We start from the raw sequence: 249,832 nt of genomic DNA on the forward strand, positions 1-249,832 counted from the left end.
TTTTCAGCAGTCCAGGAAAAACTGTTCAACAGAAAATCTAACAAGGTCAAATGAGGACCACTTACTATGTTCCTACCGATTAAGAGAAGAACATGTGTCATGTCTTTAACAAACAAAACATGTAAGGAGCTAAAACTGAATACAGAACTGTAAGAGAAATTGTGCGGAGAAGTGTCTAAAATATTGATAATCAATCGGGTTTCTGAGAGATCCGACATGGAAAAGTGAGGCGATTGTGTTTGTGGTGTGAATTCCAGAAAATGGGTCAAATATGGCTGATGGAAAAGCCAAAAGAAATGGGTAAAGGATGTGTGAGATGCAGTAACAGCAAAAGTGAGACACAAGAGCCACAGATGATGAAATCTGGAACCAGGTGGGGGTGGAAGAGGTGGAGATAACGACAGTGGCTGGGAGGTGATTTGTGGAGACATCTTTAACTCCCAGCTGCAAGCCAGTTCAACTTCCCTCCCCATTCCTATATCAACTTGTCTGTCAAAGTGAGGCCAAACGCAAACTAAAGGAACTGCACTCATATTCCGCCTGGGTAGCGTACAACCCAATGGCATAAACATTGAATTCTCCAATTTCAGGTAATCTGCACCCTTCATGTTCATTTTTCTTTCTTCTCCTGATTCACTCAGGTCCTCTTGCACACCCCACTTCTTTCTAAACCCCTTCCCCCAGCCCTTTTTCCCAGTTTCTTTCCCCACCTCACCTGTTTCCATCACCTATCACCCACATACTCAACTCACTTGGTCCCCTATCCCCTCCCCTCACTGATCCCATCTGACTAGCATTCCCCACCCCTCCCCACCCCACCCCCGCCCCTTTTCTGGTTCCACTTATCTTCCTTATTACATTCCATAATTTGCAGCCCTTTGTTGTCTCCACTCATCTCCTTCCAGCCTCTGTCGCTATCTCTACCCCTCCCTCCCTCACCTGGCTCCATTGCCCCCAACCCCTCCTCACTTGGATCCACCCATTGTTTGCTGGCTCCTGCCCCACCCCTCCCCCTCACTTCTTTACATTGGCTTTCTCTCTTTTACACTTTCCATCCAGGTGCAGGGCCTTGACCTAAAACGTCATCTATCCCTTTGGCTCCACATATTGCCTCTTGACCTGCTGAGTTCTCCCAGCAGTTTGTTGTTTGCTCCAGTAATAGCAAGAGTTAGAGAAACAGAGAGTTTTGGTTGGGAGGTGGAGACTTTACACTGGAAGGAGGAGGTGAGACAATGAAGGAATGTAAACATGTTTGTCAGATTTTGACTAAAGTTATTGGAGAAACTGAGAGGCAAAGTGGATTGATGAGTGAATCGGATTTTCCAACAGCAAAACCATCACTCCTGACTTCTGCTTTACATATGCTCTGTCAATGCCTCAGTAAAAAAAATCATTGTAGTGTTTAAATCCTCCTATCTTTGAAATTGTAGTGGCTGCCAATTTCTTTGGTGTTACATGTACTTTCACTCAGTTAAGCCAGCTAACAAAAGAATATCCTTCTCGAAGGTAGACATTTTATAACCTTACAGCAGTCTTCGGTGCAACAATAGGTCAAGGTCATACTACACAGTACACTCAGCTCTTAAAAGTATACTCATATTCTACAGGAATTTATTACAATACTCGAAGACTTCTTGTTGCCCCAAATCTGTTGCTTTTGTTAAACTGGTCCCTTATACATTCCCCCTCCCTTTGTCCAGCCATTGGCAGCTCTATCTTCATCTTAATAGACTCTACATCCTGATATCCAGTTCCTAAATTTCCTTCCCTAACCTCCTTTAATGCCCACCTTCAATCTCACCATTTTATCAAATCTTTGTCACTTCACTTATGTTGCCAGTTTATTAACAAGGACTGAAGAGCAATTATCACCTGCTGGAAGGAGAACTTTGAAGAATCCCTCCCTGAAATTCTGTCTGTAACATGAATGTCCTCAATTTGATCCCATAGTACACTGTCCAGTCTTGTCTCAGTACTTGTCTAGTCCAACAAAAGGTTAAAGACCATCTCCCAGCTGAAAAGCAACAAGGCCTTTGGAGCAGACAGAATCTCCACTAAAGTTCAAAAAAGTGAAGAAATATTTTTGGTATAAATTTATATCCTTGTCTCTCCAATCTAGAAAGAGGGGAGTACCTCAGAGATGCTGTAATCATGACCATTTGCAAGAAAGAAGACAAGTCTGACTACAATAATTACAGAGGTTCTCTGTCACAGAGAAAGTCAGTGCAAGCATCCTCTTGAACCACCTCTTACCAGTGGCTGAAGAAGAGTTGAAAAAAGATTTTGTCCATCAAGGGAAAGAACAGACATGATTTTCATTGTGAGATAAATCCAAGAAAAGTACAGGGAGCAATACCGATCATCACACATGCCCTTTTAGACTTCACAAAAGTGTTCAACTTTATCCATCAAGTGGGTTTATGGAGAATCATTCTCAAAATTGCCATTCTACATCTGCTGCATGATGACATGCATGCTGTTATCCTCACCGCAAGCAAAGCCGTATTATTACATCAATGTCCTGGTCAATCTCCCTCAGTGCATCTCTGCACCTCACCTTCAGCGAGCTCCCCAAGAAATGGAGTTAATCTGATGGCTGAATGGGAAATATCAGCCTTCAACACCTCTGCTCCAGCTCCAGAACTACGTCACTACAAGTTCAAACAACAAGTTACAGTGCATTTGTGTCTGCACACTTGGGGGCCAACCTCCTAGAAATTGTTGACTCCTTCACTGAAGCATACAAGAGGATAGGCTTCACACTAAACACCTGGAAGAGAAATAACTTCAACCAATGTGCTCCTAATGCACCATACTAATCCATGACAATGACAATCTGTAATAAGACTCTGGAAAATGTGGATTACTTTACACTGCTCAGAGTCAATGACTAAACTCTGAAATAAGCAATCTACTCTCTTCATCAGAGCCAAAGATTTCCAGGAAGACAGAGCAAAAGTTTCAAAGATTTTCTCAGGGTCTTCTTAGAGAGAAAAAAATATTCTCATTGATCACAGGCCAGGGATTCCCATGCATCAATCAAAATCGAAAAGGAGCATCTGAGAAGGCACCAAGCACTTAAAATCCAGATGATGTGAGCATTGCAGAGGCCATCGGCAATATCCGTAATAACTACCCAACCACCACGTCAAGCACTGCCTGCCCACCTATGGATCCCCAATAGATCTCAGTGGCTACCTCAGAACACACAGAAATGGATTGGAAGCAAAACATGCCGGATCCATGCAGAAGAACGTACAATTGAATAAAGTCTAAAACATAAAAGTTGAACTGTCAAAAATCTGCTTGGAAGGAATGTTATTCTTTGCAGGGAAGGATTTTCTAACTTAAATGCGGCTACTGAATAAGATAATAAGTGAAAATGATATTTTGAAAGCATGCTGCAATGGTGCTCACATTTCAATCTTTGCAAAGATTATCAGTTACTGGTTTGTCACTCAGTAAGCCTAACTACATTTTTAATAAATGGGAATTTAGAATTTTTATTGCAGTTATGAGGATTACTTTTTCATCCTTATACAAGAAGGTGAAACTCCAGCAGTCATGATTACATTTGTAACTTCATTTGTTTGCAGTTATTATTAGCGAAGGCCAATGAACAGCAGTATATATATGATTTGAATATCAAATATAGAATCATACCTTTACCAACTATCAACAGATATTGGAAACATTGCACTCATCTGCATCACTATGAAAATAGAATTGAGAAGGCACTCCTTAAACCAAATTACAAGTGCTGCTGACATATTCAGTAGCTTTTCCTTTTACTCTCCTCATTGTTGCCATTTTCTTGATCCTTCCTTCTTTCTCGTTATTCTTTTCTCATTTGCTCATTTTTGCTTTACTGCTGATGGGCAGAATTTTTAATGCTGCCAGTTTGTGTTTTTAAAGTTTTCCAGGACACCTAAATATTTGACAGAGCTTTTTAAGTATGGAAATTAACAAATGTAACCTCGTAATTAGAAAGGGGGGGGGGGAATAGGTGGAAGAGAGATAGAAAGCAGGAAACTACAGGCCAGTTAGCTTAACATCTGTTAACATCTGTTCTAACAATGTTAGAAATTATTATCAAGCAAGTCATAGTAGGGCATTTGCAAAAATTCAAGCAACTCAGGCAAAGTCGATGTGGTTTTGTGAAAGGAAATAATGTTTGACCAAATTGTTGTAGGTCTTTGGAGAAATAATATATGCTGTGGATAAAGGAGAACTGTTGGATATACTGCGGTTTCCAGAAGGGGTTGAAAAAGATGCCTCATCTGTAGTTGCTTGAAAAATTAAATTTCATGGTGTAAGATAGCATAAGTGGACAGAAAATTAGCTGGCTAATAAGAAATCAAGAGTCTTATTTGGCTGTGCCAAAAGGTTCAGTGCTTATGCCTCAATTTTTTGACATTTTATCTAAATGACTTGTCCGATATTTGCTAAATTGGCTAATGATACAAAGATAGGTGGAAAAGTAAGTTGTGAAGAGAACATAAAGGGGCTACAAAGCGATATAGATTAAGTGAGTGAGCAAAGATTTGGCAAATGCAGTGTAATATGGGAAAATGAAATTATCCATTTTGGCATGAGAAATAAAAAAGAAGCATATTATCAAAATATTTAACTAATGCAAAACTCTGGGTTTCCCAGCGGATGATTCACAAAAGGGAGGTATTGGAAGTAATTAGGAAAGTTAACAGGATGTTATTTTTTCTTGCTTGGGGAATTAATAAAAAAGCAGGGAAGTTATGTTCAGCCATAAAGGGCATTTGTGTGATCATATCATTGTGCAAACAGTGTTGGTTTCCTTATTTAAAGAAAGTTGTAAGTGCAAAGGGAGTAGTTCAGAGATTTAGTAGACAGATTCCTGTTCTGAGTGGCTTGTCTTGTGAGGAAAGGTTGGACAAGCTAGGCTTGTGTCCACTGGGGTTTGGAAGATTGAAAGGGGGCTTGATTGAAACATGTAAGATCCAGTATTTCCAGCATTTTAAGATAGAAAAGAGGTAAGGTAGAAATTCATGACCCTCAGAGGGCTGTGAAATTTTAGAATTCCCTTCCTCAAAGAGTGGTGGAAAAAGAATCACTGAATTTTTTTTTAAGGCAGAAGTAGGTAGATTCTTGAAAAGCAAGGGGTGAAAGGTTACTGGGAGGTGGACAGGAATGTAAAATTCAGGTTACAATCAAATTAACCATGGTCTTTTGACTGGTAGAGCAGGCTTGCAAGGCCTACTCCTGTTCTCAGTAAGTATGTTTGTATGTTCACATCTGTATTGCAAGTGAAAAAAACTATTAAAGTCATAAAGTAAAAAGAACTCCTGGAAAGCTACATAGAAAGAATAGTAAAACTATCAGCTTTTAAATGAAGAAGATGGTGTGCAAATTTTTAAGGCTCAATTGAAAATTGGTAGGCATAGAAAGGAATACTTAGTTTTATGTCTGGAGAAGTAAAATATAAAAGGAAGGAGCAATAACCATCTCACTATAGACCAAAATAGAATGACTCCTTTATCATAGTTTCATTAATAATCTGCAAAGGAAGCTCACAGCAGAGTCTTGCACTATTGGCCCCATCAAATTGGGCTGTAAATTACCTGTTAGCATTGTTTATTAAAGCCTAGCTGTATGTTGATATTATAGAATTACACTGAACTGAATTATATTGTTGTAACAGTGACATGTTGTTAAATTTTAATGCCGTCTCTAAAAAAAACTGTCACTGTGCTGCTTTGCTTTGTCAAGAGTTCCAGGACTTTGACCCAGCAATTCTGAAGGAACAGTGTTGAATCAGCAAGTCAGAGTGATGTTCAGCTTGGATGAACTTGCAGGTGATGTTATTTCCATGCATTCACCCAGTGCCCTTATTGTTCTTGGCAGTAGAATTCATGGGTCTGGGAGTGGCTACTGAAAAAATCTTTCTGTCAACCATTGAATCATGGGGAAAGACTTTGGCTTTCAAACTCAAAAAGGTGGCTGAGTATTTCTTTTCATTAATTTACATGCTGACAAGACCAGAATTTAACTCCCATCCCTAAATGCCTTTCAGAAGGCAGGGAACCACTTACTTAAACTGCTCCAGTCCATCTAGTGAAGAGGCTCCCACTGTGCTATTGGATGAAGATTCTAGGATATATATCGATTGACAATGAAGGAACAGTGTTGTATTTCCAAATCAGAATGATGTGTGACTTGGAGGGGGGCTTGCATCTGATGGTGTTCCAACATGACTCCTCTCTTGTTCTTCTTGACTGCAGGTTTTGGGAAAGGTGGCTGAAGGAGCCTCAGCGCATTGTTACAGTGCACTTTTTTGAAGATATACATGCAGCCATAAAGTACCACTGGTGGAGAAGTGAATGAATGAATGGACTTCAGAGAGATGCAAAAATTAAGGTGTGAAAAGATAAACCCAGAATATTGTTTTAGATGGTAATGATCAAACGAATTGATAGAAGTTTCAAACATCATGAATTCAAACCCTATTAAAGACTTGAACAAAATAAAGTCTAGCCTGGACAGTCAGTGCATGATTGAAATGGTGATCTATTTGTCTTATGGATGAGAAGCAAATTCAGAATTATTTTTGTACACTTAATTTTTGTACTCCCCCCTCCACCTTTTCTCCCATCTACCATCATCTCTCTCCTCACCTGGTTCCACCTCCACCCTTCAGCCCTCGCCTCACCCCTATATGATGGTTATCTCTCCTCTATACTGTCAGTCCTGATGCAGGGTCTCGATCCGAAACGTCGACTATCACTCCGCATCCGCAGATGTTGCCTGACCTGCTGAGTTCCTCCAACAGTTCGGTTCTTTTTGCTCCAGATTTCATCATCTGCAGTCCCGCGTCTCCGACCTATCTGATTATATTTAAGCCCACGTTCTTTAATATTTTAAAATTCCAAGAAAGTGAAACTGTTATCTTTTATGAAATAATTATGCAGCTAAATGTAAGAAGCTTCGAGTTCCAACTGAACAAATCCCAACCGCCTGCTTGAACGGCAATTCTCAAAAGTTTCGCGTCAAGAGCTCGACCAAACGGAAATGTGTCAAGACGCACTAATTGACGTGTGTCTTCACCAATCATTCCACGCAAATCAGGATTTTGGACGCATCTCCGATATGAGCAGGGAATGAGGAAACGCAGAAAAACAGTTTAATGCAATAAAATTCCAACAAGAACTTTAATAAATCTGTTAGATGCAATGGTTTGTGTTTTATCCTCACTGAAAAATAAACCAGCGTCATTCATTCTTTAGGTGGTTGTATTGAGCTATATTTGCTTGCAGAAAGAAGTGGAGCAAAGGCCACAGTCATCACAGTGCGTTTCATTGATTAGTCTTTGCGACTTCCCATCCCCACGCCCTCAAATCAACGATTTACGACTACGCCGTTTTGCATATTGCCGTTACAATACTATCCCGAAAATGCTACAGAGCACCGGGTAAGCGGATTATTGAGCAAATGTGTACAACTTTGTTTAATGTATCGAAAGGCAAGATAAAAAAAGACGAGACACAATAACTCTGGTGATCGCTGTTTAATATCTTTACGACTTAAGCATGGTGTCAGGTTAATATTTTTCTTTTCCTGCTTCACTTCTGTTTGAAAATAGAAGAAATATGATCTCGTTGTTTACACTTCAAAATGCTCGTTATCCTGTAGTCACTTACAAGATTTATCGTTCAGTTTCGCTTTGAAGACAATATTTAAATAGAACACGTGATTTGTTAGTTTTTTTTAATGAAGTTAGTGGCCTGTTAGATGGGTATGATAAAGCCATCATTAACTTTCCTTGAGAAATACTGTTAGGTGAAGAATAAGTACGAATGTGTTTTATGCAGAATTGGAATGAATGCTGCCCATCTCAAGAACCAACAGGCAGCGACCATGATGGGAATGTGCACAACTCGGCTGCTTGTGATGATTTAATTAAGGCAATTAGTTCAACGGACTTTAAACATTTTGGCTTGGCTGGTGCTCATTTCTACACTTTGAAATAGACCATATTATTCTGCAAGAGGTACCTGGTCCTGAAAATGTATACGAGTCATTTGGTAGAACATTAACCAGACTCAAGATTAGATCAGAATAAACTTTGGCCTCGTTGTTTAGGAGTGTGATAAATATGTGGACTAGACATGTCAGATTTGCCAAAGTAAGCTCACCTTTTGATTGAGGTTGTGGCAAGTTAAAGGGAACAGGTAATCCATGCAACCTCAGAAGTCTTTCAGTTTTATTTTTAGGGCTGGTTGGTTATTTATTATGAAGCAGAGGAGGCCATTTGGCTCTTTGGACCCATGCCAGCTGCTAAAGTAATCCGCTCCCTTTCCCCCCTCTCATATTTCCCTGTAACCCTGCAATTTATTTTCTCACATATCTGTCAATTCTCTTTTTATCCTTTTGCCATTTACCATTACAAAAGGGTCATTTCCAGTAGCTAATTAACTAACCAGCACATCTTCAAGACATGGGATTAAACTAGAGCATGTTGGAAACCCACTTGGTCCAGGGAAAAACTGCAAACTCCACATACACTTGTAGTCAGGATCGAACCAGGTTGCCAGAGCTGTGAGACTGCAGTGCCAACTGCTGAGTTATCTTCCTTGAGTGTTTGATGACTTACTAGATCTCAGGTTGGTGATGGGATCACCTCAAGTCCTGAGTTATGAATTTACTGAGTTATTCCCTTCTGATCCATGCTGCAACTATGCAGCTGCTGAGTGAATATAAGATTGAGTTCGGTTGTGACCACAAGCTTTATTGAAAGGAAAAATTGAAAGGCAGAGTATTATTTAAATGGTGAGAGATTGAGAAATGTTGATATACGAAGCGACACAGGTATTGTTGTATACCAGTCACTGAATCAAACATGCAGTGCAGAAAGTAGTTAAGAGGACAAGTTATTGCAAGAGATTTTGCCCTCTATTGCATGAGATTTTGAACACTGAAGCAAGCATTGTCTTGTTGCAATTATGCAGGACTTTGGTGACACAGCACCTGGGGTATTGTGTGCCGTTTTGCTTCCCTTACCTAATAAAGGATATGCTTGCCCGAGAGGGAGTGCAGCAGAAATTCATCTGAATAATTCCTGTGATTGTGGCATTGTTGTATGTGTTAAGATTGTGTCAATTAGGCTTGTGTATAAGAGGGGGTCTCATTAAATGTACAAAATTCTGACAATAGATCGGATGCAGGGAGGATTTTTACCCTGGCTGGACTGTCTAGAACAAGGATACGATAGAGTCTTTTAAGAGACTGTTGGATGGCTACATGGAGCTGAGAAAAATAGAGGGCTATGGGTAAGCCTAGTAATTTCTTGGGTGGGGACATGTTCGGTACAGCTTTGTGGGCCGAAGGGCTTGAATTGTGCTGTAGTTTTTCTATGTTTCTATGAGTCACAGTTTCAGACGTGAAGTAGCGTGAGGAAGAATTCACTGAGTATTTCCGATTAGAAAAGGGATTGTAAAGAGAGAATAAAATGAGAGCTCTGATGTCAACCTTGGCTTAGTAATAGCACTCAAACCTCTGAATTAAAGACTATGTGTTCACAATGTACTCTGCAGGGAATCAAGCACAAAAATCCAGGTTAAGACCACAGTGCAGAACTGAGCTTCTTTGCTGGGGTGAAGTGTTGCAGAACAACTCTTCAATAAGAAAGTACAATGTGAAAAGTACTATGACTATCAAAGTTTCCCAAAACTTCAGACTTTGGATAGGGTGTTATATAAAGCAATTGGGCTCACAAATTATTCAATATTAGTAACTATTTTAACGCTGATGGAAAAACTTTACAGCAGTGCAAGAAATGGAGTGCTCGTCAACAACAATATCGTTGAATGGTTTGCAATTTAAGGAGTGCGCCAAACTCTCTGCTGACCCCAAGGCTTTTTAAACTCTGTTGAACAAATTCACATGGGTTGCTTAAAAGAATGTCATCACTTGGGAGGGGAAGATTGGCAATTTGCGCTGTGCTAATGACATCACTCTGATAACATAGATACCTGAAGAGCTGCAAACGTTTAGAAAATACTTGGGGAAAATGCAAAGTAGGTGTATGATGATGTAATGAAACAAAGTGCTCAGAAAAACGAAATAAACTTTCAAGATCACCAGTTGCAAAGTCGACGTGAAGATCAGTGATGAAAAACCAGAAAGGGGAACAGTTTTCAGTTTCTTTGAGCCACCATTACAGAACACTTATCAACTGAAAAAGAAGTCCAGACTGGAATAGCCACTTTTGCCAGCCATTTATCAAAACTAATGAAAATCAGGACAAGCTGCAACATTTCTCTAAAGTTCATCTGCTGCTTGCAGTGGCCATCTTGATGAGGTTCTAGGGTTATGATACATGAATGCTTTTTAAGTCAGGGAAGAAAATAGAGGCATTTTAAAATGTGTTGCTGTTGATAACTGATTTGCACCTCTTGCACTGTGTGACCAAAGAGTTCAAGTCAAAAGTCCATTCAAGAAATTGGAACTATAAAAGTTGAATTTAGAAGTGATTGGTGCCTAATAAAGAAAATTGCATGACACAAGAAAGGCAGACATTTTTGGACTGAGATTAACTAAAATGATTCTGGGTTGAGAGATTTAACGTGGATAGAATGGTGAAACTAGAGCTGTACTCCTTGGAACAGGAAGTTGCAAGGTGAGCTGATAGAGGTGAAAATGAAAAAACTGCAGATTATGGAAACCTTAAAGAAAAACTGAAAATACTGGAAACGATTGGCAGGTCAGGCAGAATATGTGTAAAGGGAAATCTTTAGTGTTTTAGGTCCGAATCCGTTCGTCAGAAGTAGAAAAGAAAGAAGACAAGTTAGTTTTCAGCAAAGGAGAATCTGGGGGAGGGATGGGGAGAACAAAGGGAATAACTGATAGAAAGAGGCCAAATGCTTCATTTAGCAATAGCAGAAGCAGCTACAATCAGGTTATGTGTTATTGTCTGCACAATGTGTTTTTAATTGAAGGCTGTGGAACATGCCCAGCAGGTCAGACTCTACTAACAGAAACAAAAACTGAGCCAAAATAATGACCGGCAGAAATGGCCAGTTCTGATACAGACTGAAAGAAAGAGCGAGTTAACTGAAGGTAGGGGATTCAATATTGAGTCCCAAAGGCTGCAGTGTTTCCAGATGAAAGATGAAGTGTTTTTCCTTAAGCTAGCATTAGGCTTTGTTGTAACAGTGCAGGAGGTCACAGACAGAAAGATCACAATGGGAGTGGGATGGTGAATTGAAGTGGCAGGCAACCAGAAGCTTGGAGTCACTCCTGTGGCCTGAATGTAGATGCTCTGCAATGTGATCACCCAATTTGTATTTGGTTTCTCCAATGTAGGGGAGATCATATTGTGAACGTTGAATGTAATAGAGATGAGATGGGATGTGATCAAGAATTCAGAACACTGTGATAGAGGGGGGAAGCTGTGGGTTCAGGAAGAAGGTAGAGTTATAAACAAAAGACAGAGAATTTTTTCCCATTGGAATTTTTTGGTTTGCAGATATTAAAAGTGTAAAATCCATTCTCTTGATAACTGAGTTTGGCCCCCAAACATGCATATGTCCATGAATTGTTGGTATAACGCAGCTTGATGACTGAAGTTCGGATGACAGTTTTGGAGTGGCGGAGATGTCAGTTGAACACTCACTTCTGTCAATTAGCTCCACCACAGAGGAAATGTATTGGAAGTGAGGTGACATTGCATTGACTGCTGGTCAATGATAGAGTCTCAAGTGATTCTGCATGTCTGCACTGAGATTAGATGCATTGTACTAACCATTAACTAACATCCAGTGTGCATGCCATCATTCAAGAGATTCTTGGATTCACTACCGGAAGGCATGGTTTATTGAGAATAATCAGTGGATTCAGGAGCAATTAGCTTTAAATGCAAAGCATTCCTGGATTGTAAGCTCCACCATGCCTCTAGGGAAAATAAACAGTTCTATGTCCACATTAAGGGCAAGGCGCAATGGTAAACCTGAGACGAATGAACATATAATGGGTTGAAAGAATGCAGGGGATGCAGCAACTTGCTGATAACAGTGATATGTCTGGATTCTTTAGTACTGTCAAAAGTCAACCATAGCCCAGGCATCCAGGATCCTACCTTATTTAGAGTTGAGAACAGAGGTGAACAAAATGTGTATAGAGGGGCAGTCAGCACCCACTGGAACACCTTTGACGACTTCCGCATTTGTGACTTTACCCTAGACCTGAGCCTTCCTTCCCTCCCTCCAGTAACAAACTATCAAGTCTGATCACACTTCCACTCCTAACTATTAAGTCGAAAAGGCAACTGGAAAACAACATCTTGGAAGGTGGTGGTATTTGGAACTTGAGTCACAAATGTGAAATGTCATCTCCCATGTCAGGGAAGAGTGGGACATGCCAGGGAACCACAGACAACATCAGTGTGACGAGCTGAGGGACACAGAATGGAGATTGCCTAAAGAACCAAAACAAATTTGAAACCCCTTTCATACAATAAGTGGTTGGGATCTGGAATGCACTGCCAAGGATAGTAGTAAAGGCAGATTGAATTGTAGCATTTCAAAGCAAATTGGATAAGTTATGAAAGAATTTGTACCTTGTGGAGAGAGGCCGGAGGACTGGGACTCGCTAGATAGATTGCACTTATATAGAACTGGTACAGAACGGTCTCCTTTGATAAGTTCTGGTGTGGACTGGTTCAGCAAAATGACCAGTTTCTGTTCTGAATATTCTCAGTAGTGCCATGTATCATATGCTTTAAAGCATTACTTAGTTTTGGAGAAATTCAGTGTTACACTTGTGCTTCTATGTAAATTGCAGTTTCATAAATATTGTGTACGTGCTGTACCATAAATAGATAGCCCCTTTAATATTGTTGCCCATTAACAAAATAGCCTGAATTTCTGATAAGCCGTGCTTTGATTTTAAACAAATTTTAAGCCCCTGAGGGGCTTCCCTAGCTCCCGGTTCTGTCATTACTTGGGTGTTTTCTTTGAGAAAATTGAAAAATGCAGAGCTTACAAATGCCAAGACCTTGGAAAATGGAATCACTAAGACCAAAACATAAATCTTACACTTTTCTGAGCCTTCCAGTTCTAAAATGTGTTGGAGAACATTATACTCCAAGGCAGCAATAACTATAAACTCCAGTCAGTGAGTATTCATACTTGTGTTCCTCGAAATGACTGAAGTATCCTGGAGCTGTTGCCTGACTGAACCTTTGAACTCAATGGGTTGAATCATCACTGTTCTGTTGTTGTTCTTGATGAAAGTTTCATGGAAGTCTAATTTCTGATGCATAAACTTTGGATGGAGTGATACAGGGTTTAATTTTGTGTGGCTGAGAGCCCTGCCCTTCACATAACATAAAATAAGATTAAACATGCAGCTTTGTGTTTTAATGCAAAGGATTATTTACAGACTGATAAAGGACATATTTTCAATCCTGACATAGAATTCACAGTTTTGCATGGTACCATTTTCGTAAAGCAATGGGGAAATGAAGAAAAGATTCGAATGAAAGTTTACATAACCTTTTTAGAATCAAGTGTTTGATCAATAAAACACAGGAGTTTCTTTAATTGCAGCAAAGATCACTGTGGACACAATCAGGCAGGTAATGGATCAACTTGTATTACTCTAGGTATTTCACAAGATTACCAATGTCTCTACAAGTATTTGTACCGTAAGAGTTTTGATTTGTATTCTTGTTTATATTTTCATGAAGATTTTTGGAACTCTTTTAGCCTGAACACTAAGTGCCATAGACCACCATTCAAAGAAGAGGAAGGAAGTCTTTCTGATTCTCAGGGTGACATGGACTCTAACACTTCTAAACAAATTGTCTTTTCCTGCATTATAGCTTCATAAGTACCTAACTGGCTGCAAAGTCATTTAGGTATACAGCAGGGAAATGGGCCCTTCGGCCTGACTTGTCTATGCCGACCCAAATAATTTCATTCTCACTGATTCTACAAAGGTGTATTTTCTGCAGTGGCCTCTTGCTTATGAAAACATTTCCTAATCCAGTATTTGCTAAGCAGCAGCCAATCCTCCACAATCTACAGTTTTAAATGTGCGAGCATTTCAAACTTAGCTAAAAAAGCTGCTTATTTTATATGCTTTGACATAGTCACATGCTCTTGTTACACTACATGGAGATTGGCAGAAGGAGAGCACACCCAAAGCTATTCTCACATTGTTATGTCCCAGAAAGAATGTATTTTATAGAGGACCTCTCACGCACTAAGGTTCTTTAGAATCAATTATATACTTTGCAATAATAAAATCTGAAAATGCTGGAAACACTCAGCAGATCAGGCAGCATCTGTGTAAAGAGAAACATAGTTATCATTTCAGGTCTAAGACCATTCGTTTAATGGATTTCCATGTACTTTCATGTACAATGTAGGAAAGATGGTAGCTATTTTTCACTTGGTAAAATCCCAGAAACAGCATTGTGATCATGATCGAGTGATCTCTTTGACAAGATTGGTTGTGAGTTGAATATTTGCCAGGATATTAGGAAAATTGTCTCTACCTTTTGAAATATTGTCATGTTTTATTTCCACTGGAGAGAACAGATGAGGGTCTGAGTTTATTGTCTTGTGCAAGTGAAAGCACACCTGCAGTAGCACGTTCGAGTATTGGCCTCAATTTTATGCCTGAATCATGGCTGAGAGGGATGAGTGCTTCCCATTGAGCCACACCTGACATTTTTTGTTTGCTGTGTCATAGGAAACATACCGCAGACTACAGATCTTAAAGCTCTGCATGGTTCCGCCACTTGCTGGATAAATTTGCTTAATCATTGGGTGTGCTATTCTCTTTAAATTTGAGATTAAGTCATGAGTTTACAGAAGTAAATTCGCATTTAAAATACATGACTTAGATTTCCCTTTAATTGTTTTGATCTGAATGTGAGTTCTCACTGAACTTTTTTTTCCAAATGGAACACTTGTTGAACAGAAATATAATGTTTAGTTAGTAATCATGGGAAGTCTTGGCATGAGATAATGTAGAATTTTATATTTCTTGCTTGCAATCTTCTATGGAATATTATTATTTTTGACAATAGATTGCATTTCATTAGTACCACTTGTTATGTAGTAACACGCTGCAAAGTACTTGGCAAACTATTTGCCTCTGAGCTCTAGCCATAAAGGAGATCATAGATTCGGAGACCACAAGCTGGTGCGAAGAAACACATTTTAAGGGGAGTCTTGAACCAAGAGAGAATTGTGACTCCTTTTCTTCGCCAAAGAGGGAGGGAGACAGAAAGTAGGAAACTACAGGCCAGGTAGCTTAACTTTTGTCATACGGAAAATGTTGAAAATTATTGTTTTAGTTGATGTTACAGGGCACTTGGAAAAATTCAAACTACTCTGGCAAAGTCAATATCATTTTGTGAAAGGGTAATTATGTTTGATCAATTTATTAGCGTTGTTTGAAGAAGTGATGTGCTGTGGATGAAGGGGAAATGATGCATGTACTACACTTGGATTTACAGAAACATTTGATAAGTCACCAAATTAAATATTGCAATAAAATCTCATGCCCTAGCAGATAATGTTTTAGCATGGATGAAAGATTGGTTGGTTAACAGGGAACAGACTAAGCATATGAAAATAAAAAAAAACTGTAGATGCTGAAAATCCGGAATAGAAGCAGAAAATGCGAGAATCACTGAGTAGATCAAGCAGCGCCTGTGGAGAGAGAAACAGAATTACTGTTTCAGGTCAAAGGCCCTTCATTGTTAATATCTTGATCGCGGTCTTCTATAGATGAAGGATCTCCAGCCCTGAAATGCTAATGTTGTTTCTCTATCACAGGTGCTGCTTGACTTGGGTGTTTCTATCATTTTCTGTTTTTAATCAAGAGTTGGCATAAATAGGTCTTTCTGGTCAGCAGGATGTAAGGAGTGGTATGCTACATGCATTGATTTGACCCCTCAATAATTCATATAAGGGATGAATGCACTGTAAGTATGGTTGCTGGTGGCACAAAGTTAAGTAGGAAAGTGATTGTGAAGAGAACATTAGGAAATACATAGGTTAAATGAATGAGCAAAGATTTGGCAAGTGGCATATAGTGTGGAAAAATATGAATGTATCCATTTTGGCAGGAAAAATAGAAGCATCTTATCTGAACTGTGGGAATGGAGAGCTATGAGATGCAAAGGAATCTGAGGTGTCTTAGTACATGATTTGCAGAAGGCAAGTATGCAAGTACTGCAAGTAATCAAAAGCTGACAATATTATTATTGATTGCTGAGGGAATTGAATACAAAAGCAGGGAGGTTATGTTTCAATTAAATATGGCTTTGTTGAGATCACATCTGGAGCACTGTGTACAGTGTTGGAGTGTGCTGGTAATGGAATGTGTTCACAAATCAAGGATCAGTCTTGAGTCAGTTGGTGGAACTCTGACCTCTGAGTTAGAATGTTATTGCCTAAAACACAACAGAGAAATTTCAGCCCCTAATCCAGGCTGATTTTTAATGTAAAATTTTTGGATGAAACTTAAACTGTCTGCAATTGCCAGATCTTGCTAATATATTTGAGTAGAAAAGCAGTTATCTCAGGTTTCTGACCAATATTATTCCTCAATGAACATTGTTTTTAAAAATAGTTATTTGTCATTTGCTTAGTGGAACTTTACTCCATAAATGATCTGAAATGTTTACCAAAATTATTTCATGACACAAGTTAAAGGAATCAACAGCTGTGAAACATTTGGAATTTTTTTTCCAGGTTGTGAAAGACCAGTTACAAATTCAAGATCTTTGTCTTCACAATTAGCTTGGATTCTTTGAATACTCTATTCTGACATAATGTAGGATAGTGATGGTTGGAAAATTTTAAGTTTGAACCTTCATTTTAAATTTTTCTTCACATCATGAACTCATTGCTATTTCATTGTGGCTTGCCAGAAACAGCCAGCAACTGAATGCAACAGTGTTGGGTCTAGAATTCCTTTTAGCAGTTTTTGAGCAGGAGCGCAATAAACCAAAATAGCAGACTTGCTCGTATTGTTACTTGCAGTGTATTGACACCAGAGTAAAAATTGTTTAAAAAAAATAATTTGTTAATACTCTGTAATATAAAGCATATGGTCCCCTCTTTCTCCTGCAGATGTTGCTATTCATCATTCCACTTGAAGCACAGAAAGTTTGTGGGTTGTGAAGTTCATCTTTCAGATGAGTGGAGCTGGTAAAATTGCCTCACTGGCTTTTAAACAAATTCAAAAATCAGTGGAGCAAAAATCACTGCGTTCATTAGTTTGTTACATGTTATAATCCTCCAAACAACAGTACTGCAATTCTAACTATTTCCTCACAAGGCAATATGATAGGTAATGTTTAACCTATTTCAACTAACACAAGAACTAATGCAAATAATGATTTGTCTCATACTGATTTTATAATTTCCTTCCCAGGTTGGTGGGGTTTGGCTGTCCAATGGCATTACAGTCATCACATAATATGGTGTACAGTGTTGTAATGTTGACAGATGAGCTTGGCGTGAAAAATGACTTGTGTTTCATCATTGAGGGTGGAGGGTCAAGGTTTATGGAGTGTTTAAGGTCTTACTGCAATTAATTGGCAGTTGGATGAAAAGATAATCATTCCATTATAATTTTAACTGTACCCCCTGACATTCTGAGGCACTCTTGAGTTTCATACATTGTTGTGGACTTTAGCCTAATTTTTAATTCCTGATTCTGAAGGGAGTGTTCATGAGCTTTGTGTCCTAATTAGCACAATGACTTAATCCTTTCTTATGTATTAAATGGAATTTTATTGAATTAACCTGTTTAGAACAGTTAGCTTTTACCCTGGATCAAAATTAAAAATTTTAAGCTCTCGGTATATTGCATTTGTCAACAAAATATGGCATCTTTGCTCTGTATCGATCGATAAAGCACCTTGTCTGCAATACGTGAAAAGGGAGAGACCTGCATTTGGTTTTAGTATAGCCATTATGTGCACAGCAATGTTAGAATCAGGTTTATTATCACTGACTTGTACGTAGTGAAATTTGTTGTTTTGCAGCAGCAATACAGTGCAAAGGCGTAAAATTACTATAAGTTACAAAATAAATAAAAAGAAGAATAACGAGGTAGTGTTCATGGACTGTTGGGAAATCTGATGGCGGAGGGGAAAAAGCTGTTCCTTAATCGCCGACTGTGGGTCTTCAGGTTCCTGTACCTCCTCCCTGATGGTAGTAACGAGAACAGGGTATGTCCCGGATGGTGAGGGTCCTCAGTGATGGATGCCGCCTTCTTGAGGCACCACTGCTTGAAGATGTCCTCGATGGTGGGGAGAGTTGTGCCCGTGATGGAACTGGCTGAGTCTACAACTCTCTGCAGCTTCTTGCGATCCTGCGCATTGGAGCCGCCATACCAGGCTGTGATGCAATCAGTCACTATGCTCTCCACCGTACATCTGTAGAAATTTGCAAGAGTCTTTGGTGACATACGAAATATCAAACTCCAAACTAAATAGAGCTGCTAGCATGCGTTCTTCATGATTGCATCAATGTATTGGGCCCACGATTGATCCTCCGAGATGTTGACGCCCAGGAACTTGAAGCTGCTCACACTTTCGACTGCTGACCTCTTCATGAGGACTGATGCGTGCTCTCCCGACTTCCCCTTCTTGTAGTTCACAATCAGTTTCTTGGTATTGCTGACGTTGAATGCAAGGTGGTGGTTGTGACACAAATCAACTAGCCAATCTATTGCACTCCTGTATGCCTCCTCATCGCCATCTGAGATTCTACCCACAACAGTGGTGTTATCAGCGAATTTATAGATGGCATTTGAGCTGTGCCTAGCCACACAGTCATGAGTGTAGAGAGAGTAGAGCAGTGGGCTAAGCATGTATCCTTGAGGTGTGCCTGTGTTGATTGTCAGCGAGGAGGAGATGCTATTACTGATCCACACTAACTGTGGTCTCCCAATATGGAAGTCAAGAATTCAGTTGCAGAGGGAGGTATAGAGGGCCAGTTTTTGAAGCTTGTTGATTAATATTGAGGGGATGATGGTGTTGAATGCCGAGCTGTAATCAATAAACAGCAGCCAGATGTATGTTTTGCTATTGTCTAGGTGCTCCAAAGAGTAGAAAGCCAGTGAGATTGCATCTGCTGTGGACCTGCCATGACAGTAGGCAAATTGCAGCAGGTCCAGGTCCTTGCTCAGGCAGGAGTTAATTCTAACCATTACCAACCTCTCAAAGCACTTCATCACATTAGATGCGAGTGTTACCAGGTGATAGTCATTGAAGCAGCTCACTGTGCTCTTTTTGGGCACTGGTATGATTGCTGCCCTTCTGTGGGAACCTCAGACTGCAGCAGTAAGAGGTTGAAAATATCCTTGAACACTTCAGCCTGTTGGTCAGCACAGGTTTTCAGTACCTGGCCAGGTACACCTTCAGGGCCTGATGCCTTGCAAGAGTTCACCCTCTTGAAGGATGTTCTGATATCGACCTCTGAGATAGAGATCACAAGATTGCCTGATGCTGTGGGGATTCACACAAGTGTAGTGTTATTCTCCTTTTCAAAGTGTGCATAAATGGCGTTGAGCTCATCAGGGAGTGAAGCATCACTGCCATTCATGCTGTTAGGTTTCGCCCTATAGGAAGTAATGGCATGCAAACCCTGCCACAGCTGTTGTGCACCCGATTGTGTCTGCAACTTCAAATGGAATTGCCTTTTCACTCTCACGATGGCCTTCCATAGGTCATACCTGGACTTCTTGTAGGATTCTTGAACGCCACAGACTCAGCCCTCACCAGACTGCGAATCTCCTGGTTCATCCAGGGCTTCTGGTTTGGGAAAACTCGGTATGTTCTTGAAGGCATACACTCATCCATGCAGGGCTTGATGAAGTCAGTGACGGTCTTGGCATATTCATTCAGATCTGCAGATAAATCCCTGAATGGTTACCAGATCCAGTTCCATATCCAGAAGTAACAATAGGATAACGTGATGATTGACAGTGAACTATCAATTTAACTCTGGAAGAGGTTACTGTACCAGTTGATACAGACCTATCATTTCATAAGTCATAGTCCTAGTGGTACTGTATGGTGAGTATAACAGTGGGATACAGTGCTAGTGGGTACAAGTGTATTGCACTTTTAAAGAGCTCGACTGCAGAACTGATACAGCCGCAATGCACCAGAATTCTTTTGGAATTTCCATCTGTCTTACAGACTCTGCCCTGATTTTACCCTTGTTGGAGACAATAACGTGTACATGAACCTAAGTTGCCAGATGTTGTGGTACAGTGATTATCGATGGACAGGAAGATAATATGTCCAGATTCTTGATGTGGAGGAGTGGAAATATTTTGCCCCCTATGAGGAAGGTGTGATTAGCTAGCTTTATAAAGAACATTTTGTGCGTTTTATTTTTCTGAGTAGTTTGGAGCTCACTTGATTTTTTTTTTTCTTACATTTAATGTATTTTATTGTAGTGTATTTCCTTACCACGTAGAAGGAGGCCGTTTGGCTGTTCAAGTCTATGACAGCCCCGAACAATCCCATAAATATTTTTCTCCCATCCCATTTCCCTAACTTGCGCAGTGAATGTAATTTTGCACGCTTTGAGGACTGCAGTGACTTAAAAAAAAGTCAGATTTCAGGAATAGATAACTAGCAGATATCTTATTGTTTTGCTTTTTCTTCCAAAGGTCATATCATACATTGTTCATAATTACAGGAGACTATTCTTGAGCCTGTGATGGTCCTTAGATCATCTATTATGAGTGGGGCATGTCATTGCCTGGCCACAATAAGGCTTGTTGATAACCTGTTGCATGTTACGACATTGGCATTGCTGCTTTGTATTTTTTAATAATGTTCAAAGTGCTACAAAATGCAAGCTGTTGGCAATGCAACATCACATGCAAACAGTTATTGTCATGAAGCAGACAAAATTAAGTATCAAGAAAAAGTCTGAATGTGGTTTCTGCAGTTTAGTATAGGTCAATGCAGTGATTGAATTAGCACATTGTTTCAGACAAATTGCAAAATGTTTTTCTTTATAATGCCCTTGTACTATTGAACATTTCCCCAACCCCTCCCTCAGTCTGGGCTATTTAATCTCCAGAAACCTTGCACTCTCTCATCAAACTGTTGGATTGTGGCTCCTAACTCCTGTTAACTATGTCTGGCATTGAACCCAATTAAATTGTAATGAGATCACTTCTATGACTGTGGGGCACTGTGCCAAATTCTGGGAATGCCACTGAGATATGACAAACTTCTACTGCAAATGTAAAGAGTGTATTGTTTTCATTGGGAGCTCTGCTTGTAATTCATTATCTTCTCTACTTTGTCCACTTAAGAAAAGTAAATTAATTCTGATCTGATTTGGGGAGGGGAGGGGTTGCTGTAATCACTCTTGCTAAGAAAGGAAACTCTATAAAGTAGTAAAGGTATATCAAGAAGTTTTGCTGACAGTTACCACCATAAGAATTGTATGTAGAGCAACATAAGAACAAATCAAGGGAGTCAGAATGGTTTGATTATTGTAGGAAATAGCGGGGTTGGATTAAAAGGGCAAGGTAAGACATAAATAATGCAATACTATATGAGTAAAAAGACATGGAAAGTTTTAGCAGGAAATGCCTTGTTTGTCTGTAATAACTCCGTGGAAACTGTTGACAGACGGTGTATGGATCGAACCTATGCAAACAGTCAAAATTCTTGCACAGGAACTCGTATCTGTGTGCTGCAAGTGGTAATCATTTATTTACCAGCAACTAAGTTGGCCTTGTGCATGGTCACTTTTTTCGTAAAAGTACAAAATTCAACAACCATATCTAAATTGTCAAGAAAGGTGAAGTAAATGGGACTTGCTCTATGAAGGAGGATAAAGATATTCAAGTTTTTTTTAAAATAAGGAAGGGAATTGTGTATTTAATTGAAACACTGCAGTTAGAAAGCTGAATAATTCCTGTATAAAAATTATGAGAGGTGCTGTTGTATGGTGTATGGATAATTTTTCAGTGCATGTTCATTTGCTTCTGAGACCTGTATTTGAAAGTGCCCCACAATGCTGTGATGAAAGTACCTTTGAGGCTAACCTTTGGAAAAACAAGCTGCACTTAAAGGCTTTGAAAGTTGTGCTTAAATTTGGGTAAATGGGGGTGAGGTAAGGCTCATGAGGAGCATAAACATTAGCGAAGACTTTTTGAACTGATTCATTTCTGTGCTGTACTTTCTGTGTAAATCCTTGGCAGATTCATTTTGTTAAGATTAACTAGGGATTTATTTAGGTCCCCCCATGTTAGGAATGCCCAACTTCTTTCAGCCTGTACATAGAAATGAGCATTTGGGAGACCGGCAAGATGGATTTGCCAGTGGCTGCATGCATCTTCTGCTGTTTGGGAACTGGATTTACAGCAATATCTGAATGGTTGGGTTAAAGGCCTTAGTTTAACTCCACACTGTCCTTGGTTGGCCTTTGTTTTTATTTAAATATATTACTGGGCGGCTGCATTCTGACTTGTTTGACAGTTTGTTTGTTTGTTTCGGTTATGAACAGTTCTCAGGAATAGAACCTTGTCATAACCTGGGGAGGACCTGTGCTGTAGAAAATTAAAATAATTTGCAAGTTTAGATACAATTTCATGCTCAGGATAACAGCAAGATAATTTGACCAGTCAGAGCGTCAAAGCAAATGACGTAAGTGTATTAAAAGGAATTTCAAATATGTTTCTGTAAACTAGGATGCCAAAGAAGATGGTGCTGACATTAATTGAAAAGACATAATTGGGGCAGTTTTATCCCAAGTTTGCAGCTCAATTCTGAGGTTGTGACAAGTTGACAAGTTCAAGTTCCTGAGCCGCTTCAAGTTCCCAGGCGTCAACATCTCAGAGGATCTATCTGGGGCCCAACACACTGATGCAGTCATGAAGATGGCACGCCAGTGGCTCTATTTCATTGGGAGTTTGAAGAGATTTGGTATGTCAACAAAGACTCTTGCAAATTTCTACAGATGTACGGTGGAGAGCATTGTGACTGGTTGCATCATGGCCTGGTATGGAGGCTCCAATGTGCAGGATCAAAAGAGGCTGCAAAGGGTTGTAGACTCAGCCAGCTCCATCATGGGCACAACCCTCCCCACCATTGAGGATGTCTTCAAGAGGTGGTGCCTCAAGAAGGCATTCCTCTCTTGCATTATTTATTTATTTTTGTAGTTTGTAATAATCTTTATGTCTTGCACTGTACTGCTGCTGAAAAACAACAAATTTCACGACATATGTCAGTGATAATAAATCTAATTCTAATTCCCTGTGAAATTACAAGTAAAATAGCATAACTGCCTTCATTCCTTGTGTTTGAGAGATGTACTTTTGACACTGAGAAAATGGAGGATGTGCTGTGCAGTTTGATTTTTACTGTAGCAAGGAGATACTTCTTGTTTCTGAATACCCAACAATCTTTACATAGCACAACTGACACAGGTATATTTTTAAAACCCTTTGTGGACAGATTTCTGAGCTCTTCTTCCTGCTTTAATTGTCCTGCAATATAGAAACAAACAATTATTATACTTCTGTGTTATTTCTGATTTTCTTCTACTGGGCATGTAAAATACTCCTGAGTCTTCCAAGCAAGGCATTCATTCTCTGCTGAAAGATGAACTGGGCTCCTTTCAGCTTAGCTACATTCTAAAACAGAGTAACACAGTGCTCAAATACAGGTCCATTCAAATTTATTTAATCTTTACATCAACTTTAACCAAAATTATATGCAATATAGTATTTCTAGTTCAAAATGCACAAGTGATCTCTCATGAGTTTCTTCTTTTTATTCCTTCCAGGAAACTTGCAGGTCGCACTCTTTTCATCACCGGAGCCAGTCGTGGCATTGGTAAAGCAATTGCTTTGAAGGTAGCTAAAGATGGTGCCAATATTGTAATTGCTGCTAAAACTGCAGAAGTTCACCCCAAATTACCAGGCACAATATATACAGCAGCAGAGGAAAGTAAGTATTTGTGTTGCTTAGGTTAATCTAGAAAAAAATTAGAATATAAAAGTAAACAAGTCGTGCTTGAACTGTATATCTCATCAGTGAGACCTTAGCTGGATTGCTGTGGTTAATTCTGGGCACCACAATTCAGGAAAAAGCGTGAAGGCCTTAAATGTGTAGCATGTTTTCTCAGATATTACTACAGATGAGAGATATCATAGGGAGAGGTTGGAAAATGTAGGATGACTCTCCTTGGAACAGAGGGAGCTGATGCTTGACCACCAGTATTTTAGGTTGGGAGTAGCTTGATACTAAGGTTAAATACATTTGATGTTCGAATGTATATACATTTAAGTGTAGAGAAGCTGAAAGGAGCATATTACATCGAGTTAAAGTAGGGAGAATAGCTCAGAAATCTATCCACTGAGGTTTTAAAAACAAACCTCTGTCAAATTTGCTTGCTAAATATTGTCAGATATTCTGTAATAATTAGAATTTTGCAGTGTCTTTAACACAGTATTATACTGCTTCGTGTGCTTAGTTGCATCATATTTGATACCTGGTCCCATAGTTAGGATTTTGGACTCATGTCAATTTAAGAAATGTTGGGGAGGATGATCACGGATGCCGTGATGGATCAGCTAAAATCAAGAGGCCAGAACTGGATGAGTATAGGGATATTAAGAGGAAGTACATATGGAGGATGTTGGAAAATTGGGAACAAAGTAGCAGTGCATTGGAAGAGATTGTAAATGAAATTGAGAGTTTTGAAATAAAGGTATTGTCTGAATTTGGTCTAAGGTTTGGAGATATTTCATTTATTTAAAATGAAGTATGTGCACAAATGACTGATTATGGATAGAAGTAGTTTACTTCATTTCTTTAATAAGAGTATAGAATGAAAATGTTGTTCAAGCTAAGAATCTGCCCCATCTGAATAAATATTTTATTTATTAATCTTTAATCTTGAACCAAAAATTACTTTCTGTACCACTGCTGTGAAAAGGATCACACATCATACTTGTATGACAAATTGCTACTTTACGAAATACTGCTTGTGTGTTTACTGCATGTCATCTGTCAGAGAACCAATTCACACTTTGCTTCCTGCTGTCCTGAGGCAATTGAAATAATCTTTCTATTGCACTTATATTGTCAGAATTGCCCAAGCAATTTAGCTGCAGCTCCCTTCTGTCCAAATCCCACCTAGCACGTTTTTTTTTTAGCAGCTCATTTTCTTGACCTAGTAGAATCAACATGCAACTCCTGATATCTCAAGAGAAGTAAATAGCACAGATATTTTGTATTAAAGTATTCCTATCTCAATGGAGTTCAGTTCCATGGGCACCGGATTTCTACTGGTACCTTGTTTGCTGGAGCCATTTTCCACATTGGTTTGTCATTACATGCAACCATTTGATCATGTGAATGCTCACACCTCAGCTTTAGTACTGGCTGTAGAACTGGTTTGAGCCAGATACTCCTAATCTGTATCTCCCTTCCTTGTCCTGGCTCAGACTCTTAACACAGTTGCATACAATTAAACATGGCCTCTTCTTGCTGTGAATGCCTTCAATGTTATCACCAGAAATTTGATATGGAACTGGGGAACAAACTATATTTATTGAAACTCTTCAGTTGGTTGATTTAAAAAAAATGAATATAAGCTCTGAAAGCATTTTCAGAGTATCTTCTAGTGCTTAAAGCAATATAGAAGTACTTCCAAGAAGAGTCTTGCATATATATAGCACATTTTAAGATGCCATTTTGTTGCTTGTGACTGATTATCAAATTTTTTTTTTTTACGGACAAGTTGCGCAAGTAGATAATAGGGAAGGTAGCAAAATGCTTGGTCAAAAGATTAAAGGAGGCTTTTAAAGGATATAGGGGAAGAATGGCTGAGAGGTTGAGGGAGAGAATTCCAGAGCTTAAGAGCTTTGGCAGCTAAAAGCATGGGCCCCAATGGTAGAATAATTAAATTTGGGAGTGTGCAGAAGGCCAAAGTTGTTGGAGTATGGGAACATTCAAGAGTTGGAGGATATTGCATAGGTAGGGAGGGGAGAAACCAGGAATGGATTTGAAAATGAGGATGAAAAGTTTGAAATCAAAATGATGCTATTAAAGGTAAATGAGCACAGAAGGAGATGGGTGAGCAGGACTTAGTTTAACTTTAGATACTTGCATTTGAGCTTTTTGGGGGGTGTTATGTTTGGGCCTCTTCAGAAAGCCTTTGGAATATTCAAGTGTGGAGGTAACACAGGTCTCAGTAAGCATTTTGGTGGTAGATGAGTTGAACTAAGGGCCTTAATGGAACTGTGATCTGCCTGCTGCATTTTGTGTTTCCAGATTATTATACCCATCAGATTACTGATTTGTAAAACATCTGTTAACTGCAGTTGCAAATGGCAGAACAACAGAAGAGATACATAGAGACCTCAGTTACTTTAGCACATGATTTGAACTGCATTGCTGTCTTTTCACAACGCTCATCGTTCATAGAGTCATATATCACAGAAGCAGATCCTTCTGCCCGCTATGTCCATGTCGACCATCAAGTATCAATCTATACTAATCCCATTTACCGGCACTTGGTATGCCTTGGGGATTCAAGTGCTCATCGAGATACAACTTAAATGAGAACATAAGAAAATTGGAGCGGCAGTAGGCCACTCAGTCCCTCAAGCCTGCCGATCAATATAATCATTGTTCATCTATCCTGGCTCCTCTTCTGTGCCAGTTGAATTGTTGTGAAGGTACCTGACCTCACCACCCACCTAGGCAGTCCTTTCCAGATTTTAATCAATCTCTCTATGGAAAAATTTCTTCCTTGGATGCCCTTTAAACCACTTCTCCGTAACCCTATGAACTCACAGGTACCCTGTTTATGCCCCTCATAATTTTGTAGACCGCAACCAGGTTCCCCCTCAGTCTCCTTCATCCTAAAGAAAACAAACCCAGCCTATCCAGACTTTCCTCATAACTGAAGCACTCTATCCTAGGCAACATCCTGGTGAATTTCCTTTACACCCTCTCTAGTGCAATCATATCCTTCCTAAGACAGAACATAGAACAGTACAGCACAGGAACAGGCACTTTGGCCCACAATCTTGTGCCAAACCAATTACATTAGTAATAAAATGCTCAACTAAACTAATCCCTTCTGCCTACACAATGTCCATATCCTTCCATTTCCCTCACATTCATGTGCCTATCTAAGAGCTTCTTGAATGCCCCCATCATATTTGCCTCCACCACCACCCCAGACAGTGCATTGGTGGTGTCCAGAGCTGTACAGTAGTACACCATCTGTAGCCTAACCTATGTTTTATAAAGTTGTACCATAACTTCCCTGCCTTTGTATTCTGTGCCTTGAGTAATGAAGGCAAATATTCCTTATGCCTTCTTCACCACCTTATCTGCTGTGCTGTCACCTTTAGGAATCTTTGGACTTCTACTCCATGGTCCTTCTGATCCCCAGTAGTCCTACCATTCATCGTGTAATGCATCATTTCTCAGTATTTTCATTCTGCAGTGTGATGGAAGGTGAAAGTTGGTTATGTTATATCAGGTAGTAACCCGAAGGAAAAAGCGGAGATAGGGAATTGATTGCTACCAAGCAGTTGCTTTTGTCAAGTGCCTTTCTCTTCATTTCCCCTTTGTATGAGTTGTTTGTTCATCACTAAGATCAGTGTTCAAACACGTTGGTTGAATGGGACATGACCAACAATAAATGGTACATCATAATTTATACACATTTATTCCAAGGTCTCTCAGAAATAAAATCCAGTTATCAATGTGCTTGAGTGATTTGATGATCAAATCCTACCTTCTGTCAAAGTCCAACACAATGAAATTCTATTGAAAACTGAATATTACAAATTTTTTCTGTATGTACTAAGAATCCAAATTTTTAGTGTCTTTGTAACTCCTTTGGTATGCGCCATAAAACCATAAAGTTGACATTAACCTTCTGCACATAATTCACCTACATCTCTACCTGTGGAAAAGCAACAGGTTCACTTTGACTTGCATTTCCTTTATGCATAATCCAGTACATTTAGATCTCAGAAGGATGAGGAATGAAAGAGTGTTTCAAAATTCCAGCACCAAGTTGCTACTGCCACAGATAGTATTTGAATATACAGGGGCTCCTGTGAAAGCAGAGTGGGGCATGCTAATGTGCTGGGACATTTTGAGATTAAGGAAGGTAGTGCTAGGTCTTCTGAAAAGCATTAAGGTGGATAAGTCCCCAGGGTCTGATGGCATATATCCCAGAATATTGAAAGAAGCAGGTGAGGAGATTGCCGGGGCTTTGACGAAGATCTTTGTGTCCTCAGTAGCAACAGGCGAGGTCCCAGAGAACTGGAGAGTAGCAAATATTGTGCCTTTGTTCAAGAAGGGAAATAGGGATAATCCAGGTAATTATAGGCCAGTGAGCCTCACATCAGTGGTAGGGAAGCCATTGGAGAGGATACTGAGGGATAGGATATGTGCATTTGGAAAGGCTTAGGGACAGTCAGTATGGCTTTGTGTGGGGCAGGTCATATCTTACAAACTTGATCAAATTTTTTTGAGGAGGTGACAAAGAAACTTGATGAGGGTAAGGCAGTGATGTTATCTACATAGACTTTAGTAAGGCATTTGATAATGTCCTTCATGGTAGGTTGATTCCAAAGATAAAGGTGCATGGGATCCAGTGTGAATTGCAAGTTTGGATTCAGAACTGGCTTGCCCGTAGAAGACAAAGAATAAGGGTGCAAAGCTGTTATTCTGACAGGAGGTCCATGATCAGTGGTGTTCCACAAGGATCAGTGCTGGGACCTCTGTTTGTGATATAAATCAATGTTTTGGATAAAAGTATAGATGGGTGGAATAGCAAGTTTGCGGATAACACCAAGATTGGTGGAGTTGTGGACAGTGTTAAAGACTATCAAAGAACACAGTGGGATATAGATCAGTTACAGGTATGGGCAGAGAAGTGGTATATGGAGTTTAATCCAGGCAAGTGTGAGATGTTGCACTTTGGGAAGTCAAATGAAAGGAGAAATTATACAGTTAATGGTAGACCCTTAATAGCATTGAGGTACAGAGGGATCTTGGGGTCCAGGACCATAGTTCACTGAAAGTGGATAAGGTGGTAAATAAGGTGTGTGGCATTCTTGCCTTCATTGGTAGGGGTGTTGAGTATAAGAGTAAGGAAGTCATGCTGCAGCTATCTAAAGCTTTAGTCAGACCGCATTTGGAGTGTTGTGTACAGTTCTGGTCGCCCCATTATGGGAAGGATGTGGAGACTGTGGAAAGGGTGCAGAAGAGGTTTACCACTATGCTGCCTGGATTAGAGGGTATGAGCTATAAAGAAAGGTTGGACAGATTTGGGTTGTTCTCCCGAGAGCGTCGGAGGCTGAGGAGAGACCTGATAGAGGTCTTTAAAATTATGAGAGGCATAGATAGCGTAGAGAGTCAGAATCTTCTCCCCAGGGTTGAAATGTCAAACACCAGAGGACGTGCTTTTAAAGTTAGAGGGGGGGAAGTTTAAAGGTGACCTGAGGGAAAATTTTTTTTACACAGAAAGTGGTAGGTGCCTGGAATAGTGGGTTGTCGTGGAAGCAGGCAGTTTGGTGGAGTTTAAGAGCCTTTTGGATAGACACATGAATGTGGAGGGATATGGATGATACACAGGAGGAGGACATTTAGTATAAATGAGCATCAAGATTGGCACAACATCATGGGCCGAATAGCCTGGTCAGTGCTGCAATATTCTATGTTCTGCCATACATTTTTAAAGCATTAGTAATAAGAATAATAAAAAGTTTTGTAGTATTTGTTAATGACTGGATACGGTATATATTCCATTAGTTTAATTATGGGTAATGTTGCGGTGATTATTCAGTGAAATGAAAGAATTATAGTTAGTGTATGTTGAGCAATATGATATGGAAAGCTATAGAAAATGGACATATCTGACTTAGGGACAAATCAGTTTATGGACAGTTCTCAGGGATGGAACCCTTGCATAACCCAGGGACTGCCTCTGTAAAAGGATGCTTGTGACACTTCATTGATATATTAATGGTGAAACTAGCCAAACACAGGAAGAAAAGTAAACAATGACAGCATGTGAGGAGGTTTATATAGAGCATAACGAGTTGTCATTTCACACAGTTATGTGCTTATTTAAAATAAAAATAATTCTTTGGGGTAGCAAGGCTACAATTATTGTCACCCTGCTCTCACCTTCATGGTACATCCGACTCTTCCTTTCCCTTTCTTGATCTCCCTGTCTCTGTCTTGGGGGTAGGTTAGCAATGAATTAAAGGCCCACATACTGCCAGAGCTATCTCAGCTCTATTTCCAACCACTCTACCTCATATAGGGACTCTGTTCCATTCTGTCCATTCTTGTCTCTGTTGATGAATATTTCCACAGAGATGCATCAGAAATATTTTCCTTTATCCTGAACCATAGCTTCCCTCTGCTGTTGTTGCCATTCTTGAAAAGTTCACATCTGTTTCCTGTACCTCTGCTCTTACTCCCTCCTTCCAGACAGCAGTGATGAGGTTCAAACATCCATCCCACCAGCTTCCACGTTTAACAAAGTACTCTTTGCAATTTCTGCCATTTTCATCAAGATTCCACCACCAGATATGTCTTCTTCTCCTCTCCCCTTTCAGCATTCTGAAGGGACCATTTCCTTTGCAACTCCCTGGTCCACTCTTCCAGCTCCATGAATCACTCCCTTTCTCCCAGCATTTTCCCATGCAATTACAGGAGAGGCAACATTTCTTTTACCTTTTCCCTTCCCACCATTCAGGGACCCAAGCCGTTCTGTCCAGTGTAGCAGTGATTTATTTGCACTTCATCCAATCTAGTTTATTGAGTTTATTGGTCTTCTCTGCATTGGAAAAACCAAATGCAGATTGGGTGACTGCTTTGCCCTTTCGTCCCTTTGTCTCCAGGGATAACCCTGAGCTTCCAGGTACCTGTCAATTTAACTATCCATTTCATTTCCACTCTGTGACATGCTGCACTGTTCCATAGGGGTTCAATGTAAGATTGAGGAACGGCACTACACCTTCCGCATGGCCACATTATAACGTTCCAGACACAATGCTGAATTCAAAAATTTCAGATAACATACTCTCTCCAATTTCCTTCAAAACTGGACAGTCCTGCTGCTGGATATCCATCTGTATATTAACTCAGTTTTTTTTCTCTATTCACTGGCACTGCCTAATCTGTTGGAATTTCCTACATCTCTGACATGCATTTTACAGTTTTTAGATATTTGTTTTCCCTCTCTCTAAAGGTGATCCTTAACCTATCAACCAGATGGCTTCATCGACAACTTATCACCATGGCAATCCTGGCCTCACCCCATGAGACAGATTCCCTTTGCACATTCCATCTCTCTTTGCAGCTTAAAACTAACATGTTTTCTTGCCTTCCCAGTTCTGATGGGGGGCCTTTGACCAGAAAAATTAATTCTGTTTTTCTTTCCAAATATGTTGCCTGACCTGCCGAGTATTTTATATTTTTATTTCAAATTTCCTGTATCTGCAGTTTTATCTGTGCATTTATTGTCTCATCTCTACCTGGCCTTGAGTGATGGTGAATCACCGCCTTCAGTTCTCAGGATGTGAAGTACTACCATGGTGCTGTTAGGTCAGGAGTTCCAGGCTATGACCCAGTGCCAAAGTCAAGATGATTGATGTAACTTAAGGCAACAAGGAGTTGATGGTTTCCCATGCATCCTCTTGTCATTCTCTGTGGCAGCGGAAATATCCTGTTCTGTAGTACTTATTTGTCTTGGAACTAACTTCTTAAATCTCCTCATGGTTGTAGAAGATCCAGGGAGAGTTCTCCCACATGCTGTATTTTCAAATGATCATCTGTCCCAGTACTGTTACTGATTCTTTCAGTTAAAGCAGTTATGTGATAAATGAACAGGATTGACCTTTCACCATGTGTTGCAATTCATAGTATTTGTCATGTTTTTACAAGCTAATAAATAAAGGCTGCTGACAGGATTGAATGGTTGAACACACAAATCCTGCTTGGTTTTCATTGTTTTTAATGTATTTGTTAACCAGTTTCAGCTAGGAATTAGTTCAGAGTCAGAGTCAATCTTGCATATGAGTCTGCAATCCATAGTGGCAGCACAAGAGGCTTGAGTGAAGGCAAGTTGCTTGGTCTTTTGTGATGCCATAACTTTAGAGGGAATCTATAAATGGTGATATTAAGTCTTTGGCTGACGCCAATGACTTGAGTGATCAGGTGTATTTCATGATTGGTTATTTAGCCAAACTTATGTTTGTGGCTGCTTCCTGCCACATTTTCTAATATAGTGATGAGGGCACTAAAATTGGCCTATAGAGATCTCTGATAAAGAAGGGAACAATTGCCAAGGGTTCTCCACTAAACACTATCTAATATTTCCTGCTTCAAGAGAGAGTGGAAGTCTGGATTGTAGCAGAGAGCAGAAGCAAGGCAGTTTCTTTTTCTGCCTCCTCCATCCTCAATTGAACATCATATCCGGTTCATAATCTAGGACTGTAAATGAAGGACTGATTTGAGAGAAGAACTGACGAAATGTTGATAGATGCAATATTTTATCGCAAACCTGGTTCCTTGTGAAAGGTAGTTGCAGAGATTAAGCAGAGGTTGGGTTTAACTTTTCATCAGCTTGTGTTTTGCAACTTAGTTTGGGGTAAAAGCCTCATTAATTTTGGTGTAGACTCTTGTAAAGTAATGCAGTTTATTGCATTGTTTCACACATGATTGCAAATTCCTTTTTCAAAGTGGTTCTGCTGAAATAGTTCACTGTGACCTTGGCATTCTGATCCTGTTACTGTCTATTTACATTGTATGAAGGAAGCTCTTAGCATTTGCACGATCTTTGGATGAAGGACTTTTTTTGTATTTGTTTGGAGGGGGAATGTTTGGAGGGCTCACTTTCTTGCATTCTTGGATTGGGGGTTATGGGGAGATGCATACTAATGAGGTTAGAATTCATGTGGCAAAGAATGTTTCACTGGATCTCATCGAGACTTTCAATGCAGCATTTGATTGGCTGGGATTTTGATCAGTCCGATCAGTAGATGTGAAACATTTTTATACATTAATATTTGAATTTAAGAATGAAAGTATTTAAAAATAGGGTTATATTCAGTAAAGTTTATTTTATGCTAATTACTTCTGCATATTATTATAGATAAAATGAGTTTCCAGAACTGATCACCTCATAAGCAAATAGGTTTCTTTTGCACTCTTGGCAAGTTACTTGCAACAAGAGAACACTGACTTCTGCACTGCCCATGCAGAAAGATTAAGCAATAGTGGGAGACTCCCATAACTTGGCTTTGTTAAGTTAAGCTACACTCAAATAAATCTGGGGCAAATGTCTTTACCTCGAGAGTGGTGAGAATGTGGAATGTGCTGCAGAGGTGAATTGCATATTTGCATTTTAGGGGAAATGTGTTAGATGTACAGGGGATAAAGAAACAGAAGGGAATACTGAAGGTAGAGGTGATGTAGGGATGGAAGGGCAGCATAAACATAGGCGTTGACCATGGATTGAATGGCATGTTTCGATGCTATTTTATGCAATTCAGATGTGTCATATTAACTTTCAAATATATCCCCGTAAACTATCTCTGTTTATTCATAGCCAGCATTTTTTTAAATTTAAATCTCATCTCATTCTTCTGAAGAGATGGTTGTGACCAGCTTCTTGAGCTGTCTTGTGGAGGTTTGGTACAGTTCAGTTATTTTTTATTTTGGGCATTTCAGGTTAAATCAACCAAACTCTGACTGCACTTGGAACTTTTACACAAACAAGTTTGTGTGTTTCAGACACCTGGCTGATGGGGGAGATGCAGAATTCTGTTTTATACTGACAGTGTAGTGCAAAATACAACCAACCCCTATTTGTTGACCAGCCTGGGACTTCAATCAACCTTTTATTCTTGCCCTCACCAGAGTCTCTCTTATAAACAACCACTATGTTTACCTGGAATGTGCTTCTTGGCTGTGAGTTTTAAGGCCATTTAGCGCAGTTGGCATTTATGAATTATTTTATCCTTTTGGGAGTACCTGATGAATTGTTGCTTTGTTCTAGACATTGTAAAATATGCATTAATTTACAAATGGTCATGATGTGAGTAGAATTTTTTTTTACATGCATTTTGTTTGTTTTTATTGTCTTGAAATCAAAGTGAAGAATGCCCTTCTTAGAGTATTTTGTTGCTGCTTGTTTCGACTGGCAGGATGAAGTGGTTCTGTATCCTGATGAGATTCTTTCTGATAAACTAGATTTTTCTATTTTTTCTATTAGTTGGTTATTTTATCTTGTTTATCATTTTTTTGTCTTGACATTACTGTTACATTTGAAGTCTTGTGTTTAAATCAGTATAAATCCCATATTCTGTAGTAATATTATTTATTAACCATTAGGGTTTAAAAGTTTCTTTGTCTCTTTAACCTTAATTATTGCTCCTGTTGTTCTCAAATTTTAAAACTAAATTACAGCAAACTACAGACCTTATGACTTTTTTAAAATGCATTGATTTAAACTTAATAACATGGAACAGATGGATGTCCAAGCAGCACAAAACTCTTGTATATTTAACATAGAAAAGAACTACAAAGAGCTTAAGACAGGTGAAATCAGGTCAGAAATGAATGCTGAGAGAAAGCACATGCTATTTGGAGGGGTGATAAAAGGCTTAATAAAAAAAAAGAATCTAGCAGGATTGAGAAGAAAGATTGGGGTGTTCAGGAGAAAATTCTGATATGTTTCCTAATCTGTTTTAAGGTGGGCCACAATTCTTTAGAGATCTAAGATACAACATAAGAAGGAAACCTAAATATTTTAAGTGTTATAGAAGAGCTGGTTGGATAATAAAGTGGACTTTCATGATTAAATCTTCCTTAAGTAGATGTTAACTTGCAGAAATATTTCGTTCAGAGTTGCATGATTTGTCCATTGTAAATTAATGCCTTTGAGTTTGTTTATGAAGGATAATGAACTTTACACTCTGGCAACATGAATTATTTATTGAAATACTTCATCTCTTACATCATTCTGCTCTTAAATCTTGACAGACTTTGACAAGTTAAAGAAATTACAGTGGCTTCTTGACGTATACAATCATCACATTTTCTTGGTGTGCGATGTTAACTGTAGTTCCATTTGATGAGTTCCTGTATTTTAGGGAACGTAGGTTCATAGAAGATGATGGCATTAGCTCAGTTTTCAAGTGAGTATTTTTCCCTTGCTCAATGCTATTAAAACTGATGGACTTGTTAGTCACCTCTTTGCTCTCAGTGGGGTCATGCCATACGAAACTGCTGCATCAGCCTTCATAATAGATCCATTTCATTTTGGCAGTGAATTATTGTATCTGAAGCATGAGAGGGCATAAATCCTAATGCCTCCTTTCATGTGTATAATTGGTGTGTTGAATTGAGAATTCATGGAATTTCAATAGCTATGCAGAATGCATGAAATGCTATCTCACATTCTGCTGCTTAAAACTGCTTGTTGTATGTAGAAGCACAAAACCAGGCTGGTACTGCTTATGTCATTGGATCTTGCATTGATTTTACATGTGCATTTATTTACTCTAGTACCTCTAATTTATCATTCTTACTTATGTATTTTGATGCTATTTAATCTGTTGTCAAGAAGTTGAGGCTTTAATGTGACCATTTTTATTGGAATTATATACCCACTTCAATCACTGGCAAGATTTGGCTTCACTCCATGTGAAAGTATTACCTAAGTCCATGACTTCCACCACCTTGACAGGTGAGGCAGCAGATGCATTGGAACACCACAACCTAGTTATCCACCATGTTGTACACAAACCCAACATTAGCACATGGGCACAGTTCCTTTATTGGCTTTGGACAGTGGTCAACAGAACTGTGTGAATACCATCACCAGTAATTTAAGAGAGTGACACACCATGACTTGTGCAAGTCCAGAAACAGATGGTCAATAAAGTTTGGCCTATGTCTTCAATGTGTGAATGTTCCCAATTTAAAAAAGCAAGAATGCCAGATTTGAACTCCATTTGAGTAAAAATAGTATGGAGAATCACCTCTTTTTAATTTTCCAGTTGTTTTAATCATTTGTGTCCTCAAGACAAACATTTTCACCACTGTGGATGTACGTTTTAGTAGATGCATCTGTCTGCATTCCACAGCAGTGGTAGTTAATTACAGTTCGTAATCAATTACTGTTTGACAGCTGATTTTCTGATGCTGCTGTCTCTACCTGTGATATAGTGCAGAATTGGGGGCAGCAGTTCGATTACTGGGCCAGTCGACCAAATTGCATCCTCTCCGCATTGTTACATCATCAGTTTTAAGTTTTATGATGAAGAAATTGCATTTACAGTGGCATGCAAAAGTTTGGGCACCCCTGGACAAAATTTCTGTTACTGTGAATAGCTAGGTGAGTAAAAGATGACCTGATTTCCAAAAGGCATAAAGTTAAAGATGACACACTTCTTTAATATCTTAGGCAAGCTTACTTTTTTATTTCCATCTTTTACAGTTTCAAAATAACAAAAAAACGAAAAGGGCCCAAAGCAAAAGTTTGGGCACCCTGCATGGTCAGTACTTAGTAACACCCCTTTTGGCAAGTATCACAGCTTGTAAATGCTTTCTGTAGCCAGCTAAGAGTCTTTCAGTTCTTGTTTGGGGGATTCTCACCCATTCTTCCTTGCAAAAGGCTTCTAGTTCTGTGAGATTCTTGGGCCATTTTGTATGCATTGCTCTTTTGAGGTCTATCCACAGATTTTTGATGATGTTTAGGTCGTGGGACTGTGAGGGCCATGGTAAAACCTTCGGCTTGTGCCTCTTGAGGTAGTCCATTGTGGATTTTGAAGTGTTCTTAGCATCGTTATCCTGTTGTAGAAGCCATCCTCTTTTCATCTTCAGCTTTTTTACAGATGGTGTGATGTTTGCTTCCAGAATTTGCTGGTATTTAATTGAATTCATTCTTCCCTCTACCAGTGAAATGTTCCCCGTGCCACTGGCTGCAACACGAGCCCAAAGCATGATCGATCCACCCCCATGCTTAACAGTTGGAGAGCTGTTCTTTTCATGAAATTCTGCACCCTTTTTTCTCCAAACATACCTTTGCTCATTGCGGCCAGGAAGTTCTATTTTAACTTCATCGGTCCACAGGACTTGTTTCCAAAATGCATCAGGCTTGTTTAGATGTTCCTTTGCAAACTTCTGATACTGAATTTTGTGGTGAGAGCGCAGGAAAGTTTGGAGAAAAAAGGGTGCAGAATTTCATGAAAAGAACACCTCTCCAACTGTTAAGCATGGGGATGGATTGGGCCCTTTTTTTTGTTATTTTGAAACTGTAAAAGATGGAAATAAAAAAGTAATCTTGCTTAAAATATTAAAGAAATGTGTCATCTTTAACTTTATGCCTTTTGGAAATCAGGTCACCTTTTACTCGCTTAGCTATTCACAGTAACAGAAATTTTGACCAGGGGTGCCCAAACTTTTGCATGCCACTGTATATTGGACATCATAGGATGTTGGAAATCTAGTCACTGTAGTAATGCAGGAAAGGTGGCAGTCAATTTGGACAAACAGCAGCATGATACTAACTAAAATGTTAGTTTTTGTAAGATTAGCAAAGAGATACATTTTGGCCAGGAAACAAACTCTGACAAAAGGCCAAGTGCTTGCTTTCCTATGCTTTGCACTGGTAAGGGGAGGAATTCATCCTTTGTTGCTAGCGCCTGTTATGTGTGTGAGCACCAGCCACAAGTTGTACTTGCCTGAGCATGATCTCTCCATTAATTCAATAGAACTGAATGTTCAGAGGTGAGTGCAACTGGCAGCAGTAATCTTGCAGTCACTGAGCATTTGTGATCAAAAGGTGAATGTCTCTCCCTTGAAATTATTCTGCCAAACCTGTTTTTCTGGTGATAATATTGATTTTTAGATCAGGGTGTGATTATTGAATTCTGCTTTTGATATTACTCAGGAAACTTTCTTCCCTGTAACAATCTAGTAACAAAATGTGAATCTTGCCTATGGTGCTTAGCGCTGATCAAGTGTGAGATCATATGCCAGGCTACTTGGAAATGCGCAGATTACACTCTATCTCTCAATGGATACTTCTTCAGCAGTTAGACGTATAATATACAAGTGCATGCCATTGTATTCCACCTCAACTAGGCCAATGAGAAATGCTTTGAAAAAAATATTGGCTCTAAAAACCAACATGACCTCTCCCTAGAAATATATAGGAATGTTATAATTTGTGTGTCCTTGGGTGTACCTTTTAGCTAGCTTGTCTTTCCTGTTTGCTCTTGACATCTGTTCTGTTTTGTTGTCTTTCTGTTCTCTTTGTTACAGTGCAATAAGAATTTGCTACATTTCTGTAAGGTTTAGGTACTTTTGTCTCCCTCCAAGAAGAGATGATCTGTGGTGGAAGGGGGGTAGGGTAAGATACCTTCAATAACAACAAAAGTTCAGATGAGGAAGTGGGACTTAGTGTGTTTGTGTATGGCTATGTGTGTGCGCATCTGCAAGAATGTTTTACGCTAACACCAGGAGGAGTAGGTTTGGCATTTCTCTTGGAAATGCATGCTAGCGATGGTAGTTTAAAATGTGAACTAAATGAGAAGAGCAGTCAGAAGACTGAATTATCCGGAATTCTATTTTGGTTATTGTTGGGAGCTTGAGAAAGTGAAATTCTGTTTTCAATCTTCTCTTGTTCTTTCCTTACCCAATCCTATAATCTCCTCCAGTTTTGCAACCTTCCACAAACCCTGAGCTCCTTAAGTTCTAGTCTTTCAATCTTCCCTGAATTTAATCGCTCCACCAATGGTGGCATGCCATTGGTGCTTTGGGAGATTTAACTTAAAGGGTAGAATGTAAAGGGAAGTTATTGTTAGGGAAGCTCCCGTGGAGCTGGAGACATTCAACTTCTAGATCAATGTTAATAGAGAACTTCCAACACTCTCTTCTATTGGATCAGATCCCCAAGCTTAATCAGTATGTAGACTGTCAACGTGATTTCCTTGGTTTAATTTGGCTGAATTACTGACTGTTTTGTGTTACTTTCAACTCACATGGGGATGTGTTGGTTGCTGAGAATCAATGAACTTGGCATGCTTATAGGTACGGGGGTGGGGGTGGTGGTGGTGGTGGTGGGAGAACAGCTTTCTCAAAAGAACATACTGAAATTTTTATAAAAGCATAGTGCTTTCCCCTCTGGAGCCACCAGTCCTCCATCCTGACCTAGTGGTATAAATAATTGGATGACAAAATTCTGAACCACTGCACTCTATAAGAGTGGGGTTATCACTTCATTCCCTTCACCAAGAAATGCGCCATCCAGGTGTCTTGGTGAGAGGCTTTATATAATGCATTTCGTGTCTCGCACTAACGAGCTCAATACTTGATTAGCATTTATGCTTTTGAAGCCTTGAGACCGAATAGGTTGGTGACTTAAAAGATGAGCAAGAACATGCAAACGATAAAAAAAGCATGGAAATGGGGAATAAAAATCTTTAGCCCTCATCTTCCATAATCTCATCATAACTAGCTGAAACATGCAGTTAAACATGCAGTTTTTCACATCTCCCTGAAGATTCTGTGCTTCCTCCCATTTCTATAGAAGGTGTGTAATTCTATTAAGATAAAGGCAACCCCTGCGCTATAGCCATTCAGGGTACGGAAATTTGTCCTCACAGAATTCACAAATCACTACCCAAAACTTGGAGGTAAGGAATAAAATTTGCTCTCACAGAATTTGTGGGGAACGAAAAGTAAATAAATCAACACAACATTTTTTTTCAACTCTCATTTCTTGACACATGCGCAGATGACATGGCTTCACATCATGGAAAATCACAATACAGCCCATAACGTGGGGGTTGTCTGGATTTATTATTTTCTTACATGGTTTTGATCATCTCGACTTTGAAGACATTAATTGACCCAGAATTAATTGATTTTTAGCAGTCCTGCTGGGACAAAAGACATCTTCTCTGACCTATTCTCAATTCTGTTCTAAAGTTCTGCAGTCATTGTTCTAGTTTACCTGGTGTGTAATCAATCATTATCCTAGGTGCCTATCTCTTTCCTCTTTTGCTCTTTTTTTTCCCCCGTTCAGTTTTGTAAATTACATGAACTAGTTGATTCAGGCCTGCAGTTATTCTGGCAGTTGTATGTTATTTACATCACAATGCCATTTGTTCTCAGTTATGCAGTACTTGGTTTTATCTTCCTTGTAGTTCAAAGCACAAGAAAGATAAAACCAATGCTGCCTGTGCAAATTTCTTAACACCCCGAGCATAGAGTGTATGATGACATCTACCCAGCTCCATAAGGCAGGCCACATCATCTGTATCGAGATATCAGATTCCTGAAATGAGCATTTTGTGAGCTCCATCATGGCAAGAAATTTTCCAGGGGGACAAAGAATTCTGTTAGTCTCCTTGGAAAAATCGCAACATCTTCACTGACTCATGAGAATCTAAGTCTTCCTAGAAGAGAAAGGTGCTGAGCCCCTTGAGTCTATATGACAAGAACATGGGGAAGCCACAAAAACAGCAGAAGTCCACAGCATCACAAACTACCCATCATGTCAAGACCCTCCCCATTTGTGGATCCCACATAGGATGGCTCAGCCACCTCAGTACCCACAGATTGGATTGAAAGAGACAGCTGATAAGGAAAAACAAACAAAAATCTGCAGATGCTGGAAATCTGAATAAAATCCACATGCAGGAAGTACTCAGGAGGTCAGGCAATATCTATGGAGAGAGAAACAGAATGATGACCTTTAATCAGTTCTAATGAAATATCATGGACCTGAAACATAGCCTCTTTTTCTTCCTCTACACAAAATGTGGCTCTTAACAAAATAACATCCAACCCTGAGGCATTATAGGTGAAGCAGTCTATTTCTTATTTAATAATGATATGTATATGGCCAATATTAACTCCTGGTCTGTTACCTGCATATAATTTAATTTGCCATGCCCTCAACAAGTGACCCATTTATTGCATGAGTGACTGACTATTCATAACAGCACCCACTATTACCAGTGCTGGTGTTTAGCTTGCAGCTGGAGCTTAGCTATCAATTTAATAGGTGGGAAGTCCACTTGATCCTTTTCAAACAAGCTTGACTGGGTGAGATAGTTTATGTTTGTTGCTTGGAGCATCAAGGCTAAGATTTTTTTCTAGTTATTAGGAAAGTGATGACTACACAATCATGTTAGCCCATTGGATAGATTTTTTTTTTAAAATTAAAAAGTCTCTCTTTCAATATTTGATTTGGGACCTTAAGACTGTTATACTGTTTCTGCTCCTATGATTTCAACCTAAATGAATTACTGATTTCAACACATCTCAAACATTCAGCTGTCATCAATCCATTTTTTGGCTCACATACTTATTATTTAAACACAGCCGCTTAGGGAATATAAATGATGCACAAAATCAACCACTTTTGACATCGTTGTTTATGCTGTCAATGCAGTTAAAGATTTTACTACCAACTACTTCGAGTTCCAAAGTTTTGAGTTTGACAACCCAACACAGATCCTTCTGGCCTTTTGTGTTTTAAGCAGGAGGTTTCAGAAAAGTTACCACCGGGATAATTGGCCTGTGGCAGCCAAGTGTTCATAGCAACGTTGCTTTTTGATATTTCAATGTCGGCTCTTCCTATCATTGTGAAGCAGAACTCACCAAACGTTGGATTATTCACCCACTAATAGAGAATGTGAGCTGGGTATAGACCGTTGTGAGACAGTTTAGTTTTACCCTACCTATGATATGTTTTTGCAATAGTAATCCTGCTCAGTACAAGAGGAACTGCAGGTTCGGACGTTTGGTGTATGTGCTTGGCTGAGGAGCCAATGGTGCAACACTACCATTTGTGAGATTATGACTGTACACCTCTAAACCAGAATCTCTGGGTGTGAAGGTGTTTCAGTTAGCCCCCATTACCCTGGGATTTGGAGGACAAGAGGGTGCCACCCCTTTTAACCCTGCCTCCACTCCCATCTTACTGTTCCTGATTGCTTTCCAGAGGGGAATACCAGAAAAGTGCCTGTGCAGATGTCTACAGGAGACAAATAGATTCTGCTTTATCAGTCTACACAGTCATCAGTATGCTGATGCAGTTTGTTGAGATTTACTTGTGACTAGTGACCATTGCAGGGAGGGACTGGAGAGTGATTGCGATACCTCAGCAAGAATTGACTGGCCTGTTTTGTTTTGATCAGTGGTGAACTTGCAGTTGACTAAAGGCCCTCTGTGTGTTTTATTGTGGGACTTGTGCTGGTTAGAAATCCATTATAGTTTGTATTCTACAGAGGATTTGGTACTTGGCTAAACTGGGTGCTATAGACTCCCTACTAAGACGTTCATTCTGAACTAGGATGGGCAATTAAGAATACTCAATGCAAAATGGTGCAGTTACACTGGGATTGAGCAACAGTAAAAGCAACAAAAGATTTTAAGTTGTCATGAAAACATAAGAAGGCTACAGGGTAATATAGATAGGTTAGGGAGTAATCAAAGTTTTGGCAAATACTGTATAATGTTAGAAAATGCGAATCTCTATTCGTTCTGGCTGGAAGAGTAAGAAGGCATCAACTAAATGTTGAGAGACTACAAAGCTCTGAGACACAGAGAGACCTAGTGCCATAGTGCATAATTTGCAAAATGCTAGTTTGCAAGTAGCAATTACTTAAGAATCTTAACAAAATGCTGCTGTTTATTTTAGGGAAATTCAGTGCTTCAGTTCTATAGGTTATTGGTGAGATCTCACCTGGAGTGCTGAGTATTCATTTCTGCCCTTTGCATCCAGCACATCATACCTCGTCATTTCTGCCCTCAACTTTAACCCTACTGGCTTCCACATCCTGCACAGCCTCCTTTGTCGTTTCTGCCAGCTGCCACCACCAGCCACATCTTCACCTTCCCACCCCATTCTGCCTTCCAGAGGGACCACTCCCACGGTGATTCCTGGTCTGCTCATTCCTCCGCACCCACCTCTCCGTGATCCTTGACACTTTCCCCTACAAATGAACGGAACACCTCCTCCTTCACCACCATCCAGGGAACTAAACAGTCCTTCCAGGTGAGACAAAGATTTGTGCGCACCCCCTCCAACTTCATCTACTGCATTCGGTGCTCCAGAACTGGCCTCCTCTATGTTGGTGAGATCAAGCACAGACTCGGTGACTGATTCACGGAACACCTGTGCTCTGTCTGCAGTGACCATCCTGAGCTCCCAATTGCATGCCATTTCAACTCCCTTTCCTATTCCCACACTGACATGTCCATTCTCATAGGCTCAATGCCACCTGATATTGCACCTGAGTAATCTACAACCCAGTGGTGTGAACACTGAACTTTCCAATTTCAGGTAAACCTTGCTTCCTGTGTTACCCTCTCTCTCTCCTTCTGATCCACCTCTGGTCCTCCTATTTTTGTTCCCTTTCCCATTCCAGCACCCCCCCCCCCCCCCAATCACCCATTTTTGTTGTCCTCCCCCTCCTGGTTCTATCCATTTACTACCCACACGTTCTGTCTGCCCTTTGTCTCTCCCCTAATGGCTCCTTACTTATCAGATCCCAGCACTGGTAGCCTTCGTGTTCCAGCTTATTACCCTCCAGCAGCTGTCTCTTAACCACCCTCCCCTCCCCCTACCTGGCTCCATCTAATTTGTTTTTCCTTGGCTGTTTCCATCTATCAACCACCTGCCTCTGTCTCCCAACTCCACCCCTCCCCTCTCTCTTCCCTCCCTTCATCCCTCTTTGGTTCACCTATCACCTCCTGACGCCTGTCTCCTTTCAATTGAGGGCTCTCGTGCACACTTGATTTTCAGTTCCACAGTCTCAGCCTTCAGATCCTCAGGCTCAATGCTCTGGAATTGCTGACCTAATCCTCCCATCTGCCTTCCTTTTTTTTAAAGATGTTCTTTAAAACCTATTTCTTCGGCTAAGCTTTTGGTCATATGCACTGATATTTCCTTATGTTCCTATGCTAAATACTGATTTGATTATGCAACGGTTCTATGTCTGGGGACTTTAAATTGCATTAAAGGAAGTACATAAATGCAACTTGTTGATTTTCAAAGTTTAGTACTACAGCAGCACGAACAAGCAACAATGTCAATAATTTCAGCTTCTAACAGGTAGATGATATGTGAGGCTCAGACTTTTGACAGCTCTGTGATAGGAGTATAACTTGAACTAGATATGGGAAAGATCAGAATGAGTGAGATGGTATAATTTTTAGTAATTGTGCAGCATTTTAGTGTTACAAAAGTGCATTTTTTCTTGATATTGGATATATGAAATTTGAAAGGAAGAGCCATCTGTAACCATTGAATCAACAGCTGATGAAAAAGCTGAGAGATGGAATTTTTTAACTCATTCTGCATAGCCTGGAAGTACTACTATTCATGGTGCAGCAGGAAAAAAATCCATTTGACAATTTTTTCAGCAGTCATGGAGTTTATTTCAATTTTGTTTTTATCTTGCCTATCGATGGAGTTTGATTCCCTGAGTTGTCTTTCCAGCTGGAAGATAATTGGATCACAAATTCCTTTAGACCGTGATATGCTGCTACTTGAATAAAAGTCCATTAATAACTTATAGACAAAGGAACTTGCATTTCAAGTTAGACATTTTGAATGACATTACACAACAAATATCACTCAATTAATTGGTTGTCGCAAGGCAGCAGTTCCAATTCAACTTAAAGCTTACTGACAGAGTGCCTTGCTTCTCTCACTGCTAGTATACCAGGTTTGTTGAATCCTTAGATCCAGTTATTTGCTTGTCATGGATTTCTCTTAAATGCAACACCAGTATGGTTAAAAATTGACTCTTGATTCAACATATGTCTGCTCCCTTGGCCTCTTTGTCCTAGCCTACATTCCCTTGCTCCTCTTTCAATGCATGGGTTCTGCTCCTCAGCTGTAAAGACAAATGTCTGGAACCCTGCAACAGGCTCCTGGTTGTCACTTCATATTCCCTTGGCCCTCCAGCAGAGTACAAGCTGATATTTTGTCCATTGTGGGTGCTTGGGTCCAGTCTTCTCTATCTCCAAACTTGGACCTTTGGTTTGTGCAGATGATCTGCATTGATTTGTTGTTATCTGCAGGCCAACTTCTTCCACCACTCGGCCTTCGACTTTAATCGGATCCTCGTGTTTCAGTTTCTGTTTGTAAGCGGGGAGAAGGAGCGCAGCCTGATGCTCTGATGGACATAAGTGACTTGGGGCGTTGTTAACCATATTTGCCTTTGCACCCTTTGTGGCCCCACACAGAACAAAAGCACTGGAAAAGATTGCAGTCTCATTCAGTTTTCACAGTTGAGCCATGCAGCCGTGTCAAGGAAAGCCTTTAAGTTCTGAACCTGGTGCTACGGTGAGATATTTGCTTCTTTGATGAGCCAGCCGTTGGAAGCTGGGTGACTCAGCAATCAACTGCTATTCCACTGATCTAACCATCCTCCAAATGGAGAGGAAGTCGAATCCTGGCATTTCCTACAGTTGGATGTTCCAGCCCACTCAGTAAAGTTTATGGCAGGAAAACAGCTGTTTGAATTGTAATGTTTCTTTTGTTGCTTTGTTGCACTCCATCAACATCACTTCCCTTCACTTCTTCTCTCTTCCCTTCACGTTTACTATCTCTGTTGTAAAGCAAAGAAACTACAGATGCTGGAAAGCCAGGGATAAAAGGAAATGCTGGTAATACTTGGCAGCTCGCATGGCATCTGTGAGAAAGAGAATTAATGTTTCAATCAATGGCCTTTCTTCAGAGCTGAGCAAATATACAAAATAACTATATTTCAACTGAGATAGAAGGGTAAGGCATTAGAGAGAATAAAGGGAATGTCTGTGATAGATTGGAGACCAAGAGAAAGTTGATGATATAGTTTGCTGTCAACTCTAACTTTGAATTCTGTCCTGTCACTTGCATGGAAGGAAGTGGGAGTGTGAAAAAATCTTTTAAAAAATGTTTCTGATAACAGAAAAAGGCCTGCATTTGCTTTCACTAACCTGTTTGCCCCAAAATTTATTTGTCATGTTGGGTGGTATTTTGGACAAAAGTGACTTGCATTATTAACCAAATTTGACTTTTCTCCCTTTGTAGTCCCACACAGCCAAAGATATTGGAAAAGACTGCGGTCTGCCTCAGTTTGAGGCCTCTCACTATCGTGTCAAAGAAGGTCTTTAAGTCCTGACCCCTGTTAATAGCAGCTGACCTGTCTGATGGAGGTGTAAATAGTGGAAGGAAAAAAACACTTACTGGAATTGAGATGAGGAACACAGTAGTTGCTGGAAATCTGGGAATGTTGGGAAAGCCCACAGCAGGTCAGGTAGCATATGTGGAGAGAAACAAGTTGTATTAGAACTGACCTGGCTTTGAAAAAGCAAAAAAAAAAAAAAAAAAAAAAAAATTGCTGATGCTGCAAATCTGAAACAAAAACAGGAAATGCTGGTAGCAGGTAACTGGAGTGTTGGGTGGAAATTTTTTTCAGGGTTGGCATTTCAGGTGATGACCCCCCTCACCATGATAAGTCTTGGACTTGAAGCATGGGCTCCTGTTATCTTTCTGTGGATGCTGTCTGTTTGCTGCTTATCATGAGCTTATGCTATTTCAGATTTCCAGCATCTACAGTTTTTTGATTTTCAATCCTTGGCCAGTTAATAACATAACAAACAAAAGTAGGAGTAGGCAAGTCAGCCTGTCAAGCCTGTTCTGCCATTCATGGCTGCTCTAATCTTGGCTTCAACATCACTTTCCTGCTCTTGCCCTGTACCCCTTGTCTCCCTTGCAGTTAAATATCCCAATCTCTGCTTTTAACTCTACCTCCAAGTTCTCAAGGATAGAAAATTTCAAAAATTCATGACTCTTTGAGAGTAGAAATTCCTCCTCTTCTTCATCTTAAATGGATGACTACCTATATTTGAGACTATGTTCCCCTAGTTCTAGATACCTCCACTGAGGGCAACATCCTCTCAACATCCACCCTGTCATTTCCACTCAGAACCTTATTTGTTTCAATCAATTGACTCTTGTTTTTCACCGCTCCAGTGAGTACAGGCTGAACATGCACAACCTGTCTTATTATGTCAACTCCTTCATCGAGGAATTAAATAAGAGAGCATTCTTTGCACTTTTCCAACGCACCTATAGCATCCCTTAAATGTGGAGACCAAAATGTCCAGTACCTGAGGTGCAATCTCGCTCGTGCCTTGTCAAGTTGCATCAAAAATTCCCTATTTCTATGCTCCATATCTTGTAGTATAGGTCAACATGCCATTAGTTTTAATTATTTGCTGAACTGCATGATCTCCAGATCCCTTTCTATTACAACGTTTTGTGGCTTCACTTGCTTTGAATAATAATTTGCTTTTTCAACATTTTTTCCAAAGCAGACATTTTTCCACATTATATCCATTTGTTAATTTCTTCCCCACTGACTTAAACTATTTATATCTCCTTTCAGGCTCTTTGTGTCTTCCTCAAAACTTGCTAACCCACCTATATTTGTATCATCAGCAAATTTGGCTACGGTACACTCAGACCTAGTTTGTTACCTCCTTAAAGAATTACAGCAAATTTGTCAAACATGCTTTCCCTTTCATAAAGCCATGTTGGCTCTGTTTGAATAGGTTCTGATTTTCTAAATGTTCTGCAATAACTTCAGTAACGGGCTCTAACATTTTCCCAGTGACAGATGTTGGGCCAAATAGCTTAGCATTCCCTCCTCTTTCCACTCCCCCTCCTCTTTCCACTCCCCCTCCTCTTTCCACTCCCCCTCCTTTCCTGAATTGTGACATTTACATTTGCAATTTTCTAATCCTCTGGAAGGTCTGGAATCCAAGGAAATTTGGAGATAATAGCCAATGCATCCATTATCTCTGCAGCCCCTTCCTTTAAGATCCCAGATAGCAGGCTATCAGTCCAGGGAACTTTTGGCCTTCAACCCCATCAGTTTGCCTAATTTCCCTCTTCTAGTGATTTATTTTAGGGTCCTCCCTTTCTGTAGGCCCTTGCTAATAGATGATAATTGATATGTATTTAGTTTTTTTCTCCTGTGAAGACAAGCCTGAATGCTGGGGTTCTCCCAGGTGACGTAGCCTCTATTTATCTCTCAAACAACATCAGAAAAAACATATTATTTGGTTTGTAATCATACTGGCATCTTGATGTGCATCAATGGAATGCCATATAGTATAACAGTAATTACACTTTGATAGATAATTGGTTGTGTAAGTATAGTTTTTATTTCTTTGCAGAGAATGGCCCTTGGTGCCAGGAACAATTGTGCACTGTCCCATTGCACTTAAAAGGATTTTGAAAGTTGCTGTCCTTTATTAGGACTTTGAGAGGTTAAAATGTACCTGCTGCAGCCTGTAAATATCAGAAGCGTGATACAGTTGCTGCTGTTCAATATTGAACTCTTCGTCATCTTTATTTAGTTTCATCACAGAAATGACTGAATGTTATGAATTGAACTATGAATATGTATTGCAGTGAGCTCAGCCAGGTTTATAAGCTACAAAGTGTGATTGCAAAATACTTTGAATTATATTCGCAACACCATACCCTCCTTGTTCCTTCCAGCAAAGGATGAACCATATGTAATTTGACCTGCAAAACATGACCTTTTCATGCTGTTATCATATAACTATTTGACAAGAAAAGCAAGGCTTGGTGATATTTTTGTGAATTATTCAAAACAGTTGACTGATGAATGAATGTTGACAGTCAATACTGGCTCAATCGCCACTAACACTGACCTACCTCAGCTTTAGAAATCATAAAGTATGTGCTGTGTTTTGCTTTGCATTTCTGTTTTATTTTTATGAAAAATAGCCTCGCCCAGTGCTGTGAATTGATCTGCTCGGGTAAAGAAAATAGATCGAATACTTCTTTGATTTGTCTAAAATCATTAATTTTTCTTTTCAGTTGAAGCTGTTGGAGGCAAGGCTTTACCATGCCTGGTAGATGTGCGAGATGAGCAGCAAATCAGTGAGGCAGTCCAGAATGCAGTGAAGACCTTTGGAGGTACATGTAGATCAATGATTTTGGATGTGGCAAGCTGGTGGACAGCTGATGGTTTTTCTATTCTGGGAGGTATCGGTTTATAAGCCATATGGTGACTTGAGGCCCCCTGTTAAACTCTGAGCAAGTTGATCAAAGAACAGACTCTGTTTTGAGCTGCAGTGTCACTGTGATGCAAGCACTATATTTCAGTTATGCATTCTCACTATTGTACAGTTTCAAAACATTCCTCCCATTGTTCCAAAATCAGCCTGGCATTCAGTATTTCCAGTGCAGCCATTTAACAGCAAAAATTAAAATGGGATTAATGTAGCAGTGTGGAAAGAGACCTGTTCACTTAGACTGAGATGTAACTGTGATGTTTTTGTATTCTTAAGTAATTGAAAGAATTGATGATAGATTGAGAAAGTGAAGTTAATGTCCAATTCAGCAGTCACCTTCATTAATTTGAGAGGTAGGCTAAAGGGGGTCTGGCTGACTCCACTATATTTTGCCCTCAGTTCCCACCTAGTAGAGGTAGGCTTGGTAGCTGCTAGTTTACTTAATGTGGACTCATCTCACCTAACTGAAGCACAGCAGGTAAAAAAATGAAAATTTTCCTGTTGTTATGTTGTCATGGGCGCAAGGTGTTATACAAGTAATCGGGATGGTATTCTTGAAAATAACTAAATTCTGGCATAAAGGGGAATCAAAGATGTTATCTGGTGCAATGGAAGATCTCCAGTCTGGAAACATCCAATCTTCATGAAGTATGCGACTCTTAAAGATTTTTTTCTTCATCAAATTTATTATCGTTAGTAATATTTCTTATGTAAAAAACCAAATTCATGGTATTATCTGTAAGACAATATAAAAATTACATTAAACAATTACTTCTGTAATCCAGATTTATCTGTAATTCAAATATTATTTGGTCGCAAGGAATTCAGACTGGAGATCTCTTTTTAACAAATCATGAAGCATGATCTTTGATTCCTGTTGTTCTTCCCTTGGCCAGTCAGTAGGTTAGTTATATTTTTAACTTCAATATGGACTCTCTGGTATTTGTGGAACCTGTTCATCCAGGATTAGGACTTTATCCCAGAGCTGCAAAGAAGTGGGTGTTGTTTGTGGGCATTTTTTTCCATGTGGAAAAAATAAGGGCAAACATAGACCAATTTGCTGTATAGCTTTTTCCGTGCAGTTGTATTCTTGACTGTGCACATTTTTAATTTGCATCCTTAAGCTTTGGACCTTGCTCACCTGTGTTAAGAGACCAAACATTATGAAAAAATGGAGACCTAGATGATTGGTGCTTCAATGTTGAGTTGACTTGGAGTTGATTGGAATGGGATGCAGGTCTCTGAATATGTTGTCTTTATTTTGTAGTTTAACATGTTAAAGTATAAGAATCATCGAAAATCTTCCACTGAAAATTGTACTTTTGCTAATTTTGAGCCATCAGTTTTTCAACACAAGTATGAAATATGTACCTGTTCTTATGTCCATCCTGTCTTCACCTTCTTTCATTTCTACTTTCAAAAAAACAGAGGGGTGTATTCAATCTTGGTTTTATGCAGCACCTTTAATGCAGCAAATTGTTCCAAGGTGTGATAAGGAAGTTGTAGGAAAGGATCCTAAAAAATGTATGATCTTTGAACTGTGCAATACACCACGTGAGTGAGGAGTAAATCAAATACAGGAACACTTAACAAGCAACATTAATCTTACCATGATTTACAGCTGAGAAGCCACTGTGTGTACATGGACCACATACAGTGTGCAGTAACGTTTCACAAAAAGGCATTGTGTAGAAGTTTCACATGTTGGAGTTAACAGAAGAGCACTAGAGACTTAAATTCATGCCTTAACCACAATGGGCTGGTTTGTGCTTGAACTGGCCTGCTGCCCATGCTTCCCATCCATGTGATCCCTGCAGCTGCACTAACCTTTCACGGTCTTGCAGGTTCAATTAAACTGGAGTCTTGCTGCTGCATCCATCCTGCAAAGTGGAGTGATCCACAAGTGACAGCTTGGCGTTGGTGGCAGATTCTGAAGCCCCAACCTTGAAGGCCCTGATAGCATTTTGACAGCTTGTGCTGTCAAAGTCTTTTTAACTGTTTCTAAATGTCTTTGGAACATTTAAGAACAATTCAAATAGATATAAATAATTTTCAAAATTATTTAAAATAATTATTTAGGTATTATTTATGAATATTAATTAAAAACAACTTCAGACACTTAGTGATTGAGGCAAGACAATATAAAGCTGAAGAGATAGATGTGAAGTAGGCCAAGCTCCTCAACTTGCATAAAACTGTATAGCACTGGACAGGCCATTTAGCCACAATGTTGTGCCGATCTTGATGCCATTTTATACTAAATGTCCTCTTCCTGTGTATGAAGGGAATGGATGGATATGGATGATACGTAAAAAAAAAAATAAATAAATTGCCCCTCGTGTCGCCTTTAAACTCCACCACCACCACCACCAACCTAAAAAGCAAGTTCTCTGGTCTTTGACATTTCTACCCTGGGGAAAAGATTCTGACTGTCTACCTTATCTATCCCTCTCATAATCTTAAAAACCTTTATCATGCCTCCCCTCAGCCTCTGACGCTCCAGGGAGAACAGCTCAAGTTTGTCCAACCTTTATAGCTCATACCCTCTAATCCAGGCAGCATCCTGGTAAACCTCTTCTGCACCCCTTCCATAGTCTCTACATCCTTCCCATAATGGGGTGACCAAAACTGCACACAATACTCCCAAGTGTGGTCTGACCAAAGTGGATTTGTAAGAGCCAATGTCACTGAGTTCTCCTGGTGTTTTGGCTAATAATTATTCCTCAACTAGTATATAAAAAAACATTTAACTTATTGCTCCCTAGGTTTTTAGGGAGCTTGCTGAGCGCCATATTCTGTCACTATCCTACATTACAAGTGATTGCACTTCAAAAATGAGTTGATTGGTTGTAAATCACTTAGGGATGTCCTGAGGTTATGAAAGGTGCTAAACCATCACCGGCCTTTCTTTATCCCCTTGTTTTTCTGTACATTGATGACAAGTAATTTGATTATGCTAGCATTATTTCTGAGGCCAATCTAGTTGATAAACGAGCAAACTTAAATTTGTTTTCTGTCTACCAAATCCTAAGGGATATCCCAAAGCACACCTTGCTGAATAAGTTGTATTTTGAGGTTCAATCTCAATATTGGAAAATAGAGTAGAGGCAACCCCCACGTTACGGCCATTTGGGTAACGGAAATTCGCCCTTACGGAATTCACAAATCACTATCCAAAAATTAGAGATACGGAGTAAAAATCCCTTGTGGAATTTATGTGGAAACAAATAAATAAATAAAATGCAAAAGAAACAACAAATTTTATCAATTTTTTCATTTTGGTCACTTAATAATGTGGGACAATAAGATTTGGATATGATGTCACCATGTCAAATGGCTGGTAGTCCCTCTTTTGCCACGCTCTCTGCAGTCCAAGGACCTGTGAACAGACAAATCAAAGTGCAGTGCTGCCACTCCCTTCATCTGTGAGGCATTTTCTCTGACATGTTGCATTCTGGCGAGGTGCAGTAGCCATGGCTAGCTCCTTAAAGCGATCCCTCAGCCTTTACTCCATGAGCACTAAGTCACACCACTTGAACCCATTATCTGCCTCAACTGTTTCTACACCACCTTCCTCCCATGAACCCCAATCCTTGAATCCCATTCCTTTCCCTGATATCCCCAGTTCCTAAATTCTCTCCTAATTTTCAAGCCTTGTCCATCCCGTGAGCCTAATGTTGGCCTCAGCTGTTAAATAACAGCGGCGAGTCACTTTATCATGGCTTAATATGAGAGAAAATCATCCAGTAGGAATGCATCTCCACACATAACATAGAATTTAATAGGAAAAGGGAGTTCACGTTATGGAAAATCATGGTACAGACTGTTTTCCAGGAATACAACCCCTCCATAATGTGTGTGTGTGAGGGGGTCACCTGTATTCAATAAGAATACAAATAATTAAATTGTTCTGGTCGTGTTGATGGAGATAAATGCTGATTAAAATACCAAGAGTCTACTGCTCTTTGAGAGTCCTCATGTGCTCTTTTATGTCCTCCTGAGCAATTCCCCAATCTAATTGAATTTTTCACATTCCTATCACTGAGCTAAGGATCTTCTCATGCTATACTGGGCCAAACTGACAGAGGAGATCGGTGCCATATGTAGAATAGTGATTTGAACAAGAACTTGTACCCCATCAAGTCTCTGCTTCCCCTGAAGTGGTGAGCAAAACATTTGGATTGAAAAAGCTGGAGCTGTTACATAATAGATTATTAACTGACCTTTATTTTCCCACAGGCATAGATATTTTGATAAATAATGCAAGTGCCATAAACCTGACTGGTACACTGGACACGCCAATGAAGAAAGTGGACCTTATGATGAGTGTCAACAGCAGGGGTACCTACCTAACGTATGTACTGCATGGATTACACCCTGATCATTAAATGCTTGCACTGGGTGCCAGGATATATTTTTCGTTAAGGAAAAGATCACATGTTATGATTTGAGGAAGTGTTAGTTATGGTTAAGTTTACAACGAGCTGCTTTTTAAATAGCACTTTTAACGTAGTGAAGTGTCCCAAGACACTTCATTTGAGCAACAATTGACAATAAAATGTTACGCTGATACGTATGTTTGGACAAATGCTCAAAAGCTCAAAAAACAGGTTGAAAAATATGAATCAGTTTGAAGGAGGGATTGATTGATTAGTTGGAGAAGGAATTCCGAGCTTTAGGTCTTGACATTTGGAGGCATGTTACCAATGATAAAGTGATGAAAATCAGGTTACACAAAAAGCCAATTTTAGAAGAATGCAGAGATCTTTGGAAGGTTGTAGGGCTGTACAAGGTTAGAGGGAGGGTTAAGACTTTGGACTGATGTAGAAATGGATGTTTTAAATCTCATGGTCAGTTTTGATTTTAAATTGATTTTTAATCTGAAACAACATTAAAATAAGTTCATACCAATTTATGCCTTTCTTTGTAAGGGAAAAGGATCATATTCTCTTCCCCATTCTTTTGATGACCTTGGGTAGGTAAACAGCTCCCAGTCTTCTGCCAATGCTCCTTTCATGCTGGTGCATAAGGCAGATTACTGATACTCGTATTTGCCTTTTTGATTTGCTTAAATTACTTCTAAACCCATAATCACATTCCAGATCAGTCTGAATGCAGTTACATTTCTTTAACACTGTGTTCCCTGTTGAACAGTATTTATTGTGGCTGAGTTAAACATATTCTATCTTTACTTACTCATGAGCAGGGCAGTGCAGTTCCTTTGGTATTAGGCTTCAAGCCATGTTTGCTCTGCTCATAAATAGTGTGACAAGACTATGTGCCTCAGCTGCAGTGTCTCTATTGTCAAGGTTGTTTATATTCTGTGGTGGCTGATCCATCAAATGTATGTGCATTCTAAACTACACACATTTTAACTGCTGCTGAATCAATAATTTACATAGATTTAGCATCACCTCTTTGCTTTTACACCCAGTCCCTGTTTAGAAAGTCCAGCATCTCATATGTCTTTCTTGAACAAGAAAGCTGATATTCCTTTTTGAAAATTATATAATTGAAACCTCTAATGTTTTACTTTCAAAGCTGTAATTTCTGAATCTCTTTCATTCTTCTCACAATTTACTGCGAACGAAGAATTTTTTTTTCCTCATTTTTCTCCTCATTAGCTGGTACTAACTAGAAGCACAGCCTTGTTTTCTTATCCTCAGAAAGAAACAAGCTCTTGCATTTTTGTAGCAACACACAAAGCAGCTGGAGGAATTCAGCGAATCAAGCAGCATCTATGGAGGGAAATAGCCGATGTTTTGGGTCGAGACCCTTCATCATGGCTGGAAAGAAAGAGGGAAGATAGCCTGTATAAAAAGGTGGGGGAAAGGGGTGGAGCAAGAGCTAGCAGCTGATAGGTGGATCCAGGTGAGGGGGGGGTTGATAGGCAAGTGAGGGAGGGAGGGGAGTGGGAATGATGTAAGAAGCTGGGAGGTGATACGTGGAAGTGACAAAGGGCTGAAGAAGAAGGAATCTGATAGGAGAGGACAATGGAACATGGAATAAATGGAAGGAGGTGAGGAGGGGAACTGGTGAGAGGAATATGTGGGTGATGGGCAGAATGAGAGAATGGGAGAGGGGAAAGAGATGGGGTGATGGGGGCCAGTGGGAAAAGGGTTATAAAAAAAAAAGGGCAGAGTGGAGTGGTTACAAGAAGTTAGAGAAATGGATGTTCCTGCCGTCAGGTTAGAGACAACCAAGGCGGTATGTGAGGTGCTGTTCCTCCAATGTGCGTCTAGCCTCAACTTGTCTGTCCACGGCCGCCTCTACTGCCATGTCGGTGTGGGAATGGGAAGTGGAATTAATTGCATTTTTGTTGCACTCTTCACATTTTCAGGTTATGAAGTGTTGCTGAAGTGACAGGAAACATGGCAGCCAATTTGTAAATTGGTTGTAAGGTTTTAATGATGTTGGTTGAGGACACCACGAAGAACATCCCCGCTTTTATTGTAAATGGTGGTGTGGGATCTTTGGTGTGCACCTGTTGAACTGGATTGTATCTTGGTTTATCGTTGCTTCCAAAAGGCAATCCTTCAACAGTGCAGCAATCCCTGAGCGAGAATGTCCCTCTAGATTTTTTTTTATCCCAAGTTTGCTGGTGTGGCACTTCTGACTTGGAGGAAGAATGCTTTAAGCCAAGTGAGCCACTGCTGGTACTGAGGTAGATGATGGAGTGTCCTAACTACTTTTTCTCTTCTTCACGTATTCCAGTAGAGTCGATTGTTTATGCATTACTAAAGAGAAGATGATCATTTGAGCGGCTGATTCCAGAAAGGTGGAATCCTGTGTTACACTCTTGCTGTAGTTTGCCACAAACTGCTTTAGTAAATGGAATCACTGATCCCTTGACTGCCATTCAATTAGAAATATCCTGTTGCTCCATATGCCTTTGAGGATTTTCTTTATCTCTTTACATGATATATATTTTGAAAGATATGGCAGAGTCTAGATGATCAGAGAGAAGAGTTTATTAGAATATTTTACCTTGTTAAAAATACTCTAAAATTCATGTTGTATTAATCTATTAATGCCATTGGTAAAACTAAACTTGGCTTATCATCTCTAACTCAGTGACCATGAAATATTTTAGTTTCTTCTGCATTTTGATAAACTTTAAGTTCCTGAAGACTTTGGAAAGAACACAGTGTATGTGTTGGTTACTTATTCCGGAACACACAAAGAAACTTTCACCATAAAGGTGATTACTTGAGTTGAAATTTCACTGTCTTTATGAGTTATGGCATTTGGTAAGGCTTCACCTCAAAGCTTCATAATAGATTCTCATCTCTTGTCTATTCACATCTAATTCTAAGGATATTTACTCGGATTGCTAACTTCGAAACAAAACCAGCAACCTATCCCTCAGATTGTAGGTGATGACATTCAAGGCAAGGCTAAATCTAGATTTTGCTTGCAATAAACAAAGCAAAGCAGCATAAATGCAAGAAAAACATTGGAGAAATGTATCCAGGATGTTTTTGCAAATCATTTTCCTGATTGTGATTCCTGTTCAGGAGATTTTCTTAGAGTTTATTTTGTCCATTTTTTTCCCAAATATATCCTTAAGACTGTCAAATTTTCCAAGATTCTGCTGTTTTCTTGTTGCTGAACACAAAATCACTAGCTGCTTTCAGTGTGGAAGGTTTTCTGTGGAAGGCATTTTAGCAATGTTTTTTCTTACCTGATTCACCTATGAGAGCAGAAAGAACACTTTTGGCTTCGGTGTGGAATTTGAACTATTGTTGAGACTTGTTCCAACAGGTGGTTCCTGTTGTAAAACAGCTGTTGCAGGATCTTGACAAAATGTTCCTGCATTTTGGTCTCCTGGCAGAATGGGAGCATTTGGAATAACTTCACAATCACACGCAGAAAATGAAGTTATAGGGAAACACTGCTTACTCTGCCACTGCAGTGTTTTTACTTAATGCTGCAAGACCTAAGTCAGCAGAGAGCAGAAGTTGTGAGATGACTCAAATCCCCTGTAAAGATTTAAAAGCTTAAGAAGTGCACTGCTCAGCACAGGTCTGTGCAATAATATGAGTAACCAGGTCTTTTGGTAGGGGTGGTTTTTGATGTGGGAGAGAGTCCAATTGGCCCTCACGTATTCTGCTCATGTCTCTGCAATTCTTCAATTATGTTTGGTGTATTGAGCTGAAGAGGAATGCTGAATGACAGTATGGGTCAGAATGTTACAGATGGTGATAAGGAAATGGATTTGCAAGGAAAAGCATCAGAACACTTTGCATATATTTCTCCCAAGATCTTTACTGTGTTAAGGCCATTTTGCTGCATTGCACATTTAGCCCTACTTGACTGTCATCCCTCTACCAGTTTTAAGGTTTAGGATGTTGGCTTTGTTCCAGTCAGACTTCCACACTTGACACCACCTTTCTTGCATTTCCCCATTCTTCTGATTCCCTTGGCATCCAAACATCTATTGGACTCTGTCTCAAATACAATCCACTAGCACAGCCCTCTGGGGAAGAGAATTCTGAAAATTTACAAACTCTCTTGAGTAAAGAAAACTTTCTTCATTTCAGTAATAAATGCTTGACTGTTATCTCTAGTTGTAGTTGGAGGAAACAAAACTGTCCTGTAAAGCCCCCAAAGAATTTTGTGCATTTCAATGTGATCACTTCTCATTCTTTTGGAGAATTTGACCATTCTATGCAATATCTCCGCATAACGTGTTCCCCTTCTCCCAGAACTCAGTCAAATGCATTGGTGTTCATAGTGGGGGCTGCAACATGCAGATAGGTCACTGAATGTTAAAAAATGGATCACTATCTCTGAAATAAACACTGGTATTGGGTAAAAGTAGTGAACCTTCTTTTAAAATAGATTGCCTGCAAAAAAAAGTTTGAAAACCACTGGCCTTGTGACTGCTTTGCATTCCTTTTAAGCCAGGCATATCATTTTGAGATAAGGGGATCACAGCTGCACATAGTACTTCTTATGTTGTCTCATCAGGGCCCAATGTAATTACAGTAAGATTACTTTTGTACTCTAACCCTTTTGTAGTAAAAGTCTAACACACCATTTACTTTCTCAATTGCTTGCTTACCCTGTGATTCATGTAAAAGAACATTCGGGTCCCCTCATGAAGACCAACATTACTCAGTCTCTGACCTTTCCAAAACAATTCTCTTTTTCTATTTTTCATATTTAAGGGAATAATTTCTTGTCAGAATCCACTAAACATTTCCTTATCCACAATTATCAGTATTCATTCCTTGGCAGTATCTTTATGTCCTCTTAAAGCTTACTTTCCCACCAAACTTTGTATTGTCAAATTATTTGGATAAATTGCACATGTTCCCTTATCTAAGTCATTGACTTAGATTGCAAATAACTGAGGGCCATGAACTGATGCTACTTGTACCTAATAGTCAAAATCTGTCAAACTGAAAATGATTCATTTATTCCAAATGTTTTCTGCCCATTAATCAGATCCTGATCTATGCTACTATGTTACCCAATTCCTTTAAAGAAAACCTGTGATATTTGCCATAACCGAAGGGTTCTCTAAAAATAGAGGTGGTGGGTGCTTGACAAGTCTTGCAAGAGGTGGTTTTGTGAAGTGGAGGAAACATTCCCTCCTCTTCCCTGAGGCAAGCAAACATTGGCTTGATTTCGCAAAAAGCACTTCTGTCAGGCAACTGAAGAAACCTTGCTTTAAATTTAAAATTTTCATTTGTTGAGGAAAGAAAGTACATGAATTAATGCAGTTCATTCCACAGCTTCAGGACATACAAAAGAAATGTGATTTTTTTTTATCACCCAAAATATAATGGCTATATTAAGATACGAATTGTGGCAACCAATTTGTCCAGAGCAAGGACATGTTGAGATGTGACAACAATCACATAATCTGAATAGTAATGTCAGTTGGGGGACTGGGAGATTCCTGGACATGAGGAGGAGCTCCCTTCCTCCTTTTTGAGTTGTGAGATGGGACTTTTGATATCCTCTGGAGATTGGGTTAGAATTTAACATCTCATTCATTACATATCCCCTTTGACAGCACAACAGTCCCTCTCACTCTGTGGTCCTGTTTGACAGGTGAGACATTAAACTGAGAGCCTTGAGGTGATCTCCTGGGAGAGTTTAATAGATCCCACGATGCTGTTTTCAAGAAGAGCAACACTGGTAACCTGGCTAATGTTTGCCCCTATGTCAGTATCACTGAAACAAATTATCTGGCTTTACAACATTTCTATTTGCTTAAACTTGCTGTGTGCACATTGGCCACTGCTTTTCTATTGTGACTTCACTGGTTTTAAAGTGCTTTCAGGCATCCTAAGGTGGTGAAAGCTAATTTAAAAATATAGTGTCTTCTTTCAAGCAAATCCAATGGGAAAGCAGGTTTACATTTGCTTTATCAACATCCCCTAGTGGCTAATCATGCCTCTGTTCTCTGAGATGGTAATTTACCATGCAGGAATCACATATTGTGTAGTATGTGGAAATTTTTAATGTCAAGAAATATACTTTATTCATGATATATATTGGAAATACAATCAGTATAGCCTTTCTCTACATTCATTATACCATCAGATCAATTATGTAACATTGCATCAATGTCACTCATGTTTCCACCTTAAAAGGTACACTCATAAAGTACTAGTGATCATGTTGCACAGGCCCCAGACCCTCAATATCCAGTGGCAGCAGAACCCTGGACTGTGGTCCTTCCCCACAGAGCCTTTGCAATGGCTGCACCCAGATTCAGTGCGTCCCTCAGCACATACTTCTGCTTTCTGGAATGTGCCAGTCAGCAACTTTTGCATAGGGATATCTTCTTACACTGGGAGACCAACAAGTTTTGGGCAGACTAAAATGTGTCTTTTACTGAGTCAATGATCTTCTAGCACCAGTTAATGGTCATCTCGGAATGTGTCCCTGGGAAAAGCCCGTGGATCAGCGGGTCTTTTGTTATACGGCTGCTGTGGGAGAAGCTGAACAAAGACCATTGTATCCTTTTCCAGACCTTCCTGGCAAATGCACAGTCCGCAAAGTGGTGGATAATTGTCTCACTTGCACCCCAGCCATCTTGAGAGCAGCATGTTTTGTGAGTGAGGCTCCGACAGTACAGGACCTACCTGACAGGAAGGGTCCCTCTTACCTCCAACCAAGTAAGATCCTGGTGTTTGTGAGTTCTGATGATGAGACATTCTGCCAAGTGACTTTGGTAGTCTCCTTGGGAAATCATCTCAAAAAGCATCCATTGTCTCCATCTAACGCAGGGCCTGCAGGACATTCTGTGCTAACTGCTACCTGAGGGACTTCTGCTCAAAGGTGTTTTTCTGCAGAAACTTTTCTGTGGAGGACAGGAAATGTGGCAAGGTCATGTTGCATGGAACATGGCATGCCAACAAGGCCAGACCCATTCTTTGCAGCACTGGGAACAGGTAAAATCTCAGCACATAGTGACACTTTGTGATTGCATTCTTCGATTCTATCATAGCTTGATGCAGACACATAAAAGTGGTCATCAGGATGAGGTCAATATTGGGTATGCTTATCCCCCTTTCTCTGGAGACTTGTATGTCATGAACTGGTGGATGCAGATGAAATGGAAGATCCCACACCTGCGTCACGTAGAGCAACATCGAGATCACTTCGCAACTGGTTACCGTGTTCTTGCTTGCCATCGAGCGGGAGTGCTGCTCCCACATTTTTTGTTTTACCTTGACTATTTGCTCCAGCCATATCCTGCCACATGCCCCCAGCTTTTCTGAACCATATCCTCAGCACTTTCAGGTGTTGCATTTGACAACGAAGAGAACAGACAAACAGTCAGGCCAGTTGCCTCACTCTTGCCGTGATTGACTCTGAGACCCCAAGGCCAGTTAAAACTGGTCACAGATGCTGATCAATCTGTGGACGGACTGTGGATCTGAGGAGAAGATAGTGACATCATTCATGTACAGGGAAGCAAAACTTTTTATTTCAAAAAAAAATTTATTCATAACAATATATATACAAAAAGAAAAACTGCAAAAATTCTTTACATTCTTAGTGTCATTTGGTCATTATATTCAGCAGTGTTAACACTTTTTTAACCACATCTCCATTGCCACTCATGTGACCCCCTGGACGATACACCCTTTCATTGTTTGAGGCAAAACTTGCATTTCTATTGCCAATGAACTTCTGCCAGGATTTGTAAGAGTGAAACTGGTAATTGAAGTCCAGGACTACTGAACCTATCATTAAATGACAGTGACTTTAGCAATGTAAGTTATGTTGACTTTAATTGTGCACTAATACATTTCCTCCCTCTTGTTTTGCACAATCCCATCATTTTGCATCCCTCTGGTAGATGAGAACAAACAGTTAAATCGTTATTTAAACGCTATGAAATTAACATATGTGCAGTTAGGATGTTGGGGTTGGGAGAGGGAGGGGTGAAAGGGTGTGATGAAACCTCAGCCAACAAAATTTGGCCACCCAAAGAGATGTGACAAAGAGGTTGAAGAAACACAGCTGAAAATGCTTGAAGCACATCGTAGGTCAAGCAGCATCTATGGAAGGAGACGTAACACCTCAGTTTGAAGACCCTTCATCAGAACTGGGAAAGAGATAAAACAGGTTAGTAGGAAGAGATAGATACAGAACTATAGAAAGTGCCTAGCAGCTTTGGAGAGGAAAACAGTTAATGTTGCAGATGGATAACCTACACTGAAGCTGGCTCGTTTTGATACAAATCAGAGAAGACGGTTATCTGAAATTGTTGAATTCAAAATTGAGTACTGAAGGCTGCAACATGCCCAGAAGGAAGATGACTTGTTCTTGCTCAAACTTATGTTGGGCTTTGCTGGAACAGTGCAGGGTAGCAGAGACAGAGGTTAGAGTAGGATGGAGAATTCAAGTGACAGACAACTGGAAGCTTAGGGTTGCCCTGCTGACTGAGTGCAGGTGCTCCATAAAGCATTCAGCCAATCTGTGTTTGATTTCTTTAACGTAGAGGTGATCTCATAGTGAATGCAATATACAAGATTGGAGGAACTACAAGTTATTTTTAAACCAGGAGAGAGAGGCAGAGATCTTTGGAGAAAACTCCAGAGTTCAGAGCCATCAATGTTTAACTATTTAAAATTGTTTAGGTCCAAGAGGCCAGTACAAGAAGAAGAAAAAAACAAGAAGGGCTGGAGGTGGGCTGAATACATGGATGGATTTTAAAATGAAAATGGAAGTTTTAAAACTGAGGCTACGCAGAGTATCCAGCTTGGATAATGAACGTGAGAGGGGTGATGGGTAAATGTGACAGTACAGTTTACCAAATGGGGACAAAAATTTTTTAGTAAGATTCAGTATATGGAGAGTAAAAGGTGGAAAGACCTGGCCAGGGAGTAGTAGAATGGTCAGGTGTAGAGATAGAAAGCCATGAATAAGTGTTTTAGCAGGAGTTGTACAAAGGATGGGGCAAAGTTTATTCATGGACTTGATAGTCCTGGTGATGGAGTAGTTGGAGTCATAGAGTCAAACAGCATGGAAATGGGCCCTATGGCCCAACTGGTCCATGCTGACCAAGATTCTCATCTAATCTAGTCCCATTTGCCCACGTTTGGCCCATATCCCTCTAAACCTTTCCTATCCATGTGCCTGTCCAAGTACTTTTTAAATGTTGTTAATGTACCTTCCTCAACCACTTCCTTTGGCAGCTCATTCCATATACTGACCACCATCTGCGTGTAAAAGTTGCCCCTCAGATTCCTATTAAATCTCTTCCCTCTCACCTTAAACCTAAGTCCTCTAGTTCTTGATTCCCCAACCCTGGGAAAAAAGACTATGCCTATTGACCTTATCTATGCCCCTCGTGATTTTATACACTACTATAAGATCACCCTTCATTCTCCTGTGGATCAATGAAATGAGTCCCAACCTGCCGAACCCCTCTCTATAAGTCAGTCCATCAAGTCCCTGCAACATCCTCATAAATCTCCTCTGTACTCTTTCCAGCTTAATGACATCTTTCCTATAGTAGTGTAACCAAAACTGAATACAGTATTCTAAATGCAGCCTCACCAATGTCTTGTACAACTGCAACATAACATCCCAACTTCTATATTCAATGCCCTGACTGATGAAGGCCAGCGGTCAAAAGCCTTCTTCAACACTCTGTCTTCCTGCAATGCCACTTTCAAGGAATCATGTACTTGTATTCCTGGGGACCAACTCTCCCAACCTTTGTATTGGCAGATGACTCCATATTCTAGCAATTCAGGCATTGATGAGAATTTTCAGTGTACCACTAGTGGCAAGAGGTCTCTGACTCAGTCTCAGGCTTGGTGCATAGGTGTTGGATGGGGAAGATAGTTTGGACTGTGGGTGAAAAGGCCAGCTCACCATAAAATGAGAGCCAGGTTATTAAGTTTCAGGGCCCTTATTGCTGAATTTGGCAGAAGAGTTCAAATGATTCTTCGTTTAGAAATGTGGGGAACAAAATTATACCAACTTGAAAGAGGATTCAGATGTTTGGTGTTTAACAAATTAGCAGAGATGCTGCTTCTCCAGAAACTGCAACTCTTAGCCTGGCTCAGCATTTGAAAACCACCTCACTCACTTTATATTGGGAGTTCTTTTTTCACAGAAGGAGGTGGGAGGAGACAGTGGGAGAATAGTTAGGGTACTATACCACGAGGCCTGGTGTAACTGTCATATCTTGTCAGTTTGTGTTTCTGCTTGTGGTTAGGATAAATAAAACTGGCCCACTCGTTGTTGATTAACTTCTGTGAAACATTTAATAAAATCTGAATAACTCAGATCAATTGTAGTTAAATATTTCTACAGATCAAATACCTTTATGAGATTATAGTGTTTCTGTTTATAGTAATTTTTCCAAATAATGTAAAACAAGGTCAAACATCTGAACTGCATTATTTGATCACTATAAACAACAGGTATAAACGAAGGGTGTCACAGTGGCCCTGCCGGTAGTGGAGCTGTGACCCATGTTTGATTCTGACCTCTGGTGCTGTCTGTATGCTGAGAATCAGAGACAAGTTAGTGGGCATGTGTGAGAGAATAAGTTGCAGGGAAAATAAGTGGTGGCTGGGTTTGTTCTGAGAGCTGGCAAACACTTAATGGGCCGAATGATCTCCTATGTCATTAGGAAAAATGAAATTATGAACTAAAGTTAAAAGAAATTCCACTGAAAGTGCACCTTGAAAGCATTTCAATTGTTTAAACTAACTTCACAGGGAAGCATGTGTTGTTCACCTCTAAGTAATTATGGTGGACAAGAGGTTGAAATTTTTGTTGACAGCAAGAAGATCCCAATTAGGATATCATATTCAAGCTGGAATATCGTCAGTTCCATTTCTGAGCAATAGATGTTGGTTGACATAATATTTTCTGCAGTGTTATCCTCTATTCTATAAACTGACCATTATGTTTTGACTGGGACTTTTAATTATATTCATGCTGTTATCAGTTATTTCAAAACAATTACATTTTTGCCCTATCCTTCAAGCTATTTATAGAACTCTCCAAGTACTATGCAGCATTTCTGGATGTCATCATAATTTGGTAAGATTTTATCAGCTCAGGTATTAGCAGTAACAGAAATGACCCAAAGTAATGATTCAATTTGCGTTTATTTTCCCCAATCTGTTCAGAGAAGTTTGCCTCCACATTGCGCTGTATCTCACCAAGTTTAACTTTAACAAGGGAGTTTCTATTTGGGAATCACGGGCATAAACATGAGCAAAAATTTCTCTGCTGAATGATTGAAAAGCAATGAAGCAGTTAATTTAGCATGATCTGGTTTATCCTACTGGCACAGAAACACATAGGAATTTAAGATGAGTGCATTGCCTGATTAATTTTAAAGTACTAATACCAGAAGGTCATCCAACGCTCCATTGACAGCAATTTCACTTTCATTCTATAGCACTTCCTAGTAATGCCAAAATCCCTGTAAACGTGTGAGAAGTTTATGCAATAATTAGATGCATCTGAGGAGCATAAACAAAAATGAAGCAAAATATGGATTAAAGGCTCATTTTGTACAAACACATCAATGTCATAGATTTCCTTTTCACTCTGAGGCTGCATGTTTTTATTTGTAAGCTCTTTTCGCTTATTTTGCATAGTTCTATTCTTCACTGTCTAAGAACCCAGTCAATTAAATTAAATTTTATTTTCTTCACCCTTTTTTATTCCCACATAATTTTGTGAAGGAAATTTAGGAGTCAGGCCCAGCCTATGAAGTCTCATCACATCACCAACCCAATGGGTTGATGATGGCCAAGTGGCCTGGAATTCTCCAGGCAGTCAGCCTTCTGAACCCTTGACTGAGTTCTGCAGACTTGATGATCATTGCCATTGGGACAGCAATCTGTCAGCAAGTGATGGGCAGGCAGAACTTCACGATATTCAGCAGAATATTGTGGAGAGAATCCATTGTCGGTGATTCTCAGGTTAAAATGCTCAATCAGAATGGAATCAGACCGGGGATATACTCACCTGAGGAGGGAATGGTCCATTGTGTCCAAAACTGAAAGCCAGTCTGAGAAGCAGAAGTGCCAGTTTACCATGGTCACACCTCCACATCATTCAGAAATTCAGATGTTTCTCCTGAATTCACTTCTAGATTTATTAGTGATTAACTTGTATTTTTTATATCCCCTATTTTTGGTCTCCTCCATAAATTTGCTCCTTCTACCTTACCAAACCACTTCAAAATTTTAAAGATCTCCTTTCAGTCAAGAAAAATGAAAATACAGAATACAGGAAAAACTCAGCAGGTTAGGCAGCATCTGTGGAGACAGGTTCATGACCTTTTTTTCTCTTTTCACTTTTTTTCTTTTCACATTCCTCCTTCCACACAATATTTTCATACAAAGACATTCCTCTTTTCACAAGAAAAGTGCCCCATCTAACACAGAGCACAAGTAGAATAGGGCAAACCATGCAGCACAGGAGGAGGTTATCTGGCTGATCATGCCTGTCCTGGTTACCAATTCACAAAGAACATTGTGGTCCCAGAAAGGACATGATTATTTCTTACCTCTGCTTCTGCGAAAATATACTTTTATATTTCTGCTGGATTATGTTTTAGGTTAAAAGAAACACAACAGTGTGATCACTATTGCTGTCCCTGTGCAGCTGGCAGTCCTTTCAAGGTCATCAAGCCAATGCAATTGAATGTTATTACTGTATAAAAATCGCTGTCTATGCTGGGTGGGGTGAGGGTGGGTGGTGGGGTGGGGAGCGAATTGTGGATCCAAAGTAACACTTGAATTGAGGTTGCCCCCTGAGCTGGATTGAGATGGAGATGTAGAACCAATCTCCTATTCAATTCCCTCAGCAATTTCATGTAATGCAAACTGGAACCACCTATGGACAATTATTTTTCTGTGTCCCTGGGCCTTGGAAGTGAAGGATACTCCCCTTTAATTTGGGGGTGTCCTGGAAACTTTCCACATTACCGTCAGGTAAGCAGTTGGTACAATCCTGAACTCTTGTACATCCCCAATTTTAATTGTTCTACTGTTGGTGGGTATGCCTTTAGCAACTCAGGCCTTGAGCTTTAGAATTTCCTCCCTAAATCTCGATTTCCCACCCTCATTGGCATTCCTTAAAATATTAGTAACAACAAATTTTATAGCCGTCCAGGCAAAGCTACTGATGGGAGCCTGCTGCTTGCAAATTAGCACATTACAATAATGCTAGACTTTGGAAAGTACTTCATTAGATGTAGAGATCTATGGAATGCCTTGAGGCTGTGCCAGTTCCCTTATTTCAATCGATTAGACCACTGTAGTGGGTTGGTGTCAAAATTTGTAATTGGTCCTGTTAAATGTTTCATGATGTTCAAAGTACTTAAGAGAAGCAAGTTGCTGTTGCAACAGCAACTTGCGTCCATTTAACCAAAATATTTTTTGGGCAAGCTAGGCAACTTGAACAACTTTAAAAACAAAATAAAAGTTTAAAATGACTTTTAAAATCATAAAAAATCATAGTTTTCTTGTATTGATTATTAAATATATTGGAAGAGATTTTTAACAATTAATGAAATGGCCAAAAATAATGCAATTTCATTAACATGGAAATGTTCTACAGTTTGAAATTATCAGTTTAATCACCATCACCCTCCCATGAAATGAGCTCCAGAGCCTTTATGAGGGCCTGCCCTATCTCTGTCAAACTCATTTCCTCTTGCTGCTTCTCGTTGTTTGCCTTTTCCTGCCTAAATACGTGACCATTTAATTAAAACTGAATTTTTGACGAGGAAATAAAAAGGGAGCAGAAAACACAGTTCCTTCCGATTTGAAAGCAAGGTCAAATTTATCTTGCATCGTTTTGAAGCTGAACTTTTTTCATAATAAACTTGTTTTTGTAAAAATTTATCAACTCAAGAATTAGTTTCAAGCTCCAAGATTAGAGGTTAAACACGAGACAAGGCAGACCACCCACCCAGTAACTTCTTCCAATTAACTATTAATGCAGCATCTAATTCCATCAGAAATTATCTCTAACTTACTTCTATTTTGTAATTGGCGCGTGAGTTGGAGTTGCCACGTCTGACTTTATTATCAAACCCTGGTCACTCTTGCAAGGTTTTTTGGGGACTTGAATCTTTCTGATGAAGAGGCTCCCACAACATGGTTAGGTAGGAAATTGCAGGATCTTTGAAGGAATGGCAGTACTGTGAATTATGGATTCCTTGGCAACTGGAACAATTTTTCTTTTCCTGCAGATCTCAGTATTTTCAGTAATGATAATGGCTCTTTGTAGATTTAGCCAGCTCACACACAGTCATCAGTGGATTTTTACGCACTACATGATATATTCATTTTGTGTTGTAAGTTTTCTGCCTGATCTTCAAGGAACATGTGTTATAGTGTTACATTGGGTGTTGTAGCTGCTCAGGAATGGTGAAATGATTTTTATGACTCATATGTCTCTCACTTTATTTCCTCTTTGACTTGTTCACTCTATCTTACAACTTCTTGCCTCACTTCTTAGTCACTCTATGATTCCCACTTTGCAACAACTTTAGTTGACCAAATTATCTTCAGCCCCACTTGCTTGCACAGAGTATTGGTGATAGCCTTCGAAGTTTGTTTGTTGGCTCTGTAATTTCTTTACATAGGCTTTCCCCTGCCCCCCTGACTGCCATCAGGCTGTTGGGGAAGTGCTCCTTTTCAATTGGCTGGACAGCAAACGGATAGCTTAGAGCAGTTCCGGCAATTGCAGTATGCTGGATTGAGCTCCTGCAGGCTTGGGGACCATAGACGGCTTTTACGGTTCTGAGGAACCCACACATGTCAAGGCTATCAGCAATTTGTTGAGCATCCTGTGCCCTCCCCATCCACCATCTGTTGTTTAGATCATGGTTTTTCTGCAGGACCTCTACCTTCCCCACTGAAAGCCAAGAACAAGGGTGAACTCATCAGGGTCAGGGAGGCAGTCAGTGCTTGCAGGAAAGATCACTTCAAAAACCTCCTCAATTGCCACTTTGCCCTTCATGTGAGTGCCTGGATGCTGTCCTACAGAAACCTCTTCTGGCTATGCTTGCTGCAGCTCTTGACTGACATGAAGTTGAGAAGACCATGCCCAATTCAGAAATAGCAACTGCTTGAGAGCTGATGATACCCCCACTGAAATCCTAAAACTCTTCGGTGAAGAGGTTCAGACACAAATCCACAATCTCACCTTTCACATTTTGGAAGAGGGAGTCCTCAGAGATGATGTTCACTTTTTGGTAAGAGATCACTGATCACTGTGATACTTGCTTTGCAACAACCTGTGAAAGACTGAGAGACGGTCCTCCTGCTGTCCACCATAGGGAAACCATCACCAGGGTCCTCCTCAATTGCTTTTCTTCACTCAATAAAGAACTGCTTCCTGAATCACAGTGTGGATTCTATCCATTTAGAGGCACAGTGGACATGATCCTCTCTGTGCAACAACTCCAAGAGAAATGCAGGGAGCTCCACCAGCCATGGACACATAGCCACCTTTGACTTCATTATAGCTTAAGACTTCAATCCAGAGAGTCTGTCGAACATTCCTCAAATTTGGCTGCCTGAAGAATTTTAACTCCATAATGACAAGCAGGCCATGATACTAACCAACTGGTCTACTACAGAACCAATCTCGCTGAAGACCAGCTTTAAACTGGAGGGAGATGAACAGGAACACACAGTGCTGGAGTCTGAAGGGAGGTGAGGCGAGAGCAGAAGCACGAGAAACAGAGGAGATGCGAGATTGGGCTCCATCAGCCACAACAGAAGGGAAGCCACGCTTCCTGAAAAAGGACATTTTAGATGTCTTGGAACAGAAAGCCTCACTTGAGAGCAAATGAGGCAGAGATGGAGAAACTGGGGGAAAGGAACAGCACCCTTTACAAGAGACAGGGTGGGAAGTGGTGTATTTTAAGTAGCTGTGGGAGTTGGTGGGTTGAAAGTAAATATCAGTAGATAGCTTGTCTCCTGGGATCTAGAAAAGGGAGAGAAGTATCAGAAATGGTCCACATGAATTTGAGATTAGGGTTGAAGCAGGTGGTGAAGGTGATAAAATTGATGAGTTCTGCCCGGGTGCAAGAAGCAGCACCAATGTAGTCATCGTTGTAACGGGGAAAGAGTTGGGGAGTGGTAGCAGAAAAGCTTTGGAATAGGGCTTGTTCCAAGTAGTCAACAAAAAGCAGTCATAGCTGGGGCTCTTATGGGTGTCCATGGCTACACCTTTGATTTGTAGGAAGTGAAAGGAGTCAGAAGAATTCAGGGTAAGAGCAAGTTCAGCCAGGTGGATGAGACTGTTGGTGGAGGGGAACTGGTTAGATCTTTCTTGTAGAAAGAAATGGAGGGCTTTAGGACCTTCCTGACGGGGGATGGAGGTGTATAAAGACTGGACATCCATAATGAATGTGAGGCAGTAGGGGCTAGGGAACTGGAAGCTGTCAAAATAGTGGAGGGTATATGAGGTGTCCCAGATGTAGGTGGGAAGGAACTGGACAAGGGGAGACAGTATAGAGTTGAGGTACGAGGAGATAAGTTTGGTGGGGCAAGAGCAGGCAGAAACAGTTACCCAAGATCCAAACAGGACAGTCCTGTTTGTGGATCTTGGGTAAGAGATAGAAGCGGGAAGGGCGGAGTTGGGGCACTATGGAGGGGAGATCTGATGTAATGAGAAGCCATGTTAGGTGGGCCATGTTTTGTACATGCCCAATGCCAGCCTCCCAAAACAGACATTCTATTCTGAATCTGTCATGGGAGTTTACCAGGCAGATGGCATATTAGATTCAAGGATGTACTCAAAGTTTCCTTGAAGGAGTGTAAAATGTCATCAACTCCTGGGAAGCTTTGGCCGATGATTGCTCAAAGTGGAGAAGGAACAGTTGAGATGGTATTGAGAACCTCGAATCCATGTATCAGAAGCCCTGTGTAAATGGTGGAAAGGGGGCATCACCTTACAAACTGCATCCTCCATCTGCCACTATCGGCCCTGTCTGTGGTTATCACATTGGCCCTCTTAACCACCTCAGAACCCAGGAAACAGGAAGCAATTCATTCTCAGTCCTGAAGGGCTACCTACCAACAGGAAGAAAAAGAACAGCAGGTATTATCTGTGTAGAGTTTGCATGTTCTCCCTGTGACTGTGAGTTTCCCAAACATGTGCCGTTAATTGGCCACTTTCATTTGCCTGTGGTGTGTAGATGAGTGGGAGAATCAAGGGTGGAGGTAATGGGGGAAGTTGATGAAATAATAAAATATATTGGGGTAGAAAAAGTGTAAAAAAAAGTTCAGCATGCGTTTGATGGGCCAAATGGCCATTGCTCTCTCTCTCTCTCTGACTCGATAATATGTGAGGGCATTGCTGAGAATTAAAGAGAAATGCTGGCAACCTGAGATACTTTAGCACTTTCAAGTTTCATAATCATGTTGGAACTTTCTGAGACTAAGCAGGTCATGTACCCAAGGGTGGACCGGATTATACAGAGGGCACCAGACCCTCACCAATCTCTGCACGGGTACAATCTGCTCCCAACTGGAGAAACAACTCTGGCAGTGGGAAGGCTATGAGTTCAGAGTAGTGTGAGTATTGCAATCCTCACATTTACATCTGCTTCAAAGCTGCATTTATGAACGAGAGTTGTTAGTGTCAAAAGCTTACTTTGATACATTGACTTCAAATTTCTTCCTGCACTTTTCTGAAACAAAATGGTGATTGCAAAAATTTGGCATCATTTACAGTGAGATTTCTACATGTGGATTTGTATTTTCATTTTCACAGTTTTTTTTACAGATTGTTTCCTAAGGCCACCTACATCCTGGTGACAGATGATACTGTTTCAGGTCCATGTGCATGAAACAGTAATTGCAAAATAATTGGGATTATGTGAAAGAATTCTTCAAAGTAAACAAGTGCCAATCAAAGTGATTGTGTTCTTGATTTCACAAACATAAGAACCCCCCACAGTTCACGTTGGCATAATGCTGTACGGTATCTACCTTTTGTATGGTTGTTCCCTCCAGATAGGATTCAGCTCTTGCTTGAAGGACTTTGGTGAAATGACATCAGCTGCATCACCTGTAGTCTGTTTGAGAGGTCTGCTGCTCTCTGGTCTTGTACAACTTAAAATTATGATTGTGATCCTAATGAACTTGCTCAGTTGGAAGAAATTATCCACACAAAAACAATTCATTCCTTTAGTCATCTTAGAAAGCAAATCAGATCACTTCCATTGCCTGCAGTTCTCCAAGTGTAGACCTCAAATTTTTGTAGCCTTGTTAATTAGCATGCATTTTCCTAAGAAATGCTCCACTAATTCTCCTCTGCACCCTTTCCAATCCTCACCATACCCCATCATGTTAGCAGACAAGCCATGGTATTCTGGGCCTTGTCTGGCATCTTGTGTAGCAACAAAATATCCAGCATTGAGATCTGGAGACCTGTGTCTTCAGACCTGTTCCTGGGGTTTTCTCTGAATTTGGCTGCCAATTTCTTGCATATTAGCGCTTCATGCTAGTACGATTATACCGCCAAAATTGTGCCTGCCTCCTACAGTGCCCCGTGAGTTGGGGAGACAAATGCAATGAGAGTCCTGCTCCTGTTCTCTCTTTCACCTGTATGGCAATCTACCGTAACCTTAGTCCGAATGCTCTAATTTAGATGCTGAAGCCAGATAATTTCATCTTGGGTGGCAGGATAGGGTCTTGATACTTCCATGTTTATGGATGCATTCTGAGTTGTTACTGGTTTCAAAGCCTGTTTCTGATCACCAGAGCTGCATATCAGTGAAGTTCCTTCCTTTCACCGTTTCCAATTATGCATCGTTTGTCCACATTAGCTGTGATTTGTGTGGATGTAAATTAGCATTGACCTAGCTCAACCTAAATTGCAGGACAAACTTCAGAGAATTGTGGATGAGTTGCAGACAAAACAGGAAAATTTGCAGGAAAATAATACTTGTTTTAATTGTGGCAGTTTGTAAAAGTCAATTGGCATAAACATTCTTTATGTGCATTTAAAACATATTAATTATGTTATGAAATTATTTTTGTGGAGTGTTTTATCTATATATCTTTTGATGTCTTTTTCAACACATTACATGGTGCCTTGCAGTTTAATTTCTCGACTCCAGGAATGTGACTGGTTTTGTCCGGGGGTCTGCTTCAGAAACATTGAGCCTATGGTCTGGAATTGGCTCTGGAATCAAATATTTGGAGGCCACAGATTGGACGATTCATCACACTGAGTTGAAGCCTGATAGTTGCAGAATTTGCAGCTTCTATGAAATTGCAATTTAGGTAGGAGCTTGGAGGTGACTATATTCTACATACAAGATTAAAGCCAAGGATCTCATTTGTCAGATCCTTTGCAAAGCTGCTTATTTGTGACCTCTTGCAGGTTCCTTTGGGCTTAATTCATTTCCCTTGCTAGAGATTGAGTGCAAGGATCCAGTAGAGCTTGCATGACTTCAGATACTGTCACTGTCTAGTACCTCAACTGGAAATGTAAGTTGAGACTTGGTTTCGATGCAAATAACTTTCTAATGCTTATTGAGGTTAGAAAAATATTGAATCATGTTGAAGAGGCCTCGTTTATTTATGGCCGATAGATAACATTATTTGAAAATATGCGCATGCTTCCATCCGGTTCTACTCACATACAAGAACATATTGACTTTACAGTACTGATACGTTATTGAACTATTCATCCACCAACCATGGATCAACTATTGTTTCTTCCAGTCAAGCATTTGTGAAAATCAGTACCACCATCTTTGGCTCATCCCCGACCACCTCTGTTTGAACGAGACCATTTCCAGACTTAGTTTTCTACTTGAAATTGAGCTGAATTTCCAGGCTCATGTTCTCTTTCCATAGGGCTGGCCTTTAAAATTAATAAAGTTGCTCATCTTCACACTTTCTCTGGCCCATCAATTACTGAAATCCATATCTGTGCCTTTGTCTCCTCTACTTAACAGTTCCCATAATGTAGCCCCCCCCCTCCACTCCTCACTTCTCATAAGATATTTATTTATTAGTCACATGTACATCGAAACGCACAGTGAGATGCGTCTTTTTGCTTTACTGAGAATGTGCTGTGGGGGGCAGCCTGCAAGTGTTGCCACTCTTCCGGCGCGGACACAGCATGCCCACAACTCCTAACCTGTACGTCCTTTGGAATGTGGGAGGAAACAGGAGCACCCGGAGGAAACCCACGTGGACACAGGGAGAACGTACAAACTCCTTACAGACAGTGACAGAATTGAACCCAGATCGCTGGCGTTGTAATAGCATTACACTGACCACTACACAACTGCGCTGCCCTTAGCTATTACTAATTTCTGCTACTTGTATCTTGTAAGTAAAAGCATGAATCAGATTGTCTCCACAGTAATGGAAACACAAAAACTTTTAGCATGCAGCCAGATGCAGCAAAGGTATCTGAAACTTGTATATTGAATGAACAGATCTGGCAGCTAGATTATTTAAATTATAACTTTCTCATAAAGGACCAAGAAGAAAGAGAGATGTGAATGCAGTAGTAATTATAAATAACGGTTGCATTCTTATAAATTCTACTTTCCCCAAATTATTACAACTTAAATTTAAGAACAAGAAAATCCTATATTAAGATGGGAAATGGCCTTGAACTAATCTAAGACACATATACAGTATAAATCTCCCCATATAACAAGCAGCATACTTTATAGGTGTTTCATTTTCTCTATTTTAACAACTGATCTCCAGCAGATAACTTATTGTGAACTAGTCACAATAAAATAGAGGTTACATGCACTTGCCTTTCAGATGTAAATTAGTTATTGCAGTCAGCAGCTTCAAACAGCAGTACTCTACTTTGTTCTTTGCCTGTTTCTTTGATCTGCCAACACTTATGAATAGAGCATGAGTAATCTATTTTTAACTGTATTACATGTGTGTAAAGAATGGAAATTGGTGAAGAAATATGTGTTTTATATTACCCGGGGATAGAAGGAATCATCAATTGAGATCACATGCTTAAAAGGTTATATTGCTTTTCAGTCAGGTGAAAAATAAGATGGCTGCAGTTGACATTAACTAGTCTGGGCTAGGAGCAGGAAAAATCACAGGGTTTCTGCCCTTGTCTGATTTAGCCTTACAGTCTTGCAAGCAATGTTCATTTGATTCTGGACTCCTGTTCTTCCTTGATATCTTTCACTCCATGGTTGCTCACCATGCTTTCAATTGCCAAGTTACCAAATATTTCAATACTATCTTCTCTTCCCAAACCATTACTTCCAATGTCCTTCTAGAATCCTTTCTTCCACCCCCAACTTTCTCATCTGCAAGCAGTTTTCCTCAGTGCCTCTGCAACATCATCTCAAAACATGGTCAGATTCAAGTGTATGTTAACGACACCTAGCTGTACCTCAATACAACTCCTCTTAGTTCTTATCTGTAAATTATCATCTGCTTGTCTGGGATTCATACTGTATGAACAGAAATTTCCTCCTAACTAAATACTGGGGGAAAAGGAAGCACTTTCCATAGTTTCCAGCACAAACTCTGCTCCCTCACTAATCTTGATAACTGTCAAACTGAACCCATACTGTTCAAAAGAGAAAAAACATACTCTGTTGGAAGAATTCAGTGGGTTGAGCAGCATCAATGGAGGCAAAGAGATGGTCGACATTTTGGGTTGACCATCCCTTTGCCTCCTTGGATGTTGCTTGACCCACTGAGTTCTTCCAGCAGTTTATTTTTGCTCCCAATTCCAGTCAAATGTGACTCCATACTACTCAAATTTTGATGCCACATTTGACAAAAACAGCGTTTTGAACCACAACTCTAAATGTCTATTTCCAGTTTCATAACATCACCCAACTCTGTCCCAACCTCAGCTGATCTCCTGCTGATACTCTCAAATAAGTCTCTTTTATAATGCCAGTGTTTGCATTCTACTTGATCCTCCCAACCCAGCAAAGGCACAGAAAGAGCAAGGCAATGGGACTGATGGAGTTACTCAGACCAAGAAAAGACAGGTTGCACCTAATGGTTGTCCCTGTGCCACAATAATTCAATGATTGTAACTCAATTGGCATAACCCTCTGCAGGATTCCCTTTCTGTCATGTCAGTGTTCCCTTTCTGTAATGTTTCTTTCAAGTTTACCCCTAAATGCATCCAGACCATTGGCCTGAATTTCTTCCTGTAGTGAAGAGTTTCAACAGTCTAGCTAAAGAAGTTATTTTGATCTCCTTATTTGATTTCTCGTGTATATTTTTGGGCATTTTTATTCTAACATAATATTTTAAGACATTTCACAAAACCTGACAGTTAATTATACGCAGACGCAAGAGATTCTGCAGGTGCTGGAACCTGGAGCAACACACAAAGTGCTGGAGGAACTCAGCAGGTCAGGCAGCATCTATGGAGGGAAATAAACAGTGGACGTTTCGGGTTGAGACCCTTTATCACGACTGATGAAGGGTCCCAACCCAAAATGTCGACTATTTATTTCCCTCCATAGATGCTGCCTGACCTGCTGAGTTCCTCCAGCACTTTGTGTGTGTTTGCTGCAGTTAATTATATGCACTGATATTAGGGCAGGGGACCAAAAGCCTTTCAAAAGTACTTTGAAAGAAGAAAAGGGTAAAAGAGTGAGGATATTCGGTGAATGAGTTCCAGAGATCAGGACCAGGAAGTTGATGGCCAGGGTGGAGTAATGAAAACAATAGATGCTCTGAAAGCCAGATCTGGAGCAGGACAGAGATTTTGTTATTGATTTTGGCAAAGGTTACAGAAATGGGGAAGGGTGCAGGCATGGAGAAATTTGAAAATGCAGATAAGAGTTTTGAGCTGAACTGTTGTCAGTGTAGAACTGTGAGCAGAGGAGATATGGTTGAAAAGGACTAGGTGCGAGTTAGGATGAAGGCAACAGCTTTAGGTAATCTCAAGTTTATGGAGGGTGGTAATGGGAGGTTGCTTAGGAAAGGATGGGAAGAGTTAAGTTTGGAGATAACAATTCGTTTGCATTAATTGACCTTGAGTTTGTTGATTGCACAATCTTTGGTGAATTGTGAATATGTTATGGCAGTTTGACAAGACCATCCCAGTTGAAAATGTTTTATAAAACACCTTTATGTAAAAAGAGCTAATGGGAAAATTGCACTGGAATCGGTCACAGCTGTGTAGGTCAGAGTTGATTTGCAGGTTTGCAGCATTTTTCAATGCACTGAAAGCCATTAGTATAGCTTTATGTTAGCATTGATTCTAATAAATAGCAGCCTGCCATAAAGAGGCTACTATGGGGAGATTATTGGATATATGTAACTACACCTGTCTTTCTGTTGGCTACGTGGAATTCTGTCTGTCTTTTTGTTGGTTATGTGGAACAGTCCCTGTTCCAAATCTTCTCTGGTACCACGCCCCAACACTTTCTCTGTTCAGGCCTCCCATATTTATACTGAATATCTGTCTTGGATCAGTTCAAAGCATTTTCTGTGTTAAAGTTAAGTTTGAATAAATTGGGGAAAATAGAATTTAATCAATGCTGAATAAGGCAGGCAATAATACTGCCTTGCATACAGTGGCATGCAAAAGTTTGGGCATCCCTGGTGAAAATTTCTATTACTGTGAATAGTTAAGTGAGTAGAAGGTGAACTGATCTCCAAAAGTCATAAAGTTAAAGATGAAACATGCTTTTCAACACTTTAAGCAAGATTAGTATATTATTTTTGTCTTGTACAATTTTAGGGTGAAAAAAGGAAAGGAGCACCATGCAAAAGTTTGGGCACCCCAAGAGATTTGAGCTCTCAGATAACTTTTACCAAGGTTTCAGACCTTCATTAGCTTGTTAAGGCTATGGCTTGTTCACAGTCGTCATTAGGAAAGACCAGGTGATGCAAATATCAAAGCTTTATAAATACCCTGACTTCTCAAATCTTGTCCCAACAATCAGCAGCCATGGGCTCCTCTAAGCAGCTGCCTAGCACTCTGAAAATTAAAATAAATGATGCCCACAAAGCAGGAGAAGGCTATAAGAAGATAGCAAAGCGTTTTCAGGTAGCCCTTAGTTCATAATGTAATTAAGAAATGGCAGTTGACAGGAACGATGGAGGTCATGTTGAGGTCTGGAAGACCAGGAAAACTTTCCAAGAGAACTGTTCGTAGGATTGCTAGAAAGGCAAATCAAAACCCCCATTTGACTGCAAAAGACCTTCAGGAAGATTTAGCAGACACTGGAGTGGTGGTGCACTGTTCTACTGTGCAGTGACACCTGCACAAATATGACCTTCAGGGAAGAGTCATCAGAAGAAAACCTTTCCTGTGTCCTCACCACAAAATTCAGTGTCAGAAGTTTGCAAAGGAACATCTAAACAAGCCTGATGCATTTTGGAAACAAGTCCTGTGGACCGATGAAGTTAAAATAGAACTTCCTGGCCGCAATGAGCAAAGGTATGTTTGGAGAAAAAAGGGTGTAGAATTTCATGGAACTGTTAAGCACGGGGGTGGATCGATCATGCTTTGGGCTTGTGTTGCAGCCAGTGGCACGGGGAACATTTCGCTGGTAGAGGGAAGAATGAATTCAATTAAATACCAGCAAATTCTGGAAGCAAACATCACACCGTCTGTAAAAAAGCTGAAGATGATAAGAGGATGGCTTCTACAACAGGATAACGATGCTAAACACACCTGAAAATTCACAATGGACTACCTCAAGAGGCACAAGCCGAAGGTTTTGCCATGGCCCTCACGGTCCCCCGATCTAAACATCATCGAAAATCTGTGGATAGACCTCAAAAGAGCAGTGCATGCAAGACGACCCAAGAATCTCACAGAACTAGAAGCCTTTTGCAAGGAAGAATGGGCGAAAATCCCCCAAACAAGAACTGAAAGACTCTTAGCTGGCTACAGAAAGCATTTACAAGCTGTGATACTTGCCAAAGGGGGTGTTACGAAGTACTGACCATGCAGGGTGCCCAAACTTTTGCTTCGGGCCCTTTTCGTTTTTTGTTATTTTGAAACTGTAAAAGATGGAAATAAAAAAGTAAGCTTGCCTAAGATATTAAAGAAGTGTGTCATCTTTAACTTTATGCCATTTGGAAATCGGGTCATCTTTTACTCGCTTAGCTATTCACAGTAACAGAAATTTTAACCAGGGGTGCCCAAACTTTTGCATGCCACTGGAAATGGCTTATTTTTGTTAAATCTTCCCTGCAAGTGTAGCTAACTGGGAATGAGGAGCATGATCTGGAATAATCAATGAATTAGAATCCTGAAGAAGAGTCCTGACCCAAAACATTGATCGCCTGCTTTTCTCCACAGATGCAGCCTGTCCTGCTGAGTTCCTCCAGCATCATCGTGTTTTTCATCTAGATTCCAGCATCTGCAGTCCTTTGTTTCTCTAATCAGAATCCAGCTTCAAATCAAAATAAGCTTTTTAAAAGGAAAAACTTTATACTGAAATAAAAACAGAAAATGCTGGAAATACTCAGCAGATTTGGCTGCATATGTGGGAAGAGAAACAGAGTTAGCGTTACTGAGACCCTTTCTCAGAACTGGGAAGGAGACAAAAGAAGCTTGTTAAGCTGCAGGGAGAATCGGGGAGGGGAGATATCTCTGACAGGGTAAAACCAGGGTGATCATGGGGAAGAACTGTAAATAAGATTATCAGGTCAATGAGTGAATGGGAGCAGTTAGAGAGTGAGAGCTTAGAGGAAGGTGGGAGTGTGAAATGCAGTGTACTGCCTCTTTCACAATCTTAGGATGCCAATATATGCATCACTGCCAATAGGGGGAGAAAAAACTATTTAAAGTCCAGTGTCTGCTGTGATGCAGAATACTTGGCAACCAATTTGTGCACAGCAAGCACCTATAGTTATCATTAAGATAATAACCAGATAACGTATTCTGCAGATGTTGGTCGCTATGGACACCGAGGGATAACTTCTCTCCTTGAATAGTGTCTTAGGATATTTGAATTCTCTTGAAGAGAGCAAAAAATCTCCTTTGTTTAGTTTTCCCCTTTGAGGATGAGCCAGTACAGTAATCACCTAGGACAGAATATTTCTTTTAAGGACATAACAACAATGACAACAAATCACCACATACTGCATTGGCCATGAACCTTTAGAATGTCACAAAGTCATGAAAGGTACTCAGTTTCTCCAAGTTATTTTTCTTTTATATGCAACCTTTGGTGGTATTTCAATGGCTGTCATTGCATTCCTAACCTGTGCCAAGCAAGACATTGCATTGTGGTGAAAGCACAGAATTCATTTTGTCCTTGTTACATAATTTATTTGAGTAAGCTCTATTTTAAATCAGTCTCAAATTATCTGCACATTTCTGAAACTGAGGAATTTGGGTTAACAGGTCACAGATTCTTCCACAGCACTTCCCACACTCTTTACCACCAAGATGAGCAAGGGTAGTAAGTGTATGGGAATACCACCGCCTACAATTTCCTCTCCAAGCTGACATCTTGACTTAAAAGTACATCAATGTTCCTTTGTCACTGTGTCACAATCTTAGAATTCCGAACCTAACGGCACTGTGAGAACATCTTTGTCATAAAGACTAGTTCGGGAAGGTGACTTACTTTCTGAAAGGTAAATAGAGATGAGCATTAAATACTGACCATGCTAGTGACGTCTGCATCCTATGAGGGAACAAACAATAGGCCATGCTACCATCTGATAAACTAGACAAGAAAGGATAAATCAATCCTCAGTTCAGGTTCTCGTGCATTTTATCTTGCACATTTGACAGATGGATTAAATCTTTGTTTAGCACAGCCACCACCACCGTGGTTTATTGCTGAGCAGTAGTGGAAATGTAGGTATTTTCCCACTTGGCACTGGTGCAGGCACTTTGAGAAGCAAGTTGTAAAATAGCCTTCCATTCCTCAACCCTTGTCCAGTTTGACAGCTGTGGATGGTGATAATACAAAGCCAAAGACTGAGAGGTTCCTGGAGCCATGTTAAACAGAAGGTTTTTCTAAATTTCCTCCAATAACCCTAACACAGAGAAGCAAAATGTAGTGCATCATTAAACTTGCATCATTAAACTTACACTTTACAATGTGCATTTTTCCTGGTTTCATCCCTTCAGCTCTGGCTTAAATCAACACAAAGTCCATTAATTGAGGAAAAATTTTCTGTGCTTTCAGACCCACTGTCTGGTTTGTACCTTTACATTTTTTTAATATTAAATACAAACTATTATTCTCCATATAAATTAGAGGAACTAAGCTGCCTATGGGCGTAAGATGCATATTGCAACTTTGTTTGCTGAATAATTCGTTCTGTCAGTAATAGCAGTCTTGCACCTCTCAAAACCTTTGGATGTTCACAGAAAATGAATTGCTTTTGGAATGTAGTCATTGTTTTCAGAACATGACCGTCTGTTTGTGCATAGCATACTCCCATAAAGGTAATTGAGTAATCTTTCGTAATGTTGGTCAAAAGGTAAACATTGTCCAGATTGCTGAGAGAGTTCCCCTGTTCTTCTTGGAAATATTGACTGCAGGATCTCTTTTGGCCATCTAAGGAGGAAATGGGAAAGACTTGCATTTGATTTATAAAGTGCCTCTCACGACCTTGATATCTAAAGTGTTATGCAAATAATTTTGAAGAACGGTAGTTGTGAAAAATGCAACAGGCAAATAGAGCCTTCTCAATTCCAAGTTCTATCGCAGAAAGAGATTGTCAGGTAGATGGGGGAAAAATGCAACATCCCCAATGACTCCCAGAAATTCCTGGCCCATCTCTGCTCAAAGTAGAGAAGGAACATTAAGGCACTGAGAACCTTGAATCCATGTGTAGAGAATACACAGGAGCCCATTATAAATGGTGGAAGGAGCACATCACCTCACAAGCTTCCCACCTGTTTGTCTCAGAGTGTACCCCCAGTGCCATCTGTGCAATAGTCTGCAGTTTTCACATTGCTCTCACCAGCCACCTCAGGACATGCAGAAATTACATGGAAGCAATGAGGGATAGTTGGAGAAGAGAAGTTGAGCCTATCAAATAAAACATTTTGGTGATGTTCATTGAGGGAAAAATATAAGTCTCTCGTCTGTTTGAACAATTTAACTACTGGAATTTTACCTGTATCTTGTGTTCATGTCTCTGAAATGGGTTTGAAGCAACAACCTCCTGACTCAGATTAGAATATTTAAGGACGTGCATAATATCTGATTGTTGTCGATTAGCTTGTAATCATCTGTTATGTTGTTCATTTGTGGTATATTAAATAGTGAATTAAATGGAAAGCTCAGTAGGAAAACACAAAGCCCAACTTGTACCCCACCCTTTTATACTGGCTATCTCCCTTCTTTCCAGTCCTGAAGAAGGGTCTCGACCCAAAACGTCGACTGTCCATTTCCCTCCATAGGTGCTGCCTGACCCACTGAGTTCATTCAGCATTTTGTGTGTTGTTGTAGTTGTGTGCTTTTTGTAGATTAAGGTGAAGCATAGCAACGAGATTCACTCCTACAACACATTCGTGTGTGTGTGTGTGTGTATATATATATATATATATATATATATATATAAATACACACACACACCTGTGAACATTATTTAGTTTCTATAGTTACACTACTATTAATACATCCAGGAGTGCAGTGGTGCAGATATTTGCATTTACTTTTCACATGCATAAACAGAGATCACAAACATGTTGCATTAACTGAGAAGAAATTTTTTATGTATGTGAAATGAAATTTGCTCATCAAGATTTGCATATGACAAAAAAGAAGCATCAATATGGAGGATTATAGACTTAATTTTTTGATAGTAATAATCAGATTTATAAGATGTTGAATTTGTGCCAACTCTTGAGGCGTTTGGTGTTTTGCATGTGATTTATTCGCATTTCATTAAAAAAAACATTCTCCTGCTCCAATATTCTATCTCCCTCTCTGCCCCGTTCTTCCCTACCTTTGCTTACCTAGTTTTTCTCACTACTTTTCACTCACTCTCATTTTCTCACTCATGATTCATGTTCTTGGTAATGTGGTTTATGGCAAAATATTTAAAGCAAATTTCATTAGTTTTGAGTTCCTTAGGCAGTGCCTTGGGAGTAGATCTCACTCCTAGCACAACAAATGTCACAGCACAAGGAGAAAATAACTTGCATAAGGATTGAAGGTGAAGGAAACAAATGACATTACACAGGATTAATATTTCAAGTGTTTGTGGCAAGTTCTGCTGAAGAATGTGGAGCAGGCCATCCATTAAGAAACTTGTGTTAGTTTGTCAGTTTGGGAAGAATTACAAGTTACAGATGTCTTTTCCCTCAAAACAATCAGCCACTGTTTGAATTAAGAGACTAAATAGCTGTATTATGTGAAAATTAGTACCAAAAAAATGGGCCGTTGGTTCAAGTGGTTTAGCCAGTAGTTATGCTCTCTGCATCCCGCTGCAACATTAATTCATCTTGGGCTGTCAGTGTATCTTTATCTCATGATTACTTTTAGATATTTGGTGCACGTTGGACCTTAAAAGCTAACAAGCTAGTACTTTTCAAGTGGTGAAAATGAAGCAATGAGGTTGAAAGGCTTTGGGTTCCATTTACAGACATGGTTAAAAAGTTATGGACAGGTACAAAAATATTCAAAAAGCTTAATGGAATTGTGGCCTGAAACAAAAGAGGATAGAAGTCGTGCAGCAGCTATGTAAGCTGCAGCTAGGTCACAGGTGGAGTCAGCAGTTCTGGTCACCACACCTTGGGAAAGCTGTGATGCCCTCAGAAGGAAAACAGAGTAGGTTTATCAGAACAGTACTGTTAACCAAAGATATTAAAGAATTGGAGAAGAGGGTGGAATATCCAGTTAGATCATGAATCAGTAATGGCCTCAAATGGTCAACAGTCTTTTGGTACTAAGTAGCCCACTCCTATTTCATTTTTGCTTTCTATTAAAGGAGTTAGTTGTTGGGAAATGAGTAAAAATAGGAATTGTATGAAACTTAAAATCTGATCACTGATACTAGAGTAGCTCCAGAATTGAAAGTTTCACTGGTTAATTATTATAGGGTGGTTGCTATGCCCGAGTGCACAATGTTCAGGTTCATTCCCAAACCTGAAAGATGATTGTGAGATGAGGCTGAAAGACATGAAATCAGTTTGATGTCTATGTTGGTGCATTGGGTCAAGAGCCTCTGCGCTGGTGTTTCCTGAAGGGGAAGTAATGGCTGGGGAGCCTGTTGTCCTCTTGTCTCTGTAATGACTGGTATCCAATTGAAGCAAAATTTGCATCCAATATATTACCAGAACTTCTAAGCAAGTTTGAGAATAACCTTGAAGATATTTGCAGGAGAAGCTTGAAGACTTGAAACAACTGTTCCACGGGCTGGGAAGGTGGGGATGGCACCTGAAGTAAAGTAAAATGCCTGAAATCACTTCATATGTACATTATCAATTAAAGTTTGACACTGAGCTTTGCAAAGAGAAATGGAGACAGGTGAAACAACTGGATTTAAAGAATGACTTACACAAGTAGATTGAGGTAAAGATGCAGAGAGGTTTCTGGAGAGATTATCATCAGTTAGACTCAAGGATTTTCTGGAGAAAAGGGAGGACAGAGTTGGGCAATAGTTTGCAAGAGCAGAGGGCCTCAGTTGGCTTTTTGAGGAGATGCTCGATGGATTTGAAGGGAAAGCATGAGAATGTACATGAGGGGCAGGAATCATTAACATGATCAACTAAAAAGGGAGTTGCATTGCATTTATGAATTTGTGTCTTAAGGGAGTGGGTGTGACATGGAAGAGAGAGCAGAAGGAATTCCATCAGATTTTAATACTGTGCAAGAATGGTTGCCAAACCCTGCATGACATCATTATCACCTACATAACAACATGAACAATAACTTGCATTTATGTAATACCGTTTGCGAAGCAAAATGACCTCAGGTGCTTCACAGGAACAAAAGCAAACAAAATATGACACTGAGTGACATGATGGGCAGTTCTGTGGTAGTTTTAAGAAGCATTTTAAAGGAGCAGAGAGAGATTCAGAATTTTTGGGAACAAATGTCAGATCTTGAGGCCTAGGCTGTTTAAGATACAGCTGCTAATGGTTGAATGATGAGTGTGTGAAAGTTGCTGCATATATTGATTGTAGTATTTATGTCCTTAATGTAATCTAACCTCATCTATTACGCCCACATTAAGGTATCAGTTTTAATAGTATTCCCTGGTAATGTTCCCATAGCCACCATATTTTTTTTCTGGCTCCAAACTTATTGCAAATTTTTGCTATAATGAGCAATTTGTCAAAATAAATTTTAATTTAAGTTTAAGGAATAGATGAAATCACAAACTAATTTTTTAACCAAATTTTATTAACCAAGTTCAGCATTTATTGCCCATTCCTGGTTGCTGTTAAGATGGTGGTGAGTTATGTTGATGTTGAACCACTGCACTCCCTGTGATGCAGGTGCTCCCACAGGATTGTGAGGTTGGGGATGCCAGGAGTTTGACACAGCAAAGATGAACAAACATTGAAATATTCCCTAGTCAGAACAGTATATGATGAGGATGAAAGCTTGTAATTATGTGGTATTCCCATACATTTGCCACCCTTGCCCTTCTAGATGGTGGGAAATGTGGCTTTGGGTGCTACTAGTCATCCTGAAACATTTTTTGACTATGGGGAAAAAAATTATATAAATAAAAAGTCCCTCAAATTTCTTGCACCATTCAATAATTTACTTGGTATCTTCTACCTCAATTCCACTTTCTCATTTTATTTCTTTGGCATCCAAATTGATTATTCTGTCTTGAACATGCTTACTGGCTGCAATTTGGCATAGAGAATTTCAATGATTAAAAACCCTCTTAGCCAAGAAATTTGTCCTCATTTTAGACCTAAATGGTTAACCCCTTATTCAGAGAAAGAAATCTCCAGTGCCAGACTCTGCACAAGGAAACAACCTCTCAGGATCTATCAAGTCAAGCTCCTTAATGTTAAATGTTTCAGTGAGATCACCTGTCATTCTTACAAAATCTGTGCAATGAGGGTCTGGACTGCTCACTCCCTCCTCATTGCACACTTGCTTCATGCCATGAATAAGTTTTTGTGAACCTTTGTCGGTATGGAAGAAGTGAGGTAAGGTGGTGACTGAAGGAACAAAACCTTCAGGAAGTGATGTTAAAATATTACATGTGGATTTGTAATGTTAATGTCTTGCAGTCCCTTCTGTGACCTTGTGTTTTGTGGCATTGTCTCTCTTGAAATAGGTCCCTGTGCAAGCCAAACATCAACTTCAGCTTCATTTAAGTATTTATTTGTCTGTTATCTTGTACTTCATAGCTGTTTAAAAAGGTACCTTTTATTTAAAAAAAAATTGCAACAAAATCCTAATGTATACAAGCTTACCTGAATAGGTCAACCTTCTGCTAATTTGACTAAGATACTGGAAATTCTTTATGAAAATTGGGACTTCCATTTTTGCAGATTCTTTATTGACCTTCTGAGTGATAGTAGGAATAGTAGGTCATTGAACCCGAGAGAGAGTGGTTGATCTTTGACTTAACCACTTACCTGTCTTTACCCCATAACTTTTAATACTTCTGGTTAAGAGACATCAATCACAGACTTAAAGTTAATAATTGACAACTCTAGCATCTGCAGAAGAGAATTCATAACTTCCACCACCTTCTGCATGTAGAAGTGTTTCCCAATGTAACCTTTGAAAGAGCTGGCTCTAGTTTTTTGACTGTGTTTCCTGGAATAGATTTCTTAATCATAAAGAATTTGTCTGGATCGTTTCCCTTTAATATCTTGAAAACTGAAATCCCAGTGCCCTTTGACCTTCAGGGAATGCGACCCAAGTTTGTCTCATCTCTCGTTGTTATAAAATCCTTGGAAAACCAGAGACATTCTGTTTAGGCTAATATATCCTTGGTAAGGTGTGGTGCCCAGAACTGAACATTGCTGATTTCGTAACTGGTTAGTTTAGTTGCCTGCAGTTTCAGTTTCAGGAATGGCACACCAATGTATCATGTAGTGCAGTGTTCCATCTAGTGGATTGATTGAGATCTCACCATTTGAAATCTGCAAGGAGTAAGCTTGTGAGTCACGAAAACAGCTTATGTTTATATACCCACACAAGATAACATTCAAAGACGTTGTACGAGAACCTTGAAACACACCACGAGGAGATATAAAATAGATGACCAAACACTTTTAAGGTTGTTTTGGAGAGACTTCCACAGGTCAAGGTAGATGATAGCACAGCTGGCAGTGGTGAAGCAATAAATATTGGGTCAGAATGACTGGAGCATAGAGATCAGAGACTGTTGTGGGTTGGAGGATGTCAGACAGATGGGGAGGAGTGAAGCCAGGGAAAAATGTGAAACTTTAGGGGATTGCTACTTTGGAACAAGGTCATCAAACCCTTATTCTCAAATGTTGATCCAATACTCCAAGCATTAGAATGGTACAAGATTTTGTATGACTTTATAAAAAGGTTAACTTCTGTTTTATTGCCACTAAACCCTCATCAAAACTGTTCATTGATGTTATAATTAATATGAGAGGGTGCACTCAGACAAAATGTCTGCTGCCATTCATAAAACAGCAGTCTGGGGAAAAGGTAAACAAATGAATTAGGATTTCAAACAGTGTGGTGGAACATATGCTTGAAAAGGAACTGTTTCACTCGGCTAAGGGTGTACATTTGCACTACCTGAGTTTTGCTTTGTACCAGTGACCCACTTATCGTGGGAATACAGCTTGAAGCAAGACAGTTCACTTTGGTGCTGAAGAGAGACATAATTGGAAGGGGACAATCAAAAACACTTGCAGATGCTGTAAATCTGAAATAAAAATACACAATGCTAGAAATACTCAGCAGGTCAGGCTGGACACTAAAGAGAAACTGGTTCCGTCTCCACTGATGCTGCCTGACCTGCTGAGTGTTTCCAGCATTTTCTGTTTCTTTGGAGACACAAGAGACAGCAAATGCTGTAATCTGGAGGAAAAAGCAAACTGCCAGAGGAACTTAGTGGGTCAGGCAGCATCTGTAGAGGCAAAGGGATAGTTGATGTTTCAGGTCAAGACCCTGCATCAGTCCTGAACTTGCTAGAACATATAAGAATGAGACAATTAACAAAGATGTATATAAAAGGAAGCCAGATAAGTAAATGAGGGGAAAAAAGAATATAACAGTATCATGAGGATGAGATGAAGTAGGGTTCAGGTGTGTGGGAACTATAAACATGAGATGAATTAATTACATTTGTGCTGTGACATTCAGTGCAATTCCACAACAACTAGTTAACGAGGAAACATGAAAGAGGAGATGGTAAATCAAGCTGACTGAAGACAGGTTCAACCAACAGAATTTTGCTTTTTTGAGTGGTTCTTTTGCTGGATTTCACTATGATTGTATTTCATTGCATTAAACTGTAAGAACATTTGTAATAAAAGCATGAGTAGGCATTTAGCCTCTTGTGCCTGTTCGGTTATTCAGAAAGATCATAGCCAATCTTGTATCTCATGGCCCATTTCCTGCACAATCTCAATGTCCTTTGATTCCTTCAATATTCAAAAATCTATTGATATCTTTGATTGTCAAGCTGTGAAATGTCCAGTATAAATGCATGCTTTTTTCCTCCAATTAATTTCTCAGTTCTGTTCTAAAAGATTCAAGTTGACAAAATGTTTTTCTGTGTTAAACCTAACCTGGACCATTCTTGAATTTTCCTTGATTTTCAGCAACATCCAATTGCAGGAAACTGCAGAGGAAAACCCGAATGAGGAAGTAATACCCATGAATTCTCCTTCACTTATTTACTGCTGACACCACAGATAAAAACGTTTACTCTAATGATGTAATTCAATTGAAGGTGCTTGTAAGTTAATTAAAAAAGCTGCCACTCAATTTGTTAGAAATAAGTATCTGCAAATAGATCATTCCGAGAACACTTCAGATTTTACCATGTGTGTCATTTTGGTGATAGAAGCTCAGCCTTTGGTCAGTTGAGGAAAAGGTTATTTGAAAATCAAGACCTCAGCCTTGGCCTCTTGGGCAGCTATGATCCCTGCCCCATATGACTCTGTTGGATTAGGTCCAGATTGTTTATATTGTGTTTTTCCTTGTAGTTTTAGCTTCCTTTATGCTCTTATATGTTTGTATAATCACTTGTCTGTCTGTAAACTTTCAGTAGCTTGGTAGTACATTTGGTTCTATACTTCTGTAGTTTCTTTGTCTGCAAAGCTGAAATGTGAATCAGTCACTGCTCACAGGTTTCTTATTTGGGACGTGTGGCCGGTTTTGCAGTAAAAAAAAAGGGGACCATGTGCTCACGTTCCTTTGTTACAGTTACGGTTCCTTTGTTACTCCTCTGGCTTGCTTGCTGGTGCAGGCTGACCCTGTCTGCTGTACTATGATGAACATCTAATAAAACGGCTGTAACCATAAGATTTATGCCTCATTCTTGACTTCTGAAGAATCTTCTGGACAACATCATCTCCAGATCTAACACCAGCGTAAAGCGTACATCTCAAGGCACTATAAAAAATAACCAATACTGTTCTCTGCAAAATCCTTCAAATTCACCAGCAGGATAAGGAAGCCAATGTCAACACCCTCCCTGAGGCTTAACTTCTCAGTATGAGGAATTGGTTACACTCAGTTAGCTATTTTGGGCAGACCATATTGCTTGCATGCCTGACACCAGGGTCTCAAAACAAACACTCTATTTCAAGCTCAGTCATGGGAGGACATTCCCAGACAGACAGGAAAAGATTCAAGGATGTGTTCAAAACCTCCCTGAAGAAGTGGAACATCCCGGACTTTAACTCCACTTTGCCCACATGATCAGTCCATTGTCATACTCGATCCTGAGGACTGCCTCAGAAGAATCATTCTGCATGACATTTTAAAATAATTCCACCCTCCAGTACAAGTACTTAAGCAAACAGATGCTCATCTTTTATTGAAGAAGATTTTTTAAGCAGTCAAAGGAGAAACCTAGATAGCAGAAATCTTCAGTAACAACTTCCACTGACAATTGTAGAAATTCATGGCACAGAGTAAAGCCATTCAGCCCATTGTATCTATGTTGCCGACAAAGGATATTGAGATTTTCCCCACTTCCCTGCTCACTGCCTGAAGCCTCTTCAGTATGAACCTTTTTAGTGCTCATCAAGGTACTACAATAAATGTGGGAAAAAAACACACAATCCTGGAAATACTCAACATGTCAAGCATTGTCTGTGGAGAGAGAAACAGAGTCAATGTATCAGGTCCTGATCTGTCATCAGAACTATTATATATGCTACAAGGGTTTCTGCCTCCACCACCATTTGAAGCAGAGTTCCAGGACCTCACTGATCTTTTTGCCTCAACTCCCCTTTTATCATTTTCTATTTACTTTTGAATTAATTCCCTTTGTCATTGCAGTAACTGCTGAAGAAAATGGATCCTTCCTATTCAGCCCATCCAAATCTCTCAGAATTTTATATGTCACAATAAAAATTCTACTCTGCATCCTCATGCTATTGAAAACAAGCCCACCCTTGTCACTCTTTCTTTATAACTGAGTGTCCAATCCTGGTAACGTCCTTGTAAATCTCCATTGTGACCTCTCTCAAGCCATCACTTCCTCGTCTTAATGTGAATTAAATTGGTTCACTTTAAAGGGAGGATGTGGTAGCATGAAGGACCAGTACTATATGTAGCACACAACCTGTGGCCGAATTAATCTATCATATCACTCTAGTATGACTTCCCTGCTCTTATGTTCTATGCCTCAGCCAATAAAGTCAAGAATCACGTGTGCTTTTTTAACACTTAGCCCCATATACCACTACCTTGAAATCTGTAGCCATGTGTTTCTAGCTTGCCCTACTCCCTTACACTTCTCAGCATCCAAACATTTAGTGTGTAATTTATTTGCCTTGCTTTCCCTCCCCATATGCATTTCCTCATTGAACCCACTTGCCCACATGATCAGTCCATGGGCATTTTATCATACCGCTTGCTTCCTCCATGTGGTCAATATTCTTTTCTCCTGTAATATTCTTTTCACGTTTTATGGTATTTATCAAATATTGATAAATACCATGATATGTCTCAAGGCATTTCACAGAAGTATTAAGTAAAAATTGTCATTGAGACACAGGAGGAGATGTTAGGACAGATGATGTAAATTTTTTTAAGAAGCGTTAAAATCAAGGGATTGCTATACTTGTATACCAATGTGAGGAATCAACCAAAAAGGAGGTGGGGGGGGGGGAGTGGAAATGGCAGGGAATGGGGATGATTGAACAAAGCTGGGTGGGAGTTGGGACAAAACAGATGGCAAAACTTTTATGAACATTACAATTAGAGAATTGTTTTTAGGAGGTGTAAAGGAATTCTGTTTTCAGAACATTGTGTCACAGTTCTCTTTCACAATCTAAAATGTTTGCCTCTGCATTTTCTATATTATGATAGTAACCACACTTCAGAAATAATTCACTGGCCATCAAGTGCTTTGGGACTCTGAGATTGGAAAGGATGCTATATAAATGAAAAACAAGGGCAAAACGTTCCCTCGTTGGCTCATGAATATCATCTGTAAAGATACCTTTATTAATTTAAAAGCTTAAATTTTGTGCCTACTTGCCTGTTGAAAAACCAGTATGTTAATTCAAATTAGATGATATATTTTGTATTGTACTGTACTCATTTCTCTCCTCCGTCTTAGGTCCAAGTTGTGCATTCCTTACTTGAAAAAGAGTGAAATTGGGCATATCCTGAACTTGAGTCCTCCTCTCAACATGAACCCGATATGGTTCAAGAATCACTGTGGTGAGCATATTGTTTTGTAGAGAGACTGGAGAAACTGGGATTGTTGTCATTAAAACAAATAGAGCTAAGGGGTTTCTTGAGTTTCTTAAATCTTGAGGTTTAAGACCATGGAGGGTTTTGCTAAGAAGATAAAGAGGAATTGTTTCCACTGACATTAAGGTTATTTACAAAGAGTCAGCTGTGAGAAAAGCAATTTTTGTTCAGCAAGTGCTTTATCTAGGTCCAGCATGAATGTTAGAAAAGGTGAGGATAACAGATTCAAAATCACTTTCAAATGTAAATGGATATATATACTTGAGAATGAAAAGAATTGTAGAGCTCTCAGGAAAGAGGAATTGGCCAGCACTTTCAAAGCACAGGTGCAGCTACAATAAGTCAAGTGACATCCCTCAATGCTATAATTTATTGATTCTTCAGTTTCAACTAGTAATAAATCTGGAGGAATTATCTGAACGATGATATATTTCTTATGTCTGAAGTCTGAAGGGACTGACTCTACTGCTCATGATCTAAAATTTTCTCTCTGTCTCAGCATATACTATGGCTAAATACGGGATGTCGATGTGTGTTCTGGGTATGGCCGAGGAATTCAAGGGAGAAATTGCAGTTAATGCATTGTGGCCAAAAACTGGTAAGGGTACCTTGAATATTTTTTAACCTGGTGATAATATCTATTTTGTACTGGTGGTTGTATGATTGGATATTTAATGCTGGAGGTGTTGAGTAACTGTTGGGGTAGAGGTCTGAGGTTTCAGGTACTGTTCAGCATGTTACCTGAATGACAAGCGTTAAGTTGCTGCACAAATCTAGACTTAAAATCTATATAGAGGAAAACTGGATAAATACTTCGGGGGGGAATGGGGGGTGGGGTGGGTGGGGGTGAAGAAAAAGATGGTTTGGAAGAGTTGGTTGAAGGTTCAGGTGGGTGAAGGCTCATATTTGGACAGAAAGACTAGTATAGTTGTCTGCTCCTGTGTCGTACATTGTACAATGTAAATACCTAGACACAGAATTATTGCAACAGTCCTAAATCCTTTCAGAGGTAGTCATGATATACCATTCTTCTCAAATGTTCTTAAAATGCATTCTGCTTCAAAATCTTAAACAACTTGCTGCATTCACTTGAAATGTTAAGAGGTAATTTGGGTGGATGAGGCTGCTCAGTACCCAGGACACCTTTTGCATCTGAAATGCTTCCTGGTTGTGTCATGTTGTTGTCATCCACTGCCATAGCACATCGCCAAGTTAACCACAGCCATAGTTTCACCATGTCAACCTTATGCAGTGATTTACCTCAACAAATATCTCCTGATATTGGTGCTGTGCTGGGAAGAGCCACATTCAAAGCAGAGGTGATCATTATGGTGTAGATAATGCATTAGTTTCTACCATCTCTGCAATAAAAATAAAACATCCTTTCTCTAACCTTAGATTCTGGTATGGTAATCAAATGTAAAATTTTGAATGTGCATTGCTACTTAGCTTGAAACCTTCTGAAGTAGGTGAGTCAAAAGACTGCATGAAATTACGTCAGCAGGCGGAATGCAAACCATCCAACGTCTTGCATCTGGTCAGACCTGGTTGAAATATTTAAGTTCTGTGCAAAGATGCATTACAAAGCAGTGCTTGGCTCTCATAGATAGGTATAGCTGCAGCCATTAAATAGAAATGTAACTGTACAGGATGATTATGACTTCAGTAAGCCTGCTTCACAAAACGCTGTCACCACCACTGCGGTACTCTGGCTACAAATGTGTATCGTCTACAGGAAGAACTAAAGCCACACTACCAAGGTTAGGTCAACATGGTTCCAAATCTGTTTTCTGTTCTTTTGTGGACAAGAACAGCAATAACAAAGCTGTTAGAAAACCTGCAGTTTACACTCCTAGGCTCGTGCTATCCATGTTTGGACATATCATTTGATATTAGTGGATTAATTATCAAATTTTCTACCTACTTTTTTAACATTTTAGTTATTAGAAAGTATCAAAGATGTGGAAGAAGATTATTTGACACAATAGAAGTTGGCAGTGATGAAATTTCCTATTTTCTACCTACTTTTTTAACATTTTAGTTATTAGAAAGTATCAAAGATGTGGAAGAAGATTATTTGACACAATAGAAGTTGGCAGTGATGAAATTTCCTAATGGAAACCCACTTAAATCTTCCTGGCCATTACCTTAGCTGACCTACCAACTGACTGATAAATGTGCATTTTTATTCTTTTATTACATAGGATATTGTGATTTGATTCCTTATCCTACCTCTCGGCCAGAGTTACCAAATTGTCCAGCCACTCTCAGATTCTGGGTCTCTGGACGCCATCTTCTTAGTCTTGTTAAATCATGCGGACCTCTGGTAGTGAGCCTGGGAAGAAAACCTCAGTTCAAAGCACTGAGTAATGAATAATATATGAATAATATTGCACAGTCCAGCCCATCAGACTTTAATATAAAAGGCTACTTCATGCTCTTCCCAACACCAGGCCTGCGTAGATCAAATCAAGATCTTTCAAAGGAAAGTCAGTCAAAAATCCTGAAACGTGGATGATCAACCAGCTGATCCAGTAATTTTGCTGACAAGGAGGTTGTGCTAATTTATTGAACAAAAACCTCAACACCAATGATCCTAGTGGGTGGACTGAAAAAGGAAACAAATACTTGACTATATTTGTACCACATCCAAAGTAAATCTACAATGCATACAGTGTGAACTTTCCCCAGTTGATCAAAACCATTATGTGTGTGAAGGGTTATATCCTTAATCAGAGGAATTAGTGCTGTTTAAATAAACACTGCTTTTGACTTGTGATAAGGCATTGCATTGTTAAAGTCTTCTCGACACCGGGTTGTTGTGGTTTACAAACGACAAATCTGAGCTTTTATTATTGAGTTTTAGGATTATGCCACATTGACCTGCCTCAGATCTTACTGATGTATCTGAAATACATAGATTGCTTGCACGGGATTAAGCACAGAAAGCTGGTCATAGCATGGCACAATAGGATTTTTGAAGGGCAGTAGTACTGACTGTCCTTCCTGTCATTTGCAGCTCACAAGTATCAGAGAAATTAAAATGATTGTGGAATTGACCAAATATTGATTGTGAATTGGGAGAGTCTATTATCAGAACCCGGAAAAGTGTGAATTGATACACTTTGGGAGATTTAATTTGAAGGCAGAATACAAGGTTAATGGCAGGACTCTTAGCAGTGCGGAGGAACAGATGGATCTTGGAGTCCACGTCCATAGATCCCTCAAGGTTGCCGCACAGATCAATTAGGTTGTTAAGAAGGCGTATGGTGTTTTGGCCTTTATTAGTTGGGTATTGAGTTCAAGACCCACGAGGTAATGTTGCAGCTCTATAGAGCTCTGGCTAGACCAACTTGGAGTATTGTGTTCAGTTCTGCTTGCCTCATTATAGAAAGGATACGGAAACTTTAGAGAGGGTGCAGAGGAGATTTACCAGGATGCTGCCTGGATTGGAGAGCATGTCTTATGAGGATAGGTTGAGTGAGCTAGGGCTTTTCTCTTTGGAGAGAAGGAGAATGAGAGGTGATTTGATAGAGGTGTACAAGATGATAAGAGGCATAGAGCGAGTGGACAGTCAGAGACTTTTTCCCAGGGTGACAATGGCTAACATGAGGGGACATAATTTTAAGGTGATTGAAGGAAGACATAAGGGGGATGTCAGGGGTAAGTTTTTTACACAAAGAGTGGTGGGTGCATGGAACACACTGCCAGGAGAGGTTGTGGGGGCAGATACATTAGGGGCATTTAACAGACTCTCAGATAGACACATGAATGATAGAGAAATGGAGGGCTATGTGGGAGGGAAGGATTAGATAGATCTTAGAGCAGGATAAAATGTCGGCACAACATCGTGGGCCAAAGGGCCTGTACTGTGCTATAATGTTCTATGTTCTATTTGTATAACTCTTGCAAATGAGGAAATCGTTTTATATGAGTGAGAAAGAAAAATATTGTTGATAATTAGTGCTGGTGATACATTATGGACCTCTTACTGACTTTGACCCTGTTTTGCTTTCCTGTGGAAGTACACTTCAGTAATGATGCATAATTATTAATCTGTTGCGACTCACCGCACCGGCATTCGAACCAGCTCCCGACATAACGACGTCGTCGGAGGCCCCGATCCAAGATGGCGCAGGGCCCTCCTTCTTCCCCAGCGTTGGGCTGGGAAAGCCCATGCGCGGGAAGGTCAGGTGACCCGCGCGTGACGTCAGCACGGGAACTGTAGCGTGGGAAGTTTTCAGCTATTAAAGGTGCACTGCGCCCCGGGTCTTCATTCGACCTCTGATTTTGAAACCAGCGACTCTGTGTCTTCACTTCATAGTGTGTAGCTAGCTGTTACATTGGTGACCCCAACGGGCCCAAACGTTTTTGGACCCACGATGTCTGCACAGCAAGAGGTACAGGCAGTAGCCCTTCAACTGCCCACCTTCTGGACCCTCTGGCCCCATGTCTGGTTCGACCAGGCCGAGGCCCAGTTCCAGGTTCGCTGGATCACCAGGGACGACACCAAGTACTATTACGTGGTGGGCGCCCTCAGCCAAGACACCGCCGCCCAGGTCGAGGATTTCATCCAGGCGCTCCCGGAGGAGGAGAAATACAATAAGTTCAAGACCCTCCTTCTCGAGACTTTCAGCCTTTCCCGACGCGAACGGGCCTCCCGCCTACTTCACCATGATGCGTTGGGCGACAGATCCCCTTCTGCGCTCATGAATGAGATGTTGGACCTGGCAGACGGGCATAAACCCTGCCTGCTGTTTGAGCAGATCTTCCTGGAGCAGTTACCTAACGACATCCACCTGCTCCTGGCGGATGCCGATTTCAGTGACCCCCGGAAGGTGGCCACCCGGGCAGATGTCCTTTGGGTGAGAAAGGAGAGCGGGGTGTCTGTCAAGCGCGTTGCCACGCCATGTGCCCAGCAGGCCGGCCACCATGCAGGTTTCCGGGAAACGCCAGAGCCAGCCGCCGCTGACGGCTACGGCGGCTAGTCACCCGGATAGCCTCTTGCATGTGTGGGATATGTGTTCCGGACGTCGGTTCCTAGTGGACACTGGAGCCGAAGTCAGCGTCGTGCCTCCCACCGGCCACGAGACTCACAACTGCACACCAGGACCCGCCCTCAGAGCCGCCAACGACAGCGCCATTCGGACCTTTGGCACCCGGTTGGTACACCTCCAGTTCGGCACCTGCAACTTTACTTGGAGGTTCATCCTGGCCGCTGTCGCGCAACCTCTCCTTGGGGCAGACTTCCTTCGTGCCAACAGTCTGCTGGTTGACCTGCGGGGTTAGTGTTTGGTACATGCCAGGACCTTCCAAACATTCTCGTTGGGTGTGGCCAAGCTGCCGGCCCCACACCTTGACTCAGTCACCACGTCGACCAACGAGTTTGCCAGGGTCCTGGCAGAGTTCCCGTCCGTACTAACGCCCCAGTTCTCCACCACCTTGCCCAAGCATGGCGTCCAGCATCACATCCCCACCCAGGGCCCTCCCCTCCATGCCTGCGCCCGACAGCTACCCCCAGACAAGCTCCACCTCGCGAAGGAGGCATTCAAAAAAATGGAGGAGCTGGGGATCATCCACAGGTCGGACAGCCCATGGGTCTCTCCGCTACACATGGTCCCCAAGGCAGCCGGAGGCTGGCGGCCCTGCGGCGATTACTAACGCCTCAACGACATTACTACCCCGGACCGGTACCCCGTGCCGCACATTCAGGACTTTGCTGCCAACCTACATGGGCGGTCCATTTTTTCCAAGGTCGACCTCGTCCGCGGGTATTACCAGATCCCGGTGCATCCGGACGACATTCCGAAGACGGCGCTGATCACACCTTTCGGCCTCTTTGAATTCGTCCGGATGCCCTTTGGTCTCAAGAACACTGCTCAGTCCTTCCAACGACTCACGAACGCAGTCGGGCGCGACCTTGACTTCGCCTTCATATACCTCGACGACATCTTGATCGCCAGCAACAGCCACCAGGAACATTTCACGCACCTCCACCAACTCTTTTCTCGCCTGAGGGAGTTCGGCCTGACCGTCAACCCAACCAAATGCCAATTCAGGCTGGAGACAATCGATTTCCTGGGTCATCAGATCAACAAACATGGCGCCACGCCCCTGCCTGCAAAGGTCGATGCCATCCGCCATTTCGCCCGACCCACCTCCATCAAGGGCCTGCAGGAATTCCTCGGTATGGTAAACTTTTATCACCGGTTCATACCATCCGCGGCCCGCGTCATGCACCCGTTGTTTGCTCTCCTGTCAGGTGGAAGCAAGGACATTGTTTGGTCGGATGAGGCTCACACCGCGTTCGTCGAAACCAAGCAGGCCTTGGCAGTCGCGGTCATGTTGGTGCATCCGCGCACGGACGTCCTGACTGCCCTCATGGTCAACGCCTCCAGCACAGCGGTCGGAGGCATGCTGGGACAACTTACTGAAGGGCATTGGCAACCGCTGGTGTTCTTCAGCAGGCACCTTTGACCACCAGAGCTCAAATATAGCGCCTTCGACCGCGAGCTGTTGGCGTTGTACCTGGCCATCAGACACTTCCGTTACTTCTTGGAGGGCAGGCTGTTTACTGCTTTCACTGACCACAAGCCGTTGACCTTTGCCTTCCACAAGGTCTCATCCCTGGTCCGCACGGCAACAGCGGCACTTGTCGTACATCTCCGAGTTCACCACTGACGTCCGCCGTCTGTTGGGGAAAGAGAACATGGTCGCGGATGCGCTGTCACGGCCCACGATCCAAGTTTTGTCCCAGGGGGTGGATTTCGGCGCCTTAGCGGAGGCACAGCGAAGGGATATGGAGATGCCCAGCTATCGCACCGCAGTCTCGAGCCTGCAACTGCAAGACCTTCTGGTAGGCCCTGGTGAATGCACCCTGCTCTGTGATATCTCCACGGTTAGACCCCGCCCCATCGTCCCAGTTGCCTGGCGCAGACGGGTGTTTGATGCCATCCACGGCCTTGCGCACCCATCCATCCGGACAGTAGTCCGGATGGTGTCCGACAAGTTCGTCTGGCATGGCCTGCGTAAACAGGTTTCCAAATGGGCCCAGTCCTGCACTCACTGCCAGACCTCGAAAATACAGCAGCACGTCAAGGCCTCCTTGCAGGATTTTCAGCCTACCCGCCGGAGGTTCGACCATATCCATGTCGACCTGGTCAGCCCCCTCCCAGTCTCCCGAGAAGTGCGGTACCTCCTCACGATTGACGACCGTTTTACCCGCTGGCCTGAAGCCATTCCCCTCGCAGATACCTCCGCCCAGTCCTGCGCACGGGCCCTTTTGTCAACTTGGGTGGCCCGTTTCGGTGTCCCGGCACATATCACTTCCGACAGGGGAGCTCAATTCACCTCCGGCCTGTGGTCTGCCATTGCCAACTTGTGGGGTTCCTGGATCCACCTCACCACCGCCTATCACCCGCAATCCAATGGGCTGGTGGAGAGTTTCCATCACCACCGGAAGTTGGCACTCATGGCCCGCCTTAAAGGGCCCAACTGGGTAGACGAACTCCCCTGGGTCCTGCTGGGGATACGCACCGCGCCAAAAGAGGACCTGCATGCCTTGTCCACGGAGATGGTCTACGGAATGCCCTTAGTCATCCCGGGCGAGTTCCTACCAGCCCCTCGGGGGCCAGAGGAAGGACCTACCGCGGCACTCGACCGGCTGCGCGAGCTGCTTGGAAGCCTGGCCCTGATTCCCACCTCGCAACATGGAAAGGTCCCAGCCCGTATGCCGACTTCCCTCCAAGACCGTAAGTTTGTCTTTGTCAGGAGGGGCTCGCACCGATCACCGCTGCAACGGCCGTATGAAGGGCCATTCTGGGTCGTCAGGAACAATGGATCTACGTTCGTGCTGGATATTGGGGGGCGCGAGGAGGTGTTTACGGTCGACCGGCTGAAGCTGGCTCATTTAGACTCGGACCAACCCATGGCGGTACAGCGAGCACGGCGCCGGGGCAGGCCACCCAAGTCATAGTTTATTTCATTCTGGTTTTCGCGACGGTATTGCCAGTTCTGGGGGGGGGTTATGTAGCGACTCGCTGCACCAGCATTCGAACCGGCTCCCGACATCGCAATGTCGTCGGAGGCCCCAATCCAAGATGGCGCGGGGCCCTCCTTCTTCCCCAGCGTTGGGCTGGGAAAGCCCGCGCGTGGGAAGGTCAGGTGACCCGCGCAGGAACTGTAGCGCGGGAAGTTTGCAGCTATTAAAGGCGCACTGCACCCCGGGTCTTCATTTGACCTCTGATTTTGAAACCAGTGACTCTGTGTCTTCATTTCATAGTGTGTAGCTAGCCGCTACAAATCCACATATTAGGATAATGTTATAGCTTTAGCATTTGAGCCTCTGTTGACCAGTGTTGAACTTGAGTTGAAGTATCAATTTAAAAGCCTTTTTAAATGCCTTAGTTTCAATTCAGCTTTTAATAGATGGCACTTCATTATGTTTTGAATTTACTTCTGAGCAATAGTCACACATAGCTGTAATCTTTTCAATTCATGTATGTAGAAGAAGTAGGAGATAGGTTAAGAATCCTCATTTTTAGAGGTATTCGTTGTTACATAGAATCAAATCAAATAAAAGGGAAATATGTCATTTAAATCGTGTTCCTATTATTAGCCTCTATTTTTGTTTTCAATGGGGAGCTGTGGTAAAATGAATGTCACAAATACATTTATAAGATGAATGACAAGAAGAGTTTTGTGTGTGACATAAATACTGTAAAAGTAATCATTGATTTGTTCAGTGAAGTTTACAAGAGAATGGGCCTTGTGCAAAACAAAGGTCTTTCACCAACCTGCTCCACTACACAGTATCCTCTAACAATTAACACCCATAATATGATCCAGGAAGATGTGAACCACTTCCCATAAATCAACAGCTACCGTTGGTAAAGGCTGGTGAAATTCACCACGAGCTCCAGTGTATCTATAAGCCTTTGGTCATCTGAGGAAAAGTGTTTAAAGCTTAAGACCTCCAGATTCAGCACAGACCTCATAGTCTGCTGGGCAGCAGTGATTCCTGTCTTGCTGTATGCTTCAGAGATGTGGACCACCGACAGAAGGCACCTCAAAGCACTGGAGAGATACTACCAATACTATCTCTGCAAAATTCTCCAGATTTATGGCCAGGATAAGTGAACCTTTGTCAGTGTCCTTTCCCAGGCTAACATCCCTGGCCTTGAGGCTCTGATTATAAGCAGCCATCTCAGATAACATGTTTGCATGCCTGACCCCAGGTTACTGAAACAGACATTCTACTCCAAGCTCTGTCATGGCAAGAGACTGAGGAAGGTAGAGGAAATGATTGAAGGATTATTCTCAAAGCCTCCTTGAAAGAATGTAATATCCCCACCAAATAGTGGGAATCCCTGGTCCATGACCACTCAAAATAGAGAAGCAGCATTTGGGAGTGTCCTCTTCAAGGGAAACCCAGTGAAAACAGTGGGACGTGCACACTACCTCCCAAATAAGCCAAACATCTGCTCCCAACAAGCACCTCCTGCCTCACTTGTGGCCTAATCAGTTATTCAAAACCCAGAACTGGAATGGAAGCAAGTCACCCGCATACACAGAACATTCATAGAACAGTACAGCACAGAACAGGCCCTTCGGCCCACAATGTTGTGCCGACATAGCTAATCCTTCCAACCTACAGAATGCCCTATCCCTCTATTTTCTTCTCATTCATGTGCCCATCTAGGCCCCTCTGAAAAGCCCCCAATGAATTTGCCTCCACCACCCTATCAGGCAATGCATTCCAGGCATCCACTACTCTATGAGTAAGAAACACACCCTTCACGTCTGTTCTGAACCTACCCCCTCTTGCCTTAAATGCATGCTGGTATGGATCACTCAATAATGAGAAAAAGATATTGCTTGTCCTCCCTATCTATGCCCCTCATAATTTTATACACTTCCAACAGATCACCCCTCAGCCTCTGCAGCTCCAGAGAAAAGAGCCCAAGTTTGTCCAGCCTCTCCTGATAGCACATGCCCTCTAATCCAGGCAGCATCCTAGTAAACCTTCTCTGCATCCTCTCTAAAGCCTCGACATCCTTCCAATAGTGAGGTGACCAGAATTGCACGCAATACTCTAAATGCAGCCTAACCAGACTTCTATAGAGATGCATCATAACTTCTTGACTCCTATACTCAATACCTCGATTAATGAAAGCAAGCATTCCATAAGCCTTCTTAACCACCCTATCTACCTGTGTAGCCACTTTCAATGAGTCATGGACTTGCACCCCAAGGTCTCTTTGCTCTTCAACACTGTTAAGGGCCTTGCCCTTAAGAGTGTACTGCCTTTTGACATTAGTCCTACCAAGGTGCGACACCTTACATTTATCTGGGTTAAACTCCATCTGCCATTTCTCTGCCCACATCTGCAACTGATCTATATCACGCTGTATCTGTTGCCAGTCTTCTACACTATTCACAACTCCACCAATCTTGGTATCGTCTGCAAACTTAATAATGCACCCATCAACATACTCATCCAGGTCATTTATGTACATCACAACAGCAGAGGTCCCAGTACAGATTCCTGTGGAACACCACTACTCACAGGCCTCCAGCCCGAATAAGTCCCTTCAACCACCACCCTCTGTCTTCTACGGGCAAGCCAGTTCTGGATCCACTCAGCCAATACTCCACTGTCCCCATGCATCCAAACTTACTTGATTAACCTATTATGTGGGACCTTGTCAAATGACTTACAGAGGTCCATATAGATGACATCCACAGCTCTACCTTCATCAATCTCTCTCGTCACCTTGTCAAAAAAAAAACTCAACCAGGTTAGTAAGACATGACTTGCCCAGCACAAAGCCATGCTGGCTTTCCCTAATCAAGCCATTGGATTCCAGATGTTCGTATCTCCTATGTCTCTAAGAATTTTCTCCAGCAATTTCCCTACAACTAACATGAGACTCACCGATCTATAGTTCCCCGGATTTTCCCTTGTTCCTTTCTTAAATAGAGGAACAACATTAGGCACTCGGCAGTCCTCTGGGACTTTACCCATGGTCAAAGAGGACACAAAGATACTGGTCAAGGCCCCAGCAATTTTCTCTCTTGCCTCCCTCAGTAACCTGGGGTATATCCCTTCGGGCCCCAGTGACTTATCCACCTTAGTACCGTTTACGCCCTCAGTTCTAATTTCTGCGTCCTGCATGTCCCTTTTCTGGGTAAATACTGAAGAGAAATACTCATTCAGAACCTCACCCATATCCTCTGCATCCAAACATAGATTCCCTTCTTTATCCTTAAGTGGTCCTACCCTTTCCCTCATTATCCTCTTATTCCTGACGTGAGTTATCACATCTTGGACAGTCACTTATTACATGAGTGACTGTCCAAGAGAAAAAACAAGTAATATCTTCTTAATACATTGAAGTATATTTTGGATGATCCCTGCTTGGATATATTTGGCTTTGATTACATGTGAAATTTTACTTTATAAAATTTAAGGTCATCCTCCAAACAGTGGTGTAATTTTCAAGGTGGTTACCTTTTGGATCAATTTGTGCTGTTTTCTATGCACAAGGTTTTAAAAATTGGATCTTCCTGAATACCTGTTTTTTAAAAGGAATATTCCTTTCTGTCTCAGAATCTCTTCCCCCTTCAAAGCACATCAAAAGTGTCTTTTTTAACTTAATTGTTTGGGTTCTGGGCATCACTGGCACAATTATTTCTCATCTCCAATTTCCCTTGAGACGGTATCTTGAACTGCTCCTGGTTTTCTGTTGCATAAGGTTTTAGGATTTGGACTTATTGACAATGAAGAAACAACAGTATTTCTAAATTAGGATGGAAGGAAATCTGGAGGTGGTGGTCTTCTCGTGGCAGAAGGGGTGAATGGTTCGAGTGGTAGAAGGGGTACCAATCAAGTGGGCTGCTTTGTCTGGATGGTGTTGACCGTCTTGAATGTTGTTGGAGCTCTAGTCATCCAGGCAGCTGGTGAATATTACATCACACTTGTGCTCTGTAGATGGTGGAAAGGTTTTGGGTGTGAGGAGGTGAGTCATTCAGTGTGTATATGGCTGGTCCAGCTGAGTTTCTGATCAGTGGTGACCTTCAGGATGTTGATGGTCAGGGACTTAGATATGCTAATCTCTTTGAATATCATTGGTAGATGGTCAGATTCTTTTTTGTTGTGAATGGTCATTGCCTGGCACCCGAATACTATTTGCCAGCTAACAGTCCACACCTAAATGTTATCTCAGTCTTGCTACTTGTAGATGTAAACTGCTTCATTTGCTGAGGAGTTGTGAATGGAATGGAACATGGTGTAATCATCAGCAAACATCTACCTTCCTAGTGGAAGAAAGATCATTGATGTCGATGAACTCTGTATCCTGCAGTGTTTTTGTGAGAGCATCTTGACCAGAAGGACTGTAGCAGTTCAGGGCAGCAGCTCACCAATGCTTTCCCGAGGACGATTAAGGATGGACAATTAATGCTGTCCTTGCTAGCTTCACAGTTCCTGAAAAATACATAAATTAGAAAACACCTTCCTAACTTTAACAGTAATCAGTATTTCTCAGTTTCCACTGGGTAAAAATGCTGGCAATCCCTGTTGGATTATCCTCAGCAGACCAACTACTGTGTTTCAAATAGGTTGGCTCATTACCATTTCATCACAAGGGCCCGCTAAAGATCGACAATAAGTACCAGCTTTGTTGGTGATATTTCAAAATAGCATTTAAAAGGTATAGTTAATGAAACGCATAATCTGCTTTATCCATCACAACTGAACAGTCTTGGGGTGTGGAGAGGGGTGGGGAAACATACACAAAGGAGCAAGGCACCTCACTATTTCCTGCTTTTCTTGAGCCATTAATTAGCCAGGGGAAGTTTAGCAGCACCATTTTTGATTACTAGTTACCCTCAGGCATGTCTCGACCAACTTTGTACAGATTTGTTCAAGAAGATTTGCCTTTCACAATCTTTGAATGTGTGAGAACTCTTTCTATCCAAGGCAGTACATTACAAGTGTTGACATTTTTATAATGTAGGAAGGAAATGCAGCAGCTAGTTTGAACACAGCAAACTGCCATACCATGTGATTTGTTTCTGGGATGTTTTTTGAGGATTGAACATTGACTGGGGTGCTGGGGAGAATCCTCCTGCATCCCTCCATTGAAGATCTTCCCAGCAAGAGCGCTGACTGTGTTGGGTTAGCACAACCTAAGCCTATGCACCTTTTGAGTAAAGTCACAGGAGATTGGTGTGGACTACAGTAAAGATTGATGGTTTGAAACATCCCACCTGCACCACTGTGCAACTCTTTGAACGGTACAATGGAGCACAATGACAGTTCCAGCAACACAGGTTCAATTCCAACCTCCAGTGCTGTCTGTGTGAGCTTGCACGTTCTGCCAACGATCACGTGGATCTCCTCCAAGTGCTCTGGTTTCCTCCCATGTCCCAAAGACATGCGGGTTGGTAGATCAATTAGTCACTGTAAGTTGTCCTTAGTGTGCAGGTGAATGGTAAAATCTGGGGAGAGTTAATGCAAATATGGGGAGAATAAAATGGGTTCAGGTAGGATTAGTGCAAATGGGTGTTTGATGGTTGGTGTGGGCTCAGTGAGCTGAAGGGCCTGTTTCCATGCTCATTTCTCTGACTATGACTCTAACCCTGGAATCATAGCATGTCCTGCTTTGGTTGCCACTGCATTTTGTTCTGGGTATCCTGCAACTTCTTTGGTACCGAAACTTCTGTCTTACCCTGCATACTCTTGTAATGACCTTGCTCCATGGTAGCAAACAACAATATTAACCTGTAAGTTCTTATCTTAAATATTACATATTAAAAAGACATTTCTTTTACTTTTACAACTTGTAGCAATTCAAACATCTGCGATGGACATGCTGGGAGGACCCGGTGTAAGCAGACAGTGTAGGAAGCCTGAGATAATAGCTGATGCTGCCTATGCCATTTTCTGCAGGCCAAAGTCATTCACTGGGAACTTTATAATCGATGAAGAATTTCTTAAAGGAGAAGGAATAAGTGACTTTGATGTCTACGCAGTTGAACCAGGTACACACAAGGTTCTTGCAGTTTTTAAACATAATTAAACTTTTCATCATAGGTTGCTGAAAAGAACTGAACATGTTTTTATACAGCAGCAGAGGGGTCAGAGGGATGATGTTACAAACTTAGATATTGTGTTGACTTGATAGGAAGGCACAGTTTTGATAAAAGAAAACTAGACTATTTTCTATACTTGGGAAATTTATGAAGAAGATTTAATACTTGCCACTGTGAAACAGTGAAGTTACAAGTGAAACCTGGAAATACTGGGAACATTCAAGAGGGCAGAGAGTATCTGGAGAGAGAAACAGTTAACTCTTCAGAACTGATGAAGGATCATTGACCTGAATAGTTAACTCTGTTTCTCTCCATTGATTCTCCCTGACATGCCGAATATTCCATATTTATTGTTTTGATTTTTGATTTCCAGCACCTGCAGTTTTTTTTTTGCTTTTAGATTGTTTTAAGGTTATTACAGTCTCATTTCAAACAGGTATGTCAGACCATGAAAGATCAAAGTCCTAAAAATGAAACTGTGTCATGATTTGGCCTGAAAGGCCTCCGTTGTATTGAAAACCACAGGTTTTATGGTTGCAGTGTGGTAACAAAAGTGACAGAAAACAAGACTTTAGAAACCTATTCCCCAGTACCACCAAGTGGCCAGAATCTGTAACTACATCATTACAGTAAACTATTAAAGGATTTACATGACATCAGAAGGATGTGGCACTCAGTATTAATTAGACACAAGAGACTGCAGATACTGGAAATCTGGAGCAACACACAAAGGAGCTGCAGGAACTCAGCAAGTTAGGTAGCATCTATGCCGGGAAAAGGACAGTCAACATTTCAGGTCAAGACCCTTCATCTAGACTGGAAAGAAAGAAAGGAGATAGCCAGTATAAAAGGGTGCGGGTAAGGGGTGGAACAAGTGCTGACTGGTGAAAGGTGGATCCAGGTGAGGGGGGTGATAGGCAGGTGAGAGGATGGGAGAGTGGGAATGGTGTAAGAAGCTGGGAGGTGATAGGTGGAAGTGACAAAGGGCTGAAGAAGATGGAATCTGATAGAAGAGGACAGTGGACCATGGAATAAAGGGAAGGAGGTGGGGAGGGGGGACCACTGGGAGGAATGTATGGGTGATAGGTAGAACAAGAAGGTGGGGAGGGTAAAGAGATAGGTGATGGGGGCCAGTGGGATCAGGAAAAAAAAGAGGGAAGGGACAGAGGGGAGTGGTTCCTGGAAGTTAGAGAAATCAATATTCATCCCATGAGGTTGGAGACTACCAAGGCAGAATATGAGATGTCCTTCCTTTAATTGGTGTCTAGCCTCAACCTGGCAGTGGAGGAGGCTGTGGACAGACATGTCAGTGTGGGAATGGAAAATGGAATTAAAATGGCTGGCTTTCAGGAGATCCTGCCTGGTACGGCAGACGGAGCGAAGGTGCTCAACAAAGAAGTTTCCCCAATCTGCGTCGGGTCTCACTGATGTAGAGGAGCCTGTACCAGGAGCACCAGATGCAGTATATAACACTTATGGATTCACACATGAAGGGCTACCTCACCTGGAAGGACTGTTTAGGGCCCTGGATGGTGGTGAAGGGGCAGGTGTAACACCTAGCGCAGTTTCAGGAATAAGTGCCTAGGGAGGGAATCAGTGGGGAGGGACGAGCAGATAAGGAATTCACGGAGAGGGCAATCCCTGCGGAGAGGGGAGAGGAAGATGTACCTGGTGGTGGGATCCCACTGGAGATAGTGGAAGTTACGGAGAATGATATGTTGGATGTGTAGGTTGGTGGAGTGATAGGTGAGGACTAGGAACTCTCTCCCTGTTATGCCGTGGTGGGGGGGGGGGGGGGGAAGAAATATATACGGGAAACAGAAGAGATGCAGGTGAGGGCTCCATCGATAGCAGTGGGGGGAACCACATAAAAAAACCTCAGTATTAATTAATTGGTTTAAGGGACTTTAGCAGAGTTGATTATCTGTGCTGGCTGCAGTCTAACAATTGATGACCTCAAGATCATTTTGAGGGTTTGAGAAACCCAGTTTCAGAGAAACTGCAACTCGAATATAATGAGGTAGATTCTGAGTTGGAAGCAAGAATGTAAGTGCGGTTGGCGCGGAATCAAAACCCATAAGAGGCATTGGGCTTTACGTTACTTACAGAAATATCAGATGGATTTGTGGATGTCATTTTTGATTCTTTTAATAGCAGCAACAAAAGCTATTTAACGGTATTTATCAATTAAGGTGGTAAACACAGCTTTCAGTTCCTTCAGGAAACAGCTTGAAACTTTCCCTTTCACATTATATTTGATACTTTATAATAATTAATGTGCCTCATGCTTAAATCAAATCACCTTTCCCAAGTACAAGAAATAAAATTGAAAGACATTTGGGATGGTTACAAGACACAGGGAATGGAGACTTGGACCTAATGTAGTCAAATTACAGTGGCACCAAGTCTGCACTACTGTATAGGACTCGGTGGAGAGCCGTGGTACAGAAACGGTGAGCAGCACAGGTGGCATAGCAGAAACCAATGCCAAACTGACTTGGGACTTGTGCCGGGTGGAAGATTTGACATTTGAAGTTGGTTGCTTTGCTATTTGCAGAAAACTACATTAAAAGGTTGGATTGGAAGTACCCTGATGCAAAGGATATATACAGTGGCATGCAAAAGTTTGGGCACCCCTGGTCAAAATTTCTGTTACTGTGAATAGCTAAACAAGTAAGAGATGACCTGATTTCCAAAAGGCATAAAGTTAAAGATGACACATTTCTTTAATATTTTAAGCAAGATTACTTTTTTATTTCCATCTTTTACAGTTTCATAATAACAAAAAAGGAAAAGGGCCCGAAGCAAAAGTTTGGGCACCCTGTATGGTCAGTACTTAGTAACACCCCCTTTGGCAAGTATCACAGCTTGTAAACGCTTTCTGCAGCCAGCTAAGAGTCTTCCAATTCTTGTTTGGAGGATTTTCGCCCATTCTTCCTTGAAAAAGTCTTCTAGTTCTATGATATAAACCTTTTTTCTCCAAACATACCTTTGCTCATTGCGACTAAAAAGTTCTATTTTAACTTCATCAGTCCACAGGACTTGTTTCCAAAATGGATCGGGCTTGTTTAGATGTTCCTTTGTAAACTTCTGACACTGAATTTTGTGGTGAGGACGCAGGAAAGTTTGGAGAAAAAAGGGTGCAGAATTTCATGAAAAGAACACCTCTCCAACTGTTAAGCACGGGGGTGGATCGATCATGCTTTGGGCTTGTGTTGCAGCCAGTGGCACGGGGAATATTTCACTGGTAGAGGGAAGAATGAATTCAATTAAATACCAGCAAATTCTGGAAGCAAACATCACACCATCTGTAAAAAAGCTGAAGATGAAAAGAGGATGACTTCTACAACAGGATAACGATGCTAAACACACCTCAAAATCCACAATGGACTACCTCAAGAGGCACAAGCCGAAGGTTTTGCCATGGCCCTCACAGTCCCACGGCCTAAACATCATCGAAAATCTGTGGATAGACCTCAAAAGAGCAGTGCATGTAAGACGACCCAAGAATCTCACAGAACTAGAAGCCTTTTGCAAGGAAGAATGGGCGAAAATCCCCCAAACAAGAACTGAAAGACTCTTAGCTGGCTACAGAAAGCATTTACAAGCTGTGATACTTGCCAAAAGGGGTGTTACTAAGTACTGACCATGCAGGGTGCCCAAACTTTTGCTTCGGGCCCTTTTCGTTTTTTGTAATTTTGAAACTGTAAAAGATGGAAATAAAAAAGTAATTTTGCTTAAAATACTAAAGAAATATGTCATCTTTAACTCTATGCCTTTTGGAAATCAGGTCATCTTTTACTTGCTTAGCTATTCACAGTAACAGAAATTTTGACCAGGGGTGCCCAAACTTTTGCATGCTTCTGTATGAACTGGGTAGGTCCCATGTGTAAGTTTAGAAAGAGTGCTTTGTAAAATTATTTTTAATTAAGTTGATAGGCTAGATTAAAAAATTGTTTTCATTACTTTAAAGTGATTTTTATTTTCACTCTTCCTTCATTCACCCTGTGCCCTGGAGCATTTCTGAGCCAGGGTGAGTGCTGAATGAAGATCGAACCCCACAGAGCATTTAGATAGAAAGCCTTCAGAAACACAGAAAAATTTTCTCACTGCGGTTACCCATGATGGTGGAGATTACATTTTTTAAGGAAAGGTGTGAAACATTATTGCATCCACCTTGGGCTACATTATTTTTATTTAAAACTTTAGCTCATCATTTGCAGATCATCAAATCATGTGAAGTCCCTCACTGCTCTGACAGCTTGCAGTTATACAGGAAATTTTATACAATAAAGCATTTCCAAGTGTATCATTGGACAAAATAAATAGAATTAACTACACAGGGACGTGTTCCTATAGATTATAAAAAGCTTTATCAAAGAGTTCAGTTTAAAGTTACATTTAATAAAGGAGGCTGTGACAGAGAGGCTGAGTGGGAGCAATTCAGAGCTGGGGGCCCTGGGAACTGAAGAGACAGAAATCAGAGGAGAATTAATCTTGGGGAGGGTGTAAGGCTGGGAAGTTGCATGTTACAGGAGTTTGAGGCCAGAGAGGGATTTGAAAATAAGAATATAAATTTTAAAAATTCCTGCATTACTGGATCAGGAACTGGTGAAGCACAGTGAGCACAAGGAGAAGGGTAAACAGGACAGAAATATAGGTAGTGAAATTTAGGATCAATTAAAATCTGTTAATGAAGATAAGTAATATACACGGATGACCATCTTGAAATCCTAGTAAGCAAAGTCCAGCATATCAAAGGGAGGCAAGTTCTTGTGGAATATCCATTTTGGAGTGGTCATTTTGAGGTCTAAGTGCTGAGACTTTGACAAGTGAGGCTTTAGCAAAGAGGCTGAGCAGTGACAAAGTACTATAAGTTGAGGTAAGGTCTTTCCTTTTTTTTCTTTTAACACCAGAGATAGAAACGGCTGTCAGTGGAGTGCTATGCTCCTCCTGTGAAATGCGGGAGATCAGGGAGAAGTCAAAGTCAAGTGTCCCTGATGACTATGTCTGCAGGAAGTGTGTCCAGCTGCAGCTCCTCTCAGACTGCATGGATTGGTTGGAGCAGCAGTTGGACACAGGGAGAAACATACAAAAGAAAGAAGTGTTTTAGATAGGAGTTTCACCCAGATAGATGGAAGAAAAGGCAGAAAGTGTAGGAGTCCCTTGTGGCTATTCCCCTCTCTAACAAGTATACTAGTTTTGGATACTGTTGCGGGGGGAATGGCCTCTCAGCAGCAGCCAGACCAGTGGCATCACAACCGGTTCTGCTGTGCAGCAGGGAAGGTCAAAGTTTAGATGAGCAGTAGTGACATGGGACTCTATAGTTGGGCACAGACAGGCATTTCTGTGGCTGTGAGCAAGACTCCAGGATGGTGTGTTGCCTCCCTGGTGCCAGGGTCAAGGATGTCTCTGAGTGGATGCAGGACATCCTGAAAGGGGACTGAACAGCCAGAGGCTGTGGTCCATATTGGTTCCAGTGACATAGGAAGAGGGATGAGGTCCTGCACATTTGGAGAGTTAGGCAGAGGTTAAAAACCTGGCCCTCTAGAGTTGTAATCTCTGGATTACTCCCTGTGCCCTGTGCTAATGAGGGCTGGAATAAGAGGATAAGGCAAAAGAGTGCATGTTTGAAGAGCTGGTGCAGGCGGGAGGGTTTCAGCTACTTGAACGATTGGGATCTCCTCTAGAGCACAGGTGACCTGCACAAGAGGAACAGGTTGCATCCGAACTGGAGGGGAACCAGTATTCTTGCAGGAAGGTTTGCTCATGCTACTCAGGAGGGTTTAAACTATTCTGGCAGGGGTGTGGGACCCAAAGGAGTGGTATATCAGATGAGAAAAGTGAAGCAAATATAGAGGTTAAAGTAAGCAAGTCCAGACAGGGGCTGCACAGGAAGCGAGGAAGGTCTGATAGGCTAAACTGCATTTACTTTAATGCAAGAATCCTTACAGGTAAGGAAAGGAAAGTGAACTCAGGGCATGGATTGACACATGGGATTGTGATATTATAGTGGTTGAGGGATGGCAGGACTGGCAGCTCAATGTTCCAGGGTACTGATGCTTCTGGTGCGACAGAAGTGGAGGTAAGAGAGGAGGGGGAGTTGCACTATGGATTAGGGAGAACATCACAGCAGTACTTAGAGAGGTACAGGCCCGTACTTACGAACCAACTTTCATGGTCGGTTCATAAGCAGGCCCGGCCCCCAATCCTACCACGGCGGTGGTACACCTTCTTTGGCCCAACTCTGAGCCAAGTGTGTATATGCGGCCAGGGAACCCCAGGCCAAGTGCGTACGTGCGGCTGGGGCCATGCGCGGCTGCGATCCCCAGCCCAAGTGCGCATGCACGGACACCGTTCCGAGTTACATACAAAATCGGGTTACGAACAGTCTCAAAAACGGAACTCGTTCGTAACCTGGGGACTTCCTGTACATCTGACAAGGCCATATGAGTAGAATGTAGAAATAAAAAAGGGGTGATCACTTTAGGATTGTACTATAGGGCCCCCAATAGTCAGCGGGAATTAGAGGGGCATATATATAGGAAAATCACAGATAGGTGTCAGAGTAACAGGGTTGTAATAGGAGGTGATTTCCCTAATATTGACTGGGACTTACATAGTGCTAAAGGATTAGATGGAGCAGAATTTGTTAAGTGTGTACAAGAAAATTTTCTGAAGCAATATGTAGATGGACCTGCACTTAACATCATCTTAGAAATGAGGCTGGGCAAATGGTTGATGTGTCAGTCGGGGGAGCACTTTGGGACCAGTGACTATAATTCTATTTTAAGATAATCATAGAAATGATAGGACTGGTCCTCAAGTTAAAGTCTTAAATTGGAGCAATGCTAATTTTGATGGCATCAGTCAGGAAATTTCAAAAGTTGATTGAGAGAGGTTGTTTGCAGATAAAGGGACATCTGGCAAGTGGGAGGCTTTTAAAAGTGAGATAAGAAGAGCTCAGGGCCAACATGTTCCGGTTGAGAGTGAAGCGCAAGGTTAGCAAGGTTAGGGAACCTTGGTTGACGAGGGATGTTGAGAGTCTGGTCAGAAAAAGGAGGCATATGTCAGGTATAGGATCAAGTAAGTCCCTTGAAGAGGATATAGAAGTACAATTAAGAAGGAAATTAGGAGGGGAAAAGAGGCCATGAGATATCCCTGACAGATAAGCTAAAGGCAAACCCTGAAAGATTCTTTAAGTATATTAAGAGTATAAGACTAGCTAGGGAGAGAGTAGACCCCCTTTAGGATTAGTGTGTATGTGTAGAGGGATGGGAAATGGGTGAGGTGTTAAAATGAATACTTCTTGTCTATGTTTGCCATGGAGAAGGACATGGGTGCTGGTAGGTTCAGGGGAAGGAACGGTGATACCCTGGAGCATATCAACACTATGATAAGATAAGATATCTTTATTAGTCACATGTACATTGAAACACAGAGTGAAATGCATCTTTTACGTAAGTGTTCTGGGGGCAGCCCGCAAGTGTCGCTGTGCTTCTGGCGCCAACATAGCATGCCCACAACTTCCTAACCTGTATGTCTTTGGAATGTGGGAAGAAACCGGAGCATCTAGAGCAAACCCATGCAGACATGGGGAGAACGTACAAACTCCTTACAGACAGTGGCCGGAATTGAACCCGGGTCACTGGTGCTGTAACTATGCTAACCGCTACACTACCGTGCTGAAGGTCTTGAAATGCATAAAGGTGGATAAATCCCCAGGGGCTATCCTATCATGTTATGGGAAGCAAGGGAGGAGATTGCTGGGACACTGGCAGAGATTGCTGCATACTCATTAGCCGCAGGTGAAGTAACAGAAGATGAGGATAGCTAATGTTGTGCCTTTCTTTAAGAAGGACAACAGGGATAAGCCAGGGAACTACAGGCCGCTGAGCCTTGCATCAGTGGTGGGAATATTATTGGAAGGGATTTTGAGAAACAGGATTTATTTGCATTTTACAAGGCAAGGACTGATTAAGGATAGTAAGAATGGTTTTGTGCATGGGAAGTCATGTCTCATGAAATTAAAGTGAATTTTTAAAAAGGAGTTCAAGATGATTGATGAGGGCAGGGCAGTAGGCATTGTCTACATGGACTTCAGCAAGGCCTTTGACAAGGTCCTGCATGGGAGGCTGGTCTGGAATGCTAGAACACATGGGATCCAGGGTAAGGTAGCCAATTGGGTACAAAATTGACATGGTGGTAGTGGAAGGTTGTTTTTACGTTGGAGACCCATGACCAGTGGTGTGCCACAGGGATCAATGCTGGGTTCTTTGTTGTTTGCCTTGTATATTAATGATTTGGATAAGAATGTAGATGGCAAATTTGCAGATGACACCAAAATTGGTAATATGGTGGACATTGAAGAAGGTTGTCTAAGGTTACAAGATCTAGATCAACTGAGAAAGTGAGCAAGGGAATGGCAGATGGAATTTAACTTGGGCAACTGCAAAATAATGAATTTTGGGAAGCTAAACCAGGGAAGGACATACACAGGGAATGGCAGGGCCCTGGGGAGTGTTGTTGAACAGAGAGACCTTGGTGTATAAGTACATAGTTCCCTGAAAGTGGCAACACAGGTTGACAGGGTGGACAAGAAGGCTTATGGCATGTTTGCCTTCATCAGCCATGGCAGTGAGTACAAGAGCTGGGATGTCATGTTGTAGTTGCACAGAAAATTAGTTAGATCGCACTTGGAATATTGTGTGCAGTTCTAGCTGCCACACCACAGGGAAGATGTGATTAAGTGAGGGAGGGTGCAGACAAGATTCACAAGAATGTTGCCTGGATTAGAGGGCTTGAGATATGAGGAATTGGATAGGCTAAGACTTTTTTTCCTAGAGTAAAGGAGGCTGAGAGGTGACATGATAGAAGGACATAAAATTATGAGAGGCATAGATAGTGTAAATGGCCAGTGTCTGTTTCCCATGGTAAGGATATCTAAGACTAGAGGGCATAGGTTTAAGGTGAGAGGGAGGAGGTTTAAAAGGGATCTGAGGGGTAAATTCTTCACACAAAGAGTAGTTAGTGTCTGGAATGAGCTACCAGAGGTAGTGGTGGAAGCAGGAATAGTAACAACATCTAAGAGGTATCAGTACCAGTACTTGGTTGAGCAGGGCAGAGAGGGATATGGAATTAATGCAGACAAGTGGGATTAGTATAGGCATGATGGCCAGCGTAGACACGGTGGGCTGAAGGGCCTGTTTCTATGCTGCACAACTCTATGACTCTAAAAATGAACAATCCATGATCAGTGAACTCCTGTTCTACTCTTTAATAAGTGATTTATGAATGCTCCTCTTTCTGCAGTCCCAACGGTGCGCTAAAGACTTAAAACAAACCATTGTTAAAACTTTAAACCCTTGGTGATAAGACTTAACTAACATGCTTTAATTACACTGGTCTGAATTTACAGGCCATCCACTATTACCTGATTTCTTTTTGGAAGAGGATCCCGAAAGCCTGACCAAGAAGATGCAAGACTATGGTATGTTTCTTATATTTCCTTTTCTTCAATGCTTTCCTTCAGCTACCATGACATTTAGATGAACTGAGAGCCAAGTGAATATTAGAACTGAATCCATTGTTACTGTGTATCCTCATCCCCAGGATGAACTTGATTCAAGTGGAAGTCAATTAATTTGTGCTAAATTATGGGAGAGGAGCTAACTTATTGATCTTCTTTACATAGATGTTTGTGTTTATAAGTTTGTGTTACACTGTGAGTGCTATGAACTGTAAATGAAAACGGATTGGAAATTGTTTGAGTGATGCACCCTGTGGTTTGTGTACTGTTAGACTTTCTCCTGTAGCATTCAACTTTGTGTTTTAGTATGGCAACTTTTCCAAAGTTTGGGTGTCAGGTACTTCAGTGAGCAATGGGACTGTATGGATGAGAACTAAATATAAAGGAACAGAGGTACCATGGAGAATAAAATAGTCTACTTAGTTACAGGAAGATGGGAAGAAAGATTGACAAAGAGAAAAATGAATATTATTTTAACAAACTAATTCTTACTATGTGCAGGAATAAGGCAACAGTTTACATCGTTCCATTGCTGGGCTGGAGAGGTCGATGAGCTTTGCATTTGTTATTTTCAATATCACTGTCACTGGGAAGCTTTGTGCAGGGGAGTTGGAGAAATGGACCACCTACATACCCCTGTCCCTCTCCTGCACCGGAGTCAGCTAGTCAAAAGCTAACATGGTGAACTGGGCACAGCTGCAGTACCCAAGGCCTGCTGTTGCTATGAGAGGCAGACTGTGCTCCAACTTTTGGCCTTCCTGTTGCTCAAGGGTGATCGCTGCACAGTTTAGACCTTGCTAAACTCACTTCCTGAGCCTTGCATTGTACTCTGTCACTCCATCTACAAGTTTGCAGATGACACCACCGTTGTAGGCCGTATCTCAAACAGCGATGAGTCGGAGTACAGGAAGGAGATTGAGAGCTTAGTGGAATGGTGTCATGACAACAACCTTTCCCTCAATGTCAACAAAACTAAAGAGCTGGTCATTGACTTCAGGAAAGGGGGCGGTGTAAATGCACTTGTCTACATCAATGGTGCTGGGGTCGAGAGGGTTGACAGCTTCAAGTTCCTGGGATTGAACACCACCAACAACCTGTCCATGTCACATCACGTAGATACCACGGCCAAGAAAGCTCACCAGCACCTCTACTTCCTCAGGAGGCTCAAGAAATTTGGTTTGTCCCCTTTGACTCTCACCAGCTTCTACCGATGCACCATAGAAAGCATCCTATCTGGGTGTATCACGGCTTGGTATGGCAATTGCTCTGCCCAAGACCGCAAGAAACTGCAAAGAGTTGCGGACACAGCCCAGCGCATCACGGATACCAGCCTCCCCTCCTTGGATTCTGTCTTTACCTCTCGTTGTCTTGGTGAAGCAGCCAGTATCATCAAAGACCCCACCCACCCGGTACATTCTCTCTTCTCTCCCCTTCCATCGGGTAGAAGATACAGGAGCCTGAGGGCACGTACCACCAGACTTAAGGACAGCTTCTTCCCCACTGTGACAAGACTATTGAACGGTTCCCTTATGCAATGAGATGGACTATGACCTCACGATCTACCTTGTTGTGACCTTGCACCTTATTGCACTGCACTTTCTCTGTAGCTGTGACACTTTACTCTATTCTGTTATTGTTTTTTACCTATACTACATCAATGCACTCTGTACTAACTCAATGTAACTGCACTGTAAAATCAATTGACCTGTACGATTGGTTTGTAAGACAAGCTTTTCACTGTACCTTGGTACAAGTGACAATAATAAACCAATACCAATACTGAAATGTATTTAGTGGCTGAGCACAAGAAGATGGTAAATTCTTATTACTGTCACCTGAATTATTTTATCATTAAAGACTACAGGTACAAACTGTGCAGTCATCAGTGTACAGGTCTATGATTATTATTAAGTCATATAACACAGAAGGAGGCCTGTCAGTTTATTGTGCTGCTGCAGATTTTTGAAAGAGCTATCCTGTTTCTCCTCGTAGTCCTGCAAATATCGCCCTGTCGTTTATATTCAGTTTTCTTTGAAATTTGCAATTAAATTTGCTTCCACTATTTCAAGAAGTGGATTTTAGATCAATATAATTTGATGCAAAGAAAGAAAAAAAATTCTCCTGATCTCCCTCAGGTTCTTTTATGAATCATCTTAAATCTATGTCATCTGATAATTGACCACCTGCTTTTGGAGTTAGTTTCTCTTTAGTTCTACTATAAAACCCAAACATAATTTTGAACACTTCCAAATTTGTTCTGTCCTTAGCTATCTCTGCTCTGTGCAGTGGCTGGGATAATCCTCCACAATCACTTACCTCCGTTACTGTTCAAACTGACCTCTAAGTCCTCCACTGCCTTGACATCCCTTTGAAAATGTGCTCAGGTTTGGACTAAATTATACAGTATAATGTCCTCGATTTTGTACATTATTGGCTGGAAACTGGACCCATTTGTGCCTGTTTTTATGTGTAAAATATGCGTAAAAATCATTGCGTCTATTTTAATTACAATTTAATGCAGTTGAAGTCCTGCCCATCATGAAATTGGGTGGATATTCACCTTGGTATATGTATCATTTCCTCAACATCATCAGTGCATGACATGAAAATTTGTGCTTTCCAGCTGTGGAGGCCAAGTCACTGGGTATATTTGAAGTGGAGGTTGATAGGTTCTTGATTAGTAAGGGTGTCAAAGGTTATGGGGAGAAGGCAGGAGAATGGGGTTGAGAGGGAAAAATAAATCAGCCATGATCAAATGGTGGAGCAGACTCAATGGGCTGAATGGCCTAATTCTCCTCCTATGCCTTATGCTCCTAATTTATATTTCTTTGTAGGTGGAACTCCTGCATTTGAAGCTGGAAAGCAGCAAGTTTCAGCGGCATCTGAAGGACCTGTTGCTGACACTTTCAAGACTATCGAGGGGGCACTCACTGCTGATGTGGTGAAATCCACAGGAGGGGTTTATCAGTTTGAATTGTCTGGTAAAGTGACTTGTGTAAGATTTATGCTAGCAATTTTGAAAGCAAATTTTACTTCTGGATTAAACTTCTTTGGAACTGACAAATTAATAGGGAACCTTCTTTCTTTGCTTTGACTGCAGGCTTGACTTTTCCCAAACGCTATTCCAGTTACCCCCGAATCAGGCATCTTTATAGTCATTTATGAAAATGTTTTATTTGAAACCACAGGCATTACACTAAAGTAACAATGACAGAAATTGATTTTGACTGTGGGATAGAAGCAGATGTGACAGGAAGGACTGACTGGTCCATTAAACCTGTCCTTTGTCACAATAGCTGGAGTACATTGACTAAAGATCTCACCCATCTTCTGAAACCTCACATTCTCCTGGTCAAGGCAGATAAAGAAAAAAAATCAGGCTGTATAAGGTGAAAGATACTCTGGGGAAATTTCCTCTCTGACCACCTGAGGCATTTGAAGCTAGTGCAGGAAATCACAAGAGTCAAGACATTTTTCACAATTTCCATTTTGTTAGCAGTAATTTCTCCAATTTAATCAATAAATATCATGATATTTTCATCAGTTTTTCCAATCCTATCCCATGTTCCAAGACAAATTCGGTATCTCAGTGACAGTTGGGAATCACTGGGAATCTCTTGTCCCTTTATGTTAAAATGTTGACTAGAACAGAACAGCTTCTTGGAAGTGCATGTCCAAGGTTATAGTTTATTCCTCTTTCATTATTATTGGCACAACACATCTGCTCATTTGACCCACAATAATGTGGCAACCTGGAACTTAAGGGTCTCCCTGAATCGCCATAAAATTTGTTTTGTTTTAACTTGGATGAAAGAATTTTGCTAACCAATCTTAGACTGAATGTCATTAGTACATAGATAGATGTTCTGATTGTTATTTTTTGTGTTTTTCTGTGGATTTAATTAGGTATGTGGTTTTTTTAAACCAATGTTAGTAATCGGCATGATTAAATTTAATCAACAAAAATCCAAATGAAAACAGAAAATAAAATGCTTTAAAAGCACATCATGGTTGCTTTCACAGTGTATAAAGTAAATAGGGGTTAAATGTGATCATTAGTTATCTTCTCCCCCTTTGGAATGTGATGAAGCCATTACTTGACAAGTGACAGGAATGTCAACCGATGGTTAACACCAAATGAGCTACTTCCTGTCACAAAATGAGCTACTTCCTGTGTCAGACAGGAAAAGATGTCCAGCTCACATGGTGTACCTCAGTGAAGTTTTTCAACTTTCAGCTTATTACAGCTATTACTTAGTCTTGCTCATTTACATGCTTGCTCCTTATGAGTCATCTGTGTGATCAATGTACTGAAGATGCCTTTCCTTCTGCTTTTATAATGCCAAATCTCTAGTTTTATCAAACTGTCTAGATTATTTGACAATTCTGAAAATTGGGAAAAAAACGTGATGGGGGAGGAATGTATTTGGACCATTGTTGCTTTACTAGCTTTTTGAAAGAGCTGATTAGTTTCACCAGCCACACACAGTATCTCTTTTGCCCTGTTCTTTATCACAGCCCCATGGATTTTTTCCTTTGAAGTATTTATCCAATTCATTTTCAAAATTACCATTGAACCTACCTCATGTTTAGGCAGTTCATTCCAGAACATTGTAACTCACTGCACTTTAATAAAAACTACCTTGACTCTTTTGCCAATTACTTTAACTCTATCACCACTGAAAATATCTGGGAAATTTTTCAGAATCAAGCAAAAACAATGTGGTCACCTCACTTCAAATTAGTTCAAGGTTATAGCTTGTTCCCCTTTGATTTTATTACCACTAACATGATACACCTGCTCATTTGATTCACAATAACGTGACAACATGGAGCCATAAAGGTATCCCTGAATTACTGACTCGTTTTAAGAACATAAGAATATAGGGATGGGAGTAAGCCACTTGGCCCTTCAAGCCTGCTCTGCCATTCCTTTGGATCATAGCTAATTTACCCCAAGCCTCATCTCGTCTTCTGTGTCAGTCCTCCATACCCCTCAGTTCCCTGATCTTTGAAATATTTATCTACTTCCTCTTTAACTATCCTGGTGATCTAGTCTTCACAACTCCCGGGTAGAGAATTCCAGAGATTCACTACCCCATGTGAGAAATTCATACACACTTCACTGTTAAATGACTGCCTCCTAATCTTGTAACTATGTCCCCTTGTTTGAGATTCTCCCACTAGTGGAAAAATTCTTCACATCTACTCTGCCTTGTATGGAAACATATTGGCATTAACACCGTCATGCCTCCTTAGGATCTTGTATGTTTCAATAACATCGCTCTTTCATTTCTAAACTCCAAATGTTATAGATCTAATTTCTTTAGTTTCTCGTCCCAGAAATTAGCCTAGTGAATCTCTTTTGGACTACCTCGAATGCAAGTATATCCGTGTTTCAGTGTATTTTTGTCTTGCTTTACCTTGCATGGAATGCTTTTACTGTTCAATCATATTCTCTTTGCCTTTTAATTAGATCCTTCTCCTTTGCTTGAACAGGTGATCACCCAGGAACCTGGTACATTGATTTGAAGAATGAAAGTGGCTCCACTGGGAAAGGAAGCTTCCCAGGAAAGGCAGATGTACAGATGAGCATGAACAGTGAGGACTTTGTGAAAGTGTTTTCAGGTGAGCCTTTCTATAAAGAGATGTGGATCATTCACCCACCAATCTGGTCTTGTCATTAAAGTAGTTCGTGGATGGTATCTGCCTCAGGACCAATTCACCTGCCTTGTCCCTATATCCCTCCTCAGCCATGCCTAACAATAACTGCATGAACTTTGATGAGATAGCACATTTAATGCAGTAAAACGTCCAGAGGGACTGTACAGGAGAGCTTTTGAACAAATTTTGATATTGAACTGTATAGGAGATAATAAGACAGGACTGACAATATTAGAGTCATGACTGTCAGGTCATAATTGGTGTTGCGCAGACTGCAAAGGGTTTTAGGGCTGGGGGAGGACTTGTGCCTGACAAGATAGATGAAGGTCTGCAGTTTGCTGATGCAGGAGATGAATGGAAGAATCCGCTACATGATAAAGACAAATTAAAATCTTTGCAAATTGGTCTAATTCTCATTCTGGAGGATACTGAGAAAGGGAAGGGCAAAACCAACAACAACCTATCATGTTTAGTTTTGAAATATTCATTTGATTTACCCCTGCCCCTCATCTTTGGGGAAAAGATGCACTACAAACCGACAAATGTTGCAAATATCCACGATAGAGTAATCATAGCTCAAATTGCTCTACCTTTCCGTAGAATAAGGGGACTGTTCCTTGCTCCAGTTCCATTCCTGCTCCCCTCCCTCACCTGTTCCTGGTGCATTGTGCAGTCTCTACACAGACATTTGACCACTTTGAAACACATGTATTATACATGCATACACAAGGCTTCTTATTGATCATTGGGATGGAGGGGCAAGAACTTGTGCCCCTCTAGGCCTGTTCCCCTTTATGCACCACCACGGGTGACTGTTTGGTTGTTTCTTACTTTTATTGCAGAAAATACCACCACCTTTTGACCAATTTCTATTTTTCCTGTCTTTCACACTGTCTGTGTTCAGCTTTTCCTGACTCTTCCTTCATTTATGCATCTTCGTTTCTGAGAATCTGGATGAATATCCACCTCATGCCCACTGGCTCTCATAGGTACCTTGACAGCACTTCCTGCCAGTTGGCTTTCCACAAGAGTTCTGTTTTGATCTGTCTCTTTCAATATCTCCATTGCATTTGTTCTGATGATGTCACCTTCCTTAGCTTGTCTTCTGATATTTCTTCCTTCAACAAAGATCGCCTCCATCATGGTAATGGGCCTTTGACCATCTCCAATCCAATATTCTGCACTTCTCCCATCCCCTTACCTTCCTCTCAACATCATGATAGGTCTTCCACATTCAACAGAGAATCCTTCTTCATTCCTGTCATGCCCAGCATGATATTGCCTCCAAACAGTTTTTACTCTTCCCCTTTCCCCATTCCTGAGGAACCATTCCCTCCATGACATACCGGCCCACTGCTCAATCATCCTTAAGAATCCCTCAGCTTTCCATGGGAACCTTCACACAAAAGTGCAGGAGACACCTTCTCCTTTCTCTTTACCCTTTCAACCATCCAGGGACTGAAGTACTCCTTCTTGACAAAATAACAATTTCCTTACTCTATCCTAACTATATTTGCTACTCATAGTGATGTCCCCTCTATGTTAGGGAGCCCAAAAGTAAATTGGGTAAATAGTTAGCAGAACATTTCCATTCAATGTACATTTGTGTTACTGAGCTTATGGTTATATCTCAATTTACTTGTCTGACCAAGAATACAAACTCTGACCAGACCCAGCTGGAGACGAAAATAATCGGAAAATAGGCTGATCTCCCCTTAGCAACACCACCAGCTTCATCATAGCCTGGGGGAGAACAGTGCCAGGCCCATAAACAGTGCAGCACTTTGTGCAGGCACAAGAGACTGCAGGTGCTGGGATCTGGAGCAAAAAAAACAAACTGCCAGTGGATCAGGCAGCATCAATGGGAAATGAACAGTCGACGTTTCAGGTTGAGACCCTTCACGCATTCCCAAAGCGTCAACTATCCATTTCACTCACAGATGCTGCCTGACTGCTGAGTTCCTCCAGCAGTTTGTTTATTACAAAGATGAAGCCAGGACTAAGATTACACTCAATAAAAAGACTGAACGAGTAGGAAGAGTCTTGTATCTGGAAAAGAGAAGGCTGAATATGGTGCAAGAGCAATCTTTTAAAAATGACGTGTTTTGATAGGATGGATGTTGCAATCATGTTTTTGGCTGTGGACAGCTTAAACTTGGGACCATAAGTATTCTGATAAATGCTGGAGAAAGTTCAGAAGGAACTTATTTACTCATAGAATTTGGAAACTACTGCCACAGGGAGTAATTGAGACAAATAGCTGACAGAGAGGCTGAGTAAACATATGACAAGATAGGAAGGAAGGAAAATCTGATGAAGATGGGAGGGAATATTAGCATCAGAATAGACCTGTCTATGTGCAATAAATTTTGTGTAATGATTCAAATACATCTTTGTTCATTACTAAAGCATGATCTTTGTCCTTGTTTCAGGTAAAATGAAACCAACTCTGGCGTTCATGTCTGGCAGGCTGAAGATAAAAGGGGACATGGCTCTTGCCATCAAACTGGAAAACCTGATGACCCAGCTCAAGTCCAAACTTTAACCTCTGACCAACACAGCTGTCAGTTTCCTCACTTATCAGTGCACAATGTTGATTTATTACTTCCTGACTGAACATAACTACTTGCCCAGTTAATTTCACTTTGCATACATTTGACACCAAAATTTTGCCTTTAAATTGTATTTTTACGATAAAATGGGGAAATTGGAATTTCTAAACGAATTTGTTCTTAGTTACTGAAGCAATCTCAATTGAGTGTTTTAATTAACTGAATATAACTTGTCCTTGTATCTGATTATTACGTAGGTTGGCAGGAATGTTCAGAGATGACGTTAAATGATTGTGGTTGTTTAAATTGGATGCATGCTTTTGTTAATCTGGTCAATAGGTTTGAGCTCATTGCTACTTTGGTAATTTGAAGAGGACCTCTAATGTATTTTTTTTAATAAACTCATTTTCCCCTTCCATTTTATGAAGTCATGAAGTTACTGTAAATATTGATAAAATATCAAATTATTTCCACATAATACTTGGTATTTATTTTCATTTCATTTGCATAATTTATTTTTTTCAATCCATTCCATGGGGTGAAACCTCCAAATTCTCTGTAGCTACAGTATATCTGATTTTATGTTAATAAGAATATCAGATGAAGAAAGCCTGCTTCTCCAAAAACAATTATAAAATGGACAATCATGGGCTGTACCTTTTTTTTATTTTAAATACAACAGCCCAGTGAGTGCATTCTCTCCAAGGGCTTGACCACCTCAAAGCACGATGCCAATGAATAGCCACTGTGATTTCAGGTAGAGTGAAGATGACCAAGCCAGTGATTGTGGGTGGTGGGGAATACCTGAACCTGATGCACCTCTTACCCAACATTCACATTTAGCTACACAGGGATTGCCGGCCACTAATCAGGAGCAGGGCCACAGGTTACACTGCAACCACTATCAGTCCAACTCATACCATCTAACCCTGTAGAGACCAAGATCGTATGTGGGATTTTCATTTTCCACTGATCAGCTACTCAGCAGATAAACTTGTTAAAAGAATTCCCAATTTAGATAGAACTGAATAATACCAACCTCTTCCATGGTTGTGAAGAAGTCTACAGTGTAAAGGCATATTCCATTCAAATAATCCACATTAAATAGATAAATAGTAACAGTTATAGAATGGTATGATAATAAATTATAGGAAGCCATTCAGTCCAAAGTGTCAGCCAGCTTTTCTTGGAACAAAATTAATTATTCCCAGTCATCCATTCTTTCCTTCTATCCCCGCAATAGTTTCTCTTGTAGGTATTTAATGCTTCCCTTTTGAAGGCTGCTACTGAATCTTGTTTCCACCACAATATCAGGAAATGCAATCTAAGTCCTAACCACTTGTTCAGTAAAAGGTTTTTCCTCGTTTTGTCTTTTTGCCAGTCACATTTATCTCAATTCCCTTACAACAGACACCTTAGCTCCTGGAAATACTTCTCTTTAATTACTTTCTCTAAAGTTTCGTTATGGTTCAGCTCGGGTGCTGTCTTTGTGGAGCTTGCACATTCTGCTTGTGATGTCGGGTTTCAACCTGACACGTCAACAGTTCAGAATCAGATTTATTATCACTGACATATGATGTGAAATTTGTTGTTTTGCAGCAGCAGAACAGTGCAAAGACATAAAAATCTATAAATTACAAAAATAAATAACGCAAAAAGAAAGGAATAATGAGGTAGTGTTCAGGGGTTCATGGATCATTTAGAAATCTGATGGCAGAGGGGAAGAAGCTGTTCCTGAAATGCTGAGTGTGGGACTTCAGGCTCCTGTACCTCCTCCCTGATGGTAGTAATGAGAAGAGGGCATGTCCCATTTGGTGAGGGTCCTTACTGATAGATGCCGCCTTCTTGAGGCACCGCCTCTTGAAGATGTCCTCGATGGTGGGAAGGGTTGTGCCTGTGATGGAGCAGGCTGAGTCTACAACCCTCTGCAGCCTCTTGCAATTTTGTGCTTTGGAGGCTCCATACTGGGCTGTGATACAACCAGTCAGAATGCTCTCCACCGTACATCTATAGAAATTTGTAAGAATCTTCGGTGACATACCAAACCTCCTCAAACTCCTAACGAAGTAGCGCCACTGACGTGCCTTCTTTGTGATTACATCAGTGTGTTGGGCCCTCTCCCCCCCCAGAAATGCTGCTCAACCCGCTGAGTTGCTCCAGCTGATTTTTTGTTACTGCTTGTGACTGAGTGGTTTCCGATGGGTACCAGTTTGCAACCACATCCTGGTTGTGCTGTAGGTTATTTGGCTACTGTAAATTACCTCTAATGTAAGTAAGTGGCAAAAAAGTTAAAGAGGAGTTGATGGGCATGTGAGAGAGAGTAAGTTGCAGGAATACAGGAAAATAAGGGGAATGGATTTGATGGTATTGCTATGCTAGGAGACTGCAAGGATCTGATAGGCTGAATGGTCCTTTGTATCGCCATCACTAAAAAAGATTTTGCCTGTGCATTCTGTAATACAACTGCATTTTTGCTTATTGCACTTTCTCATTAAAACAAAAGATGGGCATTTCTATAGCTTTGCCTATGACCTTGGGATAGCCCAAAGCACTTTACAGCCAATGAAAAAGTGAAATGAAAAAGCAAAGTGCCCACAAGTAGCAGTGATAATGAATGGATGAGATAATCCTTATGGTAATATTGCCTGAGGGATAAATACTGAGCTTGTCAAACTCCCCAGCTTTTCTTCCAAATAGGATGTTTTAGGCTATCTGAGTTTTTTAATGGTTTAGAACATTTAAATGTTATTCAGTTATTCAAAATCTCATATTACGTATAAAAAAAGAGTGGTTGATTAATTTGAAGTTTTCCTGTGGTTCTTGCAGTACTATTTGCACTCAATAGGTGCTGCAGTCTCCCCCTGATGGAGGGAAGCTAGGACTACAGTCACTGGAATTAGTCCAACAAATTGACCACAGTAATAAGTTAGCACTTCTGCAATGGGAGGTGAAGCATAACCTGCAGGAGATAGGGGTGCCTTACAACTTAAGTTTCAATGTACCTTTGCATTGAAGTAGGACCTCCACTATTTGCCATGGGAATGAATGGTGGTGATCTAAATCAATGTGGGGACATGTTGGTTGTTTGCCCAGGGAACAGTAAAACAATGTGCATTTATACACAGCCTTCGATATAGTGAAACATCATGAGGTATTTCATGGAGGGAGTTTAAAACAAACTCCCCGTAAGGAGATAGTAAGGCAGGTAATCTTTGTCAAGTTCAAGTTTATTGTCATGGGCATGCATACCCAGGGCATAAATGCCATGAAAATTAGCTTTTTGCAGCAGCAGCAAACGTGACAAACATAAGTTAACATAAACATAAGTTAACATATATTAACATACTTACACGACAAGATAAACATGACGACATTAATGCAAGTTGAGAGAGAAAAAGATACATAGTTTGAGGTAATGTTAGGAATTTTTAGGTCAGTTCAAGAACCTGATGGCAGTGGGGAAGAAGCTGTTGTTGAACCTTGAGGTGTGGGTCTTCAGGTTCCTGTGCCTCCTGCCTAATGGCAGCAATGAGAAAAGGTCATGGCCTGGATGGTGGGGGTTCTTAATGATGGATGTCACCTTCCTGAGACATCGCCTCTTGTAGATATCCTCAGTGGTGGGGAGAGCTGTACCTGTGATGGAACTGGCTAAGTCCACTCTTGTCTGTAGCCTCTTGCATTCCTGTGCATTGGAGTCTCCATACCAGGCCGTGATGCAACCTGTCAGAATGCTTTATATTGTACATCTGTAGAAGTATGTCAGAGTCTTCGATGACATGCCAAAGAAGGTAGATACTCTAGTGTGCCTTTGTCATGGTTGCATCTGTGTGCTGGGCCCAGGACAGGTCCTCTGAGATGTTGACACCAAGGAACTTGAAGCTACTCACTCTTTCCACCACAGACCCTTCAATGAGGACTGGTGTGTGCTCACCTGACTTCCCCTTCCTAAAATTTATAATCAGTTCCTTGGTTTTGATGATATTGAGAGCAAGGGTGTTGCTATGACACCACTCAACCCGCTGACCTATCTCACTACTGTACGCTGCCTTGTTACCGTCTGTGATTCTGCCAACAACAGTGGTATGTTTGAAGATGAATGGAGTTGTGGGGAAACTGAGAAGTCCAGGAAGGGAATTCCAGAAGCTTAGGTCTGGATAGCTTAAACTAAAACTGCCAGTGGTGGAGAAAATAAATTCAGGAACAAAGAAATAGCAAGAATTAGGAGAGTGCGGAGATAGTGAAGGGTGGCGGAGGTTATGGAATGGCAACGCCTGATCTCTGGTCTGATCTGTACATTCCACATCTAAGACAATGTAATTGTCTCTGAAATGGTCCAACAAACCACTCAATTCAAAGGCAATTCAGGAAGGGCATAAATGCTGCCTTCATCAGTGATATCCACATCCTATCAATGTATGATAAAAGCAGATGATTAAGCATCCAAAATAAGTTTAATGTAAATAAGAGAGTCAAAAAGCAAGGCAGATCCAGCCGGTTTATGGTTATTATAGAGTCATTCAGCATAGAAACAGGCCATATCGCCCACCACGTCCATGCCAATCGGTGGGCGCCCACCTGTATTGATCCTCTCTTCCAGCACTTGGTCCATAGCCTTGAACCTTTTGGTTCAATTCAAATCTTTTATTTGCTCTCCTATCAATGACTTTTAATGACACAATTTTTAGTATTTTAATAAAAATGATAATGCAATTGAGTTGAGATTAGCTTGGTTGTAAATTGAGATTGTTGTGACCTCACACAAGGTAATGTTGGACTTGTTGAAATCATCTATTTCCAGTTGAGGGAAATTGGAAAATGGAATTCAACAATCAAATTGCAGGAAACTTGTTTCTCTGCAGCTTTAAGAGTTATTACTCTTTCTTATTACTGATTAAAACAATTATACTACTGACCAGTATACCACCACCTTTCCACTGGGAGATAAACTACTTACTCGTGGACTTCACTCTATTGCTGCTGTTGCTCTTTGACTCAAAGTAGCTGCACTTGTGCAAGTGTTGCAAACCTTCTTAATATTGCACAAAAAGAAATAAAAGAAAAAATTCATTAGAAACAAAAAAGACCAACATCAAAGAAACTATTCCTCATGAAATACTTTCAAGGTATGTGTATATATTGTAGTAAAAAATGGAACATAAAATAATGTTTACCCATATGTACACAAATATTATGCAAATATTGGACACAAGTTGTTATATCAATCATTTACCCAGGTTTCAGAAGTGATTGATCTCAATATCTGAAAGTACTGGTGAGGGCACCAATTCCTTCAATTTTTGGGATTTGGGCATCCCTGGTAAGGCAGGCATTTATTGTACATCTCTGATTGCCCTTGAGAAGATGATGATGAACTTCTGGTGAGGGTACTCCTACAGTGCTGTCAGGGAGGAAGTACCAGGAGTTGGAAGTAGTGACGATGGAAGTACAGTGGAGCATCTGGACAGTAAAGACACCTACGTTAGACTATTGTTTATTGACTACAGCTCTGCCTTCAATACAATAATCCCAAGCAAACTTGTCACCGAGCTCCGAGACCTAGGACTCAACACCTCACTCTGTAACTGGATCCTTGACTTGCTAACCAACAGATCGCAATCAGTGAGGATAGGCAGTAATACCTCCGGCACGGTTATTCTCAACACTGGTGCCCCACAAGGCTGCGTCCTCAGCCCTCTACTCCCTATACACTCATGACTGTGTGGCCAGATTCTGCTCTAACTCCACCTACAAGTTTGCAGATGATACCACCATTGTAGGCCGTATCTCAAACAGCGATGAGTCGGAGTACAGGAAGGAGGTAGAGAGCTTAGTGGAACGGTGTCATGATAACAACCTTTCCCCCAATGTCAACAAAAGAGCTGGTCATTGACTTCAGGAAAGGGGGTGGTGTACATACACCTGTCTACATCAACAGTGCTGAGGTTGAGAGGGTTGACAGCCTCAAGTTCCTGGGAGTGAAGACCACCAACAGCCTGTCCTGGTCAAATCACATAGATGCCATGGCCAAGAAAGCTCACCAGCACCTCTACTTCCTCAGGAGGCTGAAGAAATTCAGTTAGTCCCCTTTGACACTCACCAACTTTTATCGATGCACCACAGAAAGCATCCTATCTGGATGCATCACGGCTTGGTATGGCAACTGCTCTGCCCAGGACCGCAAGAAACTGCAGAGTGTTGTGGACACAGCCCAGCGCATCACGGACACCAGCCTCCCCTCCTTGGACTCTGTCTTTACCTCTCACTGCCTTGGTGAAGCAGCCAGCATAATCAAAGACCCCACCCAACCGGGACATTCTGTCTTCCCTCCTCTTCCATCGGGTAGAAGATATAGGAGCCTGAGGGCACGTACCACCGGACTTAAGGACAGCTTCTATCCCACAGTGATAAGACTATTGAATGGTTCCCTTATACGATGAGATGGACTCTGACCTCACGATCTACCTTGTTCTGACCTTGCACCCTATTGCATTGCACTTTCTCTGTAGCTGTGACACTTTGTACTGTTATTGTTTACCTGTACTACATCAATGCACTCTGTACTAACCCAATGTAACTGCACTGTGTAATGAATTGACTTGTATGGTCGGTATGCAAGACAAGTTTTTCACTGTACCTTGGTACAAGTGACAATAATAAACTTATACCAATACCAGTGATATATTTCCAAGTTAGGATGGTGAGAAACTTGAAGGGGAACCCGCAGGTGCCCTTCGTGATAGAGGTTGAAGATTTGGGAGGCATTAGGAGTAGCTGGCATGAGTAATTTTCGTGGCATCTTCCACAACTTTTATGATTGGGAGCAGACTGGATGGTGATTAGCTGGATGGAATTTGTCCCTCTTTTTGTAAACAAGACACAACTGGCAATTATCAGGTACTCTAGATGCCAGTGTTGTTACTTCACTGGAACAGCTAGGCTGGAGGTACCATTAGCTCTGGAGCACATGTCTTCATTATTGCAGCTGGAATATTGTCTGGACTCATTGAACCATAGTATCCTGTGCTTCAGCTCTTTCTTGATATAATGTGGTGTGAATGAATTAGGTAAGGACTGTTTTCTATGATGGTGGAGATGTTAGGAGGAAACCGAGATGGATCTGAACTTCTGGCTGAATTGTAATATACGTATCATATTTTGCATTAACATGAATGGCTCCTTTTCTTTACTGTAACAGTATGTAAAGCTTTACTTTGGATATGCAAATTACTCCCTTAAATAATTCCTACATCATTTCAAGCATTGTTTGTACAGATCTAGCAATAACACCAAAGTATATATAACAGTGCAGTTATAACTGGAGTAAAGCGCAGTTGTCAAACAAATTTGACATTGAGCCACATAAGGAGAACCTAGGATCGGTGAGGGAGACAGTTTTTAACAAGCACCTTAAAGGAGAGTGGTGATGAACTTTAGGGAGGGAGATGCAGAAATTATGACATGGACACCTAAGGAAGCAAGTATTCATGGGGGGAAAGATGAAAATCAGAAAATAAAACAAGTCCAAATTCAAAGGAGCACTGAAATCTCAAAGGGTCGTAGGTCTGGAGCTAATTCTGGAGATGGATGTGTACAGGGGCTGATACTGCTATTATAAGGAGTTGTAGTGAATGTGGTACTGTGGCTGAGAGGCAGCTGGTTCCAAGTTTCAGTTGAATAAGGCCTCATATTAAAGCCTACCCATGAGCTAAGTACTGGCACCAGTACTCTTCATAAGTGAGCTACTTACCTTATAACATTCACTACACTTCTGAAGTATTTAATTAACTATAAATTGCTTTGGATTTCTTGAGGCCGTAAAAGATATCATAGAAATGCAAGGATTTTTTTTACCCACAGCACGGCTGCCGGCTGATTTATTCATCTGAAGAATGCAAGTCAAATACCACAAGGCTGGAAGAGGTCCTCAATGGATGATACAGCCCAAAAACATGACAAACAAATGACAGATTCCTGATGTTGTCTGTAAGCTTCATAAAGATGAGAGAAGTTTGAACATTTTCGTGGGTCATCACAATCTCAAACACAATCCTAAACCTTAGTGTCACACAGATCTTGGCTCAAGCCTAACATGAGTCATTGAGGCAAACAGCATAGATTGAGAGGAGGCTAGCTAAGCGTATGATCTAGAAAGGATATGCTGATGGAGTCTGATGAAGAGTAAGAGGCTGCTGTTGCTTGAACCAGTTTGAATTCATGGTTTATTTCTCTGTATTATAGATGCCATAGCATATAATGTGGATAAATGTTAGGTGAAACACTTTGCTATGAAAAACACAGAGAATTATTTAAAGGGTGATAGATTTGGAAATAGTGATGAACAAGGGGACCTGGGTATCCCTAACATCGGTCACTGAAAGCAAACATACAAGTGCAGCAAGCAGTTAACGATAAATGGAATATTCATTGAATGAGGTTTTGAGCAGAGGAGCAAGGATGACTTGCTACATTTATACAGGTTCTTGGTGAGACCACACTGGGAGGATTGTATGCAGTTTGGTCTCTAGAAAGCTTACATTTGCTGTTGAGTAAGTAAAATGGTTCCTGGGGTGGTGGAAGTGCAGTAATGAGGAGAGATTCCATTTATTAGGCCTGTATTCACTTGAGTTCAGAAGAGTGAGAGGAAGTTTTATTGAAATATATGAAACTCCGAGAGGGCTTGACAAGCTGAATGTTGGAAGGATGTTTCCACTTGCTGGGGCATCTTGAACCAAGGGTCACAGTGTCAGGATATGGGGTAAGCTATTCAGGACTGAGGTGATAAAGAGAGTAGTGGAATTCCCTATCCCGGGGGCTGTGGAGGCTAAGTTGCTGTAATATATACACGGTAGTGTAGTGGTTAGCGTAACGCTATTACAGCACCAGCGACCCGGGTTCAATTCGCACTGCTGTCTGTAAGGATTTTGTACGTTATCCCCTTGTCTGCGTGGGTTTCCTCTGGGTGCTCCGGTTTCCTCCCACATACCAAAGAAATTGTGGGCATGTTATGTTGGTGCTGCAAGCATGGCAAGACTTGCGGGCTGCCTCCAGAACACTCTACGCAAAGGATGCATTTCACTGTGTGTTTCGATGTACATGTGACTAATAAAGGTATCTTATATGAGAAGGAGATACATCTCTAGACACAAAAGACATCAAGAATTATGGTGAGAAAGCAGAAATATGGTATTCGAGATCAAAAATAAACCACGATTATATGAGTGGCAGAGCATGATCAAAGGGCTGAATGGGCAGGCGTAGGCCACATATTTCTGATTTTTTTTGCTTCTTTGTAGTTGAACTGTCTCATTGACAGGGACAAGTCCTTTTCAGGTGGCACACGAGTCACTGAAAACAAATGATGACCAAAGGCTATTAAGTATCAGACCAGCTACATCAGACCCTAGATTTGATTTCCCAACCAAATCCAGGGATGTAGATCATTGACTTTGGCTCTGGAATGCCAAGATATGCTGCAGTAGATACATAATAAACTGCTGCAGATGCACCACAGGAAGTATCCTGATGGGTTGCATCTCAGCCTGGTATGGCAACTACTCTGCTCTGGACCTACAGAACTTGCAGAGATTGATAAATACTGCCCAGTCTATCACAGGCTCGTCGCTTCCTTCCATCCAGATCACCTTCACAGTGCATTGCTTCAGGAAGGCTAGTAGTATCGTCAAGGGTGCTGCCACCCTGACCATTCCCTTTTCTCTTCTCTCTACTGAGAGAAGATACAGGAGCTTGAAAGTCCAGACATCCAGACTTTAGAACAATAAGTACAATGATGAGCATGAGACAGCAGAACAGTGCAAATATTGCTATCAGACAGTTATTCCATTATTGTCACTTCAGCATTTCTTTTTGCACTAGTTCAGATTGCAATACAATATTTGCACTGTTCTGCTGTTTCACGCTCATCATTGTATTTATGATTACCAGGTATGCTGTTTATTCTGTGAGCTTCATGAAAGTGAGGATGACAATAAATCAATCTAATCTAATTGCCCTTTCTGCTTTTTTTTGCTGCATCCTAGCATTCTGTCCCTTTGGCAAGTATGGTCTTTACCTCCAATAACCTATATCCCCCATTTCCTATTCCTTTTTGAATTAATACTGAATCTGCTAAAAGTCCACTTTCAAGAAAAGCATTCCAGATCGTGCAGTAAACCAGTGGAATGTATTGGAAAATCATAAATGGAAAATCTTATGTGACTGATGGCAATGATGGCAATGATGAGTGATGGTGGTGTAGGGAATGGAGAGGTCAAGAATACTAGGAATAATATTCTAGTTCATTGCTTTCATTTATTTCTTCTTGCTCCTCAAAAGGGAGCATTTTCATTAGGTTTCTTTATACCCCTTTTTGGTTCTGTATGTTGGAATAAAAACAGGAAATGCTGGAAAGTCTCAGCAGGTCAGGCAGCATCTGTGGTAAGAGAAACAGAATCAACATTTCAGGTTGGACACCCTTCGTCATACAAAAGAAGCTTGGGGGGAGGGTGGGGGAGTGGTACTTCTCTGATAGGGTAAAACCAGAGTGACCGTGGGGATAAGCTGTAAACAAGGTTTTATGATCACTGAGTGAATGGGAGCAGTCAGAGAGTGAGAACATAGAGAAAAGAACCTAGACAAAAAAATGTGGGAGTTGAGAAATGCAGAGCAGGAAGACATGCCCGGCAGGTCAGGCTGGGCATGTCCTCTGCTCCCAGAGAGTACCAAAAAGGAAAGAAAAAAACAAACTGAGCTAATGTTACAGATGGACGATTGGTATAGGCAGAGAAATCGTGTAACCTGAAGGAGAATATAATATTGTGTCCAGTAGGCATCCACAGGCCCAGACTGAAGATGAGGTGCTGTTCCTCAAGATTGTGTTGGGTCTCACTGTGACAGTACAGGAGGCCACAAATCAACAGATCAACATTGGAGTGGGATGGAGAATTAAAGTGGCAGGCAATCGGAAGCTCAGTACGTCACCCCTGCAGACTGAACACAAGCATTCAGTAAAGCAGTCACCCAATCTGTAGTTGGTTTCTCTGGTGTAAAGGAGACCACATTGTGAACAGTGCACTAGATTGGAAGAAGTGTGCAAGTGAATCGCTGCTTCACCTGGACAGACTGTCTGGGTCCCTGGATGACAAGTGTTCCATTACAAACCTCCTGACATCCACAGCTATCTCCGCTACTCTTCATCCCACCCTGCCTTCTGGAAGGACTCTATTCCATTCTTACAGTTCCTCTGTCTCCATTGTATTTGCTCCAATGACGAGACTTTCTGTACAGGTGCCTCTGAAATGTTTTCTTTCTTACTGAACTGCAGCTTCCCCTCTACATTTGTTAACGAAGCCCTTGACCCCACGTTTCCAGTGCTTCTGCTCTCACCCCTTCTCCTCCAGGGCAGAACAAGGATAGAGGTTCCCTGGTCCTCACCCGCCCCACCAGCCTCCACGTTCAACAAGCTCTGCAATTTCCGCCACCTTCAAAGAGAATTCCATCATCAGACGCATCTTCCCTTCTCGCCTTTCAACATTTCGCAGGGACCGTTCTCTTTGTGACTCCCTGGTCCACTTGTCCACGCTCACCCTCCCTTCTTACAGCACTTTCCCTTGCAGCCATAGGCAATGCAACATTTTATCTTTTCCCCTCTTTACTTCCCACCCTACCATCCTGGGACCAAAACAGACTCTCCAGGTGAAGCAGATATTCACTTGCACTTTCTCCATTCTAGTGTACTGTACTGCATTTGGAGAGTATTTCCATCATTTCCTGTTTTTGTTTAGATTTCCAGCATCTGCAGCCTTCTTTTATCTTAAGCAGTTTCTTCTTGGTGGGAAGAGACGTGGTGCGAAGGGTCCCTCCCACAGTAACGCACCTCTCGTTTATTTGCTAGAATTGTGTATAATTTATATTTAATTTGTGAGTGCTGCTTATCTGATGCTACGTGCCTGCGATGCTGCTGCTGCAAGTAAGTTTTTCATTGCACCTCTGCATACATGTACTTGTGCATATGACAATAAACTCGATTTTGATCCCTTTTAGCCCAGATTTTATTTGCATTGTCAGTCCTGGGAAAGAATTCTAAGCGTTCAGCGGGGTACTAGTGCAACCGGTATATTTGCATGAGCGACCAATCATGCGTAAAGTACCATTGCAAAGAGCTCCTGCATGCCGCCGGGCTCCCGGCTGCAGCCCAGTAGGCGCCGCCGTCTCCGGGACTCGGCAGCAGGTGGATGGGAGCGCGCAAGCGCACTATGCAACGACGGAGCAGGTACAGGTGCGGAGCGGACGCGGTGGGATGAAGGATTGGGCGGGCAGGAGGAGGGGGGGAAGGAGTTCGCTGCCGCACTCTCCCTGGCTGTCTGGCGCACATTTCCGGTGCTGTCGGGAAGGCTCCGTGCGATCCGCCGGGCGCCGTGTTGTGTTCCGTCCCGTTCGCTGGGAGAAAAACGCGACGGCGGCGGCGGATCGAGGCGCCGGGCGGCTGCCGCGGCTCCGCCAGGCGAGGGGTCGGGGTGGGGGCTCACACACCCAGGAAACTCCGCGCACACGCAGTCGGCGACCGAGCGAGGGAGAGGGAGCGAGGGAGGGAGAGCGGGGTGCGAGCTGCTCCTATGGATGCCGAGGTGCAGGTGGGTGGGTGCGGGCGGGGGGGGGGGGGGGAGCGAGCGGGCGGGCGGGCGGCCGCCCTAGGCCGAGGTCGCCGTGGGGCCGGCCGGCAGGCCCACCGCACCGCAGCCGCCGCTCTCTATTTATTGATTTGGCTCCCTTTGTGTCTCTCGTTTGCAGCGCCCGAGTCTGCGCACTGCCGCCCGCCCGCCCGGTGGGCACTGAGACAATGAGAGTGGGCGGCCCCGGGGCGCGATGTCCCCTCGCCCCGGGGGCCCGGCTCCTCTCTCCCCACCTCCCCCTCCGTCTCTCACTCTGATGCACACACGGCTCTGCTGTGGGCACAGTCACATTTTCCGTTGCATTTGCCCAACCAGTGAGTGAACAGACGTGTGCAGAACCAACCACAGATACTATGTGTGTGCCTGAGTGTCTACACTGTATCACTATGCAACGAGCACCGTACACAGCCAGGTTGAGCTGTTACGCACAAGTAGATAATTGCGCAGTGTAAAAGATCAGATCGCAGTTGTATGTTTCTCCGCACAAAACTGGGTCGTACTTTAAAGTATTTAAAATCAAGTTTGTGTATGTTTGTATGCAATTAGCTGTATGTGCGAATGAATCACTCGGAATCCTATTTCGTTTTGTGGGTATGCTTTTCAGTTTTTTTTGCTCTGAAGCACACATAACGTACTGGTACTCATGCATGTGCATGGTTTGTAATTTGATCCTCGATTTGCATCACACGGGCATTGCTTTTTCGTTGCCTCTCTCCCTCGTGCTGCTGAGGGATCACCATACTATAAACAAACAAACTGTGTGAACCTATTATCACAGTTGCATGTAGCCATATGGTATCACAGAATGTCTTAATAGAGACCATCCAGCGTTCTTGTTTGCACTTTCCAAATCCGGCTGCTATTTTCATGTGTAATATAAATTACACGTGAATGTATGTTTATACTGGCAGTTTTCTCGGTCTCCATTTAAAAAAATCGTTGTTTGGATGTGATTACTAAATGGATTCTGGCTACAATGTTTGGCAGTAACTAATTAGAGTACTGTAAATATTATTGGCCGGTCAGAAGTGTAATTTCTGCTCAGATGCAAATTGATGACACTTGTGGATGTTGTTTTGTAATCTTATTGGGAAGAATTAAATGTTTGTGATTGCTGAAAAATGAATGACAGAAACTAAATGTGGCTTATGTTAATTCATATCTGAATTTGTTTATAATTGTGTGCCCCACTGGAGAAACTGAAGGATGTCTTTTTCAGTAACATTTCTAAATCTTGAATTTGTATCAGTGTTTATATTTCAAGCCATGGAACATTTTAATAGAGGTGCTGATTTTCCTTCCCATGGAGGAGTGCAGATCTTAAAGCACCAGTTAAAGTTTAACAGTTTATTTTCAATAGCAACTGGAATTCTGTTTGATGTTTGTTGCATTTCACTGACAAGTCTTTGTAGAAGTAGAAAACTAAATAGAAAAAATAAACAATTTAATTTTTAATTTTATGTGACAAGCAGTGTTTGATGGCCAAAGCTCGACTGGTTTTATGCAACTGTGTTTTGTCTTGACATTCAGTTACATTTTTTAAATTTAACAGCACCAATGCAAAGGCCAATTAAACAAAAGCAGGCATTGGATAGGTGGTACAACACAAAATATGTTGAGAGGTATCACACATTCCCAATAGAACTGCCATTTTTTATTTATAGTACCATAGCACAATAATGTTACTTCAGCTTCTCACTCAAAACACATCTGCAGCTGCAATTATTTGTCTAGCTTGTTTATAAAATTTGTTTATAAGCATTTGTTTTCAATAGACCCTGAAAATATAAATTAAACCCTGCCCCTCAACAAAGCATAATAGTCTGTCAACCACATGGCAACATTGTATCCTGTCCTTTATATGGCCTTTTATTATGTTCTTGGTTTGGAAGGGTTGTGGAAAATTGTACATAGTATTTGCTTCATTCAGCAACAGCAGTTTCGCAAAAGGAAACTGATTTAGACAAGTTAGCAAATTTTAAAGCTTTTACTAGTTCAGTGGCTCAGTAGTGCAAGTTTTATTTTGCAGGAATCCTTAAATGTTAAATGTGGATCAGATATTTATGCGAAGTATGAAAGTGGAATTAAAATTAATTGTTCTGAAGTCCAGAAAAATGCCTTTAAATGTGATTGAATCTTTTGCTTGCTTGTACCAGTGATAATATGCAGCACAGCTGGCCCAAATTTATCAGATCCTTGTGCATTCATTGAGTGGTATTTACAGTTTCTGTTACAGCAGATATATATTGCCAAGTATGCATTGCAGAAATTATTAAATCTGCATTTGTTGTTGAAAATGGTTCTGCTGTATTGAATGATATTTGTACTCCAAGTTTATGTAATCTCAAACATACACTGCATAATGCATACACTCTATTCTTTCTGGTAACCATCTGCAAATTAGTACCACATGTCATCGCAGCCAAATTCAATCCTATTCTCTCTCTATGGCCACTTACTAAGAAAGATCTGAGATACCAAAATAGTTGTTTATCTCCCCTGTATCTGTGGCTTGGAGACTGACTTGTACTGCAGCCTGAAATCCTAAAGTGAGAGAATGTTGCAAAGTTGGGAGTCTTTGTAGCTCAACTTCTTGGTTATGTTAAAATGTCGCTGTACCCTCCTGACCAGCCTGTCATTTTCCCTGTCCATTAACTTGAGCTCAGTCAAAATTCATTTGTCAGTATTCAAATTTGCACCAAGTCCTGTTTGCTCAGCTTGCTGTTCTGCCAGCTCCTTCATACTAAAACTTTCATTCGTTTTTGAATTTTTCAGTAAACCTATCTTTTCACATGTCACTAACCTCTTAAACTCTCTAGCTCTCTTGGATGGTGCTCTTTCAATTCATTTTCTTTCACACTCCTCCCCCCCCCCCCCCCCCCCCCCCCATTGTGACTCCACCACTGGAGGAAGTGCCTTCAGCTGCCTGATTGTAGGCATCATAATTCTCTCCATCCCTCAGCCTGTTTGCTCCTCACGATCTACCTCTATGATCATCTGCCCTAATATTTCCCATGGTCCAATGTCAAATGTGCCTAGAGGTGTTATGTGCTGTGAAAACTGCAAAATAAATGCAAGTTGTTGTTGGTAAACTTGATGAGTAATGGTGGTTTCAATGATTTAGTTCAGTTTTCAACTTGGTATCAAGTTTTGTTTATTGAGAAAACAGTAATATTGACTGCAATATTCAACTCTGTTTGGAGAGCTCCAGTTGTGTTATGAATCACCTGATCTTTAATGTCATCCAATTGTGTTTCTCCAGTCTCCACCCCTCCCCCACAAGCAGCCTGTTTATGATCAATGTATTATGCCAGGACCTTGGTGTCGGATTTTGTTCATGTTCATATTTAAATATTTTTGAAATGCTTGCTTCAGTCATCAGCATACTTATTGGGAAGAAAAGTAGGATGTCTGTTAAATGCCTATTGACCCATGCAGGATGTGTACCTGTAACTGATATCCTGTGAGTTTGCTGACCCTGTTCAGTTGATACAGGGAATAGTTCTGATATAATTTATGCAGAACTTGTGGACCATGTTAATTAATGAGTTGGACACATCTTGGGGGATTGTTTGGCATGGTTCTGTACCCAATGCATTACACTTTGCAATTGGGAAAACACTTTTTCTGAATGCACAGTTTTGTTAATCAGTTGAAATATGTTTGTGAACTTTGATCATGTTCATGATCTTCATATTGATGCACTGTTGACAGATTATTTTTATATAATACACAGTGCCAAGGTCATTCACAGTTGTTTATATTTAACATTATTCATAGCACATGGGTCTCAATTAGCATTGAAACAAGTTTTAATACAGTGACATGTTTCATCTTAAAAATAGTGCTGCAGAAGATACTGGATTTCCTCTAAGCTTGCACTGATGGAAACAAGCTGATTAGGACAGGCGCTATTTAATAAATTCTGTAATATAAGTAACACAGAGTCCTGGAAAACCCTGTTTTGTGAATTTGTTGCATGTGAGAGACTGACTCCTTAAAATAAACAGCTGTCTGACAGTCGAGAAATGCTCAGAGTGCAAATAGTTAAAGTTCCTTTAAGATTGAGCCATTGTTTTGCATAGATTGAAATTATAGATCACCTTTTCACATAGAGTCACGTGCTAATCTCTTTATGTTATCAAGCAGAATTTGTCATGACCACTAAAGATTTTAGACAGAAGGCCACAGGTTTGGTGAAAGAAGTAACGTCTTGGAGGAGGTAGAAAAGCAGAGTTTAGGAAAGAATTCCAGATCTGGGATCTGAAGATATAACTGCTAGCTCTGGAGCACTAAAAATCAGGGGTGTACAAGTGAGCAAAAATTTCAGTACATGGTCTTGAAAAGTTGGAGAAAGGGAGGCTCCAATTCTTATTTCTGGCTCACTGATAATGACGCAATTGACATAATCCAGTTATTTGTCCAAATGGTAACTAATTAAACTCAAACTAAGGGTCAGCGTTCGGTCTGTTATTCTCTTGTAATAATACATAAGTGACCATGACTTGGTTGCACAAAGCAGGATCGTAGAATTAAGGGTTTCCCACCTGACACAGATGAGGCGGAATATTTTCTCTCAGAGAATCACGAGTGCTTGGAAGATAGTGGTGGATAAATCTTTGTTGTGCAAGAAGGTGAAAGGTTGCAATGTGTAGACAGGCTTTTGGAGGTTTCAACCAGATTGGTCATGATTTTATTACACAGCAGAACACGCTTAAATGGCAGAGTGACCTACTCCTGTGCCTGAGTTGTTTTTTTTCTGAGGTAAAGTTCGCAGGTGATGTAAAACTCAGTAGATATCAAAGAGGATAGTTGTAGCCTCCAGGATTGTGAAATGCACAGAGGCGTGGTGAAAAGAGTTCTGATATGGAGAAGGTGGATTGATGTACTTCAGGAGCACTAAGAGGACTGTATACTGTAACTGGCACAAGTTTTAAAGAGTGCAGCTGAACAGAGGGACCATGCTGTTGATATACAGGATTACTCAAACACTCCAGTATGTTAATTCAAAATGTTCTTACTTATTATGGTTTATGTGGAGAAATAGAGTATAAAAACAAGGATACCATGCTTGAAATTTAAATCATGTTTTAGGCTTCTGCTGGTGGTTTGTGTACAATTCAGGGCACTAGACCAGGAAAGATGTTAAGTCCTTGGAAGAGTTACAAAGGAGTTTACTCGGGCGAGGAAAGACTGGGAAAAAATTAAGTCTTTTTTTTTCGTAGAACTGAGGAAGTCAAGACATGACCAAATACATATTTTCAAGATGAAAGGTTTTCTTTGTAGTAGATGATGGGAATACCCTGTTGTCTAGAGAGTGGGGCAGTATCCACTCTCTGGACCCCATAGAGTCAAAGCTATTGGCAAAAGATCTGGAGGGGAGATGAGAAATCCTCAATTGGGATCTGAAACGTTCTCCCTGAAAAAGAGGTGAAAAGACCAAGAGGCATTGGGAGAGAGAATTGGAGAATGGGGTACTGGAGGATGAAAGACTTGGAGGTATAGGGGCCCAAGTGAACTGTCAGTCTCTTTGATGCTATGGAGATGAATTATGATATTAGACCTCCCTCCAATCTGGGTGAAAGCCTTTATCTTATGGTACACCAAATTAGCCCAAAGGTTAGTGAAGAAAATATGCAATTAATAACCCAGGTTCCAGATTAGAATGGTGATCATTGTGACTGTCGGATCCGGTTATTTTCAGGAGTCCAAGAATCAGTTGAAAACAACTTGGTGTTTCACAAAGTTTTGTTGAAAAAGTTTAAAACAAAAACAGTCACAGAGCACATGGGACTAGCTTTACTACTAGGAGATGAGCTGAGATAAAGGAACTAAAAATGAGCTGGGGGTGGGGGAGAGAGAGCAAGAGAGGAGATTAATAAGAAATGACTCCTTTTGTACCTGAGATAAGAGTCCAATCAGAAAACCTATTAGATACTTGTGGCAAAACCAACCAATGAGAAAACACGTATTCACCTGATGGACGAACCAATAAACTAGGAAGCGGCCATTCCTTGTACAGCCACTTGAGGTGTATTAAACACTATACATGTTGGATTCGACTGTTTTAAGTAGCTTTTTTAACATGACCAATGCATGAGCTTATAAGCCTTATTTTCAAATCTTTTAAAAGCCATATGTTAATCGACATCATTTATACCTGAGAGAGGGATTGAGAGGTCTTAGCAAAGTAGACTGAAGGAGCCCAAAACTTAATTGAGAGAGAGCATTTTCATTACCCAGGGAAGAATTGGAATTATTTTGTTCTGCCTGGACTGTAGCTTATTGATGTTAGTAAAAGAGGTTACATATTTTCCATGTGGTGACAAGTAAGGATTTTGTGAGATGATTTACTTTGTCATTTTTTCAGACAAAAACATAGAATGCCATCTGGAACAGTTAGTAACTTTTCTTATCTCTGGTATATGCTAGTGTCACTTCCAGTAAGCCTGCACTCACCAAGGCATCACTAGGATTGGCCTAATCATGTCATTTGTATATCCATGACCCATAATATGACTTGCTAACATCACCTCTTTGTGCTGCTTCTCTATGACTTTTCTCATATCAACAGAAGAGCTAAAGAGGGGCAGTTACCTCAAGTTTATTTACATCTGCTGCATGCCTGCTAGAAAGTTTTTGAGAGTAATATAATCCTGCAGTTGTTTGCATTTTTCTGAACAGAAACTGTGCTCTTGCTGTTCATGACTTTGCATAAATTACTTAGCTGAATTATGGCCTTATTGCCTCTCCTTTATTACATAACAGGTTTTATCAACTGGAAGTCAAATCTATATGACCCAGCTCTTATCTGTGGAGCAGAAATGTTTGGGCAAGGATAATGTTTTACTCTGTGGACACCTTATAACTGGTGCTGCTTGCAAATCCAGGCAGCAGTAAACTTTGGTTAGCATTTAAAGTCTGCGCTTGTATTGGATGGTGGTTAACATACAGAACATCGAACAGTACAGCACAGGAACTGGCCCCTTGGCTCACCATGTTATGCTGAACTAATTAAAATAGTAATTTAAAAAGCTAATTAAACTAGTCTCTTCTGCGTATACAAGTCCATATCCCTCCATTCTTTTCACATTCATGTGCCTATCTAAGAGCCTCTTAAACACATCTATTGTATTTGTGTCCACTACCACCCCGGCAGTGCATTCTAGGCACTACCACTCTGTTTATTTTTTAATAAATTGCTCCACACATTTACTTTGAACTTACCCCCCTCACCTGACATGCATGCCTTCTAATATTAGACATTTCAACCCTGGGGAAAAAGATACTGGCTGTCTACTCTATAAACTTCTATCGGGTCTCCCCTTGGCCTCTGCCGCTCCAGAGAAAACAACCCAAATTTGTCCAATAGCCCAACCAGAGTTTTGTAAAGAGTTATATAACCAGAGTTGTATCTTAACTGAATTGGAACTACCTTGCATAGGAAAGGCATGGGAATGGGAGAGGTAGTTAGCAAGGTGGATGCAGAGGAAAGGAGACCAAGCATGCTTTTTAGTTTTATTCATGCTGCAGTGACTGTAGACCAACTTGTGCTCTGTCCCATGAAGTAAAATGACTAGACCCTTGTATGTTTAACTATTTAAGGTGCCGTCTTGACTTTTTAAAAAATCTCTTAATGTTAAGTAATAAGTAATTTGCTTCCCTTTATGTCTGTCATAACAGACCCATTAGCAGTTTTATAAGTGGCCCCAAGTGTGCACAATGTCCGGGTCCAGGGTATGCAGTGCTTCACAAGGGAGCTGTGTGAAGGGATGTGCTGCTTGAATGTGCAGTAACCTGAACCAAAGAATGATATCACCATACCCAGCAGACTGTTTATTACTAAGTAGTTTAAATTGTATCTGCACTGTTTCAACTGCTGATATCCAATACTGCTACCACCTGCCAGTTATCAGACACCTGGCATATGGCTTCTCATCTCATTACATTCCTAATTTAAACCTTGGAAAATTAACACAGCACAGGAGAGGTGAAGCAGGAGATACACAAGGATAAATGCAGACATATTCAGCTGCCATGTTTACTACAGGCACAGTCATTCTTTCAATAAAATGTCAGAGCATTGAAATATAGGTGTCATTGATGCCAGGATAACAAGGAGAGAATCCAATTAAGGATAGAACCTTTCAACCAAGCATCTGTGGCCAAACAAAGCTGTGGATTGTCAGCACTTGCAGCTTAGAGCAAATTAATTTCATTTGATGTGTCTGACATTTCAGAACCTTGACTCAGCAGATACTGCTGTTTTGTTGCAACTTCTTGTAACTCTTCTATTTCAGTTTTATGGAAGTTGAGATTTAACATGATGAGGGAGTAAACAAGTCTTGGTGATGCTTTTGCTATGCTGGAACATAAATATCAGATTTCATCAGGTTTGTACAGGGCAATCACCCATATTGTGATGCAGGGTCTTGACCTGAAATGTTGACCATCCCTCTGCTGTTTTGTACCCACATTGTAATCTGCTACTGTAATCCTTAGCAAGTGATGTTTTACAAGTTAGTTATTTGGCTTATGAAAGTAATTAGACTTATAGTTATACAGTATGGGAACAAGCCCATTGGCCCAACTCAACCAAGATGCCTACCTCAGCTAGTCCCATTTCCTTGCATTTAGCCCACATCTTTCTAAACCTTTCCTATTCATGTACCTATCTAAATATCTTTTAAATGTTGTTATTGTGCTCATCTCTACCACTTCCATATACCCATCGCCCTCTGTGTGGAAAAACTTGCCCCTCGGGTCCTCTTTAAATTGTTCCCCTCTCACCTTAAAGCCACGCCCTCTAGTTTCAGACTCCCCTACCCCAGCAAAGAGACTGCGACCATTCACTTTGTCTATGCCCCTCATGATTTTGTATACCACTATAAGGTAACCCCTCAGCCTCCTATGCTCCAGGGAAACAAGCCCCAGTCTCACCTTATAACTGAAGCCTTCCAGTCTCAGCAACATCCTTTTTGCACCCTTTCCAACATAGTGACATCCTTCATATAGAATGGCAACAAGTACTGCACACAATATTCCAGCTGTAGTCTCACCAACATGTTGTACAGATGTAACATGGCATCCAACTCTTGTACTCAATGCCCTGACTGATGAAGGCAGACATGCCAAACGTCTTCTTTGCCACCTGTGTCGTCACTTGCAGGAAACTATGTAAAATTGGTCAAAACTATGACTTTAATTGACTGAAAAAAAAGTTTGGTCAATTTGAATCTTTGGTGAATAACATTAAATTTTATAACTTTTTGAGAATTGATTGAATATTAAGTAATTCAGCAAGAAATTTTCCCCACTTCCATAAGTTCCATGTTAACTGCTTACCTTTGTTGTAGTTAGTTTTATATGAATAATTATTGAACTCTTGTAGTTAGAGCATTTCATAGAATATTATTTGATAGCTTCTAACTTATTTTGTGGTTGAGTGTGGTCTAAGCATAGCACACGCCATGTAATGTGATCACTGCATCTACTTTTGAAGTTCAGCAGGAGATTGTTACTTTGTGTATTACCAGTGCTTATGGTTACTGTTAATAACTTGCGATTTGACACATGTGAAGGTATTCACGTGCTGCCCAGGTGTCTGCTGTTTCTGGGAGGTTGTGGAAAGGTAGCTTGGGAGATGCAACAAAAGGAATCGCGTGGAAGTAGTGTGATGTTATTGCCTGATCCACATGCAGATTAGCAATGAGGAATGAGGATTAGAGAGGTAAATGTGTGGCTCAGCATGTGGTGTGGTAGAAATGGGTTCCGATTCATGAGGCACTGGTATTGGGGAAGGAGAGAGCTGTTCCTTCAGGATGGGCTTCAACTGAATTGTGCTGGGACCAATGTTCTGGTGAGTCAGATAAATAGGGCTGTGGACAGAAGGGGAGGGCTCCTAGAACAGAATGTTTAATAAATCAAGAGGAGATGAGTGTGTGGCGGTGCAGGATAATGAGGGGGAAATTGCCAAGATAGGTGTGACAGGCTGGGGCAGAAAATATAAACAAAAGTACAGAGCAAATTCAGAATGAGTAAAAACTAAAAAAAATCAAAGCTTCACAGTCTTTATTTGAATGTACATAGCACTTGCAATAAGATAGTTGAGTTGACAGCAACATATGAATATGATCTAATTTTTATTACAGAGATGTGGTTGCTGGGTGTCCAGGATTGGGTGCTCAGTTTTCCAATTTATACAATGTTCCAAAAGAACAGGCTAAAGGAAACGAGGCAGGGTAGTGTTGTTAATTAGAGCAGTGTTGAATCATGATATAGAGACAGTGGATAGTAATGTAGAATTTCTTTGGGTTGAAATCTTAGTATGGGAAAGAAAATGTGTGGGAGTAGTCTATCGGGTGCCAAAGGACAGAGTATAAATGGGGAAATATCTTGGGCATGTTTGAAGGGAAGTTCAATTATCATGGAAGATTCCAATCCACATATTGATTGGACAAACCAATCTGATAAGGGTGTTGTAGGAGAAAAAAATTGTAGTGTGTGTCTGGGTTTGCTGCTTGGAGCAGTATGTTATGGAACCTACCCAGAAACAGACTATTTTAGATTTGGTTACGTGTAAAGAGGAAGGATTAATAAGAAATTTTGTAATTAAAGATCCCCTAGGAGGTCGTGACCACAATATGATGGAATTCCAGGTGCAGTTTGAGAGAGAACACCACGGGCCCGAAACTAGTATCTTCAACTTAAATGAGGGCAATTATAATGGTATGAAGGTGAAGTTGTTTAAGGTAGACGAGGAAAATAGGCTAAGAGACAAGTTGACAGATATTCAAACAGCTGGTCCATAATGCTCAACAGGAATTTATCCCAACTAGAAAGGGGGATTCTTTGAAGAAAAAGACAATCTGTGGTTATCAGAGGTTAAGGATAAATTTAAGTTGAAATGTGCGACATACAAAGTGGCAAGAGCTGGTGGTAAGCCAGAGGACTGGGAGGTTTTTAGGATCGAGCAGTGAAAGACTTAAAAAGTTCATTAGAAGGGAGAAGATTGATTTTGAGAGAAAGATTGCATGTAATATCAAAACAAACGGTAAGAGTTTCAGTTGATATATAAATAGGAAGAAGGCAGTTAAGTGTGGGATCTCTGGAGAATAAAGCTTGTGAATTAACAACAGGAAACGATGGCAGATTTGTTAAATCAATTTTTTTGTATCCATCTTCATCATGGAGGACACTGCAAATATCACTAAGATAAACAGATGGGCTAATTTCAAATAACATGGAGGAACTTGTAAAAAAAAATCCCAATCACAAGGGATAGAGTTTTAGAGAAACACGGGGCTAAAGGTGGACAAATTGCTGGGACCCAGTGGCCTGTATCCAAGGGTTTTAAAGGAAGTGGTTGTAGATAGTGGACCCAGTAGTTGAAAATGTTCAAAACTCATTAAATTCAAGTAGAATTCAATTAGAACTGGAAGGTTAGAAAACAGCCAATGTAAGTCACTTGCTCAAAACGGGAGGATGGCAGAAGGCAGAGAACTATAGGCCATTTAGTTTAACATATATTGTTGGCAAGATGCTAGAATCAATAATCAAAGAGAATGACTGATCATTTGGGAAAGCTGAATATAGTCAAACCTAGTCAATATGGTCGTTACTTGATATCTGGCCCACTACAGTGGTGTCGTCTGCGAAAGTAGATGGAGTTAGAGCAGAATCTGGTCACACAGTCATGAGTGTCTTGGGAGTAATATAAGGGGCTGAGGATGCAGACTTGTGGGACATCATGATGGAGGTTTTGCTGTCTATCCTTACTGATTGCAGTCTGTTGGTCAAGAAGTCAAGGATCCAGTTGCACAGGGAAGTGCTGAGCCCTGGGTCTAGGAGTTTGGAGATGAGTTTGTTTGGGATTATAGTATTAAAGGCAGGGCTGTAGTCAATATGTGGGAGTCTTACGTAGGCGTCTTTGTTATCCAGATACTCCAGAGATGAGTGTAGGGCCAGGCCAGGGACATGGCATCTGCCATGAACCTGTTTTGGCGGTAGGCAAATTGCAGTGGGTCAAGGTTGTCTGGGAGGCTGAAGTTGATGTGTGCCATGACTAGCCTCTCAAGCCCTTAATGATGGTGAATGTCAGAGTCAGTGGGTGATGGTCGTTAAGGCACATTACCTTATCTTTCTTAAGTACCAGGATGATAGTGGTCTTGTTAAAGTAGGTGGGCACCTCAGATTGAAATAGGGAGAGGTTAAAAATGTCTGCAAATACTCCCACCAGCTGATCAATGCAGGATCTGAGGACACGGCCATGACTCCATCTGAGCCAGATGTTTTCCACAGGTTCACTCTCAGGAAGACTGATCTAATGTCTGCAATGGTTTTCAGGGATGCCAAGAGACAATATCAGTCCAAAATAGAGTCCCAGCCCAGCTTTGCCACAACATTCGGCTGGTTTGGGACTCTGTTTTGGACTGATACTGTCTCTTGGCATCCCTGAAAACTTTACAAAGGTTGTACCTGGATGGATGTAATGAGTGAAGTGCCGCAGACATTGATCCTTGCTTCTCTGTTTGTTATTTACATTAATGACGTGGTGGAGGGAACAAATTTAAGGTTTCCAAGTTGTCGATGATGCGAAAATAGGTAGAAGGTACGTTGTGATGAGTACATTGTGATTCTGCAACAGAATATAGATAGTTGAGTGATTGTGTGTTTTCAAAAAAAAAATTAAGGTGGGGAAGTGTGAATTCATGCACTTGGGTAAGGGGAATCAAAAGGTGAATTATTATCTAAATGGAGAGGGAGACTGCAAATGAGTGAAGTTCAGAAAGATCTTGATGCTTTAGTGCATGAAGCACAAAAGGGTAACAGGCAGGTCCAACAAGAAGTTTAAAAAGGCAAATGGCAAGTTGGCCTCTTTGCAAAGGGGTTGGAGTTTAAGAAAAAGGAAGTTTTGTTGTAGTTCCACAGGTTGGTAAAACCACACCTGGAATACTGCACCCCATCTTCGTCCCCCTTAACCAAAAGAGGATGTGGCAGCATTGAATATTCATCGGGATAATTCCTGGGATGAGAAGGTTGAGTTGTCGAGAGGCTAGACAGTTGGGGTTTGTATACCTTGGAGTTTAGAAGAATAAATGGTAACCTTATCCTGACAGTAAGATCCACAGGGAGCTTGACAAGGTAGATGTTGAGATGTTTTCACTGATGGGAGAGTCACAAATGAAGGGATATAGCTACAAAATAAGGGCTAGTCATTTGAAGCTGAGGTGCAGAGAAATATCCTCTCTCGGTGTATGGTGAATTTGTGGAATTCTTTGCCACAGAGAGCGGTGACCAGGATCATTTGATACATTTAAGGTAGAGTCAGATAAATATTTGAAGGATCAAGATATTGAGCCTTAAAAAGGAACTGGCACAGAAGAGGAATTTAGACCAGCTAACAAGGAGAATGCGAAAAGGCTTCAAAGTGACTTCAACAGATTGAGCCAGTGGTCAAAAACTAGGCAAGTGGATAAATGTAAAGTTATCCACTTCAATAGAAAAATCAGAAAACATTCTTGGTGCTTGCTTTTCACACTAGATTTTGGTATTGGTATTGATATTGGTTTATTATTGTCACTTGTACCGAGGTACAGTGAAAAACTTGTCTTACAAACCAATCGTACAGGTCAATTCATTACACAGTGCGGTTACATTGAGTCAGTACAGAGTGCATTGATGTAGTACAGGTAAAAACAATAACAGTACAAAGTAAAGTGTCACAGCTACAGAGAAATTGCAGTGTGAGGTCACAACAAGGTAGATCGTGAGGTCGTAATCCATCTCATTGTATAAGGGAACCGTTCAATGGTCTTATCAGAGTGGGGTAGAAGCTGTCCTTAAATCTGGTGGTACGTGCCTTCAGGCTCCTGTATCTTCTACCCGATGGAAGAGGAAATGTCCTGGGTGGGTGGGGTCTTTGATTATGCTGGCTGCTTCACCAAGACAGCGAGAGGTAAGGACAGAGTCCAAGGAGGGGAGGCTGGTGTCCCTAATACGCTGGGCTGTGTCCACAACTCTCTGCAGTTTCTTGCGGTCCTGGGCAGAGCAGTTGCTGTACCAAGCCATGATACATCCAGATAGGATGCTTTCTATGGTGCATCTGTAAAAGTTGGTGAAAGTCAAAGGGGACAAACCAAATTTCTTTAGCCTCCTGAGGAAGTAGAGGCACTGGTGAGCTTTCTTGGCCGTGGCTTCTACGTGATTTGACCAGGACAGGCTACTGGTGGTGTTCACTCCCAGGAACTTGAAGCTGTCAACCCTCTCGACCTCAGCACCATTGATGTAGACAGATGCATGTACACAGCCCCCTTTCCTGAAGTCAATTATATTTGTATAATTAACTGAATATAAATTCCCCAGCTGCTGTGGGATTTGAACTTGTTCTTGGATCATTAATCCAGTTGTCTGGGTTACTTAACCAGGGAGATGGTATTGGGCGGACATGGAACTGTGCAGCTGTGCCCACGTAATCAAAGAATAACGATGTGTATTTGCCACCAGTTGAGAGTGGTAATACTTTTCCTTGCTAACACTGCGATGCACATTGCTGTGCTTGAAGCTGATACTCTCAGTAAATACAAATATGTTGTTTATGAATACAACATGAAATTCACTTGACTGAGTCAACTGCAGCTGAAAGTATAAACTAAGTAGGTACAATTACATTAACCCTGAAAACCATATAAAGTTAGATGCTTTTTGTCTTATTGTATCCATTTCCTTTAGAAGTTAACATTTTTTCTCCTGAGATAGAGGATTTGGTGAACCCACAGATAGGGTAAGTTCTATAATGTTCGCATAGAGGTCTTGCAACTTCATCAAGTAATGCATAAACCTATCCAACCCAGCTAATTTTTTATGGGTTTCCATCTACATTTCACACTAGTTTTGCCTGTGAGTATTTTTTAAAATTTACCTAGTGACGTTGTGGTAATGAGCACTGTTGACGGATCCAACAGTTACTCGGTGCACTGTTTCATTTTGGGAAACCTTGGCTCCTTGTTTATTTTTCTAAAAGTCCCTCTGGCACTCTACATGTCTAAAGCACGATAAACAACAGGGTAATAATATGCTTTTGTAGGTTGTGGTGATGTAACTATTTTCCAGTGTGTTACGAAGTTGTTGCTTGATGCAAGAGTTGAGTCCTTTTTAACTATTAATGTGTCTTTTAAGAATTGTAGATGCTGAAAATCTGAAACACAACACTGGAAATACTCAACAGCTCAGGCAGCATCTGCGGAGTGAGCAACAAGTGAAAGGTCATGAAGCACCTGGAACATTAACTGTTTCACTCTCTACAGATGTAGCCTGGCCTGCTGAGTTGTTCCAGTATTTTTTATTTGTAATGCATACTTTATCTTTCTATGACTATGCACCACTCCCAGTAAGAAATTAAATGAATCAACTTGTCACTTTCTGTCATGGAGATATGGATGGGACAAACAAGCGATGGCAATGGCTTCTTTTTCTCATTAATGTTAAATGTAAAAGAATTTAGGACTGTGGTTGCCTGGTATCAAATTGGCAATGATGTGTATTGTCCCTCACTGAACACATATCCACCTGGTCATTGTACTGCTTCGCATAGAGAAGTACATTAAGAACACAATAATAGACTGGTCAATGTAACTATGAAGTGTAAAGTGAGTAGTTTTCTGTTTGGGATGTTGAACAAAGTTGGGGAAAATTGAGTTCTTTGGTAATGTGGGAATGGGGGGGGGGGAAGGAGGATGGGGAGGGTGCTGGAGTTGCATGCTCTGGGGATAGATGTTGCATTCTATCAGGGACCTATTAATTGGTGTTGACATAAACCATGAGATTTTAAGAATTTGCCAGTTCCCTGTCTTGGGAATAAATCAATTTTAGGTATTGTAAAATGAGATCTAAGTTTGAGAGTTTGGAAATATTATGGACTATAGCTTTTTCAATGGAAGCCAGAACGAGACTCTGTGTGGAGTCTCTGTGGTATGCTTTCACTTGTCTGTCTGTGATTGAAACTACATTCAATGGCACTTTCGGCCCCAGACGAGGACACTCTTGCTCTGTGTATTTAGTATGATTAAAGATAGCCATGCCAGTAAAGCAACAATTATGTACCTACCATAAACCCAATGAGATCACTGCTTAAGTTAAATTCTAGCTCAGCACTGAGAGCAGTAGGAAGAATCTTTTTAATCTCAATGGGTAACTTCACATTTGCAGTTTTTGAAATCCATCCGCCATGGTTTTGCACTTTGTAATCTACATTCCCTGTTATCAACAAACTTGGAGATATGGCTTTGTATACTTTCATTTCGGTTTTCAGTAAATATCATTAATACCTGTGATCGCAATGAACATTTTTCTTGCATGAAATTACTGGTCACATTGTATCAATTTGAGTCAAAAAGCAAAATGCTGCAAATCTGAAATAAAATGCCAGGGTCAATGACCTTTCATCAGAATGATATTTATGATGAACAGTCATTAACCTGAGAAATAATTTTTTTTCTCCTTGGTTCTGCATGATCTGATTTAAATAGAAACCTCTGAAAATGCTGTTAATTTGAGTGTCTGTCCATTATCCTTTCTCTCTATATTCTGCCACGCTAATTTCCAAACCAGTTCAATTCCATGAGCCTTTATTTTAGCCAGCAGTTTCTCATGAAGGACTTAATCAAGTGCCTTCTGGAAGCCTGTTTGAATAAAAGTGTGAATTGCCTTTGTCCTGTTGCTTCGTGTTTCAACTTTGACTGAATCTATTCCATACCCCTCCTTTTAAAACTTTGCTGCTGGTTCAAAGATTTGTTTACTCATCTGTCTGGTTCTCCATCCAAATTTGTTTGATAATACTCATATGAAGCTTATTGATTTTGTTGACATGAATTGTTGTTGACTAGATTATCCTATGTAAACATCGTTATGTAAAAATAATTGACTAAACAGGGCAGGAGGTGAGCAGCCTAGGTTTTATTCCTTTTGAGTGTAATGTAATCAATCAGTTTAAGATGCTCTCAGTCAATGAACGAATGTGATCAATAATATTCTCAGAAGCTGGGTGCAGACAAAGGAGCTTAATCTTAAAATCAAAGCTAAATTGGTGAGGGGTAATAGCAGAGAGCAGTTTGCACAAAAGATACTGGAAATATCGATAGCCTATCCTTCAAGAAGCTGATGCTGGGAGCAGTGTTTTTCATTAGGAGGGTATTGTGGATTATGAAGCGAGGATTATGAAACAAGGATAAATGGAGGTAAGATTGGGCATTCTCTTGTTAAACCACACAGCAAGCTTGAGGGTTCTTACTATGCTAAGATGGTGTCACCTGATGGAAGGACTTAATTCACTGCTAATAATATTCCTCTTTGGTTGACTACAGAAAGTAGTTTTTGAGGAATATTAAATATCATTTTGTAATTTTTGTAGCTAGGAGTTGTATATAGGAGTATAATTTTTGTATCTAGGAATCTATCATATTTTCAGTACTTTTGCACAGCTGTAAGACGCAAGGAAAGTTTAAAATTTGTATGTTTCATTCCCATTTTGGTTTTTCTTTATCTTTCCTGCAGCTACAATACTCAAATAAGGGAACAAGTTTATAAAGGGGGGTTGGGTGGAAGTAGTAACAACAATGGTTGTTTCTACTAATTGGTTTTAAATGGCCAGTTCCCAGCATTTGGGAAATTGGAGTTGATTCAGCAGCAAATAGTAATGTTCTGAATATTTGTCAAGTAAATCGCCTACTTTTGTTTCCAAATTATGCTTCCAAAAGCTCAGCTAGTCTTAAGAATTCTCATCTGAACAGAATTCGTGGTCCATGCATTTTGTGGTATAGAAAAATGCACAATGCAAAAGAAAACAACAGTGTGTAGTTTTACTGAAGGGTGCTGTAATGGAATTTTCACTCCACTGCTTTTAATGGCAAGATTAATTTTGTGTATATAATAATAGATGGAAAAAACGTGTTGAAAGGCAGTTGTAGAAATGGAGGTTCACTTTATTAATTGAACACAGCCTGAATTTATTTTTGCTGAGATTTTGTGTACTTCAAGCAAGAAAGCTGTCTTGATCAATTTTGTTGGGTTTTTTTGTCCAGCTGTAAGAGTTTGACCCTTGTCTTACTGAACACGATAGTCAATCTCCTTCCTTTTTCATGTTTTTTAACCAACTGGGTTTGTGACAATGAATGCAACTCATTAATTGCTCCAGTATTCTGTTGTCATGTGATTCAGTGGTGTAGATCCTGCATTTTTGTAACTCCTATTGATAAGGAGATCCAAAATTGCTTTAAAGCCAATTTTTGAAGTGGGGTCAACACCCGTGAGCAGGAATGTAGCAGCCAATTAATTAGAGGAGGTCTAGAGGAGGTTCACAAGAATGATCCTGGGAGTGAAAAGCTTGACGTATGAGGAGCATTTGATGTCTCTGGGCTTGTACTCGATGGAGTTCAGAAGGATCAGGGAGGGGATCTCATTGAAGCCAACCAAATACTGAAAGGCCTGGATAGAGTGAACATGGAGACAATGTTTCCATTAGTAGGAGAGTCTAGGATCCGAGGGCACAGCCTCAGAATAAAGGGATGTCCCTTTAAAACTGAGATGCAGAGGACTTTCATCAGCCAGAGAGTGGTGAATTCATTGCCACAGAGGGTTGTGGGGGCCAGGTCATTGGGTGTATTTAAGGCAGAGATTAATAGGTTCTTGATTTGTGCGGGGGTCACGGGGAGAAGGGGGGGAAGAATGGGGTTGGGAAAAAAAATCAGGTGTGAATGAATGGCGAAGCAGACCTGATGGGCCAAATAGCCTGATTCTGCTCCTATATTGTATGGTTTTATGGTCTTGGCACACAAGAGCCTCTCTTAGCAGTGAGGTAAATGACCATATACAGTTGAACTCCAATCTTCTGGCATGTTTGGGACTTTCATGCTGGATTAGCAGATTTTATTCTTATTAATTCTCCCACACACTTAATTTACAATTTTTAAAATAATATTGCTCAGCATGATAAATTTTCCAATGAACGCAGTGAGTTAGAAGGGAGCACAGGAATTGGGGCCCTGGTGAGTTGCAAAAGAGTGTGGCAGACATTACCTGGTGAGCCAGATGCCAAACCATTGGGATTTCTGAATAGCTGGACAGGGGATTGTTGGAGTTTTAATGTGATTTTACTGACGGTTGAGGTGGATATTTGCTGTGATCTCTTTACTGCACTTTACCTGGTGTATGAATGGTTTGCATTTGCCTGAGGGCAGAATGACCTCTGGTAACGTCTTCTATAATATGGCACCTCTGCAAATACAGCACTCTCCAAGTACTGTTTTTCAGTGTCAACTTCAGTTTTGTGGTCAGATCATGGAATGGAGCACAAGCCCATAATTTTCAGTTTCGGGGTGAATGTCTGCAATGCAGTATATGGTACTTGTGTTTTGAAAAACATCAAATTCTCTCTCAACTCAGTAATATACTTTTGACACAAACTTCTGCAAGCAAGTGTAAGATGTGATGGATGCGTGTAGAAAAGGGGGTGAAAATTTATGTGGGAGTGGGGGAACAGAAAAATTGGTAATCATCTGCCTACGTGAATCACAACTTATTCTGCATTGTTTAATTCATGTCATTGGCAAAATCAATTGTCTTGGCCTACAGAATACATAATTATAAAGCCACATTTTAACAAATGATATATTATGAGTGCTCATTTAATCCTAAAATCATGGAAAAATTATGACACACTAAAGACCATTCGGCCCATCGTGTCAGTGCCAGTCGAAAAAGCTATCCAATTTAAGCCCACCTTTAGCATTAAGGTCTGTAGCCTCGCAGGTCGTAAGCAATATTCAAATGTGGTGAGGATTTTTGCCTCCATCATCCATTTAGGGTTACTATGAGTTACAGACCTCCATCACTCTAGGGTGGAAAAACAAGTTGTTTCTTTAACTCTTCTGCAATCCTCCTACCAATTATTTTAAGTCCATGCTCCTTGGTTTTTGATCTCCTTGATAAGGAAGGTAGGTCCTTCTTATTTACTTTACCTTGGCCACTCAATTTTACATAAGTTAAATTTTCCCAAATCTTCCCTCTGCCTTCTCTGTCCAAAGAAAATAATCCCAGTTAATCCATTCTTTCTTTATCGTTGTAATTTTCCAGTCTGGACAACATCTTTGTAAATCTCCTCTGCACCATTTCCAGTGCAATTACATTTTTGGTATTTGTTTACCCAGTGTCATTAACCAATCGGGGAACCCAGATCCCATGTCTGTTCTGAGGGATTTACTCAATGGCATAATGTTAATGATTGATACTTATTGCAGCAGGAATTCTCCCAAGTTTTAAAAAAAACAGGTGAAAGTTTACATAGACATGGGAAATTGTAAGAAATGATAATTTTACATTTAAATCAGGTCATTTCATACTGATGTGTAAAACAGATCAGCTGGATGTAGGCTGACTTGACTCTATTTTACGTGGGCATTACTCCCTAATCCAGCATTTACTGCTCAAATCTGCGGCGGTGATCATTAGCCGTTTTATACCACTGTAACCTGCTGGGTTATGGTTCTGCCACAATACTGCTGGGAGTAAGTTAAGGTTTTGTTCCAGCTCTTGGTCAGAATGTCTTATTTGAAGCAGAACTTGGGGGATGGTGTTCCCATGCCCCTTTCATTGTCCTCCTTGATATTAGAAATGGTGACACAAATTGTAACTGGTCTGTTTATGAATTTATAAAATAATAGTTTTCTTTTTTGTGTGTAGTTGTTAAATTAGGTTATATTCTGTTAAATTTTTCTGGGTTTATTTAGGAAGTCCAAGGCATTTCGTGTGTTCGGTTGTTACAATCACCATATGCAAATAGGAGAAAACATTCTTGCAGTCAACTAAACTGTATATTCCAAAAAACACCTAGTACTCCAAGAGTTAATCATTCAGTGATGTGTGCTAATGGTAGAGGCATTTGCCTTGCGTGTTCTTTTTATGGTAGTTCATTGCTGGTGCAACTGATTTATTTTGAACATTCCCCATTTTCTTTGAAAGAACACAGTGGTTAAGAATCGTTTCCAAAAGATCAAATTCCAAAGTTGTGAAGGATGGTTGTATTAAATAGTGGTCAACAGAATGCTGTGGTAGTATCTTCATCTGAACCTCAAAGTACAGTACTGAAAGGAGCTTATCTCTGGTCATGACCAGTTTACAGATGGGAATTGTGAATATATTTAGCTAAAATATTCCCTGATCAAAAAGAGCGTTTCACTGCTGCTTCCTGCCTGAATGGACAGGGCTACAATGTTAAGTGAGTACAGCTTTGGGTAATCGAACTAAGCTATCTTGAGCAGATAAGAAAGAAAAAAATAATTAAAGAGCATTAAATCTAATTGTACAATGGAATACATTTCTGAGGGTCACAGCAATTTTATAGAAGTAGTTGCAAATTGGTGAGAATTCTTGTCTGTATTTGAAATGTTAGTCTAAATCTGATTCTGATATAATTAACTCAAAATTAACCTGTGATAGTTAAATGACTAATCTGTTTATATTTTAACATGAGCACTTGAAGCTGCTTTGCTGCAGCTTGTTAGTGTGCACTTTGAGTCGTGAAGTTGTGTGACTGCAGCAGCCCAGTTTGATATTTCTCTTTTCCCTTTTCCTCTTACAGAACACTGACTACTGAAGAGTGAGAGCCCAACAAGATGGAGGACTGCCTTCACACGTCTTCAGAAAACTTGTCCAAACTGGTTAGCTGGGCTCACAGTCATGGAACAATTTGCAGTCTCATTCCAAACCTGAAGCACTTGTTGACTGAAGGGGCCCATGGAAACCTTACTGCAATGTGGGGTTGTGGCGCTGGCCATGCCTATCACTGGCCACTAGCTGTGACCTGCAGGGCAGGCTCCCAGGACAGAGTGTGCTTTCAGGACAATAGAAGCTTTAACTCGGATAGCCCCAGCATTATTGCAGTGTCATCTGAGGCCCAGCAAAGCCCATCAGAGAAGTACCTTAGTAGATCCTCAAAAGGAAAGGCAGAGTGTCCCAGAAATAGAGATTCCTGTGACTTTTCATATAGTGAACATTCAGAGGTTGATGAAAACGTGGAAGAATATGATGATGAAGGTGATTTATTTCACATGGCATGTGAGTCTTCGGCAACTGATGAAGACAGTGACTATGAGTCTCGGTTACAAAAGAACTCGTTGAAAAGACGTGAAGCAGGGCCTTCACTTGCACTGGACTCTCCAAGTCACCTTGCTCATGAAAACAGTAATGAAGTTATTGTTAAAAAGATTAAACAAGAGGGTCCTGAAGACTATTACATTGTGACAAATGCTGAAATAGCTCTAGACAATGAGAGTTCCTCTGTTACTGTGAGATCCAAGCTGAAATCTGGTCCTGCTTCCTATTTGGGGCCTACCAAATCTTCAGCCCTCCTTCCTGCTAGTCATATGCCAGAAAGGACTGAGTCAAAAGGTATCTCTATTATTCCACCAAACACTACGAGGACAATGGGTCCCAAGTCTGGAAAGAGTTGTGCAGCTTCACAGAAGAAGCTGAATGATGGTCAAGGAACTGGGCAGCAGTTAGTTCTTCAAATGCCTGTCAGCACTTCAGGAGGAAACCAGCAGATCAATATCCCATTGTCAGCCCTCCAGCTTCCTGGCCAAGAAGAGCAGAATGCTTCTGAAGAGACAGGGGCACAGATGGTAAAGACCGGAGCATCCAGCGAGGTTTCATTATCTCCATCCATCAGCGCTGAACCTGAAGTCAGCTCAAGTCAGCAACAGTCAAGTTTACTTCAGTCTCTGGCGAAAGATGCCAGTGCACAATCATCAGCAACAGGTAAGGTGTCAAGCTCAATTGCTGTAACACTTGCTTGAACTTTGGTCCTGCAACTTGTGGTTTCTGTAACTGCAATGTGAGAGGTAATTCCAGTTTGAAGTTTTTCTCACATCTAATATTCAATTGTATTGATTTCTCAGGCAATGATAGGGAAGACTGAATTTCCTACCAAAATCCAGGCAAGACATGTTGATTCCCCTTGTTATGTAATGTTTGCCCAAACAACAAAGCTGACCAAATTCTTCTTGTTACCTGATAAATACCTTTTAAATATTAAATGGTAATTTGAAGTTATGAACAACAACAGTGAAAACCATTTTTCTGTCTTAATTAACCTCTGGGTTGGTGAGGGGTGGTGGGGGGGGGGGGGGTGTGGGTGGTGATGCACAAGGGATGAGAAGGGAAGATTGAGTTTGTGTGTGTCTGTGGAACTCCAAAATGAATAAAGTTCATAATATAAAAAGAATGTGGGATGTTTGACTTCATTCCTAACTTAGTCTGGCAATGTATTTTATTAGATAACTTGTTTAGATTGCAGGAAAATTTGTATATTTTAACCTATTAAAACCAGCCACTATTGCTGTGAAGTCTCATTTCATATTATTTTTACCAACTAATTTTGTTTTTTTTTTTAGTTTTAAAAATTTCTGTTCTGTTGGGTAGTGGAATTAAATGGCAGTGCTTCTTTAAAAAAAAGTTCCGAGTCTCCTTCAAGTTGTGCAGCAAATGCTGCATAAACAGGTTCTGTTGTTTTTATGCTCTACTTACTGGTTCATTGATTTAATTTTTCACATTTTTTTTAGAGCACCATTTCAGAGTAAGTTGCAGATTAACAGTAGATTCTTGTCTACTCAACTTGAGTTCTTTCATCCATGTGAATAATTATTTAGCTTTGTAACACTAGAAACAATGCATCTGCTATTCCCTTCAAATGCAGATGGTTATATAACAAAACTACTTTCAGTTAGTGCAATCCAAAAAGCCACCAGTTGTGTTTTGATAAATTTTCAACAAACTCATCAAACGTGTCTTACAAATACTGACAAATGACTTTAGGGTGCTGTTTAATGTAATTATTTTATTAATTGGTGGATTTGTGGGCTGTGGTTTTATATTTGGCTAATGCTTAACTTTTGTAGCTGGCAGATGTTTGCTCTTTTTAGAAATAGGAGGGCACTTCTTAGCTATTCCAAGCATGAATACAAAGTATGTGGATGAAGTATTTACATCTTTGTTGCCGTTTTGAAGCATTTATATTTTTGTTTAATTAACCATCATTTCAGTGCCAAGTAGGTTTTTAACAACATATGGTGTTGTTAGCTTCTTACACTGGATCTCAAGCAACCAGCTCCCAGATAACTGCCGAGAGATTTTAGGAGTCAAAGCCAAGATGACATCTCTTAGTGAGTTTTCCTAGACCCAGTAAATTTGACACTACAGCAATAAAAGCCTGCTGTGTGCATTGTTGACATCCTGATGCAGTGCCTGCATCTCTCCCAAATTTGTTCGATTTTATTTATAGCACCAAAGTATGCTCTTGGATACACCAGGTTTATAGCATTTTGTGTTTCACTCATCAGTATATCCTTCCTTTGCTTTCTTCCTATCTTACTTGGGTAGCTATTCTTAAATACATGAACGTGGTTCATTTCTACCTACTTTGTGCGTCAGCAAGTTTGATATTCTTACCATTAAAGGAGTTCCTTCATGGATTTAATAGTGATTGTCTTGTATTTGAGACTCCTTTACAAGTGAAAGTAACCTCTGTGACCCTGGCCTCCAGCTCTAGCAACCTGGGTCCAGTCCTGATCTCGGGTGCAGTTAGTGTGGAGTTTGCACATTTCCCTCCCCATGACTTCATGTGTTTTTCCCGCATGTTCCAGTTTCTCCCACTTCCAAAACATGCTGGTAGCTTAATTGGCCACTGTAACTTTACTCCTTAGTGTAGGTAAGTGGCAAAAAGAATCAAAGGAGAGTTGATGGGCATGAGAGTGAATAAACTGTAGGATTACAGGGAAATAAGGGGAGGGGGATTGAATGGTGGAATTGCCCTGTAGGGCACCGCATAGATGTGATGGGCTGAATGGCCTCCTTCAGTGTCATAATGGTATGTACCCTGCCATATTTTTTAAGTCGTCTGTCAATCTTTGCTAGAAATAGGAAAGAGCCCCAGCCTTATTGAATCTCTTTTCCATGGTTTTACTCTTTAATTTCTTGTTAACATATTTAGGAAGTCCCCAGGTTATGACATGATTCCATTCCAGAGAATAGTTTGTAAGCTGAATTGTTCATAGGTTGGAAAGAGCAGCTGACAGCCGGCTTCACCCACTCAGTGAGTGAGCGAGTGAGTCTACTTGGTGGTCCCAGTCTGCTCAGCTTGACCTAGGCCCCTGATTGTTGCAGCTTGGGGTGGTATGTGGAGGGTGTTGGGGAGAGAAGGCACATGCCCTGTTCCCACCTGGCAGAAGGTGCCTGCAGCCCCAAATCCATCCTCATCCATCCTGCTGGTCTCTCAAATGTTTGCTTGTATGTACGGGCATTCCATTAGTTGGGCATTAGTAACCTGCGGAGGAGCTGTATAGCTTTTTGTCCAGTAGTTTTGTACTTTTGAGGCCAGAGTTGCACTTGACAACATAGGTGTGTTCTAACCCAGGTAAATTATACAAAAATTGTTGATGTTCAATGTTATCGGGCAGCAACACCATGTAAAATGTCAATATTAGTCTGTGCATGTATGTAAGTAAGTGTCATGTCACACAAGCATATGACAGTGGATGTTAAACTCCTTTTCACTATCGAATCTGATATGTAACTAGTCTTAATGCAAAATATTCTGTAAATATAGAGGGATGGAGTTGGGAAGGGGTTTTGGGTGGGAATCACATTAGAGGTTTTGCCATAGTGGCTGCAAATGAAAGATGATTTGTGTGCGGTTTCTAATCTGAATCTTAGGCTTTTGAGTAAAGTTTCTTCTCTTGCGTTAGATTCAGATTATTTCAGCTTGTCCCTTCGCCTACGTAGGCTAGCAACCAGGACTGCGCCAATTTGATTTGCAATTACCCAATGGGCTATTTTCATTTTTATAACTACCTGAGTTGTTGACAATTGCTGGGTTTATTTTCATAGACATACATTGTTTATAATGCAATACATTGGATTATTATTAAAGCTACAGATATTGGGGAGATGTTGGGAACGTTTCAGTGAGTGAGAATGGTGCTGTTTATGAACTTGTGCACCATCCTAAAGATGAACACATTGAAAGTATTTTGTAATTTGGATGTTGATTGCCCAGTCATTTCTGGGTGGTTTATCCAAACATCCTGCTTTCCTGAGGAGTTGACATGCTCCAGTACTGTGGGCTATTGGAAATCTTCTGTTTGTAGTGTTTTCATTTTATGTGAGGTTGTAGTGCTTTCATTTTATGTGAGGTTGCATTTATTCTTGGCAATATCTTCATCTGTGTGACACAAATTAGTGAGGCTTTGTGCTGCTCCCCTATCCACTTGTTCACTTCCTGTTTGGATACATTGTAGTTTTTAAAATAAAATTTGACAATTTAAAAACAAACGTCTTTCAAAAATGGTGATATCTTGGCAGCCTACAAACTGATGGTTACTCCATGTCTCTGACCTGCACACCATGAAGTTTATTGGGAATTGAATGGGTCTGTCAAAGGAAAACAACTAAGTGTGGCGACCCACCTTCGAAGCAAGCGAACCAGCTGTGAAGTCAGCGCATGCGTCGGCAGACAGGCAAGCCACAAAATGGTGCTGGGCTGCTGTCTTCAACAGCGAGGGGAGAAAGCCCGTGCGTGGGAAGAGGTTTGGTTGGCGCACCTCTGACGTCATCGAGCACAGGTACTTAACTGCTTAAAAGCCGGCGCAGTAAGATTCGAATAAACCAGTCTTGAGTTCAACCCACCGACTAAGTGTCATTATTCCTAGCTCAGTGCGTAGCCCATCACTACATTGGTGACCCCGACGGTCCAAACGGGATTTGGACCGAAGATGATTGACTCTTCATCTGTTCAAGCAGTTTCGCTGAAACTGCCACCCTTCTGGACACTGTGACCACGCCTGTGGTTTGAACAAGCAGAGGCCCAGTTCCATATTCAGCAGGTATCTTCTGATTCCACGCGTTACTATTACGTGCTGAGCTCCCTTGACCAGGAGACAGCTGCCTAGGTTGAGGATTTCATACAGTCGCCCCTGGAGGAAGGCAAGTATGCAGCATTCAAAGCGCTGCTCATACAGACCTTTGGCCTCTCACGACAGGAGTGTGGTGCCCGCTTGCTGCACCTGGACGGTTTGGGGGACCGGCCGCCGTCAGCATTAATGACCGAGATGCTGGCCCTGGCTGACGGACACAAGCCCTGCCTCATGTTCGAGCAGGCATTCCTAGAGCAACTGCCCGAGGACATACATCTGCTACTGGCCGACGTGGATTTCAGTGACCCCCGGAAGGTAGCCGCCCGGGCAGACGTGCTGTGGAAGGCCAAGAAGGAAAGTGGGGCGTCCGTCGGCCAGATTACCAAGCCACGTGCCCAATGCCAGGATAGACCAGGCCCGGCAATGGAGCTCTCACAACCCAGAGGCAGGAGTGAGGAGGCCACTGTACAGTGGTGTTTCTACCACCAGCAGTGGGGCGCAGAAGCCCTCTGGTGTCGCCTGCCCTGCGGGTTCTTGGGAAACGCCAAGGCCAGCTGCTGCTAATGGCTATGGTGGCTGGCCACCAGGACAGCCTCTTGTATGTCTGGGACAAACAGTCGGGACGCCGCTTCTTGGTTGACACTGGAGCGGAAATCAGCGTCTTACCCCTGACAGGGTATGACACTGCACTGGAGCCGGGACCCACCCCGAGGGCCACAAACGGCAGCACGATACGCACCTATGGCACCCGCACAGTGTAGCTGCAGTTCGGCGCCAGCCAGTTCATGTGGGACTTCACACTGGCCACCGTGGCCCAACCACTCCTGGGGGAGGACTTCTCGCGAGCTCACAGCCTACTGGTCGACTTGCACGGGAGAAGGCTGGTCCATGCCAGGACTTTTGAGACATTCTCTTTGGGCGAGGCCAAGTTGCCAGCCCCCCACCTGGACTCCGTCACGCTGTCAGACAATGAATTCACAAGAATCCTGGCGGACTTCCCATCTGTTCTGGCACCGCAGTTCACGGCAGCCATACCCAGACACGGAGTACAGCACCACGTTCCGACCAAGGGACCACCACTCCACGCCTGCGCACGATGGTTTTCCCCGGACAAGCTCTGCTTGGCGAAGGAGAAGTTCAAGAGGATGGAGGAATTGGCGATTGTATGGAGGTCAGACAGCCCATGGGCTTCCCCCCCACCCCAAACACATGGTGCCCAAAGCAGCTGGGGGCTGGAGACCATGTGGCGACTACCGTCAACTGAACGAGGCTACAACCCCAGACCGCTACCCCGTGCCGCACATACACGACTTTGCAGCAAACCTGCATGGGGCAAGCATCTTTTCCAAGGTGGACCTCATCCAGGGATACCAGCAAATCCCGGTACACCCTGAAGACATCTCCAAGACAGCACTCGTTACCCCATTCGGCCTGTTCGAGTTCCTCCAAATGCCGCACAGACGTTCCAGCGGCTAATGGATGCAGTGGGATGCGACCTGGACTCAGCGTTCATCTATTTGGACAACATTCTCGTAGCCAGCAGAAATCGTCAGGAGCATCTGTCTCACCTCCGCCAGCTCTACTCCCGCCTGAGTGATTTTGGCCTCACGATCAACCCGGCCAAATGCCAGTTCGGACTCGACACCATCGACTTCCTGGGCCACAGGATTACCAAAGACAGGGCAACGCCCCTGCCCGCCAAGGTAGACGCAATCCACCACTTCACCCGGCCCATCACAGTTAAAGGCTTGCAGGAGTTCGTGGGTATGGTCAACTTCTACCTCCGTTTCCTCCCCTCAGCAGCCCGTGTCATGCGCCCTTTGTTCACCCTGATGTTGGGTAAAGGCACGGACGTTACTTGGGACGAAGAGGCCACGGCCGCTTTTGTCAAAGCCAAGGAAGCCTTGGCAGACGCTGCGATGCTAGTGCACCCCAAAATGGACGTTTCAACTGCCCTCACAGTGGACGCATCCGACACGGCAGTCGGTGGGGTGCTGGAGCAACTCATCGAGGGCACTGGCAACCCCTGGCATTCTTCAGCAGGCACCTGCGGCAACCCGAACTCAAGTACAGTATTTTCAATCAGGAGCTGTCGGCACTATATCTGGCCATCCGACATTTCAGGTATTTCTTAGAGGGCAGGCCGTTCACCGCGTTCACGGACTACAGACTGTTGACCTTCACGTTCACGAAGGTGTCCGATCTCTGGTCGGTCCGCCAGCAGCAATATTTGTCCTACATCTCCGAGTACACGATGGACATCCAGCATGTCTCGGGAAAGGACAACGTCGTGGCAGACGCACTCTCCAGACCAGCTGTCCAGGCCCTGTCCCAGGGGGTCGACTATGCAGTGCTAGCAGAGGCTCAGCAGGCAGACGAGTTGCCCAGCTACAGGACCGCAGTCTCGGGTTTGCAGCTGCAGGACTTACTAGTAGGCCCAGGTGGGAGGACCCTCCTGTGTGACGTGGCTACCGGCCAACCTTGCCCCATCGTCCTGGCAGCCCAGCAGCGGTGAGTTTTCAACTCCATACACGGTTTGGCGCACCCATCCATCAGGACAACTGTCCGGATGGTCTCCAGCAGGTTCGTGTGGCACGGCCTTCGCAGACAGGTCAGTGAATGGGCCAAAACATGCGTGCAGTGGCACACCAAAGCCTCGCCGCAGCAGTTCGAACCCACCCACCGGAGGTTTGACCACATTCATGTGGCTATCGTGGGACCCCTGCCAGTGTAGAGAGGAGCGTGGTACCTCCTAACTATGGTAGACCGTTTCACGAGATGGCCAGAGGCGGCCCTGCTCACTGACACCTCCGCTGATTCCTGCGCCCGAGTGCTGATCGCAACCTGGATAGCATGCTTCGGGGTATTGGCCCCCATTACCTCCGACAGAGGCGCCCAGTTCACCTCCAGCCTGTTGGGAGCATGGTTACACCACACTACTGCCTACCATCCACAGTCGAACGGACTAGTGGAACGTTTCCACCATCACTTGAAGTCGGCTCTCGTGGCCCAAAGAGGACCTGCACACCTCGTCGGCTGAGCTGGTGTACGGCACACCCCTGGTCGTCCCAGTAGAGTTCCTACCAGCCCCAAGGGGACAAGAGGAAGAACCCACGGCAGTCCTGGACAGACTACACGAGAGGCTCGGCAACCTGGCCCCCGTACCGACTTCACGGCATGGACAGATCCCCACCTGCATACCCAAAGACTTGCAGGACTGTAAGTTTGTATTTGTACGGCGGGGTGCATATGGGGCACCGCTACAGTGGCCGTACGAGGGGCCATTCAAGGTGCTCAGGAACAACGGGTCCACGTATGTTCTGGACATTGGGGGGGGGGGGGGGGGGCGCGGGGGCAGAGGAGGTTTTCACGGTGGACTGGCTCAAACCGGCCCATGTCGACTTGGCGCAGCCAGTCGAGGTTCAGGCTCCGTGGCACAGAGGCAGACCGCCCAAACAGCGACTGATCCAGGCTGTGGACTTTGGGGGTTTATCGCCAGTTCTGGGGGGGGAGGGGGTTATGTGGCGACCCACCTTCGACGCAAGCAAACCGGCTCCGAAGTCGGCGCGCGCGTCGGCAGACAGGCCAACCACAAAATGGCGCTGGGCCGCCACCTTCAACAGCGAGGGGAGAAAGCCCGCATGTGGGAAGACGTTTGGTTGGCGCACCTCTGACGTCATCGTCGAGCGTGGGAACTTAACTGCTTAAAAGCCAGCACGGCAAGATTCGTATAAACCAGTCTTGAGTTCAACCCACCGACTACATGTCGTTATTCCTAGCTCAGTGCGTAGCCCATCGCTACATAAGCCTGATTTTCTACTCCCCTTTTTATCGGAGAGAGAAAATAGGATAATTACTTCTATTGCCCTACTATTTGCTTTTGGAATATTCTCGTATATCTTTTTCACCTCTGCACTTGAATACTTGGTTATTGTTCTCCTGATTTGCCTGCTATCCTCTGACTTCTGTACACTTCAAATCAAGAAAAGCAATCCATATATCTCATCTGACACCATATTCCAGAAACTTCCTGCAACTGTAATGTCATCCTGATGTGCCTTTTTGATCAAGCAAGTTTGGATCCTTCCTGATGATGGATGGCTTTTTGAAACCTCCCTCCCCTGCACTTTCACTCCAGCCTGAAAATGAATGGGAATTGAATCTAAAAAACATATTTGCTTTCTTGTAGCACCTTTCATGCCCTTCCAGGATATTTGAAAGCACTTTGCAGTGAATGAGCTGCTTCGTGAAGTGTGGCTACTGCTGTAGTTTAGGGTTGTTCATATCTCATTATTTTGTCAGTGACCATTTTTACTCACTTGTGGAAGGAATTCAGGAACCCACATTTCTGTTTTCGGACTTTCTCCTGTTCCTAATGATTATTTATTTAACCCTATTAGAAAGGTATGATTTATGAAGTTGCATACAAATTGTATAGTATGCCTTTAAGTGGATTTAAAAATTACTTAAATTTATTGTTTGAAACCAGGCCAATATTTATTGCTCGTCATTATTTGCCTTTTTGAGAAGGTAATGGTGAGTCACCACCCTGAACTACTGTTGTCCTTCTAATGAAGATGTTCTCATACTGTGTTGGGTAGGGAGTTCCAGATTCTAAGCCCAGTGATAACAAAGGAACTGTGATTATATTTCCACATCAGCATAATGTGTGATGTTTAGGGAACCTGCAGGTCATCGTATTCCCGTGCACCTATTTTCCTTGTCCTTCTGGGTGATAAGGGTCACAGGTTTTGGAGAAACTCTTGGAGTAGTGTGGGCAAGTAATTGCAATGCATTTTGTAGATTAAAAACAGTGCAGCAATATTGCATCATTGGTGGAAGGAGTGATTGTTTAGGCAAGTGGATGAGATTCCAATCAAGTGGACTTCTGTGTCCTGGAAAATGTCAAGCTCTGGGTGTTGTTGGAGCTGCACTCATCCAGGTCAGCAAGTCTACTCATAATGTTCCTGGCTTGTTCCTTGAAGTTGGTTGAAAGGCTTTAGAGTATCAGGAGACTGACTTGCTTACTGCAGGATACCCAGTTTCAGATCTGCTCTTGGTCTAGCAGGGTTTCTGCCAAAGTTCACCTGTAGGATGTTGATAGTGGGGACTTGGTAATGCTATTGCCATTGAATTTTAAGGGTGAGTGAGTCAGATTCTTTGTTCCCTCGAACTTCTGTGGCAGCAATGTTATTTGCCCATGCCTGAATCATGTTTTGGTCTTACAGTCGCGGATGGTTTCATGGGCTGGGAAATAATTAATTACATTGTTCTTTATATTTAAACAACTTGATCTGTCAACCAATTTCAACCCTGTTATATTTGAATATGTATTCACTGTTCTGTTTGCATGTTATCTTGCATCCCCTTTAAAACTACTTTTAAAACTAAAGAACCATGTTTTCATTGCTCAGTTATGATTATTTATAATGGGCCCATTTGCTAGTACAGTAAAAACTGGTGAGCTTTCAATAGTGTGAAAAAATGCACTTAATGTAATAACTAGAACAATGTGAAGGCACTCAGACAGAAGCACTGAGCTACTCAGTTACTGAAATGAATAAGTTAAATTAAATACACTGCACATACCTCGGGTGCAGCACAATATAAACAATGTTTTTGTTTCTGTGGGTTAGTGGGTTTTTTTGTACTCAAGATAATCTTGGCAAAATAAACAAATTGCAATTTCTATGAAGAAGATTCCCAAGTTTAACTGCTGCTCTGTGCTGACTTTGCAGAAATTTGCTTAAGTGGGCAATGAGGGCCTCCATATGATGGTGTCAAGAATCGGCCAGAACTGCTAGTTATGGGCTTTGTCTGGTAACCTATTGATAGAAAGGGTATATGCATGACTATTGAGTAAGGCTCAAGTGTGAGCCCTTTCTAATTATTGCCCTGAACCAGTGTTGAATGAATACTCGAGTAAGATGCAGGAATACTCGGTGATTGATCAAACTCCTTTTTGTATAACTACCTGAGATGAGTGAAGTAAGTTGAACCAAAGGTTGTTGGGGGCAGGGGTGGAGGAAATCATTGCCAATGTGTTTTTGTTGACTTACTGTTGCAGGTGGATCATTAGTGTGTAATGCTGCCAGCAGATATATTTAAATACCAATGGCACTTAAGGCAATATGAGTTGGTAATGTGTTATTCTTTTGTGTAACATTCTCAATTCCCCTTGATGCTTTTATTGTTACTTGAGGGAGATCACTTTGACTCCATATACCAAGTCTGAAGAAGTAGTAGTACAAGGGGTTAATAAAGGTAATAGTAAAAGTAAGAAATAACAAAAAGTAACTCTGAGAAAGCAAGTAAAAACTAAGTTGCTTTTTAATTAATTGTGATTGTTTTAATGCTAATTATATAAAATGATTTGTTTTTAAGTGATCTATGGTGTTTTTTTAATTTAAAATTTTAAAATTTTTTTTAGGATTTAGAATTTTTTTTAATGTTGGGTACATTAAAAAGCTTTGACAGATGGCAAAGCTGTGAGCATAGGCATCTATCAGACTTCGAGAGGTTTGTGGGCAGTCATTGTTCTGGTACTTGACCTGATTACGTTGATCGAGGCCCATGCTTCACAATGGGGCTTTACCACTTGATTCAGCACAACCATTGCCAGCAAGATCAGCCTTCAGATCTGGACCAGGTAAGTTTGAGGCAATGGGGAATGTGAATGCAGGTAAGGGAACCCAGTCTACAAAATCAGCCATTTTTGTATGTGAATATTCTCAGAGTGCAATTCACATAAGTATCAAATGGCATGTTTATTATTAGGCTCAGATTGTCAGCAAAACTTGCCCTTTATCCTATAAACTGAGTTTGTGTGTGTGTGTGAGAGAGAGAGACACACACACACAGCAGTGAACCAGTACATAATCGTGCAGGGCTCCAGTCCTGAGCAGTTGAGGTTATGAGTGAGTGGATGGCAAATTCTAGCTTCTCTAAAAACACAGGAAATGAAGGGCTTTTTATGCTGACAAGAACTTTATAAATTATGTGTACTACCATGCAGAAATTATGGTCTATCACTTGGGAGTAAGCTTTCATGATATTGCTGGAAGGAGATGAGGATCTAACCTGCATTTTTACTTCTGTTCCTGGACACTGTATTGCATTAGCATCTTTTTAATGGCACTATTTGTTAATTTCCTTGGGTTTAGGGGTCTCTGACATCTTGGTGAACATTCTGAAGGCAGGAAAGTGTTAATCAAAGAAGAAAAGAATAATTCTACCGAAGACTAAATTGAGATTTTATTTTTGGGCAGAAAAAATGTACTTAGCTTTTCAAACTCACATGGTGTGCAATTCAAACTGCAACTTGTCAATTGCCTCTGTTGGCTGGGGGGTGGGATGAGGTGGGGTTGGAAATTGAATTGGGGTGTATTGATTGCTCTATTTAAGCACGCATTAATGTACCCATCAGGATTTCTGTGTTTTACAGCAAAGATGAATCCATTGGCTGTTCCAACAGTATATGTTCTATTTTCTTGTAAATAACTGGACTGTGAATAATTGAAATTGAACAAATTGTTGATTCAGTGGAAAAAATAATGATTCAACGGACTTGTATTGTTGGAAGGAGGAGTGTTGGTGGAATACTGTTTTAAGCTGATTCTTATTCAATCCAAACAAGTTATTTTTGCACACATTATAATCCTCTCACCAAAAACAAAAGTGTATATTCAATAATTGAAGAACAGGCAAATTCTTGCTGTTATTCTGGACAATATTCATCTCTCAACCAACATTAATGAAATTTGCTTTTTGCTCAATATCATATTGTTTTTGCAAGAGTATATCATGCAACATTTGGCTCCTGCAGTTTCTACTTTACAACAGGAACTTGGCTTCAATAAAGAATACCTAGAGGTGCAAGGCAAGATAGGTCCAAGCCAGCACGGTTTCATGAAGGAAAGATCCTGCCTGACCAACCTATTGGAGTTTTTTGAGGAAATCTCAGGTAGGGTGGATAAGGGAGAGGCTGTGGATGTTATGTATTTAGACTTTCAAAAGGCCTTCAACAAGGTGCCGCACAAGAAGCTGATTAATAAGATGAGAGCTCATGGAATTACAGGTAGGATATTGGAATGGGTGGAGTATTGGCTGGTAGGCAGAAAGCAAAGGGTGGGAATAAAGGGATCCTGTTCTGGTTGGCTGTCAGTTACCGGTGGTGTTCCGCAGGGGTCAGTGTTGGGGCTGCTTTTTACATTGTACATCAATGACTTGGATGATGGAGTAAATGGTTTTGTGGCTAAGTTTGCAGATGACACCAAGATAGGTGGAGGAGTAGGGAGTATTGAAGAAACAGGAAGGTTGCAGAGAGACTTAGTTTAGGAGTATGGGCAAAGAAATGGCAGATGAGATTCAATGTTGAGAAATGTGCCGTTGTACACTTTGGAAGAAGAAATAAATGGTAAGATTATTATCTAGATGGGGAGAAAATTCAAAGTACAGAAGTGCAAAGGGACTTGGGGGTACTCGTGCAGGATACCCTAAAGGTTAACCACCAGGTCAGATTGGTGGTAAAAAAAAAGTGAATGCTATGTTGGCATTCATTTTGAGAGGTATAACATATGAAAGAGAGGAAGTGTTGATGAGGCTTTATGGGGCACTGGTGAAGCCTCATTTGGAATACTGTATGCAGTTTTGGGCCCCTTACCTTAGGATGTACTGATGTTGGAGAGGGTTCAGAAAAGATTTACGAGAGTGATTGCAGGAATGAAAGGGCTTACATACGATGAGCGATTGTCGGCTCTTGGGCTGTACTCATTGGAGTACAGAAGAATGAGAGGGGACTTCATAGAAACACTTCAAATGTTGAAAGGACAGGACTGTGGCGAAGCTGTTTCCCTTGGTGGGTGAGTCCAGGACTAGAGGGCACAGTCTCAGAATTAGAGCATACCGGTTTAAAACAAAAATGAGAAATTTCTTTAGCCAGAGGGTAGTGAAATAATGGAATTCTTTGCCACATAGAGCAGTGGAGGCCTGATCATTGGGGGTGTTTAAGGAGGAGATTGATAGGTATCTAATTAGTCAAGGTATCAAGGGATATGGGGATAAGGCCGGAAATTGGGGCTAGATAGGAATTGTTTTAGTTTAGCTCATGGAGTAGACTTGATGGGCTGAATGGCCTACTTCTGCTCCTTTGTCTTGTGATTATTGTTTAGAGACACCCTGAAGAGAAGAGGGGTGCTACATAAATGCAGGATTGATTTCAATATGATGAAAGGGATTTTGGATAACTCAGCATATATACAGTATGATGCAACACTGAAGTTGTGTACCCAGCAGACCAAAATACTTTATTTATAAGCCCTGGTTTGATTTTATTTAACAGATCTTCTAGCCCGACATGCTGATATGACAAATCCATTGTTAAAGTTGTTAGTATTTTTTTTAAAAAACTATTAATTTAAGTCATAATTCTTCTGTTTCTATACACTAGCCTGTTGTGTTTGAACAGCTACATATAGTGCACAAAATACTTAAAAAGATCAAGCATGCTCACCAAAATGCTGCAAAAATTAATTGAAATGGCTTGGAGGTAACATGAGTCTTTTCCTGTGTGCTCAACTTGTGACCAAAGATTGGAGGAATTAATTTGTTGGAACACATGATCCAGAATTAAATATGCACTTCATCATTGTCTGGATTGATTTGAATGGCTTTGTGGGAACTTGCATTCCTGAGAAAGTGAAATGCTGCCAGTCTCAACAAAAATGGTTTCATTTAATACCATATCCTCAGCTCAGTGTCAGACTTAGTGATTCTTTTAAAGGGGAAAAATATCCATCTGGTATATTAGGGCTTGTTTATTTTTTTATCGCTGTAATCCAGTTGCTACTATTCTGTGAAGAATGCTGACTAACATTCAGAATGGTTATGTTGCATATGATATTACATCAGATCTGGTTGTCATTCCTGAGAGCATGTAGTTCACCTGCATCTCTCCTGTTCACAACAGGTACAATCCTTTTCTCAAAATGCATGAAATTCTTGTCTTTGTGACAACAAAACTAATGAAGTCCATTATGTTTACTCTATAATCCTGCATAAAATGTGTCTTGAAAATAGCTCTCCTGGAAAATTAATCTATAGAGTTAAATAACTGAACTGGCAGATTATTAATTTTAGATTGAACAAACTTCTTCCAAATATCTCTATAATTCACATCTGCTTTCTTTGTTCGTAGTGAGAAGGGGAATGAGAGTTGCTGGAGATGAGAAAAGTGAATCTGGAAAAGTGGAGGGAATGCTGTAGTAGGAGGGATGAAGAAGATGTGGCTGGTGGTGGCTTAATGGTGACGGTTTCCTTTTCACGCATCTTCCCATGGAGTTGCAGAAGATGCAACAACTGTCCTTCTACCTCTTTGCAGATGAAGCAGCCATCTAGTGTACTGCATTCAGTGCTCACCATTTGATCTCCTCTACATTGGAGAAACCAAATGCAGATGGAGTAATCGCTTTACAGAGCATCCCCATCCAGTTCACAAGGGTGACCCTGAGCTTCCAGTTGTCTGACACTTTATTTCTCAATCCTCTTCCCAAGTTGACCTTTTTTCTTTAATCTCGTGTATTATTCCTACAACGTCTGATACAAGATCAAGAATTGGCATCTCATCCATGTAGGCATGGTCCAGTCCTCAGAACTCTGTCGAATTCAAAAATTTCAGATGACCAGCCTTTCTAATTTATATCAGAACTGGCCAGTTTACATGCCTGTTAATTTAACTTGATTGTTCTTTCTTCATAGATGCTGCCTGATCTGCTAGGTATTTCCAGCCTTCTCTTTTATTTTATATTTTCAGCAACCACCACATGTGGTATCTCATGGTTCCAGCATATTTTTTTCCCTCCCACCCAACTATTCTCATTCAAGCCCCACTGTTCTCATTCAACCCTCTCTATATTTACAGCTGTCACATGCAATTAATAAATCTTTGCTCTCTCTCAGCTGGCCCCAATATCATCATTGTCATCCTTAATCATTTAATGCCCATCCTATCACGTACATTGTCATTGTTCTGTCTAGCTCTCTTCCTTTTCTGCAGTTAAAACGTGGTTGTTAACTAATTTTCTTAGTACTGACGAAAGTCATCCACCTAACAGGTTATCTCTCTCACTCCACAGACATCTACCTGGCTTGATGAGTATATCTGACATTTTCTGTTTTTATTTCAAATTTTCAAGAATCAGTTTTTTTGCTAATTGTCCTTGATTCATGTTTTGGCTCTTCTCATTTATGTGCTTTCTTGGCTGAAAATTGAGTTTTACTAGCCTTCTCTGATAACAGGGATGGACCTCAAAACCCTTGTTTGCATCTCTTCCTGTAACTAGAATGGAACTCCAGAATGGAGCCTGAAAATCTGCAGTGCAGAAGCTGTACAGAACTTTGGCTTATGTTTTCCTTGTTGATTTTGGTCTGTGATGACCACATGTTCAGGTTCAAGTCTGTAATTCCTAAATCTGATTGGCTTTATCTTTGCCAGTTTGTACCTTGGTTGACAGTAGCACAGGTTTTGAAGTGCCTTTCTAGAACCCTTTGGTACTTACATCCGATTAACCTCTTTTTACTGTGTAGGAAATGGAAGCTGGTTGATGTAATGAAATAATTAATACAGAATCAATACAAACTCACATCTTAAAACATGCATGAGAGTGCATATCAACCTGGAATAAATTTAATTGTAGTGCTATCATGTTGCTGATTACAAGCCAGTATAATTCAATAGTCCTTTGCAATGTTCAGGAAACCTCATTTCAAAATGCACGTGCAAATGTGCACCATGTTTTTATTTTGTGCACAGTATTTTTGATTTAACAGCAGTTATTCAAGATAGGTCACCACTTACCATTTGCAAGATGGAGAATATAAACATGTAGTATTAATGCTTGGTTATCCAGTGTAAATGTATTGGAAATTAATCCACATAAAGATTACAGCATGTTTGTTGGTGTGGGTGGTTGGGGGGCAGGTGCACTGTGTGAGGAATGGAGTAGGATGTGTGAAAAAATAAGGCCATGCACCAAGGAGTTCTTGTTTGGTGATGAGATGGGTGTATGGATGGAAAAAGTTAATAGTAAGGAAGGAATGAGAAGGGATAAAAATGAGCCACTTTTAGTGTGTATGTGTGTAAATTTATCTTCTGACATATCCTTATGGAGTGTTGCTATACGTTGCATTGTAGTATGTTAATACAAATGAGGGGTTTTTGTCCAACACTCAGTAAACAGTGGAAATTATATTGTGGGATGTGGGTGGGAAAGAGAATCTCTGGAATGAAAGAGTTGGCTCTCATTTAGACTCCCATCGAGTTTCTACAGTGTTTACTGAATTGTACAGGTCTTGGGAAATCTACAGTTTGATCTTCAGTCTATGCCCACTTGAGGTGTTGGTAAGGAATTTATTACAAAAGGTGGTGCTGACAATGCAACACTTGCTCAGTATGGCCCATGATGTTTTGGCTTGAATTATGTGCTCAAGTTTCCAGAGTAACACTTGACTTCACAAACTATGACTAGCAGTTAAAAGTTCTGTTCAAGAATACAGCTAATTGCTGGTTAGCAGCCCTGCTGGACAGTAGGTAGATAAACAGTGAAGAAAATTGGAGCAACACACAAAATGCTGGAGGAACTCAGTGGGTCAGGCAGCATCTGTGGAGGGAAATTAACAGTTGATATTTCAAGTCAAGACCCTTCACCTGGACAGAAAGATAGAGGGGAGATAGGCAGTATAAAAAGGTGGCGGGAAGGAGTTGAGCAAGAACTAGCAAGAGATAGGTGGCTCTTGCTCTACCCCTTTCCCTCTCCTCTACATTGAGGAAAGCTGGATTAGTTTGTGCAATATTGTCCCAGTAGGCAAAACTCCCACTAACAGTGATGACTATTGGATTCTTAGTAATGGGGGGAGAAGATTGGAAGAAAGAAAAGTACCTGTCTTATTCTGGAAAGAGGTAGGCTGTAATGAATGCAAGGTATGGGGATGTTTGGTTTATGGATAGAATGATGCTATGCACTCCAATGGTCACATTTGCAATTACAATTACAGACTTTGATTCCTTTTGGAAGTTTGTAATCTTTAGGTGGGTAAATGAAAATAATTGGATATCTTATCTCAGACTTATCAATGTTTGGCAGTATTGCGCTGCTTTGATGTTGTGTACTTTATAGTCCTTGTCTTTTATGGATATACCTAATGAATGTTGTTTATAGATTTCTATTGGGCAGTTCCTGGAGGTAAACTGGTGCTTTGCTGCTGTGAATTGTGTGCTTCTCATCCCTTGCTTCACCGTGTTCAACTGCTACTTAAACCTATGTAGTTTGGCAAATGGCATTGAACTAAAGGTGATCAGATATTATCACATGAAATGCTTTGTTCACGAGACTTTTTTTAAATGAAAATTTAAAGCAGGCAAAATAGTCCAGAAACTGGAGCACCACATGGAGAGGTGACAAGTGAACAAACACCCACACAGTGCTCACTAAGTCAGACAAGGAAGAAACTTCGGACTTGTTACAAAGGATGCCTTGTAGTTAGACATCTGCAATGTTCCTTGCTGTTGTTCATAAATCCTCCCACTCCCACCACATTTCGGACCTTTTCAGGAAATGCTATAATTAAGCTGACATTACCAACCTAAAACCGGATTCCAAATCAGAAATTCCTCACGTGGTCCTCACATCCCCCATCCTTCCCCAATCAGTATACTTTTTGTAAAATCATTGTTTTTCATTTGAATTAAGACATCACCATTAGTGAAGAAGGATTTAGACATCATGGAAAGTAAAGAAAATTGATGACATGTTTTCCAGTGAAAACAAGCTCGTTTCTCTGGGAAACTTAAATCTTTGCATACAAGTTTTTTTCCATTTTATTTTGCATTAATCAGGGAAGGAGAATTGTGGGTGGAGTTAGGAGCTTTTTTAATGGAATAGCAAAATGGAAACACAGATGTCATCAAATTCACTCAGCAGTGAATATTAAGTTTATCACCCCAGGCCAGGAAATTCTTTCAAATGCACTCCATCACTTTAATGAATACATTCTGCTGGAACCTGGATTGGGTAGTTTCTTTTGAGGATTTTTTAATGTGGTTTTTATTGATATCTGCTGCCAGATGCTTGGGTCTGTCATCCTGAATCAGTCATTGGCTATGTCTACTCCTAAAGTTGCACTTCCCAGATAAACAGTTGTGTGGTTTCGGGGATATAGTTGCAGAATTCAGACTGTCACTTTTCATAGCCTGTTCATGGTTTAATTACTTGACATCATCCAAATTATTCCAGATTAAAGCCTGAGTCTTAACTACACTTTTTAATTGATAAATGGGAGGTCATGGAAGAATTTCAGGTTGAAATTTTAATAGTAATTGAAATAACAAAGGCTTTCCAACATGATTGGGTTTGTAGAGCTCCTTCACTTACCACTAAAACCTTGACAAGGAGAATCACATGTCAACCACGATTGAAATTCTTCTGTGATAAAACCGTCCAGATGTGTCGTTCTCTATCACAAGCATGTCCCAGTGGTGTGAATGCATATGGCTGGACGGCCTTTCCTTTCGGCAGTTATAGTTGAGAGAAAGGCTCTTGAGTTAGGTGAGAAGGGTGAGCCACTGGCTAATAATTAGCACTGCTGTTGGCAGCATATAGCCAATATAATTCATTATCATTAGTAAAATTAAAAATCATTTTCCTTTGCAGAGTCATGGATCTTGGAGACATCCCATGGGACAGTAAGTTTTGTTTACTAATGAAGTGAAGTACAGTTGGCCAGGGAATGTAACCCAGCACTTGCAAATGTTCATATAAAAGCCCACAATGTTGTGACGAACTAACTAAACTAGAAACTAATCCCTTCTGCCTACAGAATGTCCATATCCCTCCATTTTCTGCACATTCATGTGCCTATCTAAGAGCGTCCTAAACGCCTCTATCATATTTGCCTCCACTACCACCCCTGGCAGTGCATTCCAGGTACCCACCACTCTCTATGTAAAGAAGAATACTTGCCCCGCTCATCATCGTTTGAACCCTTTCACCTTAAATGCATTCCCTCTGATATTAGGCCTTAGGCCTTTCAACCCTGGGGGGGAAAAATATTGTCTATGTACTCTATCCATTACCTCTCATAATCTCCAGAGAAAACAAGTCAAGTTTGTCCAACTTCTCCTTTATAGCACATACTCTAATCCAGGCAATATCCTGGTAAACCTCTTCTGCACCCTCTCCAAAGCCTCAACATTCTTTCTATAATGAGGTGACCAGAATTGAATCCACATCTGGTTGAACCAAAGGTTTATAAAGCTGCAACAACTTCCTGACTCTTGAACTCAATGCCTCAACTAATAAAGGCAAGCATGCAATAAACTGCCTTTACCACCTTATCAACCTGTTTAGCCACTTTTAGGGAGCTATGAACTTGGACATCAACGCTGTTAAGGTTCCTGTCATTAACTGTTTAGTGTCCCTTTACATTTGATTTCCAAAGAGGGTCCAAGGACAACCAATTGGTTGGTTGGAGTTGAGGGGTAAAAAGAGATGATGATCAGATGAGGTTGTTCTGTAGGCCTTCAAACAGAAAGAGGGAAATGGAGTGGCTCATCTGTAAGGAACTTGGGTAAAATTACCTGAATATTGATTGGGTTAAAAGCAAAAGGAGGAGAAGAATTTCTGATGCGAGCTCGAGAGCTTCCTGTTCTTGCTGTGGAGCAGTGAGGTGGATCAGGTGTCAGTGGGAGGACACTCTGCTGTCGGCATGTCTTAAAGAAGGGTCAGGAATAAATGAAAGCAAAAAGTTCAAAGTTTGGTAAAGGGCTGATTTCAACAGGCTGATAGCTGAGCTAGCCAGGATAAAATGGAACTTAAGACTAGCAGGCAATGAATAATGAGAGATCTTTGAAGGAGATGTTTAATATGCAGGCTCGGTACATTCCTATGTGAGGGAAAGGTAGAGGAACCAAAGCCTGGGCTCCTTGGACGATGGAGAAAATTGAGAATGTGATGAAAAACAGGGTGTATTTAATGCTTGTTGGATAAATTCTTCAGGCTAAATGCACTGAGGCTAAGTAAAGAGGCATGTAAGATTGGCAAAACAAGATTATGAGAATATAATGTCAGTTAATATAAAAGGGGTCCAGAAATAATCAGCAGGTTGTCAGAAGTGGTGGGAGCCAACTAGAAGGACTAAGAAAATGCTTCAAGGATGTTCTCCAGGTCTCCTTGGGGGGTGGGGGTAATAACATTCCATTAATTCATAAGAATTCTTGGCCTGTGACTACTGAAAAATAAAGGAGGAGCTTCCAGGAAGGCATCGAGAACCTCCTGTGGAGATAAGAGACCTAATACATGGGTTGAATATTGATGGACAGGATGTATTTGAAAGGCTGGTAGTGTTTGGTGTGGCCAAGTTGCCTGATCAGATTATTTGCATTCCAGGTTGCTAAGGGAAGAGAAATTGAAGAGAGATTAAGCGTTTTCCTTAAACTACCTATCTCCCTAGATACGGGGGAGCTACTAGATGATTGCAAAGGGACAAATGTGATTCCCTTGTTCAAGAAAGGGTGTAAGGGAATTCCTTGTTACTACAGGCCAATTACTTTAACATCAGTAGTGTTAGTTTATTGAAACAATGATCAGAAAATTAACTAACAGGTTAATTTTGAGTTAAGGAGAGACAAAACAGATTTGTTGAAGTCAGGTCATGCTCTACTCACCTACTTGAATTTTTTATGAAGTAGTGGAAGTTTGATGAAAGGGACACAGGGATTTTTTGGATTACAAGAAAGTGTTTGACCAAGTACCACCTTAAAAAGGCTCGTTAACAAAACTAAGGCTCATGGAATAGAAGGGTCAGTATCAGCCAGGATATGGACAGAATGTGACAAGCTGTTTTTTTAAACTGAAGTATGGTAGACAGTAGAGTTCCACATGGGTTATTACCAGGACCAATGCTGTATATGTAATGTGTATATGTATAAATGAGTCAGGTATTGGAATATACAATGAAATTCCAAAATGTACTGAGATCATCAAACTCGGGTGTGGCAAATTTTATAGGGTGATACCAGTCATTTGCAGTAGGACACAGGTAAGCCAGTAGAATGGGTGGACAGCTGGCAGATGAAATTGAATGCAGAGAATCATGGAATAAGGTATTTTGATAGAAGGGATGGGAGAGGCAATGTAAACTTAACTGCATAATTCTACAGAGGGACCTGAGAGTTTGTCTGTATGAATCTTTGAGAGTCAGAGCCCATTAAGAGAGGACTTTGCAAGGCATATGACATAAATGCAGCAATTAATGAATATGACATCAGGACCCTCTGGTAAAACTGAAGTAATTTGGAATCAAGAAACCTCTCCAGTAGTTGGAGTCATATCTCCAGCAAACAACAGATGGTTGTGTTGCTGGAGGTCGATCATCCCAGTTGCAAGACATCACTGCAGGAGTTCTTCGGCGTAGTATGCTAGACCCAACCATCTTCAGATACTTCATCAATGACCTTCCTTCCACTGCACAATGTTTAATTCATTTGCAGCAATTGAAGCATGCAGCAAGACGTTGACAGCGTTCAGGCATGGGTTTTTAAATGTCAAGCAACATTCACATTACAGTAGTGCCACACAATGACCATCTTCAGCAAGATAGAGACTCGCCATCTGCCCATGACATTCAATGACATTGTCGTCACCAAGTCCCTCACTATTAATATCCTGGCGGGGGGGGGGAATGGGGGTCACCATTGACCAGAAACTCCTTCAGACCAACCACAAATCCATGGCTACAAGGGCAGGTCAGAGGTACACCACTTGACTGGAACCCCATCAATGAAATAAACTGTCATCCTACCCACCATCAACACATAGTGACTCTAGTGTTTACTATCTACAAAGTACACTGCAGTTACTTGTCCACTGTTTCTGTGATACCTCTCAAACATGCAACCTCTGCCACCAAGAATGACCAAGGCAGTACATATATGGGAAGGGTAGTACCTGCAGCTTCCCTTCCCAGGTCGCACACCATTCTGACTCAGGAAATCTATCACTATTTGTTCATCATGACTGGGTCTTATTACTGGAGCGCTCTACCCAATGACATCTGAGGGAGTGCCTTCACCAGGATGACTCCAGATTCAAGGAAGTGGGCAAATTCTGGCTTGCCAATGATAACTACACCCTGAAAAATGAATAAATTTTTTAAAAAAAGTTTCTCCAGAAGTTGCAGAGGAGATTTAGCAGAATGGCGGGAATCAGGGACATTAGCTGTGAGCTTAGATCAAAGTAGCTGGGGTTCTCTTGGCGGCCAAGGCAGTTGATGGGACATTGAATAGAGGTGTAGAAGATAATGACAGGTTTGTATAAGGAAGGGAGAAACAAGATGTTTACTTTAGCTGATTGTACAAGGTCTATGGAAGGGAGATTAAGGTTGGACAAGAGAAACAGGATGGGAAATGCAAAGAGAATCTTTTTAACACAACAAGTGGTAATGACCTGGAACACGCTGTCTATGAAAGTGGAAGCGATTTCAAAGGGAACTTAGGCACTTCAGGGAAATAAATTTCCAGGGACACTGAAGAGTGGGAGAGAGATTCAATGGGCTGAATGTCCTTTTGTGCCATTACAATTGTATGATAAACAGGTGGATTTTTAGAACAATTGGATAGTTTTGTGCTGCCATTATGGGAGTTAAACTTGTTTCCAGAGAAGTAGTGTTGGCTTCTGGTTACCTGTTCAGTAACTTGAGTACAATTCTACCATACCCAGACTCCATTTGGTCATCTTTGCCCCCATGTTCCTAATTTTGCTCCAAATCCCATTATACCTATAACTGTCAAGAAACTATCAATCTTAGTTTAGAATTAACAATTGATTTTTTGCATTAATTGCCAATTGTGGAAGAATATTTCAAATTTCTTCCACATTTTGTGTCTGGAAGTGCTACCTAATCACTCCTGATTCTAATTTTAGGCTATGCCTTCTAGTCCTTGATTCTCTAGTCAACTCTTTCCCTATCTACCCCAATAATTCTCCTTAATTTCATGATAACTTGAAGTATTTTTAACTTTCGAAATTTCAGGGGAAAATGGATATAATTTGCGTAATCTCTCTCCACAAGTTAGTCTAGGTAACATTACAGTAAATCCATGCTGCTCTTCCTCCAGCTCAATATATCCTTCCTAAGGTACACTTGGCCAGAACTGCTCATAGAACTCTTGTAGTCACACCAGCTTTGTATGACTCTTACTCTCCAGTCATCTGGATATAACAGCCAGTATGCCATTAGCATTTTTGACTCTCTTCTGTCTCTGGAATGGATGACCTCCCATTCGCTAACATTTAAATCCATTTGGCATAGTTTCGGCTCTTTGCTTAATCTATTAGTAAGTTAGGAACTTGATGCTTTCATCTGCAATGTTACCTCTATCATGTTCCCTCTCCTTCCTGTAGTGTGTAAAACCTGGTATATTTTAGTAATTTATCAACTAAGGCTACCACATTGTATCCTCCAACAAATCATAAGGTTTGTTGTATACACTGCACTTGTATAAGAACACTTATTTGGGTCTCAAGCTTGACTCATAGAGTAATATAGTATGGAAACAGGCCCTTCGGCTCAACTCATCCATGCCGACCATGGTGGCCACTGAGCTAGTCCCATTTGCCCATGTTTGGCCCATATCCCTCTCAACCATTCCTATCCATGTACTTATAAAAATGTCTTTTAAATGCCTCCTTCACCATCCTGTCTACTTGTGATGCCACTTTCAGAGATCTGTGTACTTGTACTCCTAGGTTTCTTTGTTCCGCAATACTCCCCTGGGCCCGATGATTCGCTGTATAAGTCCTATCCTGGTTTGGCCTCCCAAAATGCAACACTTTTCACTTCCTCAACCCACTTGCCTAGCTGATCAAGATCCCCTTGTAATTTTTGATAACCACCTTCACTGTCTGCGATACCACCAATTTCAGTATCATCCACAAACTTACTAACCATACCTTGGACATTCACATCCAAATCATTTGTATAAGTATTGAACAACAAAGGTCCCAGCATTGATCCCTTTAGCACACCACTAGGGCACAGCCCTCCAGACCAAGAAACAACTTTCGACCATCAGTCTCTGCTTCCTACCATTGAGCCAATTATGAATCCAATTAGCTATCTCTCCCTGGATCCCATGCAATCTAACCTTCCAGACTAGCCTGCCATGCGAGACCTTGTCAAAGACCTTGCTAAAGTCCATATAGACAACGTTCACTGCCCTATCCTCATCTATCCTCTTGGTGATCTCTTCAAAAAAGAACTCTTAATAGATTTGTCAGACACTATTTCCATGCACAAAGCTGTGCTGACTATCCCTAATTAGACCTTGCCTGTCCAAATGTTAATAGATCCTGTCCCTCAGAATTCCCTTCAGTAACTTACCCACCATTGATGTCAAACTCACTGGCCTGTAGTTCCCTGGCTTGTCTTTGCTGCCCTTCTTAAATTATGGTGCAACATTAGCCACCTTCCAGTCCTTTGGAACTTCACCTGTGGCTAAAGACAAAGTAAATATCTCTCCAAGAGCTCCCACAATTTCTTCCCACAAGGTCCAAGGATTCACTCGGTCAGGCACTGGGGATTTATCCACCTTAACGTGCATTAAGGATGCCAATACCATCTCCTTGGTAATTCGTATGTGGTCCAAGGCATCGCTCATTTCCCTCATTTCTTTAGCATCCATCATTTTTTCCAGGGTTATAACTGATAAGAAATATTCATTCAAAATCTCGCTCATCTCCTGTGGCTCCACACGTAGACGACCATGCTGATCTTTAAGGTGATCTATTCTCTCCCTAGCCACCATTTTACTCTTAATATACCTATATAATCTCTTGGGATTCTCTAATCTCAGTAAACTTTTATTCTTATTTAGATCTCCAATCTCAGTAAATTTTTATTAAGTGCTTCCTATTTCTCTATACAGGTTGAACTACCTTGTATCCTTAGGTGTTTTGGTTGCAAGTATGGCTTGTGCAATTCCTGACTATTAGCATGACCTCTTTATTCTTTGATTTGTTTTAAGTCTTATTAATATCATCCACAGGTATAGACTTGAATTTCTTGGGGTTTTGGTATGAAGTTTTATATGTGCAAAGTGCATTGAAGATATATTTGGAATGTTTCTGGTTATGTATCTTAACAAATTTCTTGGTCTCTGTCACAGTAACAGTAATTCATATTTGCATAGTGACCTGTTGTTCAAATCAAGCTCTATCTTTTTTTAGTTCCTTGTTGGTCACGAGTTTTTTTTTCATATTTGCTAACCAATTATTTTTAACTTTTTGATCTTTAGTCATATTGTACAAAGCCCTACATGAAAAATACTTCGGAATGCAGCATAATGGTTGTGACTCACTGTTCCCACCAAATTCGACAAAAAATATTTTTACTTATACTCTAATAGAAATGTTTTTTTAGCCCATCTTTATTCCTGTTATGTTCACTACCATTAGACCGAGAAAACTGAGGTAACTCAGGCAAGCTTAAAGCATTCCGAACCTTGCATCTGCACTTCTGTGACTCATCCTTCATTGACTAGCCTTGTTGCCTAAGACTCAGAGCCTAACGAGCACACAGCTCCTACATCCTTTGTATAGTCTAGTTGTGCATTGAGAAAATATACATTTTTATGAGACCAATGGAACAAATAGCAAAAATCAACTTCCAGAAAACACCTAACGAGACAGTTCTTGTTTCTTCCCTCAATATGTAATATTGCTCCAGGTGGTATGGACTATCTAATTTTCTTTTAAGGTTGCTGTTCCCCTTCACCTCTTGTCAGTTCTCTCAAACCACACAAATCATCTGCTTTTCCTTTTCAGTATTCAGCCACTGATGCCTGTCTGTGTTTCTATCTCTCTTGCCCATGCCTTTTTCCCTACCCTATCACAGTCCCTCTTTGTGTACGTGTGTGTCGCTCATGCTCTTTCTCTCTTCCTTCAACCCCCAACCACCACTCCCTACCCCCGCCGCCTCCACCACCACCACCCACTTGTTCTTACTTTCTCTTTAGATCTACACTCACTCTACAGTCTAGACAATGAGCCTTTTTCGTAGGGATCAGCAGTTAGTTGTCACTTGGCTTTTAAAATTAGAATCCCATCATTAGTAGCATAACAACACGGGTCACCTGATGGCAATTTCTATTTGTGCAGCTGCGAGTAGAAATGAGGGTTTTAAACTGGATTTGTTTAAGCAGCAAAGTCACTGTTTGTCTCGTGTTTAACACCATCTGGATTCTGGTGTGAGTAATTAATTGTTTTAGGAGCAAACAAACAGTAGACAACGTGCATTTAGCTCTTTTTTTGTTGTTCGAACATGGAACGTTACAGCACAGTACAGGCCCTTCAGCCCACAATGTTGTGCTGACATTTTATCCTACTCTTACGATCTATCTAACCCTTCCGTCCCACATAGCCCTCCATTTTCCAATTGTTGAATTGACCACACTGGGGGGGAAAATAAAAGTGGGGCAGGTCCAATAGAATTTCAAAGTATGTTCACACCATTAGACCAAGAAAACAGAGGTAACTCATTCAAAATCTCGCTCAAGAGTAGAATATAATTCTAGCTAATATCTTTCATGCTTCTTTGATGTAAGGAGGAATTCTTGTCACTTATTTGTATTATTATTTTGGTTGATGTATTAGAATCTCAATTGGTGAGCCTGATGCATGAAGCAATTTTCATACTGCTGCTGATAATTCCCAAACCAATTATTAACATCTCCTTTGGGTGTGTTGGCTTTTTATCCTTATTGCAGTGGATGCTGGCATTAGAATGCTCATTCTGGAGGCAACATTGTGTTTCAATCCAATCTTGCAAGATTAACACAATTGCATCTGATTTTTTTTTTAAAACCAAAAGTGCACTAGTGCCTCACTCTAGAAATCTGAGCACAGAATCTAGGCTGATACTTCAGTGAAGTTCAGAGGCAGTGCATTATTAAGTGTGGGGTTAAATGCTGGCAAAAGTGCATGCAACCCATCAAAAGTATATGAGAAATCAGTTGGAACAAAGGGATGGTCCATATTCTGGGTGGAAGGATGGAAAACACCACTTCTAGTTGAGGCTAATGCCAGCACTGGAATCCAGAACTTCCTTTGAGAAACACAGCTAAGTTCCTCTGTCAGTGCTGCATTGGGCCAGAAAATGTAATGCATTATTTAGTTAGTTCAGTTTATTATGAGCAACTATTGTGGCAGCGATTGGTTGTGCACTAATTTAGATGAACAAAACTTGGGCCTTTTTCTTCAGAAATAAAAGTCCAGGAAACTATGAAGGACTTTGTTAAAGTGGATACAGAATCGGTGTTTCCACTCTGTTGGGTGGTGGAGTTTAGAATGGAAAGCCATTAAGAGAAGGTGGTAATCCAGTTGGGACTTCAGAGGAAAGGTTTTTGCCCAGGTGTATCACTTTATCATGGAGTAATTGAGAGCAAATAACGTGGATGGATGGCACAGTCGGATGGCTGGAAATTTGTGTGGAGTATAAACACCAACATGGAGCAGTGACTCGTTTCTGTCCTATGAAGTTTTATGGAAATCAAAATGTTCTATTGTAAAATAAGCTGATTAATAAAGATTGTGCTTTGTTGCATTAAAATAAAATTGCCTTTGTTTTGTGGTCCACACTTCAACATTAATTTTACGGGCCTAGTGTTCAGTTGTAATTGATCTAGTAGTCAAGTTAGTTACTCCTTATTGAATATAGCATCTAACGTATTTAGTATTTAAAAACAAAAGATGTGTGTAAAAAGTGATGCTCAAGACAGAATCAATGTGATTGGGTGATTGTGTTTATTAAGGCCACAGTAGTGCACTTTGTGGTATCACTGAAAACTGACAGCAACCTGTTGACTTCCATCTTTAACTGCAATGCAGAGATGTCAGAATTACTGTTTTAAACAGTAATCTCAATCAGGGCTGAGTATTTCACTGACCTTCCAACCACAAATTTCAGGCCTATGTTATTTGCAGTGCCAGCTAATATACTTTTTAATGTTTCACCTTTAATACAGTGAGGTTTTTTTTGGTATGTGTACTGTGCCCTGTGCTGGTTGTGGTGTGTGTTTGGGATGTGAATGCAATGATGGGTTCCTTTTGTGATTTATTGTTTTAATCAGCACTACACAAATATTTAAAGGAGTAATCTTGGTGCTCTGACAGGTTGTAGATTTGATTTAAGAATGCATTGTAAATAGTAGATGCGAAGTGGAGAATCAATGGTTTAAAAAAAATAAATCAGTGACTCAGTCCTCAACACCCATCCAGCCTTTCGATCACAAGGGGGCTTGAGGTCCATATCCTAAATAGTTTATTTCTCCATATAGTGCTAATTCTAAAAGATGTGTCCAGATTAAACTGCACCATTTTGTTTTATTTTGAAAAATAGTTTTTATTTAAATACATTTGTAAATTGCATTATCACAGGTTGGGTCCACTGAAATGAAGTCTGTCACATTCTTTCATAAATATGCTTATTCCCTCTTTGTTTTGAATATCCTTTTGTCTGTTCTCTTAATGTATGATGTAAACCAAGCTTAAAGTACTTGCACTGCAGAATGAATTAAGAGCTTTTAATTCTTAGTCTTTTAAGCATTTCATTTGTTTCTCTGGTATTGCTGTATCATTTTTTTCTTAGCTTTTTTATTTTAACTGATTGTAAGAAATCAATTAATTATTTCTGAACTTTTTCCAGCTACTTTTAGCATTATTTGCAGCTACTGCATTAAAGTTCAGAAGTTGTAAAAAAAATTTGTCGTCAATTTTCAATAATTGTTGAAATTGTATAATTGAGACAACTGGTGCTTTTGGAAAAAGATGGATAACAGCTAAAGAACTAAATGATCCAGAACAGTAATACATCATTTTGGCAATGAAATACAATGTTATCACAGCTTTAAGTATGTCGGGGACCCTTGTTTTAACAAAATTGTTCACTGGCCTGAAGTTAAATATTACACATAGGTAGTTCAAAAGTGGAGCATGTGGTTGAAAATACTGTAAGAGGTAGGTGCTTTTGAATTTACTGAAGACTTACTGTCTTTGAAGCAAGTTCCACTTCTGCAGCTATTACAAGCTAAGGAAGGAAATTGTTAATGAGAAATGTCCCATATGCAAGATTCAAATGCAGCATTATGCCCCTGGAGATGTTGAGAAAGGTCAACCAAGCCACAAACAACAGTGTTGGGAAGGGTGTACGAAAATGTGAGTTGCTTACAGCAGACTCATTTACTGACCACAAAAACTGGATAAATCTGGTTCCTTTGATCTCCATTTACTTGGAAAAATTGATGAGTGAACAGATTACAGTGAGATTGAGAAATTGTCTGAGGGCTTTGCATGTTGATTAGTTACAGTCATGCATAGTTTCTCCTCGTGCAAGACTGCTGAAATGAAGTATTTCTGTTGGTGCCCCTTGAGTGAATGCAAATCCAAATAAATGTCTTAAGACCTGTCTGTGTTTTGGCACTGCATTACTACTTCATAGTAATACTAGGCAATACTTCTAATTTTGAACAACTCAGAGGGGCTACTTGTAGCGGTGTAGGCCATCCCTTTTGTGCTACTGGAGGAATTGGTCAGGAAGTGCACAGGGTCTTTATATAGGGGGAATGGACTGTTTCACTTGATGTAAAATTTAATATTGAACATTTCCTTATTCCACACACATTCCCAATTTGTGTGCATTATTTTCCTTGGGTGCTTTGACGTTCTTGGTTTATTCCCAAGAAATGTTTTTAGGATCTGCGATCTTAGGAATTCAACAGAATATGCATAAAGTCACTGAATTTTGGCATATTGTTTGTTGCCAAGCTTATAGACTAATATACTAAATGGTTGGTGAATGAGCAGATGCGTGTAGATTTACAGTGGTGTCCCTACTAGAAGGTCGAAGCATTGCCTGTTGTACTAATTTACAGCAAACAGGATGTTGTATAGTTGAAGAATAGCCACAGAACCTGCTAACACCTTTAGCAACACGCCCAATTTAAGTAAAATGACTTGTAATAAAGTTCAGTTGCATGCCTCCCAAGCCAAGATTGAAATCCTCTCACAAATAGAAAATCCACAAATGCTTGAGTTTGAATTTGAAATGTTGGATACCCTCTTTGTATGTGACTTTTAAACTTCTGTATGTACAATGACAGAAGAAAGAAACTTACAGCACCGTATGTTGTAGGTAAATAAAGCTTTGCTTTTTATCACCACTTCTTGCACTGCTAAGAACTATTTAAATTTAGCCCAAGTTTCAAAATCAGGCTGAATCATGAGTCAATGGTGTAACCACCTGGCTAATACCACAACTAAATCTGATTCCAGTGTTTTTAAAATCTTTTTTCCCTCTTAGCTCTTTCCCTTGATCTACTTATACTCCCCTTTTCATGTCTTGCCAAGACTGTAACCTCTGCTACTCTGTTTCATTTTCTACACTACAGCCTGGAGGCTCGCTGTACTCAGTAACAAATTCAGCACAGTTACAGTTGCACATTTGTCTGTCTATAACGTTAAGTAGGACAAAGCAAATAGTGAAATTTCAGAACACTCATACCTTCTTGCTGTTCAGGAAATAAAATGAACTTACAGCATCTGAGTTTACATTTTCCACAGGCCATGTGCTGCTATTAAACTGCATGGCTGAAAGCAGTTGTATTGATGGGGTAAGCAGACTGGGATGTATTTTAATTGCATTTACACTACAGCAAATCTCCCATTTGGCCCATCTTCAGAATGCTTGCAATTAAGCTGCACACCAGCTTCCCACCCTTCTTCATCTCATTCTGTCAGCATGTCCCTTAATTCCTGTCTGACTTCTTGTATGCATCTGTACTATTTGCCTTGGCCTTGTAATGTCTTGGCGAATTCCACATTCTTACCGCTGTTTAGATAAAATTGTTCTTAAATTCTCTATTAGATTTACTCAAGACCGTTGATTCTTCTTAGCAATTAGTGTTCTTATTTACTGCAGTACCATAAGAAAAATAGCAGCATGTTTGTCGGCATCTGTAGAAAAGGAAACGAGTTAACACATCATATTGATGAACTTTTTATCTGATTCCTTCCCCACTAATACTGCCTGACTTGTTGAGAAGTTACAGCCTAATTTTTTTTTAACCAGATTTCCTGCATATATGTCATTTCACTGCTGTATACTTGAAATATAGCACCTCGATGTAATGTAGTCTTGAATCATTTATAGTATGTTTGGTCCACGTGTTCCATAAACTTAAATTTTACAAGCTTGCTCTTTTGTATTGCACAAAGCATATGGCAATTGCTTTAGCATGTGCACAGTGAAAAATTGATTTCTTTTGACACTCTTGGGAAGTCGGTTTGACAAACCTGACAGAAATTGCAAGCTATATTTTGGATATTGAAGTCAATTTTATGGAGGGAGGTGCATCTTACACAGGCCAAAATACTTCAATAGTGATAATGTGTGCTTGAGTCTTTTACAGTTCTTTGCTGATAATCTTACTGCCAGTAACCAAAATGTTACTATTAATAGTTGACCTAAATGCTTTGCACTTCAAAATGTATTTACTCTGGGTCCAACACAAGCTGGAATGTTTAATTATACTTTAGATCATTTTCCAGCATTCCACCAAATGGAATTTCCAGAAACAACATTGATTTAGTGAATCCACAGGAAGGGTAAAGGATGAAAATTATATTTGTGCTGTTGCAGGTTGCTTCTTGCTTTTGCTTAAATCACAAAGGATTTCTTTTGCGCCGATCTTGGATTCCACCAGTTGACTTCCCTAGTTGCTGTTTCAGTAATACAGGCAGGCTATTTGTCATTTTGTTGCATCTTTACTTAAAACACCCAGGCTAATGTTGCTCGACTTTCAGTGCCTATTTGCAGGGTAGTGCATTGGGCAGTTCTGCAATGTAATATTATGACGAGTTGGCCTGGCATGTTTGATCTGAGATGGTCTGTGCTTGATATCTAATCTCTCTTACTGATTCATATGCACCATGAGTGCAACATTGACATAAGGACCTTTTTGATAATTTTTTGTGCCTTAATTTTTTTACATCATTTGTGAAATTGAAGTTGGCTTTTGAAACCTAAGACAGGTATGTAATATCGTTTTCCACTGACCTTTGTGAAATTGAAATTTAGTTTTGATGGGCTTTATGAGCAGCTTATTTTTTTTCTCTTTCCCTTCCTTCCATTTTTAGAAAATGAAGAAAGAGGCTGCGAGGGTCAACAGAATGAAAAAACTGTCCGGAGCACCTTGACAGCACTAAGAAACTTCAGAGAGTTCCTCCTTTCCAAGTATCCACACGAAAACCGGGAAATCCAATTCATACCATGTACGGAACTTGATGTCTACCTAGCTTCATTCTTTGTGGATGCCAGGCAGAAAGATGGTTCTGAGTACGAGCCCAACAGTTTGGCCAACTATCAGTGTGGACTTGAAAGGTACTTAAAGGAATACAAATATGGGTTCAGTATAACAAGAGATAAGGAATTCAGACGCTCCCAAGAAGCACTTAAGCAGAAGCAGCTTGAGCTGAGAGGCAAAGGGAAAGGAAACAAGCCACATAAGTCAATGAAACTAACTTTTGCCGATGAGCTCATCCTGCGCAAAAGGGGTTTGCTGAGCAGATATAACCCTGAGGGTCTGCTCAACCTTGTGTGGTTGAACAACACTAAAGCATTTGGGCACTGTGCAGGGTTCCACAGTTCCACACTAAAGTGGGGGGATATCAGGCTGCACGTAACTGAGACAGGCTTGGAGTACCTGGAGTGGGAAATCATAGACAATTCTGATGCACAAGGGAAGAGCCGGAGAGCAGGAACGGAGTGCAGAATTTACGCTACGCCGCATTCTCCACAGACATGCCCAGTGCAGGACTACAAGGAGTACGCACAAAGACGCCCTCCAGCTATGCGTTACGAAGATGCCCCCTTCTATCTGTCCATCAAGCCAGTCTGCAATCTGGCCGCACTTTACTGGTACAATAGTCAATCCCTTGGGAAGAATAAGCTGTCAAAAATGGTTAAAACCATGTGCGAAAAGGGGAATATTCCAGGGAGGAAGACCAACTTTAGTGTTTACCAGAGCTGTAGTTCTCTGTCTGAGGCACAAAGCAACCAGTTGGTGCTGATATGTAACAATTTGAGCCAGCAAGCTGCCCAGTCAATGTCTGGCCTCAACAATGCAGGGAACTTTATCATCTCTGGTTCTTTTGACTCTTCCTCTGACACAGCCTGACAGAAATTTGCTTTGGGATTTTTAAAATTATTTTTTATCATTCTCTGTCCTCCTGCAATTTTATAGAGTCTAATTATTCATCAGTGAATGAATTATGTCTCAAGAGTAGACACATTAACCTGTACAATTGATCACTAATTTTTTTAATGATTCTGTAAAACTTTTTTTAAAGGAAAATGTATACTGATGTCAGTCTGGAATTTTTTTCTTCCAAGCAAGGCTTAAGGACATCATGAACTTAAATCTCACTTTTGAAACACTATTTCTGTGAAGATGTTTAAAATTTCTTGATTATATTTCTAAGCCTCTTCTCATGACTTGTAAGAAGGATGAGTTTTCCATACAGATTTTCAAAATGTGCACCAACTTTATTCAGCTTCTTAACAAAGGCTTCCTTTATGTCCAAGTACTAAGCTTTAAAGAAGGATTACAGAAATGATTCAGCTGCACAGGTTTTAATTCACAAATCTCCAGATAGGTGAAATGGGAAACAATATTTTTGAACAATCTTGCCAGAAATCCCAAAGTTTGGCTTCTTTCCATAGCTGCAGTATTAAATGTTTAACCCAGTATTAATTGTGTGCTGTTTTAAGCCATTTCTCATTATCAGTGTTTTAACTTCTTCCCAGTGCCCCATGTTCCTACCCTTTACATCGTCACCCTGTTGCTGCCCCAATACTTTGATCTGCATGTGAATTGAGTGTATTATAAGTTACATATTTGCCACCTTTTGAGGTCAAGCTATTTTTGTAATTGAGAGCGATTAGCTGGCTCTGAGATCCTCTTAGTATTTTGTTTCAAATTTCCCTAGCAGTTAAAGTAAATAAGTGATAAAAATATCATAATGAAGATTTATTTTTAAAACGTTGAAGATTAGCAACTATATTTAAACATGTTTTAGGTTTGAGGACCTCATCAATGGCCTGTAGGATTCATTTGTACCCTTCTGTGTGGACCAGGTGATCCACTCCCGTAACATCCGACCTAGAAACACACAGCAGAATGTATTTATAGGACAAAATTGTTGGCCTGAGTAAAACCTGAACCACGATAGACTGGTATTTCGCCATTCTCTTCTTGTGATGTTTGCTCATTACTTCATGACTCCTACCATTTCAATCTTTTCACCTTGCGGTTATTGAGGATACTATCTTGATATCGAGGAAGAAGTTCAGTGTCCTGGTAACCATGTTGTGTTTTTAAATGTACATATTCTTATCCATTTGTTTTATTTCATTTGGCTCTGTAAACCTGAAAATTGTTTGTGAAAATCTTCCAGTGGTTTGACTTTAGATTTTTTTTAGGTTACTATTATTACTGTCACAGATTTTGTATGTCATTGTATTTATTTTAGTTTCTTTTGATGGCAATTTGCAATTTTAACTAAGCTTCTCATACACAAAGTACTGATATTTGTTGGAGCTCCAATTTAGGAAAACAAATAAGCTAAATCTGGTGTGAAATTCAGAACCTGCTATTAGGTTCACATCAGTGAAGGTTTGTCTGTCTTGATGGTATAATTCCACAAGTTTAAAATGAAGTAGACTTTTGTGCTGGACACATTTTACTTCCTGTAGCAATTTCTAGAGCCACATGCGAATGTGTGTATTTAAATCCTTTTGTGCAAATTAGGCCCGATTTGCCAGTTTGTTATCGACTAAACAGATGTAGCATTCTAAAATGTTGAAAGGAAAAATTTCTACCATAATAATGTGCCTATGCGTGCATGCTCTTCTCAATGAAAGGTTAAAATTTACCTTTTGGCGGTGGGGGGGGAGGTGGGGGTGAGAGAATGGGGAGGATTTGGGGCCATTAAATGGAATCATTTGTTTTGTATTAATAGATTTTATTGTTTTAACAAATATGCAAAGATTGCTTAATAAGGAGACTGTTAGGTACTACTTTTTAATCAAAAGCTAATATATAGAAGTTGATGTGTTTGGCTAATTTATCTCTTTCTGCATCTAAACACCAGAATTTAAGTGAAATCAAGATGAGCAATGAATTGAGAAATGTGTCCATAATTGTAATACACTTCCAATTCTGCAGAAAAATCAGTATGATTCGAAATCTTCTGCAGAAGAGGTGTATTGAAAGGTCAAGAGATACTTTAAGGGATAAAATAACCTGTTCTTGTTTTAGTTTAGGTTGAGGTCAATCTCAGGGGAGTTCTGTATGGCTCTAGATTTTGGCCCAAGTTTGAAATTCTTTAGAATACTGTGAAACTCTAAAATCACTGCCTGAAGTGTAGTTTAGATATTCATAATTTTGTGGATTTTTCTTTTATTAAAATAGTGTGTGGATAAGCCTTTAAATACAGGCCTTAAAGTTTTTAATCTCTATATTTTAATGCATGTACAATTGTTTTTGTTTTCTGCTTCATTGAATGTTTTCATAATGTAATGCTTATTTTCCCCTGTAGCCAGCCCAAGGCAGTACTTGTTAAAGAATAAAATTACTTTTTCCAGCCTATGAATGTACCAATGGATTAGAGCAAACTGTTAAGCACATGAAAATAGTTGTCCAATTTGACTTGCACTTGAAATAAATAAAAGGCTTATTTGGTGTAGAATTAAGTTCCTCGGCTTCAGGGCCCTGCAGTATTGGCATTGTCAGGAAGTCTGCTGAGGTGTTGATTCATGGTGATCCACACAAAATGTGTATGGCACTGGTCAGACCTTGGTTAAGCTAACTTCTCACAAGTGGCTCAGTGGGTCCAGTTAACATCTGAGGCATGTCAGTTTGATCCTGACTAGGTCCCTGATTGATGCTGTGTTATCCAATCTTAGAAGATAGAAGCAACAAGCAATTTGTTGGAGGAACTCAATGGGTCAAGCAATGTCTGTGGAGGGAAATGGACAGTCGATGTTACTGGTCAAGACCCTTTGCCCAGATGGAGGGTCTCGACCCAAAATGTCGACTGTCCATTTCCTTCCACAGATGCTGCCTGACCCACTGAGTTCTACCAGCATCTTGTTGCTCCGGATTCTACCATCTGTAGTATTTTGTGTCACCTTAGAAGATAGAAACTGGAGTGGTGTAGCGGTTGCTACCGCGGAATAAAACAAGACTCTACTCGGAGGATTGCCAAACAGAACTGGTTTATTTTCCCGCCTTGTGTGGGCCCTTTAAGGGAGAAAAACTCCCGCCCAAAAAAACCGGCAATGACATAAGTCCTACGTCATCAGGACTTTCCCGCGCACGGGTTCTCCCCGTCGCTCGGAAAGACGAGGCCCGCCGCCATCTTGGGCCTTGTCGCTCCGACGCCGCGCGACCCGACTGCCGAGCCGGTTCGCCCGACTAGACGGTGAGTCGCCACAGTGGACTGATTAGCCCCTTGAACTTCTTCCACTGTTCACTTGGGTCATGGCTGATTGGTACCCTAATGCTATCCACCCGCCCTGGTTCCAGATCTCTCGGTGCACTTTTTCCTAACAAAACTCTATCGATCTTGTCCAAGGTCTGTCCAAGTGGCTGTCTAAATATATCGTAAACACAGTGGTTTTGAAAATTATTTTTGAGGTATTGCAGATGACCGGAATTCAGAAATGGAAGGGGGGGGGGAGTGGGGTGATGGCAGGTATTGGCAATGGTTTCCATTCATAGTTGTTGGCCAGCTTGCCCATTTGTGGAAATGCTCATGTGTGTGGATTACAAAGTGAAGGAAAAGTTCAGGTTTGGCTTCAGATCTCTCGGAGGGCTGAACACTTGTCATCACAGCTCCTGTATGATTAGCTCCCAGGTATTAACTGCAGCCTGTGACAGCTGTAGCCCCAGTAACGAATGGACAATTTCAGTAGGTTAAAGAAACAAATTGGCAAAATCATGGTAAAGCTGTTTTAAGCACTAGGAAAAGTATTTAGTTTTTTGACTTGATTGCTGTTTGTGGCATTTTTTTTCTTTCTTTATCACGTGTATTTCTCAGTGTTCCAAATAGTATTGCAGCCTCTTAAGAAGAACAATTTGCATTTAAGATGCTTAATAAACATGAAATATTCCAATGCATTTTGCCAGAGCAATTATCAAACAACTTGAAACTGTGTTGCAAAAAGAGACATGGATGGATGACCAAAAACATGGTTAAAGAGAGACTTAAGGAAAATAATGGAAGGGCTGCAGAGGGAATTGGATAATGGTTGCCTCCCCATAGGCACCCATAATGTGTTCCCCATTGTCTTTCATAACATACTCCCCATCATTTAACTGCAGACTGCAGTTAGCTATGTCTGAAACCAGGGAATCTTTTCATTTGATGACTTGTAACTGCCTTCAAATCTTGGAGATTTGTTGCTTTGAAAACTTGAGCCCTACCATTTTGTTTGGACACTTTTTAAAGTTTTACCAGACTGCTTGTACTGTTGCCCTTCTACTGGAAGGATAGATTTTTCTTATAAAAACAGAAAGTGCTGGATAAAGTCAGCAGGTCAGACAGCATCTCTGGCAAGAAGATCAGCTTTCAGCTAGATGACCATTCATTAGAACTGTCTCCATGAATGCTACTTGATCTACTAAGCATTACTAACATTTTGTTTTTATTTGATTTTCAGTATCTTCAGTGTTTTTTAGATTTTTATTATCTTCATCAGCTGCATAGGTAACTGCACTCTTTTGTGTTTGTACAGTCAAATTATTATCCTGTGATTAAAGTAACTTTATTCACCATTCTAATGATGCAATGAATATAACATACACAAACTCTAAAATATGTGCACTCTGATCAGTCATTTCACAAGGTGCACCTTATGATTAAGGGGGACTCAAATTTTTCATTTCTACACCACTTCTGGGGTTTGAGCTTTGCCCTGATGAAGATTAATTTGACTTTGTTTCAGAAAATAAAATCTAAATACTAAACAGTATTTTGTCAATGAAATGTTGCTGTCTTGCCAAAAAAACATGCAAATCTCTATGCATTTTGTAATCAAGTGGTATTGTTGCAGTGCAGACTAAGCATGTTTTGTAGGTACTTTTATTTTCATGAGTGATCATTTCTTAAAAAAATATCATTACCATTTGCTGCTAATAATCTATTAGTTGATAATTTTGAAGAGCCTTTAGTGTAGCACTTCCAATCGGTTCTTTCATTGGCTGTTTGACTTGTTGATACATCTTGTAAACCAAACAAATAGCACAGTGCAAAATAACTAATTTTCCTACTATTTCTATTACAAGACCACAGGGGGTGATGGAGAGAAGCAGAGCAGGTTGAAAAAGATTTAATGCAATAGATAGTGGTGTCTTTCTCCCAAATTTCCCTCACTTTTCCTATGTGATAACCTTCTTAGTTGATGAATAAATGTTTCAAGATGCACTATATTCCTCTAAAGTAGAATGACTGTGACATACATTTTAAAAGATTTTAATTTTTTTTCTGCTGTGTTCTGTCATTTCCTAAAGGCAATGTATTTAATTAATGTTCTTAAGTATTCTCCATTTTATTTTGTTGGGGTGTATGGAAGAAAGTTGTTTTGGGTGGCACTTGCATATTTGCTATAGTGCTGTACTTGTGCTCATTCAAGATGACCGAATTGATTAGTTAGCTAACATAGCTGTTTATGGAAAAAACATGTAGCGCTCTCAATAAAAAAGGAAAATTATTTAAAAAAACACGTGCACACACCTTAAAACTAATCTGTTTTTAAAGTTGTTAATAATTGTCTGTTTGATTGCTGCATGCTACTTCGGAGTTTCTCTGTGTATGTAGAAAGTGAACTATTTGCCAGATAATAAAGAATAAATCCATGTTGTTTTCTCCACTTGGTTAGGTTTTGTTTTTATTTTAGTATTGTGCTTGAGTTAAGAATCACGCAGTTACATATGCAAAGGCATCTCCTGTACCTGTATCATGTCATCAAAAATCTTGTCATTGAAGTTAAATTATGCATTCTGAATGTGGCTCTTTTGAGGGATCACCAGTAATAAAAAAAAATGAAGTTTTATTTGACTGAATGAGTGTTCTTTTATTTAGAAGTCACAAAGCAATGTAATATCTAAGGCATGAGTTAGCTTCTAATATTTGTCATCTAAGATGCTCAGTATTTTGTTTGGAGTGTCTGATCCCTGTTCTGTGAAGTTGTTCTTCACATCTTACTCAAAGAGAACTTTTTTTTTCATTAAGTCAAATCAAGTCAAATTAAAATTCCAATATTTAATTGAAAGAAGAAATTTTGCATTTCTACAGTGCCTATAATAATCATGGGTCATTCCAAAGTACTTGTAAAGTGTTGTAGAAAATGCAACAGGCAATTTGCACCTGGCAAAATCTCTCAAACGGTAATGTGATAATGACTAGATAATCTGTTTTAGTTATGTTGCTGGAGGGGTGAATATTGGCTAAGACACCAGGGAGAATTCCCTCGTCATCTTTTGAATAGTGTCTGGAATATTATCCACCCAAGAAACTCGTTAGGGCCTTGGTTTAATATTTTGCCCAAAAGACAAAGCAGCACTTTGAAACTGCATTGAGCCACCAGCCTAGATTATGTGCCTCTGTGTGATCTAGTATATTTTTATACAACTGACTCGTTTACTAAGCCACTTTAGGGGGGGACTCAAGCATTAAGATCAGGACCACATTTAGGCCAGTCTAGATAAGCACTGTAGGATTCTTTTCTATACAGGTATTAGGGAACTGTTGCCTCAAATGTGCCCTTGAGCAGTGCACTAGTGTAATTTTTGCCTTTGCTTTCACTGATACTGACAAATTAAGGTCAGTTGTGTGCTTGGCTTATAACCCATTTGCTAAATTTCACTGGGAAGCCCATGTAGCAAAAGGCTATTTTCCGAACTATACTTTAAATATATTCAAGACTGGCCAAGAGCCATGAATAAGATGTTGCAGCAGTTATGTACAATTTTAAAGTTCATATCCTTATTTTCAAATCCCTGGGTCTCACCCCTTCATATCTTTCGGATGTCCTGCAGCCCAACAACTTTTAGATCTCTTCTGAGTGGATTGAATGAGAAAATGAGAAGGCATTAATGTGGTTGCAGCTTAAAATCAACCATTTATCAAAAAGTATAATTTTCATAACAAACGTTTTAATTGCACCTTGCAGTGTAATGGACACACTGAAAGTCACACTGGTCAAGCAAGTAGTAATGTAATTTGCGTAAGTGGTCTGACATGCGAGTTCTGACACCCAGCCACAGTCTAAGAGGCAGGACTCCTTTCTGCAGTGGATTTAGTTTCCATTCGAAATGCGGAATTACGCATATATTTCAGTTCGTTCATTCTGTTTTACCTAAAAGAAAATCTTCACTTGAGCTGTTTTTGTGTAATTTATATGCCCTTTTTTTTCATGAGCCAAATTATTCACTTGTCAAGAGTTCAATGTCCATTTAAATTAAAGTCCTGAATTCCCCATATTTCTGAAAGATGGGAGCCAACTGTATTTGCATTGTTGAGGCTAGCTTCAAGGCATACTTGGCTTGGTTTTCATAGATGTTGTGTTTGTGAGGTTGCATGACAGAGTTTACGAACCTTGTTCACGCCATGCTTCATAGTCTTTCTCTACCCTTTTTATTGTGATGTAGGATTCCTGCTTCATGGAGAGAAAGCTAGGATCCTGTTGTATTTTGAATGCATCAAATATAAATAATGGTAATAGATGTTTGCTATTATTTACTCAAGCCCCCGCTTGCTTTGGCCAACCTGAGATTTAGGTTTAGATTCTTTGATAACTGTTTAAACCTCTGGCTGTAAAGCTGCATTCTTCTTGCTTGCATGCACTTTCTGTCTCCTCTCTATGCAGATACACATACACCTTGACTAACTGGGCTATGTCTCGAGTACCGTCCCAAGTTCACTCCTGACATAACTGCTTTCCTCAAGTTTTCAGTCAGTCAGCTACCCTAGTATCTAATTGACAAGTTGTGTTTGATAACTCTCTTGCAAAGCACAGCACGTTACTTCAATTTGATCTTAAAGCACCTCCTGTATTTCTTTGAAACCTTGATCTCAAAGTGGGAGATTTGTATATTGAGAGCATGCAAGGTTAAATTACAGTGACTAATGAGTAGTAATTTTCAGAGTACAGTCAGAAAGCATAATTAAAATACTTGTTGATAACAAAATCATTTAATTTCTAGGGTTTTTTTTATTCATTGTGGCAAGAATTATTTTTCATAAGTGCTGTAAGGCATTATTCTCCATTGAAGTTAATATGTCAAAATTAAATGTTGATGAAATAGTGTTCTTGATGCCAACTTCTGAGGAAAAACTGAGAATGAAGCTGCCCAGGTGATGTCATGTATGGTGGCAGCAGGACTGAGGGATATTGAAAAACATCCATTTGGAGTGCATCTATCCCTCAGAGCTCTCTAAACACCTCCGAGTTGATATTGTGAGCAACACTACTAATTCTGCCTAGTTTTGCTGTAAAATAGTGCTTCTGGGTGTCATTTTGCTGGGGAGAATGAGGGGACAATATTGACTAAATGGGGCAGTTCAAAAGAATTTGCAGAGGATATTACTTACTGACCCGACTGGTGTGTGGAGGTGTTAGCAAGGTTCTCGGAGATCCCTACTATCACCCTCCAGTCGGGCCATGTCCTCACAGGTTTGGAAGGGGATGTGAAGAGCCTATTTTAGGCCTTTCCTGCTGTCTCAACTCACTAATGTCCTGCTGAACTCCAGGGTTTTCCTGTTGTTATGGGGAGAGCTGCAGAGTTTGGCGGAGAATGGGGGTTAAGCAGAGTAGTGGGGGTGCAAGGAGAGCGAGCGAGGCCTGTCATCTCTATCCCTCGCTCTCTTTCTCGGTCTCTCTCTCACTCTCTTTACCACACCCTCGAGTTTAGAAAGAGGTGCAAACCACAGATGGGTATGAGCACGAAAGGAACTAAATATGTAACATTAGATTGCAGCAAAATATTTTTTCCTTTCTAGAGCATCAAAATTTCATTTTCATGATCAATACAAACTGTGATTGACTTGACTTTGTTTTTTCTTAATAATTTTTTAAATCACTAAGCAGCCTGGATATCAAGTAATGATCTAATGATACTGGAGGAATGTGAGGGGGAAGCTTTTACTGAAAGATCTGGAATTTCCTGCCTGCAAGGAAAGAATCAGTTTGGCATTCAAAATGGAATTGGTTGACATTTCAGGGGAAATACTTTGTAAGAATATGGGGAAAGAGGGAATGGGCTGGAACTGAGTGGATTGGCCTACAGTGAGTCAGCCTGGTCTCAGTGGGCTGAATGGCCTCTTTCTGTGCCATGATTATTCTGTAGCTCATGACTAAAAATGAATGCTGTAATGCAAATTAAACTGCAAGAATGTTTTTGTTTTCTCCTCAGTGCTTGGCTATACTTCCTGAAGGTGTCCTTTGTATACCACTGTTCCTTAATCCACACAAACTCCATCTAGTGATTGGAACTGCAGAATGCAAACATTGCTGCTCTGGAACATTGCCTTGCTGCAATCTAATAGCATGTAAAGTATAGGACCCAGAGTGGTTGAGCGTCTCCAGAAGTTGCTGAAAATAGATTTTGGGCTCATGCTGACAGTCATGTGTTAAGCAGCAACAGTTGTCCCAGCATGAACTAACATATATTTGTTAAATAGTCTTTCTTTCTGTGAGTAATGAGCCCAGTCTCAAGGATAAAATAGTTACATGCTTTGAATTTTTGCAAGGAGCTTGCAAAATCTAAACTGTCGACTATAATAAAATAAATCATAGATCTAATTATTTGAAATTTAATTATGGGATGTGGGTGTTGCTGGAAAGCCAGTATTTATTGCCCATTCCAAATTTTTCACATGACGGTGCTGAATGGCTGCCTTGAACTGTTATGGTCTTCTGGTGATGGTTCTTTTACTGTGTTGTTGCTATTGATTGTTCCAAGATTTAGAACCGGCAACAGTGAAGAAACATTGGTGTATTTCCAGCAAGATCATTTGTGATTTGGATGTGATTGCCCCACAACTTGGTGGTGCAATCAATTAAATGCAATTGGCATTTAGTTGTGGGAATTGTTTTAGGACCCACTTCAGCTCTAGTTTCATCACAATTATTTTTGAGAGGTTGAAATGAAAAGGTATTAATTAATCGGGGGCAAGGGACTGGGGATTGTAAATCACCTGAAATCTACAGCCAATAAATATAAAGGAATATGTCAATAATTCCTTCACCAGCTCCTTTGACATTCAGTAAAGAGCTCAGGCTCAGTTATCATTCTCTCTTCTTATAGCCTCATTGTTGAGCCAATCCTTGGACCAAGTAAGAATGCTCTGTTCAATGTCATTGTTCCTAGATGAGGGATATCAGTATCCAAGAACCTTCCAAGAAATTGGGGTCCGTGGGAGTTGCAACAGACGAGTTGGTCTATGCCAGAGATTTAGTCCATGCCAGAGATTACGCAGCCCACCAGCCTCTTCATCTAGAGACTAGAGCATTAAAGTGTAGGCTGACACTCTAATGCAGTCCTGTGGGAATGCTGCACTGTTGGATGTGCCATTACTCTGCTGAAGTATTGCTGGGTCATATCTATTCTCTGAAAGATTAAACTTAAAAGTGAAATGTCCTGCCCACTATTTATCCCTCACTTAACTTCTCTAAAACCGATTATCAGGATGTCATTGTGTTGCTGTTTGTGCAAAATGCTTGGGATGTTTTGAAAGTGCATGAAAAATGTCGTCTCAATCCAAGCTTTTTAATCTTTTTGGTCTACCCTTCAATTAATTTCCTCTTTCCTTGAGTCTGGCATCCCTTTTAAATAAAGCTATATTTGTTTTAATTACTTATAGCAAATTTTATTCTGGTGTAAGGACAGGGTCAGCTGTGGTAGCCCCTGCAATCCATTAATCTGATACTATGTCAAGGCACACCCGAGCATGGTGACCACTCATGAGGTACATTGGTCCTTGGATGTGTTTTCAATTGAGCAATCCACAACTGTGAACAAGCTTGAGTAAACCAGTTCACAGTTTGCCCAGTTCATTATACTAGAAATGATAGAGTTGTGGTGTTTGATTTATTAAATATAACATGTAACCTAATGTTTCACTTGGATAAAACAAGTGCACACCAAAAGCTGTAGATGGCAAGGACCTTGTGGTCTGATGTGCTTGGTACATCCATGGAAGAGATGTAAAAAATGCTATTATATATGCAAGTTATTCCTTTTCAAAACACTCCTTTTAATTGGTTTTCTTTACATTGATGCTGGGGTAGTCACATTTATCATTCCTCCTTAGAGCCTTGGGAAGGTGTAGTTGATCCTTCTTTGTGAGCCACTGTAGGCCTTCTAGTAATGGTCCAGAAAGTGGGGTGCTCACAGGTTCCATATTAAATGATATCGTAGAGTTTGTTTCATCCATCTCGGTTTGGCATTTCCTACAAAGGTAGCACCTTCAGCAGTTCAACACCCTCATGGGAATGTTCAAGAAGGCAGTCGACAGTTTGTGTTGAAGTCTCTGCCAAGAGGTTTAAACCTGCTAGTTGAATCTGAACCAAGAATACTATCAATGCCCTTAAACATTGTCAAGTTCCATGAAATAAATGAAATTGTGCATATCTGCAGGCTTAACTTGCACCCTGTTCATAGTGTTCCTGAGCATTAAAAACCTTGAGCTGCAGTTACCAAATATAACAAAATGAACAATTAGCAGTCAAACTAGATTAACTGAGATTTTCTTGTGATCTGTGTTCACAAAAATGAAGGGATAGAACATAGAAAAACTATAGCACAATTCAGGCCCTTCAGCCCACAAAGCTGTGCTGAACATGTCCCTACCCCAGAAATTACTAGGCTTACCTATAGCCCTCTATTTTATTCAGCTCCATGTACCTATCTAACAGTCTCTTGAAAAACCCTATCGTATTTGCCTCCACCACCGTTTCCGGCAGCCCATTCCATGCACTCACTCTGTGTAAAAAAAAAACTTACCCCTGACATCTCCTCTATGTCTACTCCTCAGCATCTTAAACCTAAGTCCTCTTGTGGCCACCATTTCAGCCCTGGGGAAAAGCCTCTGACTATCTACCCGATCAATACCTCTCATCATCTTATATACCTCTATCAGGTCCCCCCTCATCCTCTGTTGCTCCAAGGAGAAAAGGCCAAGTTCCCTCAGCCTGCTTTCATAAGGCATGCTCTGCATTCCAGGCAGCATCCTTGTAAATCTCTGCACCCTCTATCAGAAACTTAACTGCTTAAGTATCGAATCATAGAAATTTAGTGCACAAAGGAGGTTATTCAACCCCTTAGCTTCACGCTGCCAAAAATTTTCAATATATTAGAAGTATCTTCATGTGAAATTTGTTTTGCATATAAAAATAGGTGGAAACAAGTTACCTTTTCTGTTTATATACCTAACTGGGTTTCTTGTTTTTAAACACAGTCAAAGCTTAAGGCTCTTCATCTGAATGTGCACGGCATTCATAACTATATAGATGAGTTGATGGCACAAATATAAATAAATTAATTTGATTTGGTAGCTGTTTCAAAGATGTGGTTACAGAGTGATCATTATTGGGAACTCAATATTCCAAGATAATTTGATATTCCAGAAGAATAGACAAAAGGGAAAGGAGATGGGCAGCATTGTTAATTGAAGAAGGAATCGGAACAGTGGTGAGCAGTAATATAGGTGCATTGAATAAGAAATCCACCAGTGGGAATGAGGAATAACAGAGAGATGTGGTTGGAAGATCAAAGCATAAATGAATGTGTGTAAGAACAGAACTGCAACTATCATGGGTGGTCTTAATCTGCACATTGATTGGATTAATTGAACTGGCATGGGTCTCATGGAAGAGGAATGTGTGAAGTGTATCAGGGATTGTTTCTCAGAGCAATATGTTATAGAACTTACCCAGGCTATTGTAGATTTGGTCAAGTGTATTGAGGTAGGATTAGTAAGAGATCATATTGCTAGAGAGTAGTGATCACACCATGGTAGAATTCCAGATACAGTTTGAGGGCAAACATCTTTGGTCCAAAACTAGTGTCCTCAACTTAAAGGGCAATTTCAAAGGTATGAAGGAAGAGTTGGACTGGGAAAATAGGCTAAAGGAAAAGTCAGTGGATAAGCTGTGGCAGATATTTAAGCAACTAAAAGAGAGTGTCAGTGAGAAAGATGAACTATCTAAGTTGCCAGGACTTGCTATCCTACATTCAATGGTTCAAAAGGAAGTAGCAGCAGAGGTAGAAAAGCCAAACCTCACTAAATTCCAGAAGGGTACCATTGCTTTGGAAAACCACGAGAGAGAGAGAGAGAGAGAGAGAAATAAAAAGCAAGAAACTTTAAGCCAGTTACCTTTATATATCTATTGTTGAGAAGATGCTGGGGTCTATAAACAAGTCATTTAGAAAAGTTTAATGCAATCAAACCAATTCAACATGCTTTTATGAAAGGGAAATCGTATGACAAATTTGCTAGAGTTCTTCAAGGATGTACGGAGCAGAGTCCATAAGACAAAGGAGCAGAAATCGGCCATTCGGCCCATTGAGTCTGCTCCACCATTCTATCATGAGCTGATCCATTCTCCCATTTAGCCCCACTCCCCCGCCTTCTCATCATAACCTTTGATGCCCTGGCCACTCAGATACCTATCAATCTCTGCCTTAAATACACGCAATGACTTTGCCTCCACAGCCGCCTGTGGCAACAAATTCCACAGATTCACCACTCTCTGGCTAAAGAAATTTCTCTGCATCTCTGTTCTGAATGGGCGCCCTTCAATCCTGAAATCGTGCCCTCTTGTACTAGACTCCCCTACCATGGAAAACAACTTTGCCACATATACCCTGTCCAGGCCTTTTAACATTCGAAATGTTTCTATGAGGTCCCCCCTCATTCTTCTGAACTCCAAGGAGTACAGCCCAAGAGCTGCCAAACATTCCTCATTACTTAAAGCCTCTGCAATCTCTACAGCTACTTCATTCAGAACACAAGGGTGCATTCCATCTGGTCTAGGAGATTTATCTACCCTTAGACCATTCAGCTTCCTATGTACCTTCTCTGTTGTAATTGTGACTGCACACACCTCTCTTCCCTGACACGCTTGAGTGTCCGGTATACTGCTGATGTATTCCTCAGTGAAGACTAATGCAAAATACTTATTCAGTTTCTCTGCCATCTCCTTGTCTCCCATTACAATTTCTCCAGCGTCATTTTCTATCGGTCCTATATCTACTCTCGCCTGTCTTTTACTCTTTACATACTTGAAAAAGCTTTTAGTATCCTCTTTGATGTTATTTGCTAGCTTCCTTTCATAGTTCATCTTTTCCTTCCTAATGACCTTCATAGATGCCTAATGTAAATTTTTAAAAGCTTCCCAATCCTCTATCTTCCCACTAATTTTTGCTTCCTTGTATGCCCTCTCCTTTGCTTTTACGTTGGCTTTGACTTCTCTTGTCAGCCACGGTTGTGTCCTTTTTCCATTAGAATATTTCTTCTTTTTAGGAATATATCTGTCTTGCACTTTCCTCATTACTTGCAGAAACTCCAGCCATTTCTGCTCTGCCGTCCTTCCTGCTAGTGTGCCTTTCCTGTCAACTTTGGCCAGTTCCTCTGTCATGCCACTGTAATTTCCTTTACTCCACTGAAATACTGACATATCGGATTTCGGCTTCTCCCTCTCAAATTTCAAAGTGAACTCAATCATGTTGTGATCACTGCCTCCTAAGGGTTCCTTCACTTTAAGCTCTCTAATCACCTCTGGTTCATTACACAATACCCAATCCAGTACAGCTGATCCCCTAGTGGGCTCAACAACAAGCTGTTCTAAAAAGCCATATCGTAGACATTCTACAGATTCTCTCTCTTGAGATCCAGTACCAGCCTGATTTTCCCAATCCACTCGCATGTTAAAATCCCCCACGATTGTCATAACATTGCCCTTCTGACAAGCCTTTTCTATTTCCTGCTGTAATTTGTAGTCCACATCACAGCAGCTGTTTGGAGGCCTGTATATAATTGCCATCAGGGTCCTTTTACCCTTGCGATTTCTTAACTCAACCCATAAAGATCCTACACCTTCCGATCCTATGTCACCTCTTTCTAATGATTTAATATTATTTCTTACCAGCAAAGCCACACCACCCCCTCTGCCTACCTGCCTATCCTTCCAATACACCGTCTATCCTTGGACGTTCAGCTGCCAAAGACATCCATACTTTAGCCACATCTCAGTGATGGCCACAACATCATACCTGCCGATCTGTAGCTGTATTTCAAGATCATCCACCTTATTTCTTATGCTGTGTGCATTTAAGTATAATACTTTAAGTCCAGTATTTGGTACTTTTTGCTTTGATTGCATTGTAACTCTATTGCACTACAATTCATCCCACTGGTTGCAAATTTGCCCCATCACCTTCCTGTCCTCTTTACTGCGCGCTATCTTTGATTTATTACTATTTTCCCCTTCCTCAGCCCTATCACTCTGGTTCCCATCCCCCCTGCCAAAGTAGTTTAAACCCTCCCTAACAGCTCTATTAAACCTGCCCGCTAGGATATTGGTCTCCTTCGGGTTCAGGTGTAACCTGTCCTTTTTGTAGAGGCCATACTTCCCCCAGAAGAGATCTCAGTGATCCAAGAATCTGAAGCCCTGCCCCCTGCACCAGTCTCTCAGCCACGCATTCATCTGCCTGATCCTGCTATTTTTGCCCTCGCTAGCACGTGGCACAGTCAGCATTCCTGAGATTACTACCCTGGAGGTCCTGCTTCTCAGCTTCCTTCCCAACTCCCTGTGTTCTCTCTACAGGACCTCCTCCCTATTTCTACCTATGTCATTGGTACCAACATGTACCAAGACTTCTGGCTACTCGCCCTCTCCCTTCAGAATACTCTGGACCCGATCTGAGACATCCTGTACCCTGGCATCTGGGAGGCAACACACCATGTGGGTGTCTCTATCAGGCTCACAGAATCTGCTGTCCATTCCTCTCACTATGGAATCCCCTATGACTACCGCATTCCTCTTCTCCCTCCTTCCCTTCTGCGCAACAGAGCCAGGCTCAGTGCCAGAGACCTGGTCGCCATGGCTGTCCTCTGTCAGGTCATCCCCCTCAACAGCATCCAAAATGATATACTGATTGCTGAGGGGGACAGCCACAGGAGTGCCCTCCACTATCTGGACATTTCCCTTCCCTCTCCTGACAGTCACACAGTTATCTGACTCCTGTAGCCGAGGGATGACTACCTCCCTGTAGCTCCTGTCTATCACCTCCTCACTTTCCCTAACAAGCCGTAGGTCATCAAGCTGCAGCTCCAGTTCCCTAACGTGGTCTTTAAGGAACTGCAGCTCGGTGCACCTGGTGCAGATGTGGCCATCGGGGAGGCTGGAAATTTCCCAGGGTTCCCACATCTGACACCCTGAACAAAGCACTAACCCTGCAGACATGCCACCTAATTCTACAAAGAATGTAACAAGGAAAAATAAGTCAACTTACCTCGCCTCTTGCCTGTTCTCGCTGAAACCTGTTGAGCCAAAGCCTTACCACTCTGACTCGGACCACGCCGACAATGGCCTCTCCGCTTTACATGACCTTTTTATTGGCCCTTCTTAATTCTGCAAGAAAAAAAAGCCTGTGAGGGACCCACTGCTCCTCCGTCTCTCCGGGCCAATTCTGCAAGTCGATGGAGGACAACCTGTATGTATAGTGTGTTTGGATTTCCAGAGATGTTTTTTAATGTGCCACAATAAATGCTAATGCACAAGAGAAGAAGTCATAGCAATAGGGGAAGTGTGTTAACGTGGACTGAAGACTAGTTTTCATGTAGCAGACAGAGTTGGAACAAATGGGTCTTTTTTTCAGAATGGAAAGACACAAATAGTACTGTCCCTAGAGTCTGTCAATCCTCAATTATTTACTATCTATGTTAATGACTTGGAGGAGGGATCAGAGCATAAGGTATCCAAAATTTACTGGTGACATGACATGGTGGGAAGACATGCTGGGATATTTGGATTCTTCATTAGGATGTTGATCGGTTGAATGAGTGAGCAAAAGCTTGGCAAATTGGGTTAATGTAGGAAAGTGTAAGTCCACTTGAGGAACCTAAAGCCAGACTGTTATTGATATAGAGAGTAACTGTAAATGAGTGAAGTACATAGCGGTATCTTTATGCATGAAACACAAAAAGTTAGCAAGTAGGTGCAACAAGTGATTGGGATGGTAATGATATATTGGCCTTTATTGTTAGCGGGTTGGAGTTTAGAAATAGGGAAACATTATTATAATTATACAGAATATTGGTGAGGCTACACCTGGAGTACTATGCACAGATTTGGTCTCATTAGTTAAGAAAGGATTTCCCGGGATGAGAGGGTTGTCTTGTCATGAATGGTTAAAAAGTTAGACCTATATTCTTTGGAGTTCAGAAGATGAGGGGTGATCTTTAAAATACATAATCCAAAGAAGTCATGGCATGGTGGATGTTGCGATGTCTCCACTAGTGGGAGAGTCTCGGACAAGGAGACATAGTTACAAGGTAAAGGGGTGGTCATTTAAAACTGAGGCATATAGGAATTACTTCTCACAGAGGGCGGTGAATCTCTAGAATTCTCAACCCCACGAGGTTGTGGAGGCTAGATCATTGTTGGTATCTAAAGGTAGATAAATTATTGAAAATCAGCGAATTGAGAGTTATGTGTAATTCACATAGAATAGAAGAGGCCTTGGGCAGATCAGCAATCAATGGCAGGGAGGCTCGAGGAGTTATGTGGCCTACACCTGTTCCGATTTGCTTGTGCTCTTGTTTTTTGTCTCCTTAAAGAGCTGTTCTTTTGCTGTTGGTCCATTTTGTACAGTTGCTAAAAACCGATTTTGGTCTCCACAAGCTACAGTAGAATTGGTTTAAATTAGTTCTCTGAGTGCTCTGGGCTCTGAGTGGCCACAGTCATTTCATTTTATATATATATATATATATATATATATATATAGAACGGTGATTTGTTTGTGGCGCTGCTTTGAGTTTTCAGAAAATCTTTAATACCCTTACAGTAATCAAAGATTGTTTCAAGTGTTTGTCAGTGGAGGGTGTGTTATGTGAACTGTGAAATAACCAGCTCATTATATCAATGTTAGCTTTAGTGAGCCACAATATTCTGTCCTCACAGCGATATAAATGTCTTTTCAATGTCTTTTTAAAAATAAAGAGCAAATAGACCTGATGCTCATTTTTTTCCTTGTTTGACTTCACAATGTTGTAGAAGTCCCCATAAAAGGAATGATTAACCTTTGTATTACCACTTGTGCCTCATCTCATTGAACAAGCATCTGAATAGGAATGAATATTTACTCAACATAAAATCAAAAAATAAAATTATCTTTCATTTTCTGTTGGAGTTGCTGAGGCACTTCTGGTTACTGTGGTAAAATGTTTGGTCAAGTATATTATTGGTGTTCCTAAAGAAACTATGGAGGTCTGAGAAATGCATGAAAGATGTGTTGTTCATTTACGATGTGCTGGGAATTGGCACGTTCCCAGTTTTAGCAATGCAGTCAGGGAAGGTGAGAAAGCTGTTGGCTTCAAGTTAGTGGCCAGTTTCAGGAAAACAAGCACATGGAGAAATTAATGGAGAAATGTCCCTGCCTTTATGTCAAATATTGCTGTAGTTTTGGTCACCAGTTTTGTTTGATGTCGTTTAATAATAATTCTTTTTAAACAGACTTTGTAGAATGCTGAAAATAGATTGCTCTACTACCAACTCTGGGAAAGTTTTGGCAGAGGTCTTGGTGTGGTATTTCTGAATCCCAAGTAATGCTACGTAATATCAAGGCAAGGCATAATGAGGGAAAATGGAATTAGGTGTAGGAGCAAAAAGGTCAGCATATACATGGTGGGATTAAGGGTCCCTTTCTATGCTGTATGACTATGACTCTATCAGGAGAATTAAAATGAGCTGGGGAAAGGACAAATAACAGGTCACAATTTATAAATAATAACTTTAGGTCATATAGTGTATGCCCTCAACTCATGGTCTATCATTAAGTATTAGAAGACCAATTTCTTACCATCTCGACCTTACAGGAATGATTTTTTTTTATTAATATTGTCCCTTCCAGCTGTTGTAGATTCTTCCCTTCCAGAGAACTTTGTTGTGCGGGTGTTGCACTGTTCCTTTTGTAATTAACCTTGGCCGTCACCTCTGGGTTGTTTTTTGTTTTATATAGCCCTTTCAGGAAAACTCAACAGGTTTCCGACATTTGATGGTGAATTGAAGGAGCTCTGTACAAGTGCTGTCAGTGCCAACACTACGAAGGCAACCCTGTATTCTCTGAATGTATGGCGATACTGGTGTGTGACACGAGAGCTGAAGCAATACATGGACATTACCAAGGTGAGTCATTTGGATATTTATATACAATTACTTTCACAGTGTAGTCACAGACCAATCTGTCCACTTGCTCCATGCTGGTGTTCAAACTGCACATGAACCTTTAGTTAGCATACCTTTCTTCTCTTGTGTGTTTATCCAGTTTCTCCTTAAACAAAGATGTGTAGCAATCATAGGTCTTTTCTGGAGAAAGAAAAGATTGAGGAATATGATGGTGAAAAGAAGACACAGTGCAATTGATCCGTTCATTGAAATGAGAGCTCTTTGCACATTGGTCTGAGCCACATCTCAGGACCCCATGACGCCTCTTACCTAGGGGTAAGATGGTCTGTCCATGTAGAATAAATGCAGGAAGCTCAGTCACCCCAATATTGTCAGCCAGTAGAAATGGTACTTCCATATAACAGTGAAAGACAGACAGAATCAGAGAACAGTGCACATATGGCTCACTCTCCTGAAAGAAAAGAAGTTTTGCTTTGAGTACTAAAAATTTTTTATTAAGACTATATCAAGCATTCTGTAAACACAAGAAGTGAGTAAAGTTTTCTAGCTTTGGCATCAAACTGGATTACTCCTTCAGAGCCAGCTCAGGTACAGCAGCTTCCTTCTGCACTTCCCCATTCTGTGAATCTCTTGCAATTTGTGGAACTTGAGTTTTAAATATCTCGTCTCCCTTCTTTCAGTTGTTCAAAGCTCTTGCTGCAAACTTTTGACTTTAGGACCATCACTGTCCACGTGAAATGTATTTGACACGCCTTGCAAATGCATGCTTTAAAAGTTCTACTTAAAGTTTTTGTCAAAAATAGAAAGAAATATTCAGCCGTTGTTTTGATTGACTCTTAAGTTGCAATATTGATTCACAAGAGCCTTAAATGGGTGAGAATGTGTAACTCACTCCTGTGGAGAGAGGTTGAAGTGAATAGCAGAGAGACATTTAAGAGGATGCTGGGTAAAAATGTAAGGAAGAAAGAAAGGAGTGGAAGGATGTGATGTATATGAGAAGATTACAATATTGTGGGCCAAAGGGCCTGTTCTGTGCTGTATTGTTCTATGTATCTATGTATGTAAGATTCTGGCATGGGCCAGATGGATCCAATGACCTGTTTCTGCCGTGTTCGTTCTATAAGCATTTGAGTAAAATGAATTAACATTGAGTCGGAGAACATGTCCAGAAATCTGAGGATGTAATTTATTTTAACGTGGGGTCTTGCCCCAGGGGAGGAGCAGCAGAGAGCTACTTGATTTGGCAGCAAGGATTACCAACACAAGCTCTCCTCTAAGTATCTTTCACTCCATCTCCAATATTTTAATGAAGGTCTTCAAAAGTAAAAGGGAGTTATTTTTATTAACCTGTTTTCTAGCATTCTTTATTTTTATTTCAGATTTATCGTATTTTGATTTTCGGAACAGATTTCATTCATCACTGTCTACTTACACCTCCTTCATTCATACCTTTACCATTCTCTCTCAGCAAGCACTACCACTGCTTTTAAGACCATAAGGCATAGGAGCAGAATTAGGCCATTCAGCCCTTTGAAACTGCTCTGCCATTCGATCATGGCTGATTTTATTTTTCCCTCTCAACCCCATTCTCCTGCCTTTTCCCGTAACCTTTGACGCCTTTACTAATCAAGAACCTGTCAACCTCCGGTTTAAGTATACCCAGTGACTTGGCCTCCACAGCTGTCTATGGCAATGAATTCCACAGATTCACCACCCTTTGGCTAAAGAAATTCCCCTTCATTTCTGTTCTAAAGGGACGTTCTTTTATTCTGAAGTTGTGCCCTCTGGTGCTGGACTCTCCCACTATTGGAAGCATCCTCTCCACGTCCACTCTATCCAGGCCTTTCAATATTCAGTAGGTTTCAATGAGATTTTCCCCTCATCTTTCTGAACTCCAGTGAGTAGAGGCCCAGACCATCAAATGCTGCTCCTATGTTAACCCTTTCATTCCTGGAAATCTTTTTGTAAACCTGCTCTGGACCCTCTCCAATGCCAGCACACCCTTCCTCAGATATGGGGCCCAAAACTGCTCACGGTATTCCAAATGTGGACTGACCAATGCCTTATAAAGCCTCAGCATTGCATCCTTGCTTTTATATTCTAGTCCTCTCAAAATGAATGCTAACATTGCATTTGCCTTCCTTACTACCGATTCAACCTGCAAGTTAACCTTCAGGGAATCCTGCACCAGGACTCCCAAGTTCCCTTTGCACCTCCGATTTCTGAATTTGCTTCCCATTTGGAAAATAGTCTATGCCTTTATTCCTTCTACCAAAGTGCATGACCGTACACTTCCCAACGCTGTATTCCATCTGCCACCTCTTTGCCCTGTCCAAGTCCTTCTGCAGACTCCCTGCTTCCTCAACACTACCTGCCACCCCCTATCTTTGTATCATCAGCAAACTTGGCCACAAAGCTCTCAATTCCATCATGCAGATCATTAACATATATTGTGAAAAGTAGCGGACCCAACACTGACCCCTGCGGAACACCACTAGTCACTGGCCGCCAACCAGAAAAGGCCCCCTTCATTCCCACTCTTTGCCTTCTGCCAGTTGACCAATCTTTATCCATGCTTGTACCTTTCCTGTAATACCATGGGCTCCTGTCTTGTTCAGCAGCCTCATGTGCAGCACCTTGTCAAAGGCCTTCTGAAAATCCAAGTAAACAACATCCACTGACTCCTTTGTCTCCAGTTACTTAAGATAGATATTTTAATATATTTATTAGTAACATGTGCATCGAAACACAGTGAAATACATCTTTTTGCATTACTGAAAATGTGCAGCCCGCGAGTGTCAACCACATCTTTGGAATGTGGGAGGAAACCGGAGCACCCAGAGGAAATCCATGCAGACGTGGGGAGAATGTACAAACTCCTTACAGACAGTGACAGGAATTGAAGCCGGGTCGCTAGCGCTGTAATAGTGTTACGCTAACCACTAGACCACCGTGCTGCCCATACACTACTACTTCCTCAAAGGATTCTAACAGATTTGCCAGGCAGATTTCCCTTAAGGAAACCATGCTGACTTCAGCCTATTTTATCATGAGCTTCCATGTGCCCTGAAACCTCATCCTTAATAACGGACTCCAACATCTTACCAACCACTGAAGTCAGGCTAACTGGCCTATAATTTTCTGTCTTCTGCCTCCTTCCCTTAAAGAGTGGAGTGACATTTGCGATTTTTTTTTTTCAGTCCTCCGGAACCATTCCTGACTCTAGTGATTCTTGTAAGATCACTACAAATGACTCCAATCTCTTCAGTTACCTCTTTCAGACCCCTGGGGTGTAGTCCATCTGGTCCAGGTGACTTATCTGCCTTCAGACCTTTCAGTTTCCCAAACACCTCCTCCTTAGTAATAGCGACTACACTCACTTCTGCCCCCTGACTCTCTTGAATTTCTGGTATGTTGCTGGTGTCTTCCACAGTGAAGACTGATGCAAAATACTTATTCAGTTCATCCGCCATTTCTTTTTTCCCCATGACTATCTCGCCAGTGTCATTTTCCAGCAGTCCGATGTCCACTCTTGCTTCTTTTACTCCTTATATCTGAAAAAAACTTGGTATCCTCTTCTTTATTATTGGCAAGCTTACCTTCATATTTCATCTTTTCTCCCCTTATTGCTTTTTTAGTTGCCTTCTGTTGGTTTTTAAAAGCTTCCCAATCCTCTAGCTTCCTGTTAATTTTTGCAAAATTGTTTGCCCTCTTTTGCTTTTATGCTGTCTTTGACTTCCCTTGTCAGCCATGGTTGCCTCATCCTCCTTTTGAAATGCGTCGTCTTCTTTGGGATGCACTGATCTGCGTCTTCTGAATTACTCCAAGAAACTCCTTCCATTGCTCTCTACCGTCATCCCTGCTAGGGTCCCCTTCCACTCAACTTTGGCCAGCTCCTCTCTCATGCCTCTGCAGTTACCTTGACTCAACTGTAATACCGATACATCCAATTTTAGCTTCTCCCTCTCAAACTGTAGGGTGAATTCTATCATATGATCACTGCCTCCGAAGGGTTCCTTTACCTTAAACTCCCTAATCAAATCTGGTTCATTGCACAACACCAAATCCAGAATTGCCTTTTTCCTGGTGGGCTCGACTACAAGCTGCTCTAAAGAGCCCTCTTGTAGGCATTCTACATATTCCTTCTCTTGGGATCCAGTACCAACTTGATTTTCCCAATCTACCTGCATATTGAAATCCCCCGTGACCACCGTAACATTGCCCTTTTTACGTGCCTTTTCTATCTCCTGTTGAAATTTTTACCCCACATCCTGGCTACTATTCGGAGGCCTGCATATAATTCCCATCAGGGTCTTTTTGCCCTTGCAGTTTCTTAACTCTACCCACAAGGATTCTACATCTTCTGATCCCTTGCCACTTCTTGCTAAGGATTTGATTTCATTTTTTACCGACAGAGCCACCCCACTCCTTCTGCCCACCTGCCTGTCTTTTCAATATGATGTGTATCCTTAGATATTTTGCTTCCAGCTGTGACCTTCTTTCAACCATGACTCTGATGCCCACAGCGTCATATCTGCCAATTTCTAACTGTGCTATGAGCTCATCTACCTTATTTCATATGCTGTGTGCATTCAAATAACACCTTCAGTCCTGTATTCACCACCCTTCTTCTCAAATTTGTTTCCATGTTGCCTGATATTAAATTCTTATCTCTTTCTAAATTTTGTCTTATTCTTTATTCTGGAGATTTCAGTAACCTCTCCTGCACTCTGCTTCCCTTTTACTTCATCCATACTTTTCCAAACTGTTGGACCCACCCTCCCCCCCAACTATTTAGTTTATCTACAGCGCTAGTTATGTGATTTGCCAGGATCCTGGTCCCAACGTGGTTCAGGTGAAGCCCGTCCCATTGGAACAGCTTCCTTCTTCCCCAATACTGGTGCCAGTGTCCCATGAATTCAAACCCATGTCTCCCACACCAATCTTTGAGCCACGCATTTAACTCTGATCTGATTTACCCTGTGCCAATTTGCACGTGGCTCTGGTAGCAATCCAGACATTACTACCTTTTTGTTTCTGCTTTTTAATTTAGTCCCTAGCTGTCTCAGCAGAACCTTTTGCCTCGTTCTACATACGTTGTTGGTATCCACATGGACCACAACAACTAGATCTTTCCCCTCCCATTCCAACTTCTTCTGGAGGTCAGATGAGATGTCCCGAACCCAGGCACCAGGCAGGCGACACAGCCTTCGGGTCTCTCAATCCTTGCAACAGAGAATTGTTGATTCCCCTGACTACACTATCCCCAATCACAACTACATTTCTCTTCTCTGCCCCCTCTCAAATGGTTCTCTGAACCACGGTGCCATGGTTGGGTTGCTCATCCTTCCTACAGCCCCCACTCTCATCCACACAGGGAGCAAGAATCTCAGACCTGTTGGACAAGCTCAAGGGCTGAGAATCATCCAGCACTACCTCTTGGATCCCCCTACCTGCCTCACTCACAGTCACACCCTTTTGTCCTTGACCACAGACCAAATTTGAAGTAGTTAATCTAATGGGTGTGACAGCCTCCTGAAAAACAGTGTCCAGGTAACTCTCCCCCTCCCTGATGCATCGTAGTGTTTGAAGCTCAGATTCCAGGTCATCAACTTTGAGCCTGAGTTCCTCAAGCAACCAACACTTGCTGCAGATGTGGACACCAGGAACCACAATGGGATCCACCAGCTCCCACATCATGCAGCTACAACACATCACCTGATACTGCATCCCTTCTTTATTTAATTAGTTATAATTTGATGTCTTTTTTTTTAACTACTATAAAAAACCTTAGCTGCTACTCACCTCTGCCTCCTCACTGAAGCCTCAGAAGTCCCACTCCTACACTGGCCCACTGTCACAATGCTGCTCTGCTTTACCTTACCTTTCTTTTATTGGCTGAGTTGCCACACACTTAGCCAATCACACAACTATTTAAAAAAAAAGCTACTAACTCCTCCCCTCTGCTGCTCTGGCTACTGCAACTGGAAAAAGTTGCAGCAGCCAGAGCAAGTTTTGCCATTCAGTTATTCTTGGTCTCCATCAGAGATCCCTTTCTGCTTTCCCTGCAACAAAACATCTTTCATTTCTAACTTTTCTGAATTCTGATGAAAAGTCGTAATCTAAACCATTAATTCTGTTTCTTTCTCCACTGATGCTATTAGACCTGCTGAGTATTTCCAGCATTTTGTGTGTTTATTTCAGGTTTCCACCATCTGCAGTACTTTGCTTTTGAAACATTTTAAATGGTTTTCTCTAGAATTGCTCAATGGATTATTTGAGCAATTCATCTTGAATCCTAGAGACTCCAGAAGATTCCTAGAAGGATTGATATCAAGGTTTTGGCTGATACCTCCTTTACAAGGTTTGATTTACACCTACTACAGTATCAGTTTCCGCTATTGTTTATACAATCACATGAATCAGGAGTTGGACATTTGGGCCCTCAAGCCTGCTCCACCATTTGTTAAGATCATGATGATCTGATTGTAACCCAGACTCCACATTCCTACTTGCTCACAGCAACATTTCACCCCTTGTTTATCAAGCACCTATCTACCTCTGTCTTAAAGATATTCAGACTGCATCTGAATATAACATATTCAATATTCATTTACTGCATCTGTGCAAATCTGTTAACAGTGCAGCGAGAAAGGTTTGGAAACACTACAATGAGTAGGAAGGAAAGGGCAGGTAACGACGTCCAAAGAGAGAGAGAGTCATTCTAAATAAAGCACACGGCGTGGCTGTCCCCAATACTGACTGGTGGGACCCAGATTTGGTTCCTGTTCTGAGTGGAGTTGGAAAGATCTTTTGTGAGGAGTCTGGGTGGTGCAGCTGTAATAGTGGATCATCACATGTTCCTGATCAGTGTTCCTGATCAATGTTCCTGCAGGCATGCATGGGCAGGATCTGGATCAATTTTTCTCCAGGACCTGCTGTCTGTCTCAGCCGGCATTTGAGGTGAGGGCAAGGTTCTTGCAGGCTGATTGGCACTAGTGAAACTGAACCCTAAACCTGATTGGGAGGGAGTGCATAGAGAGGGAAATGAGCTGAAGAAGCAATGCAACTTCACCAATTACTTGCTAATTTCTCTCCTTTTAAAGATTCCACCTGTGAAGCTCAACGAGCTGCTGGAGGACTTCTATGTGACCGTGAGGAAGACTGATGGCTCTGATTTTCTGGCCACCTCCCTTCACGCAATCCGGCGGGGCCTGGATCGCGTGCTGAAGAACGCCAATGTGGGCTTCTCCATAGGTGATGCCATCTTCAGTCCTCCACCCAGAAGCTGAAGGACAAACTGAGGATGCTGAACAAAGCAGGCATGTCTGGCTCGCGATCCCGCAACATCATCTACTTCACTGGTCAGGATGAGGAGGAGATGTGGCAGGCTGGTTACTTGGGTGACACCAACCCAGTGGCTTTGCTCAGTGTGGTGGTGAAGTTCAACAGCCAGTACTTCAACATGAGAACCTTGCAGGAGCACGTGGACCTCATGTACGGGGATATCGAGCTGTTGAAGGACGCAGAGAATAGGCCCTTCTTTGCACGGACTGACATGGTCAAAAGAGAGAGCAAAGTCTGCAGCAACAAGCTCTGCTTTGGTCAGGTCTACCACGAGCACTCGGAAGGACTCAAGAGGTGTCCATACTGCCTGCTGTATAAATACATGTACACCCACCGGCCTCCGAGCCAGCGGGATCCCAAATCTCCCTTTTACCTTGTAGCCAGGAAGGATTTCTCCCAGCTGGACAGCGTCTGGTTTGAGGAGCAGAGAATGGGCCTCCGCTCTCTCAGGGCAGTGGTCCCCAAACTGGCAAAGAAAGTAAGGCTTGAGCAAAGCGAGAGCTTCACATTTGTGTCCTTCACTCAGGCATCTCTCCTCAAGCCAGGAAAGTTCCTTTCGACTGACAGCTGAGGAAAGTCTGTGGCTGTGGACCAAAAGAGTTGTTTTAACTATAGATCTTCTCAATAATGGGGGATGGAAAATAATGATCAGCCTAGCAGATAGAAAATGAAACACAATGTGAATTTATTTGGAAGAGGGCAATAGTTGGTTATTTAATCATTCATAATCTTTTTGTTGCAATGTTTTCATTACAGGTTTGTTTTTCTAAAAGGCTACTGTCACATAACCTCTGTAAAATAAAACAAAACTGCAAACTATTGCTGTGGGGAATTTGGTGAGAATGGGAATTCCCTGGTAAGTAGTAGTGAGTAGTGGAGTGTTTTTTAAATCAAGCTGTTGTCTTTATCTTTTTAGAACAAAAAACTGCAAGTCAGTAAGAGTTAACTGGGTTCCTGACTAAGTGCTAATAATGTTGACTGACCATCTGTAAGCAGTGCGTGTCTGAAGAGATCTGGTTTTGAGAGTTGGCAAACTTAAATGGACCTGCCACACATCCAGAACAGGTCAAAAGCTGGGTATCCTGTGGCAAGTGTCCCACCTACTGGTTCATCAAAGCCTTTCCCACATTGACAAGGTAAGACGGGAGTGCTTAATAAGCTTAGTGCATTCAGGACAAAGTGGCCCATTTTATTGACAACCCATCCACCAACTCAATACTCCCTTCAATGCTGTTGCATCATGGCTACAGTGTGTATCATCTATGACATTCACTGCAGTTATTCATCTCGATTGCTCTGACAGGACCTCCTCTCAAACCTGCAATATCTACCAGGAAGGACAAGACAGTGGGGAGTGGGAATGCTCCCAAATGCAGACCCTCCTCCAAGTTGCACACTATTCTGACTTGGCAATGTATCACCATTCCTTCATTGACACTGGGTCTAAATCCGAGAACACCCCAGCCAGCAACGCTGGGAGTGTCTTCACCAGAAGAACTGCAGCTGTTCAGGAAGCTGGTAGGTGGAGTAGGGCAATAGATACTGGCCATGCCAGTGACTCCCATATCCCCTAAATGAATAAAGAAAAAATCTACCTACTCTCCTTTTGAAAGATTAAAAGAAAGATGCTCAGAATTTGCTGAGATTAAAGGTGTAGTACTAAAGGGAAAGAAGGCGCTGATTTAAAGGGACTAGGGTAAATGTATGAATAATCCAAGTTATTTAGAACATAGAGCACAATACAGGCCCTTCAGCCCACCATGTGGTGCCAACCTTTAAACCTCGCCTAAGACTATCTAACCCCTTCCTCCCACATATCTCTCTATTTTAAATTCCTCCATATGCGTATCTAGTAATCTCTTGAATTTGACCAATGTACCTGCCTCCACCACCGCCTCAGGCAGCGCATTCCATACCCCAACCACTCTCTGGGTAAAAAACCTTCCTCTGATATCTCCCTTGAACTTCCCACCCATTACTTTAAAGCCATGCCCTCTCGTACTGAGCATTAGTGCCCTGGGAAAGAGGCGCTGGCTGTCTACTCTATCTATTCCTCTTAATATTTTGTACACCTCTATCATGTCTCCTCTCATCCTCCTCCTCTCCAAAGAGTAAAGCCCTAGCTCCCTTAGTCTCTCCTCATAATGCATACTCTCTAAACCAGGCAGCATCCTGTTAAATCTCCTCTGCACCCTTTCCAATGCTTCTGCATCCTTCCTATGATGAGGCAACCAGAACTGGACACAGTACTTTGAGTGTGGTCTAACCAGAGTTTTATAGAGTTGCATCATTACCTCGTGGTTCTTAAACTCGATCCTTCGACTTATGAATGCTAACATCCCATAAGCTTTTTTAACTAACCCTATCTACTGCAAGGCAACTTTCAGGGATCTGTGGATATGGACCCCCAGATCCCTCTGCTCCTCCACACTACCCAGAATCCTGCATTTACTTTGTACTCTGCCTTGGAGTTTTTTCCTTCCAAAGTGTACCACCTCACACTTCTCCGGATTGAACTCCATCTGCCACTTCTCAGCCCAGCTCTGCATCCTATCAATGTCCCTCTGCAATCTTCGACAATCCTCTACACTATCGACAGCACCACCAACCTTTGTGTCGTCTGCAAACTTGCCAACCCACCCTTCTACCCCCTCATTCAAGTCATTAATAAAAATAACGAAAAGCAGAGGTCCCAGAACCGATCCTTGTGGGACACCGCTAGTCACAGTACTCTAATCTGAATGCACTCCCTCCACCACAACCCTCTGCTTTCTACAGGCAAGCCAATTCTGAATCCACACAGCCAATCTTCCCTGGATCCCATGCCCTCTGACCTTCTGAAGAAGCCTACCATGTGGAACCTTGTCAAATGCCTTGCTAAAATCCATGTAGACCACATCTACTGCACTGCTCTCATCAATCTGTCTGGTCACCTCCTCAAAGAACACTATCAGGCTTGTGAGACATGATCTGCCCTTCACAAAGCCATGCTGGCTGTCCCTGATCAGACCATGATTCTCTAAATGCTCATAGATCCTATCTCTAAGAATCCTTTCCAACAGCTTGCCCACCACAGATGTAAAGCTCACTGGTCTATAATTCCCTGGATTATCCCTACTACCTTTTTTGAATAAGGGGACAACATTTGCCACCCTCCAATCCTCTGTTACCATTCCCATGGACAACGAGGACTCAAAGATCCTAGCCAACGATTCAGCAATCTCCTCCCTCACAGAGCAGCCTGGGGAATATTCTGTCAGGCCCCAGGGACTTATCTGTCCTAATATTTTTTAACAGCTCCAACACATCCTCTATCTTGATACCAACGTGCTCTAGAACATTAACCTTACCAACACCATCCTCAGCGTCATCAAGGCCCCTCTCCTTGGTGAACACTGAAGAGAAGTATTCATTGAGGACCTCACCCACTTCCACAGCTTCCAGGCACATCTTCCCACCTTTATCCCTAAAACATATTTACACAGAACTATGGAGAGAAAATTGAGATTAACCAAGTAAGGGTACTGACATTAAAGGGATCTAAGATTTATTATATCACAGTCTAATGTACATTAACATTACACCACCAGAAGATAATGAACTAAACCCTCAGATATACGTTAAAAAAATTACTAGTATGAGACAATATCCAGCTCCATCTCACCACCACCCCTGTTGACTGCTCTACAGCCTCTGATTTGTCTGAAGTCCAATCACAGATGGACAGAAATTTTTTCCATCTAAATATTGGAAAGACAGCAACCATTCCCTTTTAGCCTGCTCGAAATTTTGTCCCCAGCAACTGACTCCGTCCCATTCCTGGCCAGTGTCTGAGACTGACCAAGGCCATTTATGGCCTCTGCCCTATTGACCCTGCACTGAGCGTCCAACCACAAAGCTAATCCGTAACAAGATTTTCCCCTTTTGTAATGTCACCTGGCCTCTCCTCTCTTGGCTCATACTACTGTTAGCTCTAGGTGGGTCCAGTCATTCCTGGCTGACCTCTCATGAACTTGAATACATCCAAAACTCTTATAATTCACACCGTCCCTTTCATACATTACTCCTTTCATTCCTGATCTACATTGGCTCCAATTCCAACAATCCCTTCTACAGTTGAATCCCTCCATGGCCTTTCCCTGCCCACCACCCTCTATGTATCTCTGTAACATTTTTCAGTCCCACAGCACTCAAGATATCTCTCCTCCCCTGATTCTGACTGATTGCAAGGTCACAATTTTGATTAATCCACCATTGGTGGCCATGCCTTCATTGCTTGGCTTCAGATACTAGAATTTCTCAAAATTGAAAGCATCAGAAGGCTTTCTACTTCTCACTCCTTCAATATACTTCATAAAACCAGTCTCACTGGTCCAGTTCTAAGTCATCTGTCCTATTTCTTGATGTGGACTTATGCCAAATCTTACTTGGTAATGCTCAGTGAAGCACCTTGCGATTATTACTTTAAGGGTATTATAGAGATTCAAGCTGATGTTTTAATAAATGGATTTTAACCACAGTGATGGGATGGATGAGACCTCTTCCCTTCAGTTCTGATGTTGAGTGGGAACTCAAGGATCTTGCTGGGCATGCAGTGGCTGGAAGGAATTCGTAATGTTGAGAAATTCATGAAGTGCATGTTCCAGGAGGTAGTGACACCACAGCCATAAGATTCAGGGGGTGAAATAAGTGAGAAGCCACACAATGAAAAGGAAGAGATGAGGGGCTTCCCAGTAGTGTGGCACTTTCGATGATGAAGATCAACATCCCCTCAGGAGAGTACAGACTTGGAGCACTGCAGGCAATGGAATATATTGATGGGAAGAGTGAAGATGGAGGTGAGGGGCTGGATGGGTGTTTCTGTACTTGTCTGATGTGTTAGAGAATAAAGAGCAACACTGGGTGAGGAGGAAGGAAATGGCCAGAGGTTGCAGACCACATGGGAACCGAAGATGCATGCTTAATAAAAATTTGGATTTGAGGTACCTGAGCTGGTTTGCATTGAAAGTTTCCCAACCACCAACATGAACTAAGACTAGTGGAGGGGTGGGAGGATGTTAGTGCACAGGTCTCTGAAGGCAGCAAGACAAGTTGCAAAACACTTGAAAAGTGATTGTGGAACCTTTGGCCTTCACAATCGAATACAGAAGTCGTGGACTTGTCCTGAACACTGGTCTTAGCTGGAGCCTGACATCATGGACAACTCTGAGCACTGGACTTTAGAAAGGATGTCAAGACCTTGGAGGAGGTGCATGTGCAGAGTCAGCAGAATGATAGCAGGTGAATGAGAACAGTTATATAGTAAGAGCAGAGGTTCTGGGATGCGCTCTTGGAACAGTGTATGGTAATGAGAAGATAAAGAGCAGGATGCAGAGGCAGAGAGGTTCTCTTCACCAGAGAATCCAAATTTAAGGCAATTGGCCAAAACACTGGAGGTGACGTGAGGGAAAAGGTGGTGGAAGCAGATTTAATAATATATAAAAAAAAGAATTTGCTCATATACCAGAGAAAATTTTGCAGGGGTGTGCTGAAAAGGCAGGGTAGAAAGATTAACTGAACAGGTCATTAAAATTAACCCAATAGCATTCTCCCGTGCATTATCGTTTTGTGATGCTATAATTAAAAGAGACTATTACACTGTTAAAAGGCTTACTTCCTGTATGTTTATTCAAATTACTGTGATTGTTTCTTTGTACTTTCTTTTTGATGCACTATGCTTCTATAGACCATGAAGAATTCATGATTATGAAAACATTTTCTTTTTCTCCCCTTTCAGAGATCTTAAGTAGGTTCAACTTCTTTCTTAGAGCATACAACTTCAGTTGTCCTGACTGTTCAACCTGCAGAATTATATTTTGTATAACAATATGGAATCTCTGTACTTGTTTCTGCTAAATGGCTGGGAAATCTAGTGTTGCTCAGCACCACTACAAGTATTCTCGAATTCGTGTGAGTTCTCTGCTAATCATTTTCAGCCTACTCACAACTCCTTGCTGTAAGGGACAGCATTTTGTTTTCTTCCCTTGAGCTCATCTGCTCCTGATTGATTTCCCCAATCCCTCTGCCAGATTGGAGTCTTGTGAGCTGAGGTCTCATGACATTGCTGGCATTGTGTTGCTCAAAAAAAAGCCCTCATGAAAAGCCCAACTTCTGCCTGAGTTGCCCCTTCTATAAAAGGGGGATATTATATATTTTAATTTTTTATTTTATAAACTTTATTTTATCATCCTTTTAAAAGGAAATGTCAGCAATTTTGATTTCATCACAGTAACCTTTTTGTACATCTTTTGTGTCCTTGAGTATAATTTAAGCTTCAGAAAGACTTTTGCTACAAATTAACTGGTTAAAGATCAAAGAAAGATAAAACGGTAAAAGCTTCCATTTATAAAGTGCCTTCTGTCAGCCCAAAATACTTTACAGCCAGTGAAGTACTTTTGAAGTGCAGTCACTATTGTTATGTAAGATATACTGCAACCATTCTACACACAGCAAGCTCAGACAGAGTAACGTGATAACAATCAGATGATCTGTGTTCTCGGGGTACCAAATGAGAGATGGATATCAGCCCTGACCCCGGGTGTTCTTTGAAATAGTGCTGAAAGAAATAGTCCCATCCACTTGGGGGTTTTGAGGGGCTTTGTTTATAGCCTCTTCCAAAAGATGGCACTCTTGGCAGTGCAGCACCTGCTCGGCACTGCATTGAGACAATGACTGAGATGTTTGTGCTAGTCTTTTGTGCACAGTTGGGAGTACTGTGTCCAATCTCAGACTTTGGAAGGGGTGCCAAGGCCCCAGCAGGGGTGCAGACATATTCTAGAATGGTACCATATGTAATTTTTATGTGGATGGAGAGGCTGTGTTCCTTCTTAGAGAAAAGAAACAATGAGAATTTTTGACATCAGTGAGGAGGAAGTGTTTCACCTTGTAGAAGTGTTGGTAATTGTTTAAAAATGATTGGCAATGAAAAACAAATGTATTTATGAGGCTTGCAGTTCTCTTTGGAAAAGAGCAGGGAAGTGGTTCTAACTGTATCGTTCCTTCAGATGCACGCATGAATCCTACAGTTGCTTTCTATCATTATGATACTTTGATCCTTCTATCATTTCTTCCTGCCTCTGAACCATCCCTTCCCTTCCCCACCTTCTCTAAAATAGGATAAGGGTCAAAATCTTGAGTTCCACCTGATAAAACCACAAACAATAAAAATCCCTGTAATGTGATGTACACAACTGATTTGACTGTCCTGTGTAAGGAACATCTCGAAAGAACAATCTTGCCTTTGCGTATCCACAACTGCATTGCTGTATAACTTCCATTTCCCACTTTGCAACAGTGACTAAATTTCAAAAGCTCCTAAGCATGTCCTGATTTTGTTGAAAATGTTATTTATAAATTTTGTTCACTATACACATGTATTTCCAAAACTCTTGTTCTGATCGCAGTCACTGTTATTTATGACAACCTTACAAAAAGCTCATAATCAAGAAAACAAAATTGAGAAAGTCCACATAAAAAGGTTGAAAGTAACTGATTTGCCCATAGGTTCATGGAAGTTGTCAACGTTGAGCAGGAACTTTCATTAGTTGAGTAATTTCATGAGTATATAAAGCATAAATGACAAATAACTCTCCAGTCCTTGAGAGGTAAAGTATTCCCCAAGTACTCACTTCCTCCACCCAAACCTTTGGTATAATCCATTCTTTTCATGGGGAAATAGAGGAAAAGCACCAAACTTCATCTAACCAGATTAAACCCCTCTGCCTTGAGTTAGCTTGGTACAAGCTGATACAGTTAAATTTAATGTCACTAATGCTTAAGTGGCAATGAATAACTGTCATTCATTCCTGGCATTCGTAGCTTAATTGTATTCTTGTGAACGGGTTTATGAGGCCATTTATAAGAAATGGAAGGAACAGCAGCAAGAAACAAGGTTTATTTATGTGTGGAAATACTTTTAGATAGAAAGGCAATGTGGCATTCAGGCACGAGAAGAAATAGAAACAGGCTATTCAGACCATTGTGCCTGCTTTGCTGTTCAGTATGATCATAGCTGAGTGTTCACCTCAGTACCATTTTTCCACACTAACCCTTGAATCCCTTAACATCAAAAATCTATTGATCTCTGATTGAGCTTCTGTAGTCCTCTTGGGTAAAGAATTACAAAGATTCACCACCCTTTGTGGAAAAATTTCTTCTCTGCTCTAAATGGCCAATTGTTAAATCTGAGTCTGTAGCCCCTGTTTCAAGACACCCCAGCCAGGAGAAACATCATTCAGGCATCTATCCTGTGAAGCCCTGTAAGAATTTTCTATGATTCAGTTAGATCTTTCTTCTAATCTGCTTAATCTTTCATCATAAGGCAAACCACCACCACCCCCTTCTTAGGAATCAATCTGCTAAATCTTCAGAACCCAAATCAGGTTTATTATCACTGACTTGTACGTCATGAAATTTGTTGTTTTGTGACAGCAGTATAGTGCAAAGATATAAAATTATGAAATAAATAGTGCAAGAACAAAAGGAATAACGAAGTAGTGTTCATGGACTGTTCAGAAATCTGATGGTGGAGGGGAAGAAAGCTCCTGTACCACCTCCCTGATGGTAGTAACAAGAAGGCATGTCCTAGATGGTGAGGGTTCTTAGTGATGGATACTGCCTCTTGAAGATGCCCTCGATGGTGGGGAGGGTTGTGCCTGTGATGGAGCTGGCTGAGTCTGTAACCCTCTGCAGCCTCTTGCAGTCCTGTGCATTGGAGCCTCCATACCAGCTGTGATGCAATCAGTCAGAATGCTCTCCACTGTACATCTATAGAAATTTACAAGAATCTTTGGTGACATACCAAATCTCCTCAAACTCCTAACGGAGTAGAGCCTTTGGTGTGCCGCCTTTATGATTGCATGAATGTTTTGGGCCCAGGATAGATCCTCTGAGATGTTGGTGCCCAGGAACGTGAAGCTGCTCACCCTTTTCACCGCTGATCACTCAATGAAGACTAGTGTGTTCTCTTCTGACTTCCCTTTCCTGAAGTCCACAATCAATTCCTTGGTCTTGCTGACATTAAGAGCAAGGTTGTTGTTGCTCCGCCACTCAACCAGCTAATTTATCTCACCCCTGTACGCCTCCACTTCATCTGAGATTCTGCCAACAGTAGTGGTGTCATCGGCGAATCTATAGATGGCATTTGATCTGTGTTTAGAGACACGGTCTTGAGTGTAGAGAGAGTAGAGCACTGGCCGAATGACACCAGTGTTGATGGTCAGCACGGAGGAGATGTTTTTATCGATCTGCACTGACTGTGGTCCCCCGATAAGGAAGTCAAGGATCCAATTGCAGAGGGAGGTACAGAGGCCTAGGTTTTGAAGCTTGTTGATTAGTACTGAGGGGATGAAGGTGTTGAACACCGAGCTGTAATCACTCTTATCACAAGTACATTCTAACTTGGGCAGAGAGACCAGTCCTGTACATTATTCCAGATGTAGTCTCACCAGGACCCTGTATAAGTAGAGTAAGAGGTCTCCCTCTACTCTTGTCATAATACCTTCTTGCAATAAAGGCCAACATACCATTTGCCTTCCTAATTACTACTTGTACCTGTACGTTAACTTTGAGATTTGTTGATCACTAATTTCCCTCTGAATACTTATAATCTCTCATTTTAAAAAATATTCTGCATTGCTATATTTTCCACCAAAGTGAATACCACAAGTTTCTGCATTATATTCTATCTGCCTTGTCCTTGCTCATTTGCTATGCCTGCCTATAATTGTCATGATGTCCTCAGAACTCACACAAGCACCCAGCATTGTATCATCAGAAAACCTGGATATATTACACTTGGTCCTTGCATCTAAATTATTGCTAGGGCTTGTGAACAGCTGGAGCCCCAGCACTGATCCCTGCTGTACCATTGCTACTAAAGAGCTTTCCAACCTGAAGATAACCTCTTTATTCATATTCTCTGGTTGTTAACCAATCTTCAATCCTGTGTGCTTTATAACTCTGTTTAATGACCTCTTGTGTAGCACATTACCAAGTCCTTAGGTAAACCCCAGAACACAATATCCACTAGTTACGCACCTGCCTATCACTATCTCTCTCCTGCATCTACCTATACCACCACCTTGTGCCCACCCCGCCTCCCCTCTTTTGTCTACCTATCACTGCTCTGCTTTTCCCTCCTATATATTGAGCTTCCCCATTCCTATCTTCAATCCTGAAGAAGGGCCCTGACCCGAAACGTTGACTGCCTGCTTTTCTCCACGGATGCTGCCTGGCCTGCTGAGTTCCTCCAGCATCATAGTGTTTATCATATCCACTAGTTCCCTCTTTTCTGGTAGTTACAAGCTCAAAAAAAAAAGTAACTTGATTTCCCTTTCATAAATTCTTGTTGCCTCTGCTCTAATAATACATTCTAGCACTTTCCCTACCTCTGATGTCTGCCAAACAACCTACAGTTCCCAGAGTCTTTCCTCCCTTTTTTAAATGGTGAGGTTACATTTGCTACTGTCCAAATTGTGGGAACAGGTATGGAATTGATGGAATTTTGGGAAATGACACATGCCAGTCACCTGATCTTGGGGACTTATCAGCTTTCAGTTACATTAATTCTCCAGTACAACATTAGTTCATGCTAATTTCTTTCAGTTCCTCATTCACTCTTGACCTGTTCTCTGCTATTTCTGAGAGGTTTTCTGTGTCTCTTTCCATGAATAGACAGAAAAGGTTTAACTTTGTTATTCCCTCATATATTCCCTTCTGTCTCATTCTGTAAGGGGTCCCCATTAACATTCACTTGTATTTTTCTTTTTTGCATATCGATAGAAGCTTTTACAGTCTTTTTCTGCTTCTCATTAGATGACTTTTTCCTTATTAATTTTGTGGTCCTCCTTTGTGGAATTCTGAAATATTTTCAATCCTTGGGCTTTATTGTGCTTTTTGACGACAGCATAAGCTTTTCCATTGATCTCATACTATATCTAACTTCTCCTGTTAGTCACGGCTGGAGCACTTTTCCTGTTAGGGTTTTATGCCTTAAAGGGATACGTATCTGTTGGAAACTATGTGATCATTCTTAAATCCCAGCCATTGCTTGTTTACTGTCATACTGTCGGAGCCAAATGGATGTAATTAGAGTCTCAGTATTGATGAATGTTGGCTTGGGAGGGGACGCTGACATTTGATTGCTTATCCTGCTAGTGGATTTGGAGAATTTTGCGAAGGTGATATTGGTGTGGTCTATCTTGTACTCTGAAGTGCTCAATGTTAGTTATAAGCTTCTCAGGCAGTCCCTTGGGATCGAGGAGGACTTGCTTCCATTCCAGTCCTATGAGTTTTGACATAACTAACGAGGCCAATGTAGGACCTGCAGATTCTGCCACAGATGGGGCAGGAGGTGCTGGTGGGTGGGTAGCTTGTGAGGTGATGCACTTCTACTGCTCTTTACGCTAGGCTTCTGCATGTTTCTAATGCATGTATTTGAGTCTTAATGCCATACCAAACGGTCCTCCATTTTGATTCCCAGAGTCAATAGAGTTGTTTCCTTAAGGTGGTTTTAACCTTTTCTTTTGTCAGTCTGGTAATTTTCTTCCTTGACGGAGCTCAGAACAGTGTGTGTGAACAATGTGGCCTGCTGAATGCAGCTGAGTGTAATGAGGCTATTGATCTCAGAGGGAACATTGACATTGGTTTGCTTATCCTGCCAGTGGATTCAAGGATATTTGAATATGTAGCCTTTATGCTACATATAAGTGGGTCATACATTGGCTTTATAGGTCACCTCATAGCCTACAGAACTGGTGTGGAAGGGTACCACAGCCAATAACCTGTATCTTCAGGGGCTCCTTGGAAAAAGCCCAGCATTCCCACTAACTTGTCCTAGTCCCTGACTCATGCCAACTCCAAGGTGCATTGGAGATGGTATTGAAAACCTCGTCCATTTATCAGGAGCGCACAGAAGCCCAATGTAAACGTTGGACGAAGCATACCACCTTCCAAACTACCCATTCCCTGCCCTGTCAGCCTTTATGCTACATATAAGTGGGTCATACATTGGCTTTATCAGCCACCTCGTAGCCTACAGAACTGGTGTGGAAGGGTACCACAGCCAATAACCTGTATCTTCAGGATTTTAGATCCTAGTTTCAGGTTGTATTAAATCTTGATTTTAAAAGGTTATCATATTATGCTTGCTTTTCCCTAAGTGCCTTGTATGTGCCAGATTATGAATCATGCCTTTCTCTTTGCACAGTACTAGATACAAAATAGCCTGTTCCTTTAGTTCCTCAACATAATATAAGAAGGGGAAAACACTGTGAACATTCGTTGTTCTGCCCAATGGTTATACACAATCAACAGAGAAAGGTGGTTACCTGGTCATTATGTTTTTTGGAGCTTGCTGTATGTAATTGGCTGATGCATTTTCACCATTTAAAGAATGACTTCTCTTTAAAAGTATTTCTGAAGTCTTGATAGGAGTTATAGGAATACAAGTTCCTAATAAACCTTTTTTGGCAAGGTATTGCAGACTAAGTCCATAAGCTATCACTGAATAAAAAGAGGCCTTGTATATTCTGCCAGGCTGCCTGTCAAATTCTGGCAAAGGGTCTTCAGCCTGAAATGTTAGCTCTTGTTTCTCTTCCAACAGATGCAGTCTGACCTGCTGAGTATTTCCACCTTTTTCTGTTTTTATTTTAGCCTGCTTGTGCAGTTGGTTCTAATGAGGGTGCTTAAGAATTTATGAATAGAGACAAATTGATAAAGTAAATATCTATGGAATGCTTTTTCTGTACACACCTCCATAGTTTCAATGATAATAAGATTGCAGGAAATGCACTTCTGTGTATTTAGCAATGCCTAGATCTGAGAGAAGGCTTTCCTGGTTGTTTCATTACTTGAACCTCCCATCCCTCCATGCCACAGTCTTTACTTCTCACTCTCTCCTACATTATTACATTGTTCAAACTATTAAAGTGCCCAAAGAAAACAGGAAAGGAAATGTCCTTTCAATATGCCCAACAGTTGTTATTCAACAGTTTTGGAAACTGGCCTGAGTAGGATGTTAATCTCCCATTTCTAGTGACACCAGGGCAGCCCTAGATTTACTGGCAATCCTCTCCATACTGTTATGAATAGAACAGATTCACTCTCACTAGGATAGTTTCCTTGGAGTCCTCCTAGACGCTGCTTTCCTTCTTCCTAAAATTCATTGATCCACATTGTTTTTCAACTCAAATCCTATGCAGCAGGGACGACCACTGGAACTTTCCTCTGCATTGTTGCTGATTTTTAAATGATCCTCTTCCCTGGTGGTTAGAGATTGGATTGCATAGCACCCATGTTGCAGTTGCTGCAGATTCTAATTTCAACTTCACCAGTGTAATTCCTGCTGAAGATTGTCACTGGGTGAAATTCTGCCAGATGTCAAGTTGCATCAGGCATGACCAAAAGATATCACCCTTCATGTAGTGCACATTTCCACCTGCACAGACGTAAACGGGAGCAGAGAGCCCCATGCAAAGTCCGTCATGGCATACTCAGCTAAACTTGGAGCATGTTGTTCCATTTGCTGCTTCTCTATATTTAAAAGGAGACTCTGCTGACATTGGGAGACTTAACTGAGCATCTTCAGAAGTGCTTGCAGTCCACAGAGTACTTAAAAGTAATGGTGTGTTTTTCCAGTATTTAGCTGTTGAGATCCTCATGCAGTGCAGTGCAGTGCTGCTGGCAGCACCCACTCAGCTTGGTTTGGGTATCTTGGGACAGGATTCAAAGATGTGCCCAAAAGTGAAGAAGCCTATTCCCACAAAGTCTTCAGAACCATCACCTGGACCTCTCTAATGAAGCATGGATTCACAAGTTCAGGTTTACCAAGGCTGCCAACACCTGGTTATGTGACATCTTGTCCTTTCATCATGCTCTTGTGCTAAGACTGCTCTTTCCATGGAAGTTAAGACCACATTAATTCTAAACTTCCTTGCCACAGGGCATTTCCAAGGGCTTCTGCAGCTCTCTGTCATGTCTCCCATTCTTGCTGCTCACCCCTGCGTCAGAGACATCATCCAGGCACTATTTGTGAAGCACTAATTTCACCTGCTTTAATTTCACTGAGGAACGGGTGACATCTCAGGCACCAGCATTTGCCATGATGTAAACAACCATTAACTGCATCCACTAGCTCATACATGTTTCCCTGAATATCCTGGACATTTTCATCAACAGGAGAAGTTTCCGTTTCCTCAATGTGGACCACAAGAAGAATTTCCTCACAGTGTGTGTCATATTTCAGGGACTATTCTCCACTTTCAATGGCTTCTCACACCAGTGTGCTCTCCAAGTACAACAGCTGAATTAGAGATATAACAAGCAGCACACAGGTACCAGAATCAGAATAGAAAATAGCACAAGTCTTAGGATGAGAATTTGTTGTCTGCCTCATTCAGGGGCACCCTGCCCAAGCCATTGTGGAGACCTCATCATTGTGTGCTGTATACTATACAACCTAAGACGGCAGCCAGTGGCCCAGGAAGAGCAACAAGTAGACCCAGAGCCTGAGGAAGAGGTTTCCAAGGGCACGCCCCTGTTCAGCATCCACAGCCTCATCTGGCAGCTGAGTGAAGGAGGCTGGTGCTGGCTGTGTGGGATACAAGGAAATCCTTGATGAAGAAACGCTTCTCATACTGAGAAGTTCATATCTTATTAAAAGATAAAATTCTTCATTGCAAACCAAGTGCCTCTCTCTAGATTACAGTACTGGGGTACTGTCCTGGTACAAAGCAGTCAGCCTGGAGAGTCCAGGTGACATAATATCCCCTCACATCCGGTCCATTGCATGGAGTATAATCCATGAAGTAATGCCCCCTGCTCCAATTACTACAACATCTCTATTTCTTAATGAGAGGCGCCTCACTTAAAGAACACGAACCTCTGCATAACAAGCATTTTCTTGGGGATCTCCACTGTATTGCTGTAAATAGGGCTGCACAGCTTACCTTGAGAGGACATGGAATGTCTTTCAGCACTGCTACACTGTCTGGGGATTCTCATTCCTAGACTGCAGCCACCTTCCCACCTGACCCACCCCCAACACTCGGGACTTTCCTACTGGCATGTATCTCATTGAGCAGAACAGTCAGATCCTTCTGGGTGCATGTTGGAACTCTCTCCCTGCAGCCTGTCTCTCCTCCAAGGCAACCAAATGGTGTGCTTGCACTGTGTGGGTGCTATGGGGAGTGTGTGTCTATCAGGACTGATGCCCTCCAATTGCTGCATAGGTGTCAAGCGAGAGCAGAATTTTGAGAGATTCCATCAGGAATTGCACAGGTCCTGTTTCAGAACTTGTTTCTGGTTGGAAACCACCCTAATAGTTTAATGCTGGGCTTCAGTCAACTTTACAGTTTTTTTAAACAAGAGATCTATTTCACCGTTACCACAAAATGCAACCACGATGGAAGCAATCCAGTCATGTTCAAAGTCTGAGCAGAGTAATAACAACATCTGCACTTAATAAAGTAAAACATAGTAAGGTGCTTCACAGGGTGTTTATCAGATAAAATTTGACAGCCACAGAAGGAGATATTCAGGATGACAAGAACTAGGTCAAAGAAAGCACTTTTGTACAGAGTTTAGAGGGCAGATTCAGTTTTGAGTGGTGGAGCAATGAAATTGTGCACGAAAGCCAGGGTTGGAGAAGGTTACAGTGATGGGGAGGAGCGAGGCATGCAGGGGTTAAGACTTGGACAATTTAAATAACAGCAGTTTGCAAGTTCTAAACCTTAATGTTCTGAATTTCTAAACACAGTTTTGAATGTAATCTGTGCCCAGACATTCAACAACAGGATTTTTTTTCTGAACAATTGATTATTGAATCTATGGTGTGTTAGCTTATTAGTACACTTTACAGTGAGTAACCTTGCAATCTACCAGTCAGAAGTTGCAACCTTTTGTAAGTTGTGGGGCTCACGGAAATGTGCACAGGGTAATATCATGAAGCTATTACAAATCACTGGAAGCAAAATGAAATATCAACAGAATTAGTCTGTGTACTGCTGAATAATCATTACAAATGTGGCAATAATAAATAGCAATAGATGCAGACTTAAAATGACTGTCTCGCTCTTCATTTTAACTTGAACTTAAGTATGATGACATATTAATTCAGTGAGTCAAGCGGAATACACTATGATGCTTTATTCAAGCAAAGCAAGTTCCAGCCTCTCTGAAACTGAGGTACATATCTTCACATAGGGCACATTTCTTTTTAAAAAAACATTGTTAGATATAAATATTATTGGTAATCAAACTCCTACAAGACCAAAGTGACTTCTGAATTCAGGGTTCTGAATATAGAGGGGGATTATGGCTGGGAGGTAGAAAAGGAGTCAAGGTTCTGTTGCTGTTCACTATTCAGTGAGAAATGAGTGTGGGTATCTGGCTGAGACATTTGGATGGGACTACGCTAGTGTTTCATAATGGCCTTATAATACCTCCAGTCTGCACAGACACGAGAAGTGGCCATTGGGATGTTTCCAGAATTCAGACTATTTAAAACCATATCCACACTATGGATGAGGGAACAGCATGGAGGCTTTTTCATTTTAACAAAACTAAAACTTTGCAATTGGGACATATGAACCAACTGTGTGGAGTAATTCATGACAGTGTACAAGTTAGAGGGTTAGATTTCTGAGGAAACATTTTATTAATTCAGCCTTATGATCTTGACAGATTTTGTCTATTACATGCTATTATTTTACTTTAATAACGATAACCAGATATATACAAGTCATTCTATTCTAAAGAAGTTGCATTATATGAAAGAGGCATTTGGTCATTGTGAACTTAAAACATTGTCAGAGATTTTGTAATCATCAAAACAAGAATTGGCACATGTTCCAAATTCAATCACGCAGCGAGCTTCCATTATCTGCCTCTCCTTGTGATCTGGAATAATAATTTTTTAAAATTCTGATTAGTGTAATTTCAAGGAAACAGTAATATTGGGGAAGAGCAGCAAGAGGGAAATGCTGGGATTGTTTATGTGAAGCAAGCTTATCAATACATCCATGAAAATTTCCTTTGAGTATTCAAGTAAAATCGTAGGCTGGACCAGAAATTTGCATTTATATGGTGCCTTTGAACATTTCCAAGGGGGGTTGTGGGCAGGCTCACACGTAGTCCTACCGAATAACAAGATCCCAGGAGCAGTGTAGGATTAATGGGTTAATCTGAAATGATATTAGAGAAGTGAGAAGAAATTTTATTTTGCTGAATACTGAAACTAGCCACTTTTCTTTTTAAAAAAAAGTGCGGTATTACATTCAGAGGTAAATTCAAAAAACAATGTAGGCCATTCAGGAAAAAAAACATAAAAGCTAGCTATTTGCATCTTCCTCACAGTAAGCAGAGTGGACACATTTCCTTCTGGACTACACTTAATAACTGCTGTACTTCCCAGGGATCCCTTGTTCACATAGACATGCCTATCTCAATCAAGAGTAAAATCTGAGGGAGGTTAGGGCAGGGGCAGTAATTCAAAGTATCTTACAACACATACTTGTTTCTATGAGCTCCTTAAAGTTCCAGTTAGTGCCAGTGGGAGATCTGTACCCACCCTTACCGTACCTCTCTCATACAATAACAATGCAGTATCTGCTGGTGCAGAAGGTTAGATCAGATGGGATCCAAGATAAGCTAGCCAAATGAATACAACATTGACTTGGTGGAAGGACTCAGAGGGGGTAGTAATGAGGGGTTGTTTTTCAGATTGGAGGCTTGTGACTATTGGTGTACCACAGCGATCAGTGCTGGGTCACCTGTTGTTTTTCATATATATTAACTATTTGTATGAGAATGTTGGTGGCCTGATTAGCAAATTTGCAGATGACACCAACATTGGTGGTGTAGTGGACAGTGAAAGAGGTTGCAACAGGATCTAGAAAGTGGACAAAGAAATGGCAGATGGAATTTAGTTCACACAACTGTGAAGTGATGTATTTTTGGAAGTTAAACCAGGGCAGAACATACACAAAGAATGGAAGGGCCTTGGGGAATGTTGTACAACAGAGAGACCTAGGAGTACAAGCACATAGTTCCCTAAAAGTGGCGACACACACAGGTAGATAGGGTGGTGAAGAAGGAATATGGCACACTTGCCTTTATTGGATGGGTCATACTCTCATATGTTCAAGAGTTGGGATGTCATGTTACAGCCGTATAAGACATTGGTGAGACCGCACTTGGAGTATTGTGTGTAGTTCTAGTTGCCATAGCGTAGGAAAGATATGATTAAGCTGGAGGAGGTGCACAAAAGATTATTGGGATGTTAGCAGGACTGGAGGGCTTGAGTTACAAGGAGAGACTGGATAGGCTGGGACTTTTCCCTGGAGCGAAGGAGGCTGAGGGGTGACCTTGTATAGGTATATAAAATCATGAGGGGCATAGATAAGGTGGATGGTCACAGTCCTTTTTCCCAGTGTAGGGAAGACTAAAACTAGAGGTTATAGGTTTGAACTGAGAGGGGAAAGATTTAAGTGGGACCTCAGGGGCAAGTTTTCCCACATAGAGTGTGGTGGGAATGTGGAACGAGGTGCCACAGGAAGTGGTAGAGGCAGGTACGATTACAGCATTTAAAAGATATTTAGACAGGAATGGATGGGAAAGGTTTAGAAAGATATGGCCAAAAGCAGGCAACTGGGACTAGTTCAGGAAGGCACATTGGTCGGCACGGACAAGTTGGACCGAAGGGCCTGTCTCCATGCTGTATAACTCTATAACTCTAGATTTTGAACTCAAGTTCCTGGCATAGTTTTAAACCCACAACCTTTAGATTCAGAGATGAGAATATGACCCATGCAGCTTGTTTAAACCTGCATTTTAAGAGTGGTTACTTTTTGGATATATTTTATTGGTAGAAAAGAGCTTTGAGGCAACTGAGATTATATGTGCAAGTTTTTTTCTACCTTTTTTGTCATATCAAATAATCCTGTTGCCTGTATTGTGAGGTAGTTCAGAATGGTCCAGTAATACAGGTATTTGGTGTTTTGGTTCTGCCCCTGGAGCTCCAAATTAGAAACGGAATGAGCACATGAAAATACATAATGATGATGAAATGATGCTGGCTTATGCAAAGGTGTAAGGTTCAACCTCGAGAATGATTTTAAAAAACTTCAGGAGCAGTACCTGTGATGTCAAATCTTGCATTCATACATATCTTCAAATCAGGAAAACAATGGTCTACCACGCACCCTAATTAAAAGGAAAAATAAATTGAGAGAGGGGATGTCAACAATGTTAACATTAGGAGAGAACTGTTAGCAAGATAATCATTCAAAGAACCAAAGGTAAGATGATGAGAGTTATTTTGCGATGTGGAATACACAGGTTGAAAAGTTGAGGGATAGTCATTTAATTGTATCATGAAGGGAGTCAATGAGAACAAGTTACACTCCCAGTTGTTCCAATCTGGAATGAACAGCCCGAGAAGAAAGAGATTCAAGTGTAACATTCGTAGGAGAGTTGGGTAATTTCTTCAAATAGCACGATTACACAGGGTCATGTGGAATGTGACTAATTAAAGATTGAATAACTACCAAAGAGCAGGCACCATACACCAAGTAGCTTCCTCTGTATGTGTGATTATTAAAATATTATAGGCAGCACTATGACAGGAACATTGTCTTACAAGAGAATTGACCTGGTTCTGGGGAAGTAGGATAATTCAAATGAGGCAGCCTTGCTTGGCTCACTGTAAAAGCTTTAAAATTAGTTTGACATGATTTGGATGTTGCAGGCAAGGCCAGCATTTAATGCTCTTCCATAATCACACTTGAATTGAGTGAGTTGTTAGTCCACTTAAGAGTCAACCACATTGCTGAGTCTGCAGTCACACATGGATCTGACCATGTAAGTACGGCGGGTTTCTTTTCCTGATGGTTTTTACAACAATCCAGTGGGTGAATGGTCACCATTATTAATGACTGGTCTTTTCCAATGCTACGCATGGTGGGATTTGAACTCGAGTCCCTGGATTATTAGCCCAGAGCTCTGGATTATTCACCTAGTAGTGTAACTGCTGTACCACCCTAACATGCACCACATGCTTAACTTTCCAAACATGATAATCCACTCTATGAAGGCAGCTGACCTATTTCGAACAGATCCCTCCTTGGTGATACCCTTAAACATCTTAGCAGTGTAATATAGGATTCATTTAAATAGGCGGTTGATGGTCAGCATGGACACAATGGGCCAAGTGGCCTGTGTCCAAGCTGTATGTCTCTATGACAGTGAGGCAAAAAAATGAGACAATAAACTCTGCTCTTTGAATCAATTATACAACTTTGACACCCACCCCATTTATTTATTTTAAATGATAACAACTTACAAAGGAGAAACAAGAACAGAAAATATTGGAAATACTTAGTAGGTCAGGCAGCATTTGTGGAAGGAGAAATAGGTAATGTTTTGGATTCAGTACTGGGAAAAAGAGCTACAGAACAACAGCTTGCAGTTAAATGGCACCTCTAATGTGTCCGAAGGCACTTCACATGAGTGATCATTAACCAAAAATTAGCACAAGCTACAGTAGGAGTTATTAAGGGCAGAATGACCAAAAGCTCACTCAAAGTAGGAATAATGCAGTAATCATGGGGAACTTCAATCTACAAATAGACAGAACAAGTCAAATTGGCAATAATAGGGTGGAGGACCAAGTCATGGAATTCTAGATAGTTTTCTAAATCCAATAGGTTGAAGAACCTACTAGGAAAAAGGCTATTTTAAATCTAGTATTATAAAATGAGGGAAAAATAATTAATAATCTTATTGTAAAAAGGTCTTTGGTGTAGAATGACCATAATATGGTAGAACATTACATTGCATTTGAAAGTGATGTAATTCAGCCTAAACAAAGGAACTAAGAAAGGCATCAGGGATGAGTTGATTGGGAAACTACATTAAAAGATACGGTGGTGAACAAGCAGTGACCATCTTTGAATGTTTCTTAAAAAAAATCATTCCTTTACAGTACAGAAACCCAAAAGGAACTGTGGGCTGCCCATAGCTGACAGGAGAAGTTAAAGCCAGTACTTAATCAAAGGAAGTGGCTTATAAAGTTGCCAGTAATAGCAATAGGCCTGAGGATTGAAGGCATTTTACTTGGCAAAGGAGGACCAAAAAATTGATGATGAATATGAGGAGTAAACTGGCAAGACTGTAATAGTTTATAAAGATATGTAAAGGGAGCAAAAAAAAAGCAAGGACAAATGTGGGTCCGTCACAGACAGAGATGGGAGAATTTATAATGGTAAGTAAAGAAATAACAGAACTTTAAACAAATACTTGTGTGTCTTCAAGGCAGAACCACAAGATACAGAGGAAACATAGGAAATTAATATTAGTTTTAAAACAAAAAGGACCAGAGAAGCAGGGGAAACTGAAAGCCATTGGATCCCATTCCCATTGTGCCCTATGTCGCAAAGTTTTGGAAAAGGTGGCTCTGGAGTTGGCATTGATTATCACCTTTCAACATTCTGCAGACACTGGAAGAGTCCCTGCGTATTGGAGAGTGGTAAATGGGACCCCATTATTTAAGAAAGGAAGGAACTACCAATCTATTAGCCTGATATCAATAGTAGAAAGAATGCTGGAATCTATAATAAAGGATGTTATAACCGAATACCTAGAAAAGAATAATAGAATTGAATTAGATCAGAATAGATTTATGAAAGGGATATCATGTCTGATGAATCTATTGGAGTTCTTTGAAGACCTGACCTGTAGAATAGATAATAGGGAACTAGTAAATTTAAATTTTAAGGCGGCTTTTGAAAAGGTCTCACATGGGAGGTTGGTCAATGAGGTTAGGGCACATGGAATTGGGGGTAACGTACTGCCATGGGTTGAGAATTGGGTAACAAACAGAATGAGAATAAATGATTCTTCCTTGGGTTGGTAGCTGGGACTGATGGAGTTCCACAGAGATTGGGCTTGAGGCCCCAGCTGTTCACTACCCATATCAATGATTTAGTTGGGAAGATGAATGGTATGATGGTCTTTATTTTGAGGGAATTTGAGTATAGGAGTAAAAATATCTTGCTGCAGTTATATTGAGCTTTGTTGAGATCACAGCTGGTGTATAGTATATTGTTTTGGTCTCCCTAATCTAAAAGAAAAGGATATGTTTGCGTTAGAAGGAATATAATAAAGGTTCACTAGACTGGTTGCAAAGTTGGTGGGATAGCTGTGTAAGGATAGTGCTGAGGTAGCAGATCAGCTATGACCTTGAATGCGGGAGCAGGCTCAAAGGGCTAAGTGGACTACTACTGCTCTGAAATCTTGGGAAAGACTGTCTTAAAGGAGGAAAGCAAATGTTGGGCAGGAATTCCAGCAACTAGGACCTTGGCATCTGGACACACACCTGCCAGTGCTGGAGCAATTAATTCGGAGATGATCAAGAGGCTAGAAAGGGTTAGGAAAAGTGGAGGAGATTACAAAGATGGGGAAGGGTTTGAAAACAAGGATGAGGAGTACAATGACTCTGCTCAAGCTCATGGCCTTGTAGGTAGAAGCCAATATGATCCCATCTTGATCATCATCAAACAAGCACCTTTTAGTGCATTCAAAAAGTAAAAGGGTACATTGATAATGGGAGTTCCTCCTCTTTCAAAAACACCACATTCTGTTTGCTTATCCAGTCACATAAGCACTGAAGGGAATATTAGCAGGTTCCATTGTTATCCAACTAGGCAAGTGTGCCTAGTTGATTGATTTGTTCTTTCCCCAAGTTAAGGGCAGGTATGATCATTCAGTGACCAGTCATGGCCTAGCCCTAGTCACCACACTGTTTCCAGTGAGAATGAAGATGATTGGGTTATTCCTCCGTCAAGCATGTCTGGAGTCTGTATTGCTGCAAGTGGCTGAGATCAATTTTCCTGCTTCTGGGAGTTTGTGGCTCTTGTAGTTTCTGCAATGAGTTTGGAAGCTCCGTCTGCTGCGTCAATGCATTCTCACATACTAACTGCATTCTGCCTGCTGGAAGGGCCAAACGGACGATTTATTAGATTCTTTTTATCTAATTTAAACAGACTCTCCTACTGTACGTGGATTCTGTTTGCTTTGGCAAATAGACTGGCCCAGAAACTGCTCCACGACACCTTTTCCAGCATTAAGAACGTGGGTCACTATTATGTTGTGTTTGAAAGTCGCATTAAAACCAAGAACTTTGGATCCAAGTTTCACAAAAAAGCTTTGCCAGGTTTTCCTGTGGTATACTGGGGTAAGATGAAAAACACAATGATGCTGGAGGAACTCAGCAGACCAGGCAGCATCCCTGGAGAAAAGCAGGCGGTCAACGTTTCGGGTCAGGACCCTTCTTCAGGACTGAAGATAGGAAAAGGGGAAGCCCAATATATAGGAGGGAAAAGCAGAGCAGTGATAGGTGGACAAAAGGGGAGATGGGGTGGGCACAAGGTGGTGATAGGTAGATGCAGGTAAGAGATAGTGATTGGCAGGGGAGGGGGAGGAGGGGAGAGCAGATCCATCGGGGCATGGGTCAAAGGTAAGGAGAGGAGAAAAAAAAAGGTAGGAAAAAAGATGCTAGGAAAGGCTAGAAGTGAAGAAGCATGGTGGCGGGGGAATTACCTAACGTGGGAGAATTCAATGTTTATGCCGTTAGGCTGCAAGGTTCCAAGACAGAAAGTGAGGTGCTGTTCCTCCAGTTTTCACTAAGAATTCTCCTGGCAGTGGAGGAGGCCGAGGACTGACATATCAGTGATAGTGTGGGAGGGGGAGTTGAAGTGACTGGCAATGGGGAGATGCAGATCGCGGTTATAGACAAAGTGCAGGTGTTCTGTGAAACGGTCACCAGTCTGCCTTTGGTCTCACCAATGTAGAGGAGGCCACACTTGGAGCACCGAATGCAGTAGTTGATATTAAGGGAGGTGCAGGTGAATCTCTGTCTCACCTGAAAGGACTGTTTGGGTCCCTGGATGAAGGTGGTGTAGGGGCAGGTGTGGCACCTATGGCAGGGGCAGTGGAAAGTTCCTGCGGTGGGAGCGGGATGGGTGGGGGGGGAGGTGGGGAGTGAGCTAGGGAGTCGCAGAGAAAGTGGTCCCTGCCAAAGGCAGAAAGGGGTGGGGAGGGGAAGATATGCTTGGTGGTGGGTTACCGTTGGAGATGGCGGAAGTGGCGGAGAATGATGTGTTGGATACGTAGGCTGGTGGGATGAAATGTGAGGACAAGGGGGACCCTATCCCTGTTGGCTCTGGGAGGGGTCGGGGTGAGAGCGGAGGTGTTGGAAATGGCAGAGATATGGGTATACTGGTGTAAACTGGAATTGCTGGACTCAGCACCGCATTCTCTACTGATGTGATGCAAGTTCTCTCAGATGTCAGCATGTAGCCCAGCAGGTGTGAGCTCTGCAGCCCACTCATACCACAATACAAGCAGCACTCATCCAACTACAGGCAAGTGATCTACTGGATGAATCAATGTGGCACTGATGGGAAGGAGGGAATGGGGAATAGGACGGTGGGATGCTGTGTAGAGTGTTCCCAGGGGCCTATTGGGTCCTGGAGAAACTGGGGTGTGTGTGTGTGTGTGTGTCGTGGGGGGTGGGGGGGTGTTGGGGGAGTGGAGATTAGGGCTTTTGTGTACTGGGGACACAGAGACCTTCCAAACCTATAGCCAGGTTCCCCTGGCAGGAAGTTGCCAGGGAGATCTCTGTCAGGACATGAGTAATGTCTCTGAATGCCTGCACTTTGGGGGAAGTGTGCAATACAGTCAGATGCCAGTCCCACTTTGCCTGCTTCTGTGGGAAAATAGATGGGTTTCTTCTCCTTGAGCATGGAGTTTAGAAGGCCACCTTAATGCAGCAGTAGGCAGCACACTGTGAGATGCGGCAGAGATCAACAGTAGCAGCCGGGCATGAGCCTGAGGCTGGGAAGCTGAGAGTGACCACAGCTCATCCATGGGCAGAGCATCCAGTCAGACAAATGGAGTTATTATTGAGGTTGTAGGAGCTCACAGATCTCCAAAGACGAAGGATCCAGTCTGAATGTTGGCCCTTTAAAGGGCACAGTTCCAGGGGAAGGGAGATCATAAAACTTGTTCTATGCGTACGTAAGAAGTCATTTTTGAGACTAGCGAGGTTGAAAATCTGAAATGCCTGTTGCACCACTGTTGGTGGTGTTTGGAGGAGTTTTACAGCAAGAGAAAGTGCTCACGAAAACAAAAATCCCTCCAATAAGTAGGAGTCAAATTTCCAAATGAGTATGAAGTCATCCAGCAAGGTCCAGGCAGTGGTTCTACCCTGGGTTAACTCACTTTTCAACAGCACTGTGTAGCGGTTGCTACCGCGGAATAAAACAAGACTCTACTCGGAGGATTGCCAAACAGAACTGGTTTATTTTCCCGCCTTGCACGGGCCCTTTAAGGGAGAATGTTCCCGCCCAAAACAACCGGTAATGACGTAAGTACTACGTCATCAGGACTTTCCCGCGCGCGGGTTCTCCCCGTCGCTCGGAAAGACGAGGCCCGCCGCCATCTTGGGCCTCGTCACTCCGACGCCGCGCGACCCGACTGCCGAGCCCGTTCGCCCGACTAGACGGTGAGTCGCCACACAACCCCCCCCCAGAACCGGCGATACAGTCCCCAAGGTCCGTGGGCTGTGCCAGCTGCTGCTTAGGGGGGCGGCCGCTGCGTCGCGGCGTGGCAACCTCGACAGGCTGTTGCAGATCCAAATGGGCCGGTTTGAGGCAGTCCGCCATGAAAACCTGTTCCCTGCCTCCAATGTCCAAAATAAAAGTGGATCCGTTATTCTGTATGACTCGGAACGGTCCCTCATATGGTCGTTGCAATGGCGCCCGAGGTGTGCCCCTGCGAACGAAAACAAACTTACAGTCCCGTAGTTCCTTGGGCTGGCAGGATGGGGCTTGACCGTGCCGTGAGGTGGGAATCGGGGCCAAGTCGCCAAGCTTCCCGCGCAGTCTTTGTAGGACTGCTGGGGGTTGTTCCCCTTGGTCCTGAAGGGCAGGTATGAAATCCCCGGGGACAACTAGTGGCGCCCCGTATACAAGCTCAGCTGACGAAGTGCGGAGGTCTTCTTTGGGGGCAGTGCGTATGCCGAGCAGGACCCAAGGCAGCTCGTCAACCCAGTTAGGACCCTTCAGGCGGGCTATCAAGGCCGATTTCAGATGGCGGTGAAAACGTTCCACCAACCCGTTTGATTGAGGATGGTAGGCCGTGGTGGTGTGCAGCTGCGTCCCTAGCAGGTTCGCTAATGCAGCCCAGAGACTGGAAGTGAATTGGGTGCCTCTGTCTGAAGTGATGTGGGCCGGAACGCCAAAACGTGAGACCCAAGTTGTGAGCAGCGCCCGGGCGCAGGAATCAGTGGTGATGTCAGTCAAGGGGGTTGCCTCAGGCCACCTCGTGAACCGGTCCACGATGGTAAGGAGGTACCGGGCTCCTCTTGAAACCGGCAGAGGGCCCACGTGGTCGACGTGTATGTGGTCGAACCTCCTACGGGTAGGCTCGAACTGCTGTGGTGGGACCTTGGTGTGTCGCTGGATTTTTGACGTCTGGCAGTGCGGACAAGTCCTGGCCCACTCACTGACCTGTTTGCGCAGGCCATGCCAGACAAACTTGCTGGCGACCAGTCGGACAGTAGATCTGATGGACGGGTGCGCCAACCCATGTACCGAGTCAAAAACGCGTCTCCGCCAGGCTGCAGGGACTATAGGGCGGGACTGACCAGTCGCAACGTCGCAAAGTAGGGTCCGCTGACCTGGACCAACCAAGAAATCTCGGAGCTGCAGACCCGAGACTGCGGTTCTGTAGCTGGGCAGTTCGTCGTCGGCTTGCTGTGCGTCAGCTAGGGCCGTGTAGTCGACACCCAAGGATAGGTTGTGGATGGTTGGTCTGGAAAGTGCATCAGCAATGACATTATCCTTTCCGGAGACATGTTGGATGTCAGTTGTGAACTCAGAAATGTAGGATAAATGTCTCTGCTGACGAGCTGACCAGGGATCGGAGACTTTGGAGAAGGCAAAGGACAGAGGCTTATGATTGGTGAAGGCGGTGAAAGGCCTGCCTTCTAGAAAGTATCGGTAATGCCGGACCGCCAGATACAGTGCTAGAAGTTCCCGATCAAAAGCGCTGTACTTCAATTCGGGCGGTCTAAGGTGCTTGCTGAAAAATGCCAAGGGTTGCCAGCGGCCTTCGAGTAGCTGTTCCAGTACCCCACCCACCGCGGTGTTGGACGCGTCTACCGTGAGGGCAGTCGGGACGTCAGTCCTGGGGTGTACCAGCATCGTGGCGTCTGCCAGGGCGTCTTTGGCCTTAACGAAAGCAGCCGCAGCCTCGTCAGTCCAGGTGGTGTCCTTGCCCTTACCAGCCAGCAGCGAGAACAGAGGGTGCATGATACGGGCTGCTGCAGGGATGAAACGATGGTAAAAGTTGACCATCCCAAGGAATTCCTGTAGGCCTTTGACTGTGTCGGGGCGGGCAAAATGGCGGATAGCATCCACCTTGGCGGGTAGGGGTGTTGCCCCGTCGCTGGTGATTTTGTGGCCGAGGGAATCGATAGAGTCAAGTCCGAATTGGCACTTGGACGGGTTGATCGTGAGGCCGAAATCGCGGAGGCGGGAATACAGCTGGCGGAGGTGGGAAAGGTGTTCCTGGCGGTTACGGCTGGCGATCAGTATGTCGTCCAAGTAAATGAACACCAAGTCCAGGTCTCGGCCTACCGCGTCCATCAGCCGCTGGAAGGTCTGCGCGGCGTTCTTAAGGCCGAATGACATCCGAAGGAATTTGAACAGGCCGAATGGGGTGATAATCGCAGTTTTGGGGACGTCATCCGGATGGACCGGGATTTGGTGGTATCCCCGAACAAGGTCCACTTTGGAAAAGATGCGGGCCCCGTGTAAGTTCGCTGCGAAGTCCTGGATGTGAGGGATGGGATAGCGGTCCGGGGTGGTGGCATCATTCAGCCTGCGGTAGTCGCCGCAGGGCCTCCACCCTCCGGTGGCTTTGGGGACCATGTGCAGGGGGGAGGCCCAGGGGCTGTCTGACCTGCGAACAATCCCCAGCTCCTCCATGTGACGGAACTCTTCCTTTGCCAGGCGGAGCTTGTCTGGAGGTAATCGTCGTGCTCGGGCATGAAGGGGTGACCCTGTGGTAATGATGTGGTGTCGTACCCCGTGTGTGGGCCTAGAGTTTGTAAACGAAGGTGCCAAAATCGATGGGAATTCAGCTAGGAGCTTAGCGAAATCATCGCCAGAAAGGGAAATGGAGTCCAGGCGCGGGGCTGGTGGGCTGATTTCTCCCAGGGGATAGGTCCGGGGAGTGCTAGAGTGGACTAACCGCTTCCTTCGCAGGTTGTGGGCCCGAAGGAAATCGGCTCCTAGGAGTGGTCGGGCGACGGTGGCAAGGGTAAAGGTCCAGGTAAAACGGCTGCCGCCAAAGTGTAATTGAAGCGTACGGGTGCCGAAAGACCGTATCGTTGTACCGTTGGCGGCATTGAGTAGAGGACCTGGTGGCCTGTCACGAGTGTCGCGGCCTGTCAGGGGCAAAATACTGACCTCCGCTCCAGTATCAACGAGGAAACGCTGTCCAGATTTCTTGTCCTGAACGAATAGGAGGCTCTGTCGGCGGCCAGCCGCCATAGCCGTCAGCGGTGGCTGGCCCTGGCGTTTCCCTGAAACTTGCAGGGTGGGCGGCATCGACAGGCCTCTGCACCCCACCTCTGATGGTAGAAGCACAGCTGGTCACCCGTGTCGTCGTCTGCGTTCCTGGGGCGTGGTTGCTCGGTTGCTGGGGCCGGGCGAGGCGGGCGTTGGGCTCGCGGCCTGGTGATTTGACTGACGGACGAACCGCTCTCGCGCTTGGCCCTCCACAGAACATCTGCCCGGGCGGCCACCTCACGGGGGTTGCTGAAGTCGGCGTCGGCTAACAACAAGTGGATGTCATCGGGGAGCTGTTCGAGGAAGGCCTGTTCGAACATCAGGCACGGCTTGTGACCCTCGGCCAATGCCAGCATCTCATTCATTAGGGCGGATGGGGATCTGTCCCCTAGGCTATCCAGATGAAGCAGGCGGGCGGCGCGCTCACGACGGGAGAGGCTGAAGGTCCGGATCAAAAGGTCTTTGAAAGCCGGGTACTTATCTTCCTCCGGAGGCGACTGGATGAAGTCTCCGACCTGGGCGGCTGTCTCCTGGTCCAGAGAGCTAACCACATGGTAGTACTTCGTGGAGTCGGAGGTGATCTGCTGAAGGTGGAATTGCGCTTCGGCCTGGTCAAACCAGACACTGGGCCGAAGTGTCCAAAAGGTGGGCAGCTTGAGGGCCACTGCGTTGGCTGCTGCGCTGTCGTTCATTTCGCGGGTCCAAAAGCCGTTTGGACCTTCGGGGTCACCAATGTAGCGGTTGCTACCGCGGAATAAAACAAGACTCTACTCGGAGGATTGCCAAACAGAACTGGTTTATTTTCCCGCCTTGCGCGAGCCCTTTAAGGGAGAATGTTCCCGCCCAAAACAACCAGCAATGACGTAAGTCCTACATCATCAGGACTTTCCTGCGCGCGGGTTCTCCCCGTCGCTCAGAAAGAGGAGGCCCGCCACCATCTTGGGCCTCGTCACTCCGACACCGCGCGACCCGACTGCCGAGCCGGTTCGCCCGACTAGACGGTGAGTCACCACAACTGCATCATTTGTTTTGAAGCTTTGTGAAGGAATTCTTAGCCTCTCTACTTACAATGGGGTCTGTTTGTTGCAGTAAATAAATTCCATATGCTGTTGTAAACCATCTCTGTGGCAATTTATGAGTACATTTAAACCACAAAGTCCATCCATCACCAACTCAGTGGCTAATATCAATACTCTCTATAAATGTAACGGTTCTATCCCGCAGTCTGATTCTTTCAATGTACCAGTTAGGTAATATGAATGCAGCACTAAAACTACAATACACAAAGGACACTGATAACTGAAGAGCTGGCTTCACACCGGTAAGGATGAGCTCCATTTGGTGCACTCTCAGTCATCAGGAAATGTCTGACAGTGGAAGGCAATGAGCAACGATAGTTGGAACCAGTTTTACAAACCTCCTCCCCCGTGACAATCCTGCCTTCTCTGCTTTTTCCCGCTCAGTTCCATGAAAGTAATATTGATCCGTCCCTCAGTGCAATGTGAACTCATTTTCTGCTTCCCTCAGGCGTTCTCTGCTCTCTCTTTGTCCATGAGACATGAGACCTGCCTCCTCCTCCTCCCCCCACTATAAACTGCTGACTACCCTCTTTCCTGCCCCAGCTTCAATGAAATTATTAATTCTCCTTCTTCAGCTTCAGTCCGCTCTCCTCCAGATCTGCTGGTGTTTACTCCTCTCCTCCAACTTTATTGCTCAGTTCCAAAGTCCCCTTCCTCTTTAATGTATTTGAATGTGTTGTAGCCTCCTAAATCCATGCCCATCTTTCCCTGTGTTTGAGTCCCTCTACTCATGGTTCTAACCATGCCAGAGTCCAAGCAGCTCTGGGCAAACTCACAACTAACATTCCCTAACCTCTCCCTGCTCATGCTTCTCAACCTGTCTGCAGCTTTGCCCTGAAGAAGGGTCCTGACCTGAAACGTTGACCGCCTGCTTTTCTCCAGGGATGCTGCCTGGCCTGCTGAGTTCCTCCAGCATCATAGTGTTTTTCATCTAGATTCCAGCATCTGCAGTCCTTTCTTTCTCTCGCTTTATTAACCACACTGTCCTCCTCCAAGCCCACCGTCATCCAGCCAGCTGAAGTCTCACTGGGCTCCATTTCTACCAAGCCACTCACAACCTGCAATGCTGGACCTTCCCTTCCCATATCCTCATCCCTTCCTCTGCTGATCCCCCAAGACACCTGTTTATTTTGCCAGGAACACCGAATCTATTTCTATTTGTACATGCACAAAATTCAGCTCTCCCTCACCAATACCAGATCACTATCTTTAAACTGTCAGGCT

General features: G+C 41.5%; 2 protein-coding genes across 4 annotated transcripts; both read left to right on the forward strand.

Annotated features, from left to right (window-relative positions):
* The first annotated feature begins 6,345 nt into the window (after positions 1-6,345).
* On the forward strand, positions 6,346-123,717 carry hsdl2 (hydroxysteroid dehydrogenase like 2). Of its 3 annotated transcripts, none has more exons than XM_052019989.1 (12): positions 6,346-6,393; positions 7,290-7,444; positions 23,829-23,992; positions 48,969-49,067; positions 53,405-53,519; positions 91,321-91,424; positions 91,957-92,055; positions 105,309-105,503; positions 114,973-115,044; positions 117,918-118,064; positions 120,583-120,711; positions 123,180-123,717. In XM_052019989.1, the coding sequence occupies exons 1-12, from the start codon at positions 6,361-6,363 to the stop codon at positions 123,290-123,292; spliced, it is 1,425 nt and encodes a 474-aa protein (XP_051875949.1). In that variant the 5' UTR covers positions 6,346-6,360; the 3' UTR covers positions 123,293-123,717. The 3 variants fall into 3 exon arrangements, with proteins under 3 accessions (XP_051875949.1, XP_051875951.1, XP_051875950.1); XM_052019990.1 differs by lacking the exon at positions 6,346-6,393 and adding an exon at positions 7,191-7,208; XM_052019991.1 differs by lacking the exon at positions 105,309-105,503.
* Positions 123,718-135,699: 11,982 nt separating this feature from the next.
* Positions 135,700-221,182, forward strand: LOC127572575 (uncharacterized protein KIAA1958). Its single transcript, XM_052019985.1, is given in 5 exon segments — positions 135,700-135,928; positions 157,599-158,776; positions 211,340-211,506; positions 218,613-218,775; positions 218,778-221,182. Coding segments are annotated over 4 exon segments (2,121 nt in total). The 5' UTR covers positions 135,700-135,928; positions 157,599-157,632; the 3' UTR covers positions 219,425-221,182.
* Positions 221,183-249,832: the final 28,650 nt, after the last annotated feature.

The sequence above is a fragment of the Pristis pectinata genome, chromosome 7 (genome assembly GCF_009764475.1).
Source record: "Pristis pectinata isolate sPriPec2 chromosome 7, sPriPec2.1.pri, whole genome shotgun sequence".
NCBI lineage: Eukaryota > Metazoa > Chordata > Chondrichthyes > Rhinopristiformes > Pristidae > Pristis > Pristis pectinata.

Excerpts from the sequence above, each read along its gene's own strand:
- hsdl2 (XM_052019989.1), top strand. The coding sequence starts at position 6,361 with ATGAATGGACTTCAGAGAGATGCAAAAATTAAG. Across the intron at positions 49,068-53,404 it reads TGCAGTGAAGACCTTTGGAG|GCATAGATATTTTGATAAAT; the intron begins GTACATGTAGAT and ends ATTTTCCCACAG. Across the intron at positions 120,712-123,179 it reads CTTTGTGAAAGTGTTTTCAG|GTAAAATGAAACCAACTCTG; the intron begins GTGAGCCTTTCT and ends TCCTTGTTTCAG.